Source organism: Haliotis asinina, chromosome 6 (genome assembly GCF_037392515.1).
Source record: "Haliotis asinina isolate JCU_RB_2024 chromosome 6, JCU_Hal_asi_v2, whole genome shotgun sequence".
Lineage (NCBI taxonomy): Eukaryota > Metazoa > Mollusca > Gastropoda > Lepetellida > Haliotidae > Haliotis > Haliotis asinina.
Window position 1 is genome coordinate 28,059,703 of NC_090285.1, and position 263,198 is coordinate 28,322,900.

The 263,198-nt window shown below is 41.5% G+C and overlaps 1 protein-coding gene and 3 long non-coding RNA genes across 4 annotated transcripts; 2 read left to right on the top strand and 2 right to left on the bottom strand.

Moving 5' to 3' along the window:
- Nucleotides 1–39,361: 39,361 nt before the first annotated feature.
- LOC137287031 (uncharacterized) lies at nucleotides 39,362–44,483 on the top strand. Its single transcript, XR_010957008.1, has 4 exons — nucleotides 39,362–39,418; nucleotides 39,612–39,678; nucleotides 39,780–39,882; nucleotides 44,315–44,483. It is a non-coding gene; the product is annotated as an uncharacterized lncRNA (long non-coding RNA).
- A 17,114-nt stretch (nucleotides 44,484–61,597) lies between these two features.
- On the top strand, nucleotides 61,598–241,710 carry LOC137288069 (uncharacterized). Its single transcript, XR_010957054.1, has 3 exons — nucleotides 61,598–61,679; nucleotides 237,240–237,370; nucleotides 241,512–241,710. It is a non-coding gene; the product is annotated as an uncharacterized lncRNA (long non-coding RNA).
- LOC137287120 (uncharacterized) lies at nucleotides 84,948–101,596 on the bottom strand. Its single transcript, XR_010957017.1, has 4 exons — nucleotides 101,400–101,596; nucleotides 100,372–100,440; nucleotides 100,108–100,204; nucleotides 84,948–85,213 (listed from the first exon to the last, which is right to left on the bottom strand). It is a non-coding gene; the product is annotated as an uncharacterized lncRNA (long non-coding RNA).
- On the bottom strand, nucleotides 176,626–178,357 carry LOC137286644 (uncharacterized). The gene has a single exon (XM_067818609.1). The coding sequence runs from the start codon at nucleotides 178,355–178,357 to the stop codon at nucleotides 176,939–176,941; it is 1,419 nt and encodes a 472-aa protein (XP_067674710.1). The 3' UTR covers nucleotides 176,626–176,938.
- Nucleotides 241,711–263,198: the final 21,488 nt, after the last annotated feature.

Genomic DNA, 263,198 nt, shown 5'->3' on the forward strand with positions numbered 1-263,198 from the left:
CACCCGGTACACCAAATTTCCACTGAGACACAACTTCCTGACTCTCCATTTAGTACAATGAGCCTGAACTCAGATACAGTTAAATCAGTTTTCAAGTGGTACAATGAGCCTGAACTGAGATACAGCTGACTGAGTGTTTGCCTAGTACACCAAACTCCTAATAAGATAGAACTTGCTGAGTGTCCACCTAATACAATGAGCCTGAACTGAGATACAGCTGATTGAGTGTCCATCTGATACACCAAACTTCTAATGAGATACAAGTAGCCAGGTGTCGGTCGGGTAAAATAAACCTGAAGTGACATATAACCTCCTGGGTGTCCATCTGGTACAATGAGCCTGAACTGAGGTACAGATGACTGAGTGTCCACCTGGCACACTAAACTTCTATTGAGATACAACTTGCTGGGTGTCAACCTCGTACAATGAACCTGAACTGAGATACAGATGACAGAGCGTCCACCTGGAACACCGAACTTCTACTGAGACAGAACTTCCTGACTGTCCATGTGGTACAATGAGCCTGAACTCGGATACAGTTGACTGAGTTTTCAAGTGGCACAATGAGTCTGAACTGAGATACAGCTGACTGAGTGTCCACCTGGTACACCGAACTTCTAATGAAAAAAAACTTGTTTAGTGTCCATCTGGTACAATGAGCCTGAACTGAGATACAGTTGACTGAGTGCTTGCATAGTACACCAAACTTCTAATAACAAAGAACTTGCTCAGTGTCCACCTGGTACAATGAACCTGAACTGAGATACAGTTAACTGAGTGTACATCTTGTACACCAAACTTCTAATGAGATAAAAGTACCCATATGTCGGCCTGGTACAATAAACGTGAACTGACATATAAGATGCTCAATGCACACCTGGTACAATGAGCCTGAACTGAGATACAACTTGCTGGGTCTGCCCCTGGTACAATGAGCCTGAACTGAGATACAAATGACTGGGTGTCCACCTGGTACACCAAATTTCTACTGAGACACAACTTCCTGACTCTCCATTTAGTACAATGAGCCTGAACTCAGATACAGTTAAATCAGTTTTCAAGTGGTACAATGACCCTGAACTGAGATACAGCTAACTGAGTGTTTGCCTAGTACACCAAACTCCTAATAAGATACAACTTGCTGGGTGTCCACCTCGTACAATGAACCTGAACTGAGATACAGCTGACTGAGTGTCCACCTGGTACACCAAACTTCTAATGAGATACAAGTAGCCAGGTGTCGGTCGGGTAAAATAAACCTGAACTGACATATAACCTCCTGGATGTCCAACTGGTACAATGAGCCTGAACTGAGGTACAACTTGCTGGGTCTCCCCTGGTACAATGAACCTGAACTGAGACACAGATGACTGGGTGTCCACCTAGCACACCAAACTTCTATTGAGATACAACTTGCTGGGTGTCCACCTCGTACAATGAACCTGAACTGAGATACAGATGACTGGGTGTCCACCTGGCACACCAAACTGCCAATGAGATACAACTACCCGTGTTTCGGCCTGGTAAAATAAACATGAACTGACATATAACCTGCTCGGTGTCCACCTGGTACAATGAGCCTGAACTGAGGTACAACTTGCTGGGTCTGCCCCTGGTACAATGAACCTGAACTGAGATACAGTTGACTGAGTGTACATCTGGTACACCAAACTTCTAATGAGATACAACTACCCATGTGTCGGCCTGGTACAAAAAACCTGAACTGACATATAAGACGCTCGGTGTACACCTGGTACAATGAGCCTAAACTGAGATACAACTTGCTGGGTCTGCCGCTGGTACAATGAGCCTGAACTGAGATACAAATGACTGGGTGTCCACCCGGTACACCAAATTTCCACTGAGACACAACTTCCTGACTCTTCATTTAGTACAATGAGCCTGAACTCAGATACAGTTAAATCAGTTTTCAAGTGGTACAATGAGCCTGAACTGAGATACAGCTGACTGAGTGTTTGCCTAGTACACCAAACTCCTAATAAGATAGAACTTGCTGAGTGTCCACCTAATACAATGAACCTGAACTGAGATACAGCTGACTGAGTGTCCACCTGGTACACCAAACTTCTAATGAGATACAAGTAGCCAGGTGTCGGTCGGGTAAAATAAACCTGAAGTGACATATAACCTCCTGGATGTCCAACTGGTACAATGAGCCTGAACTGAGGTACAACTTGCTGGGTCTCCCCTGGTACAATGAACCTGAACTGAGACACAGATGACTGGGTGTCCACCTAGCACACCAAACTTCTATTGAGATACAACTTGCTGGGTGTCCACCTCGTACAATGAACCTGAACTGAGATACAGATGACTGGGTGTCCACCTGGCACACCAAACTGCCAATGAGATACAACTACCCGTGTTTCGGCCTGGTAAAATAAACATGAACTGACATATAACCTGCTCGGTGTCCACCTGGTACAATGAGCCTGAACTGAGGTACAACTTGCTGGGTCTGCCTCTGGTACAATGAACCTGAACTGAGATACAGTTGACTGAGTGTACATCTGGTACACCAAACTTCTAATGAGATACAACTACCCATGTGTCGGCCTGGTACAAAAAACCTGAACTGACATATAAGACGCTCGGTGTACACCTGGTACAATGAGCCTAAACTGAGATACAACTTGCTGGGTCTGCCGCTGGTACAATGAGCCTGAACTGAGATACAAATGACTGGGTGTCCACCCGGTACACCAAATTTCCACTGAGACACAACTTCCTGACTCTTCATTTAGTACAATGAGCCTGAACTCAGATACAGTTAAATCAGTTTTCAAGTGGTACAATGACCCTGAACTGAGATACAGCTGACTGAGTGTTTGCCTAGTACACCAAACTCCTAATAAGATAGAACTTGCTGAGTGTCCACCTAATACAATGAGCCTGAACTGAGATACAGCTGATTGAGTGTCCATCTGATACACCAAACTTCTAATGAGATACAAGTAGCCAGGTGTCGGTCGGGTAAAATAAACCTGAAGTGACATATAACCTCCTGGGTGTCCATCTGGTACAATGAGCCTGAACTGAGGTACAGATGACTGAGTGTCCACCTGGCACACTAAACTTCTATTGAGATACAACTTGCTGGGTGTCAACCTCGTACAATGAACCTGAACTGAGATACAGATGACAGAGCGTCCACCTGGAACACCGAACTTCTACTGAGACAGAACTTCCTGACTGTCCATGTGGTACAATGAGCCTGAACTCGGATACAGTTGACTGAGTTTTCAAGTGGCACAATGAGTCTGAACTGAGATACAGCTGACTGAGTGTCCACCTGGTACACCGAACTTCTAATGAAAAAAAACTTGTTTAGTGTCCATCTGGTACAATGAGCCTGAACTGAGATACAGTTGACTGAGTGCTTGCATAGTACACCAAACTTCTAATAACAAAGAACTTGCTCAGTGTCCACCTGGTACAATGAACCTGAACTGAGATACAGTTAACTGAGTGTACATCTTGTACACCAAACTTCTAATGAGATAAAAGTACCCATATGTCGGCCTGGTACAATAAACGTGAACTGACATATAAGATGCTCAATGCACACCTGGTACAATGAGCCTGAACTGAGATACAACTTGCTGGGTCTGCCCCTGGTACAATGAGCCTGAACTGAGATACAAATGACTGGGTGTCCACCTGGTACACCAAATTTCTACTGAGACACAACTTCCTGACTCTCCATTTAGTACAATGAGCCTGAACTCAGATACAGTTAAATCAGTTTTCAAGTGGTACAATGACCCTGAACTGAGATACAGCTAACTGAGTGTTTGCCTAGTACACCAAACTCCTAATAAGGTAGAACTTGCTGAGTGTCCACCTCGTACAATGAGCCTGAACTGAGATACAGCTGATTGAGTGTCCACCTGGTACACCAAACTTCTAATGAGATACAAGTAGCCAGGTGTCGGTCGGGTAAAATAAACCTGAACTGACATATAACCTCCTGGGTGTCCATCTGGTACAATGAGCCTGAACTGAGGTACATCTTGCTGGGTCTCCCCTCGTACAATGAGCCTGAACTGAGATACAGATGACTGGGTGTCCACCTGGCACACCAAACTTCCAATGAGATACAACTACCCGTGTTTCGGCCTGGTACAATAAACATGAACTGACATATAACCTGCTTGGTGTGCACCTGGTACAATGAGCCTGAACTGAGGTACAACTTGCTGGGTGTCCACCTCGTACAATGAACCTGAACTGAGATACAGTTGACAGAGTGTTCACCTGGTACACCGAACTTCTACTGAGACAGAACTTCCTGACTGTCCATGTGGTACAATGAGCCTGAACTCAGAAACAGTTAACTGAGTTTTGAAGTGGTACTGACTGAGTGTCCACCTGGTACACCGAACTTCTAATGAAATAAAACTTCCTTAGTGTCCATCTGGTGCAATGAGCCTGAACAGAGATACAGCTGACTGAGTGCTTGTCTAGTACACCAAACTTCTAATAAGATAGAACTTGCTCAGTGTCCACCTGGTACAATGAGCCTGAACTGAGATACAGCTGACTGAGTGTCCACCTGGTACACCAAACTTCTAATGAGATATAACTAGCCGGGTGTCGGCCTGGTACAATAAACCTGAACTGACATATCACCTGCTGGGTCTAAACTGGTACAATGAGCCAGAATTGAGATACAGCTGACTGAGTGTTCACCTGGTACAACAAACTTCTACTGAGATAAATCTTCCTGAGTGTCCATCTGGTACAATGAGCCTGAACTGAGATAGAGCTCACCGATTGTTTGCATAGTACACCAAACTCCTAATACGATAGAACTTGCTGAGTGTCCACCTGGTACAATGAGCCTAAACTAACATACAGCTGACTCAGTGTACACCTGGTACACCAAACTTCGAATGAGATACAACTACCCGGGTGTTGGCCTGGTACAATAGACCTGAACAGACATATAACCTCCTCGGTGTGCACCTGGTACAATGAGCCAGAACTGAGATACAGCTGACTGAGTGTTCACCTGGTACAGCGAACTTCTACTGAGATAAAACTTCCTGAGTGTCCATCTGGTACAATGAGCCTGAACTGAGATACAGCTCAGTGAGTGTTTGGCTAGTACACCAAAATCCTAATACGACAGAACTTGCTGAGTGTCCATCTGGTACAATGAGCGTGAACTAAGATACAGCTGACTGAGTGTCCACCTGGTACCCCAAACTTCTAATGAGATATAAGTAGCCGGGTGTCAGCCTGGTACAATAAACCTGAACTGACGTATAACCTGCTGGGTCTGCCCCTGGGACAATAAGCCAGAGTGAGTGAGTGAGTTAATATTTAAGGTCACATCGGCAATATTTCAGCCATATCGTGATGAGAACAATATAAGTTATAATGTTAAGAGGAGAAAAGAGAAAAAGTAAAACCTGTCAGCGAAGGACAGTAAAAACACTAGAGTATCACAGAACATAAAACTAGCATTGAAAGTTAAAACATTGGAATTAAAGAAGACAATACAACATAAAACCGGGGCTATAGATCGCCAACAACTGAAGGTAGATCACCATACTAAGGTCCATGGGGACTTACATTACTTCTGCTACCTGCATGAACCCTAGCTGGATTTACACCATCCCCTCAGCTATTGGCGATTATCCTGAAATTTAGCCATTACTTAAAACAACAAATATTCTACGATTAAAAACTAGTAGTAGATTTAAATTGACTATGAGAGTATTGGACTTACGTACCCTCTCAGGAGGACAATAATTTTACAATACTTCAACCCCCTTTGAGGGTACAGCCACTAACAATCTAAGTTACTAATTTAAACTACCAATCATTAAAATACAACTATCTACAGAACATATCAATTACAATTCAATAAGAAAATCAATTTCTTTTAAAAATCCAAGAATTAAATGAGTACTAACTGTGCTAAAAAGATCCTTCATTGTTTTGACATTGAAATAGTTATCCCTTATAATGGAGAATTCAACATAGTCAAGCAGGATATGCTTGACCGTGGTTCTCTCATCACAAGGGATACAAAACGGAGGATCATCGCCCTTTAGTAAATACATGTGGGTGTAACGCGTATGGCCAATGCGACATCGTCGCATAATGACCTCTTCAAATCTGGACTAACAGCCCAAGTGAGTGTAACCAATATAAGGTTTTATGGCATGTAATTTATTTATTCCCACTTGGGTGTCCCACTTCTTTTGCATCAGATCACGAATGTAAGTTCTAATGCTAGCTTTATAGTCACTGTATGGAATAAGAAGTGGTGTCACAGATTTGTTGAGTGCAGCCTTAGCAGCAAGATCGGCCATTGCATTCCCAGAAATACCTACATGGCTGGGTAACCAACAAAAGACGATGTCGCACTGGCCAGTTGCAAGATCATTATACAATTCAATTATGTCAATTAAAAGTGGATGTTTACAAGACAAATTTTTAATAGCCTGAAGGCAAGAAAGAGAGTCAGAAAAAATTATATACTGTACATGAGTAGGATGTCTTTGAATATATTGAAGAGCCGTTAATACTGCATTTGCTTCTGCAGTGAAAATGGAGCTGTTATCAGGTAATCGAGAAGATATTGTTCTGGATCCAATGACAGTGGCACAAGCAACTGTGCCACCATCCTTGGACCCATCTGTAAATAAGGGTTTGTATGTACTATAATTATTTTTTAATTGCATAAACTCTTGTTTATATTGTACTTCGTTTGTGTCTGATTTTTTTAACTTCGTTAATGTGAGGTCAACTTGTGGCCTCACTAATTGCCAAGGAGGAGAAGAAAGAAGACGAGAAGGCGTTATACTTTTCAGCTCAATGCCGGCAGCAGAAATGAATGGTTTAATTCTGTGCCCAAGAGGCGAAACAAGAGAAGGCTTTTTGTTGTATAAATGCTCATAAAGAGGATCGAAAACACAGTTAAAAGCAGGGTTGGATTCGTTAGAGTATAGTTTTGTAATATATTGTAAAGCTAATTTGATACGGCGCTGTGTAAGAGATGGTTCATCGGCTTCGACATAGAGACTGTCAATAGGAGAAGTTCGGAACGACCCAAGACAAAGTCTCAGACCTTGGTGGTGGATAGAATCAAGGAGTTTTAGATTGCTTTTACAGGCTCCACCATACATGATGGAGCCATAATCAAGCTTCGAACGGACAAGTGAACGGTATAGGTGCAGGAGAGTAGCTTGATCCCCTCCCCATTTTGAGTTTGACACAACTTTCAATAGATCAAGTGCCTTCAGGCATTTAGTTTTCAGGGATTTGATATGAGGAAGAAAAGTTAAATGAGAGTCGAAAATCAAACCTAAGAACTTGGCCTCCTTAATGACTTTGATAGGAGTGCCATTTAAAAATAATTCTGGGTCCTTATGTGGTTTATACTTACGGCAGAAATGGATGCAATTAGTTTTTGTCTTAGAAAATTTAAAGCCGTTTTCAAGACACCATTTATTAATTTTGTTTAAACACAACTAAACTGTAGTTGTCGTTCAATGGTATGCATATTTTTACCACGACAAGAAATATTAAAATCATCCACAAATAACGATCCATCAATTGAATCGTTTCAAACTTTTGATAAACTGTTTATCTTTATACTAAAAAGTGTGACTGACAAAATACTGCCTTGTGGAACACCCTGATCCTGATTGTAATGATCAGACAGGGTAGAACCCACGCGGACTTGAAATTGTCTGTTATTTAAAAATTTGCCTATGAATTCAGGCAAACAACCACGCAAACCGAAATCATGTAGTTCTCTCAGAATGTCATACTTCCAGGTTGTGTCATATGCCTTCTCAAGATCAAAAAAGATAGACACAGCATGCTGCTTATTAATCAGCGCGTTTTTCACAAATGATTCTAAACGCACTAAGTGATCGACAGTACTTCTGTTTTTACGGAAACCACACTGTATATCTGTGATAAGGTTATTTGTTTCCAAGTACCAAACAAGTTGATTATTTATCATGCGTTCCATGGTCTTGCAACACAGCTAGTTAATGAAATCGGAAGATAATTGGATGGATCCGTATGATCACGTCCAGGTTTAGGTATTGGTACCACTATAACATCACGCCATGAAGAAGGAAATTTCCTGGATGTCCAAATATCATCAAATATTGATAAGAGCGTCTCTAAACAGGATTCTGGTAAATGCTTCAGGAGTTGATAATGTGTGTTATCAGCTCCAGTAGCAGTGTCATGAGCTTGATCAAGGGCAGTATGGAGTTCATGAATAGAAAATGTTTCATTATAATCTTCCCCCATTTCAGAATTGAAATTAATAGTTTTCTTTTCTTCTTGTTTTTGATACTGCTGGAATTTAGGTACATAATTAGAAGAGGAAGAGTGTTTAGCGAGGGTTTCACCCAGTTTATTCGCAATATCTGTTTTATCTATAAGTAACTGATCTCCATGTTTAAGATGGACAGTAGATTTAGTACCCTTACCTTTAATTTTCTGGACCATGTTCCATACCTTGGACATGGGTGTCCGCGAATTTATTTTGGATACATAATTTTGCCAAGATTGGCATTTATTCTGTTTAAAAGTACACCATGCTTTAGCATTTAAAATTTTAAATTTATTTAAATTATGCACCATAGGATGGCGACGGAAATAATGTTCTGCTTTTTTCCTTGCCTTCCTAGCTTGTTTGCATTCATCGCTGAACCATGGTTTTCGAATATGTGGAACTGCTGAGGACTTTGGTATACACTCATCAGCTATGGAGTTCAATTCGTCAGAAAAGCACTTAAGAGCATCAGGAATGTCAATAAAACGTTCAGGTTTAAGCTTTTCAGCACACAGTGTTTCATATAAAGCCCAGTTAGCCCTTTTAAAATTCCGCCTTGATGAAGGAGGAACATCAGATGGAATTACAGCTTTTAATAGAGTAGGAAAATGGTCACTTCCACAGAGATCATCGTGGACTGACCATTCGAATTCATTTAGTAGTTCTGAATTTGTGAGTGACAAGTCGAGAGCAGAGTAGGTCCCTGTGCCAGGGTGTAAATATGTGTTGGAACCATCATTATAAATACATAAATCATTATCAGAACAAAACTCTTCTAGTAATTTACCTTTAGCGTTTGTAGTTACACTTCCCCAGAGTGGGTTGTGTCCATTCAGATCTCCCATTATAATACAGGGCTTCGGGAGCTGATCATATAGAGCTTGAAGATCGGTTTTAGCAAACGCCGAAGACGGTGAAATATATAGAGAGCATAGCGTAAACGCTACATGTAAAGTAATTCTCACTGCAACAGCCTGCATATTAGTAGTAAGTGGAACAGGGCTTTGAATAACGTTTTGTCTGACTAGAATGGATGATCCTCCGGTGGCTCTATCACCTGGAGGTGAAAAACAATGATATGCATTAAAATAACGAAGGTCACATGTATCTGTTTGTTTTAAATATGTCTCTTGGAGACATAACGCTGAAGGTGTAAAATCTTGGACTAATAGCTGTAATTCATGTAAATTAGTCCTCAATCCTCTGCAGCTCCACTGTACAATATTATTGGAATACACTATCTTTTTGGTGGGTTAATAGGGGATCTACCCTTCACCTTTTTCGAGGGCGACAAGCTATGTGCCCTGGGATGGAAGTTTTCTGACACTTCCATGGCCTCAAGCAATCTGTATTTATTAAATAATTTTACAGGATTGTCTGAACCCTTCTGGGGTCTGCCACTCTTTTTTGAAGATTCTGTTCTTGAGTCAGTGTTACTTTGATCAATATTCTTCGAGCTTGTTTTTGATCATGATTTGTGAGTTGGCTGAGACAAAGATTGTTCTCCAGATACAGATGAAGTCTGACTACAGGTCTGTGACCCGGCTTTAGATACCACCTGAGTGTTGACAGAAGATGTCAAGGTTTGAGTAGACTGTTCGGGTGCAACGAACTGAGCATTATTTGTTTTAACCCACGTCAAATCTGTCTGGCAATGTATCGACGAGGTAGTTACTTTTGAGGTATATTCAGGAGTTCTTACAACTGATGCAAATGATTCAGTATGTGCTGCAGATTCCACAAGTTTTTTGGCGTCAGAAAAGCTGACGTTCTGGGTGAATTTAATTTTATTGATTTCCATTTGTTTTTTCCAGACTGGACACTCTTTGGCGAAAGACGAATGATTTCCCGAACAATTTGTACACTTTTTATTGTCACTGTTATAGTCTTCTGAGACATGAGTGGGCGCATGTTATGGGCTTGGTACAAGTGTTAACACCGTGCCCATACCTTTGACATCTAAAACATCTCAAAGGATTTGGGATGTACACCTCAACTGAAAGACTACAATAACCTGCTTTAACAGACTTCGGAGGATTTGGCGATGAGAAGGAGAACAGATAAGTATTTGTTTGGACCGTTTCATTGTTTCTGCGGATCGTGAATCTTTTAACATAAATCACTCCCTGATCTTTCATCTCAGAAGCAATATCTAACTCTGACATATCAGCAAACAATCCATCTCTGTCTCTGATTATGCCTTTACTGGTATTCAGAGTCCTGTGGGCAGTGATAGAGACGGGAATTCCAACATTACTTCTGTTGACATGAGGTTCTTTGCTTGCTGTTTTCTGTTGCATTCAACCAGCAGAGAGCCTGAACGCAAGCGTCTAACGTTTTTAACCTCACCTGCAATGCCATGTATACCCTTGGAAATGGCGAAAGGGTTAAGTTTCAGTGGCGTCTTGTCTACAGTTTCTAGAACTAAAAATCGTGGCCAACAGTCGATTGAGTTGGAAGGCCATTGGTCGTCATCATCGTTGTCAAGTTGACGTTTATTGCGTTTTTGGGGGGTTTGGTATTCCATAGGTAGTATATATGTTTCATCATCCGAGCTCCCCACCCACCACGGAGTATCACAAAGGACAATGCTAAACACAAGCGGGTCTCCAACTTGCAGCACCAAGGATACTCAGATGATCTACTCTAGCAGAAAAACCAAAAGATTAATACTTCCACCAGATTGGCCCATGAGCCTCTGCCTTCTGGGCATAAGACTCTAGGCAGAATTCATGTAAACAAAATTCAAGTCAAATAATATTCTGAACAAAGGGTGCCAAGACTAAAGTTTAAACAATTCCAAATCAAATTTTGTGCAATTAGATATTATCTATGACCAGCCGATTGGTTGAACCAGGCCCATTCAACCGCCCATCTAGGTGAAGTCAGGGCCAAAGTGGTGTATTGGGCATTAGGAACACTGGTCCTGCTCCCATGCCCTCAACCACCAGGATCCCCTCCTCCACCGACACAGGGCCGCAACCCACGCCAAACAGGTTGGTGGACCAAATATCCCCCCAGGTCCACAACAGGGGTGTTGGCGAGCTCTTGGCGTTACCCAGCACCCACCACGAGGAGGTGGCTCGCCACGGGTGCCACAATGAGCCAAAACTGAGATACAGCTGCCTGAGTGTTCACCTGGTACACCAAACTTCTACTGAGATAAAACTTCCTGAGTGTCCACCTGGTACCATGAGCCTGAACGGAGATACAGCTGACCGAGTGTCCACATGGAACACCAAACTTCTATTGAGATATAACTACCCGTGTGTCGGCCTGGTACAATAAACCTAAAGTGACATATAACCTGACGGTGTCCACCTGGTACAATGAGACACAACTTCCTGACTGTCCATCTGGTACAATGAGCCTGAACTCAGACACAGTTAACTGAGTTTTCAACTGGTACAATGAGCCTGAACTCAGATACAGATGACTGAGTGTCCACCTGGTACACCGAACTTCTACTCAGATACAACTTATTGGGTGTCCACCTAGTACAATGAGCCTGAACTGAGATACAACTTCCTGGGTCTGAAACTGGTACAATGAGCCTGAACTGAGATACAGATGACTGGGTGTCCACCTGGTACATCAAACTTCTATCGAGATACAACATGCTGGGTGTCCACATGGAACAATGAGCCTCAATGCACATACAGCTGCCTGGGTGTCAACCTGTTACAATTAAGATACAACTTCCCAGGTGTCCACCTGGTACAATAAACCTGAACTGACATACAACCTGCTGGGTGTCCATCTGGTACAATGACCCTAAACTGACATACAGCTAACTGAGTGTCCACCTGGTACACCAAACTTCTATTGACATACATCCTGCTGGGTGTCCACCTGGTACAATGAGCCTGAACTGAGTTACAGGTGACTGGGTGTCCATCTAATACAATGAGCCTGAACTCAGATACAGCTGATTAAGGTATACCTGGAAAACCAACTTTCTACTGAGATTCAACTTACTGGGTGCCCACCTAGTACAATGAGTCTGAACTGAGATACAGATGACTGGGTGTCCATCTGGTACAATGAGCCTGAACTGAGATACAGCTGACTGAGTGTCCACCTGGTACACTGAACTTCTACTGAGATAAAACTTGCTGAGTGTCAATCTGGTACAATGAGCCTGAACTGAGTTACAGGTGACTGGGTGTCCACCTAATACAATGAGTCTGAACTCAGATACAGCTGATTAAGGTATACCTGGAAAACCAACTTTCTACTGAGATTCAACTTACTGGGTGCCCACCTAGTACAATGAGTCTGAACTGAGATACAGATGACTGGGTGTCCACCTGGTACACCAAACTTCTATTGAGATACAACTTGCTGGGTGTACACCTCGTACAATGAACCTGAACTGAGATACAGATGACAGAGCGTCCACCTGGTACACCAAACTTCTACTGAGACAGAACTTCCTGACTGTCCATGTGGTACAATGAGCCTGAAATCAGATACAGTTAGCTGAGTTTTCAACTGGTACAATGAACCTGAACTGAGAGACAACTTATTGAGTGTCCACCTGGTACAAAAGCATCTTCTCTCAGTTCAGGCTGATTGTACCAGGGGCAGACCCAGCAAGTTGTATCTCAGTTGAGGCTCATTGTACCAGATGGAAAACCAATATGTTGTATCTCAGTAGAAGTTCGGTGTACCAGGTGTACACTCAGTCATCTGTGTCTCAGTTCAGGCTCATTTTATGGTACACCAAACTTCTATTGAGATACAACTTGCTGGGTGTCCACCTCGTACAGATGACTCGTACAGAGATACAGATGACTGAGAGTATACCTGGCACACCGACCTTCTACTGAGATATAACTTGGTGACTGTCCACCTGGTACAATGAGGCTGAACTGAGACACAGATGACTGAGTGTCCACCTGGTACAGGAAACTTCTACTGAGATAAAACTTGCTTAGTGTCCACCTGGTACAATGAGCCTGAACTGAGATACAGATGACTGAGTGTCCATCTGGTACAGCGAACTTCTAATGAGATACAACTTAAGTCAGGTATTTTGCCTTATTGGTCTTCCTTCTGCCAAGTTATGATGCATCACATTTGCAGTATGAGAAAAGTCACCATGAAATTAGGTCTTTATATATTAAAGACTTGTTCCTGATTGTGTGTCCACTGTGCCACAGTTTTTGGAATAAAAGACCACGCTATGTGTTTTGGTGTGTCACAATGAATTAGTGTAATATTTAATACCTGGACTGAACACATGTACTTTGAAATGGGCCAGTTAAGTATATGGCAACATACAAGTATAATTCTTTAAAATATGCCTCCAGAATTTAGAAAGGAATATCCCTCAACCATGGTAATTATTGATGAGACAGAACTGAAAACTCAAGAACCCTGAGCATACAGGTTACAATAACAGTGATACAGTAATTACAGTGATACTGTAAGTCAAGTACAACCTTAAAGTGTCTTGTTGGTTGTGACCCTTGTGGCTCATTGACATTTGTTTCTGAATTGTTTTACTGGTTCTTGTTCAGATAAGCTTTAACTGATCAATCACTTGTTTCACTCTTCTCAAAAGCTGTTTTCATACATGAACCATCATAAGCCAAAATAGGTAACATATGCATAATTGAATTGTCCATTCCGAAGCCAGTAAAGGGTGTAGTTTTGTACAGATGATAAGAATATATGTTGTTGCATACTGTCATGTGAATGTGAAATAAACCTAATTTCATGAAAAATGTTAGACTTGTCACTTCAAACAAGATTTAACGATTGTAATGTTGTGTCTGTTTAGATGAACAAGATTCACTTTCTCATAGATTAAGATATTACCTGATATGAAAAGACTGATCCCAGCTGGGCATCTCGAGTGGAGTGTTTACAGTGGGTGCCTCTCTCTCTAACATGTACTGCAGTGGGATGCCCTCAGGCTCCTGTGGCACTCCGCAACAATTAAGATTCCTCCAAATTGATTTATCTGACGAATTGTCATCATACATACAGTTTCTGAAAATTAAAAAATTAATCCTTAGTTCAATGCATATATACTGTGTATAAACCACTAAGACCAACTTTTATATTGCATCTGTTTTAGTGATTAAGTGTAGAACAGTTATGACAATTAAAAAGTGACAAATTTGAAAATCTAAAAGTATTTTCAAAACATCCATACCTTGTGTCAAAATCAGTCACTTATTTGATTGGCACTGGACTGATCTTGTTGCCCCAGGATATCTGTCACGGTTGAAGGAGTATGGTGCGCCTGTGTTGTTCAGGATTATGTGTGAAATTGTGAAGCTTCAGTTCCTGAAGTGTCTTCACAAGGCCAATGATGCGGGAACATCTTCCACCAAGACTAACAAAAAAATGCATTCTGGTGAAATAAATCTAAAGATTTTTTTTATTAAAATGAATTATTATTGAATCAAGAAAAACATCTAATCCAGTATGTTTCCAGTAGATCCTAACTTTTAATGTTACTAGAATAATAATTAATAGTACATTCATGATTCTGTGCTAGGTGTGGCGTTTCATTAATAAAGTTTACGTCTCAAACCAGGTGTATGTGTATCATTTAGAGGATGATCGAAAAATGAACAATTGAATTTTATGGACCGGTTTATGTCACCTACTGAATGGAAAAAAGTTTCATTTTTGCCGATAGTATATGTAAATACAAAAGTCTAAACGGTCGTGATATTTCTGCTGCCGAAATTCGAATAGAAATAAATCAAGATATCAGTCGTAACCATACAAGAGCATGTAAACGATCACTACAAGCGACAGTTTATTAATGTATGTGACTTTGATTTTTAAGTGATTTATGTGAGGAGTTACCGATTTCTCATCAATGACATACTTACCCAGCTTTACAAAAAACAATAGCTGACAACGATCTTCTCGACACTTGTGTCGAGCCACAAATGGAGGGTATGCGAGCCCTAATATTCTTCGACACTGACTGCCAGCACTTGGCCTCAATGTCAGAGGTGTTGTCACGGCTCTAACTCCCTTGTAATGGACATAACCCTGCGAGAAATAGTTCAAGCCTTTCTGTTCCGATTTTTGCGTTAAAGTAGCGTGATCTTGTAAAAATGCAACAGATAATGTCTTCGGTGACTGTCAATACGCAATCGGTGTCTGCAAGTGTATCTGCCATTTTGACAGCTCAGCATCCGAAAGCTTCAGGGACGTAACAACAGTAACCAAGGTGGGCGGAGCTTGGCGCGAATGTCAGAACCTTCTGTACCTGCTACAGTGACCTTCTACTGAGATTCAACTTGCTGGGTGCCCACCTGGTACAATGAGCCTGAACTGAGATACAGCTGACTGGGTGTCCACCTGTTACACCGAACTTCTACTGAGATACAACTTAATGACTGTCCACCTGGTACAATGAGCCTGAAATGAGATACAGTTAACTGAGTGTTCAACTGGTACAATGAGCCTGAACTGAGATACAGATGACTGAGTGTCCACCTGGTACACCGAACTTCTACTCAGATACAACTTGCTGAGTGTCCACCTGGTACAAAGAGCCTGTACTGAGATACAACTGACTGAGTGTCCACCTGGTACAATGAGCCTGAACTGAGATAGAGCTGACTGAGTGTTTACCTGGTACACCGAACTTCTAATAAGATAGAACTTGCTGAGTGTCCACCTGGTACAAAGATCCTGTACTGAGATACAACTTGCTGAGTGTCCCCCTGGTACAATGAGGCTGAACTGAGATAGAGCTGACTGAGTGTTTACCTGGTACACCGAACTTCTAATAAGATAGAACTTGCTGAGTGTCCACCTGGTTCAAATAAATCTGAACTGAGATACAGCTGACTGAGTGTATATATCATACATCGAACTTCTACTGATATACAACTTGCCGGGTGTCGGCCTGGTACAATAAACCTGAAATGACATAAAACCTGCTGGGTGTCCACCTGGTGCAATGACCCTGAACTAAGATACAGATGACTGAGTGTCCACTGGAGTTCATGAAGACTTCATGAAGAGTTCATGAAGTGTTCATCAACTTTAGCTTAAATCTTCATGAAGACTTCGTCAACTTCATGAAGTAATTTCACACAAGTTATATGTTACTTCATGAAGTTTGTGTTCATGAAGTAAGTTTAATCTTATTCACTACAAATTTCCAGAGTAAACTACATTAAAAAGAAAATACAGAATAAATATTACAAGCTACAATACTTTTATTCATGTTAGATAAGTTGTTATGTAAACGATTACAGAGGAGGCATAAACATACTTTCAACATATTTAATTAAGTTTAAATCATCTGTAAATCCTATCTCTCGTGGCATTACTAGTGTTTGTCTAGTAACTTTTGTTGTTGTTTCATAATATATACAACAAACAATGCATAAAAGAACGCTAAACGATTCTGTGCCTAACACTAACTGTTTTAGTAACATAGGGACAGTTCAAGTTAAAACTTACCTTCTTAAAATAGCTGCGTAACCAGTCGGTACTGTAGAAGTTTTCTACTTGTCTTCCTTATTCATATTTACTCCATACGGTAAAGTTTTCTTGTCAAAATCGTCTCATTTTTTTTAATTTGTCCCGTGATTGCTCACGATCGGACATGCATGCAGATACTTTACTATCGCAAGAATGTCTTCCGCAAAGTTCATAACGAAGCAAAAACATAAAACAGTCAAAAACATTAACAGTCGACTTGGTACTAGAAAAAAAAGAAATGTGGAAAAATATTTTGATATCGCCATGCTTCTGACAGCTTTCATAACCCGCAAGTTGATCTTCTCGTTGAAAACATTCAATGCTCTCGATTTTAGAACACATTCCACTGCCACTCCCTGTCCAGCATGATATGACCCTAAAACTACGTCAGTTTAGACTAATGAAATAAAATTTACGACCACGGATGTGCATTATAAACTATTCTTCCAAGTTATGATCGACAACGGAACGTGAACTCAGAACATGTTTTCACGGGATCCCCGCCGTTGACAATAATACGACACGTATATTGACAAGTTGTAATTTCGATATTGATACCTAAATATTGTAATTCTTGCCATTAATTGTTCATAAGATGAGAAATTATACACTGCTGGTATGATGGAGTAACTTTCACGCCAAAACTGCCCCGCCCTTCGTTCTTCCGAAATCTATTGCGACTTTAAGAACGGATAACAATAATCATACATCTTATTTTATTTATAGACACGATTTATTCCTGATCTAAGGTTTATATTTACACTTAATTTTTCTTTTCTATCAAAAAATGTCTTTACTTCAAACTTGCAACATTCGATAGGGAAAGACGCGACCGTTTCCCGGCATGACGCCATTGCTGCTGTCTTCGAGCACGAGAGCGAGGCAGAAGGCGCCAAATGCAACTTCGCCAACAGACAACGATTCAGGCGATGAATATCACTTATGAATTTGCGATTCGCGCATTTCGTGGATCATACAACGATGGATATGTCAAGAACTGACTCAAGATAAAGGAATCGACTAGATTAACTGCCTATGGATGCATCCCAAGTTGATTTCCATGAGCGGTACACAAATAACAACAATTTTGAAATTATTTTGAGTGCCGGAATATGCATATACAAACATTGGTGAAGGGATAAGCAACTCTCTTTGAGGAGAATGACAGAAACATTTTTTAAACATATAGCAGTGTATCAAGTGTTGTTTTTACACAGTGTATGTCTCTTAGTCTCAGAAGGAAAATCAGTAATGTGTACTGAGTGAAAGATAATGTGAACTTTGTGTACGATGGGACTTACACAGGGGCATGTAACGCTGGTGACTTAAATCTGAGCAAATACAGATGGTGTCAGAGTTCAAGGTGCTACTTTGGTGCTAAGTTTGTTTGGCTTAGATTATGAACATCAAAATAAATTCAAATGAAAAGGGAGATAATTGCTATAGGCACTTTCAGGGATGTTTCATTTTCTCTTTGTCGTTTTTGTATTCAGTTTTGGAATAATTACCGATTGTAAATTAAAAGTGAATGTGCCACAATGTTTAGTCATCTATTTGAGTTGGAAATAGGTTCAGTTACATGAAGATATGTTTTTCTATTTTATGATGTGATGATTATTTTAAGTGTTGGGAAATGCAGATATTTCAGAATATATTTGATTATGAATGTAGACTAGTGATTTAGAAGCCAGTTTTGTTACTTGATATGCACTCTTTGTATTAAAAAAAATTATTAAATTATTTAAAATAGTTTAATTAATCAGGTGAAAAATTATCTGAAACAAGTTATATATACTTAACATTTTGAGCAATTATTTTTTTTTAAACAACAAAGTTTCAGTATTTCCTTTAGACTCTTTGAAATGGAAAGAATATGATTAAATGTTGTTGGTTACAATGTTTTTCAGATTTCCACTGGGCGATTCTGAGGAAATGGTCCTAATCATGCAAATGTTGAGACACAAAGATGAAGTTCTGCTCAATGCCTATATTCCTGAGCCAAAGTGTTCACTCTTCACACTGAAGACTTGGGTTTGATTCGTCACATGAGTACAATGTATGTAGCCCTTCTCTTGGGTTCCTTGTCATGATATTGCTGGAACTCAACTCACTCAGTCACTAACCATTCTTAAACCAATGTGGGCATCTTCAGTGATGTTACCACTGCTTTTCCTGAAGGTTCTTCCATCCTGTTTCTTCTGAGATTAATTGTGATGCCCTATGTACAACTTCCAGGTAGATGATTATAGGCCCTGTTGTAAATTCTCTGTTGGTTGTGACTCTCATTGTCTACTTAAAAAACATAGTCTGAAGGGATTACACTTTCTGAAATTGTATATTACAATCCACTGCATGAAATGGTGTTCCTGAATAAGTTCATTTTCCTGGATACAGACTGATTGACATCCAAGCTGTAGTAAAGATAGAACAAGTATATATGGATGACAGCTTGTTTAATTCTAGAGCACAATGTTTGGATACAGGTTCTTGTGTTGTTTTTAAATAATTAATCAGAATTTTCTGCTGAAGATTTGAATAAAAAGCACATCCCATCAAAATCTAGTTTTCTGTTTGTGTCCTCTTTGCTGCTTGATATTTAATTTATGTTACATCTATTGGTGATGAATTTATATGTTTCCTGCCAGCTTGCATGGCATGGTCAGATTATGTGACTTGTGTTGCAGAAAAAGGCTGAAAAGGCTCTCAAGGAAGTCTTCATAAACAGTTCAGGGGGTCTTCATGAACTCTTCAGGAAGTATCTTCATGAACTCTTCAGGAAGTCTTCATGAAGTAGACGTCTCATTTAATGTTCATGAATTCTTCATGAACTCTTCACGAAGTATCTTCATGAATTCTTCATGAAGTATCTTCATGAACTCTTCATGAATTCTTCATGAAGTATCTTCATGAACTCTTCATGAAGTAGATGTCTCATTTAATGTTCATGAATTCTTCATGAAGTTTTCATGAACTCTTCATGAAGAATTCATGATCTTTTCGACAGGGTGAACTGAGATACAGCTGACTCTGTGTCCATCTAATACAATCAGCCTGAACTGAGATACAGCTGACTGAGTGTCCACCTGGTACACCAAAGGCTGAATTGAGATACGGCTGACTGGGTGTCCACCTGGTAGAATGAACCTGAACTGAAATACATCTGACTGAGTGTATACCTGGTAGACAACTTCTACTGAGATACAACTTGCTGAGTGTCCACCTGGTACAATGAACCTGAACTGAGAGACAGCTGACTGAGTGTCTACCTGGTACAATGAGCCTGACCTGAGATACAGCTCACTGAGTGTATACCTGGTAGACAGAACTTCTACTGAGATACAACTTGCTGAGTGTCCACCAGTACAATGAGCCCGAGCTGAGATAGAGCTGCCTGGGTGTCCCCCTGGTACAATGAGCCTGAGATACAGCTCACTGAGTGTCCACCAAATACAATCAGCCTGAACTGAGATACATCTGACTGAGTGTATACCTGGTAGACAGAACTTCTACTGAGATACAACTTGCTGGGTGTCCACCTGGTACAATGGGCCTGAACTGAGATACAGCTGACTGGGTGTCAATCAGGGACTCCTTGACTGAACTGAGACACAGCTGACTATGAGTCCACCTGGTACACCAAAGGCTGAATTGAGATACGGCTGACTGGGTGTCCACCTGGTACAATGATCCTGAACTGATACAGGAGAGTAGCTGTCCACCTGGTGCACCAAACTTATACTTATGTAGAGCTGACTGAGTATCCACATGATACAGCGAGCCTGAACTGAGATATACCTGTCTGGGTGTCCACCTGGTACAATGAGCCTGGACTGAGATACAGCTGTCTGATGTGCACCTGGTACAATGACCCTGGAGTGAGATAAAGCTGAGTGTCCACCTGGTACATCAAGAACGGACTGAAATATAGCTGTCTGGGTGTCCACCTGATACAATCAGCCTGGACTGAGATACAGCTGACTGAGTGTCCTTCAGGGACCTATACGAGTATTATCGTCATGTGTTCATGCGAGCAAATCTCAAACAAGACATGAGGGAATCGAGTCCATCTCGTAGCAAAACCAATGTGCTTATCTGAAGAAAACAAAGCTCATGAGGACATTTGAGCTCACGGTCTGTGGACCCTTTTATAAGAAACTAATATGCGATTTATGATTTCGTAAATTAGACGATGCAGCCCCCTCACATATAACATATGGGAGTGCACACATACATTTATGTACTTACTTAATATTTGTGTTGAGGCGAACCTTTGTTTCGCTCTAAATTGATAAACTAATCTGACCACACCGTGACACCAGCCAGTTAGCAGATACTACCCACTAAGTGCAATTATGGAGGTGCTAGCCCAAAAATTAGAAACAAAATGTAGATCTACGAACTTCATGTATGTTAGATATTAGTACATGTAACACTTATAACAACAATTGCAAGAAAGTAAAGAAAATATCATTACCAGTCACGTTCTCAAATAAATCGATACAGATTGATCCCATTTATTGATAGTATGATGTCACTTATGTCGATATTGGCGATTTGTTTGAGCAGATAAAGAAAAAAAAAACATTTGTATATATTTTCTACCACCCAGTGTTAACATAAAATCTAATCTGTTGACGGTCAACACCATAGAGATCATCAATGTGCGAATCTTGATTACTTCTAATCCAGAATCTACAAAATCGAGTTTAAATGGTGATTCCGAGCCTTGTCAATTTGCTTGCTGAGTTTCAGAAAACCTGTTGTGATAAAAACTATAAAAGTGCTAAATACATAATGTCAAATAATCACCCTTATGGTATATAAGACACAACCGTATCGTGTAGCCTGGAGGATCATCCATACCATCAGTTCTGATATGCCAGTGTGTTATCTTTATTACAACGAAATTACACCACCATGTGCTAAATGTGACGTGGGTGTGAAGGTCATATAATGCCAACATACAGAATAGGGAATAAAATGTGAACACCCATAATAACACTATAAAAATTGCATGACCCCGAAGGCACATCCATTCTGATTACATCAAAGAGGAAGGTTCTTTTATGAACGAAAATGATGCCATAAAGAAACCCGAAAAGGTGTTCTGCAGTGGCGAAACCGGCTTATCACATATGTTATGTATTTCCAACTGTATTATTTTTCTGATATTGGAGAGACTTTGGATTAGGACGATGTTAAGTGAGACACATACTTCGCGCAACGATAATATGCATGCACCACCTTGATCACTGATGTTAAGTGCAACTCATCAAGGCTTAGACTCACTAATGTAAACCCACTTACTTTAGTCAGCTATTCTAAATTAGATTTTGCAAAATATTCCATTCTGTTTAAAGGTACTGTTTACACATGGACTACAATATTGTAAAGCAAATTAGTAATGTTGAAAAGATTATTGCCATACATCCAAACTCAGCTGCACAGATGCAGGATCCTCGTGCAATTTATCTGCATAAGATTTGCATTTGGCTCCCCCAAGTTAGTGGAGAAATATATTTTCAGTGAAACCATATGTATATACTTAACACATAGTGAGTGCTTTAAGTGAGACTTAACTTTTGATGAGTCGTATATATGTGAATATGTGCTCCATGGCAAGTTCTGATCCATGGAAGGTAAATCAAGTGAATAGTTCACTCTAGTTCTCATTTGTTGAATTAATGTAGGATATACAAATGTACAGACGCGTGATGCATCGTCAGTAAAAGAAGGAAATATTTGGAAATGAAATCCAATTTCTAGAATTAAATCCAATTTCGAGAATTGTAAGAGAAATAAGGAGTGATGGGTTTCCTGTATTGGTATATTGTGGTGAGTGTGACATAAATGCTATGGCAACATCTATGCATGGTGCATATGACCCTTTCGCGGGAGCCTTAGTCTCACAGTGTCTAGTGACCACTTATGAGTACACATCATGTCATGGACTGATTAATATAAGTTACAGAAATGGTGAGCAAATCACTTTAGTCTCACGCCGTACACAGCACACTTAATATTATCATTGTAACTCATGTTTGATTTTTTAAAGTACACTTTAGCCATACTGGTCTGCATAATCGGAAACTAAATCATCTGATTATAACCTACTGATTTGTGATGTAACCTGAATTCACTGTATTGCACGAATGGTTTCAAGAAATGTCACTCAAAAGCTTACCCGTCTGTGAAAGGTCAACGGTTGATATATACCAAGATTTATTGTCTCTTATCATCGTCTTGTAACGAACACAACAAGATGTAGAAGAGGTCAGGAGTCATGGCTACACTGCGATGTTATGAGAAGTAGTCTAATCTTGGTTGTGTACACTAAAATAATCTACTTGTTACATAAAAACACCCAAACATGCTAACTGTGATAAGCAAACACAGAGAAAACGCAATGTCTGGTTTATTGATACTTATATGTCTGTCTGCCTGTCTGCTAATGACAATATGCTATGCTTAACTTCAATCATTGACAACATGCAATTTGAAATTAACATTTATCAGGCTTATAAGCCACAAACAAAGAGCCAGCTACATGTATCAGCAAATGAACCAGACACCAATGAAAAGGCTTCGTTACACTTGTGTGCACACACATCGGGTCTGACTGGGTTCGATATCGCGAATGCTTCCTTTCTAGGGAAGTAAACCCAAGCACAAAATGTTGCCCTTTTGATTTGCGATTATACACGTATAATTGTGTCTATTTTTTTGGTCAATCAGCAATGCATTTTGTGTGTCATGAATAAGTGATAACTGTGTCGTAATTGTGTTCCGATGTTTTGGTGACATGTGACCTTGTCATCCCTAGTTGGGAACTTCATATATCCGCATGCGTTCTTGTCTGAGATAATCGGTGGCATCGGCAGCATGTTTGGGCCAGTAGTAATCACAATATTTGGTCTTGTAATCATAAGCGTCTTTTCATTGACCTTCCGCCACAAAAGGGAGGACATTTTTAAGTGTGCCACTACCTCAGGTACAGTGATAGTGCTTTCTGCAAACAGATTGTGTTCTCTGTGCATGTGTGGTCTGTGCCTTCTTGCATCCAGTGTGATTAACTTTTTCCATCAGATTACACTTTTTCCTTCTGAAACGTCCACTATTTTGCATGCAATAGCTATGTACAACAAGTGGCAATGTGACTGTGTCTTGTGGAAAGAAACAATCGTCACATATACCTCACTGCACTATATAAGCTACTACAACTACAACCACAACTACATCTCTAACTAAAGCTGCAACTACAACACAGACAAAAGCCACACCAAGTCGTGCCTCCGCATCAATGAAAGAAGACTTGACGGTTTATTTGGAAAGCACTTCAGGTTAGGTTTGCTTCAACATTTCAATGTAACAACGTTACGAAAATGCTTTTAATATAATTTTGACTAATTCGTCGAGAGGGAGACAAAATATATTCTGCAGACTTTATGAAAAGCAAGATGAATTAAATATGTCAACCATCAACTTTGTCAAGCAGCATCCTATCAGCTCCAATCTTTGTTGTCCACATTTTATGTTCTTTGAAGAACAATATAGTCTAACCATTCAGCAAAGCTTTAAAAAAAGATTCATTCGATACCGAACTAGAGGTACTGAAACTATCTCTTTTGTGGCTATAGGCATCTGGACAAAATACAATCCAAGCTATATTATTACAAGAGAGATGTCATTTCAGTATATTAGCAATATTTTCTTATCTGTACTATCCTGCGATATGCAGTATTATATTTAATATGTCATAATGTGTGCATCTTAACAACTTGGCATGAACATAAGATGAATGAGTCATGTATGACAAATCATATTGTCTCTATCCCTATATCTGGCCTATTATGCTGTATATTGCATCATGTCCAAACATATCTTACTGCATGTTGCATTACATCTAATCTATCATATTCTATAAATAATGGTGCATTACAGTCAGAATATTTTGAAATATTGGAAATACATCTGACATGTTATATTGTTAATACTGCCTCCTGTAATATGTCATGTTGTATATTGCAAAAAATATGTTGCTTTCTTATACAGCAGTACACCCTACATACCATGTACACTAAGTATCACATCTGACATATCATGTTGTATATAGCACACCCGAAACAGTATATACAGTCAGGTCCAACCAACCGTGCTATACATCGTGTATTATCTGACACATATTAAATATAGGTCTTATCAAACATATGTTACATATAGTATCACATCTGATATATCATGCAGAGTCTAACATCAGATTGAATGTGTATTGTATATTTCGCCAACATTTAACTTATTGTGTTTTATATTTCATCATATAGCCACCCTATAATATATGTTCCCAGTGACACATCAGTTCAGTTATTATAAACTGGTTAACTAATTAATCAATATCTAACTAGAACAATGATATTTACTTATTTATTTTTTTTTGTTTCTAAAGAGGAAACAGATCAAGAATTCACAGAAGCAGTTGCTGCATTAGAGGTCAGGTTTGAACAGTGGAAGTAGAGGATGCCATTTCTTTGCAAATTTTATCATTTCATTCTCTCTTTTGGCAATGAAGCTTTCAACAGTGAAAATATCCTTTAATGTATTTATACACTTATTAGATTTTGGAATGATTTTGGAATGATTCCTTTCAAAGAAGAGACATAGATATGTCTTTTTGCTGAAATGGTGATATGATTAAGTAATGGGGTTTTACTTTAGGCTCCAAATTACACTAAATAAGTAAGCGTTAATCCAAATTTGAAGAAAATTCCAAAACTTCTTAGTTTCACGGCATTCCCAAAAAACATGGCACATGTTTTCATCCTCATCCTTACAAAAGCTGCATCGGGCACTTTGAATAAGATTCATTTTTAAAAGTTCCATTTAGGAGATAAACATCATGTGTTGGCCAATTTCCAGGTTTTATTGAGTATTTGAAGCACGGGAATGCATTTGGAACCGACGGCGTCAGCCGGAGGTTTCAAATGAAACATTCCCGTGCTTCAAACACTCAATAACACCCAGAAACTGGCCAGCACATGATGTTTATCGACATTGTAAACACAAAAGTAAACCAAAGGGTTTTACTGTCTGCACTCATTCACATCGAGTACGGGTACAGCAGTGAAGTGTCATCAGCAGGCCGTTTCAGCTTGTTCCCATGGTAGCGTCTGGAGTTGCTCATTTATGACGTCATTCTGACTTTACGTCACAATATGATTTGAATGACGTCACCACTGTCAATGACTCAACAAGACAATTGTTTGCGAGCAGTTTCTGGGAATCTAATACCATTTGATCATGTTTTTCAACCAATCAGATTACAGAACACAGTGACTTTTGGTTTACAATTTGGTATAGATGATACCAAGTAAAAATGTATATTGGAAATCTAAGAGTTTTACATCATTAAAGTCTTGTCTGTAAGACTTAAAAGTCATTGGCCGATCAAAATTTGTATCATTGAACATATTTTCCCATTTATGACACATATGAGTATTATTATTGTTAAATGACAGTATATCATAAAATAATCTTGAGCCATGTATTGATTTCATAAAATTCTTTTGGTAAGAATGTAGATTCATGCCATAGATATGTATATACCTGTGATTTGTTATTATGTTTTTCCATGCATCAGGTAAAATATTTAGGAGATATATATGACCTAACTCTGAAAAGTAAATATTAAATAAAAGGGACAAACATTCAAAAGACATCAAACCATCTTCATGACACAAGTCCTTGATGGTTAATAGTCCTTTATTTGCACAGTGTTCAATGTAATGATTTTGGTTTTTAAATTTATGATTAAACCATAGTGGCTGTGCTAAAATTTCATCAAGGTTGCTTTCCTCTATAGTGTTTTTTTACAATACATATTCCATGCTTTTAATACATCTTTCCAATATGGATTATGAATTAGAACAATATTACAAAAATTGGCACCAAATTTCATGATATAATGTAAAGGAAAATTGTATGGATTACATATTGACGATTTTCTGAAATAAAGTCTCAAAGTAGATAGTTTCAAGGCACTGATGAAGGCTGTTATGTCAACCATCCTTAAACTCCCATGCTCATAATCCTTTTTCAAAGTACTTCTCTTGACTTTGTCAGTTTTGTCATTCCAAATGAATTTGAAAAATATTTTGTCAAGGGAGGTAACAAAATCTTGGGGTGGATTTGGTAATGTATTGAAGATATGAACTAATTTTGAAATAGCTAGTGTCTTGATAACAGTGATTTTGCCAGTAAGTGTCAGATGTCTTTTTCTCCAGACTGCTAATAATCTATTTATTTCCTCTAGTTTTTTCTTTGCATTGATGATCCATAGATCTTTCAATTCAGCATTAAATATAATTCCCAGGACATTAAATTCATTTTCTTGCCATTCAATATTCAAATCCTGACATAGTTTATCTCTATAACCTGCTTTTGATCCTATCCAGATTGCTTTAGTCTTATCAATATTTATTTTAAGTCCTGACATCTTATAGAATGTATTAATTGTAGCAATAGCAGAATAAAGACATTTTTCAGTACCACCTAAAAACAATTCAGTATCATCTGCATATTGTCCTAATTTATACTCCTTATCATCAATTACTATTTAGCTACAAAAAGAAAATGATATGACGATAACGGGTCCCCTTGTCTACAGCCCCGTTCATTTGAAAAGAATTCTGAGAGATGTCCATTTTGAATGACACAAGAAGTTGTATTATAGGTTAGGATATTTATCCATCTAATAATTTGGGGACTGAAACCAAACTTTTCCAATACCAAATTGATAAAGTCTTTAGGGACAGTATCAAATGCCTTTTCAAAATCAGTCAGAATTAATAAACCTGGGATGTCTCTTCTTTTTGTCTCAAACATAATGTCATACAGTAATATTGTGTTTTCACTTATATTTCTACCAGGTATAAATCCAGTCAGATTTTCATGTATAAAAGAGTCTAAGCGTTTTTTTTAAATGATTAGAAATACAAGTGCTCACTATTTTATTTTTATACAATGAATTCAATAGTGTTATTGGTCTCCAGTTGTTTAAAAGCGTTCTGTTTTTATTTGGCTTGGGTAAAAAAAAACTATTTTCATCGTAAAAGACATTTGATTTTTTATTAAGAATATATTTAGTAAACCAATAAATCTAATATTTAAGGTCTTTCCAAAAATATTTAAAGAAATCTATTGGAAATCCATCTATTCCAGGACTTTTGTTATTTTTCATATTTTTAACCGCCAATGTTACTTCTTCCATGTCAATATCTTTTTCTAGTATGTTTCTAAGATGCTCACTTAAAGTTGGGAGTTATCTTGTAAATAAGAATCATGCTCATATTTCCTACCAGAAGCATAAAGCTTTTCGTAAATTTTTTTTACTTTATTTAAGATGGAAAAGATGTCAGTAATTTCATCATTGGTATCTGTGACAATCTTAGTAACTGATTTGCAAACATAGTTTCTATTTTCTAGGTTGCAAAAATATTTGGTTGGCTTTTCCCCCTCTTCATACCATAGAATTCTGTTTCTGAGCTGTATACCCCTTATTTCGTCTTCTTTAATTTGTTGTAGTTCAACTTTAAGTTTTGCTAGTTCGGTTAATAAATTTTCATCAACAGTGTGAAAGTCCCTTCCTATCGTTTCTTCATAGTCTTTAATTTTAGTTTCTAGTTCAGAGGTTTTATCGGTGAATTTCTTTTTTCGAAAGGTTGAGAATGAATTGATTTTCCCCTAACTTTCATGAGGAAAGTTTCTAAAAATAAGCTATCGTCAATCTTAAGTTTTATATTATGGTCGTTAGTATTCTCATCATATACATCAACATCAGAGTATTCTTCAACCTTGTCTTTTAGTGTTGATCTAACAAGTTTACTATATTCTGGTTGTAACAATAAGGAAGTGTTAAATTTCCAATATCCCCGCCCTCTTTCTTGGTTAATGGTATTTGAAAAAGTATATGTAATAGCTGAGTGGTCTGTTTTATAGCCTGGCAGAATATCAGAATTAAGTGTAAGGTTGAACAGATCTTGTGAGACTATAAAAAAGTCCAATCTGGCTTGTTGTCTTGGATGCTTTTTGCACCATGTAAAGTTTTTCATCATTGGCGTCACGCCAAACATCAACAAAATCATAGGCTGCAATCGTGTCTAGAACTACTTTTCTGGCCTTGGGATTGTTAATATTTTTGTAGTTTTCCAGATCAATGGAAGGATCAAGAACCAGATTCCATTCTCCTACCATAACCAGAGATTAATTCTCAAAATTTGAGATACTTTCAAATAGCTTTAAATAGAATTTTGGGTCATCTATATTTGGTCCATATACGTTTGTGAGGGTAAATCTTTTATCTTCTACAGTTATGTCTGCAATAATGAAATTTCCACCATCATCTTCCAGAGTTTTATGTATGGTGATATCAATATTATTATTGAAAAGTATTGCATTGCCTCTTGAACTGGACTTAAAAGGTGCGACTATACTCTGTAGTCCCCATTCATTTTCATTTGTGAAACATCTTCTTTGGCTATATGTATATCTTGTAAGCAAATTATTGAGTATGATTTCTTTCTAAAGAGATTCATAACTTCTTGCCTTTTATTTTTTTCTGCCAAACCCCTACAGTTAGTTGAGATCATCCTTATCTTTCTACTATTATCCATCTGATAATTATGTTAAAGTGAAAATATTTTTAAGTACATAAAAACATATGACTAAAATCTTTAGAAATACACTTAACTGGATATACACACATATACTGTATTTCAAAACATGTTGGATCATCTAATGTAAATGGTTGGGAATGGTGTCATGATTTTTGGAAGATTATTAAGAAAATAAATATATTGTAAACATAAGCACTTAATTATGTGAAACAGGAAGAACTGGGAGAAGCTGTAGTTGACTCAACACTAGAAGAGGAAATAAAAGAAGCTTTATACAAATATAAGAACAAAGAGCCAGGCATTTGTGCTATATTCTCTTAACCCATAAACGTGAAAATAGTCTCAGTTGCATCGATAGTGTCTGTCAAACATAACATAAACATAAACCTTGACATAAACTAAAGGTCGAGGTCGGAGTTGAGGCATTCTTCAACTCAGATTGGCAAGGCCACTGGAACTAATGGAAATCCGATTATTCACGAATGCAGAAGAAACCATTCCTGTAACAAAGGATCTAATAGTTATTCATGACATGCACATAACTGTATTACACCTCACCTTATGATATGGAAAGGAACATGACTCGCGTGTGGAAAACTAAACTCCACTTCCTGTCTAGTAGTTCCGAAGTGAATAACATTACATTTTAGCAATATTTCATCAGCTCCAGCTTTTGGTGTCTATCAAGAATGCAGTTTCAAACAAGTATCAATGGCTGTTTTGACCCCTTTCTGTATAATACACACGCTTATCAATGCTTCCCCCCAAAATGAATTATTAAAGACAACTGGGGGACATTTCATCATCCCACGCATCAGCCTATACAGTTCATTGTCGTATCAGCTTTTTTCGGTGATATCGGGACTTGCTTGTCCTTCTGTTTGTGATCAGTGACACCTGTAAATCAAACAGTTCTTAGTCCATGCCTTAAAAGTTGAAAACATTTACCTACAAATGACAGGACATGGCAGTTTCCTCCAGATCAATTACCAGTACTGACATGACACATGACACAGTATTTGGCTGCCTCACTAAGCTTATCAGTGACTACAAATTTCAAGCTGCCAAATGAGGTTCCAGGTCTGTTCAGTTTCATTGTGTTATTTTGCTGCTTGTAGCCAGACTGATGTTGAAACAGTTGTAAAACGTTTCACTACTCTCGTTAACTGCACGTCCCTAAAGTCAATAAGTGGAAATTACCGAATGATCAGAGTAAAATTTCATCATTCCGCACCATCGCCCTCATTTACGCGAGGTCAATATGGTTAAAATTAGAGCTTTCGAAATTACTCTTTTCCATTTTCACTTGCAACGTTAAAGCAGGATAGTGACATCTCCAAATAAAATTTGCGATAGTTATTCAACGAGTCGGATTTACGTGTCATATGAATTATGTATGGAATGCACTAATTCTCAGCTTTATAAATATGTAATGTTCAATATGTATATGTACCTTAAAACAAAATGCCTGCGAATTGAAAATGTTATCGCCAAATTTCTCGGCACGCAATCGAAAATAATGGCCATTGGAGTGTACCCAGTCTAATATTTTCTTCATAATGAAATATTTTTTGATAATTTAATCAATGTTTTTGTTCTTTGACGACGAGAAAGCTCACAAGTTTCCCATTTCCTAAAAATTGGTAACTTTCGGCTTAGATAATTACAAACAAAACCAATCTCATTGTTACATCATTGATTGGACGAACAGGAACGATCATCCCAGGTGGCATGACAGCATTGGGCCAATGCTGTATTACTGCCGCGGCGAGTTACGCTTGTGCCGGCAACGGGGCTCACAGCATTGGCACAGCAGTGGGCCACCACCAGGGAGCCACTGTCTCTCAGTCACCAGCTGGTACCAGCAGATTCCCAGCACTGAGCTATGTGTTCTAAATTTAACCTCTTTATCAGTTCATTTGCCCGGAGCTACTTTTAGTTGTGAAACTTGAAGATTAACTTACAAAATATATCTAAAAAGCCCTTGTCCAGTTTCACACAATCAATGCACAAGTGTTTTTGCAAATGATAAAAGTTCATAGTCTAATTATAATTTAATAGAAACTACAAACAATGGAAACATTTGAAACAGGCATTTGCTGCAGACTGTCAACTGAAGAATTTCTCCTTAGAGCGGTATCTTACACCAGTGTTCACTCTTGCATTTGTTCGAGGATTTACAGATTTCAAGTCCCTTTTCCACGTGATATACCAGGATCATTTAAGAAAGGTATAGTCTACCATATTTTCACAGTTTTAAAATATATGCAAACATGTTACCAAAGGATAAATGGGTTATTTGGAAATGTTGTAATTTGATACGTAAGTGCCAATGAGTTAAACGTGGCCATCCTCACGATTTACAGCAGCATTTCATTTCAGTACTATACTTGTCACTGTTTTCTGTAATTAGAAATACATATGCTTTTCGATCAGTAGCACATTTGGTAACAATTGCACGCTTGACTGACTGGGATTGTTAAAATTTCAAATTATATTATGAAAAGAAACTGTTTGAAACATTCAAACTTGATACAGTGAAATTTTCATTTTTAAGAATAAATATTAATCAAAATTGAAAGGAGTTTCAGAGGTAAGGCAATATAGAATTGTCAAACTTGTGACTTTATATATGACAATACACAATAATATACACTGAAATGTTTAATGAAATTAGAGAATTATTGATACAGCAGCTTTATGTACTTTTACATCCAATTTGAATTTCCATTTCAGAAGCAGCACGGAAGAACCCAGCGTGCACGAAGGCGTCTGATTGCGAACTGGAAAGCCTCATAAAACTGCGACAAACGTACAATAAACAACTCCATCATCAAAAACTGTGCTCCACAGGAGATATCGCTTGTATGAGATCGTGTGTCAGTTCCTGGGAGATATCGTTTTGACAGTAGACTTTGTACAGTGCCCTGTCAATGAACTTAATGATGTCACAATGCTATGGCATCACTGCACTGCAAGTCTAATGGTAATACAGTTTTGAGAGTTGTACATTTTCACTGAAAACTAATGAAGCATGACTTTTGATGACGCATAGAATCTCATTTCATTACATATTATTATAAAAGAGAGAATTAAAGTTAAGAAGATACATTTAATTATTTTATTTTCTGTTTTCAACCGCATAGATTCAACTATTTACGACATATACACATTTTAGTACTACTGAATTGCATATCTTAAGACAATTCGTAGATATTTGTTAAAGTTATATTTTTCGTAAGATATATAATATGTGAACACATGTTCCGTTTCATAAACTGTTTCATAAACATTCTTGTTCAGAAACCCTAGAATTTTACTTACAGTTGGTAAATACAGTGCTTTAAATTGTTTTACAGTATCTTTACAAATGCCGATTGTCACAATCACAAGGGATGGATGGTAGAGAAAACCAAGATACGATTTCTTGGCCTTAGTCAATGAAGAATCATATGTGTACATTAAAAAGCCAGGATTATATGATTGGCAAAAGCAGGGATACTCTATAACAGGGATTGGTCACTCGCTTGCTTTCCTTACCATTTGCACTAATTAACGTGTGCCTCGTCATGCTCCACTGCACACGTCGACTTGGTTTGTTCTCAGCGCAAATCGGCTGCGCTTAACAGTATTTCAACCAGTTTATTTTTCGGAAACTATCGGCATCTCCCGGAGTAATACTCGGTAAATTGGAGTAGGCTCCCCTGAATGTTGTCACAACAAGTTGGTTACACTTCCTGTCGCCGAATGATGCATGTGTGGATTAATGAGAGGACTTGAGAATGTGTTTACACATTGCCTTGTTCAAAGACTCTCTGTTTATGTGACAATTTTGATAAAGCGTTCGAAACGATCGCCAGCCCAGAGGCCCAGCGTCGGTTGTTAATGTATCAGGCCAACAGTTTCAGTTATCTGCAGGCCCTTGTGGTCTTCTGTCAATTAGATCTCATTTCTTTTCAAGTAGCATCCTGCCCATAATTTGTATTAATGTTCAGGAATTATCCCTGATCCTTCATGTTAGGATAACTTCCAGTTTCACTTCATAGTATCATATATTCAGTGCCGCATAGGAATGTCAGCAGTCTATAACTAATATAAACTTCTCTGTGCTCCATATACTTCACTAATGGATTTTGTAGGGACTGTGAAACTCTCTACAATGAAGACTATTTTGTGTTTATTGGTTTGATTTCAACAAAATGGCTATGCGGACTTTAAAGACTGCAAGTGGCAGCAAGCCCTGATGGCCAAATGGCAAACTAAAGAACTGCAAACACTGTTATTATATGTATTTCAAATGATCTGTTACACAATTAAAATGCCTCATTATGTTTCAGTGGTTTTCTGTTTGTGTGGAATGCTTAGGCTGCATAAAAATATGTTTCTCAGGCACATTCTTTTCAAAACTGACGAGTAAGACTTTGATTTTTAATTTTTGATAGAAAAAATGTGACAAGGGAGGAACACATTTTTATTTCTTTTGTCCTTCAGGAATACAGTTTGGAAAGTTAAGCACATGTTAAGTTAAGTCTCATTCTTACAGACACTCAGTCTATAATGGACAAATGGACGGTCGTGGCAAAGTCGAAATTATGTTTTTTAAGAGGGCAGTTAATGAAGATGACCAGATGTCTTCCTGCATGTGCGCAATTGCATGGATACTGACAGAATGTCAACTGACACAGTCACTCCCACCTAAAAAAACAGAAAGTTTAAAACCATCACAAAGCGTTAAAACGTCCTTTGCAGTTTTGTCAAATATCAACAATAGTTTCAGAACTAAACCATTCAAGCATCAAAGGCATCCATGGCAGATTAGAGCAGATCAGATATGTCATGCCTCACACTTTCACCAGATAGAATATTCCCCTCAATACTTAGAGGTGTATTTGAAAGAAATGAATTTTAGGACGACTAAACACATTCAAACATTGGCTTGTAGTAATGAGTGATCAGATCAGATCAACGATATGTCATATTTTTCACACACATGAAATACTTGTGAATGTATACACCCTTCCAATTATTTTTTTTTAATTCATAAAATCATCACTATTACTTCCAAACACCTCTCACCAGATGGAACGTTTCCCTAACAGAAATTAAAGGTGTGTGTGAAAGAGGTTTTTTGAGCAATAACTAGAAACACTCAAAAAATGCTGTGTAGTATTTCAATGGCGGATCAGAACAGATCAGCGAGATGGCACGTTTTTCACACACCTCAAATACATCCTAACAATATGTTTAGATTATCAAATTATAAATATTACCTGCAAACACCTTTCGGGTCATAGTATATTCCCCTCATAGATATTTAAGGTGCATGTGAAAGAGGTTTTGGAGCAATAACTAGAAACACTCAAAGTTATACTATTTCAATGGCGGATCAGAACAGAACCGCGAGATGGCACATTTTTCAACACCTCAAAAACACCCTACCGATTTTTTTAAATTATAAAATTAGCACTATTACCTCCAAACACCTTTCACTAGATGGTATGTTCCCCTAATGGAAATTAAAGGTGTATGTGAATGAAGTTTTTGAAGCTGAAACAAAAGCACTCAAACAACGCCGTGGAATATTTCAATGGCGGATCGGATCAGATCGGTGAGATGGCACATGTTTCACACACCGCAAGTACGTCCTAACAATTTATTTTAGATTATGAAACTATCACTATTACCTGCAAACACCTTTCGCCTGATGGTAAATTCCCCTCATAAAAATTAAAGGTGTATGTGAAAGACGGTGTTGAGCAATATCTAGACACACTTCAAACAACGGCGTGTAGTATTTCAATGGCGCATCAGATCAGATCGGCGATCTGCCACATTTTTCACACACCCCAATTAAACCCCAACATGTTTTTAAGTCACAAAACTATCACTATTGCTTGCAGACACCTCTCAACTAAAGGTATATTTCCCTGCTAAAACATAAAGGAATGTGTGAAAGAAGCTTTTATTGACGAAACTCAGTCTATCTTCGCTGTGTACCGATAATTGAAGCCAGAGAGTTACAAGATGCCGACTTGAAACTTTACTACAAACATATTTTCTTATACTGACACTATTTACAAATATGTGACTAGAACTGAAGTAACAGAACAGGTGACTTACCTTCTACGTGTAGGTTCCGAGTTGTCACAACACTCAGCGAATGTAATCAGCTGTTTAAAATGAACCGAGCTCAATCTTAAATACTAAGCTGCCGCCATATTGTCTCCACTGGTCACGTGACAAAGCGAGACATACGTTCAGCGTTTTTTCGAGGAGTTTCACCTCCCCTCTCTATATAGGCTCCCTCATATAAGTAAACCTGATTTACCATTGCTTAACAGTTAACTATCACAAAATGCTTTCAAATGAAAATAAGATACAAATTAAATTTCACATGGTATTTGGATCATAAATAATGTTTTCCTACTGTTTCATTAATTATCAAAGTAAACATATTAACAGGTATTGAGCATGTTAAATAAAGTTACTCGATGAATGAGTCAATAATACGATCTTGTTGATCATTGTCTGCTGGAGTCACACATGGAGTTATCTGCCCATGGCAGCACACCCCACCCTCACATAAAACTCTCTGGAGTTTGCATCCGTGGTTGTATTAAGTTACAATTTGGTTTATTGTGGAGAGGATTGGTGTGTGCATACAATAAAAATAATCTAAAGCGTGCCATCGAATGATAAACCAAATTTCAAAGTTCAGCAATATTTCAAAGGAATGAAAAACTACGAAAGAACAGAGCGAACCAACCTTTTTTTCCGATGGCGCCAGCGGGGGAATATCTTCTGAAAGGACCAGTCATTATTTTCCACTCAAATACGTTGTGGACACAGCCAGAACGCGTAAAACAAGGGCCCCTCCCTCGACCAAAAATAGACCAGGTTTTCACAAGTACTACAGAGTTACGTCCCTTGGCAACTCGCTCGGTGTGGACTTGCTAATAAAATAGTTGGATATATAGGATGGCACATTTTATTTCTGCATCACGATGCATGTGGACTTGTTTGTTTACCGCCGTTGCCATCCCAGGTAGCATGGCAGCATTGGGCCAGCATTGGGCCACTGCTGTGAAAAATATTGGGCCAATGCTGATTATCAACGTTGGCCCAGCATTGGCCCAATGATGGCAGGCCAATATGTAACCAATACTGGCCCATCATTGGCCAAATGATGGCGTTCCAGTTTGTAGCCAATACTGTGCCTTCCTTTTGCCAGGGAGCCTATATAGAGAGGGGAGGTGAAACTCCTCGAAAAAACGCTGAACGTATGTCTCGCTTTGTCACGTGACCAGTGGAGACAATATGCCGGCAGCTTAGTATTTAAGATTGAGCTCGGTTCATTTTAAACAGCTGATTACATTCGCTGAGTGTTGTGACAACTCGGAACCTATACGTAGAAGGTAAGTCACCTGTTCTGTTACTTCAGTTCTAGTCACATATTTGTAATTAGTGTCAGTATAAGAAAATATGTTTGTAGTAAAGTTTCAAGTCGGCATCTTGTAACTCTCTGGCTTCAATTGTCGGTTCACAGCGAAGATAGACTGAGTTTCGTCAATAAAAGCTTCTTTCACACATTCCTTTATGTTTTAGCAGGGAAATATACCTTTAGTTGAAAGGTGTCTGCAAGCAATAGTGATAGTTTTGTGACTTAAAAACATGTTGGGGTTTAATTGGGGTGTGTGAAAAATGTGGCAGATCGCCGATCTGATCTGATGCGCCATTGAAATACTACACCCTGTTGTTTGAAGTGTGTCTAGATATTGCTCAAAACCGTCTTTCACATACACCTTTAATTTTTATGAGGGGAATTTACCATCAGGCGAAAGGTGTTTGCAGGTAATAGTGATAGTTTCATAATCTAAAATAAATTGTTAGGACGTACTTGAGGTGTGTCAAATATGTGCCACCTCGCCGATCTGATCCGATCCGCCATTGAAATATTCCACGGCGTTGTTTGAGTGCTTTTGTTTCAGCTTCAAAAACTTCATTCACATACACCTTTAATTTCCATTAGGGGAACATACCATTTAGTGAAAGGTGTTTGGAAGTAATAGTGATAATTTTATGATTTAAAAAAAAATCGGTAGGATGTTTTTGAGGTGTTGAAAAATGTGCCATCTCGCGGATCTGTTCTGATCCGCCATTGAAATAGTATAACTTTGAGTGTTTCTAGTTATTACTCCCAAACCTCTTTCACATGCACCTTAAATATTTATGAGGGGAATATACTATGACCCGAAAGGTGTTTGCAGGTAATATTTATAATTTGATAATCTAAACATATTGTTAGGATGTATTTGAGGTGTGTGAAAAACGTGCCATCTCGCTGATCTGTTCTGATCCGCCATTGAAATACTACACAGCATGTTTTGAGTGTTTCTAGTTATTGCTCAAAAAACTTCTTTCACACACACCTTTAATTTCTGTTAGGGAAACGTTCCATCTGGTGAGAGGTGTTTGGAAGTAATAGTGATGATTTTATGAATTAAAAAAATAATTGGTAGGGTGTATACATTCACAAGTATTTCATGTGTGTGAAAAATGTGACATATCGTTGATCTGATCTGACTGTGACTGTGTCAGTTGACATTCTGTCAGTATCCATGCAATTGCGCACATGCAGAAAGACATCTGGTCATCTTCATTAACTGCTCTCTTAAAAAAAATAATTTCGACTTTGCCACGACCATCCATTTGTCTATTATAGACTGAGTGTCTGTAAGAATGAGAGTGACTGAATCTACAACTCATTAACATGTGCTTAACTTTCCAAACTGTATTCCCGAAGGAAAAAGAAAAATGTGTTCCTCCCTCGTCACATTTTTTCTATCAAAAATTAAAAATCAAAGTCTTACTCGTCAGTTTTGAAAAGAATGTGCCTGAGTAGCATATTTTTATGCAGCCTAAGCATTCCACACAAACAGAAAACCACTGAAACATAATGAGACATTTTAATTGTGTAACAGATCATTTGAAATACATATAATAACAGTGTTTGCAGTTCTTTAGTTTGCCATTTGGCCATCAGGGCTTGCTGCCACTTGCAGTCTTTAAAGTCCGCATAGCCATTTTGTTGAAATCAAACCAATAAACACAAAATAGTCTTCATTGTAGAGAGTTTCACAGTCCCTACAAAATCCATTAGTGAAGTATATGGAGCACAGAGAAGTTTATATTAGTTATAGACTGCTGACATTCCTATGCGGCACTGAATATATAATACTATGAAGTGAAACTGGAAGTTATCCTAACATGAAGGATCAGGAATAATTCCTGAACATTAATACAAATTATGGGCAAGATGCTACTTGAAAAGAAATGAGATCTAATTGACAGAAGACCACAAGGGCCTGCAGATAACTGAAACTGTTGGCCTGATACATTATAACAACCGACGCTGGGCCTCTGGGCTGGCGATCGTTTCGAACGCTTTATCAAAATTGTCACATAAACAGAGAGTCTTTGAACAAGGCAATGTGTAAACACATTCTCAAGTCCTCTCATTAATCCACACATGCATCATTCGGCGACAGGAAGTGTAACCAACTTGTTGTGACAACATTCAGGGGAGCCTACTCCAATTTACCGAGTATTACTCCGGGAGATGCCGATAGTTTCCGACAATAAACTGGTTGAAATACTGTTAAGCGCAGCCGATTTGCGCTGAGAACAAACCAAGTCGACATGTGCAGTGGAGCATGACGAGGCACACGTTAATTAGTACAAATGGTAAGGAAAGCAAGCGAGTGACCAATCCCTGTTATAGAGTATCCCTGCTTATATATTGTTCTTCATGCTTATCCCAAAGTAAACACAAGACAGTGGCTGGTACTTGAAAACTGACTCCATTATACTGATCTTTTAATTTCAGCAGAATTCAGCATGGAACATTTGTGGATGCCATAGCACTTATATGCATGATGTATTAGTGAGTAGTTAGTATTTATTTTTCACATTTGTCTCAATACAAAATCACAAAATGCCTACTCTACTCAATGACTAAGGTTTAAAGTGAACAATGCAATTGGATAAAGGTGTGGTTATTCTCTGTTGAAAATTTAAATAAGAATATTGCTTTCAGTTTATGCCAACTCCAACTATGATACACAATTTATTTTCAGGATATTCCCATTAGAAACAGTATTTGTGACCAGCATTGCACAAACAACTATGGCCAGCAATTCCATGGTATCTATTTTTCTGTGCAGTATGTTATGATTATGTCCATATTCATCCAACATTGTGTGTAAATGTGATATCTCAATGTGATTTAAATATCTTGTTTTCAGCAGTTGAGACTACTGTTTGAGGAATCGTCTGATGATGATGATGACTTAACTCAGCCACCAGTTCTGGTTGAAGACACTGACAGTGACGGCCAGGAATGCAACAGTGAGTATGCTGTTATCGACACTAATCCAAACCTTCAAGTGCCTACTAATCAGTCTCAGTCATCCCATCACCTTACTGCTTTGAATGTAGTCAGTGACCCAACAGTTCAGCATGGAGAACAAGCTTCATCTTCACCTGAGTATGATGTATTTTCCAAGGCAGCAGCCTACTTTCACATAGGTAGTGACTTTGTTCAAGATGAAGAAATTAAGAGTAACGAAGACCGTTCATCTGTAACTTCTGCCGATGTTGCCACACAGACTTTGATTACCGGGGACTTACCATTTGTTGATAACATATATGACTTCGAATCCGTGCTCAGGAATTCAACTCTGTGAACAGTTTCCATCATGTATGAATTTATGAACAAGTTTGGACTATCAGCTGAACATTTCCTTACAAATAATGTACCCAGATTGCCAGGCAGTGTCATTAAGAATGGGCTGATACTCGATTTGGTTGAATTACAAACTACGCATGGTGTACAGAGACATATTTTGAAGAACTGGATATGTGCATTGGTTGGATTAAACACCAATCATATACAGCAGGACGCACTTTCACGAAAATTATATCGATCAGTAGGTACTTTCAAGAAACTTCGGGGCCAGGCAAAAGTCAACTTCAAGAATGACATCTTCGAAATTCCCACTTCAACGTTAAGTACAGCCCCTAAAACATCTTTCTCTGAAGATGTAGAACTTTTGACAGTTGTCAAGCTGGAAGATGAACTCAAAGACCTAACAAAAACAATTCATAAACAAGAAGAACGAGAAGAGGGAAAGACATTGAAAATTCAAGAATTGAGACGAACTGGTTGTTTAACCAAACGTAAACTTGGACGTCTGGAAGGAAGCCTTAAAAATGTGAAGAGCAAAAAACTTAAACTTGAAAAAAAACTTCTTGAATCCCAAAGGAAGAACCGTGAAATGAAAAAGATTGTAAAGAGGAAATCACTGGACATAAGAGAGACAAGTATTTTGAAGAATAGCTTGTTTTCAGTGAATGCTAAATGTGTGAAGCTGAGAAAAGAGACAGAGAAGGCAGCTTCAGAAGTTAAACATTTGCAAGAAGCTAATGACAGACTGAAGCAGGTTGTGAATGAAATGACAACACACGCCGAAAAGGAAGCTGAGGAGACAGAAAGAAAAACCCAGAGACTCAAGGAATTGGAGTCTACATGTTCATTCCTAGAAAACCAAATACTTGATCAGTCTGAAGTATTTCTTTATGACAATGTGCAAGGATGCTACACAGCTGAGACAGTTCACTGTATTAATAACCTAACTGATCTCAGAGTGCCAGTAAAAAAGGTGGGATCTGTGATAAAAGAAGTCTTGTCTCTGGTGGGAAAACAGGCTAACAAATTGCCCTCAAAAAGCATGGTCAGCAAGTGTGCAGAGGGCAAACTGGCCTTAACACAGGCTCATGTTGGTAGAGTTTTGAGGACAGCCAAAGCAACAACACTTATGTCTGATGAAACATCAAAGTATGGTGATAAATACAGCACGTACATCATTGCAGATGAGGAAAGTACATACTGCGTAGGACTGAGAGATATGTCTGACAAAAGTGCAGAGACAACATTGGACACATTTAAAGACATCCTGTCGGACATATCGGAAACCTGTGCAGTGTATGAAGGAAGGGGCATTGTGCATTCAAACGTTGGTTACCACATACTTGCTGGAATAAGAGATACCATGTCAGACGGAGCATCCACACAAAAAGCCTTCAACCAACTTTTGGAACAGTATAGAGCAGACATTCTGCCAACAATTGTCAGTTCCTGGCAAGATTTGTCAGCCAGTGAACAGGAACAGTGCAGCCAAATGCACAATTTTTTCTGTTCCCTTCATCTCCTTGTTGGTATGGTAGATGTGTGTAATGCATCTCTTTGCAACTATGAAGACTTGACTATCAGAGAGGAGGAAGGCGGCACATCTGCTGGGGAGAACCAGCCCACAACCCAATTCATGGATGATGATCCAGAGCCAGTACCTGGGACTTCAACTCAGGATTCACCTCCATCCATTAATGTCAGAGAAAAAATTTCAGAAAGAGTGGAGAAAGTGGTACTTGTGAATTAGCAAGACTATGCTGCAAGGCTCTCTCCAGAGGAATGGATGAGAAGAATGGCTGCCATTCAGATTGGAAGGCATACACTCATGAGAAAGAAGAAAAGGTACTGTTTCCAAGATTCCGTGGTAACAGATTCAACATGATATTTGTTGTTTGCCAGTATGTCTGGTATCACAAGGAAAATATGCTTGACTTCTTTGATAATGTTCATGGTATTACCAATGGACTTCTCCGGGCTCTACGGCGGCTACTGAGTAACAAAGTTTACACTACTGGATGTAGGGTTATGGGTATTTTGTCCAAGGTACTTACATCACCATTCTGGCGTTCAGTTGAAAGGACAAAACATGTGCTTGACCTCAATCATGATTATCAAAGGATGATAACATTTCTAGAAGATGGCATTCGTGATGGTGTGGAGGTGTTGAATGGCAGAAGTCTGTTTGATGATGAACTTGTTGACCGAGATAGGATTTATGACGCTCTACTCAAAGATGTGCAGGAGGACACTTTGGCAATCCAAATTGCGCAATCTCTATGCACAGCAATCAAAACATTGTTGGCTAGAATGGTAGGTGATCACCTAGAAGGAGGAAGATTCTGGCAGCCAACTGAAGAAATTCGTTCACAAAGTGCATCCGTCCCAGCTCATAACAAACTACCAGAGTTTGTGTTTGGTGTTCTGGACCAACTAATGAAGTACAGACCAGCAGCTACAACGCTGGCAAATGAAGCCATGGTGCTGTATTCCTTCAACAAAACAAGAGAATGGCTTAATTCCCTTCCAAAGGAGGAGAGAGACTCTCTTGTCATGGACTGCAAGCGAAGAGGCCCTGCGTTGCGGAGAAAATTCCACAAAAGGCTCGGAGACATAGCTTTAAAAAAGAAAATTGCACTGCGACAAAAAAGACTTGCTTTGAAAAAGCGACGTGACCAGAAATGCCAATACAAAGAGCAGTTGACAACAAAAATCCTCTACTATGGCCTATGGCAATCTAACACACAAGTTGAAGCCAAACTATCTGAAATCAGATCTGTCACAGAAAAAAAGGAAGCTCTGAAGACTCAGTTATTGTTTAGAAAGAATGTTCTAGGACAGACACAACATGACAAGAAAGTTTTTGTCTTCAAAGAAGGAAAGAAGAATCCAACTGTGGCAGAACTGAAGAAAAAGGTCATGAAGCTTGTTCATGCATCATTTAGCAAGCCAACCAAAGAAGCGACTCAACATGGGTCTCCACTCCTAGTTGGAAAGAGAGTCCGCCATACATTTGATGATGCAGTATATGCTGGAACTGTGCTCTCATGTGTACCTGGCCACTCATCATGGTACAACATTCAATATGATGGTGATCCAAGCCTGTATGTGTATGAACTCCGCAGTGATTATGAGAGAGGTGACCTGGAGATCATAGCAGCTGAGGTATCATTCCCATCACTGCTGCATTACGAAGTGATAAGACTGTTTATATATAGACTGGAAAATCTTTGGTAAGTTCGGAGTGATTGTTCACCATGAGTTACACACAAGTACATGAACAGTCTTATCACTTACAGACAGTTGCAGCTTCTGCCTGGAGTTCAACACAGATCATCAACCAATCATAAATCATGAATCAGCATGCCTGTGATCTGCACGGCTTTGATCTACATGACCGTGTTCCTCATGACTGTGATCTGCATGACCTTGATCTGCATTGTTACGATTTGCTTGATTATTACCAATTAGATGATTGTTTCTTCATTCCATGTTTACACTAATAGTTTGTGAGATTTTGTTTGTTCCTTGATACAAATTTGTTTCATGTAATAATAATGAATATAATGAATTGTTTATATGTTGCTGTAAATGGTGGGATTAAACCATAATGAGTGTGGTATTGTTATCCGATAACTTTTGCAAAGTGCATACTGAAGGTCATTTTGTTTGATGATTTTAACATACTAACCTATGTTCAGATTTGTTCTGTTTTACCAGAGACCATATAATAGATTATATATTATATTCTATTATATGGTCTCTGGTTTTACTAACTTAGATACTAACTGCCATTTAATTATTTTCAATGAAAAAATTCAGTGTCAGATTTGCTTCAGGTTTGAAATATGGTATCTTTCATTTTAAAGCATTGTCTACATTGAATCTTCAACAGTGGTGATGCAGGTTGAAGATTAGAATATATCTAAACATGTTACATCTTAACTGATGCAAAACGAAGGTAGCAGCTCACAATATTGAATCTCTAACCTAAATGTGTCTCAATAACTTGGTGTTAAGTTACTGTTTCTTCCAGTATTGACATTGTACATCATTCATGATGTTTAAGCAACTGTTTCTTTCTCCTTATAGGTATGCTGACTTGATGGACGTACTTTGAATCAAAGTTCTTCCATGTTCGAAGAAGAAGTTTAATTCAAGAAGAATCGTTTTTTCTCTGTAAATACCTGTGCTAGTAGAAAGGAATATGAATATATTTGTGGTTTAACAACACTTGCTGAATATAGTTTCGTATTTAAAATGAAGAAGTGTGACGTTTTTTTTAACAAAAATGGAAATTTGGACATTTCACATAGTTGACGGTAGTTGACTTCATCACCTTGTTGATCAAGAACGGATGGACAGAATTTAATCAGGTAAAGTTTGTTGCAATGCTGATGTGTCAGCAAACCATGGAAAAATAGTTGTAAAAATCTGACCCTTTGATATAAAAATGGTGTGGACTTGCTAATTTTATCTGGAATTAATTACATGGTGTGAATAGGTAAATGTTATTGTCTCTGCACAGAAATTACCATATTTAGCGAGTTTATTTGTTTGATAAACCTGCCAACATTTACAATGTTGACATCCGTAGGTGACCCGAAAGGGCGTGGCCAACCTTGCGGTTTTTCAAAGTGACATGACACGAAGGATGTTTGAAAATACCCGTTCATAAGCAGAATCTGAACTCATATACATTGAAAGAAAACGACTGAGTACCTATATAATGCAGATCATGAAACAATATCAGAGTATTTGTAATTGTACCCACCCTTGATGAAACCGGAAGCGCGTACACGGCATGTCACTCGTGGAGGTAAAATATAAACGGGTTGGAAAACGACCATTGATACATTTTCTAAATTGATTCAAATTCCCGTACGATCCATACTATACACCAGAATTACCTTTCAATCATCCTCTATTATGTACTGTTAGTTGTGTTCAAAAGCAGTTGTCATTTGTTGCTTGTGTTGTAGTTTTTTTCCTCAAGTTAGCCGTCGATGTTTTGATCTCTAGTTTAGCAAATCCGAAGTCGATGATTTTCGCGGGTTTTTTGGGGGTTTTTTTTGGGCAAAGAATGTTCTGACACGGGGACACTTATAAATTGTCAGTGTATCGTAACAATAACGTTATATTGTTCAGTGTATATCGTCACAAGAAGTACAATTTTGATGATTGAAGATGTCATGAATAAAATCAGCTTTCATTTCTGCGCCTTTCGCAGAAACGAACGAAACCAGAGCTAGTGTGAGAATGTAACGTACAATAATTAAATTTTTATTGTGTTCATTAAAATTCTGGCAATCTGATTGGTTAACTGGCAACATTTCTTTTGATTTCATTTCCCAATGAATCTGAAAAAATAAGCCACGCCCACCGAACCGGGCTACTTTCGGACCTGAGAATTGTCGGGGAATACCTTTACACAGCGTGGGAATTCCCTTGCACTCGGGTACCTTAATGAATTGAGTAAACATTGAAGTGATACATTGTGGTTAACATAAACAAACAACTCAAGATTATCCGTGAACGTTAATAACGTTGCAACGCCTCGACAAGAGCATGCGCACGTTGGAACATCAGTTCATGGCATCGCAATCCCAGTCACATCACAGCCTCTTTCTACTTAAGCAAACACTACAATCTCAGTTCCACTAACTTCATATCATCGGGCTTCATTTCCAATTCTCACTTTTCAAACTGTCTCTTTCAGTTCGCAGGTAGTAATTCAAACGTTTGAACTTGAAACTTTGCCGATACCGGGACGCGTCACGTTGAGTTGTTCCACTCTGATTCGCCGACCGATGTTAGCTTGGTTGATTGACAGCTGTTTGGGGGGTGCTCTATGCTGATTGGCTAATGGTTTGTGCTGATTGGCTAATGGTTTGGTAGGCGTGTCATGTTATGTAAATGAGTCACCTGAGTCATGTCACGCCATTACCGAATTCTTACACCGAAAATGTTAATCGGTGGTAACAAAGATATCTGTTTCGATGAATTTGATTATGTTTAAAGACAATATTGTTAACAGGGTATAGTATTTGTTGCTGAATTTAATTATAAGGATTGACTTTGTATTTCTTTCGTTGCATTGAAGTATGAAACTAAAAACCAATGTGCAAACTTTTGTAAGAATCCGCTACGCGGATTCATACAGTTTGCACATTGGTTTTTAGTTTCATACTTCAATGCAACGAAAGAAATACACAGTCAATCCTTAAGTAAATGTATTTCATAAAAATTAATGACTGCTTAGAAAAAAATACAACTGTCATCGTCTTTGTGAATCAGTATTTATTTTAGGCATTAAAACAGCTAAACATGACATCTTTTGTTCACGAATTTGGAGCAAAATTGAAATTATTTTGTTACTCCAAACAGCTGAGCTTTCGGGGTTAATTCTACCTGGTATAATGCAGGTAAAGTTTCAGATCAAATTGTTTGACGTGGGTGCATATTTGTACATAAAAAAATCATGTCATGTGGCTCAGTCCGTGGCTCTATACAGCTCTTAGATATTGCACTAGTGCAACCGGAACTGCAAAATGTACCTCATGTTTATGGCCATACTTTTTACCTATTTGCACACTGTCTATGTTCATATTTTACTGTTAAAACAGACTTCATCTGGGAAACAGACTGATGATTCAAACTCTTGGAGCAATGATTACACTGACAGTGATTGAAAGACAGACTCATTTTTTTTCTTGTGATGAAATTTCATGAAGTAATATGAAATTATCATACCAGACCTAGAATAATTTTGTTGTAGTGATGTTTTGAATATGGAATATCAAAACTACAAGTGACAGATAATTAATTGTTGAGCATGAGGTGCAACCTGTGTTAGTCTGTGGCATCAAGGTAATCATGTGATGGCACCAGGGACAAGCAGATTTCTTTTTCCTAATACTGAGCTCTGCAGTGAGTGGTTTTGTTGTCCAGTTTGGAGCTATTTCATTAAGATTTCAATTTGGATTTTTTTTCATTGCCATATGTATATGGCAAAGATGTACATATCAAATGCTTCCAGATCTTAAACGGAAGACCGCTCAGTCCTTGGCATGTTGTTGTTCAAAGAAGACTGTTCTTGATGTTTCTTGTTTATGATGGTTTAGGCCATTGAACACTAAATAATTGGAGTGTATCAGTCTAAGTGAACTTCGTCTCAGTGTATTTCGGTACACTACAACAATGAGTCTAACAAAACCTAGTAGAAGGTCGCGTCAGGTAACCTTTGAGCAGTCAATGACAGTCCAATCAAATGCGAGACGGTTAAATAGATTTAACCAATCAGACAACGGCTACTATTTAGGGATCGGAGGGACTTTCAAAATATTCAGGTCACCGACACAGATCTCTCCACACACAGAAATCAGCATATAACACAGTTATTTGACCTGCAGTAAATAGGTTTTGGGGTTTCTTTTGATATGGTTACCATTAGCTAATATTTCCGCAAGATAACATCCTTGAATATTGTCAAAAACACTATTTTCAGCGACTGTTTACTCACCGTTGTCGTGGCAGTACGTACGCCGTGTGCATCACCCGGAAGCGATCGTACGCTAAATAGCATTCGGAATCGTTCGGGTAAGAACTTTTTCGACATAGAAAGTTAAAAAAGGATGTGCGAATGTGCACTTTTGCGATTTGGTAAGCTGTGTTCTGATTGGTCAATCTCAAGGGTTACCTGACGCGACCTCCCATAAGGTTTTGTTAGACTCAGTGGTGGAGTGTAACGAAAAGTACAGAGGATAAGTTTACTTAGACTGTGGAGTATATAATCATCAGACACTTCAGCAAACAGAAACAATCCTTGAAAGTTCAGTAGACTATTTCATATTGTGACATTGCTCCTAAACCCAGGAAAAGTCAATAAGGTAGAATAATTTACATTTACAGAATATGAAGCCTGTTTACTTTCACCAGAGACAATATAGCTTATAATTATATGTATATGGTTTCTTTTTTTATCAAATGATAACATTTTTGATAAATATACTGTTACCGCAACAACATAAATGACATTAGTCATGTGTGATTCAAAATACTTCACCAGACAAAGAGGTACTGTTGAAAACAAAAATAGCTCATCACCCATATCAAAATGTATTTGATTTACATTTTGGTACGATATCATAAAGAAATAAAATACACAAAATAATACGTAACATCTATCCATATATCTTATGGCATACATGTAACTTGTATTAGAGAATTGTGTAAAATTGTCAGTTTTCCACATTACTGAAAGACATCAATTAAAATATGGTTGTTTGCACGTTGCTAATGCATTGACTGATCCTGAGTGTCTTTGCCCATGTCTATTTGGGAGAGAAAAATAATTGTCATATTCTTAATATCAATTAACATATGAAAATATATGAAAAGATTTAAAGTTGTAACCAGTTATGAAGCATAAAGCATTGACAAATCTATCATAACTATTCAACAAGAGCATTAATTTATGGCATAAAATTATGAATGTGATTTCAACTTGTTCTGAAGTGAGACATAATATTTCCAATCATGTAATATGAACGCAATATTTATCAAATCATCCCAGATTTCATGTGAAACTATAACTGAAGCTATAGTTTATAAATCATGTATACTGCAGTTGCTACTACACTACATCGTCACAAAAAGAAAAGCATGAATGTTATTTTGAAACACAAACGCCACGCCCATATCCGCGCACCTGTTGTTGAGAATGATGTTTGTTAACGTTTTTGTGTCGGACCATGTGAAAAAAAGAATAAGCTGGGATCAACATGCATCACAATTATATCTTTGCTGTTTTCATATTCAGTGGACAATAAAGTAATGTGTCTCACATGAACAAAAATTCAATTAAAATATACTTCAAAACTTGCAGCTGCAGTGTTGATCGACTACTGTTTCCGGGTCACGGGATTATACAAGGTCAAACTGGTTCGGCTATGTGCGAATTATATAGTAAAAATACACCAAGAAATTTCTATGAGTTCTGATTAATCATTTTATACAGTTATTTGTGCGAAATAGCTCCAACTTTTCCGTTAATATTCAATGGTGAATGTATTTCATCAGGCAATCGCTGTTTGTGACATCACATGCGGTGACCTTTGCACTTACTAGAAAACAGTTTGATTTCACGATCTTAATGTTCGTCTGTCTCTCGTCATACCAAACGGAAAATGATATATGAAACATTTGTAGAATGAGAAATTCTCCCTCTTTCGCCTGGTCTGACACAGAAGGGTTCTGTAATCTTTCTTCTGAACAAAAAAGCAATATTTTATGTAGGAGTTGGACGAAGCGCGCCATGTTTGTTTTTCGTACATGTAACACGATCTAACACCGGCTTTTTGCGGTTTTGTACAAAAATTAATGAACCATAACACTTGAAATTTGCACTCATGAATGTTTATAAATCATGTATTTTATTCTGCTATTTTCATGACATGACACGTTTAAATAAACGTAATAGTGCCATTTTAGTAAGACCTGTCATGACATCGACAATATGATTTGTTTACGACGAACGTTTTCCATTATTTTTTTTTTTCAGAATAAATTTTTAAATTACTTCGCGCGGATATTTGCCGATACAAATATACGAAATTAAAGTCAGATACTTATGAAATATCAGTAGTGAGAATACTGAAATCGGTTTGCGATAATTGGACAATTTATACGGTTCCTGATATAAAACGCATCCGGTTGTCAATCGAGTAATTCAGGTAAATTCAGGAAAATTTACTTAATTTATGTTTGTCTTGTAATTAATATCTGTACGTTTGAAATTATCTGGATATTTTTTGATAATAATGTTTATTTTTCTATCTAGTGTTAATGAGCTGAATATTTTTTCAGTTGTTCCTTATTTAGTGACACACCGACTGTTTGAAATCACCCACCCTCTCATCAGCGCCATATGCTGAAAATAATTCAGCAGGCTAAAGGTTATGCTTCTCTGGAATAGGCCAATCAATATACAGCCTGAGACGAATTCTAACCTTGTCCTTTTTGATAAAGCCAATTAAATTATTTATATCATAGACTTTTCTGTCCCTTTTGACAGCAATGTGATTGGCAAAAGAGGATAAATATGCGGATCTCGACTTTGAAATGTCTCACTTGCATCCCAAGTACACTGTCATCAGGCTCCCCATTGTTCTTGGAGCCCTTGGTTTGGTACCTCCCGATCTCTTGGCGCAGATCAGGAAAGTGCCCGGGTTCTCCACCGGGAGCACAGCCCTTCTGACAATTTGGGCAATGCAGAAGGCTGCAGTGTTGGGGAACCTCCATATTCTCCGGAAAGTTCTTGGTGGGTTCGACTAGGCAGTGTTGTTCTTGGAGAAGTCCCATTCGCTCTCTGGGCTGATGATGAGCCTTACTGGCCTGACCGTGCCATGATCACCCAAACCCTCTCTGCTGCATATCAATCTTAATCTGTGAAACATAATAATAATAAATTAACAGAAACTAGGAAATATATTTCCTGGATAGAGCTGTGCCTGAAATTAAGATCATCAGGGAATCCCATGTCTAAACGACAAAAGGCAATTTGGAGAAAAATAAAATTACAGTACAAAACAACAAAAGAAAAGGTACTTCTCCAAATTGTCGATTCCCTTAAGGCAAAAATAAAAATTTGGACTGAAAGAAAGAAAAAATGGGAAAAGAGAAACAAATTTATCAAACAAAATAAACTCTTTAGAAATAATGAAAAGCAATTTTACAGGCAACTCAAGACAAGTTTTGATGAGCATGATAAACGGCCTCCCATGTCTGCCAATGAAAGGTTCTGGAAACAGTTGTGGTCTGTACCCGGCGACTGTAACCTGGATGCACCATGGGTCAGTGATTATGACCATGCAATGCATGAGAAAGTAACTAGGTCGTTTGTTTGTTACATCTCACCAGATTGCCTGAAGACTGTTATAAAGAAGTCCAAATCTAATACAGCTCCAGGGCCTGATGGCATTCGAAACCGGTATTGGAAACTGTTTCCCTTTGCCCAAGTGTGACAGTGCACAATTTATCTTTGTATTCTTCATATTTGTATATTTTTTTGTATGTATGTATTTTGTATATGTTTGCCACTTATATCTTTCTGTGAGTTCACATTCATTTTGAAGAGTTGCAATTTTGAAATGCCACATTAATTAGCCTTCGTGTCATGGTTCAAACTGATGTAACGCACCTGGCAAGAATAATTAACACAGGCCATATACCATTGAACATGTCACTCTTAAAACTCAAGCTATTGTTTATTGCACCAGTAAATGTCTTAATGACACGTGGTATAGACATCCAGACCACAACTGCAATAAATCCAGTCTAATTAACCCCAAGCTAATTAGCCCCAACTACGGTTGTCACGGCCAGGTGACATCAGCTGTAGGAAGTTGTAAAACAAACCGTAATTAAGTCGGTGTAATAATCCTGTCACGGTCACGTGACAACCCTTCCAAAAATTCATTTCGGCTTGTTCAATCAGTGACCAATAGTAAAAATATTCGATCTTGGTCAACCAATCAAAATGGTAATTAAAACACCGATTGCACCTTTTAGGCCAATCACAAAAGAATTCCAACATTGATCAGTGGTGTTTCGGCTATAAAAAGAGGTCAGTGATTTCTTGTCTACACACTTGACCTCACAATAAATGTTGAAACATCTCCCTGACTGATCATTGACTTACGGAATTCTACATTCTATTTAAGGTAAGCTTTCTTGTACAACTCTGATATTATATTATTTAATGCCATGACTAAAATGTCTTATTTATGAATAGAAAGTGGCAATATCATGTATATAGTGTCTTTGCATGAACATCGTCATGCATAATGTCAAAGTCGTTACTGACTGTGTAATAGTGTCTTTGCATGAACATCGTCATGCATAATGTCAAAGTCGTTTCTGACTATGTAATATTGTCTTTGTATGAACATCGTCATGCATAATGTCAAAGTCGTTACTGACTATGTAATATTGTCTTTGCATGAATATCATCATGCATAATGTCAAAGTCGTTACTGACTATGTAATATTGTATTTGCATGAACATCGTCATGCATAATATCTCAGTCGTTATTTGAACATGTAAGTGAAGTAGATGTGCTGTCATGGATTAGTTGTGCCTGTGCTGTCATCATTATGCTAATAGTGAACTAAAGTGAATATTTGGTTCAATAGCAAATATCATTTATATATGTTTTACATAACGACAGCTGAGGCACAATTGAGATATGTGTTAAAAGGATTTGTATGAATATGCTTTCCCATTATGATTAGTATTTGATGTTATGTTGAAAAAGGAAATGTTATAACTGTTACAGATTTAAGCTCGACCATTTGAGACGCTAATTCCCCCTCAAAATGTGTATATTCGATTATTGTTTAAATATCTTTTATGTATATGTATTTATGTATTACACACTTGACCTCACAATAACTGTTGAAACATCTCCCTGACTGATCATTGACTTACGGAATTCTACATTCTATTTAAGGATCTAAGCTGGTTACCCCACACGAACCAGTTGACACAAGCACCACTCCTTCACTGTTTCAATTCTCTTGTGGATACAGGTGATGTTCCTCCGTGGTTCTGCAAAGGTCGCACAATACTCCTTCCCAAAAAAGGAGACTTGACTGATCCCAAAAACTTCCGTCCTATCACATGTCTAAATACTCAATACAAATTGTTCACAGGGTGTTTGTCAAACCTCGTGTCATCTTACTGCTCTTCCAATCAGATAATTTACAGAGAGCAGAAGGGGGCGAGGAAGGGATGTTGGGGGTGCAAGGATCAACTTCTTGTACAGAAAATGATTCTGGAAGAGGCTAAAACATACCACCGCAACCTCTCCATGTGCTGGATAGACTACAAAAAGGCATACGACTCTGTCCCTCACGAATGGATTCTGAAGTCTCTTCAGTGTATTGACCTCCCTGAACGACTACTTGATTTACTCAAGTCTTTAATGAGTTGCTGGTCGACTCAACTTGAGATGTACTCGCAAGGGCAGGTGCAGACTTCGGAATCTATTCCAATCAGAAGGGGAATATTTCAGGGGGATTATTTCAGTCCTTTGCTTTTTTGTCTGTCTCTAAATCCATTGAGTTTTCTGCTCAACAGGGAGGAAGGGTACCATCCCGGACCTCCTCAGCACAGATCCCCAACACCTCTTACTCATCTTCTCTACATGGATGACATCGAGCTCCTTGCCTAAGGAGATACCAATTTGAAAGAACAGGTTCTCCTTGTCGAGTCCTTTTCTAATGATATTGGCATGACATTTGGACTTGACAAATGTAATACTCTTCATTTGAAACGTGGCAAGGTAACTAATAATGGATCGGTCAAGTTACAAAGGGGAGGAGATATTGAGCATCTTGTGGACGATCAGGCCTACACCTATCTTGGAATGCAAGTTCGAGACAAGCTCCAGAATGCCCAGATTCAAGATAAACTTCGGGCCGAGTATAAATCTTGTTTAAAGAAAATCTGGAGCTCTGAGCTAAATGCTCGAAACAAGGTCAAAGCCACCAATACGTTTGCTGTGCCAGTCCTCTCCTACTCCTTTGGAGTAGTTGATTGGACAAAACAAGACATCCAGGGTCTTGACCGCCTGACCAGAAGGATCATGTCAGATAACAGAGCACACCACCCTCGTTCCTCTCTTAATCGTTAAAATATGCCAATCAATTCTGGAGGTCGGGGTTTGATTAATATGGAAGCTCTTCATGATAGAATGTTATTGTGTACTTTTGCACATATTTATTTTTTCGGATGATCCTCTGGTGAAGCACGTCAAGACTCACGATGAAAGCAAGGAATTCCACAGCTATTTTAAGCATGCCAAGGTTGTTGGACACAGTCTGAAATTTGAAATCGATTTTGTTGATGGCGATGTACTGCTGGACGGTACAGTGATGGGAGTAAACCATGTGAAGTCATTCACCAAATCTGCCCAGAGTCGGTCCTTTGTGGAGAAGCTGTCTGAGAAGCCATTGCATCGAGTGTACATGCAGTGTGTGGAACAGAACAGCAATCCAACCGACTCCTTCGCCTGGATGAAGTCGGCTGGTCTCAAATGTGAAACTGAGGGCTTCCTTTTTGCTGCTCAGGACCAGTCACTTCCCACTCGCAATCGCCAGAATGTGATTCTTAAAGAGAATATCAATATGAAATGTCGTCTTTGCAATAAATTTACAGAGGCTGTCCAACACCTTGTCAGTGGATGCCCTTCCTTGGCACAAACAGCATATCTTAAAAGACATGATGGCATGGCTCGCTGCTTTTATTATCGTCTCCGCCATGCCTGTGGCTTTGACTCCGAGGTCCATCCATGGTACGACCCTGAACATGTCCTGGGCGTCCTGGAAAATGCCAGCTACAAACTTCTCTGGAATAGGCCAATATACAGCCTGAGACGAATTCCAGCCAACAAACCTGATCTTGTCCTTTTTGATAAAGCCAATGAAATTATTTATATCATAGACTTTTCTGTCCCTTTTGACAGCAACGTGATTGGCAAGATTCAGGAAAAGCATGATAAATATGCGGACCTCGCCTTTGAAATGTCTCACTTGCATCCCAAGTACACTGTCGTCAGGCTCCCCATTGTTCTCGGTGCCTTTGGTTTGGTACCTCCTGATCTCTTGGCGCAGATCAGGAGAGTGCCCGGGTTCTCCACCGGGAGCACAGCCCTTCTGACAATCTGGGTAATGCAGAAGGCTGCAGTGTTGGGGAGCCTCCATATTCTCCGGAAAGTTCTTGGTGGGTTCGACTAGGCGGTGTTTCCTGGGAGAAGTCCCATTCGCTGTCTGGGCTGCGTGTAGAGGGGGTGAGGGCCCTGAGCTGATGATGAGCTTGACCAGCCTGAGTGTGCCAGGATCACCCGAACCCTCTCTGCTGCATTTCTATCTCAATCTTTAAATAATAATAATAATAAGTCGTCTTTTATAGCGCACATTGTCCAAACACCAAGTGACAAACTCGCGGAGCTTTTGATAAAACAGCTAATCTAGACAACAGGGTAATATTTTCGGAAGAGGAAAGTTTTCAGCTTTGACTGGAAAGTGGACAGTGTTTCAGTGTTTTTGATAAAGACGGGCAGATCATTCCAGAGAAAGGTGGATGTGAACAAGAAGCGTCTGTGTCCAAAGGTTTTCAGTTTGGCTGTGGGAATTTGAGTAGTGAGTTGTTGGCTGATCTCAGACAGCAAGACGAAACATACTCTTTCATCAAGTTGGACAGGTAGGATAGAGCAGAACCATTTATGCAGCGGTATGTGATGCACAAGACCTTATATTCGATCCTTGCTTTGATCGGCAGCCAGTGTAGTTTGACAAGGACTGGTGTGATATGTGACCGCTTCCCGCTTCTGGTGATGGTCTGTGCAGCTGCATTGTGAACGCGCTGTAATTTGGTGACAAGATCCTAAAGATCCCAGTAGACTGTTACGGTAATCCAACCCTGAGAGGATAGTGGATCTGGCCAATGACATAACGCATCACATGTCGAAAGGTGACGCATGTTGGCAATGTTCTCATGTGGAAGTAGCATATGCGACATACGGTATTTACATGGTCCTCCATAGAAAGTCCATGATGACTGCAAGAGTTTTTACTGCTATACTGAAAGGTCGCATGGAATACCAATCTTGATCGAGTCTACTTTAAGCTTGGCCCAATTCATGGTTGCAAGATGGTCAGTTTTGTTGTCATTCAATTTTAGCTTATTGATTGACATCCAGGATTTCACATCAGAGATGCACTGTGAAACATGAGTTATCTGAGTCATAGAGGGCCTTCGTGGACGTGGACTCCTTCACTTGAGACAGACAATACTCTGCCCTGGCTTTCCGAATCATATTGGTTGTTGAGTTCCGTGCTGACCTAATGATCTGTCTGTCGACTTCCAGTTTACACGTTCGCCAATTCCTCTCAGTCTTTCTGTGCCTCCTGGCAGCAGCAACTTCCTTTGAGTAGAAAGGGACGCTCGATCTCTCTGGGATACTTTTGATAGTACAGGGCGCATGTTTCTCAAGGAGTTGAGTGATGGTGGTGTCGTGTGACTCAAAAAAGGAATCGTCATCAGAAAAGTTTTTGAAAGAGGTTTGACTACAGAAGATCATGACGAAAATCTTCTCTATTCACGCGTTTGATGTTACGACAAGCAACCTTCTTGATCGGTCGTTCAGGACGTTTCATGAATACAGCATGATGATCAGACATCTGACAGTCGACAACTGACATGTTCTTTACAAGGTTATCATCTAGCCGGGTGATCACCCAGTCCAGAGTGTGTTGGACTAACTCATGAGATACCAGATACCATCATAGTGACAGAAGATTCCTCTGTTTGAGTTTCATTAGGAGATCCGATAGTTCTTAAAAAATAGAGAAGTTGTCAGTTTATTTTTCTTGGATGGAGAGGGCCGGTAGATGCTCACGCACCTGAGTGAAATACTTCTGACAGTCAACAACATATTCATTTAATTCATGTGATGAAACAACTGTGTTATGACAGTGTTTCACTTTCCAATGTGACCTGTGAACAATGTCAAGGCCAGCACCTTTTCCACTTGTCCTCGGAGCATGCTTAAATGAGTAAGTGGGCAGGGTTAACTCCGTAATGAAAGCCTCGTCACCATGGCAACGAAACCATGAGCCCTCCTGGTGGGTTTTGTAACACTTGCTAGAACTTCACCAAAGGGTGAGTGAGTTAAACTTTAACGCCACATCGTCAATATTGCACCCATACAGTGACGAGAAATGTTGTAGATACACAGTACATACAAGTAATTAAAGAACCAGTCATCGACGAACTGTAAAATAACTAGACTATCACAAAAGGACTTAAACTATACAGAATGTATTTTTAAAAGCAGAAAACTATGTTACATAAGGCCACGTAAAAATTGATCACTAACAACTGAAGATAGGTCACCATACTAGGGGCCATGGGGACGTACAGTGCTTTTACTACCTGCATGGACCCTAGTTGGATTTACATCACATCACCACATCACTTTAGCTGTTGGCGACTGTATCCAAATTTAGCCACAAATTAAGGTGACAATAATACTACAGCTAAAGGTGAGGAAGATTAGAGTTGACGTTCAATGTTTTGGGACTTACGTACCCTTTCATGAGGACAATAATTTTACAGTACACCAACCTCCCCTGGGGATACCGTCACTAACAATCTGAAATATTAATTTCGACTTCCAATCATAACATATTGATCTATTTACATATCAATCAACAAATCCAATTCTGTTAAAAATACAATAATTATATGAAAACTTATATTGTTAAAAAGATCACAGTTCATGATGAAAAATACTTATCCCTTGTGATGGAGTATTCAAAGCATTACGTGCTTGACTGTGATTCTTTCACCACAAGGGATGCAAAATAGAGGATCCTCACCTTTAGGTAGTTATGTGTGTATCTTGTTTGACCAATACGACATCGTCGCATGATGATCTCTTCAAATCAGGGCTGACAACCCAAGTAGGTGTATCAGATAAAGGGTTCTGTTTCATGTAATTTATTGATAACAATTTGGGTGTCTCACCTCTTTTGCACCAGATCACGAATGTAAGTTCTAATGCTAGCTTTATAGGCACAGTATGGAATAAGAAGTGGTGTCACAGATTTGTTGAGTGCTGCCTTGGCAGCAAAATCGGTCATGGTGTTCCCAGAAATGAAAACGTGGCTGGGTAACCAACAAAAGACAATGTCGAATTCGACAGTAGCAAGACCATTATATAATTCAATGATTTGTATTAAAAGTGGGTGTTTACATGATACGTTTTATATAGCCTGAAGAGTCAGAAAAGGTGATATGTTGTTTATGTTTATTATATGTTTGAATATGTTTAAGAGTTGTTAATATAGCGTTTGCTTCAGCTGTAAAACTAGAACTATTAGGTAATCTAGAAGATATTGTTCTAGATCCAATGACAGTGGCAGAACCTACTGCGCCACCGTCCTTGTACCCATCTGTAAATAAGGATTTGTAATTGCTATATTTACTTTTTAATTGATTATATTCCTGTTTAGATATTATTCGTTAGTTTCTGATGTTTTAAATGTAGTTATTGTTAGATCGACCTGTGGTCTAACCAAATGCCAAGGAGGAGAAGAAAGAAAACGGAAATGAGCTATATTTTCCAGCTCAGTGCTGGCAACAGTAATAAACGGCTTAATTCTGAGCCCAAGAGGCGGTACAAGAGAAGATTTCTTATTGTACAGATCCTCATAGAGAGGATTAAAGACACTGTTATATGCAGGGTTTGGCTCATTAAAATATAGTTTTCTGATGTACTGTAAAGTTGATTTTATACGGCGTTGGTCAAGGGATGGTTCACCAGCCTCGACGTAGAGACTGTCAATGGGTGAAGTTCTAAAGGAACCATGGCAAAGTCTTGGACATTGTTGGTGGACAGAGTCTAATAGGTCAATAACCTATAATAATATAATAACAATCGAAATATCCCGTGACTGGATTATTGACTGGGAATGAGATACTTGTATCACTGCCATATCGAAAACTGTTGTGTATTTATTATTTCAGTTGCTCTTATAAAGTGTGGGCGTTACTGTTCAAATCCATGAATGTGGCCACTTAACAGTAAGAAATAGCTGTACAATAATAGTCAAAGCGATGTGGTCTGGTAATGCTAATAGTATTGTTGTAGTTTTGTTTGAATGTTGGTCTTGCCTTATTTCCTTTTTCAATGAGTAAGTTAGCTGGAAGCAACTGTCCAGCAGAACATTTTAAAATTAGCATCGCTTTACATGTACGTTTTCCCCGGTATAAAAAACTGCTTATTAAATGTTGCAATATTGCAACAAAAGTGGAACGTTTTGATGAGCTGACCGATGTCCGTTGACGAACACAGTTCTCTGAGTGCACAACTTTCCCATAATCAACAAAAACAAAATTATAACAAGTACAACTGTGTGAGGTTCACGGCTTTTTATTGTCACCATTCCGAACATGGTACAATGCCAAATTCTCGAACACACAGAAACAATACGCACGAAAACCACCACCAATATTTGGTTGTTCTTTCGTAATATGTATGGGTAAGCACTAAGTTATGCCATCCAAGTTATACCCCATTGATCTAAACATCTTGCCTACCTGAAGTTTGACTGTTCAACATAGTTTACATCGTGTGGGCTGCAAAACGTATCACCCACCTTTGCGTGTTATACGTCTTTCATGCTCTATGTTTGAGCTGTCTACACACAGTTGAACATTTATATTTACGTCATGTGAGTTGTATATTATGTCATCCACCTTTGCGTGTAACATATATCCTCCATGCTCTATGTTCGAGCTGCCGACATATTAATCAGCATTTGTTTATATCATGTGGGTTGTAAACTATGACACTCACCTTTGCGTGTTATATCAGGGAGCCTATATAGAGGGAGCGAAGAAACTTCTCGAAAAGCCGCTGAACGTATCTCTCGGGTCGTTACGTAACCAGTGTAGCCAATATGGTGGCAGCGTAGTATTTAAGATTGAGCCCGGTTTATTTTCAACAGTTGATTACGTTCGCTGAGTGTTATAACAACTGAAATCCAACATGTAGAAGTTTAAGTGAAATAATTGGTATTAGTGTCCGTATTAGGACAGTAGATTCGTAGTAAAGTTTCAAGTCGGTAAGCTCACTGGCTTCTATTCTCGATTCACCGCGAAGATAGACTAAATTGTTCGTTTTATTTTTAGAAGGAGAACATATCTTTAGTTGAAATGTATTCGCAAGTAAAAGTGACAGTTTTATGACTTAAAAAATTGTTAGGGTGTAATTGAGGTGTGTGAAAAATATGACATTTCGCGATTGAAATTCTATAAGCCGTTGTCTTAGTATTCCTAGTTACTTCCTCAAAAACATCTTTCACATACACCTTTAATTCATATGAGGGGAATATACTATCAGGTAACATGTAATAGTGATAGTTTCATAATCTAAAAAAGAATGTTAAGGTGTATTTGAGGTGTGTGAAAAATGTGACATATCGGCGATCTGCTCTGATCCGCCACAGATATACTATACGCCGTTGTTTGCTCGTTTCTAGTTATGACTTCAAATACATCTTTCACATACACCTTTAATTCTTATGATGGGAATATACTATCAGGTGAAATGTGTTTGCAAGTAATAGTGACAGTTCCATAATCTAAAACAAAATGTTAGGGTGTATTTGAGGTGTGCGAAAAATATGACATATTGCCGATCTGATCTGCTTCGCCATTGATGCTTGAGGGTTATAGTTCCATAACTTCTTTCTCCCTTGTTGATATTATTATTTGACAATACTGGAAAGGTGTTTTAGAACGCTTTGTGAGAGTTTTACACTTTATATTTTAGGGCAGTGTGACAGTGTCAGTTAACATTTTGTTAATGTCCATTCCATTCCCCATAATGCAATAAGATATCTGAATTAATTATTAATGTAAACAAAAATGTTTCAAAGTAGATTTTTTAAAAGACAGCTGTTCTCGCGATACTTTTACCTTCTCTAACATGTTTTGGGAGGGAAGGCCGCGGTGTATCATTTATTCTTTCATTCATTCACAAATGGACTTCTTTCTTTTATTCTTTTGCTTAATTTCTTTCATTCATTCACACAGTTCTTGCTGTTAATTCTTTTTATAATTCATTCATTCATTGTAAAATTCCGACTGATACAATAAACTGGCTGAAGTTCTGTTAAACCAGTAATAATCTACAACGTATATACTCTATATAGTCTCCCTGGTTAAACACAACTGAAGTTGCACTGGGAACGAGCCAAGTGACTGTGTGCGTTGGAGCATGACGAGGCACACGTTCATTAGTACAAATGGTAAAGAAAGCAAACGATCGAGTGACCTATCCCTGTTGTAGAGTATCCCTGGTTATATACAGTCCATGTACTATGTTCGAGCGGCCAACATGTTGTTCAATATTTGTTCACATAACGTGAGTTGTAAAATATGTCACCCACCTTTGCATGTTATATATATTTCCAGCTCTGTCAGAGAGTGGACACATTTAGCTACATCGTATAGAAGGTGAAATATGTAGTTCACCTTTGTGTTATATAAGTTCTCTCCTCCATCATGAAACTGTCCACACTTGTTAAACATATATTGTAAAATATAAATATATATTGTAAAATAACACGTAATTTAAAAAAAGATGTATAGAAATACCTAGAAACATTAACATATAGTCGTAAAAAAAGTTCACATATGACAAATGTACTACTGGCCTGTCGCGATGTGAAATTCATCAATTTGGAAAAACATCACTAGCGATTAGCCTGATGGTCAAGTAATTAGACTAACCTCCCTTTGTATTTACGGCGCTTGTCAGATGCCACCCGCACATATGACTACGATAGTGTGGAACTAACAAAAGCATTAACTGACCATCAGGTAATCGGACATTTACGTTCTGTTATAAGTATACCCTGCGTTTCGTCCTGTAATCTATCATTTTCGGGAGAATGTGATCGCGCTCTCTTCCCTGAGTCAAGACCAACTAGGATCAAGTTATCAAGTTACTTGGCAAGTAACGCCAGTTGATGTCAGTATGGTAACTGTTACTACCAGACATGCAACATGTATTCTCTCAAAGGTTTATTTTAGATTGTTTTACCTTCTATCACATTTTTGGTGTGTAGCGAAAACACCGAGAAGCCGCACAGAAAACGGCACAGGCCACAGAAACCCGATATCGCACTGTAGATGATAGACATACACTCGCAGCATTTATATCTAGGGATGTCCTAAAAGTGGGGCCGGGCCGGGCCGGGCCACGGCGGGCCAAATATATATTGTTTTCAGTGATCGACAACGTTAGACTTCAAGTCGATATTTTCATTGCTGTATGTTGTCATTTATGGCACAATCGTTATGGATGGCACAAGCAGGAAAGTGCATAATGGCACAGGCACATGTGATGAATGTGAGCCAGATATATGGTCAATAATGAACCCAAGTTCATTCGAGCCATAGGTGATTGAACTTCAACAGCTGAGCTACTTATGACGTCACCTAACAATGGGCTTGATAATGGCCTGTCGTCAAGCATTTTGCGGGCGTTATCAAGTTACAGTGGACCGCTCTTTCGTTTTCATGATAATTCTATCCATTTTAGCTATAATATTGGATAATGAACCCATTAATGAGCACCATGCCTACAAATGATTAATGCAACATACATACTTGATAATAATAATGACTTTTAAGCCACAAACGCGTGCCATATACAGTATACTACGAATAAATCGGCTCAAACGCATGAAGACAAGTTTCCTGCGAGCTGACTGACCGAGGTTACGTCTAAAAGTGGAATCGATAAGCAAAACAAGATTTAAAATGCATAAATATTTGACTTCTTTCGGATACATGCTTCTATCGGCACGAAATCTTTCCTACGTCTACATCCAATTAATACCACCCCATAAATTCACTATTCATAGTATTTAAAGCATGCAAGATATGAACTCTTCCCCACACTCTAAACATTATCTCAACCACAATAGTTCAGCCAGGCTTGGCCCGAGCTCTCTAAACCAGCTGAAACCTAGAACATGCATCTTCAATTGTAATTAAATTCATAGACCGGCTACATATCCACCTAAATACTACTTCAAAATGTTATCAAGTGCAACATGTAAAGAAAACTGACCCCTTAAAGTGAAGCCCTTTTCGCTCTCCATTCTCAACATAGCCTCAATCAAAAGTGTTAAGTCTCTGTTCGGCCTGACTTGGCCCGACCTCTCAAACACAGCTTAAACCTAACACACGTGTACTGTTTTGTGTTTACAATTACAGATGACTATTCTATCTACCTGAATGCCTCTTTGTTGAGTCTCAAAACGTAGTATTTGAAGCAAGCACGTTGCTTAAAGTCAACCCTATTTTCTTGACATTCTCAATAAATACACAGTATCACAATATTTCGGACCGGCTTGGCCTGAGCTCTCAAAAGCAACTTCAACCTAACTAATGACAACGGATAGGAGTAACACAGCACTGTGAAATTTAGTATACAAAACATTATGTGCACCCATCAGATCTTTTCCCTACACGCTGAAATCTGAAATATTGAATTTATCTAAATAACTAATCTGTAGTCGGACAATGCCTTGGCCTTTAGACCTTACTTTGCAACCGCTTGTATAAGTAAATGTCAGATTAAACCGTTCTTATTCATAAAAACATAACAGGCATTCAAATGCCATGTATTAAATAGATGCATAAAACTAGATGAAATACCCTGGGTTCCATTTCCTATGATGTCAACCAGTTCCGAAAACTTGACCAAGACCTGTCCAGGCATCCTAGGTATGTATGTCAGGTCATTAATCCCTGCATGGACGATGATGAACTGGAAACAATTTAGAATTAAAAATTACTTCAGAAATGAATCCATGTGGGTGATCAAAATATAATATGCGCTTTGTAGCTTGCAGTATCCAATGATATATTACGACCACGCACGTGAAATAATCCTCATTCTGTGCAAAATCCTACATACTTCAGCTGTTTCCTACCTTAAAGTTCTCAATGTCCCGGAAGAGATTGGGAATATCAGCCACCTTGGCTCCTGACAGAGACTTTGTCACAATCCCTTCTTTCTCCGTATAATGTCCAACATACTTCAACAACGAGAAGAAGTAATGCAGACATTTTCAGATCATATGACTTGGAAATAGTTTTATAGTGATACATTTGGAGAAGGTTACGTGACACACTGAGGGTTTATGAAAATATACTTCTCCCACGTCCCTCTTTAATGCTTTTATTGTCTGTATGTGTGTTCAGGAAAGCAAATGTATCTGAAAGGTTGGACGTTTACAACATCCGGAAACAGATTCTCCGAGTAGTCCTTTGTGTTGCAAAGCTCATGCAGTGAAACCAAATTTCTATTGGTCCGGAGCTGGACAACCTAGAGATGTATTGGATGTGTTTTCATAGTTTTGTATGTTCAGATTATGTAACCATGATATGTCATACTCAAATTCCGTAAGATGCCTCGTGTTACCTATCTTCTGATGGGTATTAAGTTTCTGATATGTTTAAATCATGCCATGAATAGCCTCACTTGTCTGTATGTATCTGTGATAGTATTCATTGATGTCTATGCTATAAAAATGTGCGGGAAAGTTCTATATTCTTAACCCCTGAAAAAAAACCCCAAGCCTTTCAAGCGTTTTATGTCATATAATTGGGTGTAATATCTTCTTGTACTATTTCTTTCAGTTTATTACATGTGTACATGTTCATAAATATATAATGAAACAAATGTCTCATTTTAGTATTTGTAATTTAGTCAGTTATTGTGAAAAATGTTATAAAGAAACGGTGGAGTTACCCCTGACAGGTAATTAAGGGCAATGCGTGGGGTTTGAGCTGTTTTTAAGTGCTCGGGCCAAGTCGGGCCGAACAGAGACTTAACACTTTTGAATGAGGCTATGTTGAGAATGTAGAGCGAAAAGGGCTTCACTTTAAGGGACCGGTTATCTTTACATGTTGCATTTCATTGCGTCACAAATACATCTTTAGGTAGACATAATTCCAATCGATGGAATTCAAACATGTCTGGATACATGTGTCAGGTTTAAGCTGCTTTAGTGAGCTCGGGCCAAGCCGGACCGAAAGCATGTGATACTGACTTTACGAGTCTATGTTGAGAATGGAGAGCGAAAAAGGCTTCACTTTAAGGGACCGGTTATCTTTACATGTTGCATTTAGGTACATGTAGATCTAATCTATGGATTGAATTACAATTCAAGATATATGTGTCTGGTTTAAGCTGCTTTAGGGAGGTCGGGCCAAGCCGGACCGAAAGCTTGTGATACTGTGTCTTTATTGAGAATGCATAGAAAATAGGATTCACTTTGAGCAACGTGTTTGTTTCAAATACAACGTTTTGAAACTGTGTAAAGCCGTACTTCGGTAGATATGATACAAAACTATGGATTTAAATAGAACTTAAGATACATCTGTGAGGCGTAAGGTGTTTTTGAGAGGTCGGGCCAAGTCGGACCGAACAGACTTAACACTTTTGGTCCAGGCTCTGTTTAGAATGGAGAGCGAAAAGGGCTTCACTTTAAGGGGCCAGTTTTCTTTACATGTTGTACTTGATAACATTATAAAGTAGTATTTAGGTAGATATGCTACCACTCTAAGGATTTAAATACATTTCTACATACATGAGTTATGAGTCTCAAGGTGCTTTCTAGAGGTCGGGCCAAGTCGGGCCGAACAGAGACTTAGCAGTTTTGGTCGAGGCTATGTTTGAAAGACAGGTAATTCACTTTAAGGGACCGGTTATCTTTACATTTTGCATTTCGTAACACTACAATGTGATGTTTAGGTAGATATGATACCAATCTATGGATTTAAATACACTTCAAGGTCCATTTGAGAGATGAAAAATGCTTCTGACAGAACTTGCATGCAAAACCGGACCGCACGCTTGTGATAGTGTATATGTTGAGACTATATAGAAAAAGAGTCCTTTGAGGAAACGTGTTTGCACATGCTCTGCTTAGTGTTTTTTAGGTAGATATTATTACATTTTGTCTATCATGTGTACATGTAAATTTAAATCTTTTAACACATATTCATATTCATGTCACATTTTGCCCACTGGCTCTCGCCAATGCCTGCTCCCCTTTAACATAAACATCCTCTGCTGATTCAGCATGAGACAATAAAGGTTAATTAGGAAACCCCAAATGTTTAAATTAAGAAAAGAAAAGCTGTACAAACACTGTCACTTCTTGCCCAGAACCCCAGGATGTCACTCCTGACGCGCTAAGTAAGTAACCTTCTCACACAGACATATCAAGGAGAACACATAACAACAACACAATGTCTTTTCTCTGGGACTCTCGGTATGTTATCAATTTTGGTTTTTCATCGTCAACTATACATTTTCAACCAAATTAAACCATACTTGGAATTCTAGCTACCCAAATGTGCAGATTTCGTTTTAATATTCTGCAATCCATTTTTAGTTGTACCCGGTGGCCCGACTTTTAGGCCATCCCATATATCTATTAATATATATGGTGTGAGTGTATATCATTGGTCTATGTTTTAACCTATAGTGCAATATCGGGTTCCTGTGGTACAGGCGCACATGTTCTTCCAAATTATTTCACTCACTCGATCGTTACATGTAGTACAGTGTTCCCAGAAATTATTGAGAAAATCTTTGTTTTTTTTCTAATGATGCTAAGATTGGAAAAAGGGCTTTCACTATGCACTAAGCATACTAAATAAGGGAGACAACTCTTGAAGGCTTAGAAGGCAGCTCATTACATCAAGAGTTATCTCCCTTGTCTGAGCAGACGGCTTCCTGTGTTGACATGGCAGAATTTACAGCAAGAGAGAAAAGAAAGCTCATTCTAGATGATTTTGAAAGGGGTGAGGCTGATGCTAAAGTGTTAGCTTGTAGACATGGTATTCCTCTGTCTACAGTTTACAGAACTTTGAAGAATATTCAAACAGGAACCGGGATAGAGCACAAAGCAGGGGCAGGTCGGCCTAGGAAATTCAGTGTTGTGGATCGCCAAAGACTTGGGCAGATTGTGAGTAGGGGCAAATTGAAAAGTGTTGAGAACATCAGAAATGAAATGATTAGCAGAGGAAGTCCTCAGGTATGCAATGAAATAGTTAGGCAGGAATTACAGAGACTTAATTGGGTGAAAAAACGTGAAATTCCCTCGCCGTTGATGAAAGATGCACAAAAGGAAAAACGTTTAGACTGGTGTCGGGCTCATGAAAATCAAGATTGGGATAATGTTTTCTTTTCGGATGAAAGTTCTGTTTGGCTTTTCCCTAATTGTGTGAAAATTTGGACCAAAGATACTGTCAAACCTATCTACCAGCGACCAAAACATAGCCCGAAGTTTCACATGTGGGGTGGCATATCGGCTCGCGGAGTGACGCCATTGTGTGTTTTCACAGGAAACTTGACAAAAGAAAGATACGTTGACATTCTAAATGGTCACCTTCTTCCGACAGCACAAACATTGTATGAAGATGATTGGATTTTCCAGCATGATAATGACCCAAAACACACTGCGCGCTACACAAAACAGTGGTTGTCGGGCGAAAATGTTCAAGTTTTAGACTGGCCCAGTTACAGTCCAGACCTAAACCCAATTGGGAATGTGTGGGGAGAATAAACCAAAAGGGACTGAGAAATATTGAAGATATGAAGGCCGAGGTGGTCCAATATTGGGATACCCTGTCACACGATTACCTACAAACTTTGATGGGTAGTGTGCCTAGGCGTATTCAGGCATGCATTGCTGAGCGAGGAGGTCTAACAAAGTACTAAAACAAGACTGAGACTGTAAAAGGATGATGTTTTAACATGCTTATGTAAGTAAAATGCCAGAAGTTAATAAACGTAATGAGTTACATGACGCAACATGATTCTCAATAATTTCTGGGAATACTATACTATAATACCTCATATTTTATTCTTATCTATGAGAATTGATTTACATTATAACTTAGATTATTATGGCTGAAACGTTAAAAGTAATAACTGCAAATTGTAGAGGCCTCAATGACTCATTTGAGAGAAGACAAATTTTCAGACATCTTAGGAATAGAAACCCATCAATATATTGTTTACAGGATACGCACTTTACTAAAGGTATTGAACAGTAAAAACTTCAAGAATGGGGCTCCAACAAATGTTATTTTAGCTCTTTTAGAAGTAATGCTTGGGGTGTTGCTATCCTGTTTTCAGACAGACAGTTTATTTGTGTATGTGGCCCTAAGGCCAATAGTACATCTGAGAGAAATCTTTACAATGCATATATGCGCTACCTGTAATTTCGTATGTTGCTATTAAGTGAAAACATCTGAAGACACTCATTTGTAATTTAAATTACTTTCTCTGAACCTAAGTTTGTGGTACAACAAAAGAACTAGCTTAAACAATAGGTCTGTATCTTCTCTGTGGAGCAGCATACAGAATTTTTGTCTCGAGGGTTGGTTATGAAAGAAATTAGGCACATATTTTTTTTCTAAATTTTGAGTATTGCGGGCATGTACATGTAAGAAGTACATGGTATTAATCCTCTTGCTCGGCTGGTCATGCCAAGCCCTGTGCATGGGGTATTATTATATTTATCAATGCACACATATCATTTGGAATTGTTGTAAATTTGGACTTGGCTTTATAATCTAAAACATTTTTGATTTTGAAATATGTTGTTCTGAAATTTGCCTAGAGTCCTATGTCAGAAGGCAGTGGCTCATAGGCCAATGTGGTAGAATTATTAATCTTTCAATTCTTCTGCTGGAGTATATCATCCGGGTATCCTTGGTGCTGCAAGCTGGAGGCCCGCTTGCTTTAGCATTGTCCTTGTGATACTCCGTGGTGGGTGGGGAGCTCGAATGATGAACCATATTACCTTAACCATGGCTTACGAAATACCTCTTAACTCATTAAGCCCTGGAGCCGCTCCTCTGCCCAACACCTGGGACCCCTCGCTGACTGCCTGATTGCTGCGACGAGGCTAATTAGTGCTAATCATGCCTGATTTCACTGGCAGGTCTCGGATATGACAGGAAACTGTCTAGTCTCACAAACAAGTACTGACTATTTAATTGTGTCGTAAAGATGTAAATGGAGAAGAGGACAATGTATATTACAGCATTTCATGTAATTTATTACATGTGTCTCTTATACCCCTTTGCCAGTGTGTGCTGTATTTTTATCAACACCTACGCAGTCTTTGTACGTACGAGATGAACAAATATACAAATTCCTCCTGTCTCTCTCATCGTATTGACTGAATTATAATATATTATTTACAATAGAGTTTAAAAAGAGAGAGAGGGGTGGGTGGGGTGTGTTACGTCTACATTTTTTGCCAATACATTGCTCGCGCTTACTGACTATTTCAAGGAAAGTATCAATAGGCGTGTAAGTAACATGGAGCATATAGAGATTTATAGTTTGTCACTTTGTTCATCTTAACTTAATGCTGCAAACATACATCACCATTCATACACATACATACTGCATGATACATTTATCATTACTCGATGCTAAACAAAGCTTCCCGTCATGTGATGGGATAAAATATCCTGAATGTAATGCACTATATCTCAGTTACTCATTATATTGGCTGATACTTTGACCAATTGTATCGTGAGAACCTGACAAAAAGGAAGGGCAAGGTGACGGGGCGTGGCCTAAATTTCTGAAGGGCACGTTTGGTCACCCAGATTGGATACATTGATTTTTTATTGTATTGTTGACCAGTGGATATGTTGTGTTTTGGTTGTATATTCTAACTATCATGTAACAATTTGTGTATTGTCTGATATCGTGTCTCTATCAAGGTTCACCAAATTGCACCCATTTGTGCATATAAAGTACAGAGACTGACGCGTACGTAGCACCATCAAATGGGTTGTCCGACAAAATAACAACACATGTTTATTTTACGCTTGTCCCGGGACAGTCCGTTCAATAAGGGAGTAGGGGCGTGGCTATGTCTTCTACCGGAGACTGTTGTTTCAAGACCAAAAGTAGCGCTAAATAATCTTATTACTCTCGTCTGAATGATGATACGCAAGGGTATCAGTACCATGACTAATATGCTATCCTGCTTTTACTGATGATGGATCAACGGAATTAGTGATAATTACAGAGAGGTGTCAAGAAACATTCAATAGCACATAAAGTAAGGGATTATGTAAGTGTGTCTTTCTTCACACATATGCATGTTTGGATTCTTTGTATGTAAGACATACTTAAACCAAATGATGTCATATCATTGTGTGAGATTAAATTGTTCAAAACATCTATGTCAATGGCAGTAAAGACGAATTTACGCACATGCCTAATAATCTATGAAAGAAGCGTTTTCGCTGATACACTGCTAGTGTATACTGAATATTTTAAGGAAAGTACTAATAAGCTAGTCTTACATATAACAGATTCACAGTTTGTCGCTTTGGTTAATCTAGATTTAACACAGAAAATATACGTTATCGCACGAACATACATGCATACATATTGTATACTGCTATTCCTTGCACATACATAAGACAAAGGGTCATGGGATGGGCGTCATCAAAGTTCCCGAATAGGTCGTTTTGTATCTTAACTGTTCAATATACTCCCTGATTTGTTATCTATGACCATGAGATACCTGTCACATTGGAAATGATAGGTGATTGGGCGTGGGCTAAATTTCTGAAGAGTACATTCGGTCACAAGACAGCTTGGTTTCAGATTGACTATTGGTTAGATCATTGACCAATCAATATGCTAGATTTTGGTTTTATCAACTCTAGCTATCATGAAAAGTTTGTGTATCGTGAACATACATAATCGTAAGGATGCCTGAAATGTACATGTAGGACTAACAAGCAATGTGACGAGTTTATTTTTCTTTGAAGCGCTCAAAGCGCTACAATCCGATTATTTTTACCCCGGATAACCCAATCCAACCATTGAGTAGAGATAGTATTTATTTGCATATAGTTTTTGCGCACACTACTTGTACATCAAACATAATGGCTTGCTGAACATTTCAATATGATCGGCACATTGTTACGAATAAATATCATAATTCAAGTACATGTATTATAGAATTAAAAAAAGTAACATGATACTGATTTATTGTGATGTATACATTTGGTGTTGAATCTCCCCAAATATTTATGAAGATAGCATACTTATATTTGTTTTGAAAGCAAACGAGGTTCAGAAGATTGACAATGGGCGTGACTCCACAAAACAGGTTGTCCAATGATGTAACAGCGCATTAGTTTGTTTTACACTTGTCACGGGACAAAAGTTTACCTGGACATGCATTTGGCCAGAGGCTGTTATTTTGAGGTTGAAAGAGGTGTTCACATATCTCATTTAGTGTTGTCTGATTGAATGATTATACGCATCAGTTCCGTAACTGATATATTATCTTCCTTTTATTGACGATGGATCTGATACACGTGATCATTACACTGGATAAGATAATTACAGAGATCAAATACAAACGTTTCTTACACAATGTTTATGTAAATTGCATTGAAAAATCACGTTTCAAATAAGCATGAAACATCTTGAACAAAATACCCCAGTTACCTTTGTATGGTTTATGTGTACTATATATGTATATTATGAGTAGATGCAAGAGTTATCACTTCATATTCAATTATTGTATTATTGTCAACTTTAAAAATCAATAGTTGCAAATGAATTAGGTCTAAATTAGTAACTTGGTTTGTTTCAAATCTACCCGAACATGAGTGTAATACAGTATTGCTATTTATGTCTACGATTCATTATATGAACTATTACAACGAATGAATGAATGATTTAATTTAGAAGAAGATTTTGTAACCTTGTCACCGTTAATTCAATCAATGTGCAAACATACTATCTTTGTATTCACTCCCAGTGACGAGTAACAAACACGTACCTCCTGTAACAACATCTCATAATCCCTTTTCTCGCAAACATGTGTTCATTTGCCTGTATAAGCCCCCGACATTGCAAGCAATTGTTATAAAAGCACATTAATAGTTCTTCTGATTAAAAAAAGAAAGTAACCTCTCTCGTAAGAAAGGCTAATCCTTGATCATTACTGCTAAATTGATTGAAATTATAGGTACAGTACGAATTTAAAATGTAAAACCCCCAATACGCGTCTCTTGCTGAATGAGAGGTGCTTTTCATAACCCCCAATATGCGGCTCTCGCTGAATAAGAGGTGCTTTTTATTACCCCCAATACGCGGCTCTCGCTGTGAGAAGCTAATTAATTTGCCGCATATATGCGGCTCTCGGCCTTAATGAGTTAAAAAAACAAAACGTCCACTTGATATAGACCCTGTTGATACTGACCAGAGACCATCTGCATCGATTGAATATTGGCCATGTTTTTTTTTGTGATTGAGACACCTGACAAGACACTGTTAAAACTGAACCCCTTTGCTGTGTCCAAGGGTATTCAAGGTATTGCTGGGGAGGGGAAAAACATTAGATGCTTGCGTTCGGGTGCCCTGCTAGTTGAATGTGGGAAAAAGCAACAAGCAACGAACCTGATGAACATGAAATCTTTTGTGGGCATTCCAGTCAAGGTCTCTGCTCAAAAGACCTTGAATACAAGTAAAGGTATTGTGAGAGATATTGATCGATTGTTGGATGATATGTCGGAACTTGATATTGGATCTGAAATGATGGATCAAGGTGTGCTCTATGTCAAGCGCTTTTCAACACGGAGAAACAACGAAACCATCAAAATGAATACATACCTGTTTACTTTTTCATCTCCAAATGCACCCAAATTAGTGAACGCAGGCTACTGTAACATTCCAGTTGATACGTACATCCCCAACCCGCTCAGGTGTTTTAAATGCCAGAAATATGGACACGGTGTAAATACTTGCACATTGTCAGTTGTGCGTGCTCACTGTGGTGAGAAGACACACACAACAGAAGATTGTGACAGTGATTATAAAAAATGCACCAATTGCTCAGGCGACCATTCTTCATTTTCTAAACAGTGTCTTATTTGGAAAGAGCAAATGGAGATCAATAAAATAAAATTTACACAAAATATCTCTTTTTCGGAGGCCAAAAAACTGGTAAAGAGATCTGAACTTTCAGAAAGTTATGCTACAGTAGCAAAAACATCATCGTATCATCTAGCTCTAAAACAACATCAACCACAAGCTGCCAAACTACCTAACATGGGTAAATTGCGATTCTCCACAGCTTTTGTACCCTCCTATATCATCACAGACTGAAGAATCACTTCCTAGTTCCTCAAAGTCTTCTTTTGAAAAATCATCTCAGTCACACTCAAAGTCTCAGTTGACAGCTGATAGTCAGCAAACTGGAAAAAGTAAACTGAAGCCAAAGCCTGATGCTTCAAAACACAACAAAGTGGCAAAGCTCCTAAAGGGTCACAGAACAAAATTCATTTCGTCAATAAATACGGGTCTCTTGAAGACATGGACGTTTCTGAAAACGTCCATTCTAGGGCACATAGCTTGTCGCCCTCCAAAAGAGTGCGGGGTAGATCTCCAATAAATCCCCCCAAAAGATAGTTTATTCCAATAATATTGTACAGTGGAACTGCAGAGGCTTAAGGACTAATTTACATGAATTACAGCTATTAGTCCAAGATTTTACAACTTCAGCGTTATGTCTCCAAGAGATTATTTAAAACAAACAGATACATTTGACCTTTGTCATTTTAATGCACATTATTGTTTTTCCCCTCCGGGTGATAGGGCCACTGGAGGATCATCCATTCTAGTCAGACAAAACGTTATTCAAAGCCCTGTTTCACTTATTACTGATATGCATGCTGTTGCAGTGAGAATTACTTTACATGTAGCGTTTACACTATGCTCTCTTTATATTTCGCCGTCTTCGACGTTTGCTAGAACTGATCTTCAAGCTCTATATGATCAGCTCCCGAAGCCCTAGGCCTGTATTATAATGGGAGATTTAAATGGACACAACCCACTCTGGGGTAGTGTAACTACAAACGCTAAAGGTAAGTTGTTGGAGGACTTCTGTTCTGACAATGATTTATGTATTTATAATGATGGTTCCAACACATATTTACACCCTGGGACAGGGACCTATTCTGCTCTTGACTTGTCATTGACAAATTCAGAACTACTAAATGAATTGGAATGGTCAGTCCACGATGACCTCTGTGGGAGTGACCCTTTTCCTACTGTATTAAAAGCTGTAACTCCATCTGATGTTCCTCCATCATCAAGACGAAATTTTAAAAAGGCTAACTGGGCTTTATATGAAACACTGTGTGCAGAGAAACTTAAACCTGAACGTTTTATTGACGTTCCCGATGCTATTAAATGCTTTTCTGATGAACTGAATTCCATAGCTGATGAGTGTATACCAAAGTCCTCTGCAGTTCCACATATTCGAAAACCATGGTTCAGCGATGAATGCAAACAAGCTAGGAAGGCAAGGAAAAAAAGCAGAACATTATCTCTGTCCCCATCCTATGGTGCATAATTTAAATAAATTTAAAATTTTAAATGCTAAAGCATGGGGTACTTTTAAACAGAACAAAAGCCAATCTTGGCAAAATTATGTATCCAAAATAAATTCTTGGACACCGATGTCCAAGGTATGGACCATGGTCCAGAAAATCAAAGGTAAAGGTACTAATTCTACTGTCCATCATCTTAAACATGGAGATCGATTGTTTACTGATAAATCAGATATTGCTAGTAAACTGGGTGAAATCCTTGCTAAACACTCTTCCTCTTCAAATTCTGTACCAAAATTCCAGCAATATCAAAAACAACAAGAAAAGAAAACTATCAATTTCAATTCTGATAATGGGGAAGATTATAATGAAACGTTTTCTATTCATGAACTCCATACTGCACTTGACCAAGCTCGTGATACTGCTACAGGAGCTGATAACATACATTATCAACTCTTGAAACATTTACCAGAATCCTTTCTTGAAACTCTCCTAAACATTTTTGATGATATTTGGACATTATCTCCTCCTTCATGACGTGATGACATAGTAGTACTAATACCTAAACCTGGATCATACGGATCCATCCAATTATCGTCGTTTTCATTAACTAGCTGTGTTTGCAAGACCATGGGATGCATGATAAATAATCAGCTTGTTTGGTACTTGGAAACAAATAATCTTATCACAGATATACAATGTGGTATCCTTAAAAACAGAAGTACTGTCGATCACTTAGTGAGACTGGAATTATTTGTTAAAAACGCATTAATTAATAAACAACATGCTGTGTCCATCTTTTTTTATCTTGAAAAAGCATATGACACAACCTGGAATATGGCATTTTGAGAGATTTACATGACTTTGGCTTGACAATGACAGACAATTACAGGTCCGTGTGGGTTCTACCCTGTCTGATCATTACAATCATGATCAGGGTGTTCCACAAGGCAGTATGTTGTCTGTCACTCTTTTTAGCATCAAGATCAACTGTTTATCTAAAGTTTTAAACGATTCAATTGATGGATTGTTATTTGTGGATGATTGTAATATTTCTTGTTGTGGTAAAAATATGCATACCACTGAACGGCAATTGCAGTTGTGTTTAAACAAAATAGATAAATGGTGTCTTGAAAACGGCTTTCAATTTTCCAAATCGAAAACGAACTGCATACATTTTTGTTGTAAATAAAGACCCTGGACTGTTTCTAGATGGGACGTCCATTAAAGTTGGGAAGGAAGCCAAGTTCTTGGGTCTAATCTTTGATTCACATTTAACGTTTTTAGTGCATATTAAATCACTTAAAACTACATGCCTGAAAGCACTTGACTTGTTGAAAGTGGTGTCAAATTCAAAATGGGGAGGGGATCAAGCTACCCTTCTCCATCTATATCGATCACTCGTTCATTCTAAACTTGATTATGGCTCCATCGTCTATGGTGGAGCCTGCAAAAGCAATCTTAAACTTCTTCATCCTGTCCATCACCAAGGTCTTGGGTCCTTCAGAACTTCACCTATTGACAGTCTTTACATTGAAGCCGATGAACCATCTCTTGTACAATGCTGTATCAAATTATCTTTACAATATATCAAAAAACTATACTCTAACGAATCTAACCCTGCATATAACTGTGTCATCAATCCTCTTTTTGAGGATTTGTATAGCAAACAGTCTTCTCTTGTTCCACCTCTTGGGCTCAGAATAAAGCCGTTTATTGCTGCTGCTGGTATTGAGCTGGACAATATAGCTGCCTTCCATCTTCTTTCCTCTACCCCTTGGCAAGCTGGTTAGGCCACAGGTTGACCTAACATTAACTACATTTAAAAAATCAGATACGAATGAATTACAGTATAAACAGGAATATAATCAATTGAAACATACATATAACAATTACAAATCCTTATTTACAGATGGGTCCAAGGACTGTGGACTGTGGACTGTGGACTGTGCTTGTGCTACTGTCATTGGATCCAGAACAATATCTTCTAGATTACCAGACAGTAGTTCTATTTTTACAGCAGAAGCTAACGCCATATTAACAGCTCTTAAATATATTCAAAGACACCCAAAACGTAAACAGTATATAATATATTCAGACTCTCTTTCTTGCCTTCAGGCTATTAAAAATATTTGTTGTAAACATCCACTTTTAATTGAAATTATTGAACTGTATAATACTCTTGCTACTGGCCAATACGACATTGTCTTTTGTTGGTTACCCAGTCACGTAGGTATTTCTGGGAATGTGATGGCCGATCTTGCTGGAAAAGCAGCACTCAACAAATCTGTGACACCACATCTTCTTCCATACTCTGATCATAAAGCTAGCATTAGAACGTATATCTGTGATCTGATGCAGAAGAAGTGGGACACCCAAGTAGGTATAAATAAATTACATGAAATAAAACCGTATATTGGTTACACCTACTTGTGCTGTCAGTCCAGATTTGAAGAGGTTATTTTAAGACGATGTCATTTTGGCCATACTAGATATACTCATGCATACCTATTGAAAGGTGAGGATCCTCCGTTTTGTATCCCTTGTGATGAGAGAGTCACGGTCCTGCTTGACTGTTGAATTCTCCATCACAAGGGATAAATATTTCAATGTCAAAACTGTCAAGGATCTTTTTAACACTGTTAATTCTTAATAATTTTTAAAGGAAATTGATTTCTTGATTGAATTATGAATAGTATGTGCTGCAAATAGACGTATCGTAATTATTGGTAGTTTAGATTTGTAACTAGAATTGTTGGCGGCTGTACCCTCAAAGGGGGTTGAAGTATTGTAAAATTATTGTCTTCCTGAGAGGGTACGTAAGTCCCAAAACATTCGATGTAAATTTAAGTATACCAGGTTTTTAATCGTAGTATTCTTGTTATTTTAAATTTGGCTAGAATTTCATACACTCGCCAGCGGCTGAAGGGATGGTGTAAATCCAGCTTGGGTCCATACAGGTAGCAAAGGTACTGTAAGTCCCCATGGTCCCTAGTATGGTGACCTACCTTCTGTTGTTGGCGATCTATAGCCCATGTTTTATAATGTATAGTCTTCTTTAATTACAATGTTTTAGTTTTTCATGCTGGTTTTATAGTCATGTCTGTGATATTCTAGTGTTTTTACTGTCTTTTGTCGACAGGTTTTTATATTACACATATATTCCATTTAAGTGTTATGTTCCCGTCATGATATGGCTGAAATATTGCCGATGTGACGTTAAATATTAACTCACTCACTCACTTAAGTTCTGGTGATTTAATCTTTGAAAAGTAAATTTCTGTTTTAATACAGTATTTTTGTTCTGTATAAAAGTTGACAGACGTAGATGAGGTTATTTCATTGTACCAGTCTTGTTGATAAATATCTTGGCATCTCTGCCTGAATACTTCGATGAAATATTCTGCATTGCTTACATTTTGAGAGAATAGTTCTGACAAAGGAAACCCAATTAGTATCTCCTGTATCAACTAATGTTTTAAGCATTTCATAACTACATTGTGAATAGCGTGAAATTGGTTGTCTCATCAATCTTAGCCAATATGATATAACCCGACAGCGGGTGTTAATAAATAATGGAAAACGTCCACATTCTGCTAAAATAACCTTGTTCATGGTTCTGTAACTAACACATAACAAGTACTTACAGAACTTTGAATGTACCTTTTCAATATTCTTATTTATCCGAGTGCCCCCATATTTCAGAACCATACAGCAAAATTGGTTGAATTTTCCCATCAAACAGTTTAAAACCTGTGTGGATCGGTAGTTCTTTGTATTTACATATGAATTTCTTTATGACGTGTAGGGCTTGTTTGGCTTGCATAGATAATATTTCTTAGTCTCTGGAAAATATATTTATAAAAGAAAATATGATACCTAAATATTTATAATATGATACCACCTCCAATGTTTGGCCGTTGAGAAACCATTTTTCACTATTGGAAATTTTACCTCCATTTTGAAAACCATTACTTTAGTTTTACTCATATTTTTCTCAAGGCCCCATTTCAGACAATATTCGGGCGGTGGGGTAGCTTAGTGGTTAAAGCGTTCGCTCGTCACGCTGAAGACCCGGGTTCGATTCCCCACATGGGTACAATGTGTGAAGACCATTTTCTGGTGTCCTCCACCGTGATATTGGCGGAATATTGCTAAAAGCGACGTAAAACTCACTCAGACAATATTCACAACAGAATCAGCAGCGGACAAGGATCACAAATAGCCGCACTACAAGATCTCTGATATGTTTGTTAAAGGTCACATGCAACGTAAAACACAACTTTGCAGATTCTGGTACCTTTCGGTATGCACTTACTGAAACAAATTGTAAAAAATGTCAATTCAACCTATAAAGTTGAAAAAAAACGTGATGAAAAAAAAGCCTGCGAAATCGGAGTTCAAACGTTTCACTACTGGTTTCAACAGCTGTGCTGTGCTGTGCTGCGCTGCGTGTATAACGCATGCACAGTGAATAGGTTCGCAGAGATTGAAACAGTATTCATGCCCAGAGGTTCTCAGCAGTAGTCTAGTCTTGGTTGTGTACACAAACAAGTGTACACAAACAAGTAAATAAACTTGTTGATTGTGGTAAGCAGTCTCTGTCTCACGGAAAGCTCAGTGTCTGGTTTATGGACACCTATATGTCTGCCTGCTTGTCTGCTAAAGACAACATGCAGTACACAGCTTCAGTCATTGACCACGTGCAATTTGAACTTAACACCTATCAGACTATCCCACATAAAGAAAATAAATTGATTTATGACTCGTGCAACCGAGTCTCGTCTCTTCCACATTATGTAATTAGGCAGGGATGATACTCTTAACATGTTTGTATGTCTGTGGGTTGCAAACAAAGTACATTCATTTTTTTTTTGGATGAGTGGATCTGAAGGAAACTGGTGCAAACTCTTGTCAGTTTCAAGTCCTGCTTTGTACTTGGACGAATGACAGATTCCAGCCACGCAGTAGTTTACCATCTCTACTGACATGATTTTTGATTGGATTGAGCACAAATTCAGAGAACATGTATTTTCAAAACCTAACATCTCTATATACATTCTTCATGGATAACAACTTCTTTTAATGTATTTGATTTTCTGCTTGACAACAGTATTTGAATCCATACTTAAACGACGCATCAAGTACACAAAAAGAAGTTGTTATCCACAAAGAATCTTACTTTCTTGTGACTAGTGCTAGCGATACTTCTAAAATGCCCATCAGACAGATCATCTTTCTGTACACACAATGAACCCTCAGCATATCAGGAAATGAAACAGCCAATCGGAAGCTGTCGTTACACTTGAGTGCACGTCCATCCGCTACGACTGGATTCGGTCTCCCGAGGGCTTCGTTTCGGGGGAAGTAAGCCCAAGTACAAAATATTGCACTTTTAAATCACGATTGTACGCTTATAATTTTGTTTATTTGTTTTTTTAAAAGCAGCAATGTATATGATATGTCATGAATAAGTGATAAATGTGTTTTAATTATGTTTGATTTTTTGGTTGCATGTGACCTTTAATAAATACACCTCTCGTATCATTTGATAACAGTTCCTTAACAAGTTCTTCGACATATAACAAGAAAAGAACTGCTGATAGAATGCAGCCTTGCTTGACTCCCGCATATGTATCAAATACATCACTCATTTCAAGTTTATTAATTCAGACAGATGCTCTCACGTTGGTGTACATATTACGTAAAAAACGTAGGAGTTTACCATATATTCCTGACTGTGGTAGAACATATAACAGTTTCGTTCTATTGACAGAATCAAAAGCCTTCTTAAAGTCTATGAAAAGGCAATGAAACTTTTCTCCTTTCTTCAGTAGGTATTTATGGATAATACTATTAAGAGTAAACATGTGGTCCATAGTTGAATATTCTTCTCGAAATCCTGTTTGGCACTCTGCCAGAAGTTCGCGTGTAGACACCCAAAACTTAATGCGATTATCTAATACAGTGGTAAACAGTTTATTTAGTGTATTCAGTAATGCAATGCCTTAGTTATTTGGGTCGCTACTTTCTCCTGACTTATGCAGAGGTACTATCAGTCCTACATTCCAGACATCTGGGGAAACACTGCTATCTAGAACTCGATTAAACAGACTATTCATAAGAGGAAGCATTAGAGAAATACATTCTGTAAAAACTTTGACTGGAAAACCATCTTCCCCAGGTGCTTTTCCATATTTCAAAGTTTTTACTGCACATACTATCTCATTATCAGTTATACAGTCCCCAAGATATTTGTCAGACATAATACAATCCTCGCATTCGTTAAAGTTGTGGTTATTTACATAGTTTTGCACATGTTCCCCAAAAGGATTATCAGTGTTGTTCGTATCTCCAGCAAGGAGGTTTTTAAAATAGTCAAACCATTGGTCAACTGATATATTTTCAGAATATTTTCCCTGCAAAGACAATGTTCCTTTATAGATTTCCAGATTTCTTTGCAGAAACAACAATTTTGTTTAAAATACCTTTTTCATAATGTGATTTCTTTTTATCACAATGTCTTATGTCTTAAAATAATTCTTTGCTGTTAAATAGTGCCTACAATGCAACGAGTTGTTTGTTTTTCTGAATCTATTAACTAAAGCGTACTTATGTCTTTTAGCCTGTTCGCATTCATGGTCGAAACACTGGGGCTGTACACGTGTATGGTGTGGATGAGTGCGTGGTAGCAACTGTGCATATGCTCTCGTGGGTTGGTGTGAGTGTTCCCTAAGCGGGTGCAAGGCTCTGCGAATGAAGTCATTCAATGAAGTGATAGCCCCATCAACACTGTAGTGTAATACATCATAAAATATGGTGCTGAATTCATTAATGTTTTCCGAAATGTAGTGAATAAACTCACCCTTACGGCTAGAGTCCCATCGCTCAGTCTCAGTGTTGTGTATGTCTGTACGCGCATGCTCGGAGTGATAGCTGTCACGTGGTATATCCTGTTTACTAGATTGATGTAGACATACTAAATTTCAGATCTGAAGATAGTGGAAATTTCCTGGGTCTAGATGTACTTATTAAGTTACTCTACTGACACTCTATGGACCAAATGGGGACAACCCTGATTGTTTTCAAAAAATAAATAACATCATTTTGGAATTTGATAACCCTTACACAATCCTAAATGGTGACTGGAAGCTAGTGCAAGACCAACAGATGGATACATATACAGTCGAAGCCCGTTTACTCGGACCCCACGTATCTGGAAACCCCGCCTTCCGGATAATTTTTATGTGAAATGAAACGTACGTTCATTAATTCTACTCGCTTAACTGGACCCAGCGCTTTCGGACCCGGACGATAAATTTTCAAACCATTCCTATAGATTTCCATTGAAAAATTATCCAGTTTTGCGGACGGGGAGATATGTGCAACGTGCATGTGTATGTGTCATGTCACTATCGTTTACTGCTATCGGAAGGCGTTTGATGTGAATTGATGAAATAGGCATCAAAACACTAGTGACGTGTGTCGCTCGAGGTTGTTCATTAGGACTTGGCACATGTGTGAACATCTCATCAGTAACGAAACACATGTTAAGTAGGATTAAGGTAAACTACACTGTAATCGATTTCATCTAACTTACCACCACGCGCTACATGATTACGTACGAGACAACCTGACAAATGGTAACCTGCGTTCTGCCTTCCATGTATCATCGGTACACTTAAATGTTATGATGATTCGCTGTTATTACTATTGACTGTAATATTGCTTATTGATATATGTACATGAATTTTGGGTACTTTCATTTAATTTTCACGTTTTGATTGTTTGATCCCATTAAACAGACGTCTCGCTATCCGGACAATTTTCGAGTGAAACCAAAACGTCCGGATAAATGGGGTTTTACTGTACAAACACATTAATAACCCAGAGGCTAAAAAGACAGTATTAAACATTATGGAAGCGCTTGACCTTGGTGTGAAACTAATCCATATAAAAAAATATTTACTTGGAGACAAAAAAATCCTTTCAAAGAATCAAGACTCGATTTTTTTCTAATTTCACATAATCTAATTGCATCAGTAGAATCATGTAACATCACCCCAGCCTTCAAATCTGACCATTCACCTGTCGATATGGTATTTAAATTAACAGAACTAACTAGGGGAAAAGGTTTTTGGAAATTCAAGAACAGTCTTTTAAGAGATAAAGAATATGTCATGAAAATGAAATAAAAAATCAACCAAACGGTAGAACAATATAGACGACCAGATACAAATAACCAAGATTATACAGTCAATGAAAGCCTCCTTTGGGAAACTCTTCTTCTAGAAATACAGGGTGAAACCATTCAGTACTCATCAAGGAAAGACAAATAGAAAACTAAAGGTATTCTCATAAGGGCTAAAGTAAGATGGGTTGAAAAAGGAGAAAAACCCACAAAATATTTTCTGAATTTGGCATCAAGGAACTTCCTTAATAAAAGCTTCACAGAAATCCAAGATACCTCTGGAAACATGATAAAAGATAAAAAATTAATTGAAGAAGAAGTGAGAATGTTCTATTATTAACATTATCAACAGCAGGAAATATAAGATTTTAACCAATTTTTTAAAGATATCACTGTTCCAACCTTAAATAATGACACAGCATCACTATTAGAAAGTAAAATCTCCATGACAGAATTGCTAGAAGCCCTAAAACGAACAAAAAATGAGAAGAGCCCTGGGCCTGATGGTTTCAACTTTGGAATTTTAAACATTTTTCTGGAAGAATCTCAACAAATACCTTTTAAATGCTATTAATTACTCTTTTGATACAGGCGAATTATCTGTTACTCCAAAACAAGGACTTCTAACCTGTATCCCAAAGGGAAATAGACCTAAACAATTTATTAAAAACTGGAGACCAATCTCACTCCTTAATGTTTCCTATAAGCTAGCTTCAGCTGTCATTGCTCAAAGAATAAAATCTGTCTTGCCACATTTGATCAATGAAGATCAAAATGGATTTATGTCAGGTCGCTATATTGGCGAAGCCACCCAGCTTATTTATTACATCATGCATTACACTGAAACCTATCAAATCCCAGAACTGCTTCTTCAAGTGGACTTTGAAAAAGCATTTGATACAGTTGACTGGAAATATATTGACAAAGTACTAAGTTTTTTCAATTTTGGCCCAGTAATAAAAAAAACAGATAAATATACTCTACAAAGATATAAATTCATGTATTCTTGTGAATGGATTTGCTACACCTTTCTTTCCAATATCTTGTGGCTGTCATCAAGGTGACCCATTATCACCATACATTTTTATATTGTGTGTAGAAATCCTCGCCATTATGCTGAGAAATAACAAAAATGTTAAAGGCGTAAAAACTGGACATATTGAGTGTATTCTCTTACAATTTGCAGATGATACAACTATTACTCTCGATGGAACTGAGAAATCTTTTTTTGCAACAATTTGTGAATTAACTTTCTTTGCTAGGTTTTCAGGATTGAAAGTTTACATTGAAAGAAGTAAATTTATATGGATCGGATCTAAAAAGAGATCAAAACATAAACTATGTAACAAATGGAACCTTGAATGGGTAGAGCGCTTTAATTTGCTAGGAATAGACTTTGATGTAGACTTGGATGTAATGGTAGAAAAAAACTGTAATAATAAAATACATAACATATCAAATTTAATGAAAATCTGGTCACTCAGGACATTAACTCCATTAGGAAGAAATACAATACTGTAATCACTTCTCCTGCCTAAACTGTATCATCTCTTCTCAACACTATCTAATCCAACTAAGAGTATAGTTGATGAACTGCAAAGGAACTTTTTTTTATTTATTTGGGGTGGAAAGACTGACAAAACAAAGAGAGAGAAAACATATTGTACTCATAAAGATAGGATATTAAAGTACCGCAGATCTTTAAAACAATCCAATCACAAAAACTTTCTTGGATAAAAAGAATCTTGTTAAAAGACTCAAACCTACAAAATCATTTCTTCATATATCGCCGTCCACTACCTGTAAGTTTCTTTGAAATCGGTCCAAGCAAAATAAGAGAATATGCAGATAACATCAACAATCCTTTGTGGAGTGATGTACTTTTGGCTTTGGCAGATTACACTGAAACCTTATTGGAACAATGACACCATGTGTTGAGGAATTTCTGACATTTCCTTTGTGGTTCAACAACAAACTAATCAAACACCTTTCACTACAAAAATCAGCTCTTTTCCGGAATACTGAAACTGAGAAGAAACGTCATGGAAACCAACATTTCCAGTTGGTATCAAAGGAGTTTCCTATAATTTCCATGCAACTGAAACTGCACCATTTCAGGATGGTTTCCAATTCGTTTCATTACCCACTCCTCCAAGAAGGATCCAGTTAGTTTCCATGTATGAGTTTATTGAAGGTTTCAAACTGGTTTCCATGTATGAGTTTATTGTAGGTTTCAACCCAGTTTCCTTGTTGTATTTTACAACCTAGTTTCCAGTCTAGTTTCCAAACTAGTTTTCAACATAATTTCCGAACTAGCTTCCAATCTAGTTTCCATGAACTTAAACTTACTCATGCTGGTCCTTCACCCGCTTCTCCTGAAAAGCGGTTGTTTCATGTCTCCCATGTAGCAAATCAGGTATTTTATACAGTTGCATAATGTTGAAAAGCTTAAGGATGACAAACAACAGAACAATACACAAATTCATTAAAAGTTTATTTATATTCAACAATCTGTTTGCAAACAAATAATATTTGGAATATTCAAATTAATAAATAAAATAAAAACAAGGGCATAAATAGCAGTGAGTATACAATGTTTTCTCAAACACATCAATGTAGATCAGCCCTTATCACTTGGCTTCCTAGTTTGAGGAATATTAGCTCTTTCACCAAGAGAGGAAGAACTTTCTGCTTTTCTCCTGCGGTCAGTCAATCATTTCACAGCCTTCCTGCTTTCCAGCTTCTGAAATTTAGAAAATAAACTATCAATACAAACAAGCATTCGTCAACAATATCCATGGCAAGAGAAAAGAAAACTGTTCAGTATTGCTTGAGGTGAAATAAACTGAAACCCCTGTCCAATAAGCGAAGAGCTCAAAAAGTATAAACTGGGCATTTGACCTGAAAAGGGACAAAAGCTTCAATCACAGAAGTAGTATAGGGAATGATAGTTCTGGCTCACTTTCAAGAAATGTCTCTACAACGCCTTATTTACTAAATAAGACGTTGGTGGGCCCCTTAGCTCTTGCTACTATTACCCCTACTACAAAAAAGTTGGCGGTAATTACTGTGCCTTGGTAGGAGGTAACACTGTGCCGTACGGTACGATCAATAATTCTTCTCTTACAAACCCCCTACCCGGCCCATCCCTCAAGTAGTACAAGTTAGGTTCGTCGGCTTCCATATCCACTTTATCTATGTTGTAAGTTTTGACTGACCATATAGGATCGGTGGCCCGCTTACGGCTATCGCCCTCGTGTTCCCCCGGCTGGTATAGATACCTCACTAGGGCCCTATCTGGTATCTGTTTCTCCTTCCCACGCAATGGAGCGGCCGACTCTGCAACTATTGATTTTAGTTTGATAGCGTCTGCCGGTTTCTTACCGGTGAGACGGGTGACTTCATGGTTGATTGCCGACACCACCTTAGGTAACCTCGTGACCCATTCAGTCGATCGTTTTCCAGGGGTGGCCATCTCCCTAGCATACTGATGGCCAAACAAGCGCTCAGCCAAAGTCCTATTAAATCTCTCAACTATGGCTTGGCTGCGATGGGCTCCGGCCGTGCCACGCCTGATCTTTGTATCGTGTTTGGTTAGCAGTTGTGACACGGCACCCATGAACTCCCGTCCGGGGTCAACTTGCAGCTCTGTTGGCCACGTCAGCGGGCTGAGTTTGTATATGCGTTTGAATCCTCTGGCTACCTGGGCCGAATCTTTCGTGGTCAAGGGTTCGGCTTCCTTGTAACGACTGGCTACGTCCACTACGGTTAAGGCATACTTGTACCTCTTGTCGTGGGGTAGGAACAGTAGGTCTGCCTGGTGAACGCTATTAGGTATGTTAATACCGAACCTCCTTCTAGGTACGTAGCGTGGTGCCGGCAAATAGATCTGCCACAGGGCTTGTTTTTCAAGCCACGCTTTGGCTTCCTCCGGGGGTACTCGTGCTATTTTAGCTAGCTTATCTACTGCGCTAGCTCCTTTCCAGTACCCACGCGGGCTGTAGTAAATAGCCTCAAATTTTTTCATGTCCATATGCATATGTGTTTATCCCATCAATAGCTATCCAACGTTTCGTGTCCATAGGCGACAGGGACGTCTTGTTTATAGTCAGTCCGTATATCTTATGTCCATCACTTCTAAGTGTGTTCATTTTATGCCTAAAGGTACGGGTCTTGAACAGGGCTTCCTTGAATCTGGCGTGTTTGATGTGTTGTTTCACCACATACTTCTTAACCCCCTTAGCCTTCCGGATCTCACTATTGTCGGCTTTCAGTATGGAGTACATCTTAGGTCTCAAACCTATGTACTCGGCTATGGGCGTGCCAGCACACTCGTCCTTCATCTTACCTAGGACCTTTTTATTTACAGTACTGTGTATGGCATGGGTCTTAGGGTAATCGCTGGTGTCGTATAAATCAAGGTGTTTTTTCATGTCCTCGTACACGTCCTCGGTTCGAATCTCCATCAGCAGGGAATCCGTGTCAGTGTACAGCACTTCACACCTGTCGCCGTACTGTTTCTTGAGCTCGTTGTAGTAAAAGTCGTACATCAGGTGTTTGGATAAATCGAGGATGCTCATCCCCACGTAAACAGGCCGGTTGAATTTTATGTGACTTTTCTTCATGTGTAGGGCAACCAGGTTGTCTGTGAATATCTTACTACGGTTGAATGCCGGACTGGCTATCAATCTCCTGAGCTTGTCTTCCTCACTCGACCGAACCAGCTTCACGGTCACGCGTTTCCTCAGGTTCTCCATAGTCTTACCAAACACCGAGTTGTTCATGAGCTTGTAGAGATTTTTCTCAAAATCACTGGTGGCTTTTTTTCGTAGGTCTGTGTTCATTCTGATGTAGGGCTCCATCCATGGGCTCTGGTCGAACATGAGCACCCTGTGTATTTTGGTCAGCCTCATACCCAACGACAGGTACAGCTGTAGGTTGCGATAGTGAACGATGTACTTGGTCTTATTCATTAAGTTAGGCACGAGTTTTTCAACGTCTGTCACACGCCCACCTGACAAGTTATGTTGGTACTCAGACATCCAGTCTGGGTTAACCCTCATACGTTCGGGGGCCAGGGGGTAGCTGTTGTGTGATGTGTGTAATTCCTTGGGGTACTCTAAGTCAACCTCGAGGATATACCCTTTGTTCGAATCTGGTGCAACCCCCATAACATCAACGTGGGGTACCCATTCGAATCCCCCTGTAGGTAGATACTGGCTCATGGCCCAGCCGTACAGGTTGTTTGCGTCGAGGTAGAGAATGTGATTGGTTGGTTTGTTAGGATCGTAACCTTTCACGTATTGATTATTTGCTTTCGCGTATCGTTTGGATGCCATGGAAATCCCACCTCGCAAACCTTTCTCAATGAATAGGTGCATGTCGTAATCTGTGAGCAATTCCAAATTAACTCCGGTCTTTTTAAGCAAGGCATCCCACGACAGACCTGGGCTGGTGTAATACCATGCGGGGTCGAGTTTATACTGCTTGAAACATGTCCGCCTAAACGTTTCAAACACGTCGGCTAACAGCAGTACATCTGTCCTCAAGTACAGGTCGTGATAATCACCCAGGTTCTTACAACCCAGTTTATTCCATACGTTAGTCGCGTGCGAGTAATCATCTCGTGAGACGGACGCCTCATTCAGCTTGCTATAAAAGCAGTCAATAGGGGGTAGTCTGGTCTGTACTCATAGGGGTACACACCCTTCCTCATAAGCAGGGGTCTAGTCTCGGCGTCTGTATCGATCGGTGATAGGGAAGGTATTGTTGGCCTTGACCAGACTGTCGAGTGACGACAGGAGGAACTGAAACGAGTCAATGAACCTAAGTCCGTTTAAGCTGAAGGAGATGTATCTCTCCATGTTGTTGGGGATGCACGTTATATTACCATCGATTTTCGCGATGGCCTGCATGATCAAGTGTGAGTCGTACCCTCTCAAGTTGTGAAAGACAACGGGGATGTTTATTGTCTTAGGGTTGATTTTAAGCTTGAGGTTGCACGCGTTGTGAGCGGCGCCTCTATACTTACCAGTTATGTGACAGTGATCTCTCACCGAATCACCGTTAAGTGGTGATTCACACACGTGACAGTTAGTGCTACTAGCGTGGGCTAGCCTGTCGACTCGGGTCAGACGCATGGGAGCGATTCTATACAATGCATTCCTAATAATTTTTTCTTCCTCCTGCAAACACTTTAGAAACCTTTCAGCCGCGTCAGGGCCCCTATACACTACCGGAGCTTTCGTTTCCCCGTCACAACGGACGACAATGTATCCAAACGAACAGGCTTTATGCTCTTGTGTCTTGTGGGTGAAGCTACCACTGGGAGCCTCGCCGGCGGCAGCCACTAAGGCTTCGAAGTCGGCGTATATAATATAAGGTACAGACATTTGGTTCTTGTGGTTACTGAATTTTAGGATATTTTCACCTTCCTTAGGCATGTCGACTCGTATGGCCGTCTGCCCCACACCTTGACAATCATCCCGGTGGGATTCTAATAAATCAGCTCGACTGAAACCGTGTAGGCATCGTACACAAAAGTGTTTTTCCCCAACGTGTTTCGACTGGTCGTGCAACAACCGGCTGAGATGTTTTATCCATGTGTAGTGATACTTTTCACCTCGCTGGATCATGAATATATTGATAACTTGGCGATCCTTCACCGGGCTGACCCTGTGTACTATTGTTGTGTTACCTTCGTGCCCAAAGACATTTATAGCCAGATTATTCTGTTTTTCTACTTTAGTGATCTGGGATATTGGGGTGGGTTCATCTATACCATCCCAATTAAGCCCATCGTCTTGGGGATAGCTAGAAAGCCTATCTGAATTCTTGCCAGCTGGAAATAAGGCTGACCTGATAGCTAACCTCAGGCAATCGTTTCCTCTATTCTTAACGTTTACTATGGCATGTTTGTTCCTATAGTAGGGAGGCAAGGCTAGGTATGACCCGCCTCTGAACGGCACGTAGTTAGCTATGTCTAGATAGACATTATCGATTTTATCTACAGCCCACCCGGACCCTAAGTGTGTGTAGCGTTCTAGGTATTCTCGTATCTGCTGAAAACTTGTATCGATTGATGCGTCAATGGTCTCTGCATGTGTGACGACCTCTTGTTTACCTCGGAAGTAAGGCTGAACATACTCAGTGGTACTCCCAACCTGCTTATCGAGCGACATTTTCACTGTGATCTGAAACTTGATACTTCCTAGATTATTTAGTTCCTGGTTGACCTTATCAGCTATCAGAGGCTTGATATCTGTAATGTCTATGTTTCTATCAACGCGCATGCGCCAACCTCTCAAATAATTGCCTACGGCGTGCTCAGTGCGCACGAACTGTAGGTCAATAGCTCTATTCTGTCGTAATAATTCTACAAGCTGTGGTTTTCTCATACGGGAATACCCGCCTAAACCCAAATCGTGTGCCTCGGCTTTCAGTTGTTTTACAGTGAGAGGTTTTGCTACGGGGGCATGTGATAACAATGCGGTTAACCCGGCTCTCCCAAGGTTTGAATAACCCGTGTATCCAAGCTGTTTTGCTTGAGCTTTTAATTGTTTTACTGTATGAGGGGCTTCTAAACCTAGTAATCTCAACAATGCTGACTTACGCATTCGAGAATACCCGATCACACCTCTCTGTTTTGCGACCCTCTTCAGCTCGCGCACAGTAGACATAGTGTTTACACCTAAGAGAACCAATGTCTAATTGCTTCACAGTAAGGGGAGGTAACCCTTAAGTGGCTATCTTGAGCAGTCGCCTACGTTCTTTTATGTAGCCTTTTTTATTCTCGTAGATGAGTTGATGTCTGACTACGTTCGCTCCGTGAGCTTTACATAGACAGTAGTGTCCTTTAACCCCGATACCACACACAGAACACGTGTAGTTAGGACTTCCCATATGGAAACAACAGAACCCCTGATTCCTGCATTTCCTACCACAGGCCTCGGTCTTCCCCATAAGTATATATTCGCATCGGTATGGAGCGGGTCTCATGTTTACTTATATAGGTATTTTAATTTAATTGCTTCGCAACCAACGCAGTAGCTGCTATACCCAACACTATGAAGCCCAGTTCACGATTCATTTGTCCCTTGGATGGTGTGTAGTACTGAGCGAGTGTGGGTTTATTGAGCGGTTCCAATTGTTTACCAGTTAGTAGGTAGTATTCTTTCATTGCTTCATCGACATCGTAGAATGTTTTAATGGCATGGTTTTCACGCTTGAGTTGTTCGTTAATAAAATCGATCCTCTGGAGGCGTTTTTTAACGTACTCGTCCTGTGCTCTTTGTAATTTCTCAGTAGCGAGATCGTGTCGCTTCCTTTCTTCCTGTATTTCAGCCGCGTGATCATCTCGTAGTTTAGAGAAGAGGAAATTACTCCCGGAAAATGCCAGGGCATTCACTAACGCCCCACCGACCATCATAGCTATCGTGGCCATCCCTATATTTATTTCATTATATTATCAGGTATGATCCCTTGTTTTACTAGGATGTCTTTTGTGGCCATCGCCATACCAAGGTTCATTATGAGCATACCCATATCCTGCAGGTTGAAATCTAGCTTGATAGTTGGTTGTTTAAGCACCATTTTAGTCAACCGAGCGTACCCTACTGCTAGACTGGCTACCACTGTGGCGTGGTATGCGTCGTTGACGAACGTTTTCCCCTCAGACATTATGTATATGATATAAAATATTAAAATTATAACATGATATGCGGGTCAATAGTGGGGGATACCCCCACACCCCCACTGTTGGGGGTTACCTCACTGTTGGGTGGTGGCTCACTGTGGGAGGGTACCCCCACGTATAACCATGTTATAACCACGGCAGCAGTTACGCCTACAGCCAACAACAGTCGGGTTGGGTTGGTCACTTTATGTTGGTTACACCACCGTTTTTTACCGGCAGCTACTCTCTTAGGATTCTTCTGCCTGGTTACTGTGGGGGTCACTTCCCTCACTGGTTCCTGTGAAGGGGTCTCCTCCACTGTTTCCACTGGGGTTTCCTGTGCAGCATCCATCTATACTATTATTATTATTCTTTCTCTCAAATTGACAATGTTTTGCCGTGATAATCGCCGCCGTCACTGGAGCCAACAACATGCCATATTTGTGGTACAGCCCGCAGCTGATAGAGCTCACGGCGTGTTCGATAAAAGGGTCTTTCTCGAGGTCCTCCCACAGGTAAAGTCGGCGCTCTGGTGGAATGGGAAGGAAGTGTGATACAATACCGGTGTATATCTGGGTCATAGCCGATCCTATTGTCTTTGTCATTTCTGCTCCGAGCCGGGACTCGTATCTAGCGTACAGCTTATCGATTTCTTCGGCTGACATTTTGTGAATTTTATCCGGAGTGTAGTCTCCAAAGTAATGTTTGGCTTTGCCGCCAACAGCCAAAGCCACCAGTTTCTCTCGCTTGTCATCAGTGGGGCCTGCCGGCGTGGGGGAACCCTCCAACGACAATTGTTCGAGCAATTCCTCACACTCCATCTTATAATATAACAAGTAAGATTTAGTTTTAACTATATAATACCCGATGCAGACAAAACACAGAGAAATGAAGGTTAAGTTGCACACGACAAATACTTCAAATATCATAGCTATGCTTAGCTTTGCTTAGCTTAGCTTAGCTTTGCTTAGCATACTATATATGCTACTGGTTGGTCGGTCTTTAGCATGAGCTTAGCGTGTTTAGTTTCAGCGAGCTGTTTCTTTACCCGTTCCCGTTCTAATTTGCTCATCACATCGTTCTCTCTCAAACACTCCTCGAACGAATCCCTGTCCTTGCAGTGAAATAAGGCCACCCATCGCGTCTGCTCCCTGAGGTCTTTCAACACCGAGTTGAACTTCTGCGTTAGCACCCAGACGCTGTGATTTGCATGCCGGCCGGAGAAGGCCAGGTACGATAGCATGTCTCTCTTTTTTGTTATCTCGCGATTAGCGCTGCAGTCGTCCAGTATGAACAGCGTCGGTTCCCCTTTAAATTTCTCGTGAAGAGCTTTCAACCAGTCCTGCAGGCGTGTTCCAGGGTCGATTTTGTGTACGTCCGGGTCCGTCATCACCCAAGGTCGCGCGTACGTTTTATTCATGCTCAGAGTAGGGCACATGATAACGATGTTATCGAACACACCCTTGTAGTAACCCTCCAACATATCCAACACGAAAACGGTCTTCCCACAGCCAGTCTGCCCGCATATGATAGCACAGTGTGGGTCAGTGGGGAGGTGGATGGTGGGATACCCCCCACTAGTAGATGGCTTGCACGAATCTCCCATTGTCTATATTAAGTTGCGCGTCCATAATTACGTACAGATATAATTTCAACTTACCAGCGGTTTGAGCCTTCTTAGTAATCTGGATGGTTATCCCTTCGCTGCCGTTATCTATACGGCGCCCGCTACCGTGCAGTTTATCATCATCCGTGGATCGCATGTCCAACCATAGGGCGTACTTGGTGGTCAGGTATTCACCGATCTGCACGGAGCTTAGGTCCAGGTCCTTTGTTATGTAATCCCCCACTGGTAGCTTTTTTATCTCATCCCACTGCTGGTGTGGTCTCATACCATGACTGAACAGCTGGTTGGGCACGCCCTCGATGGTCACTTCCACCTTTTCAATCTCGGGGTTGAAAAACTTCTCGCTGTCCCTCTGGAATGGCTCGTAATCCTCCACGGGGACGACCAGGATACCTTTCATCGATCGCGCCGGCACGTTCAGGTTGATATTCCATACAGTGTCGCTCTTATCTCGCACGACTGATCTATGCCTCAGTACGCGATCGTATAGTATAGCCATCTTCCCAGAGTACTGACTTCGAACCTGCCTGGCCAGCTCCGGGCTAGTGACCATGTCGAACTCCAGAGAGATGTTGTCTATGGCATAACTAGCCTCATCACCGTTCGGCGTACGCACTACTTTGCTATAGTCGTTAAACGTGAGCTCGTATTCGAGCCTATCACCCAGCGCGGCCTGGTAAAACGGCGCGTGTCCCGTGAGCAACTCGAAGTCGAGCGGCACGCAGAATCGATTCCCGTATGCTAGAGCGATGGCCTTTTCACCGTCCGATAGCTTGTCTTGCTGGTCTTGCGTGAAGACATACCCTATGCGCGCCCGGGTTGATTTGCTGATACCCTGGTACACATCATTGACTCGTTCTCCATCGCTTTTCCAGAGATCCCTGTAGCAGTGAAACACGTCGCTGTCGTCGATACTCAGCACCTCGTTACCGCTGATCTTGACGGTCGTTTTCTTGATGATGGCTCGACCCACGTTACGCACTAGCTCGCGTTTGTCGTTGTCGGAGGTCAACGTGATATTGAACGCCAGTCGAACAGTGCCTGGTACAATGAGGTCATTCTCACCAAGGTTTGGAAATCTAACCAGCAGAGTTTGATTCTGGTCTATCTTGCTGGGATTGTTGGTGATGGTCACCGACTGGCGCACGGCTCTGGCTCCTAATGGCTCTCTCAATCTTCTGAAAGGATCTAATTTTCTGCCGTACATTGTTATATAAAAGAAATATATTTTTAATACTAATGGATGAAGACATAGATATGACGGAGATACCGGGCGCTAGTGCCCAGGCATTCGATGATGAGCAGGAGACCTCATTTACTAGTTCACCATTGAACCAAGAACTCTTGGAAACAACGGTAAATGATTATTACGAAAGTTTAAGAAGAGATAAAAACTACGTTGAACCACAGGGTCGATACCATAAGAATTTTTTTATTGATACAAAGGGTGTTCTACGCCTTAAGTCTGACCCAGGGGTTGACCTCTTTAACAAGAGCAATAAAAAACCACTGGCCTTGTCAACTCTAGCCAGCCGCCATGGTGTCGAATTTATCCGTAAAAATCTAAACATGCATGATTACGGTGGTGCAATACCTAAGGCCGTTAAAGAAGATCTGCAAGCTACCAGATCCCACCTCACCATTAGAGATGAAATGACACCACAGCGTGCTACAGAAGCCTCGGACAGCATAGAAAAACTGTTGAGCACCTACTGGGACAAACCGTTACCGGGGTTTGACTTTCCGGTAAGGGAACTGCGCGGCTTAGACGAAGCCGTGAAACGCGTGCGTGGAGAACTCGTGAACAACATGGGGAAACTGAACGAAATCGACGAGCACATCGCTAGGGAAAAAACCAAACTCAACGAAACTGAAAACGATGATATGAAGCGTCGCATCAATGAACGACTACGCGATTTAGAAGACGAGAGACGTACACGATTGGAAGCCGCTTCCTCGAATCGTGAACAGCTTCGATCCCAGATCAGTCGCATTCGGGAAACGATCGATAGAATACTGAATGAGGATACAACTTTAGCCAACAGGATTCGGATATTGTTCCGGGAGCAAGGGATCACCATCGCCAGCATTCTAACTGCATTGGGTTTCATCATATCAACCCTGGTGGTGTCACTGACAGGGGGAACCCCTGTGGGGGGAGTTACCCCCACACCCCCAGGCGGTGGTGGAGGTGTTAAAGACTGGATAAAAAAACTCGGGGAAGGCCTAGCTAAACTGGCTGGTAAAGCCGCCGAAGCCCTTCCCGGCATCCTGGGTAGCATCGTCTCGTGGTTGTTGGGCGCTCTGTCTAAAACTGCCATGTGGCTCAGTCAAAACCTGTGGACAGCCATCGTCGCCGTGGCGGGTCTGGTGTACGTAGCGGCTAAGAAATCTTTAACCAAATAAGCCCCAAAGCTACCCCACCAACCACTAGGGCTGTTTTACTATGCTGATAGGGGGGTACCCCCACATGTATATGGGGGTGTGTGGGGGGTACATGAACTTTAGACTCCGGGGGTGGCGCCACTATACCCTTTTCACGTGGTGGGATGTGTGGGATATAGGGGGTGTTAATATCGGGGTTGATACCCAACTTTTGGTCCGCCGTGGCTATGACTATTTTGTTGTTATAACCCACCACTTTTTTTATTCTCAGTTGCATATCACTTGGAGCCATGTACAACCCCACGCCGAACACGTAATTGACTTTCGATCTGGCGTATTCTAACACGTTTTGGTAACGGTCGATGGCCCTCGGGAGATCAACTGGAGAATTGATAGCATCATCAACGTTGGAAACGAATTGTGTCTGAGCGTCGTAAGCAGTTCCCTTACCGAGGATGTTGGAACGCGTCATCGACTGCGCACCCAACAGCGCCCACACGTACGTTCGAATCGAGTCGTTCAAGCGTATTGTACCAGCACGAGTGAATCCTTTCGATGTTTTTGAGATCATTTTAGTCCAGGCTGTGGCTGCATCAGGATTGGTTTGCTTTATACAGCTGACATGGATCTTTTCATTCGTTGTGGGGCCTGTAAATGTATGCCGGTTTGGGTTGTATGAACCATCTTTAGAAACGGCATAATATGTTCCGGACCTGTAGAAGTACACGAGAACTATACCGAGACCATGGTTCACACCAGGAAGGCGAAAGTCTTTATTCGTTGGAATCTCAAACTCCCCACAAACACGTTCATAAGCGCGCCTATCATAGGGGTTATTCGTCATACTCCACGCTTTATCTTGGGGAAGAGGAGCACTTATTTCCTTCAATATTCGTCTCGTTTGATAATAAATATGAAACAAAATAACCGCCTTACTCAGTTCGTCTATACCGTAGTCTGGTGTCACACCCGACCCTGTCGTCGCATACCACACAGCAAAGTTGAGTTGGTTCTGCCAAAACTGCATTGGGTTTTGATTCCAGTTTACCACCGCCTGCGCGTTATTAACGGACACGATATATTTTTCAAAGATATCAATAAAGGTTGTTTTAAACCCCGTACCATCTGCATTCACCACGATTTTCAAGTGTGCTAAATCCATATTATAATATATAATTCATATATTATAATATGTACATAACACTTCCAGGAATAACGAGCGGTGAGGCCGTTCAGCTGACGCACGCGATCGATAACACGTCAGGTCAACTCGAAGTCGCACTCTGCGATATCACCTACCTACCGCAATGGACTAACATTAATATCAGCAACAATAAGCTGTTCGTCAGTGGAACTCGCAGTCAGATAACTGACGGCTACTACAGCGTGTGCTCTCTAAACGACGAGGTCTTCAAACCCCTGGGAGCCGAACTCAAGATGAACGACTCAAACGGTACAGTGGTGTTAATCAACAATGGAAGAAACCCTTTGAGGCTCGGCCGACCATTAGCAAGGATGCTCGGTATGTCTCCTGACGAGATAAAACCAACAACAACCGTCACAGGCACGAAGTTACCCGACCTAGTACCGTACCGAGAGCTGTACATTCATCTCAGTCAGGTGAGCACAACGTACAACATTCAAGGAGGTCACCCTTCCACTATACTGAGAGCAGTGCCGGTGAAAACTGAGAAATTCAACGATGGTAGAACCGAGTCATTTTCACCACGGCAGTATAAGAGATTAACCCAGGGCAACATACCTGAGCTGACAATATCGGTGTTAGATATAAATCATAATCCTGTAAATATAGGATACCTCAGCTTAACGCTTCACGTAAAATGACCAGCGCACAAGGACCCGGAGTGAAAAAATGCGTCAATATCGGGATCTCCGACCTCGGAGACACACACGGTTTCGACGCTCCCGGAGTAGATGGTAAATCGTACGCCTTGCAACTGAAAAACAACATTTACAAACGCGTTGAAATCCCCTCCGGTGGAACCCTAAGTGATATGATAGATACCACAAGAGCAAAAATCAACACTAAGTACGCCCTTGTCAACACCGGTGATAATAATTGGATAATATACCCATCGTTCGGGGGTAAACTGTTCGACTTAGACGATGTTGAGAGCACTACCATCGTCCGAAACAAGCCATATATGCTCGTCTTCACCGAAGATGACAAGTGGGTGTTGTTACCCGATAACGACGACTGGTTGATCAATATTAGACTCATCTCCCCTTACGTGTTCACAGATAACAAAGACAACCACCTAAACAAAGTCGTGAACAATGGAATCATGCTCGTGGCTTACGTCCCAACTCAGAGACGTAGCGTAGTCGTCAGCCCAGCCAACACTATAGCAGCCCACATGCTATCGAGTAAACCGGCCATACAAAACGTGAAATTGCAGTTGGTGTCTGAATTCGAAGGCGTGGTCAAGGTACTAGAGAGTCTAACGGCAAACGGAACACTGATCATCAAAGTCTACCTAGGGGAACCATCGGGGAATGATGTCGAGATCGTGAAGGGGATCAAACTCGGGTGGGGCAAACAACATCAGTTTCAAGTTTGCAATGTTTACGTGCGGATAGGTGTCGACTCCAAGACCAGTCTGCAGGGGGTCAACGTGATCGTGGAAAATAAGATATCACTAACCAATATCTTCCTGCCTGGCAACATACACTTCATAGGTATGAAGTTAACCCATGAATTATTATCAGAAAACCAGTTGGAAATTATATCGTAATAGTATAATAATGACCAGTCATCATCCCAACACCACGCTTAACGACCTAGGAGACACGGAGGGATTCGATCAGCCTGGTGAGGAAGATGAATTATACATCCTGCACTTCAAAGACAACGTGTACAGACTGGTGTCGTTATCAGATTTAAAAGAGCCCAAATGGCTGATCAATTTAACATTCACCTCACCTTATATCACAATAAACGAACATGGGACTGTCGCTAAGATTAGGAACAACGGCATCTGGGCCGGGGATTTCATTCCGGATAGTGTATCCATAGGAACTACTAATACCGAAAAAAATAGGTTAAGGAGTGAAGTAAAAAATAAATTAACATTTAGCAATTATCCTACTAACTTAAGGCCTGATATATACACCCCTTTCACACTCATCATAGAAGTCTTATTTACGTTTTTACAACATGAAAACATCTCAAGAGTACACCAAATTTTACCCGGGGTGTCAATACACTGGTTTGACGAACACAAAAACAAATATTGTCGTATTGTTATACAACAGGATATCCACGGGGGTCCTATAAACCGCTTAATAAACCTCAGTGGGGTTTTTATTACAACAGGAAATTCTATTAGCCTCTCACCTATTACCCTGACTAGTAATCTAGACCTTATAGACTTCAAATTAATTGATAGAATATTAACTGAACCCCAATTAAAATATCTTTCAAAATATATATTATAGGATGGGTCTGTACCCAGTCGTAGAGGAAGTAGCGAAGACGCTGGAAACCGTAGATGGGTTCCGCTTGAGGCAGTTATGTGATGTGAAACGTCAACTAGAACAAGACCGTGACACGCGGAAAGCACTATGTAAAAAGTACAATAGAGCTTTCAATATCGTGGACGGGGCTGACACTACCCTTATGGCAACCAGCATGGGACTAGGGGCGGCAGGCGTTGGGTTGTTGGCTACCATCGTGGCTGCACCTATAGTGCTAGGTATTGAAATAACGGCTGGGGTGACAGGGTTGGTAGGGTTGGCGCTTAAGTTAGTATCACGCAGACTTAATCGTAAGGCATTGAAACACGACGAGATCAGGGTTCTGGCCGAAGCAAAGCTGAACACAGTGAGTGAGCGAATTTCCACGGCACTCTCTGACAGTAAGATCTCAGAAGAGGAGTTTCGTTCAATCCTATCTGAACTCAAAAAATATAACGGAATGAAACAAGATATTCGGTCCAAGTCTCGTAAGTCTGCTATCAGCGAGGACGAGAAAAAAAAGTACATAGAACAGGGGATACAAAAAGCCCAGCAAGCCTTTATTACGAATACCAAAGTGATCGTAGGCGGTTCACATTAAACTGTTTCATCGATATAAACGTGACATAGGGGAACACGAGGGCGATAGCCGTAAGCGAGCCACCGATCCTATATGGTCAGTCAAAACTTACAACATAGATAAAGTGGATATGAAAGCCGACGAACCTAACTTGTACTACTTGAGGGGTGGGCCGGGTAGGGGTTTTGTAAGAGAAGAATTATTGATCGTACCGTACGGCACAGTGTTACCTCCTACCAAGGCACAGTAATTACCGCCAACTTTTTTGTAGTAGGGGTAATAGTAGCAAGAGCTAATGACCCAACCAAAGCCTTATTTACTAAATAAGGCTTTGTAGAGACATTTCTTGAAAGTGAGCCAGAACTATCATTCCCTATGCTACTACAGCTGATTGATATTTGATAGAGTTCAGAAACACAAAGAAATTCTCCTTTGAAAGCCATAATTTATTTTCTAAACATTATTTGCAATATGGTTATATATTACGTGTATAGAACTATGAATTGTCGGTTATTGTGAAAAGAAATATTTCCTTAACCAATAATGTTGTGTCATTCTGGCAAACAAGCTATGAACATGGGGTGACAAGCATAAACTGTGCCATAATATGTGCTATTTACAACTCTAAGCTGTATGTTTCAAAGGATAAATTGTACTTGTTAAACAGTGTTCATTTTTTAAATTTCTTGAATGTACATATCAAGAAACCACATAAACATAATTTTTAAAAGGTTTCCTTTAAATTTTTAATCTGTGCAAGATGTAAAATGACCAGATTTTTAAATTTCTTGAATGTACATATCAAGAAACCACATAAACATAATTTTTAAAAGGTTTCCTTTAAATTTTTGATCTGTGCAAGATGTAAAATGACCAGAATACGTTTATACTTACTCTGAACGTTTTGCCGTTCTTTGTGTACAAGCCTGGAGCCTCTGCATTCCCCGCACCTTCTTACCCTGCTTGTTCATCCAAACCTACCAGAAAGCTTCTGAAAGGAGACATGTGCATGATGCATAACTATAAGTGGAACATGTTTTGAGTTGGAGGTTACAAGAATAGTCACTGTGTCTTGCATTTTTACTGGTTCCTAGGATTTACATTATTTGGTTATTTTGTATGTACAAATTTGTACTGGACGGCTTCGGTCATACATACCTTTTGTATGTCAAAATGATTTGGTCCTGACTGTCTTCTCCAGTTTTTCCAACACTGCCCTCCATTATGCTGGAAATGGAGAAATGAATCGATTAAAAAAAGTTAGGAACTTGTCATATTGCACTCATGTTAACAATAAAGCATGAAATGAAAAGAGTAAATATCAATTTGCAAAGTGTGGAATATGATCATGATGAAGAATCCAGATCAACAAATTCATATGCTGTTTTAGGTTGGCAATGAATCATTGTATACCCACATATTCTTTATTTTTCCTTCTGTATGCCCATATATTCTTTATCTATCCTCCAAGTTAGGAGAATACAAGGTAAAAGTTGCAAAAATTATTTATTTATAACATTGTCAGATTGTTAGGCAATGTAATGTCAGGAAAAATTCCTAGCAACCTCTTCAGTGGGTCCAACACAATCCACATGTCTTCATTCAGAATTTGTTAAAATCTTGATATGATAAGCATAACGCTACTTCCATCAGATGACAAACTTAAATTATCTCATACATCAGCAATACAATATATAAATATTCAATATTAGTTTGAAAATTATCCATGCAACACCCATACAGCATCATGATAAATGTCACTAAGAATATTGAAATTTCACTCAAACAATGCACCAAATCTGGTCAGATAATTCCTAAACTATAAATACAAAATGACTCACTATGCCCAACTACATTGTTTTGAATGGTGCAAATATCAAAAGCAATATGAAAAGGATTTCTTACAATAAATATTCGTTTGGAAGTTATCTTGAGTCATGACAGCCCATTAGCAATAATACTAGAGATATTTGTGATTTATTTATTTTTTCTTGCAAAGATGAGTTTTCATTCATTAACACAATGAACCATCCTAATGGTGTGTGACCTGATCCAAATCACACAAATATTGAGTTCTTGAGTGAACCGAGTGCTGAGTGAAGGAAGCCATCTCTCTTGATAAGAATTCAACATTCGTTTACCGAGGTCCATCAAGTCTAAAATTTCATATGTATTGTCCTAGTTACTTATTTATGTTCCTTTTCAATCGCTGCGATCGATGACTGCTGCTGATTCTTGAATCAGGTAACACTGTCACAGCGTAGGAATAATGCATTGTGTTGAGTTCCATGTTGTCGTTACTGGAGATACCGATTAAGACCTGCTTTCAAAGTAGTCATCTCAAAACAACTTGGTATCAAGTGACAAAATGACGGCAACTGTGCGTAGGGGCATTGTGGGTAATAACAAATGCCTCATCATTTTTGGATTGGCAGGCATGAAATCCTTATCTGACCCAATTTGGTTGTGATTTTAAGACAAAGACTGAAAACGACCACTTCAGTACATAAAACAGTTGCTTTTATAAAATCTCATGAGTTTGCGTGCCCATGGATTACCTGCTCATTACTTCCGGTTTCGTCTGTCAACATCCGACTCATGTTTTTACAGCAAACCAATTTAGATATTAGGAGCCTGTTAAGTGAGGACAGCCCCAATGAAGCCGACACACAGACCCCAACTCACTAACGACCTGACACTGATTAATTGTTAAGTACTTGAACTCAGTGTCAAAGCATACCAACTATAAATGCTTTTAATACTAAACTTTATGCACTGCCTCAAATTATTGTATAATTCACGTATATTTTGGATATTGAGAAATATCATCATGTAAGTACCGAACTGACGATTGTTTTAATGACTTATACTAATCTTCCTACATGCTTATACTCTTTCACATTCCCAGGAGTTGGCAGTTTTTATGTATTTCATCATTTACATTTTAATTATTAATCTATATCTGAAATTTTGTCGAAGTGGCTTAATTTTACTTATTTTTATACAATATATTTACTGAAAGGAACATCAGGATACGCAAATGCTACTAATACAAGCCCGTACATAACTCAATGATCCAATAAGTTGTAATTAATATATAATAAAAGTTGGATCAATGTACCTATGCTGAGTCGTTTTTTGTATTCTTAGTCAATTTACCTGTTATTCTTGTATATAGGTATAAAGATAGCATCTGATCCTCAATTTGACAAAGTAGACAACCAAAACCTGGAGAAACCAGACTAAGAGTGTCTCACGCACATAGCTGGACAAAGGCCATTTAGAGTCATTCTTCCTTTACTTCACCATTTGTATGTTTAGTACAGCCATTGTGAAGTTTGTGTGCATAGTAGTTGGAATATGATGCTTCATGACATCATGAATAAATAAGAATGTGAAGAGACCAAATGTATCGTTTGTTCTTGTGTCATCAGTTTGAAGACACATTTTAAAATTGTGATATCCACCAAATGATGCGTCAACAATTTACTTTTGTCTTGTTCATCTAAGCAATGATATGAATCTGCTATTCCTTCCCCAGGCATATTCAGACTGAATTATAAGGCCTCGTGAATATTCTAAGTTAATCTTCAGAACTAAGTTTCAGTCAGGAATGGAAACCAACAGTATATACATGACCATAGCTTCTTGTTATTTTCCATATCCGGAGCTTAGAGTATCAATTATGGATTCTATCTAGAAACTAGGATACCCAGTTTCACTGAATAGATACCAACTGGATGTCAGGATGGCAAACAATTACAAATTGAATGTTATTTGTTTCAAAACAGCGCAATGGAAACCATCATGAAACTATATTTTCTGCTTTTATGTTGGTTTCCATTTAATGAGATGTTCCACTTGCAAATTCCAGATATGGAAACCAACAAGAAACCCCTGAACTTAGTTTCATTTTGGTTTCCATTTACAGAAATACCAAAACACACAATCCAAAATGGAATCTAGTTAGAAACTCAGTTAGTGAGTTTCAGTGAATGGAAACCAACTGGATTCCACCATTACCCACATTAGGGATGGTTTCCAGATGTCTGGAAACCAAGTCATTTTCGTAGCGTTTCTACTCATATTGGTACTAGAAAGGAGTAAGGTCAATTAAAGATCTACTGGATAAAGATGGAAAATATTTAGATTTTAATGAATTTGTTACTAAATTTCATTGCAATGCCAATTTCTTATCTTATCAAAGTATGATCAGTTGTGTTAAAAACCTCCAAAAACATTACAATCTTGCTACCCTTAATTCAGACCATATAACATTAGAACTGCCAATAGCACCTTACTACATTCATAAACTGCTACAGTCTGAGGGAAGCAAGTTGTCTTATATCACTCTTCTCCCGTCAAAATTCAGCAAATCAGCCTCAAATTTAAAATGGGGAACCATGCTTGAATCTAACATTGATGAATCAGATTGGAGAACTTACAATATTATTCCATTTAGATGTACACAGAGTACAGAATTAAGATGGTTCCAAATCAAAATTATTAACAATATCTTAGGCACAAACTATTATCAACATAAAATAAAAGCCAGTGACTCACCCCTGTGTAGCTATTGTAAAATTTCCACCTTTTGGGGGACTGCAATGTGATAAATGTATATACATACCATACTATTTGGATTAAAGGAAAATCGAAATGATTTGCTTCTTACTGAACAAACAGTCTTTCGCAGTCGAAAGTATGGAATAAAACCAGACCAAAAGAATATCTTTAGAATATGTTGCCAGTACTATTTTATCTCAAAATATATCGCATTCACAACTTGTTCATATGATTAGTTTACAAAATTTTGGTCATCACTACATACTGTATTTGCCAAGTAATCTACAATCTGTTTGCATATAGAGCATATCTAACACTGAACTTAAGAAAAGACTGTAGAGCAATTGATGCCTTTGTGGTCCTATGTCGGCTTCGTGGCAGTTGTCCTTTGTCCCACCCTGGGTCCACTTCTGTCCGTGGAGAGTCTTCTTAGCAGTCGTCACTGCCTCTGGGGGACTTCATGGTCCATTTCTGCCCCCAGGATGATGATGTCCATGGTGCTGAGAGCAAAGATAATGAAAAGTTTAATGTTTGAAATAACTGATGTTAATTGATGTCTACTTGCCTTTGTGGTCCTCTGTCAGCTTCGTGGCAGTGGTCCTTCGTCCCTCCCTCCTGGGTCCATTTTTGCCCCCAGGATGATGATGTCCATGGTCCTAATTGTATATATAAAGAATAAATTAATGTTTGAAATCATTGATTTTGATTACATAGGTAATGAATGCCAAAAGTATGTATATACATGTATACAGAATTATGGAAAAATTTGTATCCTGAACTGCATGTTGTAACGGGCACATGACGTCATGTTGAACATGAAAAGATTGAAACACTTGCCTCCCTGATCCTCTGTCGGCTTCGTGGCACTCGTCCTCCCTCCCTCCCTCCTGGGTCCACTTCTGTCCATGGAGTTCTTCTCGGCAGTCGTCACTGCCTCTGGGGGACTTCATGGTCCATTTCTGCCCCCAGGATGATGATGTCCATGGTGCTGAGAGCAAAGATAATGAGAAGTTTAATGTTTGAAATAACTGATGTTAATTGATGTCTACTTGCCTTTGTGGTCCTCTGTCAGCTTCGTGGCAGTGGTCCTTCGTCCCTCCCTCCTGGGTCCATTTTTGCCCCCAGGATGATGATGTCCATGGTCCTAATTGTATATATAAAGAATAAATTAATGTTTGAAATCATTGATATTGATTACATAGGTAATGAATGCCAAAAGTATGTATATACATGTATACAGAATTATGGAAAAATTTGTATCCTGAACTGCATGTTGTAACTGGCACATGACGTCATGGTGAACATGAAAAGATTGAAACACTTGCCTCCCTGATCCTCTGTCGGCTTCGTGGCACTCGTCCTCCCTCCCTCCCTCCTGGGTCCACTTCTGTCCATGGAGTTCTTCTCGGCAGTCGTCACTGCCTCTGGGGGACTTCATGGTCCATTTCTGCCCCCAGGATGATGATGTCCATGGTGCTGAGAGCAAAGATAATGAGAAGTTTAATGTTTGAAATAACTGATGTTAATTGATGTCTACTTGCCTTTGTGGTCCTCTGTCAGCTTCGTGGCAGTGGTCCTTCGTCCCTCCCTCCTGGGTCCATTTTTGCCCCCAGGATGATGATGTCCATGGTCCTAATTGTATATATAAAGAATAAATTAATGTTTGAAATCATTGATATTGATTACATAGGTAATGAATGCCAAAAGTATGTATATACATGTATACAGAATTATGGAAAAATTTGTATCCTGAACTGCATGTTGTAACTGGCACATGACGTCATGGTGAACATGAAAAGATTGAAACACTTGCCTCCCTGATCCTCTGTCGGCTTCGTGGCACTCGTCCTCCCTCCCTCCCTCCTGGGTCCACTTCTGTCCATGGAGTTCTTCTCGGCAGTCGTCACTGCCTCTGGGGGACTTCATGGTCCATTTCTGCCCCCAGGATGATGATGTCCATGGTGCTGAGAGCAAAGATAATGAGAAGTTTAATGTTTGAAATAACTGATGTTAATTGATGTCTACTTGCCTTTGTGGTCCTCTGTCAGCTTCGTGGCAGTGGTCCTTCGTCCCTCCCTCCTGGGTCCATTTTTGCCCCCAGGATGATGATGTCCATGGTCCTAATTGTATATATAAAGAATAAATTAATGTTTGAAATCATTGATATTGATTACATAGGTAATGAATGCCAAAAGTATGTATATACATGTATACAGAATTATGGAAAACTTTGTATCCTGAACTGCATGTTGTAACTGGCACATGACGTCATGGTGAACATGAAAAGATTGAAACACTTACCTCCCTGATCCTCTGTCGGCTTCGTGGCACTCGTCCTCCCTCCCTCCCTCCTGGGTCCACTTCTGTCCATGGAGTTCTTCTCGGCAGTCGTCACTGCCTCTGGGGGACTTCATGGTCCATTTCTGCCCCCAGGATGATGATGTCCATGGTGCTGAGAGCAAAGATAATGAAAAGTTTAATGTTTGAAATAACTGATGTTAATTGATGTCTACTTGCCTTTGTGGTCCTCTGTCAGCTTTGTCCACTTCTGTCCATAAAGTTCTTCTCGGCAGTCGTCACTGCCTCTGGGGGACTTCATGGTCCATTTCTGCCCCCAGGATGATGATGTCCATGGTCCTAATTGTATATATAAAGAATAAATTAATGTTTGAAATCATTGATATTGATTACATAGGTAATGAATGCCAAAAGTATGTATATACATGTATACAGAATTATGGAAAAATTTGTATCCTGAACTGCATGTTGTAACTGGCACATGACGTCATGGTGAACATGAAAAGATTGAAACACTTGCCTCCCTTATCCTCTGTCGGCTTCGTGGCACTCGTCCTCCCTCCCTCCCTCCTGGGTCCACTTCTGTCCATGGAGTTCTTCTCGGCAGTCGTCACTGCCTCTGGGGGACTTCATGGTCCATTTCTGCCCCCAGGATGATGATGTCCATGGTGCTGAGAGCAAAGATAATGAAAAGTTTAATGTTTGAAATAACTGATGTTAATTGATGTCTACTTGCCTTTGTGGTCCTCTGTCAGCTTCGTGGCAGTGGTCCTTCGTCCCTCCCTCCTGGGTCCATTTTTGCCCCCAGAATGATGATGTCCATGGTCCTAATTGTATATATAAAGAATAAATTAATGTTTGAAATCATTGATATTGATTACATAGGTAATGAATGCCCAAAGTATGTATATACATGTATACAGAATTATGGAAAAATTTGTATCCTGAACTGCATGTTGTAACTGGCACATGACGTCATGGTGAACATGAAAAGATTGAAACACTTGCCTCCCTTATCCTCTGTCGGCTTCGTGGCACTCGTCCTCCCTCCCTCCCTCCTGGGTCCACTTCTGTCCATGGAGTTCTTCTCGGCAGTCGTCACTGCCTCTGGGGGACTTCATGGTCCATTTCTGCCCCCAGGATGATGATGTCCATGGTGCTGAGAGCAAAGATAATGAAAAGTTTAATGTTTGAAACAACTGATGTTAATTGATGTCTACTTGCCTTTGTGGTCCTCTGTCAGCTTCGTCCACTTCTGTCCATGGAGTTCTTCTCGGCAGTCGTCACTGCCTCTGGGGGACTTCATGGTCCATTTCTGCCCCCAGGATGATGATGTCCATGGTGCTGAGAGCAAAGATAATGAGAAGTTTCATGTTTGAAATAACTGATGTTAATTGAGGTCTACTTGCCTTTGTGGTCCTCTGTCAGCTTCGTGGCAGTGGTCCTTCGTCCCTCCCTCCTGGGTCCATTTTTGCCCCCAGGATGATGATGTCCATGGTCCTAATTGTATATATAAAGAATAAAGTAATGTTTGAAATCATTGATATTGATTACATAGGTAATGAATGCCAAAAGCATGTATACACATGTATGTGTATGTATATACATGTATAATTATGGAAAAATTTGTATCCTGAACAGCATGTTGTAACGGGCACATGACGTCATGGTGAACATGAAAAGATTGAAACACTTGCCTCCCTGATCCTCTGTCGGCTTCGTGGCACTCGTCCTCCCTCCCTCCCTCCTGGGTCCACTTCTGTCCATGGAGTTCTTCTCGGCAGTCGTCACTGCCTCTGGGGGACTTCATGGTCCATTTCTGCCCCCAGGATGATGATGTCCATGGTGCTGAGAGCAAAGATAATGAAAAGTTTAATGTTTGAAATAACTGATGTTAATTGATGTCTACTTGCCTTTGTGGTCCTCTGTCAGCTTCGTCCACTTCTGTCCATGGAGTTCTTCTCGGCAGTCGTCACTGCCTCTGGGGGACTTCATGGTCCATTTCTGCCCCCAGGATGATGATGTCCATGGTGCTGAGAGCAAAGATAATGAGAAGTTTAATGTTTGAAATAACTGATGTTAATTGATGTCTACTTGCCTTTGTGGTCCTCTGTCAGCTTCGTGGCAGTGGTCCTTCGTCCCTCCCTCCTGGGTCCATTTTTGCCCCCAGGATGATGATGTCCATGGTCCTAATTGTATATATGAAGAATAAATTAATGTTTGAAATCATTGATATTGATTACATAGGTAATGAATGCCAAAAGTATGTATATACATGTATACAGAATTATGGAAAAATTTGTATCCTGAACTGCATGTTGTAACTGGCACATGACGTCATGGTGAACATGAAAAGATTGAAACACTTGCCTCCCTGATCCTCTGTCGGCTTCGTGGCACTCGTCCTCCCTCCCTCCCTCCTGGGTCCACTTCTGTCCATGGAGTTCTTCTCGGCAGTCGTCACTGCCTCTGGGGGACTTCATGGTCCATTTCTGCCCCCAGGATGATGATGTCCATGGTGCTGAGAGCAAAGATAATGAGAAGTTTAATGTTTGAAATAACTGATGTTAATTGATGTCTACTTGCCTTTGTGGTCCTCTGTCAGCTTCGTGGCAGTGGTCCTTCGTCCCTCCCTCCTGGGTCCATTTTTGCCCGCAGGATGATGATGTCCATGGTCCTAATTGTATATATGAAGAATAAATTAATGTTTGAAATCATTGATATTGATTACATAGGTAATGAATGCCAAAAGTATGTATATACATGTATACAGAATTATGGAAAACTTTGTATCCTGAACTGCATGTTGTAACTGGCACATGACGTCATGGTGAACATGAAAAGATTGAAACACTTGCCTCCCTTATCCTCTGTCGGCTTCGTGGCACTCGTCCTCCCTCCCTCCCTCCTGGGTCCACTTCTGTCCATGGAGTTCTTCTCGGCAGTCGTCACTGCCTCTGGGGGACTTCATGGTCCATTTCTGCCCCCAGGATGATGATGTCCATGGTGCTGAGAGCAAAGATAATGAAAAGTTTAATGTTTGAAATAACTGATGTTAATTGATGTCTACTTGCCTTTGTGGTCCTCTGTCAGCTTCGTCCACTTCTGTCCATGGAGTTCTTCTCGGCAGTCGTCACTGCCTCTGGGGGACTTCATGGTCCATTTCTGCCCCCAGGATGATGATGTCCATGGTGCTGAGAGCAAAGATAATGAGAAGTTTAATGTTTGAAATAACTGATGTTAATTGATGTCTACTTGCCTTTGTGGTCCTCTGTCAGCTTCGTGGCAGTGGTCCTTCGTCCCTCCCTCCTGGGTCCATTTTTGCCCCCAGGATGATGATGTCCATGGTCCTAATTGTATATATGAAGAATAAATTAATGTTTGAAATCATTGATATTGATTACATAGGTAATGAATGCCAAAAGTATGTATATACATGTATACAGAATTATGGAAAAATTTGTATCCTGAACTGCATGTTGTAACTGGCACATGACGTCATGGTGAACATGAAAAGATTGAAACACTTGCCTCCCTGATCCTCTGTCGGCTTCGTGGCACTCGTCCTCCCTCCCTCCCTCCTGGGTCCACTTCTGTCCATGGAGTTCTTCTCGGCAGTCGTCACTGCCTCTGGGGGACTTCATGGTCCATTTCTGCCCCCAGGATGATGATGTCCATGGTGCTGAGAGCAAAGATAATGAGAAGTTTAATGTTTGAAATAACTGATGTTAATTGATGTCTACTTGCCTTTGTGGTCCTCTGTCAGCTTCGTGGCAGTGGTCCTTCGTCCCTCCCTCCTGGGTCCATTTTTGCCCCCAGGATGATGATGTCCATGGTCCTAATTGTATATATAAAGAATAAATTAATGTTTGAAATCATTGATATTGATTACATAGGTAATGAATGCCAAAAGTATGTATATACATGTATACAGAATTATGGAAAAATTTGTATCCTGAACTGCATGTTGTAACTGGCACATGACGTCATGGTGAACATGAAAAGATTGAAACACTTGCCTCCCTGATCCTCTGTCGGCTTCGTGGCACTCGTCCTCCCTCCCTCCCTCCTGGGTCCACTTCTGTCCATGGAGTTCTTCTCGGCAGTCGTCACTGCCTCTGGGGGACTTCATGGTCCATTTCTGCCCCCAGGATGATGATGTCCATGGTGCTGAGAGCGAAGATAATGAAAAGTTTAATGTTTGAAATAACTGATGTTAATTGATGTCTACTTGCCTTTGTGGTCCTCTGTCAGCTTCGTCCACTTCTGTCCATGGAGTTCTTCTCGGCAGTCGTCACTGCCTCTGGGGCACTTCATGGTCCATTTCTGCCCCCAGGATGATGATGTCCATGGTGCTGAGAGCAAAGATAATGAGAAGTTTAATGTTTGAAATAACTGATGTTAATTGATGTCTACTTGCCTTTGTGGTCCTCTGTCAGCTTCGTCCACTTCTGTCCATGGAGTTCTTCTCGGCAGTCGTCACTGCCTCTGGGGGACTTCATGGTCCATTTCTGCCCCCAGGATGATGATGTCCATGGTGCTGAGAGCAAAGATAATGAGAAGTTTAATGTTTGAAATAACTGATGTTAATTGATGTCTACTTGCCTTTGTGGTCCTCTGTCAGCTTCGTGGCAGTGGTCCTTCGTCCCTCCCTCCTGGGTCCATTTTTGCCCCCAGGATGATGATGTCCATGGTCCTAATTGTATATATAAAGAATAAATTAATGTTTGAAATCATTGATATTGATTACATAGGTAATGAATGCCAAAAGTATGTATATACATGTATACAGAATTATGGAAAAATTTGTATCCTGAACTGCATGTTGTAACTGGCACATGACGTCATGGTGAACATGAAAAGATTGAAACACTTGCCTCCCTGATCCTCTGTCGGCTTCGTGGCACTCGTCCTCCCTCCCTCCCTCCTGGGTCCACTTCTGTCCATGGAGTTCTTCTCGGCATTCGTCACTGCCTCTGGGGGACTTCATGGTCCATTTCTGCCCCCAGGATGATGATGTCCATGGTGCTGAGAGCAAAGATAATGAGAAGTTTAATGTTTGAAATAACTGATGTTAATTGATGTCTACTTGCCTTTGTGGTCCTCTGTCAGCTTCGTCCACTTCTGTCCATGGAGTTCTTCTCGGCAGTCGTCACTGCCTCTGGGGCACTTCATGGTCCATTTCTGCCCCCAGGATGATGATGTCCATGGTGCTGAGAGCAAAGATAATGAGAAGTTTAATGTTTGAAATAACTGATGTTAATTGATGTCTACTTGCCTTTGTGGTCCTCTGTCAGCTTCGTCCACTTCTGTCCATGGAGTTCTTCTCGGCAGTCGTCACTGCCTCTGGGGGACTTCATGGTCCATTTCTGCCCCCAGGATGATGATGTCCATGGTGCTGAGAGCAAAGATAATGAGAAGTTTAATGTTTGAAATAACTGATGTTAATTGATGTCTACTTGTCTTTGTGGTCCTCTGTCAGCTTCGTGGCAGTGGTCCTTCGTCCCTCCCTCCTGGGTCCATTTTTGCCCCCAGGATGATGATGTCCATGGTCCTAATTGTATATATAAAGAATAAATTAATGTTTGAAATCATTGATATTGATTACATAGGTAATGAATGCCAAAAGTATGTATATACATGTATACAGAATTATGGAAAAATTTGTATCCTGAACTGCATGTTGTAACTGGCACATGACGTCATGGTGAACATGAAAAGATTGAAACACTTGCCTCCCTGATCCTCTGTCGGCTTCGTGGCACTCGTCCTCCCTCCCTCCCTCCTGGGTCCACTTCTGTCCATGGAGTTCTTCTCGGCAGTCGTCACTGCCTCTGGGGGACTTCATGGTCCATTTCTGCCCCCAGGATGATGATGTCCATGGTGCTGAGAGCAAAGATAATGAAAAGTTTAATGTTTGAAATAACTGATGTTAATTGATGTCTACTTGCCTTTGTGGTCCTCTGTCAGCTTCGTCCACTTCTGTCCATGGAGTTCTTCTCGGCAGTCGTCACTGCCTCTGGGGGACTTCATGGTCCATTTCTGCCCCCAGGATGATGATGTCCATGGTGCTGAGAGCAAAGATAATGAGAAGTTTAATGTTTGAAATAACTGATGTTAATTGATGTCTACTTGCCTTTGTGGTCCTCTGTCAGCTTCGTCCACTTCTGTCCATGGAGTTCTTCTCGGCAGTCGTCACTGCCTCTGGGGGACTTCATGGTCCATTTCTGCCCCCAGGATGATGATGTCCATGGTGCTGAGAGCAAAGATAATGAGAAGTTTAATGTTTGAAATAACTGATGTTAATTGATGTCTACTTGCCTTTGTGGTCCTCTGTCAGCTTCGTGGCAGTGGTCCTTCGTCCCTCCCTCCTGGGTCCATTTTTGCCCCCAGGATGATGATGTCCATGGTCCTAATTGTATATATAAAGAATAAATTAATGTTTGAAATCATTGATATTGATTACATAGGTAATGAATGCCAAAAGTATGTATATACATGTATACAGAATTATGGAAAAATTTGTATCCTGAACTGCATGTTGTAACTGGCACATGACGTCATGGTGAACATGAAAAGATTGAAACACTTGCCTCCCTGATCCTCTGTCGGCTTCGTGGCACTCGTCCTCCCTCCCTCCCTCCTGGGTCCACTTCTGTCCATGGAGTTCTTCTCGGCAGTCGTCACTGCCTCTGGGGGACTTCATGGTCCATTTCTGCCCCCAGGATGATGATGTCCATGGTGCTGAGAGCAAAGATAATGAAAAGTTTAATGTTTGAAATAACTGATGTTAATTGATGTCTACTTGCCTTTGTGGTCCTCTGTCAGCTTCGTCCACTTCTGTCCATGGAGTTCTTCTCGGCAGTCGTCACTGCCTCTGGGGCACTTCATGGTCCATTTCTGCCCCCAGGATGATGATGTCCATGGTGCTGAGAGCAAAGATAATGAGAAGTTTAATGTTTGAAATAACTGATGTTAATTGATGTCTACTTGCCTTTGTGGTCCTCTGTCAGCTTCGTCCACTTCTGTCCATGGAGTTCTTCTCGGCAGTCGTCACTGCCTCTGGGGGACTTCATGGTCCATTTCTGCCCCCAGGATGATGATGTCCATGGTGCTGAGAGCAAAGATAATGAGAAGTTTAATGTTTGAAATAACTGATGTTAATTGATGTCTACTTGCCTTTGTGGTCCTCTGTCAGCTTCGTGGCAGTGGTCCTTCGTCCCTCCCTCCTGGGTCCATTTTTGCCCCCAGGATGATGATGTCCATGGTCCTAATTGTATATATGAAGAATAAATTAATGTTTGAAATCATTGATATTGATTACATAGGTAATGAATGCCAAAAGTATGTATATACATGTATACAGAATTATGGAAAAATTTGTATCCTGAACTGCATGTTGTAACTGGCACATGACGTCATGGTGAACATGAAAAGATTGAAACACTTGCCTCCCTGATCCTCTGTCGGCTTCGTGGCACTCGTCCTCCCTCCCTCCCTCCTGGGTCCACTTCTGTCCATGGAGTTCTTCTCGGCAGTCGTCACTGCCTCTGGGGGACTTCATGGTCCATTTCTGCCCCCAGGATGATGATGTCCATGGTGCTGAGAGCAAAGATAATGAGAAGTTTAATGTTTGAAATAACTGATGTTAATTGATGTCTACTTGCCTTTGTGGTCCTCTGTCAGCTTCGTCCACTTCTGTCCATGGAGTTCTTCTCGGCAGTCGTCACTGCCTCTGGGGCACTTCATGGTCCATTTCTGCCCCCAGGATGATGATGTCCATGGTGCTGAGAGCAAAGATAATGAGAAGTTTAATGTTTGAAATAACTGATGTTAATTGATGTCTACTTGCCTTTGTGGTCCTCTGTCAGCTTCGTCCACTTCTGTCCATGGAGTTCTTCTCGGCAGTCGTCACTGCCTCTGGGGGACTTCATGGTCCATTTCTGCCCCCAGGATGATGATGTCCATGGTGCTGAGAGCAAAGATAATGAGAAGTTTAATGTTTGAAATAACTGATGTTAATTGATGTCTACTTGCCTTTGTGGTCCTCTGTCAGCTTCGTGGCAGTGGTCCTTCGTCCCTCCCTCCTGGGTCCATTTTTGCCCCCAGGATGATGATGTCCATGGTCCTAATTGTATATATGAAGAATAAATTAATGTTTGAAATCATTGATATTGATTACATAGGTAATGAATGCCAAAAGTATGTATATACATGTATACAGAATTATGGAAAAATTTGTATCCTGAACTGCATGTTGTAACTGGCACATGACGTCATGGTGAACATGAAAAGATTGAAACACTTGCCTCCCTGATCCTCTGTCGGCTTCGTGGCACTCGTCCTCCCTCCCTCCCTCCTGGGTCCACTTCTGTCCATGGAGTTCTTCTCGGCATTCGTCACTGCCTCTGGGGGACTTCATGGTCCATTTCTGCCCCCAGGATGATGATGTCCATGGTGCTGAGAGCAAAGATAATGAGAAGTTTAATGTTTGAAATAACTGATGTTAATTGATGTCTACTTGCCTTTGTGGTCCTCTGTCAGCTTCGTCCACTTCTGTCCATGGAGTTCTTCTCGGCAGTCGTCACTGCCTCTGGGGCACTTCATGGTCCATTTCTGCCCCCAGGATGATGATGTCCATGGTGCTGAGAGCAAAGATAATGAGAAGTTTAATGTTTGAAATAACTGATGTTAATTGATGTCTACTTGCCTTTGTGGTCCTCTGTCAGCTTCGTCCACTTCTGTCCATGGAGTTCTTCTCGGCAGTCGTCACTGCCTCTGGGGGACTTCATGGTCCATTTCTGCCCCCAGGATGATGATGTCCATGGTGCTGAGAGCAAAGATAATGAGAAGTTTAATGTTTGAAATAACTGATGTTAATTGATGTCTACTTGCCTTTGTGGTCCTCTGTCAGCTTCGTGGCAGTGGTCCTTCGTCCCTCCCTCCTGGGTCCATTTTTGCCCCCAGGATGATGATGTCCATGGTCCTAATTGTATATATGAAGAATAAATTAATGTTTGAAATCATTGATATTGATTACATAGGTAATGAATGCCAAAAGTATGTATATACATGTATACAGAATTATGGAAAAATTTGTATCCTGAACTGCATGTTGTAACTGGCACATGACGTCATGGTGAACATGAAAAGATTGAAACACTTGCCTCCCTGATCCTCTGTCGGCTTCGTGGCACTCGTCCTCCCTCCCTCCCTCCTGGGTCCACTTCTGTCCATGGAGTTCTTCTCGGCAGTCGTCACTGCCTCTGGGGGACTTCATGGTCCATTTCTGCCCCCAGGATGATGATGTCCATGGTGCTGAGAGCAAAGATAATGAGAAGTTTAATGTTTGAAATAACTGATGTTAATTGATGTCTACTTGCCTTTGTGGTCCTCTGTCAGCTTCGTGGCAGTGGTCCTTCGTCCCTCCCTCCTGGGTCCATTTTTGCCCCCAGGATGATGATGTCCATGGTCCTAATTGTATATATAAAGAATAAATTAATGTTTGAAATCATTGATATTGATTACATAGGTAATGAATGCCAAAAGTATGTATATACATGTATACAGAATTATGGAAAAATTTGTATCCTGAACTGCATGTTGTAACTGGCACATGACGTCATGGTGAACATGAAAAGATTGAAACACTTGCCTCCCTGATCCTCTGTCGGCTTCGTGGCACTCGTCCTCCCTCCCTCCCTCCTGGGTCCACTTCTGTCCATGGAGTTCTTCTCGGCAGTCGTCACTGCCTCTGGGGGACTTCATGGTCCATTTCTGCCCCCAGGATGATGATGTCCATGGTGCTGAGAGCAAAGATAATGAAAAGTTTAATGTTTGAAATAACTGATGTTAATTGATGTCTACTTGCCTTTGTGGTCCTCTGTCAGCTTTGTCCACTTCTGTCCATGAAGTTCTTCTCGGCAGTCGTCACTGCCTCTGGGGGACTTCATGGTCCATTTCTGCCCCCAGGATGATGATGTCCATGGTCCTAATTGTATATATAAAGAATAAATTAATGTTTGAAATCATTGATATTGATTACATAGGTAATGAATGCCCAAAGTATGTATATACATGTATACAGAATTATGGAAAAATTTGTATCCTGAACTGCATGTTGTAACTGGCACATGACGTCATGGTGAACATGAAAAGATTGAAACACTTGCCTCCCTGATCCTCTGTCGGCTTCGTGGCACTCGTCCTCCCTCCCTCCCTCCTGGGTCCACTTCTGTCCATGGAGTTCTTCTCGGCAGTTGTCACTGCCTCTGGGGGACTTCATGGTCCATTTCTGCCCCCAGGATGATGATGTCCATGGTGCTGAGAGCAAAGATAATGAAAAGTTTAATGTTTGAAACAACTGATGTTAATTGATGTCTACTTGCCTTTGTGGTCCTCTGTCAGCTTCGTGGCAGTGGTCCTTCGTCCCTCCCTCCTGGGTCCATTTTTGCCCCCAGGATGATGATGTCCATGGTCCTAATTGTATATATAAAGAATAAATTAATGTTTGAAATCATTGATATTGATTACATAGGTAATGAATGCCAAAAGCATGTATACACATGTATATGTATGTATATACATGTATAATTATGGAAAAATTTGTATCCTGAACAGCATGTTGTAATGGGCACATGACGTCATGGTGAACATGAAAAGATTGAAACACTTGCCTCCCTGATCCTCTGTCGGCTTCGTGGCAGTCGTCCTCCGTCCCTCCCTCCTGGGTCCACTTCTGTCCATGGAGTTCTTCTCGGCAGTCGTCACTGCCTCTGGGGGACTTCATGGTCCATTTCTGCCCCCAGGATGATGATGTCCATGGTGCTGAGAGCAAAGATAATGAAAAGTTTAATGTTTGAAATAACTGATGTTAATTGATGTCTACTTGCCTTTGTGGTCCTCTGTCAGCTTCGTCCACTTCTGTCCATGGAGTTCTTCTCGGCAGTCGTCACTGCCTCTGGGGCACTTCATGGTCCATTTCTGCCCCCAGGATGATGATGTCCATGGTGCTGAGAGCAAAGATAATGAGAAGTTTAATGTTTGAAATAACTGATGTTAATTGATGTCTACTTGCCTTTGTGGTCCTCTGTCAGCTTCGTCCACTTCTGTCCATGGAGTTCTTCTCGGCAGTCGTCACTGCCTCTGGGGGACTTCATGGTCCATTTCTGCCCCCAGGATGATGATGTCCATGGTGCTGAGAGCAAAGATAATGAGAAGTTTAATGTTTGAAATAACTGATGTTAATTGATGTCTACTTGCCTTTGTGGTCCTCTGTCAGCTTCGTGGCAGTGGTCCTTCGTCCCTCCCTCCTGGGTCCATTTTTGCCCCCAGGATGATGATGTCCATGGTCCTAATTGTATATATGAAGAATAAATTAATGTTTGAAATCATTGATATTGATTACATAGGTAATGAATGCCAAAAGTATGTATATACATGTATACAGAATTATGGAAAAATTTGTATCCTGAACTGCATGTTGTAACTGGCACATGACGTCATGGTGAACATGAAAAGATTGAAACACTTGCCTCCCTGATCCTCTGTCGGCTTCGTGGCACTCGTCCTCCCTCCCTCCCTCCTGGGTCCACTTCTGTCCATGGAGTTCTTCTCAGCAGTCGTCACTGCCTCTGGGGGACTTCATGGTCCATTTCTGCCCCCAGGATGATGATGTCCATGGTGCTGAGAGCAAAGATAATGAGAAGTTTAATGTTTGAAATAACTGATGTTAATTGATGTCTACTTGCCTTTGTGGTCCTCTGTCAGCTTCGTGGCAGTGGTCCTTCGTCCCTCCCTCCTGGGTCCATTTTTGCCCCCAGGATGATGATGTCCATGGTCCTAATTGTATATATAAAGAATAAATTAATGTTTGAAATCATTGATATTGATTACATAGGTAATGAATGCCAAAAGTATGTATATACATGTATACAGAATTATGGAAAAATTTGTATCCTGAACTGCATGTTGTAACGGGCACATGACGTCATGGTGAACATGAAAAGATTGAAACACTTACCTCCCTGATCCTCTGTCGGCTTCGTGGCACTCGTCCTCCCTCCCTCCCTCCTGGGTCCACTTCTGTCCATGGAGTTCTTCTCGGCAGTCGTCACTGCCTCTGGGGGACTTCATGGTCCATTTCTGCCCCCAGGATGATGATGTCCATGGTGCTGAGAGCAAAGATAATGAAAAGTTTAATGTTTGAAATAACTGATGTTAATTGATGTCTACTTGCCTTTGTGGTCCTCTGTCAGCTTTGTCCACTTCTGTCCATGGAGTTCTTCTCGGCAGTCGTCACTGCCTCTGGGGGACTTCATGGTCCATTTCTGCCCCCAGGATGATGATGTCCATGGTCCTAGTTGTATATATAAAGAATAAATTAATGTTTGAAATCATTGATATTGATTACATAGGTAATGAATGCCAAAAGTATGTATATACATGTATACAGAATTATGGAAAAATTTGTATCCTGAACTGCATGTTGTAACTGGCACATGACGTCATGGTGAACATGAAAAGATTGAAACACTTGCCTCCCTTATCCTCTGTCGGCTTCGTGGCACTCGTCCTCCCTCCCTCCCTCCTGGGTCCACTTCTGTCCATGGAGTTCTTCTCGGCAGTCGTCACTGCCTCTGGGGGACTTCATGGTCCATTTCTGCCCCCAGGATGATGATGTCCATGGTGCTGAGAGCAAAGATAATGAAAAGTTTAATGTTTGAAATAACTGATGTTAATTGATGTCTACTTGCCTTTGTGGTCCTCTGTCAGCTTCGTGGCAGTGGTCCTTCGTCCCTCCCTCCTGGGTCCATTTTTGCCCCCAGAATGATGATGTCCATGGTCCTAATTGTATATATAAAGAATAAATTAATGTTTGAAATCATTGATATTGATTACATAGGTAATGAATGCCCAAAGTATGTATATACATGTATACAGAATTATGGAAAAATTTGTATCCTGAACTGCATGTTGTAACGAGCACATGACGTCATGGTGAACATGAAAAGATTGAAACACTTGCCTCCCTGATCCTCTGTCGGCTTCGTGGCACTCGTCCTCCCTCCCTCCCTCCTGGGTCCACTTCTGTCCATGGAGTTCTTCTCGGCAGTCGTCACTGCCTCTGGGGGACTTCATGGTCCATTTCTGCCCCCAGGATGATGATGTCCATGGTGCTGAGAGCAAAGATAATGAAAAGTTTAATGTTTGAAATAACTGATGTTAATTGATGTCTACTTGCCTTTGTGGTCCTCTGTCAGCTTCGTCCACTTCTGTCCATGGAGTTCTTCTCGGCAGTCGTCACTGCCTCTGGGGGACTTCATGGTCCATTTCTGCCCCCAGGATGATGATGTCCATGGTGCTGAGAGCAAAGATAATGAGAAGTTTAATGTTTGAAATAACTGATGTTAATTGATGTCTACTTGCCTTTGTGGTCCTCTGTCAGCTTCGTCCACTTCTGTCCATGGAGTTCTTCTCGGCAGTCGTCACTGCCTCTGGGGGACTTCATGGTCCATTTCTGCCCCCAGGATGATGATGTCCATGGTCCTAATTGTATATATAACGAATAAATTAATGTTTGAAATCATTGATATTGATTACATAGGTAATGAATGCCCAAAGTATGTATATACATGTATACAGAATTATGGAAAAATTTGTATCCTGAACTGCATGTTGTAACTGGCACATGACGTCATGGTGAACATGAAAAGATTGAAACACTTGCCTCACTGATCCTCAGTCGGCTTCGTGGCACTCGTCCTCCCTCCCTCCCTCCTGGGTCCACTTCTGTCCATGGAGTTCTTCTCGGCAGTCGTCACTGCCTCTGGGGGACTTCATGGTCCATTTCTGCCCCCAGGATGATGATGTCCATGGTGCTGAGAGCAAAGATAATGAAAAGTTTAATGTTTGAAACAACTGATGTTAATTGATGTCTACTTGCCTTTGTGGTCCTCTGTCAGCTTCGTGGCAGTGGTCCTTCGTCCCTCCCTCCTGGGTCCATTTTTGCCCCCAGGATGATGATGTCCATGGTCCTAATTGTATATATAAAGAATAAATTAATGTTTGAAATCATTGATATTGATTACATAGGTAATGAATGCCAAAAGCATGTATACACATGTATATGTATGTATATACATGTATAATTATGGAAAAATTTGTATCCTGAACAGCATGTTGTAACGGGCACATGACGTCATGGTGAACATGAAAAGATTGAAACACTTGCCTCCCTGATCCTCTGTCGGCTTCGTGGCACTCGTCCTCCCTCCCTCCCTCCTGGGTCCACTTCTGTCCATGGAGTTCTTCTCGGCAGTCGTCACTGCCTCTGGGGGACTTCATGGTCCATTTCTGCCCCCAGGATGATGATGTCCATGGTGCTGAGAGCAAAGATAATGAAAAGTTTAATGTTTGAAATAACTGATGTTAATTGATGTCTACTTGCCTTTGTGGTCCTCTGTCAGCTTCGTCCACTTCTGTCCATGGAGTTCTTCTCGGCAGTCGTCACTGCCTCTGGGGCACTTCATGGTCCATTTCTGCCCCCAGGATGATGATGTCCATGGTGCTGAGAGCAAAGATAATGAGAAGTTTAATGTTTGAAATAACTGATGTTAATTGATGTCTACTTGCCTTTGTGGTCCTCTGTCAGCTTCGTCCACTTCTGTCCATGGAGTTCTTCTCGGCAGTCGTCACTGCCTCTGGGGGACTTCATGGTCCATTTCTGCCCCCAGGATGATGATGTCCATGGTGCTGAGAGCAAAGATAATGAGAAGTTTAATGTTTGAAATAACTGATGTTAATTGATGTCTACTTGCCTTTGTGGTCCTCTGTCAGCTTCGTGGCAGTGGTCCTTCGTCCCTCCCCCTGGGTCCATTTTTGCCCCCAGGATGATGATGTCCATGGTCCTAATTGTATATATAAAGAATAAATTAATGTTTGAAATCATTGATATTGATTACATAGGTAATGATGCCAAAAGTATGTATATACATGTATACAGAATTATGGAAAAATTTGTATCCTGAACTGCATGTTGTAACGGGCACATGACGTCATGGTGAACATGAAAAGATTGAAACACTTACCTCCCTGATCCTCTGTCGGCTTCGTGGCACTCGTCCTCCCTCCCTCCCTCCTGGGTCCACTTCTGTCCATGGAGTTCTTCTCGGCAGTCGTCACTGCCTCTGGGGGACTTCATGGTCCATTTCTGCCCCCAGGATGATGATGTCCATGGTGCTGAGAGCAAAGATAATGAAAAGTTTAATGTTTGAAATAACTGATGTTAATTGATGTCTACTTGCCTTTGTGGTCCTCTGTCAGCTTTGTCCACTTCTGTCCATGGAGTTCTTCTCGGCAGTCGTCACTGCCTCTGGGGGACTTCATGGTCCATTTCTGCCCCCAGGATGATGATGTCCATGGTCCTAGTTGTATATATAAAGAATAAATTAATGTTTGAAATCATTGATATTGATTACATAGGTAATGAATGCCAAAAGTATGTATATACATGTATACAGAATTATGGAAAAATTTGTATCCTGAACTGCATGTTGTAACTGGCACATGACGTCATGGTGAACATGAAAAGATTGAAACACTTGCCTCCCTTATCCTCTGTCGGCTTCGTGGCACTCGTCCTCCCTCCCTCCCTCCTGGGTCCACTTCTGTCCATGGAGTTCTTCTCGGCAGTCGTCACTGCCTCTGGGGGACTTCATGGTCCATTTCTGCCCCCAGGATGATGATGTCCATGGTGCTGAGAGCAAAGATAATGAAAAGTTTAATGTTTGAAATAACTGATGTTAATTGATGTCTACTTGCCTTTGTGGTCCTCTGTCAGCTTCGTGGCAGTGGTCCTTCGTCCCTCCCTCCTGGGTCCATTTTTGCCCCCAGAATGATGATGTCCATGGTCCTAATTGTATATATAAAGAATAAATTAATGTTTGAAATCATTGATATTGATTACATAGGTAATGAATGCCCAAAGTATGTATATACATGTATACAGAATTATGGAAAAATTTGTATCCTGAACTGCATGTTGTAACGAGCACATGACGTCATGGTGAACATGAAAAGATTGAAACACTTGCCTCCCTGATCCTCTGTCGGCTTCGTGGCACTCGTCCTCCCTCCCTCCCTCCTGGGTCCACTTCTGTCCATGGAGTTCTTCTCGGCAGTCGTCACTGCCTCTGGGGGACTTCATGGTCCATTTCTGCCCCCAGGATGATGATGTCCATGGTGCTGAGAGCAAAGATAATGAGAAGTTTAATGTTTGAAATAACTGATGTTAATTGATGTCTACTTGCCTTTGTGGTCCTCTGTCAGCTTCGTCCACTTCTGTCCATGGAGTTCTTCTCGGCAGTCGTCACTGCCTCTGGGGGACTTCATGGTCCATTTCTGCCCCCAGGATGATGATGTCCATGGTGCTGAGAGCAAAGATAATGAGAAGTTTAATGTTTGAAATAACTGATGTTAATTGATGTCTACTTGCCTTTGTGGTCCTCTGTCAGCTTCGTGGCAGTGGTCCTTCGTCCCTCCCTCCTGGGTCCATTTTTGCCCCCAGGATGATGATGTCCATGGTCCTAATTGTATATATAAAGAATAAATTAATGTTTGAAATCATTGATATTGATTACATAGGTAATGATGCCAAAAGTATGTATATACATGTATACAGAATTATGGAAAAATTTGTATCCTGAACTGCATGTTGTAACTGGCACATGACGTCATGGTGAACATGAAAAGATTGAAACACTTACCTCCCTGATCCTCTGTCGGCTTCGTGGCACTCGTCCTCCCTCCCTCCCTCCTGGGTCCACTTCTGTCCATGGAGTTCTTCTCGGCAGTCGTCACTGCCTCTGGGGGACTTCATGGTCCATTTCTGCCCCCAGGATGATGATGTCCATGGTGCTGAGAGCAAAGATAATGAAAAGTTTAATGTTTGAAATAACTGATGTTAATTGATGTCTACTTGCCTTTGTGGTCCTCTGTCAGCTTTGTCCACTTCTGTCCATGGAGTTCTTCTCGGCAGTCGTCACTGCCTCTGGGGGACTTCATGGTCCATTTCTGCCCCCAGGATGATGATGTCCATGGTCCTAGTTGTATATATAAAGAATAAATTAATGTTTGAAATCATTGATATTGATTACATAGGTAATGAATGCCAAAAGTATGTATATACATGTATACAGAATTATGGAAAAATTTGTATCCTGAACTGCATGTTGTAACTGGCACATGACGTCATGGTGAACATGAAAAGATTGAAACACTTGCCTCCCTTATCCTCTGTCGGCTTCGTGGCACTCGTCCTCCCTCCCTCCCTCCTGGGTCCACTTCTGTCCATGGAGTTCTTCTCGGCAGTCGTCACTGCCTCTGGGGGACTTCATGGTCCATTTCTGCCCCCAGGATGATGATGTCCATGGTGCTGAGAGCAAAGATAATGAAAAGTTTAATGTTTGAAATAACTGATGTTAATTGATGTCTACTTGCCTTTGTGGTCCTCTGTCAGCTTCGTGGCAGTGGTCCTTCGTCCCTCCCTCCTGGGTCCATTTTTGCCCCCAGAATGATGATGTCCATGGTCCTAATTGTATATATAAAGAATAAATTAATGTTTGAAATCATTGATATTGATTACATAGGTAATGAATGCCCAAAGTATGTATATACATGTATACAGAATTATGGAAAAATTTGTATCCTGAACTGCATGTTGTAACGAGCACATGACGTCATGGTGAACATGAAAAGATTGAAACACTTGCCTCCCTGATCCTCTGTCGGCTTCGTGGCACTCGTCCTCCCTCCCTCCCTCCTGGGTCCACTTCTGTCCATGGAGTTCTTCTCGGCAGTCGTCACTGCCTCTGGGGGACTTCATGGTCCATTTCTGCCCCCAGGATGATGATGTCCATGGTGCTGAGAGCAAAGATAATGAAAAGTTTAATGTTTGAAATAACTGATGTTAATTGATGTCTACTTGCCTTTGTGGTCCTCTGTCAGCTTCGTCCACTTCTGTCCATGGAGTTCTTCTCGGCAGTCGTCACTGCCTCTGGGGGACTTCATGGTCCATTTCTGCCCCCAGGATGATGATGTCCATGGTGCTGAGAGCAAAGATAATGAGAAGTTTAATGTTTGAAATAACTGATGTTAATTGATGTCTACTTGCCTTTGTGGTCCTCTGTCAGCTTCGTGGCAGTGGTCCTTCGTCCCTCCCTCCTGGGTCCATTTTTGCCCCCAGGATGATGATGTCCATGGTCCTAATTGTATATATAAAGAATAAATTAATGTTTGAAATCATTGATATTGATTACATAGGTAATGAATGCCAAAAGTATGTATACACATGTATATGTATGTATATACATGTATAATTGTGGAAAAATTTGTATCCTGAACAGCATGTTGTAACAGGCACATGACGTCATGGTGAACATGAAAAGATTGAAACACTTGCCTCCCTGATCCTCTGTCGGCTTCGTGGCACTCGTCCTCCCTCCCTCCCTCCTGGGTCCACTTCTGTCCATGGAGTTCTTCTCGGCAGTCGTCACTGCCTCTGGGGGACTTCATGGTCCATTTCTGCCCCCAGGATGATGATGTCCATGGTGCTGAGAGCAAAGATAATGAAAAGTTTAATGTTTGAAATAACTGATGTTAATTGATGTCTACTTGCCTTTGTGGTCCTCTGTCAGCTTCGTCCACTTCTGTCCATGGAGTTCTTCTCGGCAGTCGTCACTGCCTCTGGGGGACTTCATGGTCCATTTCTGCCCCCAGGATGATGATGTCCATGGTGCTGAGAGCAAAGATAATGAGAAGTTTAATGTTTGAAATAACTGATGTTAATTGATGTCTACTTGCCTTTGTGGTCCTCTGTCAGCTTCGTCCACTTCTGTCCATGGAGTTCTTCTCGGCAGTCGTCACTGCCTCTGGGGGACTTCATGGTCCATTTCTGCCCCCAGGATGATGATGTCCATGGTGCTGAGAGCAAAGATAATGAGAAGTTTAATGTTTGAAATAACTGATGTTAATTGATGTCTACTTGCCTTTGTGGTCCTCTGTCAGCTTCGTGGCAGTGGTCCTTCGTCCCTCCCTCCTGGGTCCATTTTTGCCCCCAGGATGATGATGTCCATGGTCCTAATTGTATATATAAAGAATAAATTAATGTTTGAAATCATTGATATTGAATACATAGGTAATGAATGCCAAAAGTATGTATATACATGTATACAGAATTATGGAAAAATTTGTATCCTGAACTGCATGTTGTAACTGGCACATGACGTCATGGTGAACATGAAAAGATTGAAACACTTACCTCCCTGATCCTCTGTCGGCTTCGTGGCACTCGTCCTCCCTCCTTCCCTCCTGGGTCCACTTCTGTCCATGGAGTTCTTCTCGGAAGTCGTCACTGCCTCTGGGGGACTTCATGGTCCATTTCTGCCCCCAGGATGATGATGTCCATGGTGCTGAGAGCAAAGATAATGAGAAGTTTAATGTTTGAAATAACTGATGTTAATTGATGTCTACTTGCCTTTGTGGTCCTCTGTCAGCTTCGTGGCAGTGGTCCTTCGTCCCTCCCTCCTGGGTCCATTTTTGCCCCCAGGATGATGATGTCCATGGTCCTAATTGTATATATAAAGAATAAATTAATGTTTGAAATCATTGATATTGATTACATAGGTAATGAATGCCCAAAGTATGTATATACATGTATACAGAATTATGGAAAAATTTGTATCCTGAACTGCATGTTGTAACGAGCACATGACGTCATGGTGAACATGAAAAGATTGAAACACTTGCCTCCCTGATCCTCTGTCGGCTTCGTGGCACCCGTCCTCCCTCCCTCCCTCCTGGGTCCACTTCTGTCCATGGAGTTCTTCTCGGCAGTCGTCACTGCCTCTGGGGGACTTCATGGTCCATTTCTGCCCCCAGGATGATGATGTCCATGGTGCTGAGAGCAAAGATAATGAAAAGTTTAATGTTTGAAATAACTGATGTTAATTGATGTCTACTTGCCTTTGTGGTCCTCTGTCAGCTTCGTCCACTTCTGTCCATGGAGTTCTTCTCGGCAGTCGTCACTGCCTCTGGGGGACTTCATGGTCCATTTCTGCCCCCAGGATGATGATGTCCATGGTGCTGAGAGCAAAGATAATGAAAAGTTTAATGTTTGAAATAACTGATGTTAATTGATGTCTACTTGCCTTTGTGGTCCTCTGTCAGCTTCGTGGCAGTGGTCCTTCGTCCCTCCCTCCTGGGTCCATTTTTGCCCCCAGGATGATGATGTCCATGGTCCTAATTGTATATATAAAGAATAAATTAATGTTTGAAATCATTGATATTGATTACATAGGTAATGAATGCCAAAAGTATGTATATACATGTATACAGAATTATGGAAAAATTTGTATCCTGAACTGCATGTTGTAACTGGCACATGACGTCATGGTGAACATGAAAAGATTGAAACACTTACCTCCCTGATCCTCTGTCGGCTTCGTGGCACTCGTCCTCCCTCCTTCCCTCCTGGGTCCACTTCTGTCCATGGAGTTCTTCTCGGAAGTCGTCACTGCCTCTGGGGGACTTCATGGTCCATTTCTGCCCCCAGGATGATGATGTCCATGGTGCTGAGAGCAAAGATAATGAGAAGTTTAATGTTTGAAATAACTGATGTTAATTGATGTCTACTTGCCTTTGTGGTCCTCTGTCAGCTTCGTGGCAGTGGTCCTTCGTCCCTCCCTCCTGGGTCCATTTTTGCCCCCAGGATGATGATGTCCATGGTCCTAATTGTATATATAAAGAATAAATTAATGTTTGAAATCATTGATATTGATTACATAGGTAATGAATGCCAAAAGTATGTATATACATGTATACAGAATTATGGAAAAATTTGTATCCTGAACTGCATGTTGTAACTGGCACATGACGTCATGGTGAACATGAAAAGATTGAAACACTTGCCTCCCTGATCCTCTGTCGGCTTCGTGGCACTCGTCCTCCCTCCCTCCCTCCTGGGTCCACTTCTGTCCATGGAGTTCTTCTCGGCAGTCGTCACTGCCTCTGGGGGACTTCATGGTCCATTTCTGCCCCCAGGATGATGATGTCCATGGTGCTGAGAGCAAAGATAATGAGAAGTTTAATGTTTGAAATAACTGATGTTAATTGATGTCTACTTGCCTTTGTGGTCCTCTGTCAGCTTCGTGGCAGTGGTCCTTCGTCCCTCCCTCCTGGGTCCATTTTTGCCCCCAGGATGATGATGTCCATGGTCCTAATTGTATATATAAAGAATAAATTAATGTTTGAAATCATTGATATTGATTACATAGGTAATGAATGCCAAAAGTATGTATATACATGTATACAGAATTATGGAGAAATTTGTATCCTGAACTGCATGTTGTAACTGGCACATGACGTCATGGTGAACATGAAAAGATTGAAACACTTGCCTCCCTGAACCTCTGTCGGCTTCGTGGCACTCGTCCTCCCTCCCTCCCTCCTGGGTCCACTTCTGTCCATGGAGTTCTTCTCGAAAGTCGTCACTGCCTCTGGGAACTTCATGGTCCATTTCTGCCCCCAGGATGATGATGTCCATGGTGCTGAGAGCAAAGATAATGAAAAGTTTAATGTTTGAAATAACTGATGTTAATTGATGTCTACTTGCCTTTGTGGTCCTCTGTCAGCTTCGTCCACTTCTGTCCATGGAGTTCTTCTCGGCAGTCGTCACTGCCTCTGGGGGACTTCATGGTCCATTTCTGCCCCCAGGATGATGATGTCCATGGTGCTGAGAGCAAAGATAATGAAAAGTTTAATGTTTGAAATAACTGATGTTAATTGATGTCTACTTGCCTTTGTGGTCCTCTGTCAGCTTCGTCCACTTCTGTCCATGGAGTTCTTCTCGGCAGTCGTCACTGCCTCTGGGGGACTTCATGGTCCATTTCTGCCCCCAGGATGATGATGTCCATGGTGCTGAGAGCAAAGATAATGAGAAGTTTAATGTTTGAAATAACTGATGTTAATTGATGTCTACTTGCCTTTGTGGTCCTCTGTCAGCTTCGTGGCAGTGGTCCTTCGTCCCTCCCTCCTGGGTCCATTTTTGCCCCCAGGATGATGATGTCCATGGTCCTAATTGTATATATAAAGAATAAATTAATGTTTGAAATCATTGATATTGAATACATAGGTAATGAATGCCCAAAGTATGTATATACATGTATACAGAATTATGGAAAAATTTGTATCCTGAACTGCATGTTGTAACGGGCACATGACGTCATGGTGAACATGAAAAGATTGAAACACTTACCTCCCTGATCCTCTGTCGGCTTCGTGGCACTCGTCCTCCCTCCTTCCCTCCTGGGTCCACTTCTGTCCATGGAGTTCTTCTCGGAAGTCGTCACTGCCTCTGGGGGACTTCATGGTCCATTTCTGCCCCCAGGATGATGATGTCCATGGTGCTGAGAGCAAAGATAATGAGAAGTTTAATGTTTGAAATAACTGATGTTAATTGATGTCTACTTGCCTTTGTGGTCCTCTGTCAGCTTCGTGGCAGTGGTCCTTCGTCCCTCCCTCCTGGGTCCATTTTTGCCCCCAGGATGATGATGTCCATGGTCCTAATTGTATATATAAAGAATAAATTAATGTTTGAAATCATTGATATTGAATACATAGGTAATGAATGCCAAAAGTATGTATATACATGTATACAGAATTATGGAAAAATTTGTATCCTGAACTGCATGTTGTAACTGGCACATGACGTCATGGTGAACATGAAAAGATTGAAACACTTACCTCCCTGATCCTCTGTCGGCTTCGTGGCACTCGTCCTCCCTCCTTCCCTCCTGGGTCCACTTCTGTCCATGGAGTTCTTCTCGGAAGTCGTCACTGCCTCTGGGGGACTTCATGGTCCATTTCTGCCCCCAGGATGATGATGTCCATGGTGCTGAGAGCAAAGATAATGAGAAGTTTAATGTTTGAAATAACTGATGTTAATTGATGTCTACTTGCCTTTGTGGTCCTCTGTCAGCTTCGTGGCAGTGGTCCTTCGTCCCTCCCTCCTGGGTCCATTTTTGCCCCCAGGATGATGATGTCCATGGTCCTAATTGTATATATAAAGAATAAATTAATGTTTGAAATCATTGATATTGATTACATAGGTAATGAATGCCCAAAGTATGTATATACATGTATACAGAATTATGGAAAAATTTGTATCCTGAACTGCATGTTGTAACGAGCACATGACGTCATGGTGAACATGAAAAGATTGAAACACTTGCCTCCCTGATCCTCTGTCGGCTTCGTGGCACTCGTCCTCCCTCCCTCCCTCCTGGGTCCACTTCTGTCCATGGAGTTCTTCTCGGCAGTCGTCACTGCCTCTGGGGGACTTCATGGTCCATTTCTGCCCCCAGGATGATGATGTCCATGGTGCTGAGAGCAAAGATAATGAGAAGTTTAATGTTTGAAATAACTGATGTTAATTGATGTCTACTTGCCTTTGTGGTCCTCTGTCAGCTTCGTGGCAGTGGTCCTTCGTCCCTCCCTCCTGGGTCCATTTTTGCCCCCAGGATGATGATGTCCATGGTCCTAATTGTATATATAAAGAATAAATTAATGTTTGAAATCATTGATATTGATTACATAGGTAATGAATGCCAAAAGTATGTATATACATGTATACAGAATTATGGAAAAATTTGTATCCTGAACTGCATGTTGTAACTGGCACATGACGTCATGGTGAACATGAAAAGATTGAAACACTTACCTCCCTGATCCTCTGTCGGCTTCGTGGCACTCGTCCTCCCTCCTTCCCTCCTGGGTCCACTTCTGTCCATGGAGTTCTTCTCGGAAGTCGTCACTGCCTCTGGGGGACTTCATGGTCCATTTCTGCCCCCAGGATGATGATGTCCATGGTGCTGAGAGCAAAGATAATGAGAAGTTTAATGTTTGAAATAACTGATGTTAATTGATGTCTACTTGCCTTTGTGGTCCTCTGTCAGCTTCGTGGCAGTGGTCCTTCGTCCCTCCCTCATGGGTCCATTTTTGCCCCCAGGATGATGATGTCCATGGTCCTAATTGTATATATAAAGAATAAATTAATGTTTGAAATCATTGATATTGATTACATAGGTAATGAATGCCAAAAGTATGTATATACATGTATACAGAATTATGGAAAAATTTGTATCCTGAACTGCATGTTGTAACGGGCACATGACGTCATGGTGAACATGAAAAGATTGAAACACTTGCCTCCCTGATCCTCTGTCGGCTTCGTGGCACTCGTCCTCCCTCCCTCCCTCCTGGGTCCACTTCTGTCCATGGAGTTCTTCTCGGCAGTCGTCACTGCCTCTGGGGGACTTCATGGTCCATTTCTGCCCCCAGGATGATGATGTCCATGGTGCTGAGAGCAAAGATAATGAGAAGTTTAATGTTTGAAATAACTGATGTTAATTGATGTCTACTTGCCTTTGTGGTCCTCTGTCAGCTTCGTGGCAGTGGTCCTTCGTCCCTCCCTCCTGGGTCCATTTTTGCCCCCAGGATGATGATGTCCATGGTCCTAATTGTATATATAAAGAATAAATTAATGTTTGAAATCATTGATATTGATTACATAGGTAATGAATGCCAAAAGTATGTATATACATGTATACAGAATTATGGAGAAATTTGTATCCTGAACTGCATGTTGTAACTGGCACATGACGTCATGGTGAACATGAAAAGATTGAAACACTTGCCTCCCTGAACCTCTGTCGGCTTCGTGGCACTCGTCCTCCCTCCCTCCCTCCTGGGTCCACTTCTGTCCATGGAGTTCTTCTCGAAAGTCGTCACTGCCTCTGGGAACTTCATGGTCCATTTCTGCCCCCAGGATGATGATGTCCATGGTGCTGAGAGCAAAGATAATGAAAAGTTTAATGTTTGAAATAACTGATGTTAATTGATGTCTACTTGCCTTTGTGGTCCTCTGTCAGCTTCGTCCACTTCTGTCCATGGAGTTCTTCTCGGCAGTCGTCACTGCCTCTGGGGGACTTCATGGTCCATTTCTGCCCCCAGGATGATGATGTCCATGGTGCTGAGAGCAAAGATAATGAGAAGTTTAATGTTTGAAATAACTGATGTTAATTGATGTCTACTTGCCTTTGTGGTCCTCTGTCAGCTTCGTGGCAGTGGTCCTTCGTCCCTCCCTCCTGGGTCCATTTTTGCCCCCAGGATGATGATGTCCATGGTCCTAATTGTATATATAAAGAATAAATTAATGTTTGAAATCATTGATATTGATTACATAGGTAATGAATGCCAAAAGTATGTATATACATGTATACAGAATTATGGAAAAATTTGTATCCTGAACTGCATGTTGTAACTGGCACATGACGTCATGGTGAACATGAAAAGATTGAAACACTTACCTCCCTGATCCTCTGTCGGCTTCGTGGCACTCGTCCTCCCTCCTTCCCTCCTGGGTCCACTTCTGTCCATGGAGTTCTTCTCGGAAGTCGTCACTGCCTCTGGGGGACTTCATGGTCCATTTCTGCCCCCAGGATGATGATGTCCATGGTGCTGAGAGCAAAGATAATGAGAAGTTTAATGTTTGAAATAACTGATGTTAATTGATGTCTACTTGCCTTTGTGGTCCTCTGTCAGCTTCGTGGCAGTGGTCCTTCGTCCCTCCCTCATGGGTCCATTTTTGCCCCCAGGATGATGATGTCCATGGTCCTAATTGTATATATAAAGAATAAATTAATGTTTGAAATCATTGATATTGATTACATAGGTAATGAATGCCAAAAGTATGTATATACATGTATACAGAATTATGGAAAAATTTGTATCCTGAACTGCATGTTGTAACGGGCACATGACGTCATGGTGAACATGAAAAGATTGAAACACTTGCCTCCCTGATCCTCTGTCGGCTTCGTGGCACTCGTCCTCCCTCCCTCCCTCCTGGGTCCACTTCTGTCCATGGAGTTCTTCTCGGCAGTCGTCACTGCCTCTGGGGGACTTCATGGTCCATTTCTGCCCCCAGGATGATGATGTCCATGGTGCTGAGAGCAAAGATAATGAGAAGTTTAATGTTTGAAATAACTGATGTTAATTGATGTCTACTTGCCTTTGTGGTCCTCTGTCAGCTTCGTGGCAGTGGTCCTTCGTCCCTCCCTCCTGGGTCCATTTTTGCCCCCAGGATGATGATGTCCATGGTCCTAATTGTATATATAAAGAATAAATTAATGTTTGAAATCATTGATATTGATTACATAGGTAATGAATGCCAAAAGTATGTATATACATGTATACAGAATTATGGAGAAATTTGTATCCTGAACTGCATGTTGTAACTGGCACATGACGTCATGGTGAACATGAAAAGATTGAAACACTTGCCTCCCTGAACCTCTGTCGGCTTCGTGGCACTCGTCCTCCCTCCCTCCCTCCTGGGTCCACTTCTGTCCATGGAGTTCTTCTCGAAAGTCGTCACTGCCTCTGGGAACTTCATGGTCCATTTCTGCCCCCAGGATGATGATGTCCATGGTGCTGAGAGCAAAGATAATGAAAAGTTTAATGTTTGAAATAACTGATGTTAATTGATGTCTACTTGCCTTTGTGGTCCTCTGTCAGCTTCGTCCACTTCTGTCCATGGAGTTCTTCTCGGCAGTCGTCACTGCCTCTGGGGGACTTCATGGTCCATTTCTGCCCCCAGGATGATGATGTCCATGGTGCTGAGAGCAAAGATAATGAAAAGTTTAATGTTTGAAATAACTGATGTTAATTGATGTCTACTTGCCTTTGTGGTCCTCTGTCAGCTTCGTCCACTTCTGTCCATGGAGTTCTTCTCGGCAGTCGTCACTGCCTCTGGGGCACTTCATGGTCCATTTCTGCCCCCAGGATGATGATGTCCATGGTGCTGAGAGCAAAGATAATGAAAAGTTTAATGTTTGAAATAACTGATGTTAATTGATGTCTACTTGCCTTTGTGGTACTCTGTCAGCTTCGTCCACTTCTGTCCATGGAGTTCTTCTCGGCAGTCGTCACTGCCTCTGGGGGACTTCATGGTCCATTTCTGCCCCCAGGATGATGATGTCCATGGTGCTGAGAGCAAAGATAATGAAAAGTTTAATGTTTGAAATAACTGATGTTAATTGATGTCTACTTGCCTTTGTGGTCCTCTGTCGGCTTCGTCCACTTCTGTCCATGAAGTTCTTCTCGGCAGTCGTCACTGCCTCTGGGGGACTTCATGGTCCATTTCTGCCCCCAGGATGATGATGTCCATGGTGCTGAGAGCAAAGATAATGAAAAGTTTAATGTTTGAAATAACTGATGTTAATTGATGTCTACTTGCCTTTGTGGTACTCTGTCAGCTTCGTCCACTTCTGTCCATGGAGTTCTTCTCGGCAGTCGTCACTGCCTCTGGGGGACTTCATGGTCCATTTCTGCCCCCAGGATGATGATGTCCATGGTGCTGAGAGCAAAGATAATGAAAAGTTTAATGTTTGAAATAACTGATGTTAATTGATGTCTACTTGCCTTTGTGGTCCTCTGTCAGCTTCGTCCACTTCTGTCCATGGAGTTCTTCTCGGCAGTCGTCACTGCCTCTGGGGCACTTCATGGTCCATTTCTGCCCCCAGGATGATGATGTCCATGGTGCTGAGAGCAAAGATAATGAAAAGTTTAATGTTTGAAATAACTGATGTTAATTGATGTCTACTTGCCTTTGTGGTACTCTGTCAGCTTCGTCCACTTCTGTCCATGGAGTTCTTCTCGGCAGTCGTCACTGCCTCTGGGGGACTTCATGGTCCATTTCTGCCCCCAGGATGATGATGTCCATGGTGCTGAGAGCAAAGATAATGAAAAGTTTAATGTTTGAAATAACTGATGTTAATTGATGTCTACTTGCCTTTGTGGTACTCTGTCAGCTTCGTCCACTTCTGTCCATGGAGTTCTTCTCGGCAGTCGTCACTGCCTCTGGGGGACTTCATGGTCCATTTCTGCCCCCAGGATGATGATGTCCATGGTGCTGAGAGCAAAGATAATGAAAAGTTTAATGTTTGAAATAACTGATGTTAATTGATGTCTACTTGCCTTTGTGGTCCTCTGTCGGCTTCGTCCACTTCTGTCCATGAAGTTCTTCTCGGCAGTCGTCACTGCCTCTGGGGGACTTCATGGTCCATTTCTGCCCCCAGGATGATGATGTCCATGGTGCTGAGAGCAAAGATAATGAAAAGTTTAATGTTTGAAATAACTGATGTTAATTGATGTCTACTTGCCTTTGTGGTACTCTGTCAGCTTCGTCCACTTCTGTCCATGGAGTTCTTCTCGGCAGTCGTCACTGCCTCTGGGGGACTTCATGGTCCATTTCTGCCCCCAGGATGATGATGTCCATGGTGCTGAGAGCAAAGATAATGAAAAGTTTAATGTTTGAAATAACTGATGTTAATTGATGTCTACTTGCCTTTGTGGTCCTCTGTCAGCTTCGTGGCAGTGGTCCTTCGTCCCTCCCTCATGGGTCCATTTTTGCCCCCAGGATGATGATGTCCATGGTCCTAATTGTATATATAAAGAATAAATTAATGTTTGAAATCATTGATATTGAATACATAGGTAATGAATGCCAAAAGTATGTATATACATGTATACAGAATTATGGAAAAATTTGTATCCTGAACTGCATGTTGTAACGGGCACATGACGTCATGTTGAACATGAAAAGATTGAAACACTTGCCTCCCTGATCCTCTGTCAGCTTCGTGGCACTCGTCCTCCCTCCCTCCTGGGTCCACTTCTGTCCATGGAGTTCTTCTCGGCAGTCGTCACTGCCTCTGGGGGACTTCATGGTCCATTTCTGCCCCCAGGATGATGATGTCTATGGTGCTGAGAGCAAAGATAATGAGAAGTTTAATGTTTGAAATAACTGATGTTAATTGATGTCTACTTGCCTTTGTGGTCCTCTGTCAGCTTCGTCCACTTCTGTCCATGGAGTTCTTCTCGGCAGTCGTCACTGCCTCTGGGGGACTTCATGGTCCATTTCTGCCCCCAGGATGATGATGTCCATGGTGCTGAGAGCAAAGATAATGAGAAGTTTAATGTTTGAAATAACTGATGTTAATTGATGTCTACTTGCCTTTGTGGTCCTCTGTCAGCTTCGTGGCAGTGGTCCTTCGTCCCTCCCTCCTGGGTCCATTTTTGCCCCCAGAATGATGATGTCCATGGTCCTAATTGTATATATAAAGAATAAATTAATGTTTGAAATCATTGATATTGAATACATAGGTAATGAATGCCCAAAGTATGTATATACATGTATACAGAATTATGGAAAAATTTGTATCCTGAACTGCATGTTGTAACAGGCACATGACGTCATGGTGAACATGAAAAGATTGAAACACTTGCCTCCCTGATCCTCTGTCGGCTTCGTGGCACTCGTCCTCCCTCCCTCCCTCCTGGGTCCACTTCTGTCCATGGAGTTCTTCTCGGCAGTCGTCACTGCCTCTGGGGGACTTCATGGTCCATTTCTGCCCCCAGGATGATGATGTCCATGGTGCTGAGAGCAAAGATAATGAAAAGTTTAATGTTTGAAATAACTGATGTTAATTGATGTCTACTTGCCTTTGTGGTCCTCTGTCAGCTTCGTCCACTTCTGTCCATGGAGTTCTTCTCGGCAGTCGTCACTGCCTCTGGGGGCCTTCATGGTCCATTTCTGCCCCCAGGATGATGATGTCCATGGTGCTGAGAGCAAAGATAATGAGAAGTTTAATGTTTGAAATAACTGATGTTAATTGATGTCTACTTGCCTTTGTGGTCCTCTGTCAGCTTCGTGGCAGTGGTCCTTCGTCCCTCCCTCCTGGGTCGATTTTTGTCCACAGGATGATGATGTCCATGGTCCTAATTGTATATATAAAGAATAAATTAATGTTTGAAATCATTGATATTGATTACATAGGTAATGAATGCCAAAAGTATGTATATACATGTATACAGAATTATGGAAAAATTTGTATCCTGAACTGCATGTTGTAACGGGCACATGACGTCGTGGTGAACATGAAAAGATTGAAACACTTGCCTCCCTGATCCTCTGTCGGGTTCGTGGCACTCGTCCTCCCTCCCTCCCTCCTGGGTCCACTTCTGTCCATGGAGTTCTTCTCGGCAGTCGTCACTGCCTCTGGGGGACTTCATGGTCCATTTCTGCCCCCAGGATGATGATGTCCATGGTGGTGAGAGCAAAGATAATGAGAAGTTTAATGTTTGAAATAACTGATGTTAATTGATGTCTACTTGCCTTTGTGGTCCTCTGTCAGCTTCGTGGCAGTGGTCCTTCGTCCCTCCCTCATGGGTCCATTTTTGCCCCCAGGATGATGATGTCCATGGTCCTAATTGTATATATAAAGAATAAATTAATGTTTGAAATCATTGATATTGATTACATAGGTAATGAATGCCAAAAGTATGTATATACATGTATACAGAATTATGGAGAAATCTGTATCCTGAACTGCATGTTGTAACGGGCACATGACGTCATGGTGAACATGAAAAGATTGAAACACTTGCCTCCCTGATCCTCTGTCGGCTTCGTGGCACTCGACCTCCCTCCCTCCCTCCTGGGTCCACTTCTGTCCATGGAGTTCTTCTCGGCAGTCGTCACTGCCTCTGGGGGACTTCATGGTCCATTTCTGCCCCCAGGATGATGATGTCCATGGTGCTGAGAGCAAAGATAATGAAAAGTTTAATGTTTGAAATAACTGATGTTAATTGATGTCTACTTGCCTTTGTGGTCCTCTGTCAGCTTCGTCCACTTCTGTCCATGGAGTTCTTCTCGGCAGTCGTCACTGCCTCTGGGTGACTTCATGTTCCATTTCTGCCCCCAGGATGATGATGTCCATGGTGCTGAGAGCAAAGATAATGAAAAGTTTAATGTTTGAAATAACTGATGTTAATTGATGTCTACTTGCCTTTGTGGTCCTCTGTCAGCTTCGTCCACTTCTGTCCATGGAGTTCTTCTCGGCAGTCGTCACTGCCTCTGGGGGACTTCATGGTCCATTTCTGCCCCCAGGATGATGATGTCCATGGTGCTGAGAGCAAAGATAATGAAAAGTTTAATGTTTGAAATAACTGATGTTAATTGATGTCTACTTGCCTTTGTGGTCCTCTGTCAGCTTCGTCCACTTCTGTCCATGTAGTTCTTCTCGGCAGTCGTCACTGCCTCTGGGGCACTTCATGGTCCATTTCTGCCCCCAGGATGATGATGTCCATGGTGCTGAGAGCAAAGATAATGAGAAGTTTAATGTTTGAAATAACTGATGTTAATTGATGTCTACTTGCCTTTGTGGTCTTCTGTCAGCTTCGTGGCAGTGGTCCTTCGTCCCTCCCTCCTGGGTCCATTTTTGCAACCAGGATGATGATGTCCATGGTCCTAATTGTATATATAAAGAATAAATTAATGTTTGAAATCATTGATATTGATTACATAGGTAATGAATGCCAAAAGTATGTATATACATGTATACAGAATTATGGAAAAAATTGTATCCTGAACTGCATGTTGTAACTGGCACATGACGTCATGGTGAACATGAAAAGATTGAAACACTTGCCTCCCTGATCCTCTGTCGGCTTCGTGGCACTCGTCCTCCCTCCCTCCCTCCTGGGTCCACTTCTGTCCATGGAGTTCTTCTCGGCAGTCGTCACTGCCTCTGGGGAACTTCATGGTCCATTTCTGCCCCCAGGATGATGATGTCCATGGTGCTGAGAGCAAAGATAATGAAAAGTTTAATGTTTGAAAAAGCTGATGTTAATTGATGTCTACTTGCCTTTGTGGTCCTCTGTCAGCTTCGTCCACTTCTGTCCATGGAGTTCTTCTCGGCAATCGTCACTGCCTCTGGGGCACTTCATGGTCCATTTCTGCCCCCAGGATGATGATGTCCGTGGTGCTGAGAGCAAAGATAATGAAAAGTTTAATGTTTGAAATAACTGATGTTAATTGATGTCTACTTGCCTTTGTGGTCCTCTGTCAGCTTCGTCCACTTCTGTCCATGGAGTTCTTCTCGTCAGTCGTCACTGCCTCTGGGGCACTTCATGGTCCATTTCTGCCCCCAGGATGATGATGTCCATGGTGCTGAGAGCAAAGATAATGAAAAGTTTAATGTTTGAAATAACTGATGTTAATTGATGTCTACTTGCCTTTGTGGTACTCTGTCAGCTTCGTCCACTTCTGTCCATGGAGTTCTTCTCGGCAGTCGTCACTGCCTCTGGGGGACTTCATGGTCCATTTCTGCCCCCAGGATGATGATGTCCATGGTGCTGAGAGCAAAGATAATGAGAAGTTTAATGTTTGAAATAACTGATGTTAATTGATGTCTACTTGCCTTTGTGGTCCTCTGTCAGCTTCGTCCACTTCTGTCCATGGAGTTCTTCTCGGCAGTCGTCACTGCCTCTGGGGGACTTCATGGTAAAATTCTGCCCCCAGGATGATGATGTCCATGGTGCTGAGAGCAAAGATAATGAGAAGTTTAATGTTTGAAATAACTGATGTTAATTGATGTCTACTTGCCTTTGTGGTCCTCTGTCGGCTTCGTCCACTTCTGTCCATGAAGTTCTTCTCGGCAGTCGTCACTGCCTCTGGGGGACTTCATGGTCCATTTCTGCCCCCAGGATGATGATGTCCATGGTGCTGAGAGCAAAGATAATGAGAAGTTTAATGTTTGAAAAAACTGATGTTAATTGATGTCTACTTGCCTTTGTGGTCCTCTGTCAGCTTCGTGGCAGTGGTCCTTCGTCCCTCCCTTCTGGGTCCATTTTTGCCCCCAGGATGATGATGTCCATGGTCCTAATTGTATATATAAAGAATAAATTAATGTTTGAAATCATTGATATTGAAAACATAGGTAATGAATGCCAAAAGTATGTATATACATGTATACAGAATTATGGAAAAATTTGTATCCTGAACTGCATGTTGTAACGGGCACATGACGTCATGGTGAACATGAAAAGATTGAAACACTTGCCTCCCTGATCCTCTGTCGGCTTCGTGGCACTCGTCCTCTCTCCCTCCCTCCTGGGTCCACTTCTGTCCATGGAGTTCTTCTCGGCAGTCGTCACTGCCTCTGGGGCACTTCATGGTCCATTTCTGCCCCCAGGATGATGATGTCCATGGTGCTGAGAGCAAAGATAATGAGAAGTTTAATGTTTGAAATAACTGATGTTAATTGATGTCTACTTGCCTTTGTGGTCTTCTGTCGGCTTCGTCCACTTCTGTCCATGAAGTTCTTCTCGGCAGTCGTCACTGCCTCTGGGGGACTTCATGGTCCATTTCTGCCCCCAGGATGATGATGTCCATGGTGCTGAGAGCAAAGATAATGAGAAGTTTAATGTTTGAAATAACTGATGTTAATTGATGTCTACTTGCCTTTGTGGTCCTCTGTCAGCTTCGTGGCAGTGGTCCTTCGTCCCTCCCTCCTGGGTCCATTTTTGCCCCCAGGATGATGATGTCCATGGTCCTAATTGTATATATAAAGAATAAATTAATGTTTGAAATCATTGATATTGAATACATAGGTAATGAATGCCAAAAGTATGTATATACATGTATACAGAATTATGGAAAAATTTGTATCCTGAACTGCATGTTGTAACGGGCACATGACGTCATGGTGAACATGAAAAGATTGAAACACTTGCCTCCCTGATCCTCTGTCGGCTTCGTGGCACTCGTCCTCTCTCCCTCCCTCCTGGGTCCACTTCTGTCCATGGAGTTCTTCTCGGCAGTCGTCACTGCCTCTGGGGGACTTCATGGTCCATTTCTGCCCCCAGGATGATGATGTCCATGGTGCTGAGAGCAAAGATAATGAAAAGTTTAATGTTTGAAATAACTGATGTTAATTGATGTCTACTTGCCTTTGTGGTCCTCTGTCAGCTTCGTCCACTTCTGTCCATGGAGTTCTTCTCGGCAGTCGTCACTGTCTCTGGGGGACTTCATGGTCCATTTCTGCCCCCAGGATGATGATGTCCATGGTGCTGAGAGCAAAGATAATGAGAAGTTTAATGTTTGAAATAACTGATGTTAATTGATGTCTACTTGCCTTTGTGGTCTTCTGTCAGCTTCGTGGCAGTGGTCCTTCGTCCCTCCCTCCTGGGTCCATTTTTGCCCCCAGGATGATGATTTCCATGGTCCTAATTGTATATATAAAGAATAAATTAATGTTTGAAATCATTGATATTGATTACATAGGTAATGAATGCCAAAAGTATGTATATACATGTATACAGAATTATGGAAAAATTTGTATCCTGAACTGCATGTTGTAACGAGCACATGACGTCATGGTGAACATGAAAAGATTGAAACACTTGCCTCCCTGATCCTCTGTCAGCTTCGTGGCACTCGTCCTCCCTCCCTCCCTCCTGGGTCCACTTCTGTCCATGGAGTTCTTCTCGGCAGTCGTCACTGCCTCTGGGGGACTTCATGGTCCATTTCTGCCCCCAGGATGATGATGTCCATGGTGCTGAGAGCAAGGATAATGAAAAGTTTAATTTTTGAAATAACTGATGTTAATTGATGTCTACTTGCCTTTGTGGTCCTCTGTCAGCTTCGTCCACTTCTGTCCATGGAGTTCTTCTCGGCAGTCGTCACTGCCTCTGGGGGACTTCATGGTCCATTTCTGCCCCCAGGATGATGATGTCCATGGTGCTGAGAGCAAAGATAATGAAAAGTTTAATGTTTGAAATAACTGATGTTAATTGATGTCTACTTGCCTTTCTGGTCTTCTGTCAGCTTCGTCCACTTCTGTCCATGGAGTTCTTCTCGGCAGTCGTCACTGCCTCTGGGGGACTTCATGGTCCATTTCTGCCCCCAGGATGATGATGTCCATGGTGCTGAGAGCAAAGATAATGAGAAGTTTAATGTTTGAAATAACTGATGTTAATTGATGTCTACTTGCCTTTGTGGTCTTCTGTCAGCTTCGTGGCAGTGGTCCTTCGTCCCTCCCTCCTGGGTCCATTTTTGCCCCCAGGATGATGATTTCCATGGTCCTAATTGTATATATAAAGAATAAATTAATGTTTGAAATCATTGATATTGATTACATAGGTAATGAATGCCAAAAGTATGTATATACATGTATACAGAATTATGGAAAAATTTGTATCCTGAACTGCATGTTGTAACGAGCACATGACGTCATGGTGAACATGAAAAGATTGAAACACTTGCCTCCCTGATCCTCTGTCAGCTTCGTGGCACTCGTCCTCCCTCCCTCCCTCCTGGGTCCACTTCTGTCCATGGAGTTCTTCTCGGCAGTCGTCACTGCCTCTGGGGGACTTCATGGTCCATTTCTGCCCCCAGGATGATGATGTCCATGGTGCTGAGAGCAAAGATAATGAAAAGTTTAATTTTTGAAATAACTGATGTTAATTGATGTCTACTTGCCTTTGTGGTCCTCTGTCAGCTTCGTCCACTTCTGTCCATGGAGTTCTTCTCGGCAGTCGTCACTGCCTCTGGGGGACTTCATGGTCCATTTCTGCCCCCAGGATGATGATGTCCATGGTGCTGAGAGCAAAGATAATGAAAAGTTTAATGTTTGAAATAACTGATGTTAATTGATGTCTACTTGCCTTTGTGGTCTTCTGTCAGCTTCGTCCACTTCTGTCCATGGAGTTCTTCTCGGCAGTCGTCACTGCCTCTGGGGGACTTCATGGTCCATTTCTGCCCCCAGGATGATGATGTCCATGGTGCTGAGAGCAAAGATAATGAGAAGTTTAATGTTTGAAATAACTGATGTTAATTGATGTCTACTTGCCTTTGTGGTCCTTCTGTCAGCTTCATGGCAGTGGTCCTTCGTCCCTCCCTCCTGGGTCCATTTTTGCCCCCAGGATGATGATGTCCATGGTCCTAATTGTATATATAAAGAATAAATTAATGTTTGAAATCATTGATATTGAATACATAGGTAATGAATGCCAAAAGTATGTATATACATGTATACAGAATTATGGAAAAATTTGTATCCTGAACTGCATGTTGTAACGAGCACATGACGTCATGGTGAACATAAAAAGATTGAAACACTTGCCTCCCTGATCCTCTGTCAGCTTCGTGGCACTCGTCCTCCCTCCCTCCCTCCTGGGTCCACTTCTGTCCATGGAGTTCTTCTCGGCAGTCGTCACTGCCTCTGGGGGACTTCATGGTCCATTTCTGCCCCCAGGATGATGATGTCCATGGTGCTGAGAGCAAAGATAATGAAAAGTTTAATGTTTGAAATAACTGATGTTAATTGATGTCTACTTGCCTTTGTGGTCCTCTGTCAGCTTCGTCCACTTCTGTCCATGGAGTTCTTCTCGGCAGTCGTCACTGCCTCTGGGGGACTTCATGGTCCATTTCTGCCCCCAGGATGATGATGTCCATGGTGCTGAGAGCAAAGATAATGAAAAGTTTAATGTTTGAAATAACTGATGTTAATTGATGTCTACTTGCCTTTGTGGTCTTCTGTCAGCTTCGTCCACTTCTGTCCATGGAGTTCTTCTCGGCAGTCGTCACTGCCTCTGGGGGACTTCATGGTCCATTTCTGCCCCCAGGATGATGATGTCCATGGTGCTGAGAGCAAAGATAATGAGAAGTTTAATGTTTGAAATAACTGATGTTAATTGATGTCTACTTGCCTTTGTGGTCCTCTGTCAGCTTCGTGGCAGTGGTCCTTCGTCCCTCCCTCCTGGGTCCATTTTTGCCCCCAGGATGATGATGTCCATGGTCCTAATTGTATATATAAAGAATAAATTAATGTTTGAAATCATTGATATTGATTACATAGGTAATGATGCCAAAAGTATGTATATACATGTATACAGAATTATGGAAAAATTTGTATCCTGAACTGCATGTTGTAACGGGCACATGACGTCGTGGTGAACATGAAAAGATTGAAACACTTGCCTCCCTGATCCTCTGTCGGCTTTGTGGCACTCGTCCTCCCTCCCTCCCTCCTGGGTCCACTTCTGTCCATGGAGTTCTTCTCGGCAGTCGTCACTGCCTCTGGAGGACTTCATGGTCCATTTCTGCCCCCAGGATGATGATGTCCATGGTGCTGAGAGCAAAGATAATGAAAAGTTTAATGTTTGAAATAACTGATGTTAATTGATGTCTACTTGCCTTTGTGGTCCTCTGTCAGCTTCGTCCACTTCTGTCCATGGAGTTCTCGGCAGTTGTCACTGCCTCTGGGGGACTTCATGGTCCATTTCTGCCCCCAGGAGGATGATGTCCATGGTGCTGAGAGCAAAGATAATGAGAAGTTTAATGTTTGAAATAACTGATGTTAATTGATGTCTACTTGCCTTTGTGGTCCTCTGTCAGCTTCGTGGCAGTGGTCCTTCGTCCCTCCCTCCTGGGTCCATTTTTGCCCCCAGGATGATGATGTCCATGGTCCTAATTGTATATATAAAGAATAAATTAATGTTTGAAATCATTGATATTGATTACATAGGTAATGAATGCCAAAAGTATGTATATACATGTATACAGAATTATGGAAAAATTTGTATCCTGAACTGCATGTTGTAACGGGCACATGACGTCATGGTGAACATGAAAAGATTGAAACACTTGCCTCCCTGATCCTCTGTCGGCTTCGTGGCACTCGTCCTCCCTCCCTCCCTCCTGGGTCCACTTCTGTCCATGGAGTTCTTCTCGGCAGTCGTCACTGCCTCTGGAGGACTTCATGGTCCATTTCTGCCCCCAGGATGATGATGTCCATGGTGCTGAGAGCAAAGATAATGAGAAGTTTAATGTTTGAAATAACTGATGTTAATTGATGTCTACTTGCCTTTGTGGTCCTCTGTCAGCTTCGTGGCAGTGGTCCTTCGTCCCTCCCTCCTGGGTCCATTTTTGCCCCCAGGATGATGATGTCCATGGTCCTAATTGTATATATAAAGAATAAATTAATGTTTGAAATCATTGATATTGATTACATAGGTAATGAATGCCAAAAGTATGTATATACATGTATACAGAATTATGGAAAAATTTGTATCCTGAACTGCATGTTGTAACGGGCACATGACGTCATGGTGAACATGAAAAGATTGAAACACTTGCCTCCCTGATCCTCTGTCGGCTTCGTGGCACTCGTCCTCCCTCCCTCCCTCCTGGGTCCACTTCTGTCCATGGAGTTCTTCTCGGCAGTCGTCACTGCCTCTGGGGGACTTCATGGTCCATTTCTGCCCCCAGGATGATGATGTCCATGGTGCTGAGAGCAAAGATAATGAAAAGTTTAATGTTTGAAATAACTGATGTTAATTGATGTCTACTTGCCTTTGTGGTCCTCTGTCAGCTTCGTCCACTTCTGTCCATGGAGTTCTTCTCGGCAGTCGTCACTGCCTCTGGGGGACTTCATGGTCCATTTCTGCCCCCAGGATGATGATGTCCATGGTGCTGAGAGCAAAGATAATGAGAAGTTTAATGTTTGAAATAACTGATGTTAATTGATGTCTACTTGCCTTTGTGGTCCTCTGTCAGCTTCGTGGCAGTGGTCCTTCGTCCCTCCCTCCTGGGTCCATTTTTGCCCCCAGGATGATGATGTCCATGGTCCTAATTGTATATATAAAGAATAAATTAATGTTTGAAATCATTGATATTGATTACATAGGTAATGATGCCAAAAGTATGTATATACATGTATACAGAATTATGGAAAAATTTGTATCCTGAACTGCATGTTGTAACGGGCACATGACGTCATGGTGAACATGAAAAGATTGAAACACTTGCCTCCCTGATCCTCTGTCGGCTTCGTGGCACTCGTCCTCCCTCCCTCCCTCCCTCCTGGGTCCACTTCTGTCCATGGAGTTCTTCTCGGCAGTCGTCACTGCCTCTGGGGGACTTCATGGTCCATTTCTGCCCCCAGGATGATGATGTCCATGGTGCTGAGAGCAAAGATAATGAGAAGTTTAATGTTTGAAATAACTGATGTTAATTGATGTCTACTTGCCTTTGTGGTCCTCTGTCAGCTTCGTGGCAGTGGTCCTTCGTCCCTCCCTCCTGGGTCCATTTTTGCCCCCAGGATGATGATGTCCATGGTCCTAATTGTATATATAAAGAATAAATTAATGTTTGAAATCATTGATATTGATTACATAGGTAATGATGCCAAAAGTATGTATATACATGTATACAGAATTATGGAAAAATTTGTATCCTGAACTGCATGTTAACGGGCACATGACGTCGTGGTGAACATGAAAAGATTGAAACACTTGCCTCCCTGATCCTCTGTCGGCTTTGTGGCACTCGTCCTCCCTCCCTCCCTCCTGGGTCCACTTCTGTCCATGGAGTTCTTCTCGGCAGTCGTCACTGCCTCTGGAGGACTTCATGGTCCATTTCCTGCCCCCAGGATGATGATGTCCATGGTGCTGAGAGCAAAGATAATGAAAAGTTTAATGTTTGAAATAACTGATGTTAATTGATGTCTACTTGCCTTTGTGGTCCTCTGTCAGCTTCGTCCACTTCTGTCCATGGAGTTCTCGGCAGTTGTCACTGCCTCTGGGGGACTTCATGGTCCATTTCTGCCCCCAGGAGGATGATGTCCATGGTGCTGAGAGCAAAGATAATGAGAAGTTTAATGTTTGAAATAACTGATGTTAATTGATGTCTACTTGCCTTTGTGGCTCCTCTGTCAGCTTCGTGGCAGTGGTCCTTCGTCCCTCCCTCCTGGGTCCATTTTTGCCCCAGGATGATGATGTCCATGGTCCTAATTGTATATATAAAGAATAAATTAATGTTTGAAATCATTGATATTGATTACATAGGTAATGAATGCCAAAAGTATGTATATACATGTATACAGAATTATGGAAAAATTTGTATCCTGAACTGCATGTTGTAACGGGCACATGACGTCATGGTGAACATGAAAGATTGAAACACTTGCCTCCCTGATCCTCTGTCGGCTTCGTGGCACTCGTCCTCCCCCTCCCTCCCTCCTGGGTCCCACTTCTGTCCATGGAGTTCTTCTCGGCAGTCGTCACTGCCTCTGGAGGACTTCATGGTCCATTTCTGCCCCCAGGATGATGATGTCCATGGTGCTGAGAGCAAAGATAATGAGAAGTTTAATGTTTGAAATAACTGATGTTAATTGATGTCTACTTGCCTTTGTGGTCCTCTGTCAGCTTCGTGGCAGTGTCCTTCGTCCCTCCCTCCTGGGTCCATTTTTGCCCCCAGGATGATGATGTCCATGGTCCTAATTGTATATTATAAAGAATAAATTAATGTTTGAAATCATTGATATTGATTACATAGGTAATGAATGCCAAAAGTATGTATATACATGTATACAGAATTATGGAAAAATTTGTATCCTGAACTGCATGTTGTAACGGGCACATGACGTCATGGTGAACATGAAAAGATTGAAACACTTGCCTCCCTGATCCTCTGTCGGCTTCGTGGCACTCGTCCTCCCTCCCTCCCTCCTGGGTTCCACTTTCTGTCCATGGAGTTCTTCTCGGCAGTCGTCACTGCCTCTGGGGGACTTCATGGTCCATTTCTGCCCCCAGGATGATGATGTCCATGGTGCTGAGAGCAAAGATAATGAAAAGTTTAATGTTTGAAATAACTGATGTTAATTGATGTCTACTTGCCTTTGTGGTCCTCTGTCAGCTTCGTCCACTTCTGTCCATGGAGTTCTTCTCGGCAGTCGTCACTGCCTCTGGGGGACTTCATGGTCCATTTCTGCCCCCAGGATGATGATGTCCATGGTGCTGAGAGCAAAGATAATGAGAAGTTTAATGTTTGAAATAACTGATGTTAATTGATGTCTACTTGCCTTTGTGGTCCTCTGTCAGCTTCGTGGCAGTGGTCCTTCGTCCCTCCTCCTGGGTCCATTTTTGCCCCCAGGATGATGATGTCCATGGTCCTAATTGTATATATAAAGAATAAATTAATGTTTGAAATCATTGATATTGATTACATAGGTAATGATGCCAAAAGTATGTATATACATGTATACAGAATTATGGAAAAATTTTGTATCCTGAACTGCATGTTGTAACGGGCACATGACAGTCATGGTGAACATGAAAAGATTGAAACACTTGCCTCCCTGATCCTCTGTCGGCTTCGTGGCACTCGTCCTCCCTCCCTCCCTCCCTCCCTGGGTCCACTTCTGTCCATGGAGTTCTTCTCGGCAGTCGTCACTGCCTCTGGGGGACTTCATGGTCCATTTCTGCCCCCCAGGATGATGATGTCCATGGTGCTGAGAGCAAAGATAATGAGAAGTTTAATGTTTGAAAATAACTGATGTTAATTGATGTCTACTTGCCTTTGTGGTCCTCTGTCAGCTTCGTGGCAGTGGTCCTTCGTCCCTCCCTCCTGGGTCCATTTTTTGCCCCCAGGATGATGATGTCCATGGTCCTAATTGTATATATAAAGAATAAATTAATGTTTGAAATCATTGATATTGATTACATAGGTAATGAATGCCAAAAGTATGTATATACATGTATACAGAATTATGGAAAAATTTGTATCCTGAACTGCATGTTGTAACGGGCACATGACGTCATGGTGAACATGAAAAGATTGAAACACTTGCCTCCCTGATCCTCTGTCGGCTTCGTGGCACTCGTCCTCCCTCCCTCCCTCCTGGGTCCACTTCTGTCCATGGAGTTCTTCTCGGCAGTCGTCACTGCCTCTGGGGGACTTCATGGTCCATTTCTGCCCCCAGGATGATGATGTCCATGGTGCTGAGAGCAAAGATAATGAGAAGTTTAATGTTTGAAATAACTGATGTTAATTGATGTCTACTTGCCTTTGTGGTCCTCTGTCAGCTTCATCCACTTCTGTCCATGGAGTTCTTCTCGGCAGTCGTCACTGCCTCTGGGGGACTTCATGGTCCATTTCTGCCCCCAGGATGATGATGTCCATGGTGCTGAGAGCAAAGATAATGAGAAGTTTAATGTTTGAAATAACTGATGTTAATTGATGTCTACTTGCCTTTGTGGTCCTCTGTCAGCTTCGTGGCAGTGGTCCTTCGTCCCTCCCTCCTGGGTCCATTTTTGCCCCCAGGATGATGATGTCCATGGTCCTAATTGTATATATAAAGAATAAATTAATGTTTGAAATCATTGATATTGATTACATAGGTAATGAATGCCAAAAGTATGTATATACATGTATACAGAATTATGGAAAAATTTGTATCCTGAACTGCATGTTGTAACGGGCACATGACGTCATGGTGAACATGAAAAGATTGAAACACTTGCCTCCCTGATCCTCTGTCGGCTTCGTGGCACTCGTCCTCCCTCCCTCCCTCCTGGGTCCACTTCTGTCCATGGAGTTCTTCTCGAAAGTCGTCACTGCCTCTGGGGGACTTCATGGTCCATTTCTGCCCCCAGGATGATGATGTCCATGGTGCTGAGAGCAAAGATAATGAAAAGTTTAATGTTTGAAATAACTGATGTTAATTGATGTCTACTTGCCTTTGTGGTCCTCTGTCAGCTTCGTGGCAGTGGTCCTTCGTCCCTCCCTCCTGGGTCCATTTTTGCCCCCAGGATGATGATGTCCATGGTCCTAATTGTATATATAAAGAATAAATTAATGTTTGAAATCATTGATATTGATTACATAGGTAATGATGCCAAAGTATGTATATACATGTATACAGAATTATGGAAAAATTTGTATCCTGAACTGCATGTTGTAACGGGCACATGACGTCATGGTGAACATGAAAAGATTGAAACACTTGCCTCCCTGATCCTCTGTCGGCTTCGTGGCACTCGTCCTCCCTCCCTCCCTCCCTCCTGGGTCCACTTCTGTCCATGGAGTTCTTCTCGGCAGTCGTCACTGCCTCTGGGGGACTTCATGGTCCATTTCTGCCCCCAGGATGATGATGTCCATGGTGCTGAGAGCAAAGATAATGAGAAGTTTAATGTTTGAAATAACTGATGTTAATTGATGTCTACTTGCCTTTGTGGTCCTCTGTCAGCTTCGTGGCAGTGGTCCTTCGTCCCTCCCTCCTGGGTCCATTTTTGCCCCCAGGATGATGATGTCCATGGTCCTAATTGTATATATAAAGAATAAATTAATGTTTGAAATCATTGATATTGATTACATAGGTAATGAATGCCAAAAGTATGTATATACATGTATACAGAATTATGGAAAAATTTGTATCCTGAACTGCATGTTGTAACGGGCACATGACGTCATGGTGAACATGAAAAGATTGAAACACTTGCCTCCCTGATCCTCTGTCGGCTTCGTGGCACTCGTCCTCCCTCCCTCCCTCCTGGGTCCACTTCTGTCCATGGAGTTCTTCTCGGCAGTCGTCACTGCCTCTGGGGGACTTCATGGTCCATTTCTGCCCCCAGGATGATGATGTCCATGGTGCTGAGAGCAAAGATAATGAGAAGTTTAATGTTTGAAATAACTGATGTTAATTGATGTCTACTTGCCTTTGTGGTCCTCTGTCAGCTTCATCCACTTCTGTCCATGGAGTTCTTCTCGGCAGTCGTCACTGCCTCTGGGGGACTTCATGGTCCATTTCTGCCCCCAGGATGATGATGTCCATGGTGCTGAGAGCAAAGATAATGAGAAGTTTAATGTTTGAAATAACTGATGTGAATTGATGTCTACTTGCCTTTGTGGTACTCTGTCAGCTTCGTGGCAGTGGTCCTTCGTCCCTCCCTCCTGGGTCCATTTTTGCCCCCAGGATGATGATGTCCATGGTCCTAATTGTATATATAAAGAATAAATTAATGTTTGAAATCATTGATATTGATTACATAGGTAATGAATGCCAAAAGTATGTATATACATGTATACAGAATTATGGAAAAATTTGTATCCTGAACTGCATGTTGTAACGGGCACATGACGTCATGGTGAACATGAAAAGATTGAAACACTTGCCTCCCTGATCCTCTGTCGGCTTCGTGGCACTCGTCCTCCCTCCCTCCCTCCTGGGTCCACTTCTGTCCATGGAGTTCTTCTCGGCAGTCGTCACTGCCTCTGGAGGACTTCATGGTCCATTTCTGCCCCCAGGATGATGATGTCCATGGTGCTGAGAGCAAAGATAATGAGAAGTTTAATGTTTGAAATAACTGATGTTAATTGATGTCTACTTGCCTTTGTGGTCCTCTGTCAGCTTCGTGGCAGTGGTCCTTCGTCCCTCCCTCCTGGGTCCATTTTTGCCCCCAGGATGATGATGTCCATGGTCCTATTTGTATATATAAAGAATAAATTAATGTTTGAAATCATTGATATTGATTACATAGGTAATGAATGCCAAAAGTATGTATATACATGTATACAGAATTATGGAAAAATTTGTATCCTGAACTGCATGTTGTAACGGGCACATGACGTCATGGTGAACATGAAAAGATTGAAACACTTGCCTCCCTGATCCTCTGTCGGCTTCGTGGCACTCGTCCTCCCTCCCTCCCTCCTGGGTCCACTTCTGTCCATGGACTTCTTCTCGAAAGTCGTCACTGCCTCTGGGGGACTTCATGGTCCATTTCTGCCCCCAGGATGATGATGTCCATGGTGCTGAGAGCAAAGATAATGAAAAGTTTAATGTTTGAAATAACTGATGTTAATTGATGTCTACTTGCCTTTGTGGTCCTCTGTCAGCTTCGTGGCAGTGGTCCTTCATCCCTCCCTCCTGGGTCCATTTTTGCCCCCAGGATGATGATGTCCATGGTCCTAATTGTATATATAAAGAATAAATTAATGTTTGAAATCATTGATATTGATTACATAGGTAATGATGCCAAAGTATGTATATACATGTATACAGAATTATGGAAAAATTTGTATCCTGAACTGCATGTTGTAACGGGCACATGACGTCATGGTGAACATGAAAAGATTGAAACACTTGCCTCCCTGATCCTCTGTCGGCTTCGTGGCACTCGTCCTCCCTCCCTCCCTCCCTCCTGGGTCCACTTCTGTCCATGGAGTTCTTCTCGGCAGTCGTCACTGCCTCTGGGGGACTTCATGGTCCATTTCTGCCCCCAGGATGATGATGTCCATGGTGCTGAGAGCAAAGATAATGAGAAGTTTAATGTTTGAAATAACTGATGTTAATTGATGTCTACTTGCCTTTGTGGTCCTCTGTCAGCTTCGTGGCAGTGGTCCTTCGTCCCTCCCTCCTGGGTCCATTTTTGCCCCCAGGATGATGATGTCCATGGTCCTAATTGTATATATAAAGAATAAATTAATGTTTGAAATCATTGATATTGATTACATAGGTAATGAATGCCAAAAGTATGTATATACATGTATACAGAATTATGGAAAAATTTGTATCCTGAACTGCATGTTGTAACGGGCACATGACGTCATGGTGAACATGAAAAGATTGAAACACTTGCCTCCCTGATCCTCTGTCGGCTTCGTGGCACTCGTCCTCCCTCCCTCCCTCCTGGGTCCACTTCTGTCCATGGAGTTCTTCTCGGCAGTCGTCACTGCCTCTGGGGGACTTCATGGTCCATTTCTGCCCCCAGGATGATGATGTCCATGGTGCTGAGAGCAAAGATAATGAGAAGTTTAATGTTTGAAATAACTGATGTTAATTGATGTCTACTTGCCTTTGTGGTCCTCTGTCAGCTTCATCCACTTCTGTCCATGGAGTTCTTCTCGGCAGTCGTCACTGCCTCTGGGGGACTTCATGGTCCATTTCTGCCCCCAGGATGATGATGTCCATGGTGCTGAGAGCAAAGATAATGAGAAGTTTAATGTTTGAAATAACTGATGTGAATTGATGTCTACTTGCCTTTGTGGTACTCTGTCAGCTTCGTGGCAGTGGTCCTTCGTCCCTCCCTCCTGGGTCCATTTTTGCCCCCAGGATGATGATGTCCATGGTCCTAATTGTATATATAAAGAATAAATTAATGTTTGAAATCATTGATATTGATTACATAGGTAATGAATGCCAAAAGTATGTATATACATGTATACAGAATTATGGAAAAATTTGTATCCTGAACTGCATGTTGTAACGGGCACATGACGTCATGGTGAACATGAAAAGATTGAAACACTTGCCTCCCTGATCCTCTGTCGGCTTCGTGGCACTCGTCCTCCCTCCCTCCCTCCTGGGTCCACTTCTGTCCATGGACTTCTTCTCGAAAGTCGTCACTGCCTCTGGGGGACTTCATGGTCCATTTCTGCCCCCAGGATGATGATGTCCATGGTGCTGAGAGCAAAGATAATGAAAAGTTTAATGTTTGAAATAACTGATGTTAATTGATGTCTACTTGCCTTTGTGGTCCTCTGTCAGCTTCGTGGCAGTGGTCCTTCATCCCTCCCTCCTGGGTCCATTTTTGCCCCCAGGATGATGATGTCCATGGTCCTAATTGTATATATAAAGAATAAATTAATGTTTGAAATCATTGATATTGATTACATAGGTAATGATGCCAAAGTATGTATATACATGTATACAGAATTATGGAAAAATTTGTATCCTGAACTGCATGTTGTAACGGGCACATGACGTCATGGTGAACATGAAAAGATTGAAACACTTGCCTCCCTGATCCTCTGTCGGCTTCGTGGCACTCGTCCTCCCTCCCTCCCTCCCTCCTGGGTCCACTTCTGTCCATGGAGTTCTTCTCGGCAGTCGTCACTGCCTCTGGGGGACTTCATGGTCCATTTCTGCCCCCAGGATGATGATGTCCATGGTGCTGAGAGCAAAGATAATGAGAAGTTTAATGTTTGAAATAACTGATGTTAATTGATGTCTACTTGCCTTTGTGGTCCTCTGTCAGCTTCGTGGCAGTGGTCCTTCGTCCCTCCCTCCTGGGTCCATTTTTGCCCCCAGGATGATGATGTCCATGGTCCTAATTGTATATATAAAGAATAAATTAATGTTTGAAATCATTGATATTGATTACATAGGTAATGAATGCCAAAAGTATGTATATACATGTATACAGAATTATGGAAAAATTTGTATCCTGAACTGCATGTTGTAACGGGCACATGACGTCATGGTGAACATGAAAAGATTGAAACACTTGCCTCCCTGATCCTCTGTCGGCTTCGTGGCACTCGTCCTCCCTCCCTCCCTCCTGGGTCCACTTCTGTCCATGGAGTTCTTCTCGGCAGTCGTCACTGCCTCTGGGGGACTTCATGGTCCATTTCTGCCCCCAGGATGATGATGTCCATGGTGCTGAGAGCAAAGATAATGAGAAGTTTAATGTTTGAAATAACTGATGTTAATTGATGTCTACTTGCCTTTGTGGTCCTCTGTCAGCTTCATCCACTTCTGTCCATGGAGTTCTTCTCGGCAGTCGTCACTGCCTCTGGGGGACTTCATGGTCCATTTCTGCCCCCAGGATGATGATGTCCATGGTGCTGAGAGCAAAGATAATGAGAAGTTTAATGTTTGAAATAACTGATGTGAATTGATGTCTACTTGCCTTTGTGGTACTCTGTCAGCTTCGTGGCAGTGGTCCTTCGTCCCTCCCTCCTGGGTCCATTTTTGCCCCCAGGATGATGATGTCCATGGTCCTAATTGTATATATAAAGAATAAATTAATGTTTGAAATCATTGATATTGATTACATAGGTAATGAATGCCAAAAGTATGTATATACATGTATACAGAATTATGGAAAAATTTGTATCCTGAACTGCATGTTGTAACGGGCACATGACGTCATGGTGAACATGAAAAGATTGAAACACTTGCCTCCCTGATCCTCTGTCGGCTTCGTGGCACTCGTCCTCCCTCCCTCCCTCCTGGGTCCACTTCTGTCCATGGAGTTCTTCTCGGCAGTCGTCACTGCCTCTGGAGGACTTCATGGTCCATTTCTGCCCCCAGGATGATGATGTCCATGGTGCTGAGAGCAAAGATAATGAGAAGTTTAATGTTTGAAATAACTGATGTTAATTGATGTCTACTTGCCTTTGTGGTCCTCTGTCAGCTTCGTGGCAGTGGTCCTTCGTCCCTCCCTCCTGGGTCCATTTTTGCCCCCAGGATGATGATGTCCATGGTCCTATTTGTATATATAAAGAATAAATTAATGTTTGAAATCATTGATATTGATTACATAGGTAATGAATGCCAAAAGTATGTATATACATGTATACAGAATTATGGAAAAATTTGTATCCTGAACTGCATGTTGTAACGGGCACATGACGTCATGGTGAACATGAAAAGATTGAAACACTTGCCTCCCTGATCCTCTGTCGGCTTCGTGGCACTCGTCCTCCCTCCCTCCCTCCTGGGTCCACTTCTGTCCATGGAGTTCTTCTCGGCAGTCGTCACTGCCTCTGGAGCACTTCATGGTCCATTTCTGCCCCCAGGATGATGATGTCCATGGTGCTGAGAGCAAAGATAATGAGAAGTTTAATGTTTGAAATAACTGATGTTAATTGATGTCTACTTGCCTTTGTGGTCCTCTGTCAGCTTCGTGGCAGTGGTCCTTCGTCCCTCCCTCCTGGGTCCATTTTTGCCCCCAGGATGATGATGTCCATGGTCCTAATTGTATATATAAAGAATAAATTAATGTTTGAAATCATTGATATTGATTACATAGGTAATGAATGCCAAAAGTATGTATATACATGTATACAGAATTATGGAAAAATTTGTATCCTGAACTGCATGTTGTAACGGGCACATGACGTCATGGTGAACATGAAAAGATTGAAACACTTGCCTCCCTGATCCTCTGTCGGCTTCGTGGCACTCGTCCTCCCTCCCTCCCTCCTGGGTCCACTTCTGTCCATGGAGTTCTTCTCGGCAGTCGTCACTGCCTCTGGGGGACTTCATGGTCCATTTCTGCCCCCAGGATGATGATGTCCATGGTGCTGAGAGCAAAGATAATGAAAAGTTTAATGTTTGAAATAACTGATGTTAATTGATGTCTACTTGCCTTTGTGGTCCTCTGTCAGCTTCGTCCACTTCTGTCCATGGAGTTCTTCTCGGCAGTCGTCACTGCCTCTGGGGGACTTCATGGTCCATTTCTGCCCCCAGGATGATGATGTCCATGGTGCTGAGAGCAAAGATAATGAGAAGTTTAATGTTTGAAATAACTGATGTTAATTGATGTCTACTTGCCTTTGTGGTCCTCTGTCAGCTTCGTGGCAGTGGTCCTTCGTCCCTCCCTCCTGGGTCCATTTTTGCCCCCAGGATGATGATGTCCATGGTCCTAATTGTATATATAAAGAATAAATTAATGTTTGAAATCATTGATATTGATTACATAGGTAATGAATGCCAAAAGTATGTATATACATGTATACAGAATTATGGAAAAATTTGTATCCTGAACTGCATGTTGTAACGGGCACATGACGTCATGGTGAACATGAAAAGATTGAAACACTTGCCTCCCTGATCCTCTGTCGGCTTCGTGGCACTCGTCCTCCCTCCCTCCCTCCCTCCTGGGTCCACTTCTGTCCATGGAGTTCTTCTCGGCAGTCGTCACTGCCTCTGGGGGACTTCATGGTCCATTTCTGCCCCCAGGATGATGATGTCCATGGTGCTGAGAGCAAAGATAATGAGAAGTTTAATGTTTGAAATAACTGATGTTAATTGATGTCTACTTGCCTTTGTGGTCCTCTGTCAGCTTCGTGGCAGTGGTCCTTCGTCCCTCCCTCCTGGGTCCATTTTTGCCCCCAGGATGATGATGTCCATGGTCCTAATTGTATATATAAAGAATAAATTAATGTTTGAAATCATTGATATTGATTACATAGGTAATGAATGCCAAAAGTATGTATATACATGTATACAGAATTATGGAAAAATTTGTATCCTGAACTGCATGTTGTAACGGGCACATGACGTCATGGTGAACATGAAAAGATTGAAACACTTGCCTCCCTGATCCTCTGTCGGCTTCGTGGCACTCGTCCTCCCTCCCTCCCTCCTGGGTCCACTTCTGTCCATGGAGTTCTTCTCGGCAGTCGTCACTGCCTCTGGGGGACTTCATGGTCCATTTCTGCCCCCAGGATGATGATGTCCATGGTGCTGAGAGCAAAGATAATGAGAAGTTTAATGTTTGAAATAACTGATGTTAATTGATGTCTACTTGCCTTTGTGGTCCTCTGTCAGCTTCATCCACTTCTGTCCATGGAGTTCTTCTCGGCAGTCGTCACTGCCTCTGGGGGACTTCATGGTCCATTTCTGCCCCCAGGATGATGATGTCCATGGTGCTGAGAGCAAAGATAATGAGAAGTTTAATGTTTGAAATAACTGATGTGAATTGATGTCTACTTGCCTTTGTGGTACTCTGTCAGCTTCGTGGCAGTGGTCCTTCGTCCCTCCCTCCTGGGTCCATTTTTGCCCCCAGGATGATGATGTCCATGGTCCTAATTGTATATATAAAGAATAAATTAATGTTTGAAATCATTGATATTGATTACATAGGTAATGAATGCCAAAAGTATGTATATACATGTATACAGAATTATGGAAAAATTTGTATCCTGAACTGCATGTTGTAACGGGCACATGACGTCATGGTGAACATGAAAAGATTGAAACACTTGCCTCCCTGATCCTCTGTCGGCTTCGTGGCACTCGTCCTCCCTCCCTCCCTCCTGGGTCCACTTCTGTCCATGGAGTTCTTCTCGGCAGTCGTCACTGCCTCTGGAGGACTTCATGGTCCATTTCTGCCCCCAGGATGATGATGTCCATGGTGCTGAGAGCAAAGATAATGAGAAGTTTAATGTTTGAAATAACTGATGTTAATTGATGTCTACTTGCCTTTGTGGTCCTCTGTCAGCTTCGTGGCAGTGGTCCTTCGTCCCTCCCTCCTGGGTCCATTTTTGCCCCCAGGATGATGATGTCCATGGTCCTATTTGTATATATAAAGAATAAATTAATGTTTGAAATCATTGATATTGATTACATAGGTAATGAATGCCAAAAGTATGTATATACATGTATACAGAATTATGGAAAAATTTGTATCCTGAACTGCATGTTGTAACGGGCACATGACGTCATGGTGAACATGAAAAGATTGAAACACTTGCCTCCCTGATCCTCTGTCGGCTTCGTGGCACTCGTCCTCCCTCCCTCCCTCCTGGGTCCACTTCTGTCCATGGAGTTCTTCTCGGCAGTCGTCACTGCCTCTGGGGGACTTCATGGTCCATTTCTGCCCCCAGGATGATGATGTCCATGGTGCTGAGAGCAAAGATAATGAAAAGTTTAATGTTTGAAATAACTGATGTTAATTGATGTCTACTTGCCTTTGTGGTCCTCTGTCAGCTTCATCCACTTCTGTCCATGGAGTTCTTCTCGGCAGTCGTCACTGCCTCTGGGGGACTTCATGGTCCATTTCTGCCCCCAGGATGATGATGTCCATGGTGCTGAGAGCAAAGATAATGAGAAGTTTAATGTTTGAAATAACTGATGTTAATTGATGTCTACTTGCCTTTGTGGTCCTCTGTCAGCTTCGTGGCAGTGGTCCTTCGTCCCTCCCTCCTGGGTCCATTTTTGCCCCCAGGATGATGATGTCCATGGTCCTAATTGTATATATAAAGAATAAATTAATGTTTGAAATCATTGATATTGATTACATAGGTAATGAATGCCAAAAGTATGTATATACATGTATACAGAATTATGGAAAAATTTGTATCCTGAACTGCATGTTGTAACGGGCACATGACGTCATGGTGAACATGAAAAGATTGAAACACTTGCCTCCCTGATCCTCTGTCGGCTTCGTGGCTCTCGTCCTCCCTCCCTCCCTCCTGGGTCCACTTCTGTCCATGGAGTTCTTCTCGGCAGTCGTCACTGCCTCTGGGGGACTTCATGGTCCATTTCTGCCCCCAGGATGATGATGTCCATGGTGCTGAGAGCAAAGATAATGAGAAGTTTAATGTTTGAAATAACTGATGTTAATTGATGTCTACTTGCCTTTGTGGTCCTCTGTCAGCTTCGTGGCAGTGGTCCTTCGTCCCTCCCTCCTGGGTCCATTTTTGCCCCCAGGATGATGATGTCCATGGTCCTATTTGTATATATAAAGAATAAATTAATGTTTGAAATCATTGATATTGATTACATAGGTAATGAATGCCAAAAGTATGTATATACATGTATACAGAATTATGGAAAAATTTGTATCCTGAACTGCATGTTGTAACGGGCACATGACGTCATGGTGAACATGAAAAGATTGAAACACTTGCCTCCCTGATCCTCTGTCGGCTTCGTGGCTCTCGTCCTCCCTCCCTCCCTCCTGGGTCCACTTCTGTCCATGGAGTTCTTCTCGGCAGTCGTCACTGCCTCTGGGGGACTTCATGGTCCATTTCTGCCCCCAGGATGATGATGTCCATGGTGCTGAGAGCAAAGATAATGAGAAGTTTAATGTTTGAAATAACTGATGTTAATTGATGTCTACTTGCCTTTGTGGTCCTCTGTCAGCTTCGTCCACTTCTGTCCATGGAGTTCTTCTCGGCAGTCGTCACTGCCTCTGGGGGACTTCATGGTCCATTTCTGCCCCCAGGATGATGATGTCCATGGTGCTGAGAGCAAAGATAATGAGAAGTTTAATGTTTGAAATAACTGATGTTAATTGATGTCTACTTGCCTTTGTGGTCCTCTGTCAGCTTCGTCCACTTCTGTCCATGGAGTTCTTCTCGGCAGTCGTCACTGCCTCTGGGGGACTTCATGGTCCATTTCTGCCCCCAGGATGATGATGTCCATGGTGCTGAGAGCAAAGATAATGAGAAGTTTAATGTTTGAAATAACTGATGTTAATTGATGTCTACTTGCCTTTGTGGTCCTCTGTCAGCTTCGTGGCTGTGGTCCTGCGTCCCTCCCTCCTGGGTCCATTTTTGCCCCCAGGATGATGATATCCGTGGTCTTAATTGTATATATAAAGAATAAATTAATGTTTGAAATCATTGATATTGATTACATAGGTAATGATGCCAAAAGTATGTATATACATGTATACAGAATTATGGAAAAATTTGTATCCTGAACTGCATGTTGTAACGGGCACATGACGTCGTGGTGAACATGAAAAGATTGAAACACTTGCCTCCCTGATCCTCTGTCGGCTTTGTGGCACTCGTCCTCCCTCCCTCCCTCCTGGGTCCACTTCTGTCCATGGAGTTCTTCTCGGCAGTCGTCACTGCCTCTGGGGGACTTCATGGTCCATTTCTGCCCCCAGGATGATGATGTCCATGGTGCTGAGAGCAAAGATAATGAAAAGTTTAATGTTTGAAATAACTGATGTTAATTGATGTCTACTTGCCTTTGTGGTCCTCTGTCAGCTTCGTCCACTTCTGTCCATGGAGTTCTTCTCGGCAGTCGTCACTGCCTCTGGGGGACTTCATGGTCCATTTCTGCCCCCAGGATGATGATGTCCATGGTGCTGAGAGCAAATATAATGAGAAGTTTAATGTTTGAAATAACTGATGTTAATTGATGTCTACTTGCCTTTGTGGTCCTCTGTCAGCTTCGTGGCAGTGGTCCTTCGTCCCTCCCTCCTGGGTCCATTTTTGCCCCCAGGATGATGATGTCCATGGTCCTAATTGTATATATAAAGAATAAATTAATGTTTGAAATCATTGATATTGATTACATAGGTAATGAATGCCAAAAGTATGTATATACATGTATACAGAATTATGGAAAAATTTGTATCCTGAACTGCATGTTGTAACGGGCACATGACGTCATGGTGAACATGAAAAGATTGAAACACTTGCCTCCCTGATCCTCTGTCGGCTTCGTGGCACTCGTCCTCCCTCCCTCCCTCCTGGGTCCACTTCTGTCCATGGAGTTCTTCTCGGCAGTCGTCACTGCCTCTGGAGGACTTCATGGTCCATTTCTGCCCCCAGGATGATGATGTCCATGGTGCTGAGAGCAAAGATAATGAGAAGTTTAATGTTTGAAATAACTGATGTTAATTGATGTCTACTTGCCTTTGTGGTCCTCTGTCAGCTTCGTGGCAGTGGTCCTTCGTCCCTCCCTCCTGGGTCCATTTTTGCCCCCAGGATGATGATGTCCATGGTCCTAATTGTATATATAAAGAATAAATTAATGTTTGAAATCATTGATATTGATTACATAGGTAATGAATGCCAAAAGTATGTATATACATGTATACAGAATTATGGAAAAATTTGTATCCTGAACTGCATGTTGTAACGGGCACATGACGTCATGGTGAACATGAAAAGATTGAAACACTTGCCTCCCTGATCCTCTGTCGGCTTCGTGGCACTCGTCCTCCCTCCCTCCCTCCTGGGTCCACTTCTGTCCATGGAGTTCTTCTCGGCAGTCGTCACTGCCTCTGGGGGACTTCATGGTCCATTTCTGCCCCCAGGATGATGATGTCCATGGTGCTGAGAGCAAAGATAATGAAAAGTTTAATGTTTGAAATAACTGATGTTAATTGATGTCTACTTGCCTTTGTGGTCCTCTGTCAGCTTCATCCACTTCTGTCCATGGAGTTCTTCTCGGCAGTCGTCACTGCCTCTGGGGGACTTCATGGTCCATTTCTGCCCCCAGGATGATGATGTCCATGGTGCTGAGAGCAAAGATAATGAGAAGTTTAATGTTTGAAATAACTGATGTTAATTGATGTCTACTTGCCTTTGTGGTCCTCTGTCAGCTTCGTGGCAGTGGTCCTTCGTCCCTCCCTCCTGGGTCCATTTTTGCCCCCAGGATGATGATGTCCATGGTCCTAATTGTATATATAAAGAATAAATTAATGTTTGAAATCATTGATATTGATTACATAGGTAATGAATGCCAAAAGTATGTATATACATGTATACAGAATTATGGAAAAATTTGTATCCTGAACTGCATGTTGTAACGGGCACATGACGTCATGGTGAACATGAAAAGATTGAAACACTTGCCTCCCTGATCCTCTGTCGGCTTCGTGGCTCTCGTCCTCCCTCCCTCCCTCCTGGGTCCACTTCTGTCCATGGAGTTCTTCTCGGCAGTCGTCACTGCCTCTGGGGGACTTCATGGTCCATTTCTGCCCCCAGGATGATGATGTCCATGGTGCTGAGAGCAAAGATAATGAGAAGTTTAATGTTTGAAATAACTGATGTTAATTGATGTCTACTTGCCTTTGTGGTCCTCTGTCAGCTTCGTCCACTTCTGTCCATGGAGTTCTTCTCGGCAGTCGTCACTGCCTCTGGGGGACTTCATGGTCCATTTCTGCCCCCAGGATGATGATGTCCATGGTGCTGAGAGCAAAGATAATGAGAAGTTTAATGTTTGAAATAACTGATGTTAATTGATGTCTACTTGCCTTTGTGGTCCTCTGTCAGCTTCGTCCACTTCTGTCCATGGAGTTCTTCTCGGCAGTCGTCACTGCCTCTGGGGGACTTCATGGTCCATTTCTGCCCCCAGGATGATGATGTCCATGGTGCTGAGAGCAAAGATAATGAGAAGTTTAATGTTTGAAATAACTGATGTTAATTGATGTCTACTTGCCTTTGTGGTCCTCTGTCAGCTTCGTGGCAGTGGTCCTTCGTCCCTCCCTCCTGGGTCCATTTTTGCCCCCAGGATGATGATGTCCATGGTCCTAATTGTATATATAAAGAATAAATTAATGTTTGAAATCATTGATATTGATTACATAGGTAATGAATGCCAAAAGTATGTATATACATGTATACAGAATTATGGAAAAATTTGTATCCTGAACTGCATGTTGTAACGGGCACATGACGTCATGGTGAACATGAAAAGATTGAAACACTTGCCTCCCTGATCCTCTGTCGGCTTCGTGGCACTCGTCCTCCCTCCCTCCCTCCTGGGTCCACTTCTGTCCATGGAGTTCTTCTCGGCAGTCGTCACTGCCTCTGGAGGACTTCATGGTCCATTTCTGCCCCCAGGATGATGATGTCCATGGTGCTGAGAGCAAAGATAATGAGAAGTTTAATGTTTGAAATAACTGATGTTAATTGATGTCTACTTGCCTTTGTGGTCCTCTGTCAGCTTCGTGGCAGTGGTCCTTCGTCCCTCCCTCCTGGGTCCATTTTTGCCCCCAGGATGATGATGTCCATGGTCCTAATTGTATATATAAAGAATAAATTAATGTTTGAAATCATTGATATTGATTACATAGGTAATGAATGCCAAAAGTATGTATATACATGTATACAGAATTATGGAAAAATTTGTATCCTGAACTGCATGTTGTAACGGGCACATGACGTCATGGTGAACATGAAAAGATTGAAACACTTGCCTCCCTGATCCTCTGTCGGCTTCGTGGCACTCGTCCTCCCTCCCTCCCTCCTGGGTCCACTTCTGTCCATGGAGTTCTTCTCGGCAGTCGTCACTGCCTCTGGGGGACTTCATGGTCCATTTCTGCCCCCAGGATGATGATGTCCATGGTGCTGAGAGCAAAGATAATGAAAAGTTTAATGTTTGAAATAACTGATGTTAATTGATGTCTACTTGCCTTTGTGGTCCTCTGTCAGCTTCATCCACTTCTGTCCATGGAGTTCTTCTCGGCAGTCGTCACTGCCTCTGGGGGACTTCATGGTCCATTTCTGCCCCCAGGATGATGATGTCCATGGTGCTGAGAGCAAAGATAATGAGAAGTTTAATGTTTGAAATAACTGATGTTAATTGATGTCTACTTGCCTTTGTGGTCCTCTGTCAGCTTCGTGGCAGTGGTCCTTCGTCCCTCCCTCCTGGGTCCATTTTTGCCCCCAGGATGATGATGTCCATGGTCCTAATTGTATATATAAAGAATAAATTAATGTTTGAAATCATTGATATTGATTACATAGGTAATGATGCCAAAAGTATGTATATACATGTATACAGAATTATGGAAAAATTTGTATCCTGAACTGCATGTTGTAACGGGCACATGACGTCGTGGTGAACATGAAAAGATTGAAACACTTGCCTCCCTGATCCTCTGTCGGCTTCGTGGCACTCGTCCTCCCTCCCTCCCTCCTGGGTCCACTTCTGTCCATGGAGTTCTTCTCGGCAGTCGTCACTGCCTCTGGGGGACTTCATGGTCCATTTCTGCCCCCAGGATGATGATGTCCATGGTGCTGAGAGCAAAGATAATGAAAAGTTTAATGTTTGAAATAACTGATGTTAATTGATGTCTACTTGCCTTTGTGGTCCTCTGTCAGCTTCGTCCACTTCTGTCCATGGAGTTCTCGGCAGTCGTCACTGCCTCTGGGGGACTTCATGGTCCATTTCTGCCCCCAGGATGATGATGTCCATGGTGCTGAGAGCAAATATAATGAGAAGTTTAATGTTTGAAATAACTGATGTTAATTGATGTCTACTTGCCTTTGTGGTCCTCTGTCAGCTTCGTCCACTTCTGTCCATGGAGTTCTCGGCAGTCGTCACTGCCTCTGGGGGACTTCATGGTCCATTTCTGCCCCCAGGATGATGATGTCCATGGTGCTGAGAGCAAATATAATGAGAAGTTTAATGTTTGAAATAACTGATGTTAATTGATGTCTACTTGCCTTTGTGGTCCTCTGTCAGCTTCGTGGCAGTGGTCCTTCGTCCCTCCCTCCTGGGTCCATTTTTGCCCCCAGGATGATGATGTCCATGGTCCTAATTGTATATATAAAGAATAAATTAATGTTTGAAATCATTGATATTGATTACATAGGTAATGAATGCCAAAAGTATGTATATACATGTATACAGAATTATGGAAAAATTTGTATCCTGAACTGCATGTTGTAACGGGCACATGACGTCATGGTGAACATGAAAAGATTGAAACACTTGCCTCCCTGATCCTCTGTCGGCTTCGTGGCACTCGTCCTCCCTCCCTCCCTCCTGGGTCCACTTCTGTCCATGGAGTTCTTCTCGGCAGTCGTCACTGCCTCTGGAGGACTTCATGGTCCATTTCTGCCCCCAGGATGATGATGTCCATGGTGCTGAGAGCAAAGATAATGAGAAGTTTAATGTTTGAAATAACTGATGTTAATTGATGTCTACTTGCCTTTGTGGTCCTCTGTCAGCTTCGTGGCAGTGGTCCTTCGTCCCTCCCTCCTGGGTCCATTTTTGCCCCCAGGATGATGATGTCCATGGTCCTAATTGTATATATAAAGAATAAATTAATGTTTGAAATCATTGATATTGATTACATAGGTAATGAATGCCAAAAGTATGTATATACATGTATACAGAATTATGGAAAAATTTGTATCCTGAACTGCATGTTGTAACGGGCACATGACGTCATGGTGAACATGAAAAGATTGAAACACTTGCCTCCCTGATCCTCTGTCGGCTTCGTGGCACTCGTCCTCCCTCCCTCCCTCCTGGGTCCACTTCTGTCCATGGAGTTCTTCTCGGCAGTCGTCACTGCCTCTGGGGGACTTCATGGTCCATTTCTGCCCCCAGGATGATGATGTCCATGGTGCTGAGAGCAAAGATAATGAAAAGTTTAATGTTTGAAATAACTGATGTTAATTGATGTCTACTTGCCTTTGTGGTCCTCTGTCAGCTTCATCCACTTCTGTCCATGGAGTTCTTCTCGGCAGTCGTCACTGCCTCTGGGGGACTTCATGGTCCATTTCTGCCCCCAGGATGATGATGTCCATGGTGCTGAGAGCAAAGATAATGAGAAGTTTAATGTTTGAAATAACTGATGTTAATTGATGTCTACTTGCCTTTGTGGTCCTCTGTCAGCTTCGTGGCAGTGGTCCTTCGTCCCTCCCTCCTGGGTCCATTTTTGCCCCCAGGATGATGATGTCCATGGTCCTAATTGTATATATAAAGAATAAATTAATGTTTGAAATCATTGATATTGATTACATAGGTAATGAATGCCAAAAGTATGTATATACATGTATACAGAATTATGGAAAAATTTGTATCCTGAACTGCATGTTGTAACGGGCACATGACGTCATGGTGAACATGAAAAGATTGAAACACTTGCCTCCCTGATCCTCTGTCGGCTTCGTGGCTCTCGTCCTCCCTCCCTCCCTCCTGGGTCCACTTCTGTCCATGGAGTTCTTCTCGGCAGTCGTCACTGCCTCTGGGGGACTTCATGGTCCATTTCTGCCCCCAGGATGATGATGTCCATGGTGCTGAGAGCAAAGATAATGAGAAGTTTAATGTTTGAAATAACTGATGTTAATTGATGTCTACTTGCCTTTGTGGTCCTCTGTCAGCTTCGTCCACTTCTGTCCATGGAGTTCTTCTCGGCAGTCGTCACTGCCTCTGGGGGACTTCATGGTCCATTTCTGCCCCCAGGATGATGATGTCCATGGTGCTGAGAGCAAAGATAATGAGAAGTTTAATGTTTGAAATAACTGATGTTAATTGATGTCTACTTGCCTTTGTGGTCCTCTGTCAGCTTCGTCCACTTCTGTCCATGGAGTTCTTCTCGGCAGTCGTCACTGCCTCTGGGGGACTTCATGGTCCATTTCTGCCCCCAGGATGATGATGTCCATGGTGCTGAGAGCAAAGATAATGAGAAGTTTAATGTTTGAAATAACTGATGTTAATTGATGTCTACTTGCCTTTGTGGTCCTCTGTCAGCTTCGTGGCAGTGGTCCTTCGTCCCTCCCTCCTGGGTCCATTTTTGCCCCCAGGATGATGATGTCCATGGTCCTAATTGTATATATAAAGAATAAATTAATGTTTGAAATCATTGATATTGATTACATAGGTAATGAATGCCAAAAGTATGTATATACATGTATACAGAATTATGGAAAAATTTGTATCCTGAACTGCATGTTGTAACGGGCACATGACGTCATGGTGAACATGAAAAGATTGAAACACTTGCCTCCCTGATCCTCTGTCGGCTTCGTGGCACTCGTCCTCCCTCCCTCCCTCCTGGGTCCACTTCTGTCCATGGAGTTCTTCTCGGCAGTCGTCACTGCCTCTGGAGGACTTCATGGTCCATTTCTGCCCCCAGGATGATGATGTCCATGGTGCTGAGAGCAAAGATAATGAGAAGTTTAATGTTTGAAATAACTGATGTTAATTGATGTCTACTTGCCTTTGTGGTCCTCTGTCAGCTTCGTGGCAGTGGTCCTTCGTCCCTCCCTCCTGGGTCCATTTTTGCCCCCAGGATGATGATGTCCATGGTCCTAATTGTATATATAAAGAATAAATTAATGTTTGAAATCATTGATATTGATTACATAGGTAATGAATGCCAAAAGTATGTATATACATGTATACAGAATTATGGAAAAATTTGTATCCTGAACTGCATGTTGTAACGGGCACATGACGTCATGGTGAACATGAAAAGATTGAAACACTTGCCTCCCTGATCCTCTGTCGGCTTCGTGGCACTCGTCCTCCCTCCCTCCCTCCTGGGTCCACTTCTGTCCATGGAGTTCTTCTCGGCAGTCGTCACTGCCTCTGGGGGACTTCATGGTCCATTTCTGCCCCCAGGATGATGATGTCCATGGTGCTGAGAGCAAAGATAATGAAAAGTTTAATGTTTGAAATAACTGATGTTAATTGATGTCTACTTGCCTTTGTGGTCCTCTGTCAGCTTCATCCACTTCTGTCCATGGAGTTCTTCTCGGCAGTCGTCACTGCCTCTGGGGGACTTCATGGTCCATTTCTGCCCCCAGGATGATGATGTCCATGGTGCTGAGAGCAAAGATAATGAGAAGTTTAATGTTTGAAATAACTGATGTTAATTGATGTCTACTTGCCTTTGTGGTCCTCTGTCAGCTTCGTGGCAGTGGTCCTTCGTCCCTCCCTCCTGGGTCCATTTTTGCCCCCAGGATGATGATGTCCATGGTCCTAATTGTATATATAAAGAATAAATTAATGTTTGAAATCATTGATATTGATTACATAGGTAATGAATGCCAAAAGTATGTATATACATGTATACAGAATTATGGAAAAATTTGTATCCTGAACTGCATGTTGTAACGGGCACATGACGTCATGGTGAACATGAAAAGATTGAAACACTTGCCTCCCTGATCCTCTGTCGGCTTCGTGGCTCTCGTCCTCCCTCCCTCCCTCCTGGGTCCACTTCTGTCCATGGAGTTCTTCTCGGCAGTCGTCACTGCCTCTGGGGGACTTCATGGTCCATTTCTGCCCCCAGGATGATGATGTCCATGGTGCTGAGAGCAAAGATAATGAGAAGTTTAATGTTTGAAATAACTGATGTTAATTGATGTCTACTTGCCTTTGTGGTCCTCTGTCAGCTTCGTCCACTTCTGTCCATGGAGTTCTTCTCGGCAGTCGTCACTGCCTCTGGGGGACTTCATGGTCCATTTCTGCCCCCAGGATGATGATGTCCATGGTGCTGAGAGCAAAGATAATGAGAAGTTTAATGTTTGAAATAACTGATGTTAATTGATGTCTACTTGCCTTTGTGGTCCTCTGTCAGCTTCGTCCACTTCTGTCCATGGAGTTCTTCTCGGCAGTCGTCACTGCCTCTGGGGGACTTCATGGTCCATTTCTGCCCCCAGGATGATGATGTCCATGGTGCTGAGAGCAAAGATAATGAGAAGTTTAATGTTTGAAATAACTGATGTTAATTGATGTCTACTTGCCTTTGTGGTCCTCTGTCAGCTTCGTGGCTGTGGTCCTGCGTCCCTCCCTCCTGGGTCCATTTTTGCCCCCAGGATGATGATATCCGTGGTCTTAATTGTATATATAAAGAATAAATTAATGTTTGAAATCATTGATATTGATTACATAGGTAATGATGCCAAAAGTATGTATATACATGTATACAGAATTATGGAAAAATTTGTATCCTGAACTGCATGTTGTAACGGGCACATGACGTCGTGGTGAACATGAAAAGATTGAAACACTTGCCTCCCTGATCCTCTGTCGGCTTCGTGGCACTCGTCCTCCCTCCCTCCCTCCTGGGTCCACTTCTGTCCATGGAGTTCTTCTCGGCAGTCGTCACTGCCTCTGGGGGACTTCATGGTCCATTTCTGCCCCCAGGATGATGATGTCCATGGTGCTGAGAGCAAAGATAATGAAAAGTTTAATGTTTGAAATAACTGATGTTAATTGATGTCTACTTGCCTTTGTGGTCCTCTGTCAGCTTCGTCCACTTCTGTCCATGGAGTTCTCGGCAGTCGTCACTGCCTCTGGGGGACTTCATGGTCCATTTCTGCCCCCAGGATGATGATGTCCATGGTGCTGAGAGCAAAGATAATGAGAAGTTTAATGTTTGAAATAACTGATGTTAATTGATGTCTACTTGCCTTTGTGGTCCTCTGTCAGCTTCGTGGCAGTGGTCCTTCGTCCCTCCCTCCTGGGTCCATTTTTGCCCCCAGGATGATGATGTCCATGGTCCTAATTGTATATATAAAGAATAAATTAATGTTTGAAATCATTGATATTGATTACATAGGTAATGAATGCCAAAAGTATGTATATACATGTATACAGAATTATGGAAAAATTTGTATCCTGAACTGCATGTTGTAACGGGCACATGACGTCATGGTGAACATGAAAAGATTGAAACACTTGCCTCCCTGATCCTCTGTCGGCTTCGTGGCTCTCGTCCTCCCTCCCTCCCTCCTGGGTCCACTTCTGTCCATGGAGTTCTTCTCGGCAGTCGTCACTGCCTCTGGGGGACTTCATGGTCCATTTCTGCCCCCAGGATGATGATGTCCATGGTGCTGAGAGCAAAGATAATGAGAAGTTTAATGTTTGAAATAACTGATGTTAATTGATGTCTACTTGCCTTTGTGGTCCTCTGTCAGCTTCGTCCACTTCTGTCCATGGAGTTCTTCTCGGCAGTCGTCACTGCCTCTGGGGGACTTCATGGTCCATTTCTGCCCCCAGGATGATGATGTCCATGGTGCTGAGAGCAAAGATAATGAGAAGTTTAATGTTTGAAATAACTGATGTTAATTGATGTCTACTTGCCTTTGTGGTCCTCTGTCAGCTTCGTGGCAGTGGTCCTTCGTCCCTCCCTCCTGGGTCCATTTTTGCCCCCAGGATGATGATGTCCATGGTCCTAATTGTATATATAAAGAATAAATTAATGTTTGAAATCATTGATATTGATTACATAGGTAATGATGCCAAAAGTATGTATATACATGTATACAGAATTATGGAAAAATTTGTATCCTGAACTGCATGTTGTAACGGGCACATGACGTCGTGGTGAACATGAAAAGATTGAAACACTTGTCTCCCTGATCCTCTGTCGGCTTTGTGGCACTCGTCCTCCCTCCCTCCCTCCTGGGTCCACTTCTGTCCATGGAGTTCTTCTCGGCAGTCGTCACTGCCTCTGCGGGACTTCATGGTCCATTTCTGCCCCCAGGATGATGATGTCCATGGTGCTGAGAGCAAAGATAATGAAAAGTTTAATGTTTGAAATAACTGATGTTAATTGATGTCTACTTGCCTTTGTGGTCCTCTGTCAGCTTCATCCACTTCTGTCCATGGAGTTCTCGGCAGTCGTCACTGCCTCTGGGGGACTTCATGGTCCATTTCTGCCCCCAGGATGATGATGTCCATGGTGCTGAGAGCAAAGATAATGAGAAGTTTAATGTTTGAAATAACTGATGTTAATTGATGTCTACTTGCCTTTGTGGTCCTCTGTCAGCTTCGTGGCAGTGGTCCTTCGTCCCTCCCTCCTGGGTCCATTTTTGCCCCCAGGATGATGATGTCCATGGTCCTAATTGTATATATAAAGAATAAATTAATGTTTGAAATCATTGATATTGATTACATAGGTAATGAATGCCAAAAGTATGTATATACATGTATACAGAATTATGGAAAAATTTGTATCCTGAACTGCATGTTGTAACGGGCACATGACGTCATGGTGAACATGAAAAGATTGAAACACTTGCCTCCCTGATCCTCTGTCGGCTTCGTGGCACTCGTCCTCCCTCCCTCCCTCCTGGGTCCACTTCTGTCCATGGAGTTCTTCTCGGCAGTCGTCACTGCCTCTGGGGGACTTCATGGTCCATTTCTGCCCCCAGGATGATGATGTCCATGGTGCTGAGAGCAAAGATAATGAAAAGTTTAATGTTTGAAATAACTGATGTTAATTGATGTCTACTTGCCTTTGTGGTCCTCTGTCAGCTTCGTCCACTTCTGTCCATGGAGTTCTTCTCGGCAGTCGTCACTGCCTCTGGGGGACTTCATGGTCCATTTCTGCCCCCAGGATGATGATGTCCATGGTCCTAATTGTATATATAAAGAATAAATTAATGTTTGAAATCATTGATATTGATTACATAGGTAATGATGCCAAAAGTATGTATATACATGTATACAGAATTATGGAAAAATTTGTATCCTGAACTGCATGTTGTAACGGGCACATGACGTCGTGGTGAACATGAAAAGATTGAAACACTTGCCTCCCTGATCCTCTGTCGGCTTCGTGGCACTCGTCCTCCCTCCCTCCCTCCTGGGTCCACTTCTGTCCATGGAGTTCTTCTCGGCAGTCGTCACTGCCTCTGGGGGACTTCATGGTCCATTTCTGCCCCCAGGATGATGATGTCCATGGTGCTGAGAGCAAAGATAATGAAAAGTTTAATGTTTGAAATAACTGATGTTAATTGATGTCTACTTGCCTTTGTGGTCCTCTGTCAGCTTCGTCCACTTCTGTCCATGGAGTTCTCGGCAGTCGTCACTGCCTCTGGGGGACTTCATGGTCCATTTCTGCCCCCAGGATGATGATGTCCATGGTGCTGAGAGCAAAGATAATGAGAAGTTTAATGTTTGAAATAACTGATGTTAATTGATGTCTACTTGCCTTTGTGGTCCTCTGTCAGCTTCGTGGCAGTGGTCCTTCGTCCCTCCCTCCTGGGTCCATTTTTGCCCCCAGGATGATGATGTCCATGGTCCTAATTGTATATATAAAGAATAAATTAATGTTTGAAATCATTGATATTGATTACATAGGTAATGAATGCCAAAAGTATGTATATACATGTATACAGAATTATGGAAAAATTTGTATCCTGAACTGCATGTTGTAACGGGCACATGACGTCATGGTGAACATGAAAAGATTGAAACACTTGCCTCCCTGATCCTCTGTCGGCTTCGTGGCTCTCGTCCTCCCTCCCTCCCTCCTGGGTCCACTTCTGTCCATGGAGTTCTTCTCGGCAGTCGTCACTGCCTCTGGGGGACTTCATGGTCCATTTCTGCCCCCAGGATGATGATGTCCATGGTGCTGAGAGCAAAGATAATGAGAAGTTTAATGTTTGAAATAACTGATGTTAATTGATGTCTACTTGCCTTTGTGGTCCTCTGTCAGCTTCGTCCACTTCTGTCCATGGAGTTCTTCTCGGCAGTCGTCACTGCCTCTGGGGGACTTCATGGTCCATTTCTGCCCCCAGGATGATGATGTCCATGGTGCTGAGAGCAAAGATAATGAGAAGTTTAATGTTTGAAATAACTGATGTTAATTGATGTCTACTTGCCTTTGTGGTCCTCTGTCAGCTTCGTGGCAGTGGTCCTTCGTCCCTCCCTCCTGGGTCCATTTTTGCCCCCAGGATGATGATGTCCATGGTCCTAATTGTATATATAAAGAATAAATTAATGTTTGAAATCATTGATATTGATTACATAGGTAATGATGCCAAAAGTATGTATATACATGTATACAGAATTATGGAAAAATTTGTATCCTGAACTGCATGTTGTAACGGGCACATGACGTCGTGGTGAACATGAAAAGATTGAAACACTTGTCTCCCTGATCCTCTGTCGGCTTTGTGGCACTCGTCCTCCCTCCCTCCCTCCTGGGTCCACTTCTGTCCATGGAGTTCTTCTCGGCAGTCGTCACTGCCTCTGCGGGACTTCATGGTCCATTTCTGCCCCCAGGATGATGATGTCCATGGTGCTGAGAGCAAAGATAATGAAAAGTTTAATGTTTGAAATAACTGATGTTAATTGATGTCTACTTGCCTTTGTGGTCCTCTGTCAGCTTCATCCACTTCTGTCCATGGAGTTCTCGGCAGTCGTCACTGCCTCTGGGGGACTTCATGGTCCATTTCTGCCCCCAGGATGATGATGTCCATGGTGCTGAGAGCAAAGATAATGAGAAGTTTAATGTTTGAAATAACTGATGTTAATTGATGTCTACTTGCCTTTGTGGTCCTCTGTCAGCTTCGTGGCAGTGGTCCTTCGTCCCTCCCTCCTGGGTCCATTTTTGCCCCCAGGATGATGATGTCCATGGTCCTAATTGTATATATAAAGAATAAATTAATGTTTGAAATCATTGATATTGATTACATAGGTAATGAATGCCAAAAGTATGTATATACATGTATACAGAATTATGGAAAAATTTGTATCCTGAACTGCATGTTGTAACGGGCACATGACGTCATGGTGAACATGAAAAGATTGAAACACTTGCCTCCCTGATCCTCTCTCGGCTTCGTGGCACTCGTCCTCCCTCCCTCCCTCCTGGGTCCACTTCTGTCCATGGAGTTCTTCTCGGCAGTCGTCACTGCCTCTGGGGGACTTCATGGTCCATTTCTGCCCCCAGGATGATGATGTCCATGGTGCTGAGAGCAAAGATAATGAAAAGTTTAATGTTTGAAATAACTGATGTTAATTGATGTCTACTTGCCTTTGTGGTCCTCTGTCAGCTTCGTCCACTTCTGTCCATGGAGTTCTTCTCGGCAGTCGTCACTGCCTCTGGGGGACTTCATGGTCCATTTCTGCCCCCAGGATGATGATGTCCATGGTGCTGAGAGCAAAGATAATGAGAAGTTTAATGTTTGAAATAACTGATGTGAATTGATGTCTACTTGCCTTTGTGGTACTCTGTCAGCTTCGTGGCAGTGGTCCTTCGTCCCTCCCTCCTGGGTCCATTTTTGCCCCCAGGATGATGATGTCCATGGTCCTAATTGTATATATAAAGAATAAATTAATGTTTGAAATCATTGATATTGATTACATAGGTAATGAATGCCAAAAGTATGTATATACATGTATACAGAATTATGGAAAAATTTGTATCCTGAACTGCATGTTGTAACGGGCACATGACGTCATGGTGAACATGAAAAGATTGAAACACTTGCCTCCCTGATCCTCTGTCGGCTTCGTGGCACTCGTCCTCCCTCCCTCCCTCCTGGGTCCACTTCTGTCCATGGAGTTCTTCTCGGCAGTCGTCACTGCCTCTGGAGGACTTCATGGTCCATTTCTGCCCCCAGGATGATGATGTCCATGGTGCTGAGAGCAAAGATAATGAGAAGTTTAATGTTTGAAATAACTGATGTTAATTGATGTCTACTTGCCTTTGTGGTCCTCTGTCAGCTTCGTGGCAGTGGTCCTTCGTCCCTCCCTCCTGGGTCCATTTTTGCCCCCAGGATGATGATGTCCATGGTCCTAATTGTATATATAAAGAATAAATTAATGTTTGAAATCATTGATATTGATTACATAGGTAATGAATGCCAAAAGTATGTATATACATGTATACAGAATTATGGAAAAATTTGTATCCTGAACTGCATGTTGTAACGGGCACATGACGTCATGGTGAACATGAAAAGATTGAAACACTTGCCTCCCTGATCCTCTGTCGGCTTCGTGGCACTCGTCCTCCCTCCCTCCCTCCTGGGTCCACTTCTGTCCATGGAGTTCTTCTCGGCAGTCGTCACTGCCTCTGAAGGACTTCATGGTCCATTTCTGCCCCCAGGATGATGATGTCCATGGTGCTGAGAGCAAAGATAATGAGAAGTTTAATGTTTGAAATAACTGATGTTAATTGATGTCTACTTGCCTTTGTGGTCCTCTGTCAGCTTCGTGGCAGTGGTCCTTCGTCCCTCCCTCCTGGGTCCATTTTTGCCCCCAGGATGATGATGTCCATGGTCCTAATTGTATATATAAAGAATGAATTAATGTTTGAAATCATTGATATTGATTACATAGGTAATGAATGCCAAAAGTATGTATATACATGTATACAGAATTATGGAAAAATTTGTATCCTGAACTGCATGTTGTAACGGGCACATGACGTCATGGTGAACATGAAAAGATTGAAACACTTGCCTCCCTGATCCTCTGTCGGCTTCGTGGCACTCGTCCTCCCTCCCTCCCTCCTGGGTCCACTTCTGTCCATGGAGTTCTTCTCGGCAGTCGTCACTGCCTCTGGGGGACTTCATGGTCCATTTCTGCCCCCAGGATGATGATGTCCATGGTGCTGAGAGCAAAGATAATGAGAAGTTTAATGTTTGAAATAACTGATGTTAATTGATGTCTACTTGCCTTTGTGGTCCTCTGTCAGCTTCATCCACTTCTGTCCATGGAGTTCTTCTCGGCAGTCGTCACTGCCTCTGGGGGACTTCATGGTCCATTTCTGCCCCCAGGATGATGATGTCCATGGTGCTGAGAGCAAAGATAATGAGAAGTTTAATGTTTGAAATAACTGATGTGAATTGATGTCTACTTGCCTTTGTGGTACTCTGTCAGCTTCGTGGCAGTGGTCCTTCGTCCCTCCCTCCTGGGTCCATTTTTGCCCCCAGGATGATGATGTCCATGGTCCTAATTGTATATATAAAGAATAAATTAATGTTTGAAATCATTGATATTGATTACATAGGTAATGAATGCCAAAAGTATGTATATACATGTATACAGAATTATGGAAAAATTTGTATCCTGAACTGCATGTTGTAACGGGCACATGACGTCATGGTGAACATGAAAAGATTGAAACACTTGCCTCCCTGATCCTCTGTCGGCTTCGTGGCACTCGTCCTCCCTCCCTCCCTCCTGGGTCCACTTCTGTCCATGGAGTTCTTCTCGGCAGTCGTCACTGCCTCTGGGGGACTTCATGGTCCATTTCTGCCCCCAGGATGATGATGTCCATGGTGCTGAGAGCAAAGATAATGAAAAGTTTAATGTTTGAAATAACTGATGTTAATTGATGTCTACTTGCCTTTGTGGTCCTCTGTCAGCTTCGTCCACTTCTGTCCATGGAGTTCTCGGCAGTCGTCACTGCCTCTGGGGGACTTCATGGTCCATTTCTGCCCCCAGGATGATGATGTCCATGGTGCTGAGAGCAAAGATAATGAGAAGTTTAATGTTTGAAATAACTGATGTTAATTGATGTCTACTTGCCTTTGTGGTCCTCTGTCAGCTTCGTGGCAGTGGTCCTTCGTCCCTCCCTCCTGGGTCCATTTTTGCCCCCAGGATGATGATGTCCATGGTCCTAATTGTATATATAAAGAATAAATTAATGTTTGAAATCATTGATATTGATTACATAGGTAATGAATGCCAAAAGTATGTATATACATGTATACAGAATTATGGAAAAATTTGTATCCTGAACTGCATGTTGTAACGGGCACATGACGTCATGGTGAACATGAAAAGATTGAAACACTTGCCTCCCTGATCCTCTGTCGGCTTCGTGGCACTCGTCCTCCCTCCCTCCCTCCTGGGTCCACTTCTGTCCATGGAGTTCTTCTCGGCAGTCGTCACTGCCTCTGGGGGACTTCATGGTCCATTTCTGCCCCCAGGATGATGATGTCCATGGTGCTGAGAGCAAAGATAATGAAAAGTTTAATGTTTGAAATAACTGATGTTAATTGATGTCTACTTGCCTTTGTGGTCCTCTGTCAGCTTCGTCCACTTCTGTCCATGGAGTTCTTCTCGGCAGTCGTCACTGCCTCTGGGGGACTTCATGGTCCATTTCTGCCCCCAGGATGATGATGTCCATGGTGCTGAGAGCAAAGATAATGAGAAGTTTAATGTTTGAAATAACTGATGTGAATTGATGTCTACTTGCCTTTGTGGTACTCTGTCAGCTTCGTGGCAGTGGTCCTTCGTCCCTCCCTCCTGGGTCCATTTTTGCCCCCAGGATGATGATGTCCATGGTCCTAATTGTATATATAAAGAATAAATTAATGTTTGAAATCATTGATATTGATTACATAGGTAATGAATGCCAAAAGTATGTATATACATGTATACAGAATTATGGAAAAATTTGTATCCTGAACTGCATGTTGTAACGGGCACATGACGTCATGGTGAACATGAAAAGATTGAAACACTTGCCTCCCTGATCCTCTGTCGGCTTCGTGGCACTCGTCCTCCCTCCCTCCCTCCTGGGTCCACTTCTGTCCATGGAGTTCTTCTCGGCAGTCGTCACTGCCTCTGGAGGACTTCATGGTCCATTTCTGCCCCCAGGATGATGATGTCCATGGTGCTGAGAGCAAAGATAATGAGAAGTTTAATGTTTGAAATAACTGATGTTAATTGATGTCTACTTGCCTTTGTGGTCCTCTGTCAGCTTCGTGGCAGTGGTCCTTCGTCCCTCCCTCCTGGGTCCATTTTTGCCCCCAGGATGATGATGTCCATGGTCCTAATTGTATATATAAAGAATGAATTAATGTTTGAAATCATTGATATTGATTACATAGGTAATGAATGCCAAAAGTATGTATATACATGTATACAGAATTATGGAAAAATTTGTATCCTGAACTGCATGTTGTAACGGGCACATGACGTCATGGTGAACATCTTTCAATAGTTTATTTATTTCAATACTGAAAGGCCTCAGGCCTATAGTATAAAACACACATCATACTACTCATGATATAAAGTAGTATAATATCATGGAGTCATATCATACCATATAATGCTGTATCACGTCATATTAGATCATATGATATCAGATGGTACCATGTCATGTCATGTCGTATCATATATGTTCTCACATCGGAAATAGTATCATACCATATCATAATACATCATATCATCGTCTCACGTCATATCCTATATATCATATGTCAAAGATCAGCTTGTACATCATATATAATGGCATATCAAATCATATACATGACATTTTAGCAAATGTAATATAGTATCATGCTAAATCACTCACTTCTCGATATCACACATATCTTTATATCATTTGTAGGGCGCACTCCATATACATATCATTTATAGAAGAATTGTCTGGATAGCATAGCTTTGTGAATAAAAATTGCAATATTTTGGATTACCTTTTCATTTGAACACGTCAACAGTGAAGAGAATTTGGCAATCGATGGATGTACAAAATAGTATTCTTTCATATATTTTCTACGTAGTGTATCAAATGCTGGACAGACAAGAAGGAAATGATATTCGTCTTCTATTGCATTGTTAGTGCAACATTTACATAGTCTATCTTCTCTTTTTATATTCATAAATCTCCCCTTTTCAATCAATAAATCATGGGATGAGCAACGAAAACGTGATAATGCTGTTCTGAATTTCTTAACATTTACACATGATAGATAACCTTCAGTATAAATGTGGGTTTTTAGTGTTGAGTAATACTTACACTTTGTTGATAATGAAACAATTCCCAACCACTTTTGTTGATATATGTCTTTTAATCTTTGTGTGAATGTGTTTAAAAACAGTGATGGGGCGAACACTTTTTGATCATACCATAGGTTATGGAATCCAGTTGAGAAGAGTAGGTTTTTTACTTCTGATACCCAGTTCTGCTTACCGTTTTCATGCAACAATAACATCATTTCATAACATTTTTTGGGTAAACGGTGTGATGACATGTTTAATAACTTTATCCAATATTTGATCACTCTAGTTTGCTGGAATATGTGGAGGGGAAACCTGCCACATTCTCCATATACCATAACGTCTGGTGTGCTCATCTTTACTCCGAGAAATGTTTTACAAGCAAATAGGTGAACTTTTTCTATACAATCAAAGTATTTCAAGCCCCAAATTTCGGCACCATAAAGTAAAATCGGACTGATTTTGGTGTCAAATATTCTAAAAAAGGATGCTAGATTTATATCTCCTAATACTCTCAGGTTTCTTAATATACCGATTAGAGCCTTACGTGCTTGCACAGATGCGTATTTTGTGTGTGTCGACCATGACAGAATGTTTGTAAAATATACTCCAAGGTATTTGTATGATGTAGTTCTTTCTACGACATTACCCTTATAATACCATATTTCCTTTTTCGATAGTTTACCTCCTTTCTTGAATGCAATTATTTTTGTTTTATTCATGTTTACACTTAGACAATAATTTTGGCAATAGGTTTCTAATTCGTTTATCTGCTTCTGTAGGCCGTTTATAGTGCTAGAAATGAGAACAATGTCATCTGCAAATAATAAGAGGAAAAGATAGAACATATCGGGATGCAACTGGATACCATGTGAGCAATTTCGCTCAATCTGTACCGCTAGCTCGTTTATGAAAAAAGAGAACAGGAACGGGCTGAGTACGCATCCTTGCCTAACTCCAATGTTTACATCGAATGTTGCAGACACCTCGGTGTTGTTTCTAACACAGGCTTTCACATTTTGATATATATCACTTAATAACTTACTCATTTTGGGGCTAAGTCCATTCATGTTAAATAATGACCAAAGTTTATGTCTTTGGACAGAATCAAATGCCTTAGAAAAATCAACAAACATTGCATATAGCTTACCACTCTGTGTATTCAAATATCTCTGGATCACACTCTGTAGTATAAACATGTTATCGGTTGTTGTGTAACCCTTTCTAAATCCTGCCTGGGCTTCATTTATTTTGTCCATTGATTCACCCCAAAAAATTAGTCTTTGGTTAACAATCGATGTGAACACTTTACTGAATATGCTCAGCAATGTGATTCCTCTGTAGTTATCTACTTTATTTAAATTTCCTTGCTTATGTATAGGCACTATTATCCCAACCGACCAGGCTGTAGGAAAGGTCCCTTTTTCTAATATCAGATTAAAAATCAATTCTAAATACGGTAGAAGAAGATCAGCAGAGTGTTTAAAGAATTCTGGAATTACATCATCTATTCCCGGGGATTTGTTAACTTTAAGGTTATTGATACTTTCTAGAATCTCTTGTCTCGATATAGGAGAGTCAAGTATATCTTTTGAAACGTCACTGGTTGGGTTAGAGTCTTCTGGCCCACCTTCATTACTTTTTGTGTCTTCCTCGCTACCCGTATTTTGACATGCAAATAGGTCTCTAAAGTGGTGGAACCATTCCTGGGTTTGGATATCATTATAAGAATCCTTTTTCTTATTTAGGGATTTAAGTTCCTGCCAAAATCGTTTTGAGTCATTTATATTTTCTTCTATTATTTTTTGCTTATTGTTATAAAATGAAGTACGTTTATATTTGCAGAGGGCATTATATTTATTTCTTAACAGGTTATACTGTATCAATGAGCATTTATCTTTATCTTTCCTGAACCTATTCAAAGATTTACAGCGTTCAGCTTTGAGTTTTCTGCATTCATCGTCAAACCATTCGTTCAGATCATTTCTCGTACTTCTACACTTTCTTTTCATATCTGACGCTGCCAGGCAAAGGGCATCTACTATAAGATTAACGCTAGTGTCTATACATGTGAATGCACTGTCCACAGATTTATCTAAAATATCTTGCACAGGGTCCGAGAGAATGTTCTCTCTGAAGGAGTCAAGCTTGTTATGATCCCAAACAAATCTATAAGTATTCTTACAACCAGATTTCGTACGCGACGATTTCACATGAAGCGTACGTAACTTCATAGTGAGCGGAAGATGCGTTGACTCGGGTCGAGACGTTATCTCAAAATCAGATACATATTCAAACAACGGTGCAGATGATATAATATAATCGACGACGCTTGCGCCGTTATTGCCAATGAAAGTGAAATCTCCAACTTTAGTGTCAGACCCACATCGCCCGTTCATTATGTGTATGTTAATTACTGCACAGAGATCCAGAAAACATTTTCCAAAGTTGTTTATTATCTTATCGGCAGAGTAACGCACTTGGTTGAAATTATCACATATAAAGTCTAGGAATGCAAAGTTTTGATTTTCAACTTGTTCAAGTATATCGTCTTCGACAAAATCTGCATCTGTACCTGTCCGTGCGTTAAAATCTCCACCGCATAAGATCAAAACATCTTCGGGGATGTCACTAAGTATTTGCAGTAGACTATCTTGGAAAATACTAATACCATTTTTACATGATAACACAGGTCTGTTGTACCAGGTAGATGATTCTGGGTGTACATAGACACAGGCATATAGAATATTCTCATCCAGACCAAACATCTTTTTGTCAAACATAATAAATATGGAATTTTCAGTGATTTTCGACCACAGTAAAAACTTCTCAAACTCTTTTTTTATCAAGACAAATATTCCACCAGATAATCTACCGCATTTAGCAATTCGTTCAGCATGTTTGCTTATCGAAACGTAGTTTGAAAATACATCTTGTATATACAGATCATCTACCCAAGTCTCAGTTAAACCTATTACATCAAAACTCTGTAAGTAAATTATAAAGTCGGATTCAGAAAGTTTATGGAAAATTCCTGAAATGTTCCAAAATATAAAATGGATGTCTTTATCTGACCCATTTGTGTTTTTTTTTTCGCTATCTTTATTGTGATCATTGTAGTGTTCTAAAGGATTTTTGCGAGTGTTCCCAGCCTGGCCTAACCCCTATCTATTTTGTGTTCTGTTAGGACGGCGTGATGCAGTCCTATTCTTGTCTGTTTGACGTTGCTGACGTGGTTTGGCTTGTAGATTATCGCTGGTAGTTTGAGGGGGTGTGTCGCTCTCGTTTACCCTGAGTATTGGGGCATCACTTTGTGCTGTCTGTCTCGGCTCCTCAACAAGTTTGTTGCCTTTGTAATAAAATCTCCTATCTGGATATAAACTTCTTTTTCTAGCAAGCTCTTGTCTTTGTGCAACCGTGAGATCATTGGCGATGCCAATACCCTTTTCCTTCAGAACATCCCTCATTTTAACACTATGCCATTTATCCTCCCAGTGTAGCATTTTCACAACAACAGGTCGATTTGAATCTGATTTCTTAGCATTTATTCTGTGGGCCCTCTCTATGTCTCTTGGTCTTAGTGGTGGTAGTTCCTTCACTTCCCTTGCAGTATTAAGCACTTCCAGAACCTTAGCCTTGCTTTCAGTGTATGTCTCTTTACCTGAAGATTCTGGAATACCATACAATACCATGTTATTTCTCCTACTTCGCTGCTCCTGATCCTCTATCCTCGTCTCTAACTCACACAGATAGTCATCTGCGTCTTCCATTCTCTCAATCAGCGAATCTATGTCTAGTCTGAGTACATTCTGTTCTTCTTTAGTGTTGTCAATTTCTGTCTTAAGTTTACTGATATCAGACTGGAGGGATTTTATGTCCACTTTAACTGAGTTGATTTCACCACAAACCTTGTCTTCTGAATCCTGGATCCGATTAAAAATATTGTTTTGCATTTCCTCTAATTCTTTACTCAGAGGCCCTGGATTCAGTTCTACATCACCAGCCAGATGTATCGTTGATGGGAGAGATGAAGCACACTGTATGAACGGTCGCAAAGTAAACAATGTGTTAGGGCTAGTGACGTCACAACTGTCACACAGGTGTAAACATTGATCGGTCGACAGCATGGATGTGAAGAAAGGCAACATGTCAAACTGTTCCCCATATTTGGTCAGAGAGAAGGAGAGAATAAGATGCACTGATATCAGTAGAGCACATATGGTGAGTCGATAGGGCATGTCTGAGCTGTCTGTGAATGGCGTGTACCTGCTGTTTACATGGTCAACCTGCCGTGTACCCCTCGGGTGTTTAAAGCGTCCGATCCTCGCTCTATAGAGCGAAATATCAATCATCATGAATGAGAATCTGTGCTACAACCTTTACTGGGTATCTGTGGCAGTTTATATGTATGCTGGATGCGGGAATGTTATATTACCAGACTTTCTTTTCTTCTCAGCAGATTTCATCGACTTCACTCAGGGGCGCATAACTCTCAGATCCGCATAACTCTGGTGAACATGAAAAGATTGAAACACTTGCCTCCCTGATCCTCTGTCGGCTTCGTGGCACTCGTCCTCCCTCCCTCCCTCCTGGGTCCACTTCTGTCCATGGAGTTCTTCTCGGCAGTCGTCACTGCCTCTGGGGGACTTCATGGTCCATTTCTGCCCCCAGGATGATGATGTCCATGGTGCTGAGAGCAAAGATAATGAGAAGTTTAATGTTTGAAATAACTGATGTTAATTGATGTCTACTTGCCTTTGTGGTCCTCTGTCAGCTTCATCCACTTCTGTCCATGGAGTTCTTCTCGGCAGTCGTCACTGCCTCTGGGGGACTTCATGGTCCATTTCTGCCCCCAGGATGATGATGTCCATGGTGCTGAGAGCAAAGATAATGAGAAGTTTAATGTTTGAAATAACTGATGTGAATTGATGTCTACTTGCCTTTGTGGTACTCTGTCAGCTTCGTGGCAGTGGTCCTTCGTCCCTCCCTCCTGGGTCCATTTTTGCCCCCAGGATGATGATGTCCATGGTCCTAATTGTATATATAAAGAATAAATTAATGTTTGAAATCATTGATATTGATTACATAGGTAATGAATGCCAAAAGTATGTATATACATGTATACAGAATTATAGAAAAATTTGTATCCTGAACTGCATGTTGTAACGGGCACATGACGTCATGGTGAACATGAAAAGATTGAAACACTTGCCTCCCTGATCCTCTGTCGGCTTCGTGGCACTCGTCCTCCCTCCCTCCCTCCTGGGTCCACTTCTGTCCATGGAGTTCTTCTCGGCAGTCGTCACTGCCTCTGGAGGACTTCATGGTCCATTTCTGCCCCCAGGATGATGATGTCCATGGTGCTGAGAGCAAAGATAATGAGAAGTTTAATGTTTGAAATAACTGATGTTAATTGATGTCTACTTGCCTTTGTGGTCCTCTGTCAGCTTCGTGGCAGTGGTCCTTCGTCCCTCCCTCCTGGGTCCATTTTTGCCCCCAGGATGATGATGTCCATGGTCCTAATTGTATATATAAAGAATAAATTAATGTTTGAAATCATTGATATTGATTACATAGGTAATGAATGCCAAAAGTATGTATATACATGTATACAGAATTATGGAAAAATTTGTATCCTGAACTGCATGTTGTAACGGGCACATGACGTCATGGTGAACATGAAAAGATTGAAACACTTGCCTCCCTGATCCTCTGTCGGCTTCGTGGCACTCGTCCTCCCTCCCTCCCTCCTGGGTCCACTTCTGTCCATGGAGTTCTTCTCGGCAGTCGTCACTGCCTCTGGAGGACTTCATGGTCCATTTCTGCCCCCAGGATGATGATGTCCATGGTGCTGAGAGCAAAGATAATGAGAAGTTTAATGTTTGAAATAACTGATGTTAATTGATGTCTACTTGCCTTTGTGGTCCTCTGTCAGCTTCGTGGCAGTGGTCCTTCGTCCCTCCCTCCTGGGTCCATTTTTGCCCCCAGGATGATGATGTCCATGGTCCTAATTGTATATATAAAGAATGAATTAATGTTTGAAATCATTGATATTGATTACATAGGTAATGAATGCCAAAAGTATGTATATACATGTATACAGAATTATGGAAAAATTTGTATCCTGAACTGCATGTTGTAACGGGCACATGACGTCATGGTGAACATGAAAAGATTGAAACACTTGCCTCCCTGATCCTCTGTCGGCTTCGTGGCACTCGTCCTCCCTCCCTCCCTCCTGGGTCCACTTCTGTCCATGGAGTTCTTCTCGGCAGTCGTCACTGCCTCTGGGGGACTTCATGGTCCATTTCTGCCCCCAGGATGATGATGTCCATGGTGCTGAGAGCAAAGATAATGAGAAGTTTAATGTTTGAAATAACTGATGTTAATTGATGTCTACTTGCCTTTGTGGTCCTCTGTCAGCTTCATCCACTTCTGTCCATGGAGTTCTTCTCGGCAGTCGTCACTGCCTCTGGGGGACTTCATGGTCCATTTCTGCCCCCAGGATGATGATGTCCATGGTGCTGAGAGCAAAGATAATGAGAAGTTTAATGTTTGAAATAACTGATGTGAATTGATGTCTACTTGCCTTTGTGGTACTCTGTCAGCTTCGTGGCAGTGGTCCTTCGTCCCTCCCTCCTGGGTCCATTTTTGCCCCCAGGATGATGATGTCCATGGTCCTAATTGTATATATAAAGAATAAATTAATGTTTGAAATCATTGATATTGATTACATAGGTAATGAATGCCAAAAGTATGTATATACATGTATACAGAATTATGGAAAAATTTGTATCCTGAACTGCATGTTGTAACGGGCACATGACGTCATGGTGAACATGAAAAGATTGAAACACTTGCCTCCCTGATCCTCTGTCGGCTTCGTGGCACTCGTCCTCCCTCCCTCCCTCCTGGGTCCACTTCTGTCCATGGAGTTCTTCTCGGCAGTCGTCACTGCCTCTGGAGGACTTCATGGTCCATTTCTGCCCCCAGGATGATGATGTCCATGGTGCTGAGAGCAAAGATAATGAGAAGTTTAATGTTTGAAATAACTGATGTTAATTGATGTCTACTTGCCTTTGTGGTCCTCTGTCAGCTTCGTGGCAGTGGTCCTTCGTCCCTCCCTCCTGGGTCCATTTTTGCCCCCAGGATGATGATGTCCATGGTCCTATTTGTATATATAAAGAATGAATTAATGTTTGAAATCATTGATATTGATTACATAGGTAATGAATGCCAAAAGTATGTATATACATGTATACAGAATTATGGAAAAATTTGTATCCTGAACTGCATGTTGTAACGAGCACATGACGTCATGGTGAACATGAAAAGATTGAAACACTTGCCTCCCTGATCCTCTGTCGGCTTCGTGGCACTCGTCCTCCCTCCCTCCCTCCTGGGTCCACTTCTGTCCATGGAGTTCTTCTCGGCAGTCGTCACTGCCTCTGGAGGACTTCATGGTCCATTTCTGCCCCCAGGATGATGATGTCCATGGTGCTGAGAGCAAAGATAATGAAAAGTTTAATGTTTGAAATAACTGATGTTAATTGATGTCTACTTGCCTTTGTGGTCCTCTGTCAGCTTCGTCCACTTCTGTCCATGGAGTTCTTCTCGGCAGTCGTCACTGCCTCTGGGGGACTTCATGGTCCATTTCTGCCCCCAGGATGATGATGTCCATGGTGCTGAGAGCAAAGATAATGAGAAGTTTAATGTTTGAAATAACTGATGTTAATTGATGTCTACTTGCCTTTGTGGTCCTCTGTCAGCTTCATCCACTTCTGTCCATGGAGTTCTTCTCGGCAGTCGTCACTGCCTCTGGGGGACTTCATGGTCCATTTCTGCCCCCAGGATGATGATGTCCATGGTGCTGAGAGCAAAGATAATGAGAAGTTTAATGTTTGAAATAACTGATGTTAATTGATGTCTACTTGCCTTTGTGGTCCTCTGTCAGCTTCGTCCACTTCTGTCCATGGAGTTCTTCTCGGCAGTCGTCACTGCCTCTGGGGGACTTCATGGTCCATTTCTGCCCCCAGGATGATGATGTCCATGGTGCTGAGAGCAAAGATAATGAGAAGTTTAATGTTTGAAATAACTGATGTTAATTGATGTCTACTTGCCTTTGTGGTCCTCTGTCAGCTTCGTCCACTTCTGTCCATGGAGTTCTTCTCGGCAGCCGTCACTGCCTCTGGGGGACTTCATGGTCCATTTCTGCCCCCAGGATGATGATGTCCATGGTGCTGAGAGCAAAGATAATGAGAAGTTTAATGTTTGAAATAACTGATGTTAATTGATGTCTACTTGCCTTTGTGGTCCTCTGTCAGCTTCGTGGCAGTGGTCCTTCGTCCCTCCCTCCTGGGTCCATTTTTGCCCCCAGGATGATGATGTCCATGGTCCTAATTGTATATATAAAGAATGAATTAATGTTTGAAATCATTGATATTGATTACATAGGTAATGAATGCCAAAAGTATGTATATACATGTATACAGAATTATGGAAAAATTTGTATCCTGAACTGCATGTTGTAACGGGCACATGACGTCATGGTGAACATGAAAAGATTGAAACACTTGCCTCCCTGATCCTCTGTCGGCTTCGTGGCACTCGTCCTCCCTCCCTCCCTCCTGGGTCCACTTCTGTCCATGGAGTTCTTCTCGGCAGTCGTCACTGCCTCTGGAGGACTTCATGGTCCATTTCTGCCCCCAGGATGATGATGTCCATGGTGCTGAGAGCAAAGATAATGAGAAGTTTAATGTTTGAAATAACTGATGTTAATTGATGTCTACTTGCCTTTGTGGTCCTCTGTCAGCTTCGTGGCAGTGGTCCTTCGTCCCTCCCTCCTGGGTCCATTTTTGCCCCCAGGATGATGATGTCCATGGTCCTAATTGTATATATAAAGAATGAATTAATGTTTGAAATCATTGATATTGATTACATAGGTAATGAATGCCAAAAGTATGTATATACATGTATACAGAATTATGGAAAAATTTGTATCCTGAACTGCATGTTGTAACGGGCACATGACGTCATGGTGAACATGAAAAGATTGAAACACTTGCCTCCCTGATCCTCTGTCGGCTTCGTGGCACTCGTCCTCCCTCCCTCCCTCCTGGGTCCACTTCTGTCCATGGAGTTCTTCTCGGCAGTCGTCACTGCCTCTGGGGGACTTCATGGTCCATTTCTGCCCCCAGGATGATGATGTCCATGGTGCTGAGAGCAAAGATAATGAGAAGTTTAATGTTTGAAATAACTGATGTTAATTGATGTCTACTTGCCTTTGTGGTCCTCTGTCAGCTTCATCCACTTCTGTCCATGGAGTTCTTCTCGGCAGTCGTCACTGCCTCTGGGGGACTTCATGGTCCATTTCTGCCCCCAGGATGATGATGTCCATGGTGCTGAGAGCAAAGATAATGAGAAGTTTAATGTTTGAAATAACTGATGTGAATTGATGTCTACTTGCCTTTGTGGTACTCTGTCAGCTTCGTGGCAGTGGTCCTTCGTCCCTCCCTCCTGGGTCCATTTTTGCCCCCAGGATGATGATGTCCATGGTCCTAATTGTATATATAAAGAATAAATTAATGTTTGAAATCATTGATATTGATTACATAGGTAATGAATGCCAAAAGTATGTATATACATGTATACAGAATTATAGAAAAATTTGTATCCTGAACTGCATGTTGTAACGGGCACATGACGTCATGGTGAACATGAAAAGATTGAAACACTTGCCTCCCTGATCCTCTGTCGGCTTCGTGGCACTCGTCCTCCCTCCCTCCCTCCTGGGTCCACTTCTGTCCATGGAGTTCTTCTCGGCAGTCGTCACTGCCTCTGGAGGACTTCATGGTCCATTTCTGCCCCCAGGATGATGATGTCCATGGTGCTGAGAGCAAAGATAATGAGAAGTTTAATGTTTGAAATAACTGATGTTAATTGATGTCTACTTGCCTTTGTGGTCCTCTGTCAGCTTCGTGGCAGTGGTCCTTCGTCCCTCCCTCCTGGGTCCATTTTTGCCCCCAGGATGATGATGTCCATGGTCCTAATTGTATATATAAAGAATAAATTAATGTTTGAAATCATTGATATTGATTACATAGGTAATGAATGCCAAAAGTATGTATATACATGTATACAGAATTATGGAAAAATTTGTATCCTGAACTGCATGTTGTAACGGGCACATGACGTCATGGTGAACATGAAAAGATTGAAACACTTGCCTCCCTGATCCTCTGTCGGCTTCGTGGCACTCGTCCTCCCTCCCTCCCTCCTGGGTCCACTTCTGTCCATGGAGTTCTTCTCGGCAGTCGTCACTGCCTCTGGAGGACTTCATGGTCCATTTCTGCCCCCAGGATGATGATGTCCATGGTGCTGAGAGCAAAGATAATGAGAAGTTTAATGTTTGAAATAACTGATGTTAATTGATGTCTACTTGCCTTTGTGGTCCTCTGTCAGCTTCGTGGCAGTGGTCCTTCGTCCCTCCCTCCTGGGTCCATTTTTGCCCCCAGGATGATGATGTCCATGGTCCTAATTGTATATATAAAGAATGAATTAATGTTTGAAATCATTGATATTGATTACATAGGTAATGAATGCCAAAAGTATGTATATACATGTATACAGAATTATGGAAAAATTTGTATCCTGAACTGCATGTTGTAACGGGCACATGACGTCATGGTGAACATGAAAAGATTGAAACACTTGCCTCCCTGATCCTCTGTCGGCTTTGTGGCACTCGTCCTCCCTCCCTCCCTCCTGGGTCCACTTCTGTCCATGGAGTTCTTCTCGGCAGTCGTCACTGCCTCTGGGGGACTTCATGGTCCATTTCTGCCCCCAGGATGATGATGTCCATGGTGCTGAGAGCAAAGATAATGAGAAGTTTAATGTTTGAAATAACTGATGTTAATTGATGTCTACTTGCCTTTGTGGTCCTCTGTCAGCTTCATCCACTTCTGTCCATGGAGTTCTTCTCGGCAGTCGTCACTGCCTCTGGGGGACTTCATGGTCCATTTCTGCCCCCAGGATGATGATGTCCATGGTGCTGAGAGCAAAGATAATGAGAAGTTTAATGTTTGAAATAACTGATGTGAATTGATGTCTACTTGCCTTTGTGGTACTCTGTCAGCTTCGTGGCAGTGGTCCTTCGTCCCTCCCTCCTGGGTCCATTTTTGCCCCCAGGATGATGATGTCCATGGTCCTAATTGTATATATAAAGAATAAATTAATGTTTGAAATCATTGATATTGATTACATAGGTAATGAATGCCAAAAGTATGTATATACATGTATACAGAATTATGGAAAAATTTGTATCCTGAACTGCATGTTGTAACGGGCACATGACGTCATGGTGAACATGAAAAGATTGAAACACTTGCCTCCCTGATCCTCTGTCGGCTTCGTGGCACTCGTCCTCCCTCCCTCCCTCCTGGGTCCACTTCTGTCCATGGAGTTCTTCTCGGCAGTCGTCACTGCCTCTGGAGGACTTCATGGTCCATTTCTGCCCCCAGGATGATGATGTCCATGGTGCTGAGAGCAAAGATAATGAGAAGTTTAATGTTTGAAATAACTGATGTTAATTGATGTCTACTTGCCTTTGTGGTCCTCTGTCAGCTTCGTGGCAGTGGTCCTTCGTCCCTCCCTCCTGGGTCCATTTTTGCCCCCAGGATGATGATGTCCATGGTCCTATTTGTATATATAAAGAATGAATTAATGTTTGAAATCATTGATATTGATTACATAGGTAATGAATGCCAAAAGTATGTATATACATGTATACAGAATTATGGAAAAATTTGTATCCTGAACTGCATGTTGTAACGAGCACATGACGTCATGGTGAACATGAAAAGATTGAAACACTTGCCTCCCTGATCCTCTGTCGGCTTCGTGGCACTCGTCCTCCCTCCCTCCCTCCTGGGTCCACTTCTGTCCATGGAGTTCTTCTCGGCAGTCGTCACTGCCTCTGGAGGACTTCATGGTCCATTTCTGCCCCCAGGATGATGATGTCCATGGTGCTGAGAGCAAAGATAATGAGAAGTTTAATGTTTGAAATAACTGATGTTAATTGATGTCTACTTGCCTTTGTGGTCCTCTGTCAGCTTCGTGGCAGTGGTCCTTCGTCCCTCCCTCCTGGGTCCATTTTTGCCCCCAGGATGATGATGTCCATGGTCCTAATTGTATATATAAAGAATAAATTAATGTTTGAAATCATTGATATTGATTACATAGGTAATGAATGCCAAAAGTATGTATATACATGTATACAGAATTATGGAAAAATTTGTATCCTGAACTGCATGTTGTAACGGGCACATGACGTCATGGTGAACATGAAAAGATTGAAACACTTGCCTCCCTGATCCTCTGTCGGCTTCGTGGCACTCGTCCTCCCTCCCTCCCTCCTGGGTCCACTTCTGTCCATGGAGTTCTTCTCGGCAGTCGTCACTGCCTCTGGAGGACTTCATGGTCCATTTCTGCCCCCAGGATGATGATGTCCATGGTGCTGAGAGCAAAGATAATGAGAAGTTTAATGTTTGAAATAACTGATGTTAATTGATGTCTACTTGCCTTTGTGGTCCTCTGTCAGCTTCGTGGCAGTGGTCCTTCGTCCCTCCCTCCTGGGTCCATTTTTGCCCCCAGGATGATGATGTCCATGGTCCTAATTGTATATATAAAGAATGAATTAATGTTTGAAATCATTGATATTGATTACATAGGTAATGAATGCCAAAAGTATGTATATACATGTATACAGAATTATGGAAAAATTTGTATCCTGAACTGCATGTTGTAACGGGCACATGACGTCATGGTGAACATGAAAAGATTGAAACACTTGCCTCCCTGATCCTCTGTCGGCTTCGTGGCACTCGTCCTCCCTCCCTCCCTCCTGGGTCCACTTCTGTCCATGGAGTTCTTCTCGGCAGTCGTCACTGCCTCTGGGGGACTTCATGGTCCATTTCTGCCCCCAGGATGATGATGTCCATGGTGCTGAGAGCAAAGATAATGAGAAGTTTAATGTTTGAAATAACTGATGTTAATTGATGTCTACTTGCCTTTGTGGTCCTCTGTCAGCTTCATCCACTTCTGTCCATGGAGTTCTTCTCGGCAGTCGTCACTGCCTCTGGGGGACTTCATGGTCCATTTCTGCCCCCAGGATGATGATGTCCATGGTGCTGAGAGCAAAGATAATGAGAAGTTTAATGTTTGAAATAACTGATGTGAATTGATGTCTACTTGCCTTTGTGGTACTCTGTCAGCTTCGTGGCAGTGGTCCTTCGTCCCTCCCTCCTGGGTCCATTTTTGCCCCCAGGATGATGATGTCCATGGTCCTAATTGTATATATAAAGAATAAATTAATGTTTGAAATCATTGATATTGATTACATAGGTAATGAATGCCAAAAGTATGTATATACATGTATACAGAATTATGGAAAAATTTGTATCCTGAACTGCATGTTGTAACGGGCACATGACGTCATGGTGAACATGAAAAGATTGAAACACTTGCCTCCCTGATCCTCTGTCGGCTTCGTGGCACTCGTCCTCCCTCCCTCCCTCCTGGGTCCACTTCTGTCCATGGAGTTCTTCTCGGCAGTCGTCACTGCCTCTGGAGGACTTCATGGTCCATTTCTGCCCCCAGGATGATGATGTCCATGGTGCTGAGAGCAAAGATAATGAGAAGTTTAATGTTTGAAATAACTGATGTTAATTGATGTCTACTTGCCTTTGTGGTCCTCTGTCAGCTTCGTGGCAGTGGTCCTTCGTCCCTCCCTCCTGGGTCCATTTTTGCCCCCAGGATGATGATGTCCATGGTCCTATTTGTATATATAAAGAATGAATTAATGTTTGAAATCATTGATATTGATTACATAGGTAATGAATGCCAAAAGTATGTATATACATGTATACAGAATTATGGAAAAATTTGTATCCTGAACTGCATGTTGTAACGAGCACATGACGTCATGGTGAACATGAAAAGATTGAAACACTTGCCTCCCTGATCCTCTGTCGGCTTCGTGGCACTCGTCCTCCCTCCCTCCCTCCTGGGTCCACTTCTGTCCATGGAGTTCTTCTCGGCAGTCGTCACTGCCTCTGGAGGACTTCATGGTCCATTTCTGCCCCCAGGATGATGATGTCCATGGTGCTGAGAGCAAAGATAATGAAAAGTTTAATGTTTGAAATAACTGATGTTAATTGATGTCTACTTGCCTTTGTGGTCCTCTGTCAGCTTCGTCCACTTCTGTCCATGGAGTTCTTCTCGGCAGTCGTCACTGCCTCTGGGGGACTTCATGGTCCATTTCTGCCCCCAGGATGATGATGTCCATGGTGCTGAGAGCAAAGATAATGAGAAGTTTAATGTTTGAAATAACTGATGTTAATTGATGTCTACTTGCCTTTGTGGTCCTCTGTCAGCTTCATCCACTTCTGTCCATGGAGTTCTTCTCGGCAGTCGTCACTGCCTCTGGGGGACTTCATGGTCCATTTCTGCCCCCAGGATGATGATGTCCATGGTGCTGAGAGCAAAGATAATGAGAAGTTTAATGTTTGAAATAACTGATGTTAATTGATGTCTACTTGCCTTTGTGGTCCTCTGTCAGCTTCGTCCACTTCTGTCCATGGAGTTCTTCTCGGCAGTCGTCACTGCCTCTGGGGGACTTCATGGTCCATTTCTGCCCCCAGGATGATGATGTCCATGGTGCTGAGAGCAAAGATAATGAGAAGTTTAATGTTTGAAATAACTGATGTTAATTGATGTCTACTTGCCTTTGTGGTCCTCTGTCAGCTTCGTCCACTTCTGTCCATGGAGTTCTTCTCGGCAGCCGTCACTGCCTCTGGGGGACTTCATGGTCCATTTCTGCCCCCAGGATGATGATGTCCATGGTGCTGAGAGCAAAGATAATGAGAAGTTTAATGTTTGAAATAACTGATGTTAATTGATGTCTACTTGCCTTTGTGGTCCTCTGTCAGCTTCGTGGCTGTGGTCCTGCGTCCCTCCCTCCTGGGTCCATTTTTGCCCCCAGGATGATGATATCCGTGGTCTTAATTGTATATATAAAGAATAAATTAATGTTTGAAATCATTGATATTGATTACATAGGTAATGATGCCAAAAGTATGTATATACATGTATACAGAATTATGGAAAAATTTGTATCCTGAACTGCATGTTGTAACGGGCACATGACGTCGTGGTGAACATGAAAAGATTGAAACACTTGCCTCCCTGATCCTCTGTCGGCTTTGTGGCACTCGTCCTCCCTCCCTCCCTCCTGGGTCCACTTCTGTCCATGGAGTTCTTCTCGGCAGTCGTCACTGCCTCTGGGGGACTTCATGGTCCATTTCTGCCCCCAGGATGATGATGTCCATGGTGCTGAGAGCAAAGATAATGAAAAGTTTAATGTTTGAAATAACTGATGTTAATTGATGTCTACTTGCCTTTGTGGTCCTCTGTCAGCTTCGTCCACTTCTGTCCATGGAGTTCTCGGCAGTCGTCACTGCCTCTGGGGGACTTCATGGTCCATTTCTGCCCCCAGGATGATGATGTCCATGGTGCTGAGAGCAAAGATAATGAGAAGTTTAATGTTTGAAATAACTGATGTTAATTGATGTCTACTTGCCTTTGTGGTCCTCTGTCAGCTTCGTGGCAGTGGTCCTTCGTCCCTCCCTCCTGGGTCCATTTTTGCCCCCAGGATGATGATGTCCATGGTCCTAATTGTATATATAAAGAATAAATTAATGTTTGAAATCATTGATATTGATTACATAGGTAATGAATGCCAAAAGTATGTATATACATGTATACAGAATTATGGAAAAATTTGTATCCTGAACTGCATGTTGTAACGGGCACATGACGTCATGGTGAACATGAAAAGATTGAAACACTTGCCTCCCTGATCCTCTGTCGGCTTCGTGGCACTCGTCCTCCCTCCCTCCCTCCTGGGTCCACTTCTGTCCATGGAGTTCTTCTCGGCAGTCGTCACTGCCTCTGGAGGACTTCATGGTCCATTTCTGCCCCCAGGATGATGATGTCCATGGTGCTGAGAGCAAAGATAATGAGAAGTTTAATGTTTGAAATAACTGATGTTAATTGATGTCTACTTGCCTTTGTGGTCCTCTGTCAGCTTCGTGGCAGTGGTCCTTCGTCCCTCCCTCCTGGGTCCATTTTTGCCCCCAGGATGATGATGTCCATGGTCCTAATTGTATATATAAAGAATAAATTAATGTTTGAAATCATTGATATTGATTACATAGGTAATGAATGCCAAAAGTATGTATATACATGTATACAGAATTATGGAAAAATTTGTATCCTGAACTGCATGTTGTAACGGGCACATGACGTCATGGTGAACATGAAAAGATTGAAACACTTGCCTCCCTGATCCTCTGTCGGCTTCGTGGCACTCGTCCTCCCTCCCTCCCTCCTGGGTCCACTTCTGTCCATGGAGTTCTTCTCGGCAGTCGTCACTGCCTCTGGGGGACTTCATGGTCCATTTCTGCCCCCAGGATGATGATGTCCATGGTGCTGAGAGCAAAGATAATGAAAAGTTTAATGTTTGAAATAACTGATGTTAATTGATGTCTACTTGCCTTTGTGGTCCTCTGTCAGCTTCGTCCACTTCTGTCCATGGAGTTCTTCTCGGCAGTCGTCACTGCCTCTGGGGGACTTCATGGTCCATTTCTGCCCCCAGGATGATGATGTCCATGGTGCTGAGAGCAAAGATAATGAGAAGTTTAATGTTTGAAATAACTGATGTGAATTGATGTCTACTTGCCTTTGTGGTCCTCTGTCAGCTTCGTGGCAGTGGTCCTTCGTCCCTCCCTCCTGGGTCCATTTTTGCCCCCAGGATGATGATGTCCATGGTCCTAATTGTATATATAAAGAATAAATTAATGTTTGAAATCATTGATATTGATTACATAGGTAATGAATGCCAAAAGTATGTATATACATGTATACAGAATTATGGAAAAATTTGTATCCTGAACTGCATGTTGTAACGGGCACATGACGTCATGGTGAACATGAAAAGATTGAAACACTTGCCTCCCTGATCCTCTGTCGGCTTCGTGGCTCTCGTCCTCCCTCCCTCCCTCCTGGGTCCACTTCTGTCCATGGAGTTCTTCTCGGCAGTCGTCACTGCCTCTGGGGGACTTCATGGTCCATTTCTGCCCCCAGGATGATGATGTCCATGGTGCTGAGAGCAAAGATAATGAGAAGTTTAATGTTTGAAATAACTGATGTTAATTGATGTCTACTTGCCTTTGTGGTCCTCTGTCAGCTTCGTCCACTTCTGTCCATGGAGTTCTTCTCGGCAGTCGTCACTGCCTCTGGGGGACTTCATGGTCCATTTCTGCCCCCAGGATGATGATGTCCATGGTGCTGAGAGCAAAGATAATGAGAAGTTTAATGTTTGAAATAACTGATGTTAATTGATGTCTACTTGCCTTTGTGGTCCTCTGTCAGCTTCGTGGCAGTGGTCCTTCGTCCCTCCCTCCTGGGTCCATTTTTGCCCCCAGGATGATGATGTCCATGGTCCTAATTGTATATATAAAGAATAAATTAATGTTTGAAATCATTGATATTGATTACATAGGTAATGATGCCAAAAGTATGTATATACATGTATACAGAATTATGGAAAAATTTGTATCCTGAACTGCATGTTGTAACGGGCACATGACGTCGTGGTGAACATGAAAAGATTGAAACACTTGTCTCCCTGATCCTCTGTCGGCTTTGTGGCACTCGTCCTCCCTCCCTCCCTCCTGGGTCCACTTCTGTCCATGGAGTTCTTCTCGGCAGTCGTCACTGCCTCTGGGGGACTTCATGGTCCATTTCTGCCCCCAGGATGATGATGTCCATGGTGCTGAGAGCAAAGATAATGAAAAGTTTAATGTTTGAAATAACTGATGTTAATTGATGTCTACTTGCCTTTGTGGTCCTCTGTCAGCTTCGTCCACTTCTGTCCATGGAGTTCTCGGCAGTCGTCACTGCCTCTGGGGGACTTCATGGTCCATTTCTGCCCCCAGGATGATGATGTCCATGGTGCTGAGAGCAAAGATAATGAGAAGTTTAATGTTTGAAATAACTGATGTTAATTGATGTCTACTTGCCTTTGTGGTCCTCTGTCAGCTTCGTGGCAGTGGTCCTTCGTCCCTCCCTCCTGGGTCCATTTTTGCCCCCAGGATGATGATGTCCATGGTCCTAATTGTATATATAAAGAATAAATTAATGTTTGAAATCATTGATATTGATTACATAGGTAATGAATGCCAAAAGTATGTATATACATGTATACAGAATTATGGAAAAATTTGTATCCTGAACTGCATGTTGTAACGGGCACATGACGTCATGGTGAACATGAAAAGATTGAAACACTTGCCTCCCTGATCCTCTGTCGGCTTCGTGGCACTCGTCCTCCCTCCCTCCCTCCTGGGTCCACTTCTGTCCATGGAGTTCTTCTCGGCAGTCGTCACTGCCTCTGGAGGACTTCATGGTCCATTTCTGCCCCCAGGATGATGATGTCCATGGTGCTGAGAGCAAAGATAATGAGAAGTTTAATGTTTGAAATAACTGATGTTAATTGATGTCTACTTGCCTTTGTGGTCCTCTGTCAGCTTCGTCCACTTCTGTCCATGGAGTTCTTCTCGGCAGTCGTCACTGCCTCTGGGGGACTTCATGGTCCATTTCTGCCCCCAGGATGATGATGTCCATGGTGCTGAGAGCAAAGATAATGAGAAGTTTAATGTTTGAAATAACTGATGTTAATTGATGTCTACTTGCCTTTGTGGTCCTCTGTCAGCTTCGTGGCAGTGGTCCTTCGTCCCTCCCTCCTGGGTCCATTTTTGCCCCCAGGATGATGATGTCCATGGTCCTAATTTTATATATAAAGAATAAATTAATGTTTGAAATCATTGATATTGATTACATAGGTAATGAATGCCAAAAGTATGTATATACATGTATACAGAATTATGGAAAAATTTGTATCCTGAACTGCATGTTGTAACTGGCACATGACGTCGTGGTGAACATGAAAAGATTGAAACACTTGCCTCCCTGATCCTCTGTCGGCTTCGTGGCACTCGTCCTCCCTCCCTCCCTCCTGGGTCCACTTCTGTCCATGGAGTTCTTCTCGGCAGTCGTCACTGCCTCTGGGGGACTTCATGGTCCATTTCTGCCCCCAGGATGATGATGTCCATGGTGCTGAGAGCAAAGATAATGAGAAGTTTAATGTTTGAAATAACTGATGTTAATTGATGTCTACTTGCCTTTGTGGTCCTCTGTCAGCTTCGTCCACTTCTGTCCATGCAGTTCTTCTCGGCAGTCGTCACTGCCTCTGGGGGACTTCATGGTCCATTTCTGCCCCCAGGATGATGATGTCCATGGTGCTGAGAGCAAAGATAATGAGAAGTTTAATGTTTGAAAGAACTGATGTTAATTGATGTCTACTTGCCTTTGTGGTCCTCTGTCAGCTTCGTGGCAGTGGTCCTTCGTCCCTCCCTCCTGGGTCCATTTTTGCCCCCAGGATGATGATGTCCATGGTCCTAATTGTATATATAAAGAATAAATTAATGTTTGAAATCATTGATATTGATTACATAGGTAATGAATGCCAAAAGTATGTATATACATGTATACAGAATTATTGAAAAATTTGTATCCTGAACTGCATGTTGTAACGGGCACATGACGTCGTGGTGAACATGAAAAGATTGAAACACTTGCCTCCCTGATCCTCTGTCGGCTTCGTGGCACTCGTCCTCCCTCCCTCCCTCCTGGGTCCACTTCTGTCCATGGAGTTCTTCTCGGCAGTCGTCACTGCCTCTGGGGGACTTCATGGTCCATTTCTGCCCCCAGGATGATGATGTCCATGGTGCTGAGAGCAAAGATAATGAGAAGTTTAATGTTTGAAATAACTGATGTTAATTGATGTCTACTTGCCTTTGTGGTCCTCTGTCAGCTTCGTCCACTTCTGTCCATGCAGTTCTTCTCGGCAGTCGTCACTGCCTCTGGGGGACTTCATGGTCCATTTCTGCCCCCAGGATGATGATGTCCATGGTGCTGAGAGCAAAGATAATGAGAAGTTTAATGTTTGAAAGAACTGATGTTAATTGATGTCTACTTGCCTTTGTGGTCCTCTGTCAGCTTCGTGGCAGTGGTCCTTCGTCCCTCCCTCCTGGGTCCATTTTTGCCCCCAGGATGATGATGTCCATGGTCCTAATTGTATATATAAAGAATAAATTAATGTTTGAAATCATTGATATTGATTACATAGGTAATGAATGCCAAAAGTATGTATATACATGTATACAGAATTATGGAAAAATTTGTATCCTGAACTGCATGTTGTAACGGGCACATGACGTCGTGGTGAACATGAAAAGATTGAAACACTTGCCTCCCTGATCCTCTGTCGGCTTCGTGGCACTCGTCCTCCCTCCCTCCCTCCTGGGTCCACTTCTGTCCATGGAGTTCTTCTCGGCAGTCGTCACTGCCTCTGGGGGACTTCATGGTCCATTTCTGCCCCCAGGATGATGATGTCCATGGTGCTGAGAGCAAAGATAATGAGAAGTTTAATGTTTGAAATAACTGATGTTAATTGATGTCTACTTGCCTTTGTGGTCCTCTGTCAGCTTCGTGGCAGTGGTCCTTCGTCCCACCCTCCTGGGTCCATTTTTGCCCCCAGGATGATGATGTCCATGGTCCTAATTGTATATATAAAGAATAAATTAATGTTTGAAATCATTGATATTGATTACATAGGTAATGAATGCCAAAAGTATGTATATACATGTATACAGAATTATGGAAAAATTTGTGTCCTGAACTGCATGTTGTAACGGGCACATGACGTCATGGTGAACATGAAAAGATTGAAACACTTGCCTCCCTGATCCTCTGTCGGCTTCGTGGCACTCGTCCTCCCTCCCTCCCTCCTGGGTCCACTTCTGTCCATGGAGTTCTTCTCGGCAGTCGTCACTGCCTCTGGGGGACTTCATGGTCCATTTCTGCCCCCAGGATGATGATGTCCATGGTGCTGAGAGCAAAGATAATGAGAAGTTTAATGTTTGAAATAACTGATGTTAATTGATGTCTACTTGCCTTTGTGGTCCTCTGTCAGCTTCGTCCACTTCTGTCCATGGAGTTCTTCTCGGCAGTCGTCACTGCCTCTGGGGGACTTCATGGTCCATTTCTGCCCCCAGGATGATGATGTCCATGGTGCTGAGAGCAAAGATAATGAGAAGTTTAATGTTTGAAATAACTGATGTTAATTGATGTCTACTTGCCTTTGTGGTCCTCTGTCAGCTTCGTGGCAGTGGTCCTTCGTCCCTCCCTCCTGGGTCCATTTTTGCCCCCAGGATGATGATGTCCATGGTCCTAATTTTATATATAAAGAATAAATTAATGTTTGAAATCATTGATATTGATTACATAGGTAATGAATGCCAAAAGTATGTATATACATGTATACAGAATTATGGAAAAATTTGTATCCTGAACTGCATGTTGTAACGGGCACATGACGTCGTGGTGAACATGAAAAGATTGAAACACTTGCCTCCCTGATCCTCTGTCGGCTTCGTGGCACTCGTCCTCCCTCCCTCCCTCCTGGGTCCACTTCTGTCCATGGAGTTCTTCTCGGCAGTCGTCACTGCCTCTGGGGGACTTCATGGTCCATTTCTGCCCCCAGGATGATGATGTCCATGGTGCTGAGAGCAAAGATAATGAGAAGTTTAATGTTTGAAATAACTGATGTTAATTGATGTCTACTTGCCTTTGTGGTCCTCTGTCAGCTTCGTCCACTTCTGTCCATGGAGTTCTTCTCGGCAGTCGTCACTGCCTCTGGGGGACTTCATGGTCCATTTCTGCCCCCAGGATGATGATGTCCATGGTGCTGAGAGCAAAGATAATGAGAAGTTTAATGTTTGAAATAACTGATGTTAATTGATGTCTACTTGCCTTTGTGGTCCTCTGTCAGCTTCGTGGCAGTGGTCCTTCGTCCCTCCCTCCTGGGTCCATTTTTGCCCCCAGGATGATGATGTCCATGGTCCTAATTTTATATATAAAGAATAAATTAATGTTTGAAATCATTGATATTGATTACATAGGTAATGAATGCCAAAAGTATGTATATACATGTATACAGAATTATGGAAAAATTTGTATCCTGAACTGCATGTTGTAACGGGCACATGACGTCGTGGTGAACATGAAAAGATTGAAACACTTGCCTCCCTGATCCTCTGTCGGCTTCGTGGCACTCGTCCTCCCTCCCTCCCTCCTGGGTCCACTTCTGTCCATGGAGTTCTTCTCGGCAGTCGTCACTGCCTCTGGGGGACTTCATGGTCCATTTCTGCCCCCAGGATGATGATGTCCATGGTGCTGAGAGCAAAGATAATGAGAAGTTTAATGTTTGAAATAACTGATGTTAATTGATGTCTACTTGCCTTTGTGGTCCTCTGTCAGCTTCGTCCACTTCTGTCCATGCAGTTCTTCTCGGCAGTCGTCACTGCCTCTGGGGGACTTCATGGTCCATTTCTGCCCCCAGGATGATGATGTCCATGGTGCTGAGAGCAAAGATAATGAGAAGTTTAATGTTTGAAAGAACTGATGTTAATTGATGTCTACTTGCCTTTGTGGTCCTCTGTCAGCTTCGTGGCAGTGGTCCTTCGTCCCTCCCTCCTGGGTCCATTTTTGCCCCCAGGATGATGATGTCCATGGTCCTAATTGTATATATAAAGAATAAATTAATGTTTGAAATCATTGATATTGATTACATAGGTAATGAATGCCAAAAGTATGTATATACATGTATACAGAATTATTGAAAAATTTGTATCCTGAACTGCATGTTGTAACGGGCACATGACGTCGTGGTGAACATGAAAAGATTGAAACACTTGCCTCCCTGATCCTCTGTCGGCTTCGTGGCACTCGTCCTCCCTCCCTCCCTCCTGGGTCCACTTCTGTCCATGGAGTTCTTCTCGGCAGTCGTCACTGCCTCTGGGGGACTTCATGGTCCATTTCTGCCCCCAGGATGATGATGTCCATGGTGCTGAGAGCAAAGATAATGAGAAGTTTAATGTTTGAAATAACTGATGTTAATTGATGTCTACTTGCCTTTGTGGTCCTCTGTCAGCTTCGTCCACTTCTGTCCATGCAGTTCTTCTCGGCAGTCGTCACTGCCTCTGGGGGACTTCATGGTCCATTTCTGCCCCCAGGATGATGATGTCCATGGTGCTGAGAGCAAAGATAATGAGAAGTTTAATGTTTGAAAGAACTGATGTTAATTGATGTCTACTTGCCTTTGTGGTCCTCTGTCAGCTTCGTGGCAGTGGTCCTTCGTCCCTCCCTCCTGGGTCCATTTTTGCCCCCAGGATGATGATGTCCATGGTCCTAATTGTATATATAAAGAATAAATTAATGTTTGAAATCATTGATATTGATTACATAGGTAATGAATGCCAAAAGTATGTATATACATGTATACAGAATTATGGAAAAATTTGTATCCTGAACTGCATGTTGTAACGGGCACATGACGTCGTGGTGAACATGAAAAGATTGAAACACTTGCCTCCCTGATCCTCTGTCGGCTTCGTGGCACTCGTCCTCCCTCCCTCCCTCCTGGGTCCACTTCTGTCCATGGAGTTCTTCTCGGCAGTCGTCACTGCCTCTGGGGGACTTCATGGTCCATTTCTGCCCCCAGGATGATGATGTCCATGGTGCTGAGAGCAAAGATAATGAGAAGTTTAATGTTTGAAATAACTGATGTTAATTGATGTCTACTTGCCTTTGTGGTCCTCTGTCAGCTTCGTGGCAGTGGTCCTTCGTCCCACCCTCCTGGGTCCATTTTTGCCCCCAGGATGATGATGTCCATGGTCCTAATTGTATATATAAAGAATAAATTAATGTTTGAAATCATTGATATTGATTACATAGGTAATGAATGCCAAAAGTATGTATATACATGTATACAGAATTATGGAAAAATTTGTGTCCTGAACTGCATGTTGTAACGGGCACATGACGTCATGGTGAACATGAAAAGATTGAAACACTTGCCTCCCTGATCCTCTGTCGGCTTCGTGGCACTCGTCCTCCCTCCCTCCCTCCTGGGTCCACTTCTGTCCATGGAGTTCTTCTCGGCAGTCGTCACTGCCTCTGGGGGACTTCATGGTCCATTTCTGCCCCCAGGATGATGATGTCCATGGTGCTGAGAGCAAAGATAATGAGAAGTTTAATGTTTGAAATAACTGATGTTAATTGATGTCTACTTGCCTTTGTGGTCCTCTGTCAGCTTCGTCCACTTCTGTCCATGGAGTTCTTCTCGGCAGTCGTCACTGCCTCTGGGGGACTTCATGGTCCATTTCTGCCCCCAGGATGATGATGTCCATGGTGCTGAGAGCAAAGATAATGAGAAGTTTAATGTTTGAAAGAACTGATGTTAATTGATGTCTACTTGCCTTTGTGGTCCTCTGTCAGCTTCGTGGCAGTGGTCCTTCGTCCCTCCCTCCTGGGTCCATTTTTGCCCCCAGGATGATGATGTCCATGGTCCTAATTGTATATATAAAGAATAAATTAATGTTTGAAATCATTGATATTGATTACATAGGTAATGAATGCCAAAAGTATGTATATACATGTATACAGAATTATGGAAAAATTTGTATCCTGAACTGCATGTTGTAACGGGCACATGACGTCGTGGTGAACATGAAAAGATTGAAACACTTGCCTCCCTGATCCTCTGTCGGCTTCGTGGCACTCGTCCTCCCTCCCTCCCTCCTGGGTCCACTTCTGTCCATGGAGTTCTTCTCGGCAGTCGTCACTGCCTCTGGGGGACTTCATGGTCCATTTCTGCCCCCAGGATGATGATGTCCATGGTGCTGAGAGCAAAGATAATGAGAAGTTTAATGTTTGAAATAACTGATGTTAATTGATGTCTACTTGCCTTTGTGGTCCTCTGTCAGCTTCGTGGCAGTGGTCTTTCGTCCCACCCTCCTGGGTCCATTTTTGCCCCCAGGATGATGATGTCCATGGTCCTAATTGTATATATAAAGAATAAATTAATGTTTGAAATCATTGATATTGATTACATAGGTAATGAATGCCAAAAGTATGTATATACATGTATACAGAATTATGGAAAAATTTGTATCCTGAACTGCATGTTGTAACGGGCACATGACGTCATGGTGAACATGAAAAGATTGAAACACTTGCCTCCCTGATCCTCTGTCGGCTTCGTGGCACTCGTCCTCCCTCCCTCCCTCCTGGGTCCACTTCTGTCCATGGAGTTCTTCTCGGCAGTCGTCACTGCCTCTGGGGGACTTCATGGTCCATTTCTGCCCCCAGGATGATGATGTCCATGGTGCTGAGAGCAAAGATAATGAGAAGTTTAATGTTTGAAATAACTGATGTTAATTGATGTCTACTTGCCTTTGTGGTCCTCTGTCAGCTTCGTGGCAGTGGTCCTTCGTCCCACCCTCCTGGGTCCATTTTTGCCCCCAGGATGATTATGTCCATGGTCCTATTTGTATATATAAAGAATAAATTAATGTTTGAAATCATTGATTTTGATTACATAGGTAATGAATGCCAAAAGTATGTATATACATGTATACAGAATTATGGAAAAATTTGTATCCTGAACTGCATGTTGTAACGGGCACATGACGTCATGGTGAACATGAAAAGATTGAAACACTTGCCTCCCTGATCCTCTGTCGGCTTCGTGGCACTCGTCCTCCCTCCCTCCCTCCTGGGTCCACTTCTGTCCATGGAGTTCTTCTCGGCAGTCGTCACTGCCTCTTCCATTTCTGCCCCCAGGATGATGATGTCCATGGTGCTGAGAGCAAAGATAATGAAAAGTTTAATGTTTGAAATAACTGATGTTAATTGATGTCTACTTGCCTTTGTGGTCCTCTGTCAGCTTCGTCCACTTCTGTCCATGGAGTTCTTCTCGGCAGTCGTCACTGCCTCTGGGGGACTTCATGGTCCATTTCTGCCCCCAGGATGATGATGTCCATGGTGCTGAGAGCAAAGATAGTGAAACGTTTAATGTTTGAAATAACTGATGTTAATTGATGTCTACTTGCCTTTGTGGTCCTCTGTCAGCTTCGTGGCTGTGGTCCTCCCTCCCTCCCTCCTGGGTCCATTTTTGCCCCCAGGATGATGATGTCCGTGGTCTTAATTGTATATATAAAGAATAAATTAATGTTTGAAATCATTGATATTGATTACATAGGTAATGAATGCCAAAAGTATGTATATACATGTATACAGAATTATGGAAAAATTTGTATCCTGAACTGCATGTTGTAACGGGCACATGACGTCATGGTGAACATGAAAAGATTGAAACACTTGCCTCCCTGATCCTCTGTCGGCTTCGTGGCACTCGTCCTCCCTCCCTCCCTCCTGGGTCCACTTCTGTCCATGGAGTTCTTCTCGGCAGTCGTCACTGCCTCTGGGGGACTTCATGGTCCATTTCTGCCCCCAGGATGATGATGTCCATGGTGCTGAGAGCAAAGATAATGAGAAGTTTAATGTTTGAAATAACTGATGTTAATTGATGTCTACTTGCCTTTGTGGTCCTCTGTCAGCTTCGTGGCAGTGGTCCTTCGTCCCTCCCTCCTGGGTCCATTTTTGCCCCCAGGATGATGATGTCCACGGTCCTAATTGTATATATAAAGAATAAATTAATGTTTGAAATCATTGATATTGATTACATAGGTAATGAATGCCAAAAGTATGTATATACATGTATACAGAATTATGGAAAAATTTGTATCCTGAACTGCATGTTGTAACGGGCACATGACGTCATGGTGAACATGAAAAGATTGAAACACTTGCCTCCCTGATCCTCTGTTGGCTTCGTGGCACTCGTCCTCCCTCCCTCCCTCCTGGGTCCACTTCTGTCCATGGAGTTCTTCTCGGCAGTCGTCACTGCCTCTGGGGGACTTCATGGTCCATTTCTGCCCCCAGGATGATGATGTCCATGGTGCTGAGAGCAAAGATAATGAAAAGTTTAATGTTTGAAATAACTGATGTTAATTGATGTCTACTTGCCTTTGTGGTCCTCTGTCAGCTTCGTCCACTTCTGTCCATGGAGTTCTTCTCGGCAGTCGTCACTGCCTCTGGGGGACTTTATGGTCCATTTCTGCCCCCAGGATGATGATGTCCATGGTGCTGAGAGCAAAGATAATGAGAAGTTTAATGTTTGAAATAACTGATGTTAATTGATGTCTACTTGCCTTTGTGGTCCTCTGTCAGCTTCGTGGCAGTGGTCCTTCGTCCCTCCCTCCTGGGTCCATTTTTGCCCCCAGGATGATGATGTCCATGGTCCTAATTGTATATATAAAGAATAAATTAATGTTTGAAATCATTGATTTTGATTACATAGGTAATGAATGCCAAAAGTATGTATATACATGTATTCAGAATTATTGAAAAATTTGTATCCTGAACTGCATGTTGTAACGGGCACATGACGTCGTGGTGAACATGAAAAGATTGAAACACTTGCCTCCCTGATCCTCTGTCGGCTTCGTGGCACTCGTCCTCCCTCCCTCCCTCCTGGGTCCACTTCTGTCCATGGAGTTCTTCTCGGCAGTCGTCACTGCCTCTGGGGGACTTCATGGTCCATTTCTGCCCCCAGGATGATGATGTCCATGGTGCTGAGAGCAAAGATAATGAGAAGTTTAATGTTTGAAATAACTGATGTTAATTGATGTCTACTTGCCTTTGTGGTCCTCTGTCAGCTTCGTGGCAGTGGTCCTTCGTCCCACCCTCCTGGGTCCATTTTTGCCCCCAGGATGATGATGTCCATGGTCCTAATTGTATATATAAAGAATAAATTAATGTTTGAAATCATTGATATTGATTACATAGGTAATGAATGCCAAAAGTATGTATATACATGTATACAGAATTATGGAAAAATTTGTATCCTGAACTGCATGTTGTAACGGGCACATGACGTCATGGTGAACATGAAAAGATTGAAACACTTGCCTCCCTGATCCTCTGTCGGCTTCGTGGCACTCGTCCTCCCTCCCTCCCTCCTGGGTCCACTTCTGTCCATGGAGTTCTTCTCGGCAGTCGTCACTGCCTCTGGGGGACTTCATGGTCCATTTCTGCCCCCAGGATGATGATGTCCATGGTGCTGAGAGCAAAGATAATGAGAAGTTTAATGTTTGAAATAACTGATGTTAATTGATGTCTACTTGCCTTTGTGGTCCTCTGTCAGCTTCGTGGCAGTCGTCCTTCGTCCCACCCTCCTGGGTCCATTTTTGCCCCCAGGATGATTATGTCCATGCTCCTATTTGTATATATAAAGAATAAATTAATGTTTGAAATCATTGATTTTGATTACATAGGTAATGAATGCCAAAAGTATGTATATACATGTATACAGAATTATGGAAAAATTTGTATCCTGAACTGCATGTTGTAACGGGCACATGACGTCATGGTGAACATGAAAAGATTGAAACACTTGCCTCCCTGATCCTCTGTCGGCTTCGTGGCACTCGTCCTCCCTCCCTCCCTCCTGGGTCCACTTCTGTCCATGGAGTTCTTCTCGGCAGTCGTCACTGCCTCTTCCATTTCTGCCCCCAGGATGATGATGTCCATGGTGCTGAGAGCAAAGATAATGAAAAGTTTAATGTTTGAAATAACTGATGTTAATTGATGTCTACTTGCCTTTGTGGTCCTCTGTCAGCTTCGTCCACTTCTGTCCATGGAGTTCTTCTCGGCAGTCGTCACTGCCTCTGGGGGACTTCATGGTCCATTTCTGCCCCCAGGATGATGATGTCCATGGTGCTGAGAGCAAAGATAGTGAAACGTTTAATGTTTGAAATAACTGATGTTAATTGATGTCTACTTGCCTTTGTGGTCCTCTGTCAGCTTCGTGGCTGTGGTCCTCCCTCCCTCCCTCCTGGGTCCATTTTTGCCCCCAGGATGATGATGTCCGTGGTCTTAATTGTATATATAAAGAATAAATTAATGTTTGAAATCATTGATATTGATTACATAGGTAATGAATGCCAAAAGTATGTATATACATGTATACAGAATTATGGAAAAATTTGTATCCTGAACTGCATGTTGTAACGGGCACATGACGTCATGGTGAACATGAAAAGATTGAAACACTTGCCTCCCTGATCCTCTGTCGGCTTCGTGGCACTCGTCCTCCCTCCCTCCCTCCTGGGTCCACTTCTGTCCATGGAGTTCTTCTCGGCAGTCGTCACTGCCTCTGGGGGACTTCATGGTCCATTTCTGCCCCCAGGATGATGATGTCCATGGTGCTGAGAGCAAAGATAATGAGAAGTTTAATGTTTGAAATAACTGATGTTAATTGATGTCTACTTGCCTTTGTGGTCCTCTGTCAGCTTCGTGGCAGTGGTCCTTCGTCCCTCCCTCCTGGGTCCATTTTTGCCCCCAGGATGATGATGTCCACGGTCCTAATTGTATATATAAAGAATAAATTAATGTTTGAAATCATTGATATTGATTACATAGGTAATGAATGCCAAAAGTATGTATATACATGTATACAGAATTATGGAAAAATTTGTATCCTGAACTGCATGTTGTAACGGGCACATGACGTCATGGTGAACATGAAAAGATTGAAACACTTGCCTCCCTGATCCTCTGTTGGCTTCGTGGCACTCGTCCTCCCTCCCTCCCTCCTGGGTCCACTTCTGTCCATGGAGTTCTTCTCGGCAGTCGTCACTGCCTCTGGGGGACTTCATGGTCCATTTCTGCCCCCAGGATGATGATGTCCATGGTGCTGAGAGCAAAGATAATGAAAAGTTTAATGTTTGAAATAACTGATGTTAATTGATGTCTACTTGCCTTTGTGGTCCTCTGTCAGCTTCGTCCACTTCTGTCCATGGAGTTCTTCTCGGCAGTCATCACTGCCTCTGGGGGACTTTATGGTCCATTTCTGCCCCCAGGATGATGATGTCCATGGTGCTGAGAGCAAAGATAATGAGAAGTTTAATGTTTGAAATAACTGATGTTAATTGATGTCTACTTGCCTTTGTGGTCCTCTGTCAGCTTCGTGGCAGTGGTCCTTCGTCCCTCCCTCCTGGGTCCATTTTTGCCCCCAGGATGATGATGTCCATGGTCCTAATTGTATATATAAAGAATAAATTAATGTTTGAAATCATTGATATTGATTACATAGGTAATGAATGCCAAAAGTATGTATATACATGTATACAGAATTATAGAAAAATTTGTATCCTGAACTGCATGTTGTAACGGGCACATGACGTCATGGTGAACATGAAAAGATTGAAACACTTGCCTCCCTGATCCTCTGTCGGCTTCGTGGCACTCGTCCTCCCTCCCTCCCTCCTGGGTCCACTTCTGTCCATGGAGTTCTTCTCGGCAGTCGTCACTGCCTCTGGAGGACTTCATGGTCCATTTCTGCCCCCAGGATGATGATGTCCATGGTGCTGAGAGCAAAGATAATGAGAAGTTTAATGTTTGAAATAACTGATGTTAATTGATGTCTACTTGCCTTTGTGGTCCTCTGTCAGCTTCGTGGCAGTGGTCCTTCGTCCCTCCCTCCTGGGTCCATTTTTGCCCCCAGGATGATGATGTCCATGGTCCTAATTGTATATATAAAGAATAAATTAATGTTTGAAATCATTGATATTGATTACATAGGTAATGAATGCCAAAAGTATGTATATACATGTATACAGAATTATGGAAAAATTTGTATCCTGAACTGCATGTTGTAACGGGCACATGACGTCATGGTGAACATGAAAAGATTGAAACACTTGCCTCCCTGATCCTCTGTCGGCTTCGTGGCACTCGTCCTCCCTCCCTCCCTCCTGGGTCCACTTCTGTCCATGGAGTTCTTCTCGGCAGTCGTCACTGCCTCTGGAGGACTTCATGGTCCATTTCTGCCCCCAGGATGATGATGTCCATGGTGCTGAGAGCAAAGATAATGAGAAGTTTAATGTTTGAAATAACTGATGTTAATTGATGTCTACTTGCCTTTGTGGTCCTCTGTCAGCTTCGTGGCAGTGGTCCTTCGTCCCTCCCTCCTGGGTCCATTTTTGCCCCCAGGATGATGATGTCCATGGTCCTAATTGTATATATAAAGAATGAATTAATGTTTGAAATCATTGATATTGATTACATAGGTAATGAATGCCAAAAGTATGTATATACATGTATACAGAATTATGGAAAAATTTGTATCCTGAACTGCATGTTGTAACGGGCACATGACGTCATGGTGAACATGAAAAGATTGAAACACTTGCCTCCCTGATCCTCTGTCGGCTTCGTGGCACTCGTCCTCCCTCCCTCCCTCCTGGGTCCACTTCTGTCCATGGAGTTCTTCTCGGCAGTCGTCACTGCCTCTGGGGGACTTCATGGTCCATTTCTGCCCCCAGGATGATGATGTCCATGGTGCTGAGAGCAAAGATAATGAGAAGTTTAATGTTTGAAATAACTGATGTTAATTGATGTCTACTTGCCTTTGTGGTCCTCTGTCAGCTTCATCCACTTCTGTCCATGGAGTTCTTCTCGGCAGTCGTCACTGCCTCTGGGGGACTTCATGGTCCATTTCTGCCCCCAGGATGATGATGTCCATGGTGCTGAGAGCAAAGATAATGAGAAGTTTAATGTTTGAAATAACTGATGTGAATTGATGTCTACTTGCCTTTGTGGTACTCTGTCAGCTTCGTGGCAGTGGTCCTTCGTCCCTCCCTCCTGGGTCCATTTTTGCCCCCAGGATGATGATGTCCATGGTCCTAATTGTATATATAAAGAATAAATTAATGTTTGAAATCATTGATATTGATTACATAGGTAATGAATGCCAAAAGTATGTATATACATGTATACAGAATTATGGAAAAATTTGTATCCTGAACTGCATGTTGTAACGGGCACATGACGTCATGGTGAACATGAAAAGATTGAAACACTTGCCTCCCTGATCCTCTGTCGGCTTCGTGGCACTCGTCCTCCCTCCCTCCCTCCTGGGTCCACTTCTGTCCATGGAGTTCTTCTCGGCAGTCGTCACTGCCTCTGGAGGACTTCATGGTCCATTTCTGCCCCCAGGATGATGATGTCCATGGTGCTGAGAGCAAAGATAATGAGAAGTTTAATGTTTGAAATAACTGATGTTAATTGATGTCTACTTGCCTTTGTGGTCCTCTGTCAGCTTCGTGGCAGTGGTCCTTCGTCCCTCCCTCCTGGGTCCATTTTTGCCCCCAGGATGATGATGTCCATGGTCCTATTTGTATATATAAAGAATGAATTAATGTTTGAAATCATTGATATTGATTACATAGGTAATGAATGCCAAAAGTATGTATATACATGTATACAGAATTATGGAAAAATTTGTATCCTGAACTGCATGTTGTAACGAGCACATGACGTCATGGTGAACATGAAAAGATTGAAACACTTGCCTCCCTGATCCTCTGTCGGCTTCGTGGCACTCGTCCTCCCTCCCTCCCTCCTGGGTCCACTTCTGTCCATGGAGTTCTTCTCGGCAGTCGTCACTGCCTCTGGAGGACTTCATGGTCCATTTCTGCCCCCAGGATGATGATGTCCATGGTGCTGAGAGCAAAGATAATGAAAAGTTTAATGTTTGAAATAACTGATGTTAATTGATGTCTACTTGCCTTTGTGGTCCTCTGTCAGCTTCGTCCACTTCTGTCCATGGAGTTCTTCTCGGCAGTCGTCACTGCCTCTGGGGGACTTCATGGTCCATTTCTGCCCCCAGGATGATGATGTCCATGGTGCTGAGAGCAAAGATAATGAGAAGTTTAATGTTTGAAATAACTGATGTTAATTGATGTCTACTTGCCTTTGTGGTCCTCTGTCAGCTTCATCCACTTCTGTCCATGGAGTTCTTCTCGGCAGTCGTCACTGCCTCTGGGGGACTTCATGGTCCATTTCTGCCCCCAGGATGATGATGTCCATGGTGCTGAGAGCAAAGATAATGAGAAGTTTAATGTTTGAAATAACTGATGTTAATTGATGTCTACTTGCCTTTGTGGTCCTCTGTCAGCTTCGTCCACTTCTGTCCATGGAGTTCTTCTCGGCAGTCGTCACTGCCTCTGGGGGACTTCATGGTCCATTTCTGCCCCCAGGATGATGATGTCCATGGTGCTGAGAGCAAAGATAATGAGAAGTTTAATGTTTGAAATAACTGATGTTAATTGATGTCTACTTGCCTTTGTGGTCCTCTGTCAGCTTCGTCCACTTCTGTCCATGGAGTTCTTCTCGGCAGCCGTCACTGCCTCTGGGGGACTTCATGGTCCATTTCTGCCCCCAGGATGATGATGTCCATGGTGCTGAGAGCAAAGATAATGAGAAGTTTAATGTTTGAAATAACTGATGTTAATTGATGTCTACTTGCCTTTGTGGTCCTCTGTCAGCTTCGTGGCAGTGGTCCTTCGTCCCTCCCTCCTGGGTCCATTTTTGCCCCCAGGATGATGATGTCCATGGTCCTAATTGTATATATAAAGAATGAATTAATGTTTGAAATCATTGATATTGATTACATATGTAATGAATGCCAAAAGTATGTATATACATGTATACAGAATTATGGAAAAATTTGTATCCTGAACTGCATGTTGTAACGGGCACATGACGTCATGGTGAACATGAAAAGATTGAAACACTTGCCTCCCTGATCCTCTGTCGGCTTCGTGGCACTCGTCCTCCCTCCCTCCCTCCTGGGTCCACTTCTGTCCATGGAGTTCTTCTCGGCAGTCGTCACTGCCTCTGGAGGACTTCATGGTCCATTTCTGCCCCCAGGATGATGATGTCCATGGTGCTGAGAGCAAAGATAATGAGAAGTTTAATGTTTGAAATAACTGATGTTAATTGATGTCTACTTGCCTTTGTGGTCCTCTGTCAGCTTCGTGGCAGTGGTCCTTCGTCCCTCCCTCCTGGGTCCATTTTTGCCCCCAGGATGATGATGTCCATGGTCCTAATTGTATATATAAAGAATGAATTAATGTTTGAAATCATTGATATTGATTACATAGGTAATGAATGCCAAAAGTATGTATATACATGTATACAGAATTATGGAAAAATTTGTATCCTGAACTGCATGTTGTAACGGGCACATGACGTCATGGTGAACATGAAAAGATTGAAACACTTGCCTCCCTGATCCTCTGTCGGCTTCGTGGCACTCGTCCTCCCTCCCTCCCTCCTGGGTCCACTTCTGTCCATGGAGTTCTTCTCGGCAGTCGTCACTGCCTCTGGGGGACTTCATGGTCCATTTCTGCCCCCAGGATGATGATGTCCATGGTGCTGAGAGCAAAGATAATGAGAAGTTTAATGTTTGAAATAACTGATGTTAATTGATGTCTACTTGCCTTTGTGGTCCTCTGTCAGCTTCATCCACTTCTGTCCATGGAGTTCTTCTCGGCAGTCGTCACTGCCTCTGGGGGACTTCATGGTCCATTTCTGCCCCCAGGATGATGATGTCCATGGTGCTGAGAGCAAAGATAATGAGAAGTTTAATGTTTGAAATAACTGATGTGAATTGATGTCTACTTGCCTTTGTGGTACTCTGTCAGCTTCGTGGCAGTGGTCCTTCGTCCCTCCCTCCTGGGTCCATTTTTGCCCCCAGGATGATGATGTCCATGGTCCTAATTGTATATATAAAGAATAAATTAATGTTTGAAATCATTGATATTGATTACATAGGTAATGAATGCCAAAAGTATGTATATACATGTATACAGAATTATAGAAAAATTTGTATCCTGAACTGCATGTTGTAACGGGCACATGACGTCATGGTGAACATGAAAAGATTGAAACACTTGCCTCCCTGATCCTCTGTCGGCTTCGTGGCACTCGTCCTCCCTCCCTCCCTCCTGGGTCCACTTCTGTCCATGGAGTTCTTCTCGGCAGTCGTCACTGCCTCTGGAGGACTTCATGGTCCATTTCTGCCCCCAGGATGATGATGTCCATGGTGCTGAGAGCAAAGATAATGAGAAGTTTAATGTTTGAAATAACTGATGTTAATTGATGTCTACTTGCCTTTGTGGTCCTCTGTCAGCTTCGTGGCAGTGGTCCTTCGTCCCTCCCTCCTGGGTCCATTTTTGCCCCCAGGATGATGATGTCCATGGTCCTAATTGTATATATAAAGAATAAATTAATGTTTGAAATCATTGATATTGATTACATAGGTAATGAATGCCAAAAGTATGTATATACATGTATACAGAATTATGGAAAAATTTGTATCCTGAACTGCATGTTGTAACGGGCACATGACGTCATGGTGAACATGAAAAGATTGAAACACTTGCCTCCCTGATCCTCTGTCGGCTTCGTGGCACTCGTCCTCCCTCCCTCCCTCCTGGGTCCACTTCTGTCCATGGAGTTCTTCTCGGCAGTCGTCACTGCCTCTGGAGGACTTCATGGTCCATTTCTGCCCCCAGGATGATGATGTCCATGGTGCTGAGAGCAAAGATAATGAGAAGTTTAATGTTTGAAATAACTGATGTTAATTGATGTCTACTTGCCTTTGTGGTCCTCTGTCAGCTTCGTGGCAGTGGTCCTTCGTCCCTCCCTCCTGGGTCCATTTTTGCCCCCAGGATGATGATGTCCATGGTCCTAATTGTATATATAAAGAATGAATTAATGTTTGAAATCATTGATATTGATTACATAGGTAATGAATGCCAAAAGTATGTATATACATGTATACAGAATTATGGAAAAATTTGTATCCTGAACTGCATGTTGTAACGGGCACATGACGTCATGGTGAACATGAAAAGATTGAAACACTTGCCTCCCTGATCCTCTGTCGGCTTTGTGGCACTCGTCCTCCCTCCCTCCCTCCTGGGTCCACTTCTGTCCATGGAGTTCTTCTCGGCAGTCGTCACTGCCTCTGGGGGACTTCATGGTCCATTTCTGCCCCCAGGATGATGATGTCCATGGTGCTGAGAGCAAAGATAATGAGAAGTTTAATGTTTGAAATAACTGATGTTAATTGATGTCTACTTGCCTTTGTGGTCCTCTGTCAGCTTCATCCACTTCTGTCCATGGAGTTCTTCTCGGCAGTCGTCACTGCCTCTGGGGGACTTCATGGTCCATTTCTGCCCCCAGGATGATGATGTCCATGGTGCTGAGAGCAAAGATAATGAGAAGTTTAATGTTTGAAATAACTGATGTGAATTGATGTCTACTTGCCTTTGTGGTACTCTGTCAGCTTCGTGGCAGTGGTCCTTCGTCCCTCCCTCCTGGGTCCATTTTTGCCCCCAGGATGATGATGTCCATGGTCCTAATTGTATATATAAAGAATAAATTAATGTTTGAAATCATTGATATTGATTACATAGGTAATGAATGCCAAAAGTATGTATATACATGTATACAGAATTATGGAAAAATTTGTATCCTGAACTGCATGTTGTAACGGGCACATGACGTCATGGTGAACATGAAAAGATTGAAACACTTGCCTCCCTGATCCTCTGTCGGCTTCGTGGCACTCGTCCTCCCTCCCTCCCTCCTGGGTCCACTTCTGTCCATGGAGTTCTTCTCGGCAGTCGTCACTGCCTCTGGAGGACTTCATGGTCCATTTCTGCCCCCAGGATGATGATGTCCATGGTGCTGAGAGCAAAGATAATGAGAAGTTTAATGTTTGAAATAACTGATGTTAATTGATGTCTACTTGCCTTTGTGGTCCTCTGTCAGCTTCGTGGCAGTGGTCCTTCGTCCCTCCCTCCTGGGTCCATTTTTGCCCCCAGGATGATGATGTCCATGGTCCTATTTGTATATATAAAGAATGAATTAATGTTTGAAATCATTGATATTGATTACATAGGTAATGAATGCCAAAAGTATGTATATACATGTATACAGAATTATGGAAAAATTTGTATCCTGAACTGCATGTTGTAACGAGCACATGACGTCATGGTGAACATGAAAAGATTGAAACACTTGCCTCCCTGATCCTCTGTCGGCTTCGTGGCACTCGTCCTCCCTCCCTCCCTCCTGGGTCCACTTCTGTCCATGGAGTTCTTCTCGGCAGTCGTCACTGCCTCTGGAGGACTTCATGGTCCATTTCTGCCCCCAGGATGATGATGTCCATGGTGCTGAGAGCAAAGATAATGAGAAGTTTAATGTTTGAAATAACTGATGTTAATTGATGTCTACTTGCCTTTGTGGTCCTCTGTCAGCTTCGTGGCAGTGGTCCTTCGTCCCTCCCTCCTGGGTCCATTTTTGCCCCCAGGATGATGATGTCCATGGTCCTAATTGTATATATAAAGAATAAATTAATGTTTGAAATCATTGATATTGATTACATAGGTAATGAATGCCAAAAGTATGTATATACATGTATACAGAATTATGGAAAAATTTGTATCCTGAACTGCATGTTGTAACGGGCACATGACGTCATGGTGAACATGAAAAGATTGAAACACTTGCCTCCCTGATCCTCTGTCGGCTTCGTGGCACTCGTCCTCCCTCCCTCCCTCCTGGGTCCACTTCTGTCCATGGAGTTCTTCTCGGCAGTCGTCACTGCCTCTGGAGGACTTCATGGTCCATTTCTGCCCCCAGGATGATGATGTCCATGGTGCTGAGAGCAAAGATAATGAGAAGTTTAATGTTTGAAATAACTGATGTTAATTGATGTCTACTTGCCTTTGTGGTCCTCTGTCAGCTTCGTGGCAGTGGTCCTTCGTCCCTCCCTCCTGGGTCCATTTTTGCCCCCAGGATGATGATGTCCATGGTCCTAATTGTATATATAAAGAATGAATTAATGTTTGAAATCATTGATATTGATTACATAGGTAATGAATGCCAAAAGTATGTATATACATGTATACAGAATTATGGAAAAATTTGTATCCTGAACTGCATGTTGTAACGGGCACATGACGTCATGGTGAACATGAAAAGATTGAAACACTTGCCTCCCTGATCCTCTGTCGGCTTCGTGGCACTCGTCCTCCCTCCCTCCCTCCTGGGTCCACTTCTGTCCATGGAGTTCTTCTCGGCAGTCGTCACTGCCTCTGGGGGACTTCATGGTCCATTTCTGCCCCCAGGATGATGATGTCCATGGTGCTGAGAGCAAAGATAATGAGAAGTTTAATGTTTGAAATAACTGATGTTAATTGATGTCTACTTGCCTTTGTGGTCCTCTGTCAGCTTCATCCACTTCTGTCCATGGAGTTCTTCTCGGCAGTCGTCACTGCCTCTGGGGGACTTCATGGTCCATTTCTGCCCCCAGGATGATGATGTCCATGGTGCTGAGAGCAAAGATAATGAGAAGTTTAATGTTTGAAATAACTGATGTGAATTGATGTCTACTTGCCTTTGTGGTACTCTGTCAGCTTCGTGGCAGTGGTCCTTCGTCCCTCCCTCCTGGGTCCATTTTTGCCCCCAGGATGATGATGTCCATGGTCCTAATTGTATATATAAAGAATAAATTAATGTTTGAAATCATTGATATTGATTACATAGGTAATGAATGCCAAAAGTATGTATATACATGTATACAGAATTATGGAAAAATTTGTATCCTGAACTGCATGTTGTAACGGGCACATGACGTCATGGTGAACATGAAAAGATTGAAACACTTGCCTCCCTGATCCTCTGTCGGCTTCGTGGCACTCGTCCTCCCTCCCTCCCTCCTGGGTCCACTTCTGTCCATGGAGTTCTTCTCGGCAGTCGTCACTGCCTCTGGAGGACTTCATGGTCCATTTCTGCCCCCAGGATGATGATGTCCATGGTGCTGAGAGCAAAGATAATGAGAAGTTTAATGTTTGAAATAACTGATGTTAATTGATGTCTACTTGCCTTTGTGGTCCTCTGTCAGCTTCGTGGCAGTGGTCCTTCGTCCCTCCCTCCTGGGTCCATTTTTGCCCCCAGGATGATGATGTCCATGGTCCTATTTGTATATATAAAGAATGAATTAATGTTTGAAATCATTGATATTGATTACATAGGTAATGAATGCCAAAAGTATGTATATACATGTATACAGAATTATGGAAAAATTTGTATCCTGAACTGCATGTTGTAACGAGCACATGACGTCATGGTGAACATGAAAAGATTGAAACACTTGCCTCCCTGATCCTCTGTCGGCTTCGTGGCACTCGTCCTCCCTCCCTCCCTCCTGGGTCCACTTCTGTCCATGGAGTTCTTCTCGGCAGTCGTCACTGCCTCTGGAGGACTTCATGGTCCATTTCTGCCCCCAGGATGATGATGTCCATGGTGCTGAGAGCAAAGATAATGAAAAGTTTAATGTTTGAAATAACTGATGTTAATTGATGTCTACTTGCCTTTGTGGTCCTCTGTCAGCTTCGTCCACTTCTGTCCATGGAGTTCTTCTCGGCAGTCGTCACTGCCTCTGGGGGACTTCATGGTCCATTTCTGCCCCCAGGATGATGATGTCCATGGTGCTGAGAGCAAAGATAATGAGAAGTTTAATGTTTGAAATAACTGATGTTAATTGATGTCTACTTGCCTTTGTGGTCCTCTGTCAGCTTCATCCACTTCTGTCCATGGAGTTCTTCTCGGCAGTCGTCACTGCCTCTGGGGGACTTCATGGTCCATTTCTGCCCCCAGGATGATGATGTCCATGGTGCTGAGAGCAAAGATAATGAGAAGTTTAATGTTTGAAATAACTGATGTTAATTGATGTCTACTTGCCTTTGTGGTCCTCTGTCAGCTTCGTCCACTTCTGTCCATGGAGTTCTTCTCGGCAGTCGTCACTGCCTCTGGGGGACTTCATGGTCCATTTCTGCCCCCAGGATGATGATGTCCATGGTGCTGAGAGCAAAGATAATGAGAAGTTTAATGTTTGAAATAACTGATGTTAATTGATGTCTACTTGCCTTTGTGGTCCTCTGTCAGCTTCGTCCACTTCTGTCCATGGAGTTCTTCTCGGCAGCCGTCACTGCCTCTGGGGGACTTCATGGTCCATTTCTGCCCCCAGGATGATGATGTCCATGGTGCTGAGAGCAAAGATAATGAGAAGTTTAATGTTTGAAATAACTGATGTTAATTGATGTCTACTTGCCTTTGTGGTCCTCTGTCAGCTTCGTGGCTGTGGTCCTGCGTCCCTCCCTCCTGGGTCCATTTTTGCCCCCAGGATGATGATATCCGTGGTCTTAATTGTATATATAAAGAATAAATTAATGTTTGAAATCATTGATATTGATTACATAGGTAATGATGCCAAAAGTATGTATATACATGTATACAGAATTATGGAAAAATTTGTATCCTGAACTGCATGTTGTAACGGGCACATGACGTCGTGGTGAACATGAAAAGATTGAAACACTTGCCTCCCTGATCCTCTGTCGGCTTTGTGGCACTCGTCCTCCCTCCCTCCCTCCTGGGTCCACTTCTGTCCATGGAGTTCTTCTCGGCAGTCGTCACTGCCTCTGGGGGACTTCATGGTCCATTTCTGCCCCCAGGATGATGATGTCCATGGTGCTGAGAGCAAAGATAATGAAAAGTTTAATGTTTGAAATAACTGATGTTAATTGATGTCTACTTGCCTTTGTGGTCCTCTGTCAGCTTCGTCCACTTCTGTCCATGGAGTTCTCGGCAGTCGTCACTGCCTCTGGGGGACTTCATGGTCCATTTCTGCCCCCAGGATGATGATGTCCATGGTGCTGAGAGCAAAGATAATGAGAAGTTTAATGTTTGAAATAACTGATGTTAATTGATGTCTACTTGCCTTTGTGGTCCTCTGTCAGCTTCATCCACTTCTGTCCATGGAGTTCTTCTCGGCAGTCGTCACTGCCTCTGGGGGACTTCATGGTCCATTTCTGCCCCCAGGATGATGATGTCCATGGTGCTGAGAGCAAAGATAATGAGAAGTTTAATGTTTGAAATAACTGATGTGAATTGATGTCTACTTGCCTTTGTGGTACTCTGTCAGCTTCGTGGCAGTGGTCCTTCGTCCCTCCCTCCTGGGTCCATTTTTGCCCCCAGGATGATGATGTCCATGGTCCTAATTGTATATATAAAGAATAAATTAATGTTTGAAATCATTGATATTGATTACATAGGTAATGAATGCCAAAAGTATGTATATACATGTATACAGAATTATGGAAAAATTTGTATCCTGAACTGCATGTTGTAACGGGCACATGACGTCATGGTGAACATGAAAAGATTGAAACACTTGCCTCCCTGATCCTCTGTCGGCTTCGTGGCACTCGTCCTCCCTCCCTCCCTCCTGGGTCCACTTCTGTCCATGGAGTTCTTCTCGGCAGTCGTCACTGCCTCTGGAGGACTTCATGGTCCATTTCTGCCCCCAGGATGATGATGTCCATGGTGCTGAGAGCAAAGATAATGAGAAGTTTAATGTTTGAAATAACTGATGTTAATTGATGTCTACTTGCCTTTGTGGTCCTCTGTCAGCTTCGTGGCAGTGGTCCTTCGTCCCTCCCTCCTGGGTCCATTTTTGCCCCCAGGATGATGATGTCCATGGTCCTATTTGTATATATAAAGAATGAATTAATGTTTGAAATCATTGATATTGATTACATAGGTAATGAATGCCAAAAGTATGTATATACATGTATACAGAATTATGGAAAAATTTGTATCCTGAACTGCATGTTGTAACGAGCACATGACGTCATGGTGAACATGAAAAGATTGAAACACTTGCCTCCCTGATCCTCTGTCGGCTTCGTGGCACTCGTCCTCCCTCCCTCCCTCCTGGGTCCACTTCTGTCCATGGAGTTCTTCTCGGCAGTCGTCACTGCCTCTGGAGGACTTCATGGTCCATTTCTGCCCCCAGGATGATGATGTCCATGGTGCTGAGAGCAAAGATAATGAAAAGTTTAATGTTTGAAATAACTGATGTTAATTGATGTCTACTTGCCTTTGTGGTCCTCTGTCAGCTTCGTCCACTTCTGTCCATGGAGTTCTTCTCGGCAGTCGTCACTGCCTCTGGGGGACTTCATGGTCCATTTCTGCCCCCAGGATGATGATGTCCATGGTGCTGAGAGCAAAGATAATGAGAAGTTTAATGTTTGAAATAACTGATGTTAATTGATGTCTACTTGCCTTTGTGGTCCTCTGTCAGCTTCATCCACTTCTGTCCATGGAGTTCTTCTCGGCAGTCGTCACTGCCTCTGGGGGACTTCATGGTCCATTTCTGCCCCCAGGATGATGATGTCCATGGTGCTGAGAGCAAAGATAATGAGAAGTTTAATGTTTGAAATAACTGATGTTAATTGATGTCTACTTGCCTTTGTGGTCCTCTGTCAGCTTCGTCCACTTCTGTCCATGGAGTTCTTCTCGGCAGTCGTCACTGCCTCTGGGGGACTTCATGGTCCATTTCTGCCCCCAGGATGATGATGTCCATGGTGCTGAGAGCAAAGATAATGAGAAGTTTAATGTTTGAAATAACTGATGTTAATTGATGTCTACTTGCCTTTGTGGTCCTCTGTCAGCTTCGTCCACTTCTGTCCATGGAGTTCTTCTCGGCAGCCGTCACTGCCTCTGGGGGACTTCATGGTCCATTTCTGCCCCCAGGATGATGATGTCCATGGTGCTGAGAGCAAAGATAATGAGAAGTTTAATGTTTGAAATAACTGATGTTAATTGATGTCTACTTGCCTTTGTGGTCCTCTGTCAGCTTTGTGGCTGTGGTCCTGCGTCCCTCCCTCCTGGGTCCATTTTTGCCCCCAGGATGATGATATCCGTGGTCTTAATTGTATATATAAAGAATAAATTAATGTTTGAAATCATTGATATTGATTACATAGGTAATGATGCCAAAAGTATGTATATACATGTATACAGAATTATGGAAAAATTTGTATCCTGAACTGCATGTTGTAACGGGCACATGACGTCGTGGTGAACATGAAAAGATTGAAACACTTGCCTCCCTGATCCTCTGTCGGCTTTGTGGCACTCGTCCTCCCTCCCTCCCTCCTGGGTCCACTTCTGTCCATGGAGTTCTTCTCGGCAGTCGTCACTGCCTCTGGGGGACTTCATGGTCCATTTCTGCCCCCAGGATGATGATGTCCATGGTGCTGAGAGCAAAGATAATGAAAAGTTTAATGTTTGAAATAACTGATGTTAATTGATGTCTACTTGCCTTTGTGGTCCTCTGTCAGCTTCGTCCACTTCTGTCCATGGAGTTCTCGGCAGTCGTCACTGCCTCTGGGGGACTTCATGGTCCATTTCTGCCCCCAGGATGATGATGTCCATGGTGCTGAGAGCAAAGATAATGAGAAGTTTAATGTTTGAAATAACTGATGTTAATTGATGTCTACTTGCCTTTGTGGTCCTCTGTCAGCTTCGTGGCAGTGGTCCTTCGTCCCTCCCTCCTGGGTCCATTTTTGCCCCCAGGATGATGATGTCCATGGTCCTAATTGTATATATAAAGAATAAATTAATGTTTGAAATCATTGATATTGATTACATAGGTAATGAATGCCAAAAGTATGTATATACATGTATACAGAATTATGGAAAAATTTGTATCCTGAACTGCATGTTGTAACGGGCACATGACGTCATGGTGAACATGAAAAGATTGAAACACTTGCCTCCCTGATCCTCTGTCGGCTTCGTGGCACTCGTCCTCCCTCCCTCCCTCCTGGGTCCACTTCTGTCCATGGAGTTCTTCTCGGCAGTCGTCACTGCCTCTGGAGGACTTCATGGTCCATTTCTGCCCCCAGGATGATGATGTCCATGGTGCTGAGAGCAAAGATAATGAGAAGTTTAATGTTTGAAATAACTGATGTTAATTGATGTCTACTTGCCTTTGTGGTCCTCTGTCAGCTTCGTGGCAGTGGTCCTTCGTCCCTCCCTCCTGGGTCCATTTTTGCCCCCAGGATGATGATGTCCATGGTCCTAATTGTATATATAAAGAATAAATTAATGTTTGAAATCATTGATATTGATTACATAGGTAATGAATGCCAAAAGTATGTATATACATGTATACAGAATTATGGAAAAATTTGTATCCTGAACTGCATGTTGTAACGGGCACATGACGTCATGGTGAACATGAAAAGATTGAAACACTTGCCTCCCTGATCCTCTGTCGGCTTCGTGGCACTCGTCCTCCCTCCCTCCCTCCTGGGTCCACTTCTGTCCATGGAGTTCTTCTCGGCAGTCGTCACTGCCTCTGGGGGACTTCATGGTCCATTTCTGCCCCCAGGATGATGATGTCCATGGTGCTGAGAGCAAAGATAATGAAAAGTTTAATGTTTGAAATAACTGATGTTAATTGATGTCTACTTGCCTTTGTGGTCCTCTGTCAGCTTCGTCCACTTCTGTCCATGGAGTTCTTCTCGGCAGTCGTCACTGCCTCTGGGGGACTTCATGGTCCATTTCTGCCCCCAGGATGATGATGTCCATGGTGCTGAGAGCAAAGATAATGAGAAGTTTAATGTTTGAAATAACTGATGTGAATTGATGTCTACTTGCCTTTGTGGTCCTCTGTCAGCTTCGTGGCAGTGGTCCTTCGTCCCTCCCTCCTGGGTCCATTTTTGCCCCCAGGATGATGATGTCCATGGTCCTAATTGTATATATAAAGAATAAATTAATGTTTGAAATCATTGATATTGATTACATAGGTAATGAATGCCAAAAGTATGTATATACATGTATACAGAATTATGGAAAAATTTGTATCCTGAACTGCATGTTGTAACGGGCACATGACGTCATGGTGAACATGAAAAGATTGAAACACTTGCCTCCCTGATCCTCTGTCGGCTTCGTGGCTCTCGTCCTCCCTCCCTCCCTCCTGGGTCCACTTCTGTCCATGGAGTTCTTCTCGGCAGTCGTCACTGCCTCTGGGGGACTTCATGGTCCATTTCTGCCCCCAGGATGATGATGTCCATGGTGCTGAGAGCAAAGATAATGAGAAGTTTAATGTTTGAAATAACTGATGTTAATTGATGTCTACTTGCCTTTGTGGTCCTCTGTCAGCTTCGTCCACTTCTGTCCATGGAGTTCTTCTCGGCAGTCGTCACTGCCTCTGGGGGACTTCATGGTCCATTTCTGCCCCCAGGATGATGATGTCCATGGTGCTGAGAGCAAAGATAATGAGAAGTTTAATGTTTGAAATAACTGATGTTAATTGATGTCTACTTGCCTTTGTGGTCCTCTGTCAGCTTCGTGGCAGTGGTCCTTCGTCCCTCCCTCCTGGGTCCATTTTTGCCCCCAGGATGATGATGTCCATGGTCCTAATTGTATATATAAAGAATAAATTAATGTTTGAAATCATTGATATTGATTACATAGGTAATGATGCCAAAAGTATGTATATACATGTATACAGAATTATGGAAAAATTTGTATCCTGAACTGCATGTTGTAACGGGCACATGACGTCGTGGTGAACATGAAAAGATTGAAACACTTGTCTCCCTGATCCTCTGTCGGCTTTGTGGCACTCGTCCTCCCTCCCTCCCTCCTGGGTCCACTTCTGTCCATGGAGTTCTTCTCGGCAGTCGTCACTGCCTCTGGGGGACTTCATGGTCCATTTCTGCCCCCAGGATGATGATGTCCATGGTGCTGAGAGCAAAGATAATGAAAAGTTTAATGTTTGAAATAACTGATGTTAATTGATGTCTACTTGCCTTTGTGGTCCTCTGTCAGCTTCGTCCACTTCTGTCCATGGAGTTCTCGGCAGTCGTCACTGCCTCTGGGGGACTTCATGGTCCATTTCTGCCCCCAGGATGATGATGTCCATGGTGCTGAGAGCAAAGATAATGAGAAGTTTAATGTTTGAAATAACTGATGTTAATTGATGTCTACTTGCCTTTGTGGTCCTCTGTCAGCTTCGTGGCAGTGGTCCTTCGTCCCTCCCTCCTGGGTCCATTTTTGCCCCCAGGATGATGATGTCCATGGTCCTAATTGTATATATAAAGAATAAATTAATGTTTGAAATCATTGATATTGATTACATAGGTAATGAATGCCAAAAGTATGTATATACATGTATACAGAATTATGGAAAAATTTGTATCCTGAACTGCATGTTGTAACGGGCACATGACGTCATGGTGAACATGAAAAGATTGAAACACTTGCCTCCCTGATCCTCTGTCGGCTTCGTGGCACTCGTCCTCCCTCCCTCCCTCCTGGGTCCACTTCTGTCCATGGAGTTCTTCTCGGCAGTCGTCACTGCCTCTGGAGGACTTCATGGTCCATTTCTGCCCCCAGGATGATGATGTCCATGGTGCTGAGAGCAAAGATAATGAGAAGTTTAATGTTTGAAATAACTGATGTTAATTGATGTCTACTTGCCTTTGTGGTCCTCTGTCAGCTTCGTCCACTTCTGTCCATGGAGTTCTTCTCGGCAGTCGTCACTGCCTCTGGGGGACTTCATGGTCCATTTCTGCCCCCAGGATGATGATGTCCATGGTGCTGAGAGCAAAGATAATGAGAAGTTTAATGTTTGAAATAACTGATGTTAATTGATGTCTACTTGCCTTTGTGGTCCTCTGTCAGCTTCGTGGCAGTGGTCCTTCGTCCCTCCCTCCTGGGTCCATTTTTGCCCCCAGGATGATGATGTCCATGGTCCTAATTTTATATATAAAGAATAAATTAATGTTTGAAATCATTGATATTGATTACATAGGTAATGAATGCCAAAAGTATGTATATACATGTATACAGAATTATGGAAAAATTTGTATCCTGAACTGCATGTTGTAACGGGCACATGACGTCGTGGTGAACATGAAAAGATTGAAACACTTGCCTCCCTGATCCTCTGTCGGCTTCGTGGCACTCGTCCTCCCTCCCTCCCTCCTGGGTCCACTTCTGTCCATGGAGTTCTTCTCGGCAGTCGTCACTGCCTCTGGGGGACTTCATGGTCCATTTCTGCCCCCAGGATGATGATGTCCATGGTGCTGAGAGCAAAGATAATGAGAAGTTTAATGTTTGAAATAACTGATGTTAATTGATGTCTACTTGCCTTTGTGGTCCTCTGTCAGCTTCGTCCACTTCTGTCCATGCAGTTCTTCTCGGCAGTCGTCACTGCCTCTGGGGGACTTCATGGTCCATTTCTGCCCCCAGGATGATGATGTCCATGGTGCTGAGAGCAAAGATAATGAGAAGTTTAATGTTTGAAAGAACTGATGTTAATTGATGTCTACTTGCCTTTGTGGTCCTCTGTCAGCTTCGTGGCAGTGGTCCTTCATCCCTCCCTCCTGGGTCCATTTTTGCCCCCAGGATGATGATGTCCATGGTCCTAATTGTATATATAAAGAATAAATTAATGTTTGAAATCATTGATATTGATTACATAGGTAATGAATGCCAAAAGTATGTATATACATGTATACAGAATTATTGAAAAATTTGTATCCTGAACTGCATGTTGTAACGGGCACATGACGTCGTGGTGAACATGAAAAGATTGAAACACTTGCCTCCCTGATCCTCTGTCGGCTTCGTGGCACTCGTCCTCCCTCCCTCCCTCCTGGGTCCACTTCTGTCCATGGAGTTCTTCTCGGCAGTCGTCACTGCCTCTGGGGGACTTCATGGTCCATTTCTGCCCCCAGGATGATGATGTCCATGGTGCTGAGAGCAAAGATAATGAGAAGTTTAATGTTTGAAATAACTGATGTTAATTGATGTCTACTTGCCTTTGTGGTCCTCTGTCAGCTTCGTCCACTTCTGTCCATGCAGTTCTTCTCGGCAGTCGTCACTGCCTCTGGGGGACTTCATGGTCCATTTCTGCCCCCAGGATGATGATGTCCATGGTGCTGAGAGCAAAGATAATGAGAAGTTTAATGTTTGAAAGAACTGATGTTAATTGATGTCTACTTGCCTTTGTGGTCCTCTGTCAGCTTCGTGGCAGTGGTCCTTCGTCCCTCCCTCCTGGGTCCATTTTTGCCCCCAGGATGATGATGTCCATGGTCCTAATTGTATATATAAAGAATAAATTAATGTTTGAAATCATTGATATTGATTACATAGGTAATGAATGCCAAAAGTATGTATATACATGTATACAGAATTATGGAAAAATTTGTATCCTGAACTGCATGTTGTAACGGGCACATGACGTCGTGGTGAACATGAAAAGATTGAAACACTTGCCTCCCTGATCCTCTGTCGGCTTCGTGGCACTCGTCCTCCCTCCCTCCCTCCTGGGTCCACTTCTGTCCATGGAGTTCTTCTCGGCAGTCGTCACTGCCTCTGGGGGACTTCATGGTCCATTTCTGCCCCCAGGATGATGATGTCCATGGTGCTGAGAGCAAAGATAATGAGAAGTTTAATGTTTGAAATAACTGATGTTAATTGATGTCTACTTGCCTTTGTGGTCCTCTGTCAGCTTCGTGGCAGTGGTCCTTCGTCCCACCCTCCTGGGTCCATTTTTGCCCCCAGGATGATGATGTCCATGGTCCTAATTGTATATATAAAGAATAAATTAATGTTTGAAATCATTGATATTGATTACATAGGTAATGAATGCCAAAAGTATGTATATACATGTATACAGAATTATGGAAAAATTTGTGTCCTGAACTGCATGTTGTAACGGGCACATGACGTCATGGTGAACATGAAAAGATTGAAACACTTGCCTCCCTGATCCTCTGTCGGCTTCGTGGCACTCGTCCTCCCTCCCTCCCTCCTGGGTCCACTTCTGTCCATGGAGTTCTTCTCGGCAGTCGTCACTGCCTCTGGGGGACTTCATGGTCCATTTCTGCCCCCAGGATGATGATGTCCATGGTGCTGAGAGCAAAGATAATGAGAAGTTTAATGTTTGAAATAACTGATGTTAATTGATGTCTACTTGCCTTTGTGGTCCTCTGTCAGCTTCGTCCACTTCTGTCCATGGAGTTCTTCTCGGCAGTCGTCACTGCCTCTGGGGGACTTCATGGTCCATTTCTGCCCCCAGGATGATGATGTCCATGGTGCTGAGAGCAAAGATAATGAGAAGTTTAATGTTTGAAATAACTGATGTTAATTGATGTCTACTTGCCTTTGTGGTCCTCTGTCAGCTTCGTGGCAGTGGTCCTTCGTCCCTCCCTCCTGGGTCCATTTTTGCCCCCAGGATGATGATGTCCATGGTCCTAATTTTATATATAAAGAATAAATTAATGTTTGAAATCATTGATATTGATTACATAGGTAATGAATGCCAAAAGTATGTATATACATGTATACAGAATTATGGAAAAATTTGTATCCTGAACTGCATGTTGTAACGGGCACATGACGTCGTGGTGAACATGAAAAGATTGAAACACTTGCCTCCCTGATCCTCTGTCGGCTTCGTGGCACTCGTCCTCCCTCCCTCCCTCCTGGGTCCACTTCTGTCCATGGAGTTCTTCTCGGCAGTCGTCACTGCCTCTGGGGGACTTCATGGTCCATTTCTGCCCCCAGGATGATGATGTCCATGGTGCTGAGAGCAAAGATAATGAGAAGTTTAATGTTTGAAATAACTGATGTTAATTGATGTCTACTTGCCTTTGTGGTCCTCTGTCAGCTTCGTGGCAGTGGTCCTGCGTCCCTCCCTCCTGGGTCGATTTTTGCGCCCAGGATGATGATGTCCATGGTCCTAATTGTATATATAAAGAATAAATTAATGTTTGAAATCATTGATATTGATTGCATAGGTAATGAATGCCAAAAGTATGTATATACATGTATACAGAATTATGGAAAAATTTGTATCCTGAACTGCATGTTGTAACAGGCACATGACGTCATGGTGAACATGAAAAGATTGAAACACTTGCCTCCCTGATCCTCTGTCGGCTTCGTGGCACTCGTCCTCCCTCCCTCCCTCCTGGGTCCACTTCTGTCCATGGAGTTCTTCTCGGCAGTCGTCACTGCCTCTGGGGGACTTCATGGTCCATTTCTGCCCCCAGGATGATGATGTCCATGGTGCTGAGAGCAAAGAAAATGAGAAGTTTAATGTTTGAAATAACTGATGTTAATTGATGTCTACTTGCCTTTGTGGTCCTCTGTCAGCTTCGTGGCAGTGGTCCTTCGTCCCTCCCTCCTGGGTCTATTTTTGCGCCCAGGATGATGATGTCCATGGTCCTAATTGTATATATAAAGAATAAATTAATGTTTGAAATCATTGATATTGATTACATAGGTAATGAATGCCAAAAGTATGTATATACATGTATACAGAGTTATAGAAAAATTTGTATCCTGAACTGCATGTTGTAACGGGCACATGACGTCATGGTGAACATGAAAAGATTGAAACACTTGCCTCCCTGATCCTCTGTCGGCTTCGTGGCACTCGTCCTCCCTCCCTCCCTCCTGGGTCCACTTCTGTCCATGGAGTTCTTCTCGGCAGTCGTCACTGCGTCTTCCATTTCTGCCCCCAGGATGATGATGTCCATGGTGCTGAGAGCAAAGATAATGAAAAGTTTAATGTTTGAAATAACTGATGTTAATTGATGTCTACTTGCCTTTGTGGTCCTCTGTCAGCTTCGTCCACTTCTGTCCATGAAGTTCTTTTCGGCAGTCGTCACTGCCTCTGGGGGACTTCATGGTCCATTTCTGCCCCCAGGATGATGATGTCCATGGTGCTGAGAGCAAAGATAATGAGAAGTTTAATGTTTGAAATAACTGATGTTAATTGATGTCTACTTGCCTTTGTGGTCCTCTGTCAGCTTCGTCCACTTCTGTCCATGGAGTTCTTCTCGGCAGTCGTCACTGCCTCTGGGGGACTTCATGGTCCATTTCTGCCCCCAGGATGATGATGTCCATGGTGCTGAGAGCAAAGATAATGAGAAGTTTAATGTTTGAAATAACTGATGTGAATTGATGTCTACTTGCCTTTGTGGTCCTCTGTCAGCTTCGTGGCAGTGGTCCTTCGTCCCTCCCTCCTGGGTCTATTTTTGCCCCCAGGATGATGATGTCCATGGTCCTAATTGTATATATAAAGAATAAATTAATGTTTGAAATCATTGATATTGATTACATAGGTAGTAAATGCCAAAAGTATGTATATACATGTATACAGAATTATGGAGAAATTTGTATCCTGAACTGCATGTTGTAACAGGCACATGACGTCATGGTGAACATGAAAAGATTGAAACACTTGCCTCCCTGATCCTCTGTCGGCTTCGTGGCACTCGTCCTCCCTCCCTCCCTCCTGGGTCCACTTCTGTCCATGGAGTTCTTCTCGGCAGTCGTCACTGACTCTTCCATTTTTGCCCCCAGGATGATGATGTCCATGGTGCTGAGAGCAAAGATAATGAAAAGTTTAATGTTTGAAATAACTGATGTTAATTGATGTCTACTTGCCTTTGTGGTCCTCTGTCAGCTTCGTCCACTTCTGTCCATGGAGTTCTTTTCGGCAGTCGTCACTGCCTCCTGGGGACTTCATGGTGCATTTCTGCCCCCAGGATGATGATGTCCATGGTGCTGAGAGCAAAGATAATGAGAAGTTTAATGTTTGAAATAACTGATGTTAATTGATGTCTACTTGCCTTTGTGGTCCTCTGTCAGCTTCGTGGCAGTGGTCCTTCGTCCCTCCCTCCTGGGTCCATTTTTGCCCCCAGGATGATGATGTCCATGGTCCTAGTTGTATATATAAAGAATAAATTAATGTTTGAAATCATTGATATTGATTACATAGGTAATGAATGCCAAAAGTATGTATATACATGTATACAGAACTATGGAGAAATTTGTATCCTGAACTGCATGTTGTAACAGGCACATGACGTCATGGTGAACATGAAAAGATTGAAACACTTGCCTCCCTGATCCTCTGTCGGCTTCGTGGCACTCGTCCTCCCTCCCTCCCTCCTGGGTCCACTTCTGTCCATGGAGTTCTTCTCGGCAGTCGTCACTGCCTCTTCCATTTTTGCCCCCAGGATGATGATGTCCATGGTGCTGAGAGCAAAGATAATGAAAAGTTTAATGTTTGAAATAACTGATGTTAATTGATGTCTACTTGCCTTTGTGGTCCTCTGTCAGCTTCGTCCACTTCTGTCCATGGAGTTCTTTTCGGCAGTCGTCACTGCCTCTTGGGGACTTCATGGTCCATTTCTGCCCCCAGGATGATGATGTCCATGGTGCTGAGAGCAAAGATAATGAGAAGTTTAATGTTTGAAATAACTGATGTTAATTGATGTCTACTTGCCTTTGTGGTCCTCTGTCAGCTTCGTGGCAGTGGTCCTTCGTCCCTCCCTCCTGGGTCCATTTTTGCAACCAGGATGATGATGTCCATGGTCCTAATTGTATATATAAAGAATAAATTAATGTTTGAAATCATTGATATTGATTACATAGGTAATGAATGCCAAAAGTATGTATATACATGTATACAGAATTATGGAAAAATTTGTATCCTGAACTGCATGTTGTAACGGGCACATGACGTCATGGTGAACATGAAAAGATTGAAACACTTGCCTCCCTGATCCTCTGTCGGCTTCGTGGCACTCGTCCTCCCTCCCTCCCTCCTGGGTCCACTTCTGTCCATGGAGTTCTTCTCGGCAGTCGTCACTGCGTCTTCCATTTCTGCCCCCAGGATGATGATGTCCATGGTGCTGAGAGCAAAGATAATGAAAAGTTTAATGTTTGAAATAACTGATGTTAATTGATGTCTACTTGCCTTTGTGGTCCTCTGTCAGCTTCGTCCACTTCTGTCCATGGAGTTCTTCTCGGCAGTCGTCACTGCCTCTGGGGGACTTCATGGTCCATTTCTGCCCCCAGGATGATGATGTCCATGGTGCTGAGAGCAAAGATAATGAGAAGTTTAATGTTTGAAATAACTGATGTTAATTGATGTCTACTTGCCTTTGTGGTCCTCTGTCAGCTTCGTCCACTTCTGTCCATGGAGTTCTTCTCGGCAGTCGTCACTGCCTCTGGGGGACTTCATGGTCCATTTCTGCCCCCAGGATGATGATGTCCATGGTGCTGAGAGCAAAGATAATGAGAAGTTTAATGTTTGAAATAACTGATGTGAATTGATGTCTACTTGCCTTTGTGGTCCTCTGTCAGCTTCGTGGCAGTGGTCCTTCGTCCCTCCCTCCTGGGTCTATTTTTGCCCCCAGGATGATGATGTCCATGGTCCTAATTGTATATATAAAGAATAAATTAATGTTTGAAATCATTGATATTGATTACATAGGTAATGAATGCCAAAAGTATGTATATACATGTATACAGAATTATGGAGAAATTTGTATCCTGAACTGCATGTTGTAACAGGCACATGACGTCATGGTGAACATGAAAAGATTGAAACACTTGCCTCCCTGATCCTCTGTCGGCTTCGTGGCACTCGTCCTCCCTCCCTCCCTCCTGGGTCCACTTCTGTCCATGGAGTTCTTCTCGGCAGTCGTCACTGACTCTTCCATTTTTGCCCCCAGGATGATGATGTCCATGGTGCTGAGAGCAAAGATAATGAAAAGTTTAATGTTTGAAATAACTGATGTTAATTGATGTCTACTTGCCTTTGTGGTCCTCTGTCAGCTTCGTGGCAGTGGTCCTTCGTCCCTCCCTCCTGGGTCCATTTTTGCAACCAGGATGATGATGTCCATGGTCCTAATTGTATATATAAAGAATAAATTAATGTTTGAAATCATTGATATTGATTACATAGGTAATGAATGCCAAAAGTATGTATATACATGTATACAGAATTATGGAAAAATTTGTATCCTGAACTGCATGTTGTAACGGGCACATGATGTCATGGTGAACATGAAAAGATTGAAACACTTGCCTCCCTGATCCTCTGTCGGCTTCGTGGCACTCGTCCTCCCTCCCTCCCTCCTGGGTCCACTTCTGTCCATGTAGAGTCTTCTTGGTAGTCGTCACTGCCTCTGGGGGACTTCATGGTCCATTTCTGCCCCCAGGATGATGATGTCCATGGTGCTGAGAGCAAAGATAATGAGAAGTTTAATGTTTGAAATAACTGATGTTAATTGATGTCTACTTGCCTTTGTGGTCCTCTGTCAGCTTCGTGGCAGTGGTCCTTCGTCCCTCCCTCCTGGGTCCATTTTTGCCCCCAGGATGATGATGTCCATGGTCCTAATTGTATATATAAAGAATAAATTAATGTTTGAAATCATTGATATTGATTACATAGGTAATGAATGCCAAAAGTATGTATATACATGTATACAGAACTATGGAGAAATTTGTATCCTGAACTGCATGTTGTAACGGGCACATGACGTCATGGTGAACATGAAAAGATTGAAACACTTGCCTCCCTGATCCTCTGTCGGCTTCGTGGCACTCGTCCTCCCTCCCTCCCTCCTGGGTCCACTTCTGTCCATGGAGTTCTTCTCGGCAGTCGTCACTGCCTCTGGGGGACTTCATGGTCCATTTCTGCCCCCAGGATGATGATGTCCATGGTGCTGAGAGCAAAGATAATGAAAAGTTTAATGTTTGAAATAACTGATGTTAATTGATGTCTACTACTTGCCTTTGTGGTCCTCTGTCAGCTTCGTCCACTTCTGTCCATGGAGTTCTTCTCGGCAGTCGTCACTGCCTCTGGGGGACTTCATGGTCCATTTCTGCCCCCAGGATGATGATGTCCATGGTGCTGAGAGCAAAGATAATGAGAAGTTTAATGTTTGAAATAACTGATGTTAATTGATGTCTACTTGCCTTTGTGGTCCTCTGTCAGCTTCGTGGCAGTGGTCCTGCCCCCAGGATGATGATGTCCATGGTCCTAATTGTATATATAAAGAATAAATTAATGTTTGAAATCATTGATTTTGATTACATAGGTAATGAATGCCAAAAGTATGTATATACATGTATACAGAATTATGGAAAAATTTGTATCCTGAACTGCATGTTGTAACGGGCACTTGACGTCATGGTGAACATGAAAAGATTGAAACACTTGCCTCCCTGATCCTCTGTCGGCTTCATGGCACTCGTCCTCCCTCCCTCCCTCCTGGGTCCACTTCTGTCCATGGAGTTCTTCTCGGCAGTCGTCACTGCCTCTGGGGGACTTCATGGTGCATTTCTGCCCCCAGGATGATGATGTCCATGGTGCTGAGAGCAAAGATAATGAGAAGTTTTATGTTTGAAATAACTGATGTTAATTGATGTCTACTTGCCTTTGTGGTCCTCTGTCAGCTTCGTGGCAGTGGTCCTGCGTCCCTCCCTCCTTGGTCTATTTTTGCGCCCAGGATGATGATGTCCATGGTCCTAATTGTATATATAAAGAATAAATTAATGTTTGAAGTCATTGGTATTGATTGCATAGGTAATGAATGCCAAAAGTATGTATATACATGTATACAGAATTATGGAAAAATTTGTATCCTGAACTGCATGTTGTAACGGGCACATGACGTCATGGTGAAGATGAAAAGATTGAAACACTTGCCTCCCTGATCCTCTGTCGGCTTCGTGGCACTCGTCCTCCCTCCCTCCCTCCTGGGTCCACTTCTGTCCATGGAGTTCTTCTCGGCAGTCGTCACTGCCTCTGGGGGACTTCATGGTCCATTTCTGCCCCCAGGATGATGATGTCCATGGTGCTGAGAGCAAAGATAATGAGAAGTTTAATGTTTGAAATAACTGATGTTAATTGATGTCTACTTGCCTTTGTGGTCCTCTGTCAGCTTCGTCCACTTCTGTCCATGGAGTTCTTCTCAGCAGTCGTCACTGCCTCTGGGGGACTTCATGGTCCATTTCTGCCCCCAGGATGATGATGTCCATGGTGCTGAGAGCAAAGATAATGAGAAGTTTAATGTTTGAAATAACTGATGTTAATTGATGTCTACTTGCCTTTGTGGTCCTCTGTCAGCTTCATGGCAGTGGTCCTGCGTCCCTCCCTCCTGGGTCTATTTTTGCCCCCAGGATGATGATGTCCATGGTCCTAGTTGTATATATAAAGAATAAATTAATGTTTGAAATCATTGATATTGTAATGAATGCCAAAAGTATGTATATACATGTATACAGAATTATGGAAAAATTTGTATCCTGAACTGCATGTTGTAACTGGCACATGACGTCATGGTGAACATGAAAAGATTGAAACACTTGCCTCCCTGATCCTCTGTCGGCTTCGTGGCACTCGTCCTCCCTCCCTCCCTCCTGGGTCCACTTCTGTACATGGAGAGTCTTCTTGGTAGTCGTCACTGTCTCTGGGGGACTTCATGGTCCATTTCTGCCCCCAGGATGATGATGTCCACGTTCCTAATTGTATATATAAAGAATAAATTAATGTTTGAAATCATTGATATTGATTACATAGGTAATGAATGCGAAAAGTATCTATATACATGTATACAGAATTATGGAAAAATTTGTGTCCTGAGATGCATGTTGTAACGGGCACATGATGTGATGGTGAATATGAAAAGATTGAAACACTTGCCTCCCTGGTCCTCTGGTAAACATCATCCAATCATGCGTGATGTATCACCATTCACTTCCATAGTTTATCCCCAATCATGTACATCGTCCTGATCCCCTATCCGTGTTATGTATACATATCCTTTCATCTGTAATACCATTGGCCTCCATCATTGTTATCATACCTGTCAGCTTCCTATCAGTGATGGTTTATACTGGCTTCCAGCTTTCGTTAATTCATTCCACTTGTTACTTTGTTATTGTTTTACCTGTACATATAAATATAGCTCTGTACCCCATTCTCAATCACCTGATGAAGGAGTAAGCATTAACTCCGAAACGTTGTGTTCTCATAATAAAGAAGTTGATATCCATAAAATCTTCATTCTTAGCATGTACAGATCATGTTATACACTTCCGGAAATACATACATGATATAAAAGATACTTCTAACCTGTTTACACATACAAAATGTAAATTTATATCCTGTGCAATACACTTTGTCTATACCTCTATCAAGTACACGGGTAAGTTGAATAAACACTACCATACAACATAATACACTACTTACTACAATGCTACATATATAGCAAGGCCTAAAATACATAATGGTCAACCTAAGATTCCAGATAAAGTAATACATGAACTTACCCTATGTTCCCTCGCGCAGAACATGTGCTCACTGGCAGAAGGGAGAAATAGTCTGCTGATGAGCCAAACGTTTGAAGTTTGACCTCACATGACTAAAACGATCACGTGACCCCAGAGAACAATAAAACCCCAATTACAGGCCAAGCCCGTGACTGCCCAAGTGACAATACCCAGGAACCTATATACAATAAAGAGGCTACACTATCCAAGTGCTAGAGTTAACACGGGTATTTAAGGAAATTAAATGTTACATGCTTAGGTTTATGTCATTAAATATTTTGGTTTAGTGCATGATTTGAAAAGCTATGGGTAGTTTTATGCTGTTTGTGTTTCTCTGTGATCTCAAATGTCTTGCTAATCAGTATCCATGCTCTGATAGTAAGACAAGAGCGTGAGAGGATGGAACAATGGTGACCAATCAGTCACCCGTGTACTCCTGAGACATGCAGTTGTCAATCAGACAATCAGTACACCAACTTCATCGTCCGCCAGCCATTATAAACACATTATATGTGAAGGGGAAAATAAGAAAAAGATGTTGTAGATTTGGACGGGAAGTGAACAATCTATGTACAGTCCATGCAACTAACCACGAACGGATACAAAACAAAACCAGTAATAGTTCAAACTGTTTACTCAATGCTGTGTTCTGGAGTGTTCAGTTTTCCAAAAATAAATCCACAGAAATAGCTGACATGCTTACTGAATATGACATTGATGTTTTATTCTTAACTGAAACTTAGCTTCAAGAGGCAGGGGATGAAGCAATATATAGCCGAAATGACACCACCAGGATTCCGTCATGTGCATGTCCTTCCAGAAGGAAGAGGAGATTGAGTCACGAGGACAGTCTTGTTGAGCGGATCACACCAAAGGCATCCTTTTCCCCATTTGAAAACTTGGAAGCAACTTTTACATCCTTTGACATAACACTTAAGGTAGTCTAGATACAGGCCGACACCTTCATCTAAAAATAGACTTTGTGTTTTGGCCCTGCATCCTACACAAGAACTATATGTGTTTTACTAGTTTATGTTGCCAAATCGTTGATTGATGTTTATGTTTGTGAAAACAAAGCAAAAGAACCAGACAGGTAACTCTATAAACTTTACGAATCATTTTTCTTGTTGGCTGTGTGGTCCATTCAACAAATAAACACCTTATAATATATACCTAGATATATACCCAGAACTGCTCTTGTTATGCTGAAGTGATTCTTTACCGTTCAGTAAAAAATAATAAGGAATCAGCCACAGATATGGGATCGTTTTCAGGAAACTGAATATAAAAGGAAATCGCCCTGAATGTTTCATGCCATGTTTACACATCGGAGAGTAACGCAGTTTATGTCACGTGACAGCTGACAAACCTTCCAAACTCTGTTTCTATATCTTGGGAGACAGCCTAGTGGTTGGTACAGTGTGTAAAGCCCATTTCTGGTGATATTGCAGAAATTGCTTAAAACTGCTGTAAATCCATACTCACCTACTGCTAGACACATATTAGATGATCCCGCGCACTAAACGCATTTGTGACAAGAGAGACGGTACAACGAATTGGGCGAGTACACGTGGCTGCTACAAGTAGCTTGACGATTGTGCACGTGCAGTACATGCTAACCGTGACATGAAATCAACACCGCTACTGATTAACACCTGTCTCGCTACTGTTTTACACCTGTCTCAAGACCGTTAAACAGATTTCAGTTGTAGTAAAAAAATGTCTGTGCACGTGCAATACATGCTAACCGTGACATGAAATCAACACCGCTACTGATTAACACCTGTCTCGCTGCTGTGTAACACCAGTCTCGCTACTGTTTTACACCTGTGTCAATACTGTCAAACAGATTTCAGTTGTAGTAAAAAATGTCCAAGTTAGGAAAACATGGGCAAATAGTTCATTCTCGGGCAAGGGAGATAGCATATAATGTTATCATGTATATGGACAAACATTGTGCAACCAAAGCAGATTCTCTTTTACAAAGTAGCCTTGCTACTGGACTCTCAACGGCAACTTTGAAGCGCATTAAGGCAGAAGGTGGTAGGAGTGCGAGTGGACCTACATTTATCAGTCCCACCAAGTTACGCAAACCCAAAACTTGCAGTTACAAACTTGATGATTTCGACCGGTGTGCAGCCCGCAATTTGCATAAAGTTTATGTAGCGTTAAAAAACACACACCAATTTTGTTAAAAAAAACCCCAGGAAAATGTCATTTGCTTTGTGAAATGGATCGGTGGTCCTAAACATATTTGCTCAGTATATTGTGTTGATTAAATTCGTTGGGATTGTACCTGCTCCCAAATCGAGTGTGCTATAACAATTCATGCGTGAAACGCACAGGGAAAATTAACTTCTCGATATTTATCAGACAACCTGTTTCCCTCTTGTTTCAAGTGGATCGTTCTGTGGGGCGTTCCCAAGTATGCAAATTGGGGTCATAAGTCAGGTTGTGGATCATCTTATATGTGTTTACCAGTACTTTCATCTGTTCAATCATACTATACGATTTAAATAACTAGGTGATGTTTTTTCTAGTCAATACCTTAGTCAGTATTCCTTAGTCAAGTCTGAAGTTTGAAGGCCGAAAGTTGAGGCTAACACTATTTCTGGCGATTGGGGGCAGGAATGTATGACGGTAGAGTGCTACTACAGTATACTGGGAAAGCAGGGATGAGTTATATTTTGAACCAATGTCAGTAGAGACTCGCCAATGATCAGGCCGTCGTTCCTTACCACTGCCCACCACGTAGAGAAGCCAGCGTCGTAGCAGCGGAGGGATAGGTTCTATCCTTTTCTGTTGACCAGATCAGCCACATGTTTCACCTCAGATCGGCCTAACAACCGCCGGATCACTGAACTTGCCATGTTAGCTACATATATTCTCACATGTACTCTCTCTTTTTAGCAGAACAGATACTGCGCACGAATATGGTCAGTCTCGGGTGTAGATGGAGCAGAGAAGGCTGTTTCACACGTCAGAAACAGTGCTTCAATGAAACATGTCTGCACTGTCTCTCAAGACGCCTGATATTGAAAGTATGTAAGCCTACGTTACTTATGTTGGTAATAGTTTGTTTTCTTCAAATTTTGGTTACGATTTAATTTTTTTACGGAAACGTCCTCTTGGTTATTAACATATTAATCATTGTTCGAATATTTCTTACTTTCCATTTCGGTATCGTTCGTCAGTCGAAAGTGAATGCTATCATTTCCTAAAATAGGATCTATATGATATACATACTTATTGTGCAAGGTTCAGTTGTTTTAAAAAGTGTAATTGAGGTTTAATATCCTGTCTTTCAACCCCTGAAATCGAAAACGAAAGTACTATTACATGTGTCTGGATCACAAAGAAAACCGCGTTGTAGTGTTTCGCCTTTCAGCATTCGTTTTCAAGGTATGTACCTTTCTTGAAAGTGTTATGACATAGAGTAAAATGTGATGTTATGGGTAATTTAGTTAGTACAAATTATGCAAATAGATCAGTTGTGTCTATAAATTAAAAGTGTTACGATACCGAAAATTGACGATACGATACATATTGCGATATCTTGGAAAGATATCCTTCGATTCGATGCACATCACGGTATGCAATCTTTAGTTATTTTCTTTCAAAATGTATATTTTATGTCAAGTAACCATGTAAATATTGACATAAAAGTCAATTTCTAGTGAAAAGTAACAATTTGAAGGTTAAAGATACGCATCACGATACGAAAAAGTATCGATTCATTTATCGTTGGATAAAGTATCACTATTATTGATACTACGATATATCGTCAGAATAGCTCTCTTCCTTTAAAGCGGGCCACCCCAATCATTTGGTTATATTTGTATCAGGTAAATATCGAAAATGACATCGTAGACAATAATAAATACTTCGGCGTTAAATTCAGTAGATAAAAGAACCTTTTTAGATTAGCAATCAAATATTTATCATAGAGTGCCTCAGAAATCATATTTGTCTTTGAAGAAAATCTAGAAAAATCATAATGTACCTTTGGACTGTTTACTTCATTCACGCTTTTGACGTAATGATATGAAGGCCTCCGAATATAAGAACAAACTGACGAACAAAAGAAAGTACACAGGTTGTGTTTGTTCAAAAAAAAAAAAGTAATAAAAACTCTTGATGAAAGTTGAAGCACACTGCAATACACGCGTGTTTTATCAGCAAAATGATACTGTACCAATAAACAGCGTTGTGGTAATGATCACTGTAGAAGGTTCCTACGATGTTGCAATGTGGAGGCCAATTCCACGCAGTGGTCGCTGGGCCCATATTCTACCAACACAACGCTGCAGCGTTCGAAATAATCGCCGGCCCGGAGGCCTAGCGCCGATTGTTATTGCATCGGGCCGGCAGTTTGAAATATGTGCACGCCCTTGCAGCCCTCAGTATATTATCATTTTCTTCAAAAAGAGTCTTTTTCATTGACTTTGAGAACCATCCACGCGTGAGTGAGTGAGTTAATACTTAACGTCACATCGGCATCATTGCAGAAATATCGTGACGAGAACGATTAATTATAAAAATACAAATAAATTAATAGCACATACATTGTAAAAACCTGTCAACGAAGGACAGTAAAACTAACTAGTATATCACAGAGTAAAGCGTAACACTAGTGGTTAGACCTAAAACAATGTATCTATAGAGGACAATACAGTATAAAAATGAACTATAGGGTGCCCAGAACTGAAGGTAGAACACCTTACTAAGGACCATGGGGACTTAAAGTACATTTGCTTCCTGCATGGACTCTAGTTGGATTTACATCATCCCCTCAGCTGTTAGCAATTTAGACAAATCTAGCCATACAATAAAAGAACACTTATTCTACGATTAAAAACCTGGAAAACTTAAATTTACATCAAATGTTTTGGGACTTAAATACCCTCTCATGAGGACAATGTTTTTACAGTTCTTCAACCCCCTTTGAGGGTACAGCCACTGACGATTTGAGTTACTAATTTAATCTTCCAATCATAAAATACTTTATGTATTTACAATTCATTCAACAAATCTCATTCCTATAAAAATGCAATGATTAAACGAGGACTAACATTGCTAAAAAGATCCTTCATGGTTCGTGAATTAAAATACTGATCCCTTGTGATGGAATACTCAACACAGTCAAGCAGGATACAGTGTTCCCAGAAATTATTGAGAAAATCTTTGTTTTTTTTCTAATGATGCTAAGATTGGAAAAAGGGCTTTCACTATGCACTAAGCATACTAAATAAGGGAGACAACTCTTGAAGGCTTAGAAGGCAGCTCATTACGTCAAGAGTTATCTCCCTTGTCTGAGCAGACGGCTTCCTGTGTTGACATGGCAGAATTTACAGCAAGAGAGAAAAGACAGCTCATTCTAGATGATTTTGAAAGGGGTGAGGCTGATGCTAAAGTGTTAGCTTGTAGACATGGTATTCCTCTGTCTACAGTATACAGAACTTTGAAGAATATTCAAACAGGAACCGGGATAGAGCACAAAGCAGGGGCAGGTCGGCCTAGGAAATTCAGTGTTGTGGATCGCCGAAGACTTGGGCAGATTGTGAGTAGGGGCAAATTGAAAAGTGTTGAGAACATCAGAAATGAAATGATTAGCAGAGGAAGTCCTCAGGTATGCAATGAAACAGTTAGGCAGGAATTACAGAGACTTAATTGGGTGAAAAAACGTGGAATTCCCTCGCCGTTGATGAAAGATGCACAAAAGGAAAAACGTTTAGACTGGTGTCGGGCTCATGAAAATCAAGATTGGGATAATGTTTCCTTTTTGGATGAAAGTTCTGTTTGGCTTTTCCCTAATTGTGTGAAAATTTGGACCAAAGATACTGTCAAACCTATCTAACCAAAACATAGCCTGAAGTTTCACATGTGGGGTGGCATATCGGCTCGCGGAGTGACGCCGTTGTGTGTTTTCACGGGAAACTTGACAAAAGAAAGATACGTTGACATTCTAAATGGTCGCTTTCTTCCGACAGCACAAATATTGTATGAAGATGATTGGATTTTCCAGCATGATAATGACCCAAAACACACTGTGCGCTACACAAAACAGTGGTTGTCGGGCGAAAATGTTCAAGTTTTAGACTGGCCCAGTTACAGCCCAGACCAAAACCCAATTGAGAATGTGTGGGGAGTCATGAAGGACAGAATAAACCAAAAGGGACTGAGAAATATTGAAGATATGAAGGCCGAGGTGGTCCAATATTGGGATACCCTGTCACACGATTACCTACAAACTTTGATGGGTAGTGTGCCTAGGCGTATTCAGGCATGCATTGCTGAGCGAGGAGGTCTAACAAAGTACTAAAACAGGACTGAGACTGTAAAAGGATGATGTTTTAACATGTTTATATAAGTAAAACGCCAGAAGTTAATAAACGTAATGAGTTACATGACGCAACATGATTCTCAATAATTTCTGGGAATACTATATGCTTGACTGTGATTCTTTCATCACATGGGATGCAGAACGGAGGATCCTCGCCTTTCAAAAGGTATTCATGAGTATATCTCGTATGGCCAATACGACATCGCCGCAAAGTGACCTCTTCAAATCTGGACTGACAACCTAAGTGGGTATACCCAATATAAGGTTTTATTGCATGTAATTTATTTCCACCCACTTGGGTGTCCCACTTCTTTTGCATCAGATCACGGATATACGATCTAATTGTAGCTTTATAATCAGAGTATGGAATAAGTGGTGTCACAGATTTGTTGAGTGCTGCCTTGGCAGCAAGATCAGCCATTGTGCTACCAGAAATGCCTACATGGCTTGGTAACCAACAAAACACGATGTCGTATTGACCAGTAGCAAGATCATTATACAATTCTATAATTTCTATTAAAAATCGACGTTTACATGGCAGGTTTTTAATAGCCTGGAGGCAAGAAAGAGAGTCTGAGTAGGTTATAGACTGTTTATGTCGAGGATGTCTTTCAGTATATTTAAGAGCCGTTAATATAGCGTTTGCTTCCGCTGTGAAAATAAAACGGTTACCCGGTAATCTGAAAGATATTTTCTGGATCCAATGACAGTGGCACAAGCAACTGCGCCACCATCCTTGGACGTAAACAAAGATTTGTATGTACTATAGTTAATTTTTAATTGACTGTGTTCTTGTTGATATTGTAATTCACTTGTTTCCGTTTTTTAAACCTCGTCAGTGTCAACTTCGGGTCTAACTAGCTGCCAAAGAGGAGACGAAAGAAGACGGGAAGGAGATATATTGACTAGCTCAATGCCGCCAGCAGAATGAAAAGGTTTCACTCTTACTCCCAGAGGCGAAACTAGAGAAGACTTTTTATTGTATAGATCCTCATAAAGAGGAATAAAGGACAGTTAAATGCAGGGTTGGCCTCATTAGAGTATAGTTTTGTTATATGCTGTAAGGAGAGTTTTATACGTAGTTGAGTAAGAGATGGCTCATCGACCTCAACGTAAAGACGGTCAATAGGAGAGGTTCTAAATGACCCAAGACAAAGTCTTAGACCTTGATGGTGGATAGAATCAAGTATTTTGATGTTGCTTTTACAGGCTCCACCATAAACGGATGGAGCCATAATCAAGTGTCGAACGGATGAGAGATCTGTATAGGTAGAGTAGAGCACTGTGGTCTCCTCCCCACTTAGAACTGGAAACAACTTTTAACAGATCACGTGCTTTCAGGCATTTAGGTTTAAGGGATTTAATGTGGGGTAGAAAAGTTAGACGTGAGTCGAAAATAAGCCCCAAGAACTTGGCCTCCTTTACTACTTTGATTGGAGTGCCATTTAACAATAATACTGGACCTTTATGCGGTTTATACTTTCTGCAGAAATGCAAACAATTTGTTTTTGTCATAGAAAATTTAAACTCATTTTCAAGTGACCATTTTTCAATTTTATTGAGACAAATTTATAATTGCCGCTCTATTGTATGCATATTTCCACCTCTACAAGAAACAATAAAATCATCCACAAATTGTGATCCATCAATTGAATCACTTACAACCTTAGACAGACTATTGATTTTAATACTAAATAAGGTCACAGACAAAATACTGCCTTGTGGAACACCCTGATCTTGATGAAAATAGTCTGAGACGGTTGAAACCACACGTACTTGAAACTGTCTGTCAGTTAAAAAAATAGATATAAATTGAGGCAAGCGACCTCTCAACCCCAAAGAATGTAAATCTTCAAAAATACCATGCTTCCGAGTAGTACCATATGCTTTTTCAAAATAAAAAACGATTGATACTGCATGTTGTTTTCTAATGAAAGAATTTTTAACAAATGATTCCAAAAGAACCACGTGGTCAGTTGTGCTTCGGTCTTTGTGCTTCGGTCTTTACGCAAACTACATTGTATTATTTACCATTCGCTCCATGGTTTTGCAAACGCAACTAGTTAAGGAAATGGGTCGATAATTTGATGGATCTGTATGATCCCTGCCAGGCATTGCAGTAGGAACAAATATGGCTTTTCGCCATGACGGGGGAAAATGTTGCGTTATCCAAATATGGTAAAAATGCCAAGTAACGTTTCGAGACAGGATTCAGGCAAGTGTTGGTAATGGGTATCATCAGGTCCTGTTGCAGTATCGTGAGCCTGTGATAGCGCAGCATGAAGTTCATGTAATGAAAATGCCTCATTATAATCTTCATAATTATTAGAATCAAAATTCGCTGTTTTCTTTTCTTGGTGTGTTTGTCTGGAATTTTGGATGATAATTTGAGGAGGACGAATGTTTAGCCAAAGTTTCACCCAACTTGTTTGCAGTATCAGATTTTTCAGTTAGTATGTTATTAGCATTTTTGAGATGCCGAATACTACTGCATTTGGAACCCTTGCCTTTAAACTTTTGCATCATATTCCATACCCTTGACGTAGGAGTACGGGAATTTATTTTGGAAACGTTCTTTTCCAAGTGTGACGTTCAATGTGTTGAAACGTTCGTTTAGCCTTAACGTAGCTGATTTTTACATCATTTAAGTTATGTACAGTAGGATGAAGGCGAGAATATTTCTTGGCTTTCTTCCTCTTTTTCCTAGCCTGTTTGCATTCATGATTAAGCCATGGTGTACGGGTGTGCAGCTTTACAGAGGACTTATATAGGAATATTTTCATCAGCTATATGTTCTAATTTGTCCGAGAACATTTTAACTGGATCAGGTACGTACATCCATGAAAAGGTCTGACTTAAGCTCTTCCATGCAGGTGACATGCAATAAGGACCAAATGGAATTTGAAAAAATCCATCTTGTTACAGGCGGATCATCGGAAGGGTTAATTGCTGTAAGTACTGTTGGGAAATGGTCACTGACACAAAGATCATTATGAACTGACCATTCAAATTCATTATAAACGTTTGAATCAGTGAGTGACAGGTCTAAGGAAGAATATGTTCCCGTTGCAGGATGTAAATATGTGTCATAGCCATCACTGAATGTACTTAAATTATTGTAAGATATAAACTCTTCAAGAACTTTTCCTTTACTGTGGGTATCAGGACTTACCCCATAGTGGGTTATGTCCATTGAAATCACCAATTATGATACAGGATTTTGGTAATTGGTCAAATAAATCTAAATCTAAATAAATAAATAGATCAGTCTGGTGAAGAATGGCAGAAGGAGAGGTATACAAGGAACAAAGAGTAAGGGTTATATGTAAAGTAAGAGGAACAGCAACAGCCTGAAGATTGGTTTTAACAGGAACAGGTCTATGAATAATACCATCTCTCACCAATATGGAAGATCCACCAGTTATTATGTCACCAGGGGGGTGAAAAAGAATGATAAGAATTTACGCTATTCAAACTTTTGTTTCAAGTACGTTTCTTGAAAACTAAATGCTGACGGTGTAAAGTCCTGTGCTAGTAATTGTACTTCATTAAAACTGGTCCTAAGTCCTCTGCAATTCCATTGGATTAAGGAGTTATTGTTCATTTAATAGCAGGGAGTAGTACTGGGGACAGACTTTTCCCCTTTCGAGGCGAACTGCTTCTATTTCGCGCATAGGGATGAGAAGAGGCGTCCAGTAGAAATTATGCGCCATGCAAAGCCTTAGTGTGCTACGTCAATTCTACTAGATATCATGGTTGCATCATAAGAAATGATGAAAGTTATCAAGCTAAAGTTATCAATGATAATGGATATAAACTGGAACAATATGCTGATGATACTGAACTGTTTCATGATGGGGCTGAAGAGACATTGTGTTCTGCTACTGACAACCTTTTACAAATTATCAGGTTTGAAAATTTAGATAAATTGAAAGCAACCTGGATTGGATCAAGAGCTAGATCTATTGATCAGTCCGAGACGTAACGTGTACGCGAGACGGTGCGCTCCGCGGTACTAACTGAAGCGCTTCCCCCTAATTAATTCAATCACCGTGGAACCACCCCGACTGGATGTGAACACGATGCAGGGTAATTAAAGCGTCCCGTAAAATCCCCAAGGGTGGTGGGGTGCTTGACTGTCGTGACTGAACAGGTTTTTCGATCTCGGATGCCACGCTTTCGTCATTTGCACTCAGTGGATTACAACTTGCAGAATACAAGTTGTTTGTCCGACAAAATATTCACAATCATCCTAGGTTGATGCATACTGGACCTCTCTATTTTTCGATTTTTTCGGCAGGTGAAAACATCGGGAAAGCAGAAATACCACGCCCAGGTTCGGCTGTTTACGTAAGCAAATCAATTCATCGCTCATGAAAAGGTGATTTATTTCATTTGAATGTATAACTGGTGGAAATGTTAAGGTATTTATCTTGCAGAAAGTTACGGAATATTTTGAAACTAATACGACCCCTACCGCATCTTGCATCTTGCATGAATCAAAACTTAGCCAACTTCGTCAAAAGTAATCCTGCGAAAACTATTACAGGTCACATATACTCTAATAGGGTACAAGTGCACAATCACTTGCTGACATCGTTATAAATGAAACCCCGTCATTAACACTGCTCAATTCGGTCTTTAATTACCTTAAATCGACCTTTTTCTCAACAGTGCACAATTCTCAGCCGCAAACGACATTTCAACCAATCAGAGCGGTGCGTCTCCGTGACGTAATAGTGGGTACAGAAATGAGGGTCTGTGCAGTATTCATCTACATTTCAGGGGTTAAACTATTTCGTTTTCAGGTTTGTACAAACCTGAAGTCGCGAAAGCTGTTGACAAAAAATGAAAGCTCACAATCTGCTATCATCCAGTTTTATCTCCTGCTTTGCCTAGTTTTCGAGTTAAAACCCTTGTTTTCATAGACGATTGTGTCAAAATCACTTGGCGTCTCTAGGTTGTAATCCGTGTTAGGTGTTATAAACCTACACGTTATTTGTCCTCATTCACTTGACGCTCAATTAATGAATTTATAACAGGTATAATTAGTGGTAACCCGAAAAAGGCCCCCATTTGGCATTTCTTTCGTCTGGATCGATCAAAGGATTAACCGATAACACGCTCATTGATTAATTAGTTTTATGGGGATTTAAATGGGGGGTTTGTCAAAAGGTTGTGTTTATGTATGTATATTTACTAATCTTTACTGAATACACTCTGTCGTGTCTCTGTCTATGTAAAACAACACTTTTCTTTCAAAGGATTAACCGTCAATACATTGATTGATTGCTCATTATTGGCTAACTAAATAACTTTTTAAAAAGAATGACGCACATTATGCAAATTATTTGCTAGGTGTGCTATCTTGGGTAACCAATGAAACTATACAACACTATGAAAAACCTGAAACGATACATCACGTTTTCGTATATTAGACTGTGAAAAGACACATCACTTGGGAAATCTGCAGATGAATTATATATCACTTGTTTTTGTGGATATGGATACATACATTCCTCGAAGAAGGTATTAGCCTGACATTGCTCCTTTAACTTTAATTTTAATATTTGCATTTTTGTTTTTAATAAGTTGTCGTAGCTGTCAACCGAATCATTGTTTTCGTCGTAAAGTGTAATGATACAGACGACATACACTAGGGCGTGCATGTGAATTATGATTCATATGGGAAAAGTATGAAATGTCAACATATTAGATTCCTGTTATACATTCGCAGATCGCTTCTTTTTATTAAGTTTCAAAATTCATATAAGTATGATTATATAGTAATTGGCATTATGAGACCAAGTATAAAGACGTATATTGACAAGTGTCTACATACTGGTGAGGGAACGTTACAAACCAAGAAAATTTAGCATGTGAAGAAATTTATCGCGCAGTATTTTCACTTCGACCCCGACCTCGCTTAGTTTATCTTACAGGCTGTGTCATGCAAACTCCTTTGGGTAATGCTTCAAATACATATGCTATGTTGTCAAGTTTTGATTGTCACATTCTATGCGAAAGCTATTGTTAATTGTTTGATAGTTGCACGCTTTTCTCCTCACGACTGCTTTATATAAGTTACTTGTATCCCGGAGCGGTATTAACATAAGCAATATATTACTTGTTTACCGATCCAATTCCCCTTCTGGAAATAAATATGTTTAAACCAAATGGCGGCATATCAAACAAGGACCTATGGGTGCTCAGTTATTTTCTAAATTCTATTGTAAACATGTCACTAGTCTGCGTACCCTTCATAGTTTTAGAAAAACAGTGATAACTGCAATATTGTTTTCACAATTACATCACATCTCGCGAGGCCTTATTCATTCCTAATCAAGCGCTTCCGGTTACGTAGTCTGGCTGCTAGGTGGGCAGCGCCTGCTCCATCGGCCGTGACGGACACAGGGACAGTGCATCTCTCTCCCTTGGCAGGCATTAAATAAATGAAACAATAGTATCGATGGACGTAGTCTGGTTGTTATAAAGTATTTCGGCAATGTAAGCTTTCTCAATACTGAAATGCCGAAATTGCCCGACAATGATTTCCGTTTAGCATTTCGTATGTCTGCACTAAATATTCAAAGTTATAAATCAAGGTCGGATGTATTGCATGTTGTGTAATGTATGGTTGGAGGAGCATCAAAAGGAATAACAACTGAGTTAAAATAACAAACACGGATAAAAGGATTAACCGATAACAATCTAACTGATTTATTACTTTTATCTTGCACAGCGGATTTGTCAAAAGTGGGGTACCCCACTGTGCCCCCTGCCTTTGTTTCAGGGTGGATTAACAAGGGATTAAGTACAACCAATTCTGAACTTTATTGTACCACAGCATATAACATTTACACGATACTTTACCTCTTTAAAATATAATATAAAACCTACCTACCTACCTACCTACCTACCTACCTACCTACCTACCTACCTACCTACCTACCTACCTACCTACCTACCTACCTACCTACCTACCTACCTACCTACCTACCTACCTACCTACCTTGTAAATTACATTACATATCACAATTAGATCTAGCCGAGATGTCAAGGATACGAAAGCGTAAAGGTGTACAATACAGGATGTCAAACCGTACGGTAGGGTGAACACAGAACGTGTCTTCTCCCCTTGCTTGCTGGCTGCTTGATAACCTGTTGCATCTGACAACAGGATAAAACGGAAATGACACAGTCGATCAACAATAAATTCAACCCATTATTACTATAACACACACGTGTAGTAACAATTCCCAGTGTTTGAAATCATGGTTTGTCTGGGTATCATAGCAACTAACAAACGGCATCACAGACATACATCCATGTTATTCCTAAGTGAGTGAAGGAGTGAGTGAGTTCCAAGACATTTGATTTAATACTAGTTAATTGTTCATTCTCTAGGGACCATATTTTCATGTTTGTGTGACGTTAATAATATCTGTCCATTTATATAGCACAACACTGCACATCAGAAATACTCACAGCGCTAACAATAAACATCAAAACACATTATTGCCCTGGATAACCGAAACTGCCTGCGATGCGATAGATGTCAATAGTCTTGTGACCTATCCCATCGGGAACGCATTTCCTGTTGGGTGAACAGAGACAATTTTGAGCAAATTCACTTGCTTAAGATGTGACCTCATGTATCACATATGATTCTTTCTGTCAGTACTATGTGTTACCTTGATATCATCAACTTTATGTTTTCTAAATTTCTCCTAGACCCATTCATTGGGCCTTGTCCTCACCTGACATATAATACTCCAACAGAAGTCGTTGCCGAAGTCCTCGGAACAGAACAGAACAACTAACGAAATCACGAAATTCAGTCGCCCTCTTTCAACAAGCAGTTGTCATAAATATGTTTCCCATATGAGAAGCAGGTAATCCAGGCCATTCTATACTACCAAAACTTCCAATATGCGGCAAGTGAATTTTAATCCAACAAAAACTGAAACGATTTTATTCTCTCGCAAAGTAGATCAAATGAAAGGAACTCAAGTAAATGAAGTATATTTCCATAAACATTTAGGTATTTATCTTCAAAAAGATTGTTATTGGAAAAAACAAATTGATGAGATAGTAAAAGTTGTAAGTCCTATGGTAAATTGTTTAAGAAGCTTTAAATATAGATTAACTAGACATACATTAGAATGTATGTATACTTATTGTATACTTCCACACTTTGATTATTGTTGCCACATATGGGACAACTGTACGACAGAACAATCTATTATTTTAGAAAATTTACAATTAGACGCTCTAAGAACGATTTGCGGAGCCGTGAGAGGAACCAGTCATGAAAAAATCTACAATGAGACAAACTTCGTACCATTAGTTAAGCGTAGAGAAATCAAGAAACTTACATTACTCTACAAAATGAATAATAATCTTACTCCAGTCTACTTATCAGATTTAATTCCAGAACATGTTTCAGTTTTAAGTTCCTACAATCTGAGAAATAAATTAAATTAATTTATAAATGATAGTATTCGCACAATTCGTTGCCACACAGAGTCGTATGCTCGGTCCTTTTTACCAAACACCATACTCTTATGGAACAATTTACCACTTGAAATAATTAACTCAGAATCAGTAAATTCATTCAATAAACGACAGACCAAAGAAAGACATGTTCTCTTTGACCAAAACTTTGGATCTAGATTTTGTCAAATAATTCATGCTCGTCTCAGATTGGGGTGTAGTGACTCGAACGCTCGTCGCTTTGATAGACATATTTCACATAATCCAAATTGTGCATGTGGGTATCCATGGGAAGACTCTCTCCTGCCCTTATTATGACTCAATAAAATCAGATCAATTTTTCTACACTAGTGGCTTTGACCTAAACTCAGTTCTTCAAAGTAATCAAACTTCAAGCAACGGAATTAATCAACTTATTCTTGACTCTGTTCATAAATACATACTGCTTTCAAATACACTGGCCCAAAAAAGAAACGCATAGGTGAAAATCCAATGTTATGAGAGATGATTTATTAACTTAAATTGCACAAAAAGTAATGGAACTTGAGCAATGATAATTCACACGGGTATTAACAAATGTGTGTCAAGACATATACAATCATTCACAGTGGTATTAAGCGTCTCTATTTTCCATGGCATAGTGAGAAAGTCAGTATCTGGTGTGACCACCACGGGCATCAATCACTGCTCTGCATCGCCTGGGCATTGACTGTATAAGACGTCGTATCCGCCTTTGTGGGATTCTTCTCCACTCATCTCGCAACGCATTCACCAACTGTAGACGTGTCTGTGGCTGCGGCTGTCGACGTCGTAACCGTTTACCCAATTGGTCCCATAAATGTTCAATTGGGTTCAAATCCGGCGATTTTGAGGGCCATGGAAGAACTGTAATGTTGTTGTTGGCAAGGAAATCCGTGGTAATGCGTGCTTTGTGCGGTCTTGCATTGTCGTGCTGGAAAATTTCCCTTCTAGCGTCAATTGTAGGAACAACATGACGGTTCAGAATTTCATCCCGGTAGCGTACAGCATTGAGATTCCCTTGCACATGCACCAACTGTGTCCTGCCGTTCATAGATATGCCTCCCCACATCATTACACCTCCACCACCGTGTCTGTTGACCTCACGAACGCACTGTCGAGCATATCTCTCATTTCGACGTCTGTAAACACGCATCCTTCCATCATGTCTGTACAGCAGAAAACGTGACTCATCGCTGAACCAGATCCTCCTCCAATTCAAGAGGTTCCATGCCCGAACGTTCCTGCACCACTGAAGACGTGCACGACGGTGATGGGGATGCAGAACAGGTCCTGCATGAGGTCGAATAGGTCGAATTCCATGCTCTCTTAGGCGATTCCTGATGGTTTGTGGAGAGACTCTACGCAGCCCAGGAACGTGATCAGCGGTATACGTAGCAGTGACGGCCCGATTACGCAGATGAAGCACCCGGTTGTAGCGGTCTTGTGCTGGAGTTGTCACCCTTGGTCTCCCACTCCTTGGACGGTCTCTGGTCGAGTTGTGTTGCGTGTATCGTTGCCAGAGACGGGAAATCGTGCTCTGCCTCACATTCAGACGTCTGGCAACTGATGACTGACTTTCCCCAGCTTCCAGACGTCCAATGGCTCTATTTCTGTTTTCTTCATTTAACCTTGGCATTTTTCGCGTCGCATAGAAAGAAATTCGAAGAATGAATCGCAACAGGACCTGTCCCCTTTTATAGCCATCATAATCAAGATTGAGATCCTGCATTTGCACGTGCATAATGCTTTCAGATTTTCCCACGTGCAGATTATACAAAGCGTTTTCAAGGTGCTGTGGTGTGGCGAATAATCACCAGAGGTTGTGTTTGTTTGTCTGTTTTGGTTGTATTGACTATAAAAACACTTAATATTTACATTAATTGTCATTCCATTCCATATTTTCCGAAAAAATCTACTTTAAAAATGAGATTTCAGCTATGCGTTTCTTTTTTGGGTCAGTGTAGATTCAAATTCGTCTAGACAACAACTACTGTGAACCCCTTTAATGCAACTTGTGTAGACGTATTTCCCGAATGTTAATGATCTAATGCCTTTGTGGAAGTAACTGTTTCTTTTGCTTTTTTATTTTCTGAAATAATTCATTGCCCCTGTACTGTGTAAAGTTTGATTGCATTATATCATAGGTAATGGAGAGGCACTTGTCTTAAGCCTTTGGCTCGTTGTGCCAATCCATATTCATGTTATTTATGTTCATGAATAAAATATGTTTAAAAAATACTACCAAAACATGATATACGGTCATCTCTGGCCTGCATCCAGACGGTGTTACATCCCCAGAAACCGATCCGACTGATCGTTCGATATTGAAATCCAACACGATTGTTAATCCTTGGATGATCAGAACTGTAACAGGGACCGTGAGTTTCACCATGGATACTCTATAACTCTCTATATAGGCTCCCTGGTTTCACTAAACAAAACAATGCGTCATGAAAGACGAGTAACCATCCTTTACCCACTCCATCTGTCACCATGATGTATGTCACCTGGTACCTGGTGTAAGAATGATAACATCTACCCCAAGAGACAACATATGGTGTGTTTGTCTTCGTTTGGACCAGCGATTCCTTATTTGATTAAGTTAATACTAAGAATGCCCTTTTAAGTGTGTATAATGTTTTCATAAATAAAAGCATAACCTAATTTTGGTCAATAAAATACTAGACCTAGAGAGCTTGGGTTACCACTTGAATCATGGTATATTTAATGCTCTGACACGCCACGCACATATGAAGATGATCATATGTAATACTCTCACACGCCAAGTACATAGGTAGATGATCTTATATAATGCTCTGACACGCCATATGAAAGCATAGATGATCATATGTAAAGCTGAAAATCTTAGGCTATGAGTTCCGTACTGTAAACCCACGATGTGGTGACATATTTTTGCTACCTTTGTTGACACTGGCAAGTTCGGATATAACGGGGGCCCTAGCTGATTGGCTACTGTGAGAATGACGAGCCAGCAAAGGGAGGTAATAAAATAATTCGGCTGACCCGTAGATGCGTCCAGGGTATAGTGGAGACTTATCGGAACGTATACCCTGGAGATATTGATGATGCAGAGTGTCCCACACGGAGTCACATTCGTCTGTACATAGCGGATATTTTCAGGTACAAATTCTCTTTTAGATAATTTTTGCTAATAACAATACCCGTGAAGGTCCCAGGGTAGAATAGGCCTTCAACAACCCATGCTTGCCATAAAAGGCAACTATGCTTGTCGTAAGAGGCGACTAACGGGATTGGGTGGTCAGGCTCGCTGACTTGGTTGACACATGTCATCGGTTCTCAATTGCGCAGATCGATGCTCATGTTGTTGGTCACTGGATTGTCTGGTCCAGACTCGATTATTTACAGACCGTCGCCATATAGCTGGAATATTGCTGAGTGGGGCGCAAAACTAAACTCACTCACTCACACTGCTAATAACAAGTTTCTAAAACAATCAGGGATTTGGAATATCAATCTCAGTTTAATAACATCATTTAAAACAAAGGCAGCAAAGCTGATCTTTTTACACAGTAAACAAGCAATGAAATTCTTAATATCATAGAATTCTCTGTCATACAAATCAATGTGATTGAAATATTTCAGGAAAAACGTGGTCGTTCCCATGAACTGTCCCGCATGCACCACAAGCACCAAGCTGTTCGAACTTCCCTAGGTTGCTGAGTGATAATAATCAACAAACCAAACTGATATTGAAATTACGTTCTTCACCTTTCGTTCCTTTCTGCAGAGTATAGTATGCTTTGTTTTCATCTTGAGTCTTGCCATACAGTGGAATGTTGTGTCATCTACTGAATGTCACTGACTGATGCACATAAAATACATCTGGTGGCAAGTGAAGTTGTTGTAAATGTGCCCCAGGTCAACCAGCAGTGGATGGATACCAGGCAGAAAAAGATGGCGATGCGACTTAACCTTTCAGCACTAGATAGACAGCTTGGATCGTGTATACTCCCATTTGGATTAACAACTGCCGTGGTAAAAAGGGGTTTGAACGTGATATTCTGTGTTGGAAAATGCCGTACAAGTGAACTGTTATCATTTTCTCACTCACTCACACTTTCTTGATGTCCCTTTCAGTGAAACGAGGCTGAGGGAGCATGGTAAACTAGCAAGGCATTTCATCAACATGAGTTGTGGAGTCTGTTTACAAGTCTATTTGAATCTTTTCTATTTAATCTTGGACATGTCATCCTGGGCAACCCATACGTACCTCAGATGATACGCGATACACGATACACATGTACTCGAATCGATTGATATTTTCGCCCCCTCTTGTTTCAAACATAGACCTACTCATTCATATTAATTCTCATCAAAATTGCCGGTAATTAAGTATGACGATGTAAATATCGCCGCTAACAAAACCTATTTACAACAACCGTTGACCATTAACCTATAGACCTTGCTTCCTCTCAGCCATATTTTAAGTCATATGTTATTGTTCTCAGTTCGATCTCTGAGTATCTATGCCCTGATCAAACACTGAAAATAACTGATCATGTTTGTTACATTTTTGAATGAATGATAATGATATGCATGTGCCTCTCTTGGTCCATTTGTAAGTAGTGCTCCACGGCACACACACACACGCACGCACGCATGCACGCACGCACGCACGCAAGCACGCACGCACGCACACACTTATGTTCACAACTCATGTTTTCCTTCGTCATACAATGACAAAACAGCATACTGTAATACTTATTTTACTAGTCTAATTGCTGATGATAAATGTTCCATTTTGAAATGACATTTTTCTACAGAGTGATTGAGTAATTTCAAATTGAGGATAACTCTGAAACTTTTGTCAGGCTTGGGAACAAGAAAGACTGTGCTGACATACTGGTCATCAGCCATGTCAGAAGGATGAGCTATTTCTAACACTGCTTTCTGTAACATCTTTGACACTTCCTGGTCAAGAAATTCCGCTTGCTTTCCACCTAGTTTGGTTCAGTTGTGAGGGGATGTCTATAAATTCAATATGATACCCTTTCACAATATTGAGAATGTATGGATCTGATGTGATACTTCACCATGCTTTAATGTGTGATGACAATCTACCTGCCACATTGACATCCACTTTATCTGAGGAACTCACCATCAATAATCTTGGTGTTCCTTCTTCATTCCCCTGCGAGAGTTTCTGTTGAACATTGGTGGTTGGAACTGGGTGACTCTGTCCCCAAAGAAACGACCCCTACCTCTCTGTTGCTGTGAGCCACTTCTACCCCCTCGGTACAAAGGGGGCCTGTTGACAAACCTGTCTTGTCTGTAAGGATGGTAAGCAGGTGTGGAACTGCTCACTTTACTGACCATTTTCTTTGTGTCTGACAGTTTTTTTATTTGATCTGACAAGTTATCTCCAAAGAGATATTCAGTTATAGGGTTGGCATTGGCTCACAAGGGTTTGTATTCAGTTCTTAAGTCACCACGAATGGCATCCCTGCGTTTCAAAGTTGGCATAGGTAATCAAGGCAAAACTATCCACTGAGTCACAGTGGAGGAGACATCTGAAAAGTCAATTTTACACAGACTGTCAACTGCCTTAGTGTTGAGCCCTCTACAGAAAGTGTCTTGCATTTTTTATGTCCTGCAATCTGCTTTCAGGGTAAATAATTCGCCAGATTTCATTATTCACTCTCGGCGGCTTCAACTTAAGACAATTGTTGGGTCTGATGTGTCTATCCCACATGTCCAGCCTGTTAATTAGAAGGCCATCTAGCAAGCCAGCTAATCCTGCTTCAACCGGCGGTCCACGAGTCGAAAAGAATCTGCAATCTTGTCGATGATACCGCCCTTCAGCTTGTCACAGGACGTTGCCACCTTGCTAAGAGAGGCCACTCCGTCTCCCCTCTCCTCGGCCTGCCGCTCGAAAGCTTGAGATCAAGTTACACAGCTTGGTCCAGCGGTATTTTCTCCGGCCGTCCCGGGGTCATCCCCATTGGCATTTAACTAAAAACGTCGCTCTGATCACAATCTCCTGATTCAGAGTGAAAAATTGGATGGTTTTGTAATTCAGACACTTTGTCCAGCACTTCTGTGATAGCTATTCTGTGGTCATCTTCCATTCTCTGCAGAAGTTTTGTACACTGATCCACAGGATTGTTGTCACCTTTCCCACTTGTGGAAGGTGTACTCTCACTGTCCCCTACAGGGGTTACTTTGACAGCTCTTACAGATTTTTCCACTTTTTCTATTCGCAGGGTAGTTTCCTTTGAAACTATTTTTCCCCCTTCTTGTGGCTACAAATTGACAAAATTGATCTCATGCCCATCTCCTGCTTTCCGGTAGACAAAGACTGTCCCAGCAGTTTGTGCTGTAGCTTAGCCAATATGGCTGTGCCATGAGGTGGTGAAGCCTTTCCCAAATAACAATAAAGAGTTGAAAAGTTCACAATTACTGCTGCTGCCACCTTCCATGTAATTGTCGGAAAGGTGAAGGGAAAAAGTTTTAAACACTTTCACCATGCCTCGCGTCAACGGAAACTTGATGGACACACAAATAATCCGATTTGTACAGTGAAGAAATTCTTCTGTGACTTCGAAGCCAATTCCACATTTGCACTGGAACCCGGTTGCACATGAGCAATCTCATGTGGTCTCTCATGTGACATGGTACTGAAGGAGAACTGTAAACGGGGTATGAATTTAGATTTTCACTGAGTGGACAAGATATCAACATGAAGTAATGTCATCAGCATCACTCTTACAGCTGCAGGAAAAGTGCAGACCACAGAAGCAACAACAATACATCTCATTCAATCACTTGAAAGTTACTTAAATTTGGAGCCGTGAAGAATAGGCCTTCAGCAACCCATGCATGCTATAAAAGGCGACGGTGTTCAAGCTTCCTGACTTGGTTGACACATTCCCAATTGCGCAGATTGATGCTCATGTTGTTGATCACTGGATTGTCTGGTCCAGACTCAATTATTTACAGGCCATATATTATTGTTGAGTGTGGCGTAAAACTAAACTCACTCACTTAAATTTGTGAGCAGAGTAGGAATGATCTTGTAACGATTCAGAAGTTATTCTGATCTTCATGCCGATGTCTGTGACTGTAACATCTTAAATATCATTATATAGGTTCAGGCCAGTTTAGCTAAGTGGGTGAGTAGCACTGTCATTTCACTATTTTTTAATAACTAATAAGGCACAATGTCACTCTTTTACAACATTTTGGTCTTGGATATGCATAGATATATTCTGGGGCATATATGCACTCTCATTAGGTTTCTAGTGATAACAATAAACAATGTTTCCCTTATGACTTGCCTAAAACCCATCATTGTAACTTTGAGGTGAACAGCTTTCATACAGACAACACTTTGCCATTTATGCAATGTTACCAAAGCTCTGTACATCGAAAACTGTCGCACACATTGTTCGTGTTTTTCTGGGTCTTCCAAAGTGAGGACTCTCCTGCACTCTGTCTGTGGCCTAGAACCTGTCCCTCAGTCTGTGAATGACAAAGGCAGACACCTGAAGATGAATAACACTTCTCATGGAATTACCATTCTGTAACCATGCAATGGCCTTGGGTGCTTAATGGTCTGCGCTGTGCAAGATGAAGAAGTTCTTAAGCTTCAGTGCTGTTTCTTTTGGAGGAAACATTGCATTGGAAAGTCTGTCTCCTACATGCATTAGGGTATAATATTTCGGCATTTGAATCAACCATGGTGCAAGTCAGTTTTGACACCCTTGTTCTTCGCTGTTTTCTTTGCATCTTCCAACACAGTTTAAAGTGCCATTACTGCACACAAAAAGTTGGATTTACCTTACAGCATAAATGGCCTCAGCACATTTAAATCATGAAATTTATGCGCAAGCATTATATTATAGTGAAATAGGAGTACTCTTCCTGTATGTTACAATGACACATTTCAGTCTCACCATGTCTACTTTGGAGAACTTAATTTTAATATAGACAACACAAATCTCTGTTCTTCATTTTAAAATCATCATAATACAGAATGTAAGAACAATTTAGATATCTTTCATACAAATAATTGAAGTCTTTCAAGTCAGACTATGTAGTAGCAAGCAATCACGTGATCAAACATGGCAGCAAAAATCAAAACATCAACTAAATTCAGGTTATTTGTAGAATAACAAGTGTGAAAAGAAAATAAACATCAAATATTAAGTTTATCATGAACACAGATTTCTAAGCTCACATTAATCCTGTGACACATTTTAGACAAGACCCTTGCATTAAATTTGTGACACTATAATTTCATGATTTACAGTACATGTAACTGTCAAGTATTAGGGTGTTCCCATCGTTTTGTTAGTAGTATGTTTCAGTTTGGTAAATAAATTCTAAAGAAACATGTCAAACATGTCTGAACTGTTAAGGGGATTGATGCCACTTGTAAATACTGAACATAATGGCAGGTGTTGGTGAAAACACAATGTTCTTTCTATTTAACCAGTACGGTAGAGTATGTTCAAGAAAGACTAGCAAACACATATTTTTATGAAACCGATTTTATTGCCTATGATGCAATATGGTTTTCAAAGAAGTATAAAGATAATACAATGGCAAAAATCAAAATTAGCAACATCAGCTCTGAAATAACAAATAAGTAAAGCAACACATACAAGAACATGAGACAGGTGTCAAAACTTTATCTCAGCTGAAATAAAAACCCCAAACAAACATCTGAGTAGCATACTGACGTACTGTCGGAAATAGAAAAAAATAAATGTTTTAAGGCTATATCCCAAACATTTACACAACTGCAAATAGCATTATGGGAGGAATATTGTAATTTTGATTACTCAAAATATGAATAGCTGCTGAAAACAATAGATCACACTATGATGTCAATCCAGTCACTCAAAGAGGTATAACAGACCGTTGACAAACCTGGCATGAAATACATGTGCTGGCTCTAGGCACAAGGGGTCATTTTATAAATATTTGATGCTTTTCATGTGTGTTCACTATGTCTCATCTATGATAAAAATCTTATGTGCCATTTCTTCGTAAGCTTTATGTGGAGATATGTTAAAGAGTATGATATCCAGAGAAAAGCTTGAATCAATCATCCTATTGCATAAAGGTAGCATGAACACAACCACCTGAATTATATTATCTTAATTGATATCGCTATCCTCCAGCCAATCCTGGTTTTGTTTTTGAGACATGTAACCCATCCTACCTATTTGTTTTCTCAGTGATAGAGAGTAGTGGTAGCTACATCCTTACTAGTTTCAGTATTAAAGTTATTTTAGTTTTTCATATGAGCACAGTTTATACTTAAGCTAAGATCAAATGGGCATTAAAAATGTGTTCTTTGTTATACAATATCATTGCACACAATTCAGCCATGGTCTAATCCAAACAAGTCCCTTTGACAAACAAATTTAAACCAAAAAACCCCCCAAAAACGCAAAACAAATAAAAAATGATAAAACATTGCTCATTTCTGCACTAATCTCACCTCAGTAAAGTCCTTTTTTATGTTTCCTATCTTCCAACCACTGTGCCTGTAGTTAGGGCCAACTTAGTTGAACAGATGTCACACTTTCACATATTAACTACATAATTGACCAAATGAAGCAAAAATATCAGATATTTGAAAGGACAAATCATCTGACAGTTACTTGATGTTTTCTTAGATTAAGTTTGAATCGTTTCCATGGAAGTCATGAAAAATAAAATGCCATATATCTCTACACAGCAAAAGGCACCACTTCAACATCTGTGTCATATAACTGCCAAGATCTGTTAAAAGATATGAAATGGTTTTCGTTTTGTGCTCTGGAAACAAAGCCTATCCCTCCATTTTGAGTCAGAATTGTTTCAATGGAAACTGTGAAAAATAAAAATGCCAAAAGATTGTAAATAGAAAAAGGCACCACCTTGTGGTCTCCCTCAAATATCTGCCAAGTTTTCCTGTAAGATATTAAATATGATTACACGGTGCCATTTAGAAAGTGGTCAAATGTAACATATGTCATATTTGGGATTTCACTTTCTTAGTAAAGTACAAATTCTAGTACTTTTTGGATGGGACTCAACCCAAAAAGTACTAGAATTTGTACTTTACTAAGAAAGTGAAATCCCAAATATGACATATATTACAGATATTAAATAGTTTTCTATTTGTGCTCCGGAAACAAAGCCCATCCCTCCATTTTGAGACTAAGTCAGAATCATTTCCACGGAAACTGGAAAAATGATAAATCACAAAAATCTGTAAATAGCAAAAGGCAACTTTGGGGTCTACCACACATATCTGCCAAGTTTTGCAGAAAGATATTAAATAGGTTTCTAGTTGTGCTCCGGAAATGAAGCCCTTCTGTCCATTTTGACAGAAGTCCAAAACGTTTCCATGAAAATTATAAATCACAAAATCCTGTAAATAGCAAAAGGCAACACGTTGGGGTCTGCCACATATATCTACCAAGTTTTGCTGACAGATATTAGGAACTTTTTGAGATGTGCTCGGGAAATGAAACACACCTCTCACTTTTGAGACAAAGTCTGAATCGTTTCCATGGAAAGCAAGAAACTAAGAAGTCACAAAAACCTGTAAATAGCAAAAGGCACCATTTTGGCTTCTGATTGGTATATCTACCAAGTTTGGCAGAAAAATAAAGAACAGATTTTGAGTTCTGCTCCGGAAACGAAGTCCAGCTCTCCATTTTGAGACTAAGTCTGAAACGTATCCATGGAAAACCGAGGAAATAGTAGATCACAAAAACCTGTAAGTACCAAAAGGCACCGGTTTAGGTTCTGACTGATGTATGTGACAAGTTTTTTCAGAAAAATATTTGAACAGTTTTTGAGTTACGCTCCAGAAACGAATCCCAACGCATCGAAACCGAGAAAATAATAAATCATAAAAATCTGTAAATAGCAAAAGGCACCACTTTGGGGTCTGCAACACATATCTAGCAAGTTTTGCAGAAAATTATTTAACGTTTTTTGAGTTTCGTTCCGGAAACGAAGCCCATCCCACCATTAGACTAACACCAAAATGTTCCATGGAAAAACAAAAAAAAAATAAAAATGCCAAAACTCTGTAAATAGCAAAAGGCACAACTATAGGTTGTGATTATTATATCTATCAATTTGGGTCTAAAAATATTGAACGGTTTCTGAGTTATGCTCTGGAAATGATTACGGACAGACGGACAGACAGACAGACTGATGGACAGACAGACGAGGCATTGACTATATCCCCCTGCATTACATTTTATGTAAATAATTTTCAAAAACAACCATAAGAATATACTTCAGATGAAACAGGCCCAACAGAATTCATTTGTGTCAATCATCAACGTGCAGACAATCATGGATGAATCACTGCTTCTGCTTGTAACAAAAAGAAAATTAATATTGTAACATAAAACTTGAGAAAATTTTGTTTTGCCTTAGTAAAAAATGTGGTTCCAACAATAAAGTTACATGGATCCTGGATTGTTTTTACAAAGAAAGTATTAAGCCTCATAGTATTCATTACCAGGGAAAATGTCTGTTTTTGCATCCAATGTGATGTACATCTAACCCTAGTTAATGATTATGTACTGTGTAGAGGAAAGATGCCATCAGCAGTATGCATTGATGGAGTATAGAGGTAACATGCAAGAATGTCAAGGAATGACTAAAGATTTTCTCACAACCATGAGACAGGTAACATGCTATTTCAACACTCATGTACACAAGGTCACTTTGACACCACCAGCAGGTCATAAATCAGCACATGACATTCGCAAATTAAATACACATCACGTGGCTAACGTCCACGACTAATGTATTTAGAAATGTGGGTGGCCATAAAATGAAAACCCATATTTCATACAAGAAAGCAACCTGAACAGTACAGTAAAGTTACTGCAAGGATGAAAACCTCATGGGCATCTGGGCTAAGAAGCTTGGGGAATGTTCCAGTGTATAGGACCCGGATGAGCCATTTAAAAGGGTAAGTCTTGCATATCTCACAGATGTTACTGGCTGGTGAGGCAATAACCTTATAGGAGTATATAGGTTCATGTACTGCAGCACAGTAATTCACAATGGAAGCAAAACAAAAAGTAGCCTGTGCATCTCAAAATGAATCACTGACTTCATGCCTCTTGCAGGACTACAACAACATGCATTTGTCACATCAATTTACTGAATGAATAACACTAAATGCATGTTTACAAATGTAACTACAGCACATGGCATTCAGCACACAAACAAAAGCCTTTGCTGAAAGGACATGGTAGATTTTTATCTGAATACTAATCACTTCTGAGTGCCAATGGAATTTTCCTTCTAACATCTTAAAATATCAGGATTCATAATAATTGTAAATGAACAATGAAGGCTCTTATTCCTTGGGGTGTTTTCTGTAGTTTCTCCATAGTCTTGGTGAGATACTGTACATATGTCCACCTGTAGCCCCTACATAACACAGCATTCCTGACTCTACTTTATAACACAGCGATATATCTTCATTATATAATGAACTTAACACAGAGTTTCATATCATATTTGTATAACATATGTTCGTAAATATCTATACACACACAATAAATCTAAAAAAAACCCCTAAACTATCAAAAGGTAAAATCACAGATAAAAAACCAATTCTAATTCTAAATATAGAAAAGTGACATCTAACTAAACCTTTCAGAGGATTACACTTTTTTTCAAACACATACATACAGATTTGTTTATTTGGAACGAAGAAAAGAAACTGTAACTAATTTGAATACAATTTTAAGTTGCTAGACTACTACATTGCTAACTGAGTAGGAAAAGTAAACAGAACAGCAGTAATGTAATGTTATATAATTGTAAACCTCAAAAAAGATAACTGATAACTGGTATGTATTTCCATCCTCCACAAACATATTCATAAGTGGTGTTGAAAACAGCACTTTCTTCTTTACTATATGTATGTGTGTGTGTGTGTGTGTGTGTGCGTGCATGCGTGAGTGCATGCATGCACATACTGACACACGCATGCATGCACCACTATTCACTTTCAGTTCAGTAACCCTACCTTTTGAACCAGTTTAATAAGAAAGTAACATATGTGGTGTCGCTTATGGCTTTTAGGAACAAGTTTCTGTAATGCTGTTGGATCTCAAGGGGTACAGAGAACAGTATTAGCACAAAACGCCCTAAAAACCCATGGAGGTCTGAGCAAAATATGAAAGGCAGACAACAAGAAAGGCAGTAGATCTGATAAGTGTGTCATGAAACCTTTCCACAAGAGCTGGGTTGTGTCTGCCTATGATGCAGTTAGTGATGCTTAATTTGACAGCTGTGTTTAAATGGCATGTTGATACTAGTACAAGCATGTTAAATCTGCTGCTCAATAAACTGTCACATTGAACCGAGAGTTCTTTGTTTTTATATGTACATATTTGTTTGTTTTATTGTCAAATGCAATAAGCACTACTAAAATGACAAAAACTGATATGTTTAAACAGGAAAATATACTCTTAAAAAAAAGTAGGGGATAATGAAATGCCAATACCTGTGCCGGTTGTGATACGATAAATAGTCATGGACACTTGACATGCTTTGACAGTATGTTCACAGATGAAGAACTTATTGCCCCAACGGAACCACAGACCTGCACGTTCGACATGCATTAGAGCCATACACGTGGCAGGGGTTCGCTGTCAAATATGACACCTCAAGGAAGGGTTGATGAAAACTGTCGCATGCTGATTTATCCTATCCAAGTTTGCTTTCTTATCAGTTCTTGAATAAGGTTTACTGTGTACCATATCTTTGCTTTAATGTGTTACATTAAATTTGCAATGAGACATTTTCAACATGATGGAACTTCTACGTGCTATTGGCATGCTTCAAATTGATTCTACACAGTAAGCAGTAGCCAACATGCTTAATGTGTCACAGTCTGTGATCAGCAGACTGTGGAACTGGTACCAACAAACACAATGTTGATGATCGATCTCATTCAGGTTGTCCGAAGGCCACTACACAAA

Bases quoted from the DNA above. Each gene is read 5' to 3' on its own strand.
- LOC137286644 (XM_067818609.1), bottom strand. From the start codon at position 178,357: ATGAGTAAGTTATTAAGTGATATATATCAAAATGTGAAAGCCTGTGTT.